Source organism: Dreissena polymorpha, chromosome 3 (genome assembly GCF_020536995.1).
Source record: "Dreissena polymorpha isolate Duluth1 chromosome 3, UMN_Dpol_1.0, whole genome shotgun sequence".
NCBI classification, from domain to species: Eukaryota; Metazoa; Mollusca; class Bivalvia; order Myida; family Dreissenidae; genus Dreissena; species Dreissena polymorpha.
In genome coordinates this window covers 149,278,162-149,556,340 of record NC_068357.1, presented here as the reverse complement: position 1 = coordinate 149,556,340, position 278,179 = coordinate 149,278,162, and the positions used below count along the sequence as shown (strand labels likewise).

Here is a 278,179-nt window from a genome sequence, read left to right as displayed (position 1 = left end):
ATATGTCAAGGGACAATGAAAATAATTGGGGTAGTATGAAAACTTTAACACTTGCACGCTAACACTAACGGAAACAGCACAGAAACGCCGACGCTGGGGTGAGTAGGATAGCTCCACTATATATATTTCATTTATAATAGTTGAGCTTAAAATGGGTACGAACAAAAAAATTGGGTACGAAAAAATCTGGGTACGAAAAAATATTGGGTACGAAAAAATGGGTCTGAAAAAAATTGGGTACGAAAAAAATGGGTACAAACAAAAAAATTTGGTACGAATATTTGGGTACGAAAAGCATATTTGGGTACAAAAACAATTAAAACGAAAAAAAAAATTGGTACAAAAAACATTTGCTTACGAAAAAAATGTGTACGAAAAAAAAATTGGGTACGAAAAAATTTGGGTACGAAAAAAATTAGGGTACAAAAAAATGGGTACGAAAAAAAATTGGGTACGAAAACAATAGGGGTACGAAATACTTTGGGTTCGAAAAAAAATGTGGGTACGAAATAAAATTGGGTACGAAAAAAACATGGGTACGAAATATTTTGGGTACAAAAAAAAATATTTAAGATCAAATTTGAATTGCCTAGCGCGTGAATTGTCTCCTGGGGGTGAATTGTCTTGGGGTTGCTATTAACGCTTCATGTACTTCCGGCCAAGCCACATGTTTATAGCGATTGCGCAATAAAATAAAACAACACTTTTTTCGTCATTTAATCAAAAACTAGATTTTTCCCAGAAATGATGAATACTAGTATGCCATCGTGTTCTTGTCCAAAAACATGTCAAATTTCAGCAAACGTGTTGGGACAGTTTTCAAGACTCCCAAATCACGGCTATAACCAGGAGCTTAACAAATTTTAGTCGCCATAATCATTCGTTCAATGAACGTCATCAATAGATGACGTCCAATATATCACTCATTCCATAAATAATTGATGTGCATTCCGCGCCTCTTAACCCCAGTTTAAGACTTTGAACCACAGTTTAAGCCTTTGAAGCGCAGTTTAAGACCTTGAACCGCAGTTCAATGTCTCTTAACCCCATAGATAAGAGAGGAATTAATGTGCAAAAGGTACTTTGAACTCGGGTTCAAAGTTTCTTAACTATATAATTAACTGTTAAACAATAAATGTGCATTCAGCGCCTCATAAACGCAGTTTAAGACATTGAACCGCAGTTCAAAGTCTCTTAACCCTATAGTCAAGAGATGACCAATGAAGTCGCGGCATTTACCTTCTAATTGTGGTTTAAGCTCCGCTGATTGGTTGTCTCAGATAACAGATTTGTATCTATTTTTAGACGGGTTTAAGGAATTAATGTGCGAACGGCACTTTGAACACTGGTTCAAAGTCTCTTAACTATATAGATAACAGTTAAACCGTGGTTTAAGGAATTAATGTGCACTTCGCTTGCCATATATCTGCATATGAGACTGAGATAACTTTCAACGCATGGTAGAATGACATACTTATCATGAATATATTTCAGAATAAAAAGAAGTTGCAAATCTTGGTGAAAGTGATCCCAGACCTGCTTTGGGGTTATATTGAGGCACCATTAAATGGGTCTTATTCTTATAAGCATGATTAAACTATATGTCAAATAGTATACTTGCAAACAAGATGCTGCATTCAATTAAGGCTTATGCCCCAAGTGGAAGTCTTGTAAGTATTAAGGGATTTCAATAGTTTTTGAAAACCAGGAGTCAAATGACCCTGTGCTTGAAATGTTCAAGGATCAAATAAACTTTTAAGTCTATACATTTTGTTTGTGGACAGTATTTGATTGCTTTACAAATATTGCGATGTATAACTTTAAGTATATCTTGCTTAACAAAAGCACAACTTGTAAAAAAACTTGTTCTACAATAAAACATAAATTTCATGTTAGTTTCATGGTAACATTAGCATCAAAATGATACAAGGAAGATAATTTAGAAGAGTCAAAAGTAACAAAATTGCAAAATGCTTGCATCAAAATACAGGATTCTGCTTCAATTGAAATCTCTGGGTCACTATTGATTAATTGGCTTATTTGAATAAGTCTTAGTCTAGAATAAGGTTAATGCTGTGGTAAAAACGAGGTCAGGTGATGTGGGTATATTGATAAAGTTCAAAGACATCATCCATGCAAGTATCAAAGCTTAATTTTCTAGCAGGCAGATTTCAAGAAAGATGATAGACGTCATTTTTGGATTAAATAGGAATGTGGATCTTCTAAAATCTAAATGAACAAAGGACAAGTTTAATATTAAAATATGGTCAGAAAATGTGTGTGTGTTGTGAGCATCAGATATTTCTTGGGAGCATTGTTTATATTATATGAAAAATGCTATTTGGAGTTGGCATCATACAGACAGATAAACACATTAATTAGCAGAAAGGTAAATCATAGTATGCTTCCTGGCAAACATAGATGATGAGGGCAAGAACATGTATTGGCACTTACATCACAGCTAACCTGTTGCTCATTTAACATTAAACACAAATGTGTCTCACCTGAATTTCTCAATTAATGCTTTACAAAAAATGAAAGTGTTTCAATTTTGACACGATAATTAAATACTTTTGGCTCGCGCTTAAGCTGTATGACAATTTGTTTGTTTTCTACATCTATGCATACGATTTTGCAGCAATATTTATTTTGTATTTTTCAGGAGAACTTTGCAAATGACTGTTATTTCTGCAATTACTGATATTATTTAATGCAAAGTATACAAAACTTACAATACAATTCAAACCATACACAATTATGCAATTAGAGATGAATAAACATACAATACATAAATCAGCTCAAAACTTGGCAACAGCAGTTGGTCCCAGATTGTCAAATTTCATTTTTTGTAACTGTATAGCTTAGACAAGTAACTGACACACATATAAATGCTTGAACCCATGAATTTAGAATTTTGTGATCAAAAGAACTAAACTAGTTTCTGTACAAGAACAAAGTTAAATTCCATGATACTTTATCCTCTTTAAACTATTATTATCATGAATGATGTAAATAATAAAACATGTGCAAAAACAAAACCATTGTCAAAGGTAGGCTTACAGTGTCCTTATGTGTCTGGCTAAAGTGTTCAGTTAGTACACAAGGGTTTCCAACACAAGTTCTTGAACATTTTTGCACCTATTACATGTATATGAGTCGTGTTCTGAGAAAACTGGGCATAATGCATGTGCCGAAAGTGTTGTCCCAGATTAGCCTGTGCAGTCCGCATAGGCTAATCAGGGACGACACTTTCCATCTAAATCTTGGATTTTTACTAAGAAGAGACTTCATTTAAACGAAAAATGTCATAAAACCGGAAAGTGGCGTTCTTGATTAGCCTGTGCAGAAGGCACAGTTTTCTCAGAACGCGACTCATATGATAGATGTTGATAGATTCCTCACAGCAAACAAGATACAAGATCACCACTTTTTGCTTGATAACACAGAACCAAATGGTAAGTCAATTTTTTTACAAGTTTTAACAAATTCATAAGTTTCGCTGTTAGTTTCAAGAAAATTTAATGCATAATAATATATGACAATACATGTAAAATCTTATTTGAAACAGTTTTCTACTAAATTATATTCAGTTACAATTCCACAATAACTAATTCAAATAACAATCTAATATTCTTTTGATATTAATAAAAAAGACATTCTGTTAAGTGCATATTTGATATTTGGTGAAAACAAATACTGACATTGAAAGACTAGATAGATGCCTGTCAACAACATGTTAAGGTAGCGCACCTCTAATGATTTCCCGCGATTTCTTCGAAGGTTGAAGAGCCTACTATTAGGTGCCGTAGCCTAGTGGTTAAGGCGATAGACTAGAAATCTTTTGGGATATTCCCGCGCAGGTTCGAATCCTGCCGACGATGTATACTTTTTGCGACGCGTTTTATTTATTTTCTAACGTAATTTGATTTAATATGGCATATAAGCTATATTTATTGTTAAATATGTTGCAATTTTTATGCACATTCTTCAATTATTAAAATTAAAACAACATTATGGCGAAATTGGGTGATTTACTGTTGAAAATACGAACCATGCATGTTGCATTTTTATTTTTATTTCAAAAAGTAAACGGTAAATCTGTCTAGTTCTTGGTATTTTTGCTGTATATAGTGTTTCTATAAAAACTAAGTATATAATATGACTTAAATGATACTAGTTTGAATTTTATGACACTTTGTTTTTAACCGACCCAATTTTTACTTGGCTGAAATCACTTACATTTCATGGCGCTCTTCCATAGATAAAAATTTGTAAAAAATTAATGTCTGTAAAAGAATACTTATTTCATCTTGTTTAAACTTTAAACACCTTTACAGCATCTGTACACACCAACTGCATGCCCATATTTGGAAATTTGAATGAATTATGGAACTTTTATATACCCCAGGGGTGAAAATAAACTGGACAAAAGCCGAGCGTGGGGGTGGTTTTGAAAAAATCGGTATATTTTTTTTAAAAAGCATGGAAAGCCTACCTACAAATTTGCATGTAGTTCAGTGAAATGATGCTGACTAAGAAAATAATTAATTAGATTATATTTGGATATGTGCCCATTAGAGGTGCGCTACCTTAAGCCGATTGTAAGTAATGCTAGTAATTATTCACGCTTAACCCCTGACATTAAAGGTGAACTTAATCTTTACCCAATGGGCTTTCACGCCTTCTCCTCATGGTGAACTTTTTTTGTAAAATAATTATCCATACAAACTTAAGTTCATCAAAATTGTACATTTGACCTGTAAGTCACAGTTTAGGTAAGATATTGTATTTGTAAGGTATGGAGATGGGTGTTACACGTTATCTTGTTATGGACGACACTTATGGTCAGTTGTTTTAACATTGCATGATAAATGATAGTGTTTCTGTTAGAACAAGCTGTTTCATGGCAAAATTAGACAATTTGCCTCTAAGTGAGAGCTTGATCTTTAAAGAAGAAGACCTGTCTTACATACAACACTTTGTCTCTTAATGCTGGTCATTTTTGGCACCATTTTTTAAAACTGCACACTGAATGTCATTGTTTTAGTCTGGAAAAGCAGCTAATGCCTAAACTTAAAATTTCACCTCTAAGTGTGACCTTGCGCTTGATATCAGGAGACAGGTGTTACATGTGACACGTCCTCTTATGGTTGGGCACATATACCCACAATACCACAAACAAAAAAGAGTACTTTAAATTAGTAGTCAGTCAAATAATTTTAAGGTACCGTAATTTCTATGATACATAATGAATAACAACTATTCTTTTTACCTAAATGTGAAATGCCAGGAACTTCAAGCATGGAATTAATTGGTTAAAAAAATTATTACATATACCCCACTCCAGAAGATCATCATTTACTGAAAACTGATGTGCTTTAAAATGTGTTCAATAATTTGTTGGTGGACTTGGACAAGAACAATATATTTCAAACGAGGTATCTGGAATAGAAACTCCTCATTTTGTAAAAAAATAAATCAAGATATAATTTTTAAGATTAACAGGAAGGTGTCCACAACTGAAAAAATTCCCTATTGCACCACTTTATAACATTTTAAAAGTTTGTCATGTAAGATACTTCCAAACCAGGAACATAATAGCACAAGTAACGAACATTCCAGTGTACAAAATAAACTTATCCTGAGTTGTTCTCCGTTCAATTAGTCTCATCACAGTATTAGAAAGACCCAAAGTGTTTGCAAGATCCAGCATCCTTTTATGTGCGTTTTTCAGAGTCATCCTTTGCTCCTTAAGGTTGGATAAAATTCCACTTCCGTGTCCCAACAAATTGTCCATTTCTCTGTTGACGTCGTTCAGTTTGGTGTTGTGCTGAAGTGCCGCATCTATAGCTATGGTCGTGTCAGCGTCGTTCCTTTCAAACCTTCGAGTCAGCAAGGCTTCCCGGTCCTTATCTTCCTGCTCTTTTTGATACCTGTCGCACAATTATACATATGAGAATTGCTTTGGTAAAGAGCACAGGCTAATCAGGAACGATACGTTCCACTTAATTCCGCGTTAATTGTATGTGCAGAAAGCACAGGCTAACTAGGAACTGCACTTAAGACACACGCATTAAACCATGTTTTTCCAGAGTCTGGCTAAAATTTATGTTGAGGCATACATATTGGTATAAATATTTGTTCAACCAAAACCAAAGTCTAAAATTATTGTATTATATACCTTTAGACTAAATTAGAGACTTAATTTTCAAACAAATGTTACTTGCTTTTGCATTTTCTACTTGCTTTTTTGTGAAAACATTTTCATTTCATTTTTAATCATTGACGATCTCTGCGAAATTTTTAAACATCTCACCGTCTATGTTGTAACTGTCTCAGGGCAGCCTGCAGGTGTTGGCAGTCATACCTAAGTTGATCAGCCTTAAGTTTAGCCGCGCTACGACGCCCAGGGGGCTCTTTGTTGACCAGAATGTCCATTCGCTCACAGTTACTCACAAGGATGTCAATCTGGGCTTGAATCTCATGCTCCACATGTTGAATATGGTTTCCTGATGGTAAGAAAAACAACATTTTATGGGGGTACTTGTGAAACATGTGATGAAAATTCTTATCCATATAAGTAAGTTATTATTTATTGGTACCCCTAAATTCATTATGTATTGATTTTGTATTGACATGGCCATGACAATTTGTCATGTTGTGATACATACAGTTTAATAATAAAATAGAACAATGAAGAAAGGTTTTAAGTATGGCTCTATTGGTTACAATCAACAGGCAAATCCGTTAAGTTGGTTCAACAAAACCTTTTAATTATGTCACATATGTGTTAAAAAATGATGTTGACAAACTGATCAAAGTTCATGATCTTCAATCATTATTGACTTGTACACAAAAACAAGTAACCTGTAGCTCTTTCGTAATTGCCCAAGTTGTGCTGAACTTCTTGAATAAGTCTGTTGGTCTGATGGTATAGCGCCTCCATTTTCAAAGAGTGTCAATTTAAGTCATCGAAAATGATATCGTTTGACAGCTGTCTTGTGGAAAATCCTTGTCTGACGCGTCAAACTAAACACACAGAGCGTCTGGTAACACGGATGAAACGGTGGATGTAAACGTCATTAAACGACAAGAAACGGTTAAAAATCAGTATAAAATACTAATATCTGAATGCAGTGCATATATTTCAGAGCGCCATGGAGGGTTCAACAGATGAACGACATTGCTATTAATGCTGGTATATAAACCTGCTGAAAAATTATACAAAATTTCAAGGTATATAAATCTTGTTTTTTTCAAACTCAAACCTCACATTTCCGCGAAGAGATATTTCTGGCTCCAAAATAGCTCAATCTAAGTTCATCGGTTTATCGATATTTGCTTGGAAAGATTTTCTGGAATAACTATTTCAGCACGTGATATTCATGAAGTTGTACACATATGTATAAGTAATCGATTGTGTTCACATTTTATTGTGCGATTCCTACCAGTCAGGTAAATAAATAAATGTCTGCAGTGGTCGATCCACACTGCAAATTTGGTAACAAAGCTAAGTCATCTGATCTGAAGCTGAAAAGGGTTCTATACAATGCGACTGTACCACAAAAGTGTTTCAATACCCAGAAGCACACAATTACATTATTTCGTATGGCAGTTTCAAACACACGGATTTCTCTCAAACCGTCCTCCTGATTCTTTATAAATTTCGAAAGCTGTATGAAGTATGTACACAATATTTTATTTTACGCGTTAAACACAAAATATTTCAAATATCTCATTAAAAAATTAATCAATCACGGTCATCATTAGACAGAAATTTAAAAATAAATAAACAAAATGATTGAAGATTGTGTAATTATCCCATTTCCCAGCACGCACAGCATGTTTATCGACATAATATATGCTATGTATCTAATAAGGTAATAATTTATTATAAGTGTGCACATCAGATTTACCAATAATGTTACTTAGTATGCAATCTTTTTGCTCGGGGCGGCATGGCTCGGACGTAAAGCCAAATTCATCTAAATTTGACCCGTAACGGGATTAGCTGTTAATTGATGCAAAATTTAGTAACAATAATTGAAAGCATTATACTGCAATATGTTGCAAAACTTACATTACATTATGCATTTTTAATACGCTTTTACCACACCTGCTAATCCAATGTGCGAGCATCAAGCGTCCCAAATGCTTTGCTTGCTATTCTCTATTATTGATAAATTCAATCCGTATTCTGTGCCTCATTTAACTGAGCCCATTATTGACGTATGCTGCAGTTTTAAAACTAAATACTGATTAATGTTGAAAGCAATTATTTAAACATTACTCGACTGAATCATGTTTTTTTATTATTTTAAAACAAAAACAACATAATTTCACATATGAAAAGTTACAAAATCCATATAACTCATTATTATTTTTACATGACCGCCCATATCTAGATTTTGCCAAAGTTTACCCAACTGGTTTATAAGTTATAACTTGATACAAAAATAAAAAGAAAAAATAAGACACCGGGGTAGTTTGTTTATAACTGCAGTTAAACTGCATGTACTTAAATGCAATTTCAAAAAACAGTGGAAACCATGTGCATGGTACAGTTCAAACATATATTGGTACATGTATACTGATAGCCAGTGCTAAAGTTTATTTAATTTTAAATGCAAAAACAGGTAATGTGTAGCGAGATCCGTAAAAGTAAGTTAATACAGCATCCAACTAAAATCAAGATGTATATAAAGCATTTTAAGGAGCATATCGACGGTATTAATTGTAATTCTTGGCATGACTTGACCAATTTATCGCCGTATGTCAATGCAGCAGAAGATTTAAATTTAAATCAAATTTAATAATGTGTAGCGAAATCAGTTTAAGTAGATTGATACAGCATCTGACTAAAACCAAGATGTATACGATACATTTTAAGGGGCATACAAACGGTATTAAATTTAATTATGAAATTACTTGACCTTTGTATTTCTGTATGCCAATGCGAAAGTTGATTTAAATTTAAATGAAAACACAAATTATGTGTAGCAAGATCAAGAAAAATGTGTTTGTACGGCACCAAACAAAAAACAAGATAAATATTATACATTTAATATAATGTTTTACTTTGTAATGGTAGGCGAAAGTAAACCACGTTGATTTTATCAAAGCGCTGAAGGCACTGAAGTTGTTCGCTATTGCATAATTTAAGACGCAATTCATTTCTCAAAATTAATCGCAAGTTTGAAATGAACACACGCCATTCACATTTATGAAGAGTGTGTCATAACGCACGGATCGAGCTTTGTGTGTACTGTTTATCATCCTATTTATTTCATAGAGATAAATTAGACAAAATAAAAAGAACATGGCCTTTTTTGGACGTTCTAAAAGCATAGAAAGTATTATGAAAATGGTAGTGAGAACTGAATATAAAGACAATTTGCAAACACCATCATATTAAATGAATATTGTTGGAATATCGAATACCTATCTCACTAAGAATATTTTTTCATGATGAAAATTCACTTTATAAAACTTTTGATTTTTGTCACCATATACAAATTTAAAATATACAAGAAGATCATTGATGAAAATAAAAAATAAAAAATCTGCGAGCTATACTTTTTTATCACGAATTAGGTAGTCGTCAAGACAGCCCTGTTGACCCGTACATTGTTGTATATGCGTTACTTGTAACCCTAGCAGTTCACACGGTGTCAACAACTCTTACCTAAACATAGGTATAGAGCACTAATGCGCTTTTCGGCATAGCTGTTTTATTCAGCTTTGCATCTTAGTGTCTTTTACATAACGCCAGCAGACACGCATGAATATTTTCGAATATTTCATATGCTGATTCAAGACAAAACCTCTGAGCTTTGGCTACATCACTGTGTCTGTGCTCAGCGCTAAGGATGTAGCACTGTTCAGTGTAAGGAATTCCGGACTACTCTCTGAATGTTCAAACGACACAAATTGTGGCCCAGTTACAATTTTGCGTTTAAATCCATCTCGCAGAATTTCAGTTTTGCTTTCAAGATAAGAAAACAATCATTACCAAAATAGTATAGTGTCACGATAAGAGGAACATCGTTTAATTATCCAACCACAATGTCTGCCGTACTCGGTCAGCACGTCTAGAAATCGTTCCTGAACGCCTGGATAGGCTGCCCTTATTCACAAGTTTGCTATTTTGAATTCAATTTTGTATCGAAAAGTATTGTGCAAAAATGTGCCATTTACAATTCGCAATGAGATTTTTAATGACCGTCCTCATGCGAAAGTGGGTCTTATTCCATATTCGCCCATCATATATATATATAGCCCACTCAGCCTGCGTATCTCTCAGACTGGTCAGGAGATACATAATAAGACCATAACACATTGGGTGATTTTATAGCGAACAGCATCGCCTTTGACCTGACTGAGCAAATGCACATGTTGGGTTTAAGAAACGCTGGCCGAAACTATGAAAGTATGATCTAAATGTGTCGAAAGAAAACTGCGTTTAAATCAAATATTAACATACGATATATTTCGATAGTGAAGAAATATACCCATAATAAGGCATGTGAAGACACATATGATGTGCACTCCCGTAGTATATTTTTTATCTACTTACACAAAAATGTGGTTTGACACTGACAACACACATTTCATGCGGTGAGTTTGCAACGTACAAGTGAAAAACCCCACAATAGTTAAACTTTTGTTTTCATTTTATTTATTTATTTAGAAAAGTTTATTGCAAACTGTATGTCAAAGTCAGCGTTTACGCCGACTACATTTTTAAGAGATATTTCTTGTTCTATTTAGTCGTTTTCGGTTTAAGCGATTATAAAGCAATTTTGAGGTTGTCTAGTATACCTGTAGTAATTGGTGAACATTCATGTCCACCGTTTTATAAATTTAGAACTGTGAATATAAACAAGCTTAAAGTGATATTATGGGCATCTTAGAGTTTATAAGTGTCTATCGCAACCGTTGTTTATTTTTGGTGTTTTCACTTCATATACACTTATATTTGTTAATGCAGCATCAACATACTAAAACAATATCCCGGAAAAAAGAAAAATAATGCATTTGAATTTCAACCGTACTTTCATGCATGTACGATGTGAACCTAAATTTAGTTTTAGTGCAGATTCGTTCATACGACACAAAGACACACTTTTGTTTTACGGATCATTTCGGACTAGAGGACTAGGTGAGTCATGTTAAATATCGAATATAAAATATCTTTTTAATAAACAACTGGTAGCAAGATCAGTTGCAGATAATTGGTCAGTTACCACATTCTAACTAACTGTTTTGACCTGTTAATTCTGTTAAGCTCAATTCAACAGTGAAAAATGCCCATAATAGCACTTTAACCTTCTACTATTGCGTTGTTAACTTGTTAGCACCCGTAAATACAAAAGATCGCCGCTATCTGTTGAGAACAAAAGAACGTTTCCCAGAAATCCCCGCTGTAGAAGCATGAAAGAGGTTACGAAACCGATCATTCGTGTTATATCGTATTATCATTTAAATACATATCTGCCTACTACGGCCTCAATTTCTTTTCGACGGGGTCAGTTTAGACGCCTGTGACATGTTCATGAAACAACTCAAGGGGCGGATATTTGGCTCACGTATCCCCAAGGGATAAATGCGTAAGTATGTAACACGAAATCCAGTCATTTATTTCATACTTGAGATATTTTGAACAAAAATCAGTTATTTTCAATGATGTTTCGGAAACTGTCACTTTTAACTCGTTTATGTTTCTTTAATAACTTGAACAACAGTCCAAAATTACCTGGTGGCGACCGTCCTCAGTCAATGGACAATATGTTCGTAGCAATGATTTTGGCCTTACTTGCGTGATATTATTATACCGACCGAATTTATAACCTGCCTCTTGTTCGCGGTCGAGTCAAACTGTCTGTCTTCGACGACACACTCTGTCATCGACGTGACGCGTATTACGGTGTGCATGATATATATGACATATGACAATATATTAAATACATATTTGAACTGATGCAGAACGTGCAGAACGTGTTTTTTCTCAATTAACATAAAAAACTAATTGATTAAAGCAATTCGGCACTAAAACATCTCTCCCACTAAGAAAAATATTAAACGTTACATGAAGTCCACATGGTTCCTTTTTTAAATAACAACTTGTTATAAATGCAAACTTAAGCCCGATAATATTCAACTTAACATTGGAACATGCCACCTATCTGATTGAAACGATAACACAGTCATAAGAATGTGTCATGATTCTAACAACTATGTTATACACTATACAATTTCTACTGCTGGCCAAAGACCTATAGAATACATGTATTTTAGTAGCTAAAGAAACTTCAGCGTACAGTTTATATAGTATTGACATACCTGTAGTCGCGCCATTCAAAAATCATAAAAAGCGACATTTAAAGAACAGAACAGAACAGACAGTTTATTAAGACTTATACATATGTACATCGTCTAAATACATCAAATATAATACAAAATATTGTCATGTGTCTATATATAACAACGTATGGGTTATAACAAAATGTAATCTTACAATTTGAAACAAAGTATAATTAACAAAGTAATACGAATTTATATTACATAGTTTAATATAATTTCACACGCAGTAAGGAAAAACTAGTTTTCGTTGACAATATTATTTGTGATAGAATATCTAACGGTAAGAGCTTCCTTCATATATTTACACAAATTTATAATTTCAATTTTACAAGTTGAGTTCAATAAAGAATGGAACTTAAAAACTGATGGATTCACATAGTAAACAGGTTTTATATAGTTTTGCCTTATTTGACGGAAACATGGACATTTACATATAAAGTGGAATTCATCTTCTATGTCCCTTTGATCACAACATTGACAGTATCGTTCATTACGAAGAATATGGTTACGTGTGTATCTTCCAGTTTGAATTCTCAAAGGAAGGGCAGAAGCCCTTAGTTTAACAAGGTATGTACGCAAACTTTTTGGCAGTAAATCTAAATACGTTTCGCATTCAACAGTTGTTTTGAATATCCTGTACATATCTAAAACAGAACTATTATTCATATTGCCAAACCATTCTTGTTTAAATGTATCTATAATTCAACATTTTAATTCACACAGAAACGACTTTGTATTTATCATATTTGCATGTTCAAATATATATAAATATCCATAATCATTTAACAACTTTTTTACATTCGATACCCAATTTGAATACCCTTTATTACAATCATTTATCGCTTGTTTATACACAGTTTGTATAATAATATTTTCACTATTACCACTTTAAGCACTTTAATGTTTGTATAGGTCCCTGCTTTAAGCCAATATTTTACAATACGAACATATCTATTTACATAAAGTGGGTGTCTACCTAATTCACCATACACCATTGCATTAAGAGGTATTGATTTTAACATTTAACAACCTTTTGCAAAATTTTAAGTGAATGCGTTCAATATCTTTAAATTTCTTAAAACCCCATATCTCTGATGAATAAAGTTATTGAGCCAGAACTAGTATATATTTTATAGGTCTTTGTGCTGCCGTAAGACCTGAGATCGTCAGACACTTGGGTGAAAACAATTCGTACAGTGAAAACTTTTCTTTCGCTTTGCTCAACTTGTCACAACTTCCGCCCAAAACAGTTTCTTATCAGTTTTTGTGTTTTGAGCATTTCCATACAAAAGACTCGCGATTTGATGTCGATTGTGACAGGTATAATGTTTTGACCACGTGGTATGTTTCAGGTTGATTTAATTCCAGTTTATAGACATAGACTGTACGTGAAATATCTATTTTTAACATGGTTTTGCCTATACCAGGAAGAGCTTCGAGCTGTTTGTAAATTGAATTATGACGTATAGACCAGTTCATAGACCAGTTCATTGTTATTGTTTTGATTCCTGATTTTCGCGCATGCGCAATGCACTGGTAGTCAAAAGCATTGCTTACAGCTAACGCAAAGCATATGGATAACGAGACTTGTTTAGTCAATAAATCGAAAAAATAACTAAAAAAAACAACACCTAAATAATATTTAAAAAATATAATATTTAGTGCCAAAAGAATGCATTAACACATGTATTTGCGTTTTAAAAGAACGCGTCATGAGCACCAAAGTAATTAAGATTGTCTGAAGACTGAACGACAGACAATTCGACACAACAATTAATTTTTAAAGAGCTCTATGCATTAGCCGTATAATTATTTGCAGAAAAGCTTCAATAAAAATAATGATACATCTAATTATAAAATTATAATTATCAATTGCATGCGTAAACTAGAGTAATAAAAAATTGTGATAGCTAGAATGTGTCATTGTTTCATTGAAAATAAACGTACTACAAAGCCCTATTAAAAGCGAAGTTCATGACGGTATTTACATGTACTTTTAATTTGGATGGGTGTTGTTCAGAGAATGACTTGAGGAATATTAACATTCAACTTAAAAACACAACCTCACATGATGCAAATTGAACTGTGTATTCATGTATTTTGTAAACTCGTTACTAGTGATCGAGTATGAGTGACAACTATCTAACATTTAACACACACACACACACAAACACACACACACTCACAACATAATATATATACATAATTATATAATATAATATATACATATTGTTTCATTATTATTTACCCCCATTGATGTCAAACGTAATTTCTTGTTTCTATGACGTATTTCGTGCATTGACGTAACATCACATCTTCATACGGAATGACGTATTTATAATTAACCGATGCCCGCTAAATACGTTAAATATTTTTATTTTCATTTTATAATTCATAAATACTTTATTTTTTTATAAATAAAACGGGCTTGTATCTTTACCGTGTTCAATTTCCGATAATCTATAGACTTCAAATTTGTACAATATGTAACATATCATATTTAAGCATCTGTTAAGTATGTCGGCGGTAAATTTATTCAACCAAATGCCTAGTTACTTATAACTACCAGAATGAAGACATGGTGGCATCATCAATTGCGTTTAATGTGTGATTTATGACATCATATGTTGTTAGTTAGGTCTGGACAATATCTGATCAAAACGAGATAATCGGATTAGGCAGAACAAAGGGCAATTAAACACCGGAATACAAAGGCTTAAACGGTTTTAAGATTGATGCAAACAATCAAATGAAACTATTGCATTTAGTTTAATTAAATGTTTATTTAATGTGTCAACATGTTAGTTTCCCGGACCAGGGTAAAGGTCCCTGCCCAGACAAATACCATTATGGTTAATTTGTAAATGTTTTTTATTTGGAATTGATCTATTTATTCATTGTGTTCAATCTTATTTGTTTCCGTAACGTAGAACAACTTGTTGGCATGTTGAAAAATAAAATCTAAATATAATCGTTTAAATTTAACCGATCACGCTCTATTTCTCCCCATCGATTGTATATTTCTTTTGACTACCAATATAGCCCGGATGTAAACACGCAGGTGCGCGTGACGTCACGCGTGAACTGGTCTATATGTATGTTCTCATTAAAGGTCAAACGATGATTAAAATCAATAAAGAACAAGAGTTTGTCACATTAGTGTCAAATCCCCGCCGAAATGTGTTTGCTTGTATGACGACATTTGTTTTAGAGAATTGAATATCTAAAACATGGCACCTGTGTCATCTATTTATATTTCAAGGATGATTAGTTTTATCTATAGTGTTGGAGTTCTGCTGTAGAGAATAAAATATATTGACATGAAAGAATGGGAGGTAATTTAAAAAGAAGATTATAAACAGTTACTGATTTTGATCACTGTATTTTTCCTTAAACTCATATATTCATTTTACAGCGAATACTTCAGTGTTCAAATTAGAACATAATTGTAAAATTAGATAAAGGGAGTTATTAAAAATTGAAAAGCTAAAATATTTACTATGAAATTAAATTAAATATTTATAATTTGAAATCATAAATAAATAAAACATAAATAATAACATAAAAAAATAAAGGGCGATAATTCAAAAACTATTGCCAAAATAGTTATGGTTCATATTCACTGCACTTCTCCTTGTTGCCATCTGTTTATATTTCTAGTTTCAAGTAAATCCCTTCAGTAGATTTAGAGTTATGCTTTGGACAAAAATTTACTTTGAAATTAAATAAAGGGAGATAATTCAAAAAGTAAAGTAGATAGAGTTATGGTTCATTTTCACTGCACTTCTCCTACTTGCCATCTGTTTATATTTCAAGTTTCAAGTAAATCCCTTTTGTAGATTTAGAGTTATGCTCCGGACAAAAATTTATTTTGCAATAAAATAAAGGGAAATAATTCAAAAATAAAGTAGATAGAGTTATGGTTCTTAGTCACTGCACTTCTCCTACGTGCCATCTGTTTATATTTCAAGTTTCAAGTAAATCCCGTCAGTAGATTTAGAGTTAAGCTTCGGACAAAAATTTACTTTGAAATTAAATAAAGGGAGATATTTCAAAAAGTAAGGCAGATAGAGGTATGGTTTTTAGTCACTGCACTTCTCCTATTTGCCATCTGTTTATATTTCAAGTTTCAAGTAAATCCCTTCAGTAGATTAAGAGTTATGCTCCGGTCAAAAATTAACTTTGAAATTTTAAAAAGGGAGATGATTAAAAACTAAGGTAGACAGAGTTATGGTTCCTGGTCACTGCACTTCTCCTAGTTGCCATCTGTTTATATTCTAAGTTTAAAGTAAATCCATTGAAAAGATTTGGAGTTATGCTCTGGACAAAGTTTCGGACGGAAAGACGGACGCACAGACGGACGGAGATTATTACTATATCCCCTCCGAAATGTTTTTCCGTGGGGATAATAAATTCTATTTAGTATGAAACTTAGGTGATAAATTCCTTCCTATAGTGTAACTATCTTATGCTGAATATATTTAACATCAACAATCTTATCTTAGACATTTAAAAAATAAATGTAGATGATAACCCAAAACTTCCTGTGGACATCCTAATATTTAACCTTTATGCTAGGGGTTACTAGATTAACTGAAAGTGCGCACTGTTCGTTATAGTACGGAAAGCGCTATTCAATTACCGAAAACACAGTGGAATAACCGAAAGCACAGTGGAATTACCGAAAATGCAGTGGAATTACCGAAAGCACAGTATAATTGCAGAAAACGAAATGGAATTACTGAAAGAGCATTGAAAATGTGCCATTCCTTTTTATTTCAGATTTTAATTTTGCAAAATGGTCAGGTATTACTTGAAACAACAATACAATTGTGTAATTAGGGTATGCTTGCAATTGATCGTCTTTCATTGAATAAGTACTCACTAATCTGTTCTTTAAAAAGATGTATATAGTGTTTAAGTTGCTACCTAATTGTGGTATGTGGAAAATAATTTCGCAAACGCGTGTCAATTTTAATTTTTTATGTTAGATGTTATCGGTCTAGGTTTTGGAGGGTTGTTGAAGGCGATTTTTTAACCTGTTCACATGAGTGACAAGTAAACCAAAAAAACATCAAACGTTTAATTAATTTATTCATTTCGTAACTAATCAGTAATTTTCAGGGATGCACCAGGTTAAACATAAATTTATTTTTTTCACGGGTTAATAAACTGTTTAACTGAAACACTCATACATATTTAAATATACTTTCGTATGTGCACATAATTGATAATATATACTGTTTAATACACTTGCATATGTATGTTTGATTTTTTATTTAATTAAGGCCAACATTTTTTTATTATCTGTTTTACGGGAAACTTTTCAAAAAAATGAGTCGGGGGGGGGGATAAATAAAAATAAAAGCATGAAAAGTGAGCAGTCTACCAAAAAATAATAAAAAATGTCTAAACCAATTTTATTTGTATTTTTTAAAATTTAAAATCCCCGCCAATTTAACCTTATGTATACTTGCATTAACCTTTAAGTGTTTTATATATCTCATTACACTGTTGTAGAAGCTTTTTATAATAATAGTAAACATACTTTTATATATACTTATAGGTAAAAATATGTAAAAGCTCCTTTTGCATGTATATTGCTTTAATAGAGACTAAATACGTCAGGTGTGTAGTGTGGTATAGTGATCGTTAAACTTTTGTTGAGTGTATATCATATGTATGTTTATAACAAATATAGCATGCCTTTGACTTGAATAAAAAATACTTAAACACTTTTGACATTGTTTAATAGCTTTAAAAAGCAACTGTCTATCTTTCATCCAAGGGTGGAATATGCACATTAAAAACTACTTTTTATCCAACAGACTTGCTTTATATCATGATAATGTGTATCAATCATGAGACAAAATTGAGCCACGTAACATGAAAATGGACTTTAGGGCTATTGCAACCATTTTGGCTCCAAAATCATTAAGGCTTGGTTTCATTCTAAATACTCCCCACAGCGTTTTGTAGAGTAATGTTTGAGGGCAAATCATTACCGATTACTGGGATGACACAAGAGTGTTGCACATTTCATGGGGATGACACATGTGAAGTTTTATTTTAATCGCTTAAAATGTGCAAGTAGTTTGCGTCACAAACTTAACACATTAAAATGTGTATGCTGACAAATGACCTGACCGACACTAGTCACAGAGTGACTCCAATATACTCCCTATCAAACTTTGTTTGCAGGAGTATAACTTAATATATTAACAGTATCATTTACCTACATGTAAGTAAGACTCAGGAAGTGACACTTATTGTCATGAAAGTTACTCAGACCATTTGTGCTAGTAATAGCTCGGAAGACTCGAATATTGTTCCCGCCCGTTCAAAAACATTGCCGCCAGACGCAGGGCAGTTTACCTTATATGACTAAAGCAAAACCTCTTTATGCCCCCTTCTTCGAAGAAGAGGGGGTATATTGTTTTTGGCCTCTCTGTCTCTCTGTCATTCCGTCATTCTGTCCCAAAACTTTAACCTTACATTAAAGTTTTGCAATAACTTTTGAAATATTGAACATAGCAACTTGATATTTGGCATGCATGTGTATCTCATGGAGCTGCATATTTTGAGTGGTGAAAGGTCAAGCTCATCCTTCAAGGTCAAAGGTAAAACAAAAGCGGCGCATTAGGGGGCATTTTGTTTCTGACAAACACATCTCTTGTATTCACTTTAGAATTAATTTTTTATAGTCCTAAATTTATTATTTGGTAAAAACATTCGTTCTTATCATGTATTGGCAACGTTTGAAAATGATTCCGGTCTTATTGAAAAACGTGTCCACTTTTTGGGCGGTGCAGTTTTCCTTCAATGGCTATAGTAAAACAATGTAAACACTTTAGAAGTTACATTTGACGTCCAATCTTTATGAAACTTTATCAAAAAATGTATTTTAATAATATCTGTCCCACATTCGGGAATGGCTCTGGTGCATTGAAGTATACGGGGCAGTTTTTTTTGTATGGCGATAGTGTTTCCTTGTTAACACTCTAGTAGCCATATTTTAAGTCCAATCTTCGTGAATTTTTTTCCTATTGATAACTTGGTCTAGTTAAAAACTTGATCATTTGAGGTTAAACACTAGTTGATTGGGTTAAATTTATGATACTCTAATAAGCACTCTTTAACATTTGTTATAATGATATCTTGCCTTCGAAAAACATTGCCACCTGAGGGCAGGGCAGCTGTTATTATAAACTGTGTTGTAGTCATTTTTCAGTGGTTTGGCCCCTCGGGTCTTAGGTGAGCATCTCTAGGCCCATGACGTTCTTATTATTTGTTTTAATACCGTATACATGTACAGATAAAGGCTTATTCTAAGATTAGAATAGGGGAATAATATAATATAATTATACCTTGTTTTCAGGGAAATGGTTAAAAATCTGGACCCTGAAAAGGTCAAACATATCAATACCATAAATACTAAGCAAGAGAAACATACATTTATTACACCTCCAACATGTTCTGAATGAACAAACAACGCCCCAGCATCAGTCTGTACCATACCATAGAAAAAGTTTCTCATTAGACCAGACACAGGTTAAAATAATGTGCTCACACAACTTTGTATGTTGTCCAGTTTCGGAATCGGTATTGCTTAAAAATTATAAAATATGTACAATGATTCATATGCATGTCGTGTATAGGATAATTTGAGTATAAACTTATAATAGATGTATCCATATTATGACAAGTAGATTATGCCAATATGTATATACGTTGCTCAAATGTAAAAGTAATATTTTAAACAGTCGAACCTAACATTGATATTAGTATTGAATATATGAAACCAAACAATGCGAAGTTAATACGACATACTGAAATATATTGGATTTGTTCTGAACATTCATTAATGTCAAATTTAATAAGTCTTAACAAGTGAAACACATGTCAACAAATGTAACCCTATTACATGTATTTAGTATGTTAGTATGATTGTTACCATGTTTTATGATTTCAGTTATTGTTTCAGATTGTGCAAGTACGTCAACAGCATTACACCCGGTCGGTATTGTTCTTAAAAGTGCAGATCCATCCCAGTGTGCAGACTTTATTCCAGTACTACCCTCTATAAATAAAATTATATTGCGCAATGTCACATGTTCCTTTTCCTGGCAACGCAGTCTGTTGAGCTCGCTGCTGACTCTCAACCATGAGGTGATGTGTACGCTGCTGGACATCTCTATCGAATGTGAAGATGGAGCAAAACGGATAAGACGTGCAGACATAAATAAAGGTTTAAACAATTCATTTAGGATAAATATTGAGGAAGACAGTCCAAATCTGTTGAAGGCTTTGCATGGTCTGAATATCAAGACTCTGTGTCTGAGAGAAGATTTAGACGTGCATCATAGCGATTTGTCGAAGGTCTTTTCATCGCTCACACACCTGGAAACGCTTAGTATTGAAACGTTGGCGTGGTTTGTCACGTCTTACCTGTGGAAGGCTCTGCATGGTCTGAATATCAAGACTCTGTGTCTGAGAAGTGCTTTGGAAGATTTAGCCATGCATCATGTCATAGAGTGCTCGCAGTCGCTATCATCGCTCACACACCTAGAAACGCTGTGTATTGATTTGTGTTGTGGCAGTTCCCTCCTGTGGAAGGCTCTGCATGGTCTGAATATCAAGAGTCTGAGAATGGGTGCTATGTCAGGAGGTTTGAACGTGGAACATGTAGAGTGTCAGTCGCAGTCACTGTCATCGCTCACACACCTGGAAACGCTTAGTATTACGGCGAGGTTTGACAGTCCCGGACTGTGGAAGGCTCTGCATGGTCTTAATATTAAGAGTCTGAGTATTGACCAGAAAGATTTGAACGTGGATGATGTAGAGTCGCTCTCAGCAGTCACTATTATCACTCACACAGCTGGAAACGCTTACACTGCATGTGGATACATATAAACACCTACAGCTACCTCAATCTTTGAAGTATTTAAATATATATTGTAATGCTTTGATTCCATCCAAAGTTCTTGAACTGGTGGACACACTGCCTACATGTACTCTGAAAGTTGGAAGTAATCTGAAAGTGTGTTGTTATTTAGAGTTTTTAACTATCGAAAACATCCCACTTGAGGAATACACTGCCATCCAACAGGAACTGGAGACGCGGAAGAATGTTACAGTAGAGAGATTCCAAATATTAAACAGAAAACTTGAAACCAATCTGAGGACTGATGATGGTGTTGATGTTGAGGACGCAAGTAAATGGAACAACTTTAAAGTGAGGTTGGCTTACGTGTTTAAAACAAAGACTAAACACATGAACAAGCAAATATATCATATTTCAATGCAACTTATGATTACACAAGCTTCAATTCGTTAGAGCTATTAATGCAGCTGCAAGGCATTATTATATTGTGAACGTTTGAATTATTTGTGTCTGAAACATATGTTTTAAATACGAATAATATATCTCACTTATTAATCATAAATACACGTATGCAGTCAGGTTATGTCAAATATCGAATTAATAAGCAATATCATTATATATTATATGAGAGTTCGGGCAAATAGCATACAGAAGATTTTTTACACTTTAATTAAAAATATAAATTTGAGTTCGAGCTAGAGCTAAACCTAATTGTCCCTACAGGTTTCACCGGAGGGGACTTATGGTTTCGCTCTGTGTGTCTGTCGGTCTGTGAGTCTGTCACACTTTTCTGGATCCTGCGATAACTTTAAAAGTTCTTAATACTTTTTCATGAAACTTTGAAATGGATAGATGGCAATATGGACATTATGAACGTCATTCATTTTGTTCCTACGTTAAAAATTCTGGTTGCTATGGCAACAAATAGACTAGAAATATTGCTGAAAATGGTGGTTTTCTGGATCCTGCGATAACTTTAAAAGTTCTTCATATTTTTTCATGAAACTTAAAACATGGATAGATGGCAATATGGATATTGTGCACGTCATTTCATTTTGTTCCTACATCAAAAATTCTGGTTGCTATGGCAAAAAATATAAAAAATCTGACAATGGTAGTGCAATGTATGAAGGGGACATACATTGCTTGGCAATCGTCTTGTTTTATTATAAATTGTTTAACAAAAGGATTTGTATGAGCTCGTTTTGAACATTCTCCAAAACTACTTTCAAAATAGTTTGCTTAGCTCATAAATAGTGCAGAATAAGAAACACTAAACATACTTATTTAGCAATATAGAAAACAAAACATGTGTCCTGTTAGAATTCATTATATAATACCTTATGTTAATTTGCTCCTTTTGTACTGTTTGTATGCATGACTCCCTCTGAAGAAGAGGGAGTATATTGTTTTGATCGATGTCGGTCGGTCTGTCTGTTGGTATACCAGTTCATTTCCGATCAATAACTGGTCAAAGAATCGACTGATTCGCTTCATACTTAACATGTGCATTGGCCTTGGACAGTAGATGACCCCTATTGAAATTGGGGTCACTAAGTCAAAGGTCACGGTCACTTTCACAATAATCGTGAAATCGTTTCCGATTAATAACTCATAAAAAAATTTACTGATTGGCTTGATACTTCACATGTGCACTGGCCTTTGACAGTAGATGACCCCTATTGAAATTGGGGTCACTAGGTTAAAGGTTAAGGTCACTGTCACAATAAGTGTGACGATGGTTTCTGATCAATAAATCATAAACAAATAACTGATTGGCTTGAAACTTCCTGTAATGATCAGCGGTCTAGCAACGCATACTGATAAGCCCCGCCTACAGCCAGACTCGGCCAATAAGTTTGCTTGCTGTATTTCATATGCCAGATTTGTTAGTAGTTCCTCTAACATAGTCATAGCGAATAAACTTGTTTAAAACCTATCCCTCTTGGGTCTTGTATAAACTTATCACTTTACGGGTCCAGGCAACAAATACATACGTAACATGAAGAACACTAGAACATTAACCTCCCCATGGGCATTTGCCTTGAACAGTAGATGACCCCTATTGAAATTTTGGTAACTACATCAAAGGTCCAGTTCACTGTCACAATAAGTGAAAATTGTTCTTGGTCAAAACTCGTCAACGAAATGCACAATCGGCTTGATATTTCACATATGCATTGGTCTTGGACAGTAGCTAGATGACCCCTATTGAAATTGGGGTCACAAGTTCATAGCCCTGTTTGGTGGGCATATGTCTCCGATCCGGAACTCTTGGTATCATCATCATCTTTAAGTGCCATGAAAAAAGTTCCTATAGAAAATATACGCTTAAAATGTTGCTATGAAAAGAAGTTGCCTACCTTTAGTTTTGATAGAGTTTCAGTTTATTTTGAGGTACTGAATTTTTAATTACATACAAAATATACAGACATGTATACACATTTAAAAACGCACGAGTCATGTTTATTATAATCCATCAAAATTGGAATGGGTGTTTCAATCAAAATTCATAACATATTAATGTATCAATCTGACAAAGTATCATGTCACTTTATCAATTGTTCATTTTTAAAAAATTGGGTGTAACACATGCACTGCTTATTCATTGTAACAGCGGTCAATATCGTATGCGACCACTATACATTTACAAATGCCAAACATCTGAGCCGCATTTAGTTAAAATTTCGTCATGTTGAATGTTTTAAAAATCTTCTGTGGCAGCTATTTGAATGTCCAGAAGTGTCTGATGGGGTTTAAACTTTAAACAATGCATATCTTCATTATGTTACACACGATATTCAATTGGGAACATGTCGGGGGAGATTACTGGTCATTCAAGCACATTCACATTATTGTTGTCAATAACGTTATTTTTACAATGGCAGTACTCTTTCACCATGGTAGAACTCTTTCACCATGGCAGTTCTAGTTTGTGGCTTTTCAAGCACATTCACAAAAGTATTATCAATTAAGTTCTTTTAACCATAGTAGTACTCCTTCACCATGGCATCTGCATAAACTTAGAAATTACCAATGTACTTTGTGAATGAAATTTATGCATATTATGATATTCATGATCTCATGCAGTCATAGAGGATATTTGTTGAATTCGGTGGAATATCGATTTTATTTCACGAGTGATCATAGAAAACAATATTTTCACGAGTGGCGCAGCCACGAGTGAAATATATTTTTTCTATGATCTCGAGTGAAATAAAATCGATATTCCATCAATCCAACAAATTTTCTTTTTATTTTATGCTTTTTTTACCGTTTAGTTGCATTGTTAATGAGTTAAGGTAGCGCACCCCTAATGGGCACATATCCAAATATAATTTAATTAATTATTTTCCTAATCAGCATCATTTCACTAAACTACATGCAAATTTGTAGGTAGGCTTTCCATGCTTTTTAAAAAAATATACCGATTTTTTCAAAACCACCCTCACGCTCGGCTTTTGTCCAGTTTATTTTCACCCCTGGGGTATATAAAAGTTCCATAATTCATTCAAATTTCCAAATATGGGCATGCAGTTGGTGTGTACAGATGCAGTTAAGGTGCTTAAAATTTAAACAAGATAAAATACGTATTCTCTTACAGACATTTTATGATTTATTTTTTACAAATTTTTACCTATGGAATAGCGCCATGAAATGTAAAGTGATTTCAGCCAAGATTAAATTGGGTCGGTTAAAAACAACGTGTCATAAAATTCAAAATAGTATCATTTAAGTTATATTTTAAACTAATTTTTTATAGAAACACTATATACAGCAAAAATACCAAGAAATAGACAGATTTACCGTTTACTTTTTGAAATAAAAATAAAAATGCAACGTGCATCATTCGTATTTTCAGCAGTAAATTACCCAATTTAGCCATAACGTTGTTTTAATTTTAAAAATTGAAGGATGTGCATACAATTTTCAACGTATTTAACAATAAACATAGCTTATATGCTATATTAAATCAAATAACGTTAGAAAAGAAATAAAACGCGTCGAAAAAAAAGTATGCGATGTCGGCAGGATTCGAACCTGCGCGGGAAGATCCCAAAAGATTTCTAGTTCATCGCCTTAACCACTCGACCACTACAACTTCACATCAATGCATCCTTAAATTAGATATGCATAAGTAAACAGGTAAAACGGCTCGTCAATCTTTGAAGAAATCGCGAAATCGTATTTTTCAGATGATAATTGGATCAAAGTCAATATTTATAGTGAAAATAATGTATTCTAAATGAATTAGGTAAACACATATCAAAATTCCAAGTTTGAAAAAAATAAAATGCATCTCTCGGAAATAACCGATCATTGAAGATCGGCAATGATCGTAAAATAAATCGCGGGAAAGCATTAGAGGTGCGCTACCTTAAACTGGATACTTTCCCTGGATTTATGACGTCATTTCGTTGAAAAAAAATGACGTCATTTCACAGTAAAACAGTGACAAATGTCGATATTTTTTACTGTTCATTTTCACTGTTTTTTTTTCACTGTTTAAAACAGTGGAATACCAGTTTTATTTCACTGATATATTTCTCTATAAACCACCGGAAAGCATAAAATAAATCTGAATATTAATTCTGCCGATAAGATATACAGTTAAATTACCACATTTTTATTTATTTGTTTTTGTTCCTTTCTGAAGAGGATTATTAAAATGATTATTCGTTTGGGATGAAGTTCAACAAACATTTATGCCATCTGAAAACCCTTTATTAAATATTCTCAAAATTGCAAGTAGTAATATTGATTTCACAGAAAATTACTTAGGGGAGAAACAACTGTATATAACTTGAATTGTGTGTGACCTACAATCATGAATGCATGGCTTGTCTGAAATGCACTCTTATCCCTCCAATTGAACCCATTCAGCCACATGTTTATCAGCAACTTATTAATACTGAGCCTGAATTGTTCTGGTACTAATGCCTTTTGAAATGGTAATGTGATGATTATGTAACAGGCTTGCAGCTTAAATGCCCTAAGTCGCTAGAAATAGGCCCCAGCTGTGACTCACATCAAAGAACTTCAGACTGATAAGAGTGGAACACAAATTGTTATGGCAAACAGTTTATCGATGAGGTCGGTAGTTTTGGTGTGATTATCAAAGATTCGTGTTTTAAATAGGGTTGATTGTTGTTTTAATTGGAAATATCATTGCAATGTGACTCTGAAAATAGTTCCTATGAGGTGGGTGGCAGATTTCTTTTTATTGCTATAGTGAAACATAGTGAACTCTCTATAAGTCACATTTTAGTTCAATCTTATTGAAACATGCTGAGAACATATGTTCCTATAATATCTAGATTTAGTTTGAAAATGGTTTCGGTGCTCTAAAGAGGATGGTTTCCAGGGGCGAGCAAATTTCTTCTTGTTAATCTCATGATAATATTTATGTTTCATGAAGTACTTTTATTATTTTGAACTCTACCTTCCCAGAATAGTTTAGTTCCTTCGGGTCTCAGGTGAGCGCCTTAGGGCCCGTGGCCCTCTTGTTCCTTATATTTGGCTATATATGGCTGTAGTTAAATCTTGTTAACACTCTAGAGGCCACATTTATTGTCCGGTCTTCATGAAACTTGGTCAGAAGATTGAATCCAATAATATCTTGGATGAGATCGAAGTGATGCCAGTTGGTTGAAAAACATGACCGCCAGGGGGCGGAGCAGTTTTCCTTATATGGCTTTAGTAAAACCTTGTTAACACACTGGATGCCACATTTATTGTCCGATCTTCATGAAACTTGGTCAGAAGATTTGTCCCAATGATATCTTGAATGAGTTCGAAAATGCTTCCGGTTGGTTGAAAAACATGGCCGCCAAGGGGGCGGGGCATTTTTTCTTATATAGCTATATTAAAACCTTGTAAACACTCTAGAGGCCACATTTATTGTCCAATCTTCATGCAATTTGATCAGAAGATTGGTCTCAATGATATCTTAGATGAATTCGTAAATGGTTACGGTTGCTTGAAAAACATGGCTGCCAAGGGGCCGGGCATTTTCCCTTATATGGCTATATATGGCTATAGTGAAACCTTGTTAATCCTCTAGAGGCCACATTAATTGTCCGATCGTCATGAAACTTGGTCAGAATTAAGATTCATCCCAATAATATCTTGGACAAGTTTGAAAATGATGCCAGTTGATTGAAAAATATGTCCGCCAGGGGGCGGGCATTTTTCCTTATATGGCTTAATATTGTGAAACCTTGTTAACACTCTAGATGCCACATTTATTTTCCGATCATTATGAAACTTGGTCAGAAGTAACAATGATATCTTGGACGAGTTCGAAAATGGTTCCGGTTGTTTTAAAAACATGGCCACCAGGGGGCGGAGCATTTATCCTTATATGGCTATATATGGATTTAGTAAAACCTTGTTAACACTCTAGATGCCTCATTTATTGTCAAATCTTCATGAAGCTTGGTCAGAAGATTTGTCCCAATGATATCTTGAATGAGACCAAAAATGGTTCCGGTTGGTTGAAAAACATGGCCGCCAAGGGGAAGGAGCATTTTTCCTCATATAGCTTTAGTAAAATCTTGTCAACACTCTAGAGGACACATTTATTGGGCGATCATCATGAAACTTGGTCAAAAGATTAGTTCCAATTATATCTTAGAGAAAAGTTCGAAAATGGTTCCGGTTGCGTGAAAAACATGGCCACCAAGGGCGGGGCATTTTTCTTATATGGCTATATGGCTTTAGTACAACTCTGGAGGCCACATTTAATGTTCGATCTTCATGAAAATTGGTCAGAAGATTCATCCTAATTATATCTTGGACGAGTTTGAAAATGGTTCGGTTTGGTTGAAAAACATGTACACCGGGGGCGGGGCATTTTTCCTTATATGGCTATAGTAAAACCTTGATAACACTCCAGATGCCACATTTCTTGTCCAACCATCATGAAAACACGGTCAGAAGATTTGTCCCAATGATATCTTAGCTGGGTTGAACAATAGTTACGGTTGGTAGAAAAACATGGGCACCAGTGGGCCGTGCATTTTTCCTTATATGGCTATATGGCTATAATAATAGACAATCCCAGAAATTGATAACTCCCAGATTACCGCCCCTGAATACTCGCACGCGCCTGCCGAACGGTACTGAAAAAAAAAGAACAGGGCCATATAATTATGTTGTATAGGTATAGGAACAAAACAAGCAGGCGAAACGATTTTATCGAATATATTTGAAGATTTAAAAAGTTTATGTAATCAATCTGATAATAACATAATAGTTCGTGTGTGTTATTAATATCAGTTATTTCGTAATTAGAAGAATTACCCTGGCGAGAATAAGGTCTTGATTGTCATTTAACATGTTATTTATAGGTGACACGTGATATGTTATCTTAATTACGGTATCTACACATGTGCAGACATGTGGTGTCACGGGCATACCCATAAACGCTTTAAATCCACACTTGGGAAATCGCCTCCCATTGAGCGGATTCGTTCGCTCCTTTATCGCTGATGTATTTTTTCAAGACCTTTATCTTGCTGAAATTAATCATCCATAATAAACGAAGAAAAAAATCACTTATTTTTTTCGTGTGTTTATTTTTTAATCGTAAATTTATACTTTATAACGAAAATTGAATAAAGACATACGTTTAGGAAATCTAGAGAACACAATTGGAACTATTCAAGTTTATTTAAGGCTCCATATTTTTCATGTTGAACATGTTTATCGTGAATTTAGATGTTATTAAGAAAATTTAATAAATAATGAAATCAGTTTAGAAAATATTGAGAACTGTCGCGAAATACGCGATTGTGGTATTTGTTGTTTTCATTTTTTGTATAAGAATAATGTTATAATGTTGACACCGTTTCTTAACGGATTTTCAAACCGTTTGGTAACGGTATTAAACGGATATTTGCCGTTAATGTTTTTGTATGATTGTTTCATTAACATGTTACCGTTAACAGTATAACCGTTAACAGTAATCATTTATCTTATAAATAGCGATCGTTGCTTTCTTTAAGGAAGAAATTTTTGGATACGTTTTTGAATAGTTAAATTAAATTGAAATTAGAAATAGATTTAATGAAAACGAATAGTGTGTCTCTTATTCTTCCTTTCAACTAAAATTACGTCTTTAGAAATAAAATCTCGGTGTGGCGAAACAATTAACTACAATACAGTCCATAACATAATCACAAAGAGAATTTTGCCACACTGTTTGGTCCCGCGAACCGGAATTGTATGATAATAGTGGATTTAAAATTATGTTAGTTGTACTCTGCGTTATGCGGGTGCAAAAAGTGTCGCCGAAAAGTTGAAAGTGTTGGGTACTAAAGGTGTTCCTATTTTCCACGACATGCGAGTTTAAAAAGTTTTATTCATGGAAATGGATTCTTAACGTGTATACTTGTACTCGTCGATAGGCTGGTGCAAAAAGAGGCAACAAAGGTTGTTTGATCTAAGTGACTTTAAGGATGACGGAAAATCTTCAATACGTCAAAGGGGTGAGAACAAGGTTCTTGAACTCACACATAAAGGAGGTCGATCTCGGCTTCCAGTTGTTGAAAGTTGATATATTTTCGCATGACAAAGAGGAATTGTTGGATAGCATTCGTAAAAGTGTCAGCAAAATTAAATCTTACAGTGACAAATTCCAAGATCAATCAGATAAACTGGCGACAGCTCTGGGCGTTTCAGACGCTGATCTTACGAAAAAGGTATTGCAAGAGGATGGCAAACTGTGCGATCTCTATTGATCTTGTCGTCGATCTTCAGTCTCTAGAACATAGACTGAAGAGGATGGACGACGAAAAGTACAAAAAACCTGATCTGGATATGGTTCAAACACTATTTGACCAACAAAATAAACGCCAAAGTGAGGCACACGTGAAAAGTGCATCAAATGTAAAATTACCTAAATTGGAAATTAACACTTTCAATGGAAACAAAACAAAATGGATTGAGTTTTGGGACTCCTATCAATGTGCTATTCATGACAACTCAACAATTTCAAAAGTTGAAACATTTAACTATCTGAAAAGCAACTTATCTGGAGAAGCAAAACGGTCGATAGAGGGATTGTCTTTGACAAATGACAACTACAGCGTAGCCGTTGACATTCTTGTAAAACGGTTTGGTAGCCCACAAGAAATTATTGACGCGCTCTATAACAAACTGATTAGCCTCCCCCAGGCAACAGCAAAATTAAGTAGTGTTCGTGATCTCTTGGATTGCATAGAACGACATTTGAGAAGTTTGGAGGCACTGAAACAAAATATCTGTCAAGACGTTTTTGCCTCTATTATTCGGTCAAAGCTACCAGAGAAAGTTTTAGTTCAACTGGAATTAAAACACAGTGTAGATAAGAAGTGGTCGGTTAAGGAATTGACCGACACGTTACACGAGTATGTTGTTGCTCGTGAAAGGGCGGCAAAGGACAGTTAACCCGATGGCAGTGAAGGAAGTGTTACACTTCATAAGAAACCACTGGCGTATAATGAATTTAGGGCAAAATCTTCTGCACAAGCCTTAACTGCTACGGGAACTGTTCTCAAAAATCCGAGAAATAAGGTGCAAATATTAACAGAAAAAAGGGTCATTTCTGTTTTGCAAGTCAGTGGAGTGACGAATGTGACAAATACACAACACTGAATGAAAGGAAATCTTAAGTGAAATGAAAGTGTTACAAATGTCTGAGAAGTGGGCATGCCTTCCGGGACTGCAGAAGTAATCACAAGTGTGTACATTGTGGTGAGATGAATGTACACCATAGAAGTCTGTGTCCTAAAAAGTTTGCATTGAAACATACCGTATCTCACGTGGCAACTAAAGTGAGCAAAGTCAAAGAAGTGAACCCGTCAAATGAGATTTTTGACGAAAGAGGACTTGTATCCATTAATGAGATGGTTTTAATGCAAAGTGCGCTAATAGATATCAGAAACCCCGAAGCAAATGAAACTCAAAATGTTCGTCTTCTCATGGACAGTGGATCTCAAAGAAGTTATGTAACAGAATCTTTGGCAAAGAAACTGTGTCTTAAAACCATTGGAGAAGAGGAGATACATATTGCCACATTTGAGAGTACTAAATCAAAATGTGTCATAACAAAGTACGCCAAAATCGATGTAAAGCTGAAAAGTGGCCAGTGTATATCAATGACTGTGAACATAGTACCTTATATAAGTGGTGCGATCCATAGAAAGCCATTGAAAGACGTATCAAGTGATCGTGTTCAGGACGTTGTGCGAACGATGGATCTTGCTGACAATATTCCCACTGAGAGGGAAACAACACAGTTCAATTTACTAGTGGGAAACGATTACTATCTGGACTTAATACATAGTGAAAAGATAGAGGTTTGCCCAGGATTGTACTTACTGGCATGAACGTTGGGGTGGATTCTGAGTAACAGAACAAATGAAAATTGCGTTGTCTCCGAAGAAGCAAGTTTCCTGATTCTCTCCTATGGAAAAGACATTACAAAATCTGGGGTGTTTACCTGCCTAGATTCTCCTTGCCTAATACGGCTATGATTGGGGATCTATAGAAGGTGGAGTCTATTGGAGTAATCGACGAAATTGAAACGCCAGCAGATGACATAGCAATAGAAAACTTCAGGGACACATTAAAGTTTTAAACGGTCGATACGAAGTGACTTGGAAAAAAGTTTACGGAATGAACATTTTGGGTCAAAAATGGGATTTGCGGAATGATTCACTTACAATACGTTGGCCATCCATATCTACACATCAAACCGTCTTTACGAAGCGAACAGTGCTAAGCCAAATAGCATCAGTGTTCGATCCGCTGGGATTGTTTTGTCCTGTGACACTTTGTGGAAAGGTTTTTCTCAAAAACCTATGGAAAAGACAAATTGACTGGGATGAAAAACTTAGTGATGAAGATGTGAAGATATGGGATGACATACATTCGGATTTTTTTAACATTCCAATCACCAAAGTGAATCGACGTGTTGGTCTTCCTGACTCTATAGACATTAAAAATAAACTTCTGTGTTTTTGTGATGCATCTGAAAGTGCATACTCAGCAATAGTGTATGTGCATCAGTCAAACAAGCGCTCGTGTAAATGTGAGCTTGTATTTGCCAAGGCAAGGCTTGCGCCGGTAAAAAAGACTACAATACCTCGGTTGGAATAATTCGCTGTCGTGATCGGTGTGCGGTGTTTGAACTTTGTGAAGTCACAATTATCTTTGCCGATTGCGCAGATGTACCTTTGGTCAGACTCACAGTGCACATTGCAATGGATACAAAGTAAAAAAAACAGTTACAAGTGTTTGTTCAAAATAGGGTTCTGGAAATCAGAAAACATAGTGATATCAAGTTTGCATATGTGCCATCATCTGAAAATCCCGCTGATATTTCATCGCGAGGTTTATCTGTTTAGAAACTAAAGGATAATCAAGTGTTGTGGAACGGTCCGTCATGGGCATCGTCAACAATCGATATATGGCATACAGAGTGTATTAGCAAGAAATCATGTGATACAGGACATACATGTGATCATGAACAAGAACAATATGAGGCATGTTCTGAAGTGTTAATTGCAACTCATTCAAGTGAAAGTAAAAATATCAGCGACAAAGTAGATAACAAACCTCTTGGAATAGATGTTGAAAGGTTTTCCTCGTTTGCCAAACTTGTTAGGGTTTCGGCCCTAGTACTCCGTTTCATTGCGAAGCTCAGGAAATGTAAGTTTTCAAATAGTTTTTCGCAGGCTGAGGAGTTCAAGTCATCCGAGCAAATGTGGATCAAATTAGCTAAAAAAAACTCAGTATTAGAGGCTATACGTGTCAACAAAAGCTCTCCTATACAACGCCAGTTAGGTCTATTTGTTGACCAGAATGGACCGAAAGTACCCGACGCCCTATACTTCTGTCGAAAGGGTCATATATCACAAGATTGATAGTGGATACAACTCACAAAACATTATAACACAGTGGTGTTTCACAAACTTTGCCTTCATTGAGAACGTACGTAATATTGGGTCTTATCGGGTCAAGCAGTGGTGAAATCTGTTCTGAAAAAATGTTCAATATGTCGTAGACATGAAAGTGGTCCGTACAAATTACCAGCTATGTGCTCGTACCCCAAGAGTAGTGTTACGGAAGCGCAGCCATTCAACAGTGTTGGATTGGATTATTTAGGACCAATATATACGATACTTGCAAAATCCAGTGAAAAAGTGTGGATTTGCTTATTCACGTGTCTTGTGACTCGAGCAATTCATCTTGAAGTTGTAAGTGATATGTCTACAAATGAGTTTCTATTATGTTTCAAACGTTTTGTTGCGCAAAGAGGAGCTCCAAAACTTATCATCAGTGATAATGCTAAGCAGTTTCATTGTGCAAGTTCAGTGTTAGATCGTATCTGGAGCAAGATTCACAAAGAGAAAGATATTTGGAGTTATATTTTGGGTATAGGAATTAAGTGGTGTTTCAATGTAGAACTTGCTCCCTGGGTCGGAGGGTTCTACGAACGTTTGGTAGGACTCGTGAAACGATCATTGCGAAAAACCATTGGACGACGATTACTAACAATCACACAACTTCAAACACTGGTGAAAGAAATCCAGGCTGTGTTGAATTCAATGCCGTTGGTTTACATAGATAATGACATTTACTCCAACATAGCAATATCACCTTCACATTTCTTGACCTTGAACCCTAGAACGGGTATTCCTGAAAATGAAATTGATGATGAAACTGATTACTTGCCGACTGAAAGCACTACTGAAAAATTATTGTCAATGTGGAAGAATGGACAGCACTTACCTGACATGTTTTGGAATATTTGGAGGACTGAGTATATTTTGAGTTTAAGAGAAAGGACTCAAAATCTAATAAAATCTGGGAAAATTCAGTCCCATTTTAAACCGACGATTGGTGACGTGGTACTTATTAAAGATACATGCTCCAGAGGACAATGGAAATTTGGAAAAGTAACGTATTTGAAGAAAAGTCGGGATGATCTCGTACGATCAGCAAATGTGACATTGCCCTCGGGAAAAGAAATACATCGCCGGTTAATTTACTTTATCCACTTGAGGTCATGCAATATGACGTCAATGATTACAGCATCGACGTAACAGATTGGGAAAGAACAAATAAGAAATCCGGGTGAAAATAATAACTTGAAGCCCGTCAGACAGGCTTTGAAGAAAGCAAATCAGAAGATCAAAGATATATTACCAAACATTTAAATTATAAAGAAGTGTTAACAATGCTGTGTAATACACTTAAAGTTACATATTGTGTTAAAGCATACCTGTTAAAATATGCTGTTTGCTAACGGACTATACTAGTCGTTCACTTACAAAGGTTCCTCGTGCAACGGTATAGATGTCCGTGCAATCACCGTTGCTAACAAAGGTTCCTCGTGCAACGGTATAGTAGTCCGTGCAATCAACGTTGCTTACAAAGGTTCCTCGTGCAACGGATTTTTAGTACACTTATAAATGATTTCGTCTTGGTTAATTTATCATTTCACTTTTTCAAGTCAATTCGAACGCTTAAACTCAATGTACGTGTGCAGCGTTTGTGAAAGTAGGCATCCATCTAGGGATAGTTTAGATAGACATATGAATAAAAACATGAAGGAGATAAATATGTGTGTTAAACGTGTTGAAGGACTTATAATTCAAAGGGTAGTCTGTGTCGGCATGTTAAAGAAAGACACATTGATAACAAAGCTTACCATTGTACAGTCAAAACCTGCAAGACAAAATTCATTAGAAGAAGTTATTTGGTAACACATTTGAGAAAGATTCACGCACTGGATAAAAACACTGCAAAAGAATTGGCAAGGGGAAATACATCTTCAGCAAGAGATAAAATAGATAATGCTCCTTACTCCGGATTAGAGGATATTAGTGAAACTGAGTTGTTCCAGGATATTGATAGTTTCAACGATATGTTTTCTTTCCATGAAGTTGATTCAAACGTCACATCTACTGCTACTTCCGATATAGTTGACCAAGTGAATTACTTCATCGACATAAGCGACAATGAAAATGTTGCTATCCAGCCAAATAGCGACTTAGTAGATCCAGATACCTCTACACGTTTGCAATGTGACGTCAGCGTTCAGGAAGTGTCAGCGGATTGGGGCCTCGCTCCGGAGGTTCCCGTATCCCATGGAGATTGTGTGGGCATTCCGGCAGTGTCGTTGGATTGGGGCCTCGCCCCGGAGGTTCCCGTAGCCCATAGTGATTGTGTTGGCATTCCGGAAGTGTCGTTTGATTGGGGCCTCGCTCCGTATGTTCCGCTAGCCCACAGTGTTAGTATTGGCGTTCCGGAAATGGACTGCTCGGACGGAGGCCTTGTTCCGGAAGTGTCATCGGATGGGGGTCTCGCTCCGGATGTTCCGCTAGTCCATAGCGTTGGTGGGGGCGTTCCGGAAATGCCGTGTTCGGACGGGAACCTTGTTCCGAAAGTGTCATCGGATGGAGGGCTCGCCCCGGATGTTCCGCTAGCTCATAGTGTTGGTATGGGCGTTCCGGAAATGCCTTGTTCGGACGGGGGCCTTGCGCCGGAAGTTCTGCTAGACCATAGTGATGGCATGGGAATTCCGGATATGCCGTGTTATGATGGGATCCTCGCGCGCGCGCGAGAGAGAGAGAGAGAGAGGGGAGAGAGAGAGAGAGAGAGAGAGAGAGAGAGAGAGAGAGAGAGAGAGAGAGAGGAGAGAAGAGAGAGGAGAGAGATTCAGTAGGGTGGAGTGAGTAGTGATGTAGGGATGTGGGGAGGGTAGTGCTTGTTGGCTTTCTTTTTCTGTCTTTCTGCGTGCTTTCTTCTTTATTGGTTTTCTTCTTTCTTCTTCTTTCTTTCTTTTTCTTTTCTTTCTTTCTTTCTTTCTTTCTGTTCTTTTCTTTTTCTTTCTTCCTTTCTTTCTGTCTCTTCTTCTTCCTCTTCTCTCTCTCTGCTCTCTCTCTCTCTCTCTCTCTCTCTCTCTCTTCTCCTCTCCGCTCTCTCTGATTCTCTGTGATTGTAAAATGACGCAATAGTATGTCATTTTATTATGACGCCGTCAATCAGCTGATTCATTATACGGATAACGAAAAACTATGTCCCTGACTAGATCTAAAGGTTGAAGGTCGTATAATTTTTAAAGCTCAAGTTTTCTCGACTCTAGAGAATTCTTCTGAAAAATCATTCAGTGGTAGAATAAAAAGTAGTGTGTACACGCGACAGGTTTATTCAACAAGGTGGAAAAGAGGCTACCTTATTCCATATGGTGTTATACAGTCAATGTATATATATTGATTTTTTCTCAGAAGATTTTTTTTATAATTTGATTATTTTTCATTCAAAATGATGTTTTTACTAATTATTATCATAACCACACGCTTACCATATGTGTTCAGGTTTACCCACATCTGGCATGTAACCTTTAAAAACATGAAGGAGATAAATATGTGTGTTAAACGTGTTGAAGGACTTATAATTCAAAGGGTAGTCTGTGTCGGCATGTTAAAGAAAGACACATTGATAACAAAGCTTACCATTGTACAGTCAAAACCTGCAAGACAAAATTCATTAGAAGAAGTTATTTGGTAACACATTTGAGAAAGATTCACGCACTGGATAAAAACACTGCAAAAGAATTGGCAAGGGGAAATACATCTTCAGCAAGAGATAAAATAGATAATGCTCCTTACTCCGGATTAGAGGATATTAGTGAAACTGAGTTGTTCCAGGATATTGATAGTTTCAACGATATGTTTTCTTTCCATGAAGTTGATTCAAACGTCACATCTACTGCTACTTCCGATATAGTTGACCAAGTGAATTACTTCATCGACATAAGCGACAATGAAAATGTTGCTATCCAGCCAAATAGCGACTTAGTAGATCCAGATACCTCTACACGTTTGCAATCTGACGTCAGCGTTCAGGAAGTGTCAGCGGATTGGGGCCTCGCTCCGGAGGTTCCCGTATCCCATGGAGATTGTGTGGGCATTCCGGCAGTGTCGTTGGATTGGGGCCTCGCCCCGGAGGTTCCCGTAGCCCATAGTGATTGTGTTGGCATTCCGGAAGTGTCGTTTGATTGGGGCCTCGCTCCGTATGTTCCGCTAGCCCACAGTGTTAGTATTGGCGTTCCGGAAATGGACTGCTCGGACGGAGGCCTTGTTCCGGAAGTGTCATCGGATGGGGGTCTCGCTCCGGATGTTCCGCTAGTCCATAGCGTTGGTGGGGCGTTCCGGAAATGCCGTGTTCGGACGGGAACCTTGTTCCGAAAGGTCATCGGATGGAGGGGCTCGCCCCGATGTTTCCGCTAGCTCATAGTGTTTGGTATGGGCGTTCCGGAAATGCCTTGTTCGGACGGGGGCCTTGCGCCGGAAGTTCTCTGCTAGACCATAGTGATGGCATGGGAATTCCGGATAGCCGTTTATGATGGATCCTCGCGCGCGCGTAGAGAGATGAGATCAGAGGAGACAGCTGATCTTCCTGAGGAGCTATGAGAGGGATCGTCTAGAGAGAGGAGAGAGAGAGAGAGTTGAGGGGAGCGAGAGACTGAAGACAGAGGAGAATAGTGAGAGGAGATGAGATAAGGACGATAGTGAGATGAGAGGAGGGGAGAGGGTTTGAGGTGGGGAGGGACTGATTCTTGGAGGGATCGGAGGGATTGCTGAGGTGCTTGAGGGAGAAGTGGTTGATGAGGGGTAGTTATGTTCGTTGTTTTTTGGGGGGATGTAGTTGTTCTCACGGAGGTCGTCTCTACTCCCTCCTCCTCTCTCCTCTTCGCTCGCGCGTGAGCGCGCGAGCGCGAGCGCGCGGCTGGAAATTGTAAAATGACGCAATAAGTATGTCATTTTATGACGCCGTCAATCAGCTGATTCATTATACGGATAACGAAAAACTATGTCCCTTGACTAGATCTAAAGGTTGAAGGTCGTATAATTTTAAAGCTCAAGTTTTCTCGACTCTAGAGAATTCTTCTGAAAAATCATTCAGTGGTAGAATAAAAGGTAGTGTGTACACGCGACAGGTTTATTCAACAAGGTGGAAAAGAGGCTACCTTATTCCATATGGTGTTATACAGTCAATGTATATATATTGATTTTTTCTCAGAAGATTTTTTTTATAATTTGATTATTTTTCATTCAAAATGATGTTTTTACTAATTATTATCATAACCACACGCTTACCACATGTGTTCAGGTTTACCCACATCTGGCATGTAACCTTTAAAATCAAGCGTCTGATAACATGGATAAATTAGTAGAAAATCGCCCAGTATTTGTTTACATTGACAGCGACGATCGTTTACTGGCATCTAATTAGGTTATCACTCTTAATAACAATAAAATACGACGTTAAATGGAATTGAAAACTTGTTATTTCAAATCTTTATTTAACTGTTTAACTTAATAGTTATTTTATTTATATAATTGTTTTAAGTCTTTATTGATTTTCTGTTTTTGACATACAGTCAGTCAACTAGTTTAGAATAACCCGGCAAAAAAACGTGAATTCTTTTGACCACAATAATTTCTTTCGGGATTTAATGTCAATGTGAGAATGTGTTAAAAAAAGGGTAAAATTTATTTTGTATGATAACAGGTTAGGCCAGACAGCATATGCAGTTTTTTGTAAAACATAGCAATTTAAAGTTCACCCTTTGGAAAATTATTAAAAATCATTCAACTTACAGAATTAGTATTTCAAAACATTGTCATGGCATTTGTTTTCAATCAGCAAAAAGTTTATTTGAAAATGATAAAGCCTTCTATATACATATGCACATTTCAAAACTAATTGAATAAGCAGTCTTCACGCTAATTTTTTTAGCAAAATAGCCCTTTGGGCTTATCAGATGGAATTTTGAATAGCCCGAAGACATGTTTGATAGCCCGAAGAGGTCAATATAAATTTTATGACTTTTTTGGCCAGGAACACCATTTCCTGTTGTTTGTCAAATGCATTTTATACAAAATGCACCAGATGATTATGCTGTTTATTGTCACTTTATTATTACACATGTTCTCATTCAATGATTCCATTAATCAGTTTGACCGGTGTTTGGTTTTATTTAAAAGCAAATTGATTATTATCGTATTATTACTAGGACAATCGCCGGTGAATTTCCGAATTGTCGGCATGTGGCTTCAGAACAAAAAGGCCATTGTTTGGTTAATTGCCCAATCTACCAAATGACAATGTCTGCTTCTTCAGTTTACTCCAGATGTTGTGATAAGCATGTGTAAACCTTGAAAAGTATTGTATATTCGTAAACAGATTATAAGTAGCAAAGTAGGTCACGTAGCAGAACAAGATTACAGAATAAACAAGAGTACTACAATTATTAATAATTATTTGAAAAAAACGTCTTCTAATACGCAAGAATAATTGAGTAAAACACATGGAAATCTAACTGTAATAAGGATCAATTTGTTTGTATCCCAATGCTAACAATATCCCTTACAGACTCTTTTATTTTTATTGAAAAATTACTTCGTCCATTTTTCATGAATTATAAAAACATTTTCAAACAAGAAATGTGTCCACAGGACACTGATGCCCCCAACTGTAACTTTGTCACTACATAGAAGTATAACTGTGTAAACGCTTGGTAGAAGTTATTAGCTTTTTTCAAATCCTAAACGCAGATTTCGAACCTAAACGCGGACCCTAAGTTCAAGGTCAAGGTCACAGGGGTCAAAATTTGTGTGCGTATGGAAAGGCCTTGTCCATATACACATGCATGCCAAATATGAAATTGCTATCTGAAGAGACATAGAAGTTATGAGCATTTTTCGAAATCTAAACGCAAAGTGTGACGGACAGACAGACAAACGGACAGTCCGATCACTATATGCCCTCCTTCGGAGGACATAAAAATGTCTAAGAATATCAAAATAAATCAGAAAGCCACATTAACTAGAGAGCGGACAACATGCTTAATCCTTGAAATGCACTAAGTGACCATGTGACCTAGTTTTTGACCCGGCATGACCCATATTCGAACTTGACCTAGATATTGTCTTGATACAACTTCTTACCAAGTTTAGTAAAGATCAGATGAAAACTACTTCAATTAGAGAGCGGAAACCATGCTAAATTCTTGAAATGCACTAAGTGACCCAGTGACCTAGTTTTTGACCTGACATGACCCATAATCGAACTTGACCTAGATATTGTCTTGATACAACTTCTGACCAAGTTTAGTAAAGATCAGATGGAAACTACTTCAATTAGAGAGCGGACACCATGCTAAATCCTTGAAATGCACTAAGTGACCCCGTGACCTAGTTTTTGACCCGGCATGACCCATATTCGAACTTGACCTAGATATTGTCTGGATACAACTTCTTACCAAGTTTGGTAAAGATTGGATGAAAACTATTTGAATTAGAGAGCGGACACGAAGTGAGACCGACCGACGGACAGTGCGAAAACTATATAACCCCTTTTCTTCGAAATGGGGGCATAAAAACGCTTCTAAAATTAAATAAGCTTCTGGATTGGTCATTATTTTAAAACATTACGAAGTGACCGATGCGCAAACATCCCGGAACGTGATCTACGCATGGTCAGTTTTAATTATCTCATCTCGATTGGGCGTCATCATTACTTTAAATAGCAACATACCCGGATGTTTACACAACAGTTTAAAAAAAATGGCGGCCGCATGTGTTCATGCAATTCTTTAAGATGTATAATGTCATTTTAGGCATTCAAATAGCGATATAACGCTCAAATATTTAATCAACCGGTCGGGCTATTTTATAAGCATTAAGAATCGACCGACTGGTCCAAGAATCGACTCGGGCTTCGGGCTTGTAGGCTGATTCAAAGACTGAATAAGTCAGGTCAACTTTTTGTTGCATTTATCACCCCTGTAAGCATAATACAAAAGCTTTCTTGCTAAAACTTTGTTAATCTATTCCTTTATCTAATGTATACCGTTGACACTTATCATTTTGTTTTTATTGGGACATTATGGAAAATAATTTACAAATTAATCGGAACTGCTGATTATCCTGAACTGGTTGACAAACTGTAGCATGTCAATGTCAGATTCAGATGACAACTACCCTCATGACCACAGGTATTTGACAATTTTTTTGGTCCTTATATATATATGTGTAATATTATATATTAAAGAACCAAAAATAAATTTTCAAGTACCTGTGCTCATGACCCTCGACCCGATTTTGCTATTAAGTTTGATAATTGTATCTGTAAAGTTTGTAAAAATGACCGACATCATTTCAATATTGACTGTAACAAGAAAATTGCAGCTTGGTTTTCAAAGTTGAGTATATTTAAAAATAAAAATTCTTCAAATATTTTCTCACAGTGAATTTCTATTTTAAATAATGTCTGCCTTTGTTAAGTTCAGACTTTACAAATGTATATCAGCTTGAATGTAGTATCAGCGTTATGGACATATTAATTTCTCAGCATTCACTTATGTTTAATATGGAACTCTTTGCCTTAATTCTGCAGTTATAAATTGCTATATTCAGTGTTTCGTTCTATATATCAGTAAAATTTGTATAGCAATTCTATAAGCCATAGAGGCGTACACATTCAGGCAGATGCATATTTTTTCAAGTAACATAATTTAATTTATAAATAATCACTTTGCCCAAAAAACAACAAGAAGCACAATACTGTTTTTAGCTCATCTATTTTTTGAAAAAAAATTATGAGCTATTGTCATCACCTTGGCGTCGGCGTCTGCGTCGGCGTCGGCGTCCGGTTAAGTTTTGCGTTTAGGTCCACTTTTCTCAGAAAGTATCAATGCTATTGCATTCAAACTTGGTACACTTACTTACTATCATGAGGGGACTGGGCAGGCAAAGTTAGATAACTCTGGCGTGCATTTTGACTGAATTATGTGCCCTTTTTATACTTAGAAAATTGAAAATTTTGGTTAAGTTTTGCGTTTAGGTCCACTTTTTTCAGAAAGTATCAATGCTATTGCATTCAAACTTGGTACACTTACTTACTATCATGAGGGGACTGGGCACGCAAAGTTAGATAACTCTGGCTTTCATTTTGACAGAATTATGTGCCCTTTTTATACTTAGAAAATTGAAAATTTTGGTTAAGTTTTGTGTTAAGGTCCATTTTATTCCTTAAGTATCAAAGCTATTGCTTTCATACTTTCAACACTTACTAACTACCATAAGGGGACTGTGCAGGCAAAGTTATGTAACTCTGACTGGCATTTGGACGGAATTATGGGCCCTTTATACTTAGAAAATTGAAAGTTTGGTTAAGTTTTGTGTTTTGGTCCACTTTACCCCTAAAGTATCATAGATATTGCTATCATACTTGGAACACTCGCAAACTATCATAAGGGTACAGTAAAAGGACAAGTTGCATAACTCTGGATGTCATTTTTACGGAATTATGGCCCTTTTTTGACTTAGTAACTTTGAATATATGGTTAAATTTTGTGTTTCGATCCACTTTACTTCTTAAGTATCAAGGCTATTGCTTTCAAACTTCAAATACTTTCATGCTATCATGAGGTTACTGTACCTGGCAAGTTGAATTTTACCTTGACCTTTGAATGACCTTGACTCTCAAGGTCAAATTATTAAATTTCTCTAAAATTGCCATAACTTCTTTATTTATGATTAGATTTGATTGATACTTTGACAAAACTACTCTTACCTGACATACCACAATAGACTCCACCCAAACCATCGCCCGTGCCCCCCCCCCCCCACAACCCCCCCCCCCTATTTTTTTTTTTTTTTTTTTTTTTTTTTTTTTTTAAGATCATCTCACAAATGACCACCACACCCTCACACTATACCCCCCCCACCCCACCCCCTCCCCAATTTTTTTTTTAAACGGTTTAAAAAACAAAACTATTTATTTTGATTATTTTATGTTTGAAATACCGTCCAACCATCGCACCCAAGAATCCCCCCCCCACCCCCCCCCTCCCCCCCACCCGAATCCCCCCCCCCCCCCCCCCCCTATTTTTTTTTTTTTTTTTTTTTTAAGATCATCTCAAAAATTACCACCACACCCTCACACTATACCCCCCACCTCGCCCCCCCCCCCCCATTTTTTTTTATGAAACGGTTAAAAAACACAAATATTTATTTTTATTATTTTATGTTTGAAATACCGTCCAACCATCGCACCCAAGAATCCCCCCCCCCCCACCCCCCCCCCCACCCCCCCCCCCCCCCCGATTTTTTTTTTTCCTTTTTTTCGCATTTTTGGAAGAAAATGTAATAAATGTCCACACCCCCACACAATGCACCGCTCTTCACTCCACCCCTCCCTCCTTTGTGATTGAAAATGAGAGTCCCTTCACCTTTAAAAAGAAAATAGACGAGCGGTCTGCACCCGCAAGGCGGTGCTCTTGTTATATTTGTATTTGCATGTGTTTTGTTCTGTGTCAACTTCAGTGCTGCAAAATGTTGGTATGTTAAAAAAACCTACTTAAGTAAATTATAATTTATATACAGGTCTGTAACTGTGATTATTAATCCTTTACTGGTGAAAACGGAGGGGACTTATGGTTTGCGCTCTGTGTGTCAGTGAGTCTGTCACACTTTTCTGGATCCTGCGATAACTTTAAAAGTTCTTCATATTTTCTCATGAAACTTGAAACATGGACTGATGGAAATATGGAGATTATGCATGTCATTTCATTTTACTCCTATGTCAAGAATTCTGGTTGCTATGGCAACAAATATATACACAAACAAATCTGAAAATGCTGGATTTTCACCGGTAGGGGACTTTTTTTTCTTCGCAATAGTCTTGTTTTAATTGTTATTAGTCTCCTATCGGGGACTATATGGTTTTGCGCTCTGTGTGTCAGTCTGTCAATCTGTCACACTTTTCTGGATCCTGCGATAACTTTAAAAGATCTTTATATTTTTTCATGAAACTTGAAACATGTACAGATGGCAATATGGAGATTATGCACGTCATTTCAATTTGTTCCTATGTCAAGAATTCTGGTTGCTATGGCAACAAATAGATTAGAAATATTGCTGAAAATGGTGGATCCTGCGATAACTTTAAAAGTTCTTCATATTTTTTCATGTAACTTGAAACATGGACAGATGGCAATATGGAGAGTTAGGGGGCTTTTATTGCTTGGCAATAGTCTTGTTCATCTGAGGAATGGATAAGACAATCAAATTACAAATATGTGTTTTCTTCTAGGCAAATGTTTTTGACTCATGTGCTAATTCAGTGGATATTGATAGATTTAACCCTTTCCCCCATAAGAAGCAAATTGAAAATGGCCTTTGCAAACAGCATAAAACCAGAACATCCTGCGAGTAACTCGTAGTCTGTTCAGGTTTTGTGCTGTTTGATGCTCATCGATATCTCTAAGGGTTGGAAATCATCACCAGGGAAGCCTTTAAAACATGAATCTAGTAAGAAAGGTCTTAAATTAAATTTAACTTTCTAGGGGGCTACAAATGCGTGAAAATACGTATCTAAGTGGTAAAGAGTTAACATTGATTTGTAAGATACTAAAAGCCTGAAGAAGCTAAGGCCTGGGTTTGAAATATATTAAGAGCTTGTTATTGTACAAGTGTATTGTTAACCTGTTTGACTCAAGGACAAGATCTCCTAAATTGATTATCATTATTTGCAAAAAGATACAATTAAATTATTTAAGTAAAATTGATAAATGTAATAGAAAATGATACTGTTTGTTTTTATGTATTTCAGTTATGGGATGATTGTTAGACAGTAAGACAGACTAAATACACAATTCAATGGCTTTGGAAAAATCTACAGCAGTGTATATTGGGAACTTGAAACTTGCAGCCAGAATTTTAGAACTAAAATCGGACCTGCTTCGATTGTTTGGTAAAGTGCTAAAAGTTTCAGTTACTGCAAATGATATTAGTATTGTTAATGGCCCAAAAAGATACGCAATCATAGATGTTCACAATGAACAAAATGTTGCTTGCGTTCTGCAAAATATTGTTGACTACGAGGATAGAAAGAAACTAAAATTTAAGTTTGAAAATATTGAAGAACCAGGAACTTTTCTGCATGTAGATACAGTTAAATCTCAAGATGATAAACAATCCAGGGATGATTTTGAAAATGGTCGCAACCCGCCAAGACCTTTTTCCAAACCTCACTTGCATGTAAGAAAAAGACCTGACTATGGGAGGATAGTGCCATTAAAGGTTTGTGATATTGAGAATCTTGTTAAAAAATATGACGTCTTTTTAATTTCTTATTTGGCTTTTTGTCTTAAATTATGTTATGCTAATTGTTTCAATACACATGTCTTATAATAATCAGGGATGGAAACTAACATTTTACAATTGGTTGCCCACACATGCAACCATCTTTTGTATTTTGGTTGCCCAGCTAAAGACTAACAAGCCCAGTACCATGTTCATGTAGTGTCATGTGTATATAAGACTTTCTTTATATAAAATTAAAGATAACTAAACAACAACATTGCTTCATTGACAAACTGTCTCAGTTTTATGTCACAAGTCTGAGTTTAATCATTTTATTGGCTTTGATAAATGCATTTTATTTAACTAATTATTAACTCACAGACGCCACTTGCAATGAATTGTTTCAAGCTTAAAAGCAATTTGCCCAGCCGGACTACTAACTTTTGAATTTGAGTTGCCCAGGCCAAAATGTACTGGCCCCGGGCTCATGGGCAACCACTAATTTCCATCCCTGATAATTATATATTACAACAAATATTTCACTACACTGCAGTTATATAAGCAATTCAGTTTCTTTCCAAAAATTGTATGCAGTTGATTCTAATAACATCTAAGGAATTTAATGTAATGTAAATAGTGTATACGTTATGTATCAATATTTATCTGTTGTAGTTATCATTAAAGTATATGTAAGAAAATTAGGACTAAACATAAACATTTAAAAAAACTCTTCAACTCTTCTATTCAAATTGACTATAATTTTTATCGCATAGTCCGCCTCAAGTAATCCGATGCACACTGGCCGCCTGTCAAGACAAAGTTCCAGCACCCAGAGGAGTCAATTGCCTGCGTCAGAGCCAACTACCGACCTGGACGTGACACTAGATGACTACCCTGTGGACAGGGACAAGTCTCCAACTGTCGTCAAAAGTGTTGGGGAGGCGTTGAATACTCGCGTGAATATGGTACCAATGGATGATTCTACTTTAAAGGTAGTTGAGAATTATAAACCGTTTTATTGCTATTGATAGTCTTGCAACAATCTTATTAAAAATCAACGTTGCTTTGAAATTGCAATACTTTCTTCCTAATAGATTGAAACTAGTGGTGGGAATTTTAGAATGGGATTTTAATAAGGTTGTGTATTTGAAGCTTATATTGTGAATTTTAGATTAATGAAAATGAGACTGTTGTTTTTTTTAATAAATCTAGCTTTAATTGTGTATTTCAATTTAAACTAGCTTAGACTATGTATTTCAAATGAAGCGAACGTAGATTGTGGATTTTATATTTAACTAGATGACTTCTATTATATATTTAGTGGTTTTGTTTCATTATTTACAGTGAGAATATAAACATTCCATATCAACATTTTAGTTTCACAATCTTAAACAATCACTAGTATATGAATATTAAATAAAAATAAATTGACTTTCTACTAATAGTTCCATACATGAAATGTTGTTTAATTCATCACGAACATATTATAGCAAATGCCAATTTGCTAACACAATTTTTGTTGCTGAACCCAAAATTGTGTTTATTTGTTGTTGTTGTTTAAAGAAATCTGCAAAAAACAGCGGTTATTTGTAGCAGACTACAAATTTCCCAGCATGCAAAGGGTTAATGCTTCATGTGTATATTTGAGCTGGGCTCTGATAAATGAGGGTTTTAAAGCATGTGCATAAAGTGTCGTCTCAGATTAGCATGTTATGCTAATTATGTACGACTCTTTCAGCTTATAAGGACTTTATACTTTAAAGGAAATCTCTTCGTAATAAAAATCCAGTCTTGGCATAAAATGTCATCCCTGATTAGCCTATGCATACTGAACAAGCTAATCTGGTACAACACTTTACACACATCTATTAAGCCCTGTTTTCCAAGAGTGTGGTTCATTTTTAAATGTACATGTGTTTATAACCCCAAATGATCAATGTACAGCAGGACAGCGATGATTCTGGTACCCAGGTAGACCTTGTACACAATCGTACCATTTCCTCCATACACGGTGAGGGAGATGATGAACACTCGGATGACCTTGAGACCTCAGAGTACGAAGACCCACCCGGGTCAGTAATTGACCTCCGTCACATCAGTCGTGCTTCCATGCGAGGAAAACTGACGCCTAGAATACACAGGCGCACACAGAAATCTGCAAACCAACCGAAGCCTAACAGTAAGTGTGAGCAATTAAAGTTGCATGGCAATTATTTATTTCAATTCTGTTTAAAATGAACCTTTTGTTTATATCTGTCAAGTATAGAAATTAAAATGCATGCGTCACTGATTCACTGCATACAACAAAATATGGTAAAAAAATCCAATATTATAAAGATGTTATTTCATTTTTATTTAAGTCCAGACAGAAAAATCTTCAACCAGTAGAAAGGATTTCTTTGCTTTCCTTGATGCTCAAATAGGTAAGAGACAAATGTGTCACATGCTTGTTATTTATTAATAAAAAAGTAAAAAATAAATGTGTTACATGCTTTTTATATTTTCTAAAATATGTGACAAATGTGTCATGTGCTTTTTATGTTCTCTAAATCATGTGACAAATATGTTACATGCTTTTTATGTTCTCTAAAATATATAAGCGACTAATGTGTCATATGCTATTTATATTCTCTGAAGAAAAAAGTCATTTGCTTGTTATTTTCTCTAAATTAGGTAAGAGGCAAATTTGTCACATGTTTTTGGTAGTCATGGGGAAGACACACCTATAACATATGCAACATGATCAACAATACTAAGAACTTAAGGCTATGATCTATTTGTGAATTTTTTAAGACACATGTCTCATTTTTACATTGATACCTTCTACTGTCAAGGTAAGACACAAATGCCACATGGATCTCGTATGGTATCTGCTCTGTTGTAAGAGTCACCTGGTTATCTCATGAAATGTTCTCAGATATTAAGGTCAAAATTCATTAATGATCAGCTCTCTGTTGAAAGGTCACACCAATACCTTTGTAAGTCTTTCATGTAATGTCAAATAGGTACCTATTGTTTGCGCTCAAAATATTTATAAAAATTGAGTAAAATCTATTCTCTGTAAAAAAAACTTTAAAGTACTATGAAAGATGCTGTTTACAAAGTTTTGAGATATTATAACAAATGTGCGTCATAGTGCATGTTGATATTACAGGTCCAGAAACCCCAGCCCCACATTCCACGACCCATGTCGATGATGAGAGCACTACGCCCTACTACAAGGTTGGCTATACCATCATCACACCTGCAGTGTGAATATTACAACCTGTTGGATAAACATTGATATGTAGAAAGAGCAATCCAATGCATTAGAATGACACCATTTTTAGCTTGACTATATGAGTCGTGTTCTGAGAAAACTGGGCATAATGCATGTGCGTAAAATGTCGTCACTTTCCACCTAAATTGGATTTTTGCTAAGAAGAGACTTCATTTAAACGAAAAATGTCATAAAAGCATAAAGTGTCGTCCCTGATTAGCCTGCGTGGACTGCACAGGCTAATCTGGGATGACACTTTACGCACATGCATTAAGCCCTGTTTTCTCAGAACACGACTCATATAACAAAGAGTCAGAACTACACTACTCACCCACGATGTTGGCGTTGGCATCTCTGTCAGTCTCTGCGTAGTGCTCTGGTTAAGGCAACATCTTACATGTTACTTTTTCTTCTACAGGCATTTGATTGAAACTCACACACGTGTTCAGGGGTCATTGTATGAGGTCACCCACCAAGTTCCATGACTAAGCTGCTATTAGGCAGAATTATGCCATGTATTGTACTGCTATTTTTCTATTAACGAATTCAGGTTAAAGTTTGCATGCAACAACTACTATCTCTAGCTGACATGCAGATGGAGCTAAGGGTTGCATTGCAGGCCAGTTTAGTTAAGGTCAAGGTCACTTTTGCTTTTTTGCTTTAAATATATAAAAAGTTTGCACTCAATTTCTTCAGTAAGAATTGAGATATTGTGCTAAAATTCTGTGTTTTGGAAGGTTACAGGCTGATCTAGCAAAGGATTGCATTTGGGGCAAGTGGATTGTGATTTTCATAAAAAGCACACCAGTTAATGTTTGTGATTATAGATGAATCACAAGTAATTCTTTACATAAGCTTTGGAGATGAAATATTTGCTTGGGAATCCTGGATCCATCTTAAATATACTAGTATGATTTAAATAAAGGACCAACAGATTGTAAGACAGGCTTCTTTTCCAGGGATGTGTACACATTCTAATCATTTTTACTTCATTAAAATTAAAAAATCCTTGATGCAGGCAGGCGAGTGGTTGTGCAAACGGGTATAATGTTAATAACTTCTGTTTGCATTAACTAATCTTTATGACACTTTTGGTATGGCAAGTTTGCATACAGACCTAGCTTGGGATTGTGTTTAGATGTGTATAGTCAAGGTCACTGTTATTTAAAATAAACAATGTTTTTTGGGGGGAATTATACTTGAGTTTGGAAAGTATTTATTTGAACTTCTGTGTGTCTGTTTCTTAAATGCAGACTTGGAGGCTCAAATAATTGAGCCAATCATGTATGGGTAAGTGAGAAATAATTCTGTTTAATAACTTGAGATTGATTTGAAACTTTTGTGAAGGGTAGGTAGCTAACATGTAAACCTAGGTTGGACATGTTCACTATTATTAAAAATATTAAACAAAGCCTTTTAAGAGACCTATTCACGTTTCGGTAAATTGACAAAATTGCAAAAAAATGTTTCAGATTAGCAAATTTTCGTTTTTATGATATTTGCCAGGAAACAGAAATACTGAAATTTATCATGCTCTCAAATATCTAGTGTATGCATCTTCTGATGATTTAAAAACCTGAAAATTGTGAAGCATTACAAACGCAAAAGGATTAAATAATTTGCAGAGTTCTGATGTTATCATTATATTTTGTGACATTACGAGGAATGTTTATATCAAATATAAAATACACCACTCACTGTATGAGCATGGATGGCCAAGTTGTTCAAATGCTTGATTTTTTCTCCAATGGTCAGTGGTTCAAGCCCAGTTGAGCATTACTTTTTAGCTCACCATGTCACTTATGTGACCGTGTGATGTCCGGCGTCAGTATGTGCGTGTGTGCGTGCGTGTGTGCGTGTGTCCGTCAACAATATGTTTGTGTAGACAGTAGAGGTCACAGTTTTCATCCAATCTTTATGAAATTTGGTCAGAATGTTTATATTGATGAAATCTAAGTTGGGAATGTATTTGGGTCATCTGGGGTCAAAAACTAGATAACTAGGTCAAAAACTAGGTCAAATAATAGAAAAACCTTGTGTAGACAATAGAGGTCGCAGTTTTCATCCAATCTTTATGAAATTTGGTCAAAATGTTTATTTTGATGAAATCTGGGTTGGCATTGTATTTGGGTCATCTGGGGTCAAAAACTAGGTCACTAGGTCAAAAACTAGGTCAAATAATAGAAAAACCTTGTGTAGACAGTAGAGGTCACAGTTTTCATCCAATCTTTATGGAATTTGGTCAGAATGTTTATCTTGATGAAATCTGGGTAGGGATTGTATTAGGGTCATATGGGGTCAAAAACTAGGTCACTAGGTCAAAAACTAGGTCAAATAATAGAAAAACCTTGTGTAGACAATAGAGGTCACAGTTTTCATCCAATCTTTATGAAATTTGGTCAGAATTTTTATCTTGATGAAATCTGGGTTGGGATTGTATTTGGGTCATCTGAGGTCAAAAACTAGGTCACTAGGTCATATAATAGAAAAAACGTCAACAATTTGTTTGTGTACACGGTAGAGGTCACAGTTTTCATCCAATCTTTATGAAATTTAGTCAGAATGTTTATCTTGATGAAATCTGGGTTGGGATTGTATTTGGGTCATCTGGGGTCAAAAACTAGGTCACTAGGTCAAAAACTAGGTCACTAGGTCAAATAATAGAAAAACCTTGTATAGACAATAGAGGTCACAATTTTCATCCAATCTTTATGAAATTAGGTCAGAATGTTTATCTTGATGAAATCTGGGTAGGGATTTATTTGGGTCATCTGGGGTCAAAAACTAGGTCACTAGGTCAAATAATAGAAAAACCTTGTGTAGACAATAGAGGTCACAGTTTTCATCCAATCTTCATAAAATTTGATCAGAATGTTCATCTTGATGAAATCTGGGTAGGGATTGTATTTGGGTCACTTGGGATCAAAAACTAGGTCACTAGGTCAAATAATAGAAAAACCTTGTGTAGACAATAGAGGTCACAGTTTTCATCCAATCTTTATGAAATTTGGTCAGAATGTTTATCTTGATGAAATCTGGGTTGGGATTGTATTTGGTTAGTCAGGTGAGCGATTCAGGGCCATCATGGCCCTTTTGTTTACTTTTTTTATTTTATGTATTTTACTGGGGTTGTTTAGTTTAAATGTTTGCATTTATCAATTTAAAGCATTAAATGACAAAGTTCAAGACATGCACAAATCTGTAAAAAGGTCCCTTTAAAACCTGGTATCTTGGCATTGTTATTCCCCTCCATAGGGGGAGGGATATTGTTTTGGCGTTGTCCGTCCATCCATCCGTCCGTCCGTCTGTCTGGCTTTTTTGTGTCCGGAGTCATATCTTGGAAGTGCTTTGGGGGATTTCCTTGAAACTTGGTATGAGTATATATATGGATAAGAGGATGATGCACGCCAAATGGCATTGCACACCATCGGATAATAACGGAGTTATGGCCCTTTGTATCTTGAAAAAATGCTTTTTTTGTGTGTCCGGAGCCATATCTTTGAAGTGCTTTGATGGATTTCATTGAAACTTGGTATGAGTATATATATGGATAAGAGGATGATGCACATTGGCGTTGTCCATCCGTTCAGAAAACTGTTGTGTCCAGAAGTATACTGGCGGGGGATATCAATTCAACGAATTTGCTTGTTTTTTTATGAAGCCTGGGGAAATTATCAACAACCATGACCAGAGCAAAGAATTCAAGGCCTACCTTGACGGCAAATATACCTTAAAGAAACTACGCGACCATGCGGCTAGATGTGCTGTTGGGTTTCTCAACTCTGGAAAGAAAGGGATGCTCCTTATTGGTGTAGAATCCAGAGGTTTGTACTCCTAGATCCTTTAAAGATTTGTAGCTTTATTGGCATTCACTAATCTGCTCATTGGGTTTTTATTCTGTAAAGCTTGTCAATAAAATAATGTTCAGATGTGTAAGAAATGCACGACAAATCTCAACAAAATCAAATAGAATTCGTTAATTGGCGTACACAATGCATCTCATTACTAGACATTTTTTGATGTCTTTAAATTATTTAGAAGTTAAATTGATTGGTTGTTGCTAGTATTTAAGGATACCATTTTACATGTGACCATAGCCTTCCAAACTAAACATCTTAAACTCAGAGTGTAGTTGCTAAGTAAACACAGTGCAGTTTGCATAGGCATATGGAACAAAACTATCCACTTTTTAGCTCACCTGATTAATCAGGTGAGCTTTTGTGACCGGTCTTTGTCCATCGTCTGTCCGTCCGTCAGTCCACATTTGTTAGTAAACACTCTAGAGGCCACATTTATTGTCCGATCTTCATGAAACTTGGTCAGAAGCTTTGTCCCAATGAAATCTCAGTGGAGTTTGAAACTGGGTTGTGCCTGGTCAAAAACTAGGTCAAAAAAAAAGAAAAAACTTGTAAACACTGTAGAAGTCACATTTCATGCCCAATCTTCATGTAACTTTGTCAAAATGTTTGTCTTAATGATATGTTGGTTGAGTTCATAAGTGGTTCCGGTCCGATGAAAAACATGGCCGCCAGTGGGCGGGGCAGTTTTCCTTATTTGGCTATAGAGAAACCTTGTAAACACTCTAGAAGTCACAATTTTTGCCCAATAATCATGAAAGTTGGTCAAAACATTGGTTTAATTGATATCTCGGACAAGTTCGAAAATGATCCAGATCGGTGAAAAAACATGGCCACCAGTGGGCGGGGCATTTTTCTCTATGAAAACATGTGAACACTCTAGAAGTCACATTTTTGGCCCAATGTTCATGAAATTTGGTCAGAACATTTGTTTCCTTGATATGAGAGTTGAGTTCGAAAATGGTTCTGGTCAGTTGAATAACATGGCTGCCAGGGGGGAGGGGGCAGTTTTCCTTATTTGGCAATAGAGAAACCTTGTAAACACTCTAGAAGTCACAATTTTTGCCCAATCATCATGAAAGTTGGTCAAAACATTGGTTTTATTGATATCTCGGAAGAGTTCGAAAATGGTCCAGATCGGTAAAAAAACATGGCCGCCAGTGGGCGGGGCATTTTTCTCTATATGTATATAGTGAAAACATGTGAACACTCTAAAAGTCACATTTTTGGCCCAATTTTCATGAAATTTGGTCAGAACATTTTTTCCTTGATATGAGAGTTGATTTCGAAAATGGTTCCGGTCAGTTGAATAACATGGCTGCCGGGGTGGGGGCAGTTTTCCTTATTTAGCTATAGAGAAACCTTGTAAACACTCTAGAAGTCACAATTTTTGCCCAATCATCATGAAAGTTGGTCAAAACATTAGTTTTATTGATATCTCGGAAGAGTTCGAAAATGGTCCAGATCGGTGAAAAAACGTGGCCGCCAGTGGGCGGGGCATTTTTCTCTATATGTATATAGTGAAAACATGTGAACACTAGAAGTCACATTTTTGGCCCAATTTACATGAAATTTGGTCAGAACATTTGTTTCCTTGATATGAGAGTTGAGTTTGAAAATGGTTCTGGTCAGTTGAATAACATGGCTGCCGGGGGGGCAGTTTTCTTATATTTATATAGTTAAAAAACCTTGTGAACACTCTAGAAGTCACAAAACTTTGTGAAAAGATTGGTTTTATATATATCACATAATTAATGCCATAATTATTGCCCTTAGATTGTCCAAATTTTTATTATATTATACAAAATCCTTGTAACCAATCTAGAGGTCACAATTTTGTTTCAGATTTTATGAATCTTGGTCATAATATTTATTTTTGTAAGCAAACTTTGATGTTTGGTAAGGGGTGTCAACTCAAAATATAGGTCACCAGGTCAAATCTTACAAAAACAAAATCACTCCATATGCCAGAGTTTTGGTTCAATAATGGTGAAACTTGACCAGGATGTTTGTCTGGACAATATCTAGGTCAAGTTTGACGTTTGGTAAAGATTGAATGAACCGACTCCTCTCAGGTGAGCGAACTAGGGCCATCTTGGCCCTCTTGTTCGGTATTTTTCCTTTGAAGGAAGTCTATTGTTATCAAAAATCCACTTAAGGCATACAGTGTTATCCCTGATAAGTTTAAGCAAACTGCTCAGTCTAATCTGGGACAACAATTTATGCACATGCTGCATGAAGCCTACTTATCCCAGAAGGAGACCGATGTTATAAAGTACCCATTGTGTTGCGCTCTGAGAAAACTGGGCATAATGCATGTGGGTAAAGTGACGTCCCAGATAAGCCTCTGCGAATTGCTTTCCGCCTAAATTGGAATTTTTGCTAAGAAGATACTTCATTTGAACGAAAAATGTCATAAAAGCGGACAGCGTCGTCCCTGATTAGCCTTGCGGATTGCACAGGCTAATCTGGGACGATACTTGACCCACATGCATTATGCCCAGTTTTCTCAGAACATGACTCCAATAAAGTACCAATTGTTTAACTGCCATTACAAAGTGGTTCCTTACGCTCCCTGGTTGAGTGGTATTTAAAACACATACGTAATTATATAATATTACCCATCTTTCAACCAACAATACACTGTGGTTCTCCCCGTTCCCAGGTCGAGTGGTTGGTATAGACTGCGAGCTTCAGCAGGAGGACAGATACCGCCGCCATTTCCTCGATGCCATGAAGGAGATCTACCCGCCAGTGTTTGGTGACGAGTACTCCATACACTTCGCTCCCCTGCTAGAAGACAATGGGCGGCAACATCGTGAGTTTTGATTTGAAGTTTTTTTATACCCAAGAAAGTTATAAAGAAATTCAACTTTCAATTCATACATGGAAAAAAAGTTATTAAGAAATTAAAGCTTCAATCTATACATTGAAAGATAATAAAGCTGCAGATATTTTATGTACCAACCAAAAATTAAAGAAAAAAGAACTGAAATTAATATATATTAATGTTTCGATTACCCCAGTTTAAATAACTTTTACTTTTGTTTTGTTCTGTTGTTTTTATAGACAGTTGAAAACTTGCCTTTAATAGTTCTAAGAATATCGGATAGAAGCAAGATGTTTGCTTCTGATAATGTTTCTGGGGTTTTATTATTCCTATATAAACCTTATTCTGAGAAAACATGGCCTTATGCATGTGTGTAAAGTGTTGTTCTAGATTAGCCTGTGCAGTCTGACAGGCTAATCAGGGATGACACATTACACTTAAATGGTATTTTTTGTTTAAAGGCAGTCTCTTAGCAAGAATCAAGTTTAGGTGGACATATCATCTCAGATGAGGTTTGAAAAATGAGGTTTATTCCTATGTTTAAAGTATCTAGTGTAAATGCAGTACTCTTTGAGGCACTGAAGCTTTGATTTGATAATCAGAAGATAAGCTTTTGAACACTTTTCAGAATGATTTTCATAGAATTTTCAACTTCTTATAATAACTTACTGGTCTGTGATTTATAGCTATTTGAATATTGGAAGTAATGAATGTAGTAATGTAGACAAAGAAATATGTATTTGGATTCTGTAGCCTTTAAAAATCTGTTCTTTCCTATTAAGCTTTCATATATTTAAATATTCAATTATAGAAACAAGTATAACAGACAAAAAACTTTGGTTTGATTTGTTTAAATTGTCTAGCTGTTTAAGACCATGGGTTTTAAAAGTTAAACATGTTCTTTGTTGTAAGTCTTTAATTGTTACACATTTATATTCATCACATTTGTTTGATTACTTGAACTTTTAAAGAATGACATTTTTATTTTGTTATTTGTTGATAGATGTGTGGACCATGTAATCTTCCTTTATTCATGAACAGAAATCTTGATTAATTTTGTAGTTACAGTTAAAAAAAAAAAGTACACTTCTCATTGACAGCTGGTTACAGAGCTTTGGTAAGAAATCCTGCTGTTCATCTTGTAGGAATGCCCCATATGTCATGTGTGTATTGTTTGCTTGTAACCTATAACCCAGCCCCTTAGAAGTATTTGCATGATACTTATTTATGTAAATACATATTAAAAGGACCTTTTCACAGATTTGGCATGTATTGAAGTTTGTCATTAAATGCTTTATATTTATAAATGTAAACATAGGATCTAAAAAGTTCCAGTAAAAGAACAAGAATAACATTCAAGAAACAAAAAAAAGGTACCCTCAACTGGGCTCAAACCACTGACCTCTGAAGTAAAACTCCAACGCTTAGACCATCCATGCACATAGAGAAAATGATAGATTTGATACTTTATATAAGCAATCCTCGTAATGTCACAAAATATAAAGACAACAACAGAACACTCCATAGAATTAAATCATTTTGCTTTGCAACGCTTTATAATTTTCAGGTTTTTAAATAGTCAAAAGATGCATATAATCAATATTTTAGAGCATGGTAAATGTTCAGTATTACTGTTTCCTCCCAAATATTATAACTGCAACGTAAATTTGCAAATCTGAAAAAAATAAATTTCAATTTTGTCAATTTACCAAATCATTAAAAGGTCCCTATAAAAGACGTAAAGGAATCTTATTTGATTAGATTGGACCAATTATTATCTCTAACAAGGTACACTTGGTGTTAAATACTTTTATTTTCAAGTTTTATGAAGATTTTCACCATTCAGCGTTGCTAAGTTTTCACATTGGCCTCATTTCCCTGTGTTTAAATATTAATGCTATTGGTTCTGCTAACAATGTGTTAAAAAAATCTTGTTGCATGCGTATCATAACAATTGCTAACATAAAGTATACTATTTAGTTTTTAGTGTAGTACATATTATCTATAATTCTCTGGTTCCAACATACATATTTATTGATTCTATACTTTCACATATTTAATATTTTTTTATATTTGGTGTATTTTTTTTAAATGTAATTCTCAGAACAATAAATGCCTTTTTTTAGAACCAGATAGTTGTTTGAATGGATGCCCACAAACATTTTTAATTAAAATAAAGAGATACAAATGCCAGTATTCATTTATTGATCAGTAATTGATGCACAATATTGTTTTTTTATTTACATGTGTCATATTTAATACAGTATACAAAATGCACTGCTTTTGCTGGTTATATATTTGTGCCTATGTTTGCCATATAAATATGTTTTTGCAGCTTGCAATAATCCCATGTTGTCGTAGCGTTGCATGAATTGTTCCTTTATTTTGTGTACCTGTACATGTGTTTGATTTCTTTTTCCCCTAACATATTAAAATACTATGAAACAGTCCAATTCAGAAATGGTCAGTTATTGCCTTTAATGCCTTCTATTGTTATTTCATTGATAGTTCTAAACCAAGTAATGTAATTGGGGCTTCATGTCAGGGTCTATATTCATAATCCTCATTTATTGTCTAGGAAAATTAATTTTTTTGCACAATATACATATTTCTGTATAGGACATCTGTTAAGACGCTTACAAAAATACCTAGTTTGTGTCTACTATGCTTTTGCACATAGTTTTCTTATCTTTATATTTGTATTGTTACTAATTTTGTTGCATACATGCTTTTTCAATGATATTATGACTAAATTCTTTCCACTCCTATTCCCTTGTTTAGTAGTATGACTTCATGTACATTCCGTTTCTTCTTTGATACTAAAATCCTCCAACTCCAATGTTTTCTCCTATCAGTGTTTGTTTGCTTGGTCCCTTTCTATTTGGAAAAATTGCGCCATTTTGACTAACATTGGAAAATTTAGTTGTTTGTTGTTTTATTGCTCACAAATATTTTAAAATTTAGAATAGAGTGATTTCAAAAAACTTACTAAGGTTTACCTTTCTGAATGGCAGCTGAACAAAATGTTGAGATCTATTAAAAAAATAAAAATTTGAAATCCTTCAATTGGCAATTGTTATGTCCCATTAGGGAAACATTTATGTTTTCTCTGTTGGGAGTGGATCCCTCATGATCCCAAATTTGAAAAAAAACTTTGCTTCTTATTCTGACTGCATCCCTGCTTGTTTGTATTTCTTAGCCAGCCTGAAAGTGATTGAGATACGTGTCTTCCCACCCGAGAACCAGGAGGCCCTATATGAATGTAATGAGGGGGTCTTTGTGCGCAGGAATGGCTCTCTGACTGGACCCATCAAAGCCAGCCATATCCAGGAATGGGTCAAACAGGTGGGCTTATCAAGTGAGCTCTGTCATGCAAAAATGGGTCTAATGCGAAATGCGGCCAGAGTAGCTCCGATTAGCCTCAGCAGAAAGGGCAGTCTGGTCAGGAGATACCCAATACTTTAAAGTCACTTAAGGCTTCAAGTTGTTACTTTAAGAGAGGATTATCTCCTGAACAGACTTCTCTTAACCCTACAACAATGAGAGAAGTATTTTCACGCGTTTGTAGTCTCTCAGAAAGTTAAATTTCATTAAAGGCCTTTCTTACTAGATCCAAGTTTTAAAGGTTTCATTTTCAACCCTTAGGTACTGATGAGCAGCAAACAACATAAAACCTGAGTTACTCGCAGGCTGTTCTTGTTTTATGCTGTTTGCACAAAGTCATTTTCACTTTGAATCTGAGTGGGAAAGGGTTAATGCGCAAGCTGGTCTGGCGCTATGCTGGCCACATAACCCATTAGACCCATTTTTGCATGCTGCTACTTACATAATCATTGTTCTACAGTGTATTTATTTGTTTTCTATCTTCTTTGTAAGCTCACAGATGGAATGGAATCAAGGACATCCATATCCACGGATGGGTCATACAGCAGCTATGTAATATAATGGTTATAATACAATATTTTCTTTATTTTTTTTTATGATCTTACAACTTTGATGAAATGACATTCATAGTTTAATCCAAAAGCATTACAGACACCAAAAATATTAAGAGAATATTCAAGAATGTTGTAAATCACAATCATGACCATTACTTGAAGAAAAAATTGTATGATTAGTTCTATGCTAATTCTAAGGTAAGACTTGCATCCAAACTGGTTTTACCCAGGGTAATTGTAAGGTTAGGTTTGCATTCTAACTGGTTTTACCCAATGCAAAGTGTGAGGTGAGGCTAGCAATTAAATGGTTTAGCCTGGGCTGAGGGTTTTAACTGGTTAAATCCTGACTGAGTGTTAAGTTAGGCTTGCATTCTAACTGATTAAATCCTGACTGAGTGTTAATTTAGGCTTGCATTCTAACTGGTTTAATCCTGACTGAGTGTTAAGTTAGACTTGCATTCTAACTGGTTTAATCCTTACTCAGTGTTAAGTTAGACTTTCATTCTAACTGGTTTAACCCAAGGCTAAGTGTGTGATTTGGCAAGCATCTTAACAGGTTTAATAACAGACTGAGTGTGAGATTAGGCTTTCTTTTTTATCAGTTTAGGCACTTTATACACACCAAACCAATGCAGTGCTTTGCATTGCCATTCAAAGGCAGATAATCAAGCTAAATATATTTTGTATGTTTAGTTATGTGTGTTATCAACTAGGAATGCCCTTAATTGTATTATACTTGCTTATGGTTACAATAATTTTTATCTTGATAATTTTTCTAGAGTTTTATTATAAGTGTATGTTTTTGCATTGTATTATATTAACCACATTGTCGATAATATTTGGGCAATATTTTGTGAGGTTTTCTGGTATTGACACGTTATGTAGCCCTTATAAATATTCAAATGTGCAGAGTATTTGGCAATCAAAAAGTGTGTTAACTGAAAATGGTAAATGTAAGCCCCAGGTTATTAGTTGTAGTAGTAGTATTAGTAGTAGTATTAGTAGTAGTAGTAGTAGTAGTAGTAGAAGTGGTAGTGGTAGTGGTAGTGGTAGAAGTAGTAGTAGTAGTAGTAGTAGTAGTAGAAGTACCAGTTCGTTTCCTATCAATATCTTGTCAAAACAGATTTACCAATCAGTCTGATGCTTCCTATGTGCAGTGGCCTTTGCAAGAAGATGACCCTTATTGGAAAAGTCAAGGTCTCTGTCACACTAAGTTTGAATTCGTTTTCAATCAATAAGTCGTCAACTTGTTCACCAAATGGCTTGATACTTCCCATGTTTATTGGCCTTTGACAGTTGATGACCTCTATTGACATTGGGGTCACTAGGTAAAAGGTGAAGGTCACTTTCACAATGAGTGAAAGTTGTTTGCGATCAATAACTTGTCAACGAATCAACCAATTGGCTTGATACTTCACATGTGCATTGGCCTTAGACAGTAGATGACCCCTATTGTTAGTATGTGAGTCTACGTTTGTGACTTACAGATGAAGTGTGAGTTTTGTTCCAGTCCATTTATTTTTGGCGAAGTTATGTGCCTTGGACTTTATCATTTTTTCTAAAAAAGCTGATGTGGCACTTCAAAGAGCAGTAGGGGGAATTGTGTTTCACAAACACAGGTCTTGTTATAATTAGGTTGTGAAATGAGTATTTAATTGGTATTTGGTTTAACAGTCCCAGGGCAACAGTTCAAAATATTACCATATTTAAAATTATGGACAGCACAAGCAAAATGTTAATGAATGCGCAGCAGTCATCACCCAGGTTACACACAGCTTAGTTGCACCTGCGTTTGTGTGTTCTTATATTTTCAGGTTGACAACATGGATTTTTTACAACTGAAAGAAACAACACAAACAATTTTGATAGAAAATTATTATATAAACCTAACATTTTATATGACACCTATTTCAAAATGTTGATATGGTTTGGCTTATATCTTACTTTTAGAGTTTAGAGTGATACATTTTAATGTCCCCCAGTCTATACTGGGGACATATTGCTTTTGCCCTGTCTGTTTGTTGGTTTGTTTGTGTCAAACTTTAACATTGGCCATAACATTTGCAATATTGAAGATAGCAACTTGATATTTGGCATGCATGTGTATCTCATGGAGCTGCACATTTTGAGTGGTGAAAGGTCAAGGTCATCCTTCAAGGGCAAATGTCAAATATATGGGGGGGGGGGGGGCGACATAGTGTTTCACAAACACATCTTGTTGTTAATGTCTTTCAGTGCTGATAACGTAATTGATTATTCACAGGTTGATACACTTGATCAAATGTGTATAATGTAACAATATAAGAAATAGAAAACCACACTAAAGAACAATTAACCTTATATTGACCAACCAGGCAGCCCCAAATCGGCAATTTTCATTAGTCTTTGGCTTTGGTTCATAGACAATTTGGGGATGCCTGGATGTCATTATTTTGTCACAGGACCCTCAGTGGGTGTTTCTATTTCATAACAAGTATGATGAATCCTGTGCAGCCATGTACAACTTCTGGAAATGAATGCCCTTGGCAATGTAGATAAATTATTGGCCAAAAATAAGTGAAAGTGCCCATGATGTTTTAATTTACCTGTATATTGCAATTATTACTGTATACAAATATTTTGAACACATTTATTTTTTAACTTTAATATTTTCAATAATTGAGGCACGTCCTGGGAAAATGGGTTTAATGCAATCACACTTTGAACGTTTGTGGTATTTTTGTCTTAAAAAAGGTATCTTTTTAGCAGAACTCAAATTCAGACTTAAAGTGTCGTCCCTGATTAGCCTGTGTGGACTGTACAGGCTAATCTGGGACGACACTTTATTTACATGCAATAACAGTTTTCACAGAGCGAGGCATATATTTATTTCCTCTTGTTGCAAAATATTTTAAACATACATATTTGTTAACAATCATACTTTTAACAATAATATATTTGTATTGATTATTCAGAAACAATTGGAAACATTTGACCAACTACGGCTGGCAGAGCGGTACCTCAAAGACGAGAATGAGCGCAAAGATGACATGCTCCGAAAACAGGCGGACACTATCTTAGCCCAGAAGAGCGAGATAGAAAGACAGAAGATGGTAGGGAAAATATTTCATCTTATCTCAAACAGAATACAGTTTTTTTATCAGTAAAGCCAACGCACATGTATTTTCCATAGAAGGTCAATAAATGTTCTTATCCATTCAGCAACGTTAAATGACGTCACCGAGGTAAACAAGATGGCGTTATTATAACCCCATAACCATTGGTAATGGGGGCTATATAGGAGTCACTTTGTCAGTCTGTCTGTCGGTCGGTCTGTCTGTCCCGAAATCTTGTCCGGGCAATAACTATGTTGTTCATTGTGAGTTTTTAAAATCATTTGGCTTGTTTGTTCACTATCATTGGACGGTGTGTCGCGTGAAAGAATTGTGTCGATATCTCCAAGGTCAAGGTCACTCTTTGAGTTCAAAGGTCAAAAATGGCCATAAATGAGCTTGTCTGGGCCATAACTATGTCGCTCATTGTGAGATTTTAAAATCATTTGGCACATTTGTTAACCATCATTGGTTGGTGTGTTGCGCGAAAGAATTACGTCAATATCTCCAAGGTCAAGGTCACACTTTGAGTTCAAAGGTCAAAAATGGCCATAAATGAGCTTGTCCAGGCCATAACTATGTTGTTCATTGTGAGATTTTCAAATCATTGGACACATTTGTTCATCATCATTGGACGGTGTGTCGCGCGAAAGAATTACGTCGATATCTCCAAGGTCAAAGTCACACTTTGAGTTCAAAGGTCAAAAATGGCCATAAATGAGCTTGTCCGGGCCATAACTGGGTCATAACTATGTCGTTCATTGTGTGATTTTAAAATCATTTGTTCACCATTATTGGACGGTGTGTCGCACGAAAGAATTATGTCGATATCTCCAAGGTCAAGGTAACATTTTGAGTTCAAAGGTCAAAATTGGCCATAAATGATAATGGCATAAAAATTCTTAAAAATCGCCATAAATTAGATTCTCTTGTTTTGTGAAGACAGCATGCAAAATAGTCTGTGTCAATGATATCTCCAAGGTCAAGGTCACATTTTGAGTTCAAAGGTAAAAATTGGCCATAAATGATAATGGCATAATAATTCTTAAAAATCGCCATAAATTAGATTCTCTTGTTTTGTGAAGACAGCATGCAAAATAGTCTGTGTCAATGCGGCACGTTGGGGGATACGTCACGTCTGTGACAAAGCTCTAGTTAAATAAAGGGTTGCGAAGTCTAGCCATGTTATGTATGAACTAAATGAGGGATAAAGAATGTTGCTCGGTAATATCAATTTTTATTACGACTCTTTACTAATCATCCACGTTGTGATACTTGGTAAAACAATTATAAGAACTATTAACTAAGTGACCCTGTATCACACGGTTAGGGGTCAGTAATATACTGTGTCACTAATGATACCATAACTAGCAATAAAATGGTATATTATTTCCACGGAAATTATATAAATGTATGCTTACTCGATGTTAAGAAAATGATTTTCCGAATTTACAGAAAATGCCATTTAAAGCGGGTATATACGATTTTTTATATGTGTTTAATTATAATATATTGATGAAATATGTTACAATAACATAAAATGGGAAAGAAAAATTATACATTAAAGCCGAATTTCATAAAATGCAGCAAAGACAAATTAGCGCCCCGAGCCGATTGTGACGTACATATTTTCCTACAATAACCGAAGCATTCGTCTTTGTATAAGGATCGGAGTTAGTGTTCGTGTGTCGTATGAATAGATATCGTTGCGGGAATTCAAATAAACCGTTAAACTAAGTTTAGATTCACATCGTACATGTATGGTATACATGCTGGCGAATTCGGCTGTACAGCCGTTTTCAATTTCAGAATTAAATATCTGGCTTATTTCGCATTTTTCGACACATGTTCTTCTTAACTTTTATTTTAATTTATATTGAAATATATATATAATAATTTTTTACACATTTTATATAAATTCATTAATATTAGACAAAATCGTATATACCCGCTTTAAAGCGGGTATATACGATTTTTAAATGTGCTGAATTGTAAAATATTGATACAAATATGTTATAATAACACACAATATGCAAGAAAAATGATACATTTAAGACGAATTTCATAAAATACAGCAAATACAAATTAGCGCCCCGAGCCGATTGTGACGAAGATAATTCGTAATTATTTTCCTACAATAATCGATGCATTCGTCTTTTTAGTAAGTGTTCAGGTGTCGTATGAATCGATATCGCTGCAGGAATTTCAAATGAACCGTTAAACTAAATTTAGATTCACATCGTACATGCATGATATACATGCTGGCGAATTCGGCTGTACAGCCTTTTTCGATTTCAGAATTAAATATCTGGCTTATTTAGCATTTTTCGACACATGTTCTTCTTAACTTTTATTTTAGTTTATATTGAAATATATGTATAATAAGTTTTTACACATTTTATATTAATTAATAAATATTTGACAAGATCGTATATACCCGCTTTAAAAGGGTGTACAATTTCCTCATAATTTAAGTGCATGTTAGCTTGTAAGGATTTAAGAACCGAAACACATTTTAATGTGTTAATTACATTTATTGATCAAGTACACCTCATTTAATGTTACCGTATACGCTTGATAAATCTATGGTTATGTTTATTTATTTTGAATACTGTTATTATTAGACATATATTTACATCTTTTTTTCAGGTAATTGAAGGACGGACGTGTACCATATTGTGATGACATTTATATGTAGCAACACTTATGGCCGGGTTCAGGATGAAATTACAAGTGTACAAGTAGAATTGAAAAATTGGCAACGTGTTAAAGGTTAACTTGAGATTCTGTAGAATGATTTCAATTGTTTGTTTTACTAAGGCACTTTGAGATTATTGCTGACACGTGTCTTACGCGTAACACTATGCTCCTGATTCGTATTGTTTTTTATTATTTTGGTATTTACGTTCAAAATCGTCTTCCTGTTGAAGATTATTCGTTATTGTTCTTTTTAAATCACGAATCTATCAGTTTTAAATGTCATATTATGACGTTTTATTTAAGAATTCCTGTTCCGAATAATTTCACACAGTTAAACAAGAGAAGCGCATGCTAATTCATAAAGATACGGTTTTAGAAATTGCAATCAATGAAACATGTGTTGATTATTGTTAATGTGTGTAAACCGATCTTTTAAGAGAAAAAACGTATGTAAAAATACCGAATAGAAATCACCAAAATAGATCTCCCTTAAGGTTTAGACATGTGATTGAATGCCTGTTGAAAGACGTTATACATAGTAGTTAAACATGTGTTTCCATTACTTGTAAATTATTTTACGTGTTGATAAAATTGATAACACAATACACAACGCTATTTTTAACCAAATTATAGCTCGATTGATCATTGTCGGCTCGGGTACTACTTAAATGTACACCATGTACTCTTAAATATACTTAAATGCACCCCGTGAACGGAAAATATACTTAAGCAAACCCGGCCAATTTAGACTGTACCCATGCATGGTTTATGTCCGCCCGAAATACCATAGCGTAAAACGCGCTACGGAATACGAAACAAAATTCTCCTTGAACAAAACCTGCCTAAACTAGTTTTTTTAGTTGGTGTTTCAATAATATATAGGCCACTTTACAGAATATTGCCATAAATATGACATAATTTATTTGAACAAATTAGCTGACAACGACCAATTTAGCTTTAGAATTCCCAGGTACGTTTCAGTATATTTTCCGTACCCGATGTACAATAAAGTTTACTCTTAGTTCCCCGGGGTACATTTAAGTAGTACCCGAGGCGACAATGACCAATGTAGCCAACTTATGTTCTGTCTGCTTACAACTTGTTTTGACTTTTCTAGATTCTTTGCACTTTGAACCCTGTATGTTGGTTGGGTATAGGGTGTTTGTAACCGTTCTTGAGTATATATTGGGAGTTGTGCGTTAAGTGCTTTATCGATTTTTGTACAGAATGTATTCTCTGCAAGTGTGGATTTTTGTATGGCTTGTTTTTGTATTATACATCGATTATTATATGTGTTACGTTTTGTTGATCAAATAAATGTTAATGCATAGCATTTGTGTTTTGAGCAGGTTTTTATAGCCACATAATTATGGGACTTTTGAGGTATGTCGATGTTAAGCATTTGAGTTATCACAACTTAATACACATAGCGCAGAACATCGGTAAGTGGGTGCATTGGGGTGTACACACGCGTTTGAATAATAATGCACACCACATTGTTCTATTTGGATGTAATTTTATTGATTTGAGTATACACTGTACTGTAAAACAATCTGAAAAGATATACTGTTCAATACGGATACGGTTGGTACGAGAGTAATATAAGCATATAGCTGTGATATAACCGTCTGCCACAGCGTACGACGATGAAAATTGCTCATTCGTTTGCACCGATGAACATTCTTATTTGAGTTTTACGATTGCGGCGTTGACTATGAACGCTTTCATAATTATTAAGCTCTCACACACGATATAAATATGATCTGGCACGATTTTTCATTTCATAACGTACTTAGTTTAAACCTATTTGTTTTAGCATCGAAAGTACTAACTACATATTTTACACGCTCTCGACTGCGCTTCATTTGCCTAGAACCAGTACTTGGTGTTTTTGGGGATCGAACCATCGACTTTCCGGTCGCTAGGCGGACACCATATCCATTACACCACGGCATACTTAATTTAACAAGTTCAGGAAAACAATACCATGCGAGCCTTTGGCTAGCTTTCTATCAAATTTACTGGACGCATTAAATAAATCATCTTGTGAAATGTATACGTGTGTCCGATTTCCTTCATCATATGCTTTAAATGAATGTAAACGTAATGACAAAACCGGAAAGCTGTTTACATTGCGTGACGTCGATTGACGTTGCAATGCTATTTTAGCAAAATAACGTAACCTGATTGACGAACCAAAAAGCAAATACAAAATAGAACACTTGTTTAAGGGAAAAAATGTTCGTCGTTGTTTTAACACACAGAAAACAAGATAAATAATGCGATAAATATTTGTTATCACATTATATCTTATTTGGGAGAGCTTGTTATATTTCAGGCATGAATTCGTTTCTAGCGTTTTCGAACATGGACGTCTGGACAATTTAGGTCTATCCTACTGTTCTTTTACTAATTTCGTGTCTTCTGTCAGGTAAAGTTGTCAGTATATGTTGTCCGTGAATGCAGGTTTACGACAAATAGTAATTATGGACCTCTTGTTATGCCCCTGGTAGGGTGGCATATAGCAGTTGAACTGTCCGTCAGTGTGTCAGTCAGTATGTCCGTATGACAGTCTGGACGTCCGTCAGAAAAATTTAATGGCCATAACTTTTTCAATATTGAAGAAAGCAACTTGATATTTGACATGCATGTGCATCTCACGGAGCTGCACATTTTGAGTGGTGAAAGGTGAAGGTCAAGGTCATCCTTCAAGGTCAAATGTCTAATATATGGCGTCTGTCCGTCCGTCCGAAAACTTTAACATTGGCCATAACTTTTTCACTTTTGAAGATAGCAACTTGATATTTGGCATGCATGTGTATCTCATGAAGCTGCACATTTTGAGTGGTGGAAGTTCAAGGTCAAGGTCATACTTCAAGGTAAAAAAAATAAATTAAAAGCGGCGTTCTCATGAAGCTGCACATTTTGAGTGGTGGAAGTTCAAGGTCAAGGTCATACTTCAAGGTAAAAAAAAATTCAAAGCGGCGCAATAGAGGGCATTGTGTTTCTGACGAACACATTCCTTGTTTTAAAACTCTATAACCGTTTCATAAGAAAAACATCTTCAGGAAGTAAAACTTTGAAATCTCAATGGGCATAGCATTTTGAAAGGCGTTTGACCGGTCATTTGAAGCGCTTTACCAATGTACGCGCAAATAGTTGTTTAAGAGTGGTACCAAGGCGATCGAATAAAAAGACATTAAAAATAAGTTAAGATAACAACATTATTTTTTCTCATCGTTTGTCCATCATCGAAGCTCACAATGTTTGATAACAGCTATTATCATTTAAATTATATACTATGGTCTTCATCTCTTCAATAGGTCTAGTTTCATTTGTTAAATAATTCAAATATATATACTCAAAATGGCAAATGAACAGTTATTTTATTTTTAACTATTGACTATCCTGGATTGACGATTCAGACTGGGAAAATATGCAGTTTAAAAGTTTGGTGAGTGCATACTTAGGTCACTGACAAGCTCCCAGTGTCAGATTTGTACGCCATACATAGGCTGCAAGAACTGGATGCTGGAATATATATATGTATATATATAAATATATATATATATAAATATATATATATATATATATATATATATATATATATATATATATATATATATATATATATAAATATATATATATATATATATATATATATATATATATATATATATATATATATATATATATCATATATATATATATATATATATATATTTGAAATACATTTTATTTGCCATTATGCATTGTACATTCGCATACAAACATCGCTTGTGATACTATGACATTACAATACAATCAGTCATGTTACAATAATGCATGCAGAGGCCATAAAAATATAACACAAAAGTACTAATAGTTCTGAAGGAAAATAAGTATTACAAAGAAATTCCACCAATTTTCACGAACTTTAATTTATGTTTGTTAAATGCTTTTTGATGTGATGTTAAACATTTGTATGACATTGCAACTCCAAAATGTTTCTGTTTTACAGAAAGTACATTTGTCTTAATCACTTATTTTCATTTTCTTCGATAATAATAATAATAACAATAATAATAAATACAATTATATCAACGAAGCTTTAAGAATCAAAGTTTCATATATATATTATGATAAGAACTTAATAATCGTTCAACATCATGTTATTATACATTCAATAATTGAGGTGTCAGAATTTTCTTAATCATTACTCCTCTGAACAATTAAATAGTGCTTGGATTCGGTTAACAATAATATTAAGCTTTAAAATTCATACTCTATATTAGAATAGATAAAAATATCAACATTGCCGGACGAACTACAAGTATTTTGAATTTAACAGTCGCCTATTTAAATATATCAATAAACAAAATATCCAATGTAAAGGCTGTGAAATGCAAATGTCGGTTAGATACAAAGACTTAAACGCCAGCATAAAATGCTGGAAGTAAAAAATGAATCTTTTAAATAATGGTTTATAAATGACCTGGATTAAAATACATTGTATGAATGATAGTATTCATTCATTAATTGCACGTTCTTAATATCTTCAATAAAAGCGTTGTTTTTCTAGTTCGAAAAAAGATTAATTAGGACAATTTCAATTTGAATTTTTACTTTAGTGAAATACCTGCAAGAAACATTCAAATGTATACAAATTATAAAAACTATACTATCAACCATCTAATATAAACACAAAAAACACGCCGATCATTCGAATAGAATTGCTGCAAAAAAATACAAATAAATAAAACCAATAAAACTAAGATACAAATAAAACAAACCAATAAAACTATGATATGGGATACAAATAAACAATTACACAATTGAACTAAAACATTTTTTTAAATCTTTCCTGAAATGTTTCGCTTTAAAAGGCTTTTTAAAAGTTACTTTTGACAAATTAACTACAGTACATTTTCTTGATGATACTCGACAAAACAATTGTATATTGACTTCAAAAAACAAATACACAAGAAATAAAGTTATGACTCCAAAACAGCAGTGACGCAAATTAGCGCCAAACAGATTGAACGATACGAATTCCAAATAAAATGTATTTTCCACGTGCATGAAACCACTAGGAAGATATATTATTATGTGTTAAAACGAAACCATTTGAAAGATATATTATTATGTGTTAAAACGGAACAACCGAATGATATTTCCATAACTAATACATACATCGAAATATCGCGACCAACAAACTTATTTTCAATTGAGAACTATTCAACTCTAACTTATGTGACACCTGCGGTGAAAATTTTGAAACTATAGAATATCTATTTTTGGAATGCAAATACATCCAACCTATCTGAATCAGTTGAGGACATTTCTTGTGAAAGAGATAGCCCTTAATAATGGCAGATTGCATTTTTTAACACAAATGAAATCGCATTAATGCTAGTCCAATTGCTTACTTTTCACGACCTGTTACTTCACCTTGTGCTTATTGTTATCATCATCATTATCATCATCATCACCAGCACCATCATCATCATCATCATCATCATCATCATCATCATCATCATCATCATCATCATCATCATCATCATCATCATCATCATCATCATCATCATCATCATCATCATCATCATCTTGCTCGTTAACACAGTTAATCTGAATTCGCATTGATATGCGGTTGAGGACGTGGCAATTTATAGTTTCCATATACCTTTTACAAAGCTCTTCTTCACCGATATCACCACTGTTATCACCATCATCAACAACACTGTCACGAACAGAGATGGCATCATCAGACCATATATCGGTGTAAGGTTTCCGGTCATATATTCGAAATCGTTTCAATTCAACATGTTCCAGAGCTTCGAGTTCCTGTTGGATTGGAATGTATTCTTCTGGTGGAATTTTGTTGACGGTGTATTTTGTTATTTTATTACTACAAACGAATTCCAATTAACACAGAATTGGTTGGGTAAATGTTGACAGTTTGTTCATCAGGTGGCGAAGTTCTGATAGAGACAGTGTATCATAATAGACAGTCAAATGCTTCAATGACGGAGAAAGCTGTCTTTCGATATATACAGATGCATAGTAAGCGTTTCCTGTTGTGAGAGGGATGTCAGTGATCGTGACAGTGACGGTACACGATTCACCCGCAAACCTCCACGAGAACCCTGCAGTCTCAGATGATTTACATTCAGACCGAACAGAGTATCCCATAGACCAGGACTTTTGATACAAACGACGAATGTACGTGTATTGTTTATATCCGTTGTTATTACTGCGGATGAACGTGTGTATGACTTTATGACTGCATCCTCCACACACGAAGACATGTCACTGCCCCGCAGCCTAGTTTCACCCCATGATCGAGAGAAGTTATGGTACAGAACGACAGCCTACACTCCACCTTATGACCAAGTGTCAACAGCGTGCTTAACAAACTGCGTAGCCAGGTAGAGGAACATGTGACTTGATACAATTCAATGTGTTCCATGGAGGGCAGTACTGGACTAAAGTCTTCACATTTGACTGGATCAGCACCGTTAAGTAGACACCATGTATGCATAGCTTTATTGTCAAAACTGTTGAAATCAAAATCATGAGATCTAATACCAGTAATGTTGTAATGAATGAGAAGCGGTTTCGGTAACACTTTCACTTCATAAATGATATTTATAGAATTAAAATTTTCAAACATTGATAAATCCAGTCCGTCATAAAATGTATGTATTGCAATACATTTTAGAGTCTTATAATTATAAACAGAGAGTGGTAATAAATTTACTCCAGCGAGAATATGAATTGATTCTATGTGTTCAAAATGCGACAAGTCAAGCGCTTCACATTTACAATACATGATTAGATAGCTCAACTTTTTCAGACCCACCCGTGCATTTGGTAGCAAGTAAACATTTAACCCGAGCTCCAGCCGTTCTAGGCTGTGACACGATGACAAGTCGAACTCCATACAGGATTCGGACGATCTGACTTCCTCCTGATTGTCTCGTGTAGGTACGCCATGATCTTTATGTGCAGGTAAGGCAACAGGCCTAGATCCATGACAATCTGAAGACGACGCGCCTTGTGAACGTATTGTTACTTATTTGTCTACATAGCGAACACGTAAAGATCGAGCCCGTGAGGTGTTCAGTGTCCAGATCTGGATTAAATCTTCGGCATTAACACTGATGAATTCAATTCAAAGTGACTCAGATGTAGATGGACTGGAGTGTTCTTGTTAGCCACAGCCTCCCTATAACCCGAGAGAATGCAGTATTGGAAATGTTAATTCGAATCGGTATAAACGTCAAGCTCATTTATCAGTGAAGATAGTTTATTCGCTGCCGAGATGTAAAAGCCACACAGGAATGTAAACATTTGAGATATATGTCACGATATGAATTGTCATTGCGTTTGAGATATTCGGAAATGACGTCATCAATTACGTGTGCATTCCTATGAATATGAAAAGCAGTTTGGAATTCCTGGATGGTTTTATCAACAAATGACAATGTCTGGTCAATACATTTTTTACCTTTTCTTTTAGATAATAATCCTGAATCTAGTGCGAACTGCTTTGCAGTTTCAGAGAAATGAGCCGTCAAGTCTATGTCACTGAAAACTGATGATTCTTTTTCATTTGAAAGCAAAAATGAGAATGCAGCTTTAGCAATTGCATCTAGAGCAAAGTACCCTAATTTCGACAGTTTAAGGTTAAAATGTGTATACCAATTTATTTGATCGGTATCCTCCTTACTTCGACATACCACTAACTTAACTTATTGCATGCTGTGCTTTTAAACTGTATACTGTCAGGTAAGAATGCTTTATACGTATCGTACTTACTTACAATGTTAACGAAGTATGAGATCGTTATTTCGACATGGTGCCCCTTATTTCGACACCCTTAGTTTGTTTAAAAAAATGTAAACGAAACTTATATTCTTTCAATGGAACAGAAAATTACATCAACATTTAAAAATTGTAATTAATATTATTTTTTTGGCATGCGCTTAGTTGCGTACGGCCGTATTTTATGCCCGCCGATAACAAAACCGCATGATGTCCACTGTACTTCCTAAAAATGGTCATACGCCAAAAATAGCAACCCATGACGTAATCTGTTGATTAAAAAGCTTCAATCAACACTGCTTCCTGAAGACTCAATGCGTTTTGCACACGTTTTGATCAGTCTTAACTCCGCCTCCTTTTCAATCCGATTGGCGTTAACACGTTCGCTGTTCACGGTGCGGACCGCGTTTAATTGGAGTAAGTGCTTGTTTATTGTCACGATGTTTTGATAACAATAACGTGTGAATGTCGGCAAAGAAGTTGAGACCCCGTCTTCGACCCTGTTTGGCCAAAAGTTGTTAATTGTTGTAACAGTTAGTAGGCCAGCTCCATTGTTTCAATAAAGAACATTGTAACCCGTTTATAACTTGTCAAAATATTTTGTTGGCAAACACAGATATGAATTTGACAAAAATATTGAACTTGTACCACCAAGCATTGATGTTCAGAATGTCGTACAATTGCCGGTTTTGGCATTCCACTTTCGACGAAACGGAAATTAGTAATTGATGAAAATGAATCTAAAAAATCAGAAAACAAACAAACAATTAAAGCCAATGAAACACCGAAGTCGCGTGTTTTTCAGACGACTTGGTTTAACCAGTTTGACTGGTTGGAGTTTGATGAAAAGAACAAACGCATATTTTGCTTAATCTGGTGTGCAACAGGGTTGCAAAATTCATATATTAAGGTATTAGTTGCAATAATCCAACTTCCAGCTATTTACTCTCCATGTGTTTTATATCCTACGCCCAGACAGAAGAAGCTCAAAAGACCTCATGCAGGTCGCTGTACGGATATACTCCTAAAAGCTCAGAGTATTCAAGAAAAACTAGAGCTGGTATGTTCATGGGTATGTTCATGTTATATTAAATTACCCAGTAATGGTGTTGATCTATATAAAACGTGCGAGTTGACTACCTTGCGAGTTGACTTAGGTACGAGCTGACCGGCAACCATATATCTATATATAATGAAAAGATTACATAAGGCAATGCGTAATAGTTATTTAGTTATATTATTCGCTATGTCGAATTTACGGTCCAAACGATTTTTTGTTATCCTAACTTCGACACCCCTGCATTTGCCTTTAAAAAGCTCACAGCTTAGTAGAACTGTTTAACAATGAGATCTTCCATGCTAGTTTTTCCGTTCTCAATACAAACTATAACGTATTCCCGCAAGAAAACGAAAAGAGAATTACCGTTCGTTGCTGCGTGTCTTACAGCTTTGTATAAGGGCCGCATTCGCGTAAAAACACAAAACAATCTGTGTTATTCAACCTTGGTTTACGGGAAAAACAAACTCAATTTTGTATGGGTGAAATATTTTGATGATGGCAGAAATATATGACGTCATCAAAAACGAACTCAAATTGTCTAGAACGCACCGCAATAGGCTGAATTAGATAAAAAAAATGTCAAAGCATGTCGAAATAACGGACATGTCGAAATAAGGAGACTAATATATTTCGTGCGAGCAAAGCATTTTACTGATGATAAGTTGTATTGATTGAAATAACTAATTTGTGAGGTAGCCTTTTTGCACAGATTTTCAAGCAGGGTAGTGTACCGTTCACACAGTGACGATCCGGTGAGACGCTCAGCTCTATCATCTACCCAGGTACAGAGGACGAGAGTGTTCAGCATAGGTGAAGATGATATTGACTTAAGTTTGCGACTACTGAGAAATTTTTCACACAGCTTCACGCTTTTTTTTGATATCCTTTGATTTGTCAAGTAGGCATCGTAGTATCTTTTTATTGAATTCTCTAGGATCGCGTATACCCTCTAGATCAAACAGAATGTCAATTTGTGAATTCCTGATACGTTCATCAGCAAGTTCCCATGGTCGATAAGTTGTGAGGACAGTGCACTGCTCCTTTGGAATTTCGTCCATGGAAGGCAGAGTTTCTTTACATGGCCACTCATCCAGACCGTCTGGAATGATGAGATACATTACATTTTTCATGATTCTTAAGACCCTTTTGTACGCACTCTCCCATTTGTCTTCCGGATAGATTTTGTAGATGAGCTGGGTTTTTATCATGTGCGATACATATGTTTCTTCCCTGGAATCGCGCAACGAGATGAAAAACAGAAACCTGAATTTCTGAAGGGTATCAACATCACTTAACATCATTTGTTCTTTTGTAGATTTCAGGATTGGCGATTGAACATTACACCAATCGTGAACTAATTTGGCAGCAAAATACGATTTTCCGCTGCCAGGCTCACCTTGTAAATATATACGTCTAAAACCTCCGCGAAAGCAATCTATATATTTGTTTAATAGTATGTGTTCTTGTTTCACGTGTTTGCCATCTTTTTCAATTTTCATCCTGTGTATTTTTGGATTGGCATAGATGTCTTGTACTCGCATATCGAGACTGGGGTTCAATGTGGACAGGGGTACGTAAATAACACTGTCACGGTAATGGTCGATCAATCGCTTGAGAAGATCTGAAATGATTCAGAAGCTAAATATAAACGAATAACGTTATAGAAAGTTTCTGTAAACATGATGGCCAAAAGCATTACGTTGCTCCCGAAAGACCCGCTGGAAGTTTCGAACAGCTTGTGTGATGTGTGGATAAATGATGAAAACATATATTCATAGCAGGTGTCATGTAGATTGAAACAAAATGTGAAATCACGCGGTTTTAATAGTCATATAAGAAAAACTACCCCGCCACTGGTTAATCGACAAGAACCATTTTCGAACTCAGCAGATATATAATAATAATATATTTTACATCTTTCAGTGCAAACCATGAATACATAGTATACATATCTAGAAAATTGCTCTTTTTTTCTTTCAATACGATAACAAAGATTACACACTTGCAATTTTACCTGTTATAGCAGTTGTCCCGTTAACCTTTAAGAGCGATATCCGCTGAGAGGAGTTTGTTAATCTCGTCGCAGTGTTTACCTCCCCTGTCGGGTTGAAGGTGGAAAGTATATCATCAAGTTAAATTCTTCCGGATCTAGACATTTGTCTTATTTAATGAAATTCATAGCAATAATCGACAAACGTAGATCGTTTCATACATGGTTTAAAATAATAAGCTCGTCCTCCTATAATATACTATTGGCTGAATTTAGACGAATACATCCGAAAAACAAAACAGTTTAGCGTGCTTTTGAATAAAATACTATAAAACAAAGACAATAAAATATGAATAGTGAATAGACACAGTTTTTTGTTAAATTTTCCAATTTTTAATAGAACATAGCTTCTTTGTTATGTATAACATGTAGTACACACATTTACACTTATCCAATGTAACCACGCTAGATTTGAGTAATTCTGGTCCTTTAAGTCTCTCCCTGAGTCCCTCTCTCTCTGTACAGGAGTCTCGAGATCGGAGCGCGAGACGCGATGCGCGCAGCGGAGCGTAGCCGGCTCGCGAGAGCGCGCGGCGCCCGCGCCGCCCTCCCGCCCTGCCCTCCCGCCTTCGCCGCCGACCTCCCGCCCGCCTCCCTCCCTCCCCCTCCCTAGCCGCCCCTCCCCGCGCCCCGCCACACACTCTCCCCTCCCTCCCCCCTCCTCCCTCCACCCGGGCCAGGATATAGATATATATATATATAATATATATATAATAGATATATATATATATAATATATATATTATTATATATATAATTATATATATATATATATATATATATTATATTCAATTAATTATTAGCTGGATTTTAGTCACGACGAAACAGGTTAGGTCATATAGCGACTTTATTGGATAAAAAATAATGTTGATAATGTTCTACTGTTATGACGGACATATACGAGATTGTTTTGAATACTTGGAAAACATTAACGCAAATTAATTAGCTGCTGTGAAAGTGACAAGCTCAACATTTATTTCGCGTGTATGGAAAAACTTCAAAACTGGCATGAAAAGCACGGGCGAATTGTCATATAAAAACTTTGTAGCGCAGAAAACATTGAGATGTTTACTTTGAAAGTAAAAAATGTAGTGCGTGGTAATTAAATTGTGTCGCCCATATCGCAAACGCAGTTGATTTCTTTAAACGAAAGAACATAAATGCGCTGTATCGGTTAAGTGTAGATAGTTCAGTATTGAACCGATATTTTGTCGCTGTATACACCTTCTATGAGGACTGCGTGTTACTCGGGTGCTAATGCCACAGTGAAAAGACGTTTCCATGGATGGAACGCGCTCATCGGACCTATTTTGTTTGCGAATGCAAATTCTGGATGCAAAGTGGTCAAATGCAGTAACGGACTACATTCTTCGGTATACGTATATCATGTTACCTATGGGGCGAATTGCAGAAGGCGATGGCCCCAAAAACATTAGACATAACGAGGAGTTGCACTAAGTCCTGCGGTGCAAATATATTATGATATAAATATAATTTTCCTTGCTTTTTTTGAAAAGTTAAGTTCGCAAATCATATTAATCTCTAATGAAGACCGCGCTGAATTAACTCAAGGCGTCTAATAACGGCATCTAAATATTCAGATGTTTCACCAATTACATCCATATCATTTGCAATATGCTACACTGTCAGCTGGATGTCTAATTTGCAGAAAAAATTCTTAACCATTTACGAATTTCTTTTAATTATCGAATATTGGTACAAATATGAAGGTCTGACTTCTTTTTTATAAGGGTATGTTAACGAACAAAACGCACAAAGACACGAAAGAAAAATAGCGTTAAACCTACGCATCAGTCTATTATTTAATACGTAATTACATTTGTACACTTTGCATTAAATGAAAAACAACATGCAAACAACTTGTAAAACCGTAGATTGTCTGATGATGGTGGCTAAGAACAAAATGTGAAAGAAGAGACAATGCAAGCTTGCGTTTAGAAGTGAGTGAGGTGAGTGGGTATGTAGTGAAAAGGGTATGTGAACCGGGTCAATGAGTTTTGAGTGAGTTTGCAGTGAAAAGGCTGTGTGAACCGGGACAATGCGTTTTGAGTGCGTTTGTAGTGAAAAGGGTATGTAAACCGGGGCAATGAGTTTTGAGTGAGTTTGTAGTAAAAATGGTATGTGAAACGGGGCTATGCGTTGTGATTGAGTTTGTAGTGAAAAGGGTGTGTGATCCAGGTCGATAAGTTTTGAGTAAAATTGTAGTGAAAAGGGTATGTGAACCAGGTCAATGAGTTTTGAGTGAGTTTGTAGTGAAAAGGGAATGTGAACTGGGGAAATGAGTTTTGAGTGAGTTTGTAGTGAAAAGGGTGTGCGAACCAGGGCAATGAGTTGAGAGTGAGTTTGTAGTGAAAATGGAGTGTGAACCGGGTCAATGAGTTTTGAGTGAGTTTGTAGTGAAAAGGGTATGTGAACCGGGGCAATGAGTTTTGAGTGAGTTAGAGTGAAAAGGGTATGTGAACCGGGTCAATGAGTTTTGAGTGAGTTTGTAGTGAAACAGGTTTGTGAACCGGATGAATGAGTTTTGAGTGAGTTTGTAGTGATTAGGGTTTGTGAACCGGATGAATGAGTTTTGAGTGAGTTTGTATTGATAAGGGTTTATGAACCGGGTCAGTGAGTTTTTAGTGATTTTGTAGTGAAAAGGGTTTGTGAACAAGGTCAATGAGTTTTGAGTGAGTTTGTAGTGAAAAGGGTATGTGAACTGGGTCTATGAGTTTTGATAGAGTTTGTAGTGAAAAGGTTATCTGAACCGGGTCAATGAGTTCTGAGTGAGTTTGTAGTATAAAGGGTATGCGATCCGGGTCAATGAGTTTTGAGTGAGTTTGTAGTGAAAAGGGTATTTGAACCGCGGCAATGAGTTTTTGGTGAGTTTGTATTGAAAAGGGTATGTGAACCGGGTCAATGAGTTTTGAGCGAGTTTGTATTGAAAAGGGTATGTGAACCGGGTCAATGAGTTTTGAGTGAGTTTGTATTGAAAAGGGTATGTGAACCGGGTCAATGAGTTTTGAGCGAGTTTGTAGTGAAAAGGGTATGTGAACCGGGTCAATGAGTTTTAAGTGAGTGTGTAGTGAAAAGGGTATGTGTTCCGGGGCAATGAGTTTTGAGTGAGTTTGTAGTGAAAATGGTATGTGAAACGGGGCTATGCGTTGTGAGTGAGTTTGTAGTAAAAAGGGTGTGTGATCCAGGTCGATGAGTTTTGAGTAAGTTTGTAGTGAAAAGGGTATGTGAACCGGGTCAATGAGTTTTGAGTGAGTTTGTAGTGAAAAGGGTATGTGAATCGGGGAAATGAGTTTTGAGTGAGTTTGTAGTGAAAAGGGTGTGCGAACCAGGGCAATGAGTTGTGAGTGAGTTTGTAGTGAAAAGGCTGTGTGAATCGGGACAATGAGTTTTGAGTGAGTTTGTAGTGAAAAGGGTGTGCGAACCAGGGCAATGAGTTGTGAGTGAGTTTGTAGTAAAAATGGTATGTGAAACGGGGCTATGCGTTGTGATTGAGTTTGTAGTGAAAAGGGTGTGTGATCCAGGTCGATGAGTTTTGAGTAAAATTGTAGTGAAAAGGGTATGTGAACCGGGTCAATGAGTTCTGAGTGAGTTTGTAGTGAAAAGGGTATGTGAACTGGGGAAATGAGTTTTGAGTGAGTTTGTAGTGAAAAGGGTGTGCGAACCAGGGCAATGAGTTGTGAGTGAGTTTGTAGTGAAAATGGAGTGTGAACCTGGTCAATGAGTTTTGAGTGAGTTTGTAATGAAAAGGGTATGTGAACCGGGGCAATGAGTTGTGAGTGAGTTTGTAGTGAAAAGGCTGTGTGAACCGGGACAATGAGTTTTGAGTGAGTTTGTAGTGAAAAGGGTATGTGAATCGGGGCAATGAGTTTTGAGTGAGTTAGAGTGAAAAGGGTATGTGAATCGGGGCAATGAGTTTTGAGTGAGTTAGAGTGAAAAGGGTATGTGAACCGGGTCAATGAGTTTTGAGTGAGTTTGTAGTGAAAAGGGTTTGTGAACCGGGTGAATAAGTTTTGAGTGAGTTTGTAGTGATTAGGGTTTATGAAACGGGTCAGTGAGTTTTGATTGATTTTGTAGTGAAAAGGGTTTGTGAACCAGGTCAATGAGTTTTGAGTGAGTTTGTAGTGAAAAGGGTATGTGAACCGGGGCAATGAGTTTTTAGCGAGTTTGTAGTGAAAATGGTATGTGAACCGGGTCAATGAGTTTTGAGCGAAGCGAGTTTGTAGTGAAAAGGGTATGTAAACCGGGTCAATGATTTTTGAGCGTGTTCGTAGTAAAAATGGTATGTGAACCGGGTCAATGAGTTTTGAGTGAATTTGTAGTGAAAAGGGTATTTCAACCGGGTCAATGAGTTTTAAGTGAGTGTGTAGTGAAAAGGGTATGTGTTCCTGGGCACTGGGTTTTGAGTGAGTTTGTAATGAAAAGGCTGTGTGAACCGGGACAATGAGTTTTGAGTGCGTTTTTAGTGAAAAGGGTATGTAAACCGGGGCAATGAGTTTTGAGTGAGTTTGTAGAGAAAATGGTATGTGAAACGGGGCTATGCGTTGAGAGTGAGTTTGTAGTGAAAAGGGTGTGTGATCCAGGTCGATGAGTTTTGAGTAAGTTTGTAGTGAAAAGAGTATGTGAACCGGGGCAATGAGTTTTGAGTGAGTTTGTAGTGAATAGGGTATGTGAACCGGGTCAATTAGTTTTGAGTGAGTTTGTAGTGAAAAGGGAGTGCGAACCAGGGCAATCAGTTGTGAGTGAGTTTGTAGTGAAAAGGGTTTGTGAACCGGGTAAATGAGTTCTGAGTGAGTTTGTAGTGAAAAGGGTATGTGAACCGGGGCAATGAGTTTTGAGTGAGTTAGAGTGAAATGGGTATGTGAACCGGGTCAATGAGTTTTGAGTGACTTTGTTGTGAAAAGGGTTTGTGAACCGGCTGAATGAGTTTTGAGTGAGTTTGTAGTGATTAGGGTTCGTGAACCGGATGAATGAGTTTTGAGTGAGTTTGTAGTGATTAGGGATTATGAACCGGGTCAGTGAGTTTTGAGTGATTTTGTAGCGAAAAGGGTATGTGAACCAGGTCAGTGAGTTTTGAGTGAGTTTGTAGTGAAAAGGGTATGTGAACCGGGTCAATGAGTTTTGAGTGACTTTGTTGTAAAAAGGGTTTGTGAACCGGCTGAATGAGTTTTGAGTGAGTTTGTAGTGATTAGGGTTCGTGAACCGGATGAATGAGTTTTGAGTGAGTTTGTAGTGATTAGGGATTATGAACCGGGTCAGTGAGTTTTGAGTGATTTTGTAGCGAAAAGGGTATGTGAACCAGGTCAGTGAGTTTTGAGTGAGTTTGTAGTGAAAAGGGTATGTGAACCGGGTCTATGAGTTTTGAGTGAGTTTGTAGTGAAAAGGTTATCTGAACCGGGTCAATGAGTTCTGAGTGAGTTTGTAGTGAAAAGGGTATGCGATCCGGGTCAATGAGTTTTGAGTGAGTTTGTAGTGAAAAGGGTATTTGAACCGGGGCAATGAGTTTTGATAGAGTTTGTAGTGAAAAGGGTTCGTGAACCGGGTGAATGCGTTTTGAGTGAGTTTGTAGTGATTAGGGATTATGAACCGGGTCAGTGAGTTTTGAGTGATTTTGAAGCGAAAAGGGTATGTAAACCAGGTCAATGAGTTTTGAGTGAGTTTGTAGTGAAAAGGGTATGTGATCCGGGTCTATGAGTTTTGAGTGAGTTTGTAGTGAAAAGGTTATCTGAACCGGGTCAATGAGTTCTGAGTGAGTTTGTAGTGAAAAGGGTATGCGATCCGGGTCAATGAGTTTTGAGTGAGTTTGTAGTGAAAAGGGTATTTGAACCGGGGCAATGAGTTTTGATAGAGTTTGTAGTGAAAAGGGTGTGTTAACTGGGTCAATGAGTTTTGAGTGATTTTGTAGTGAAAATTGTATGTGAATCAGGTCAATGAGTTTTGAGTGAGTTTGTAGTGAAAAGGGTATCTGAACCGGGTCAATGACTTTTGAGTGAGTTTGTAGTTGAAAGGGTATGCGATCCGGGTCAATGAGTTTTTAGTGTGTTTGTAGTGAAAAGGGTATTTGAACCGGGTCAATGAGTTTTTAGTGAGTTTGTAGTGAAAAGGGTATTTGAACCGGGGCAATGAGTTTTGGATGAGTTTGTAGTGAAAAGGGTATTTGAACCGGTCAATGAGTTTTGATAGAGTTTGTAGTGAAAAGGGTATGTGAACTGGGTCAATGAGTTTTGAGTGTGTTTGTAGGGAAAAGGGTATGTGAACCTGGTCAGTGAATTTTGAGTGAGTTTGTAGTGAAAAAGGTTTTTGAACCGGGTCAGTGAGTTTTGAGTGAGTTTGTCGTGAAAAGGGTTTGTGAACCGGGTCAATGAGATTTGAATGAGTTTGTAGTGATGAGGGTATGTGAACCGGGTCAGTGAGTTTTAAGTGAGTTTGTAGGGAAAGGTGTTTTTGAACCGGGTCAATGAGTTTTGAGTGAGTTTGTAGTGAAAATGGTATGTGAACCGGGTCAATGAGTTTGAGTGAGTTTGTAGTGAAAAGGGTATGTGAACCGGGTCAGTGAGTTTTGAGTGAGTTTGTAGTGAAAAGGGTATGTGAACCGGGTCAGTGAGTTTTGAGTGAAAAGGGTATGTGAACCGGGTCAGTGAGTTTTGAGTTAAGTGAACATGAGTTTCGTGTGTTAGATAGATGATTTTAAAGTGATTGAGTCCAACAGATAAGCATACCTTTCTTTATGCAACAGGTATTTCACACTACCTTAAGACGATTAAAAAAACCTTGCCTGACGCTTTGATAAATGTACTTATAGTGAGGACTGATAATTATATATGCGTAATTGTGTAACTCTAACTATGGCTCTCGCTTGAAGGTCATTGTCACAGTGGCCACTCATTAAAATACTTTATGGGTACCATATTTTTTTATCCAAAAATGTATTTACATGTGTATACCGCATTATTTAACAGGATTTGTATGGTTAATATATGTTAACATTAAAACGCTTAACTCAATAATTTAATGGGATGATATGACATTTTGGTTAGCCAATATTCATATTCTGTAGGGCTGCAACGGGTACCCGAAATATCCGATGATATCGGATCCAACTAAAGATTCGCGGGTACGGATCCACCCCTGGAAATTTCGGTTCCGAATATTTATTTTCATAGTTGTATGTAACCTAGCGCTGTTTTCACGATTATTGTTTTTATCAGACTGGTTCTGTTTAAAAGATAAAAGATACGTATAATAGTCGATATTCTCGGTCAGCAGCTGGAGCGTGCGCGTCGCGACCGAGGCGAGAGTCACCCGCAGAAAATCTTCTCACCTGTACATATTTCCTTATAGAGGGAACTTCTGCGGGCGGCTCTGCTAATCCAGCTGAGTCCGCCACCCTCGAGCCGGACGTGTTCTATACTGCTATGTTCGCTGTCTCCCCGAAGATACAGCGGTCTCGTCAACCGCTGATACAGGACCTTGAAGACCGGGGGCCCGAGCCACTCTGTTTGCAAGGGTCAAGGAGGTAGTGTGGCTTTCACACTATACTTTCCAAGAGAGGGACTGGTACATCGACGGGGGTTCGCTATCTCCAGGATCTTGAAGACCGGGGGCCCGAGCCACTCTGTATGCAAGGGCCTAGGAGGTAGTGTGGCTTTCACACTATACTTTCCAAGAGAGGGACTGGAGAGAGCGGGACAGGGAGCTTACCAGTGTGGAGGACGTACGGGGTGGACCTGGTGTTGGCATCAGAACATCGAGGGTGTGGCCCTAGAGAGTGGACCCGGGGCGGCGGTACTCAGTGCGCTCAACGCACTGGGGAAACCGTCTCGGGGTTGAAGACGACGGCCGGTGACGAGAGTGGCCATAAAGGCAGAGCTGCTTGCTGCACTCCCTCGGCGGAGCTGCGACCAGACAAGAATTTATCTTGAGATTGTCTCCCCTGAAACATCACAGGGGCAGGTCGATACCAAATGTAGTCATGAAGACGCGGGAACGACCTGTAAATAACCTACAACAACACACAATAGTCGATATTTATTGACGTTTGACAGTCAAATCAGGTCGATACCTAATGTAGTCGTGAAGACGCGGAAAAGACCTGTAAATAAACTACAACAACACACAAACGTTTGTCAGTCGAATAGCAGATCATTCGAGATCCGTCGGCTTTTATTGTCTTAGAGTGTCATTGGACATTCTGTAATAGTCGCCGAAAGCAAAACTAATTCAAAATCATGGAGGATTTACACATTATAAATGCAATTCCTATTGGCAATAAGTAAGTTTTCAATCCTTATTGTCTTTCTGAGTTGTATTAAAAACTATGTTAGTGGCACAAATATGCTTCCATAGGATCCAGTGTGGCTGGAATGTTATTCTGGTAAATTTTGCATAATGTCGCGACCTGTCAAATTGTGTTCCTGCATCATGAATTGACTTGAAAGCATCTGTCGTCATATACTTAGTTTGAATGCTATCTTGTGATGCAAGGAACCTCAATTACCAGTGCGAGAATCTTCCCCACAGCAGGAGACCTCGTCAGTGTTCATAGGGCTTGCCTGGACCTGGACAATGTTGATATGTTAATTTTTGTGAAAACAAACATCAAACTGCAAGAACAGTGAAAAGTGTATGTTAAAGAGCAAACTATTAAGTGAATACGTGTTTAGGTTTCGTTTTATTCTGACATTGCTACAATGTTAAACGATAAATTTGTTATGTTTTTTGTTAATAAATCTTTAATGTTTTAATAGTCAAATTATACTTCTAAAACATTGATTTCTTTAATGTAGACAGAATTTCTAATTTTTTCTTATCTGAGGGATCCGGATCCGAAAAAAATCCGAAGAAACTTTATTTGGATTCGGATTTTGATCCGAACAATTTTTTTGGATTCGTTGCAGCCCTAATATTCTGTATACAGTTTGTAGCGATATTAATTTACGTTTTGCAACACTGAATTGTGTCAGTCGTTTCGATTTACTGAGTTTGTCCTCCAAACAAAAAACGTATGCACTTATATGTTGTTTTGATGTACTTTGTTTCACTGATGGACCGTGTTGTTTTGGTGTTTCAGCCTTCCTCTTGAATACCTTTAAAAAAACGAATGCTGAAGAATAAAAAATAAAAAAGCAACATCAGATTTTATTTATTAAAGGCAAAAAATAACGGACCGTGTTTTACTGTAATAACGTTATGAACAACTTATACGTTGATTAAATAACAAACTAAAAGAAATGTTCAGCAGACTTGGTACCAGAACATCAACGCAGTCATGTTTTGTACGACTTCGCATACTGTTTGTACAGAAAAAAAGGACAGTAGAGTAAAGTTTACATGCACTTTGTTAAAATGTGTCCCATTATTATGATCAGATAATTATGTTCATATGACACATCAATACAATTTTCGGTTCCGCAAAACTTACGATAAATTGTTTGTATCTTTGTGTCGCCAGTGTGTCTGTCTTTAAGCAAGCTAGATTTATTATTTGAATTATGAAATACGTACAATTCACATAAAATGATTCTTCGGAACGAAATACATCGGTCGGGATTGTTTATCAGATAAACTTTAATTTATATTTAAGTATATAGTAGGTCTTTAAAGTGTATTTATTAAAGTACTTTATATGGCGACTTAAATCTGACGACTTATAATATAATTTTATTCGTTTCTAGATACCGAATTTTCATCTTACATACCATCGTTAAAATAATGTTTTGATAAATACAAGCTCAAATTACTTTTTGCATCGCTTATTTGTCTATTTATCGTTTCGCACATTTGGCTGACTGTATCTTATATAATTACGAATTGTTTCAACTAAAATTTGCAAACGCACGGACATTCAAAGTTGCTTACATGTACTTATTCATCATTCTTATATGACATACTTCGCATTCGAGTTCAATTAACTTACTAATTGTATCTATTTTATTTAACTACCGATGTCATGAGAAAATACCTCCGCTTGAAAAATAAAGAAATGTCTAGCATTTCGTGTTGACATGTTTAATAAAAACTGTATAGACGAGATCTGGTGCTATCGTTATTTCAACCTATGCGCTTTACTTTCTATAACTAAATTAAATTCCTTTTTATCGTTAGATAGATATAGACATGATACAGTTGATTGAAAGTCCACCAATTTCAGTTCATAACCATTTTTACATTCATCTAATTAATTGGGATTTAAGCTATCTTTGGGCTGTGAACTAGACATTCATTTATTTCCTGTCTTTAGATTTTTAGAGATGAGTATATACACATTACATCAGCCTCGATCATTGAAAACTGGGCTTAATGCACGTGTGTACAATGTTTTCAGAAATTAGAATGTGCATTCTGCACAGGCTAATAAGAGACACAGCTTTCCGCCTGCCATGAATTTTCATTAAGAAGAGCCTTCCTTTACATCTGAAAGTGTCGTCCCTGATTAGCCTGTGCGGGCTGCACAACACATATGGGACGGCACTGTACGCACATGCATTAAATCCCTTTGATCACAGCGAGATTAAATAGTATATACAGTGTTTATGTTTTTTTCAATCAAAGACCTTGGACTTTAAATTACAGTTCGTCTTAATGTATGGCGTGTACTCTCTGTACGATAATAAATAGATAATTTGTATGTAATTTGCATACACTTTTAGATCTTTTAACTTGTTTTTCATTTGGCCCACCGCATCTTTCAGATGTTTGTTATTAACATATTATGTCTAGACCGATGATTTCAATGATTTCATTTTACAGTACATGAACACGTACTCAGACCGGCTTCACCATAAGTCACATTTATGCAAAGCAAGCATTTTCCAATTATAAACGAATCTTAAATATGTACTTCTAACACAAAAAGTATCAGTGCATATAACCTGAACATATAGCAATCGTTAAAATTGTGTTGTTGCTGTTGTTGATGATGATGATGATGATGATCATCATCATCATCATCATCATCATCATATTTCAATGCAATGTACAGGAAAAATAAAACTTCAGTAACATTTTCTGATATTCAGTATTGTCCTATAGTCTTTTTAAACGCAAATGACCAACAAATGCAATAACAATACTTGACAAAGCGTACAATATAACACATTCATATATACACGTCCCTATATAAATTTTAACACCTCGCTCTCTAGTATTGGGTGAATTCTAATCCTGGCGGCACTTATCAAAATGTCATAAGACAAATGTTCAACATCTTGGCATTAATGCCGTTTAAAGTAAGGCGAATTCATTAAAGTTGTTTTGTCTATTTTCTTGTCAATATAAATCATCTGACCCTGCAGCGTGTCAAGTTTCGGCACCAGTGGTTAAGATTTGAACAAGATTTCTTAAGTATATTGATGAGAATTTAACGACAGGACACCGACGGCGGTGATAAGCAAAGCGTGCCGCCCCCTCATCCTGAATGCTTATCCCATCCCTCACCCCAAAAACCCCCCTTACCCCCACTCTGGCATGACCCAGATGCTAATCGGCAACGTATCGGTCCTACTGATGGTTGGATGGTGTTGAGATACGTTCTTGTATTTTCCAGCATCCTATCACAATACAATCATTGAAAACACATCACAACATAATATTACTGGTAATACATATTATCAATATAAACGAGGATCGTTTTGTCCAATTAGTTTTCCTGTCAATATTATCACTGAATATTTGAACAAATCTACATCAGCCCAACTCATCCATCCAATAGCCAACGGGATCGCTTGGTAGCGTCCGGGGTAGTCCCCGTGGGGAAAGGCGAAAATTGGATAGAGTCGGTGGTGGTGGTAGCCGAGGGGAGAGGTACACTTATTATGGTACTATCTCATATAGGTATTCCCTGCCTTCAAGCAATAGGCATTGTTCACAACAATACATTGTCCGTTTCATTTTAATTTAACAAGATCGATGGGCTTATCTGACATTGTGATGAAAGTGCACCATTTTCTGTACATAACATTACAACATTGTCAACAGTGTAAGAATAATTATCGTTAGCTATAAGCGACATGTGAAATATGGCAAATACACATAAATTCGAAAGCGAGTGAATTGTACATATCATTTAGGAGTTTATTTGTGATTTTACATGATGGTATAATGTACTTAAGCAATATGTCAGCCAACTTTGAATGATCACACAGATAATGTGTATTAATGTTTGTTCTAAAAATTGATACCTTCTACTTATTTTGTTTTCGTTCGGCTGTTTGCAATTTGTCGACACTTCTGTTTTTCAGCACTTTATAAATTTAAAGACGGGTAACTTTGATAGTAAGAGTGTATCAAGTTTTTCGAATGCTCAATCTTACCTTAATGGTTTTTAATTTTCATCTTACATATGCGTGAAAAGTAGGAATTTAAAAGAGGGAACAGAACAGGCCACATGTGTACGTTTTTTTTTATTGAAACTATCTTCCGAAGTCAGCGTTGCCTTTCAATATGTCCCAGCTCAGTGCCTATATATGTTTTTAGTCGTAAGATAATTAATATATATTATGTTATTGTATAGACGGATTATGCAAGTTCATGGTGGAAGCGTGTTTCCAGTAAAGCATACAATTTATTCTGACAAGTATTTTAAATTCTCGAAAGAAATTCCTCAAATACAGCAAATGGTAACTGACAATTTGTTTCGCATCACCACTATCCTTTCTGTTGAATAAGCTACCACTACCAGTTTTGATGATTTCCGGCACTCGAAACACGATATAACATGGGAATGAAACTGAAATACATGTATGTGCTGAAAAAGATTTTACCCTAACTACAAATTGGCAACAATTGTTATGGTAAACAGAAACTCCTCAGTGTCAAATACTCTACACACATGTTTACAAGGGCTCGTTTGGCATTTGAAATATGATCAGTATTTTCCATGGTTTCGGTTTTGGTTCCCGTGAACTCGCTTTAAAAGCCATGTAATTCATAAAACATTTTCGATTTGATCATCGAAACTGTGACATCATACCTAATAGAGCCATTTTATATATTACACACACTTGTCATTCATGACACAATTTTCTTCAATATTTTATTGTTCCGCAACAAAGAAAGTTTCCTTATACACTGTGAATTCGTCTTTCACGCTCTGGAGGGCTAATACGTCTATTGGTTATCTCTGTTTTACTCAAAAACACAATCTCATGCTGGAACGTTTGTCACGAACATATTTGGTTATGACCGCACGAACATGCACGTATCCCGTTTAAACCTACCGAACATATCCCGTTTTGACCTCCATAACATATCCCATCTCGACCTCATTAAGTGGCATTTCGTTTAGACTTCCTATATTGCTAATTTCTCTCTATATTTTCATAGTTCTTGAAAGATTGCGTGAAAAATAGTCAGACGTTTTGTCTTTTAAAATTTCTTAAATGAGCTTAAAGGTCACTTGTTTAAGACGCTATCTCCATCGTTCGATACGTAATGTTTACCTGCCTTGTTTTCAGTGATTTGTTTCAGTGATTTGTTTCAGTGGTTTGTGGTCCGTAATGTTTACCTGCCTTGTTTTTAGTGATTTGTTTCAGTGGTTTGTGGTCCGTTATCACGGTGAATGGCGGCGTTCCTTATAGGTAAATACCGAAGAGTTTGCAAGCTGAGACGACACGTTAGCTCTTGGATCTTATTGTTGCTGTAAAGTGTTTCTTTTCAAGTCAACACACGTCCACCATAGGTATTAATGCGGCAATACATTATAAATATCCCCAATAAAACATTCAATATCAGCTCGGTGCCCATGATTTTATCGTCGTACATGTTAATAGTTTCACTATTTGGTTCCAATGTAAGTGTTGATAAATCTTCTAGTTGAGATTTCCACATTCCCATTGTGTATTGGTCTATGTCATACGTCTTAGTGGTTCGTCAGAAAAGTTCACGTTTCAATAAATCCTGTACAAATGTCATACAAACAAAACATCTAAGTATTTGACATTACCTATATATATTCCACTTCACTCATTCTGATGAGTGTCCGGACTCATAGAACAACGCACCATATAATGGAAGCCACGTTCGATAACAAATGGGCTTCATGCATGAGCGTATTGTCATCCAAAATTAGCCTGTGCAGTCCGCACTATTTACGTTTTTAGTGAAACTGAAATCCGGGTTTCTGTTTTGGATACGTTGAGTAGATTTTTTTGTTAAGCAGATATACCTTACGTGGAAACTTGTTCTAAACACTTTCGAGTATATAACTAAAAAGATTTTATGCGAAGATAATTTTTTCGCGAATTTGTTTTGCTTTTCATTCGGAAGTGATTTAAAACAAAACTGCCCAATATAGAAATATAAAAAGAAAACAAATTAACACAGAAAGTAAAGATTTTATGAAAAGCAATTACGAGAAATAACATATTTGAATCTACAACTTTTTATACAAAAATAAATACACCCACACTTTCACGTGACATGGTACAAGTCTGAAAAGTTTTTCGCGTTTATTATTGAGACAAAGAAACAATAAGAAATACATGAAGCACTGTTTATTTGAAGCTAGAAGTAATTCACGTTGAGTTAATATTAATATTTGGAAGCGAGTTTCTGATTATAAATTTAACTATGCTAATTTGTGAATTCAACAAAACATTTGTAGTTGTGTATAATTCAACAATAATTTGTTAAAACGCTTTACGAGTCGAATAAATTATTTGACAACATTGTTCATGAAATGCACTATTTCCAAGAGGATGTATTGAATGCCTACAAGTGCTGTTGCTCTTGGAAAGTGTGCGCTCTCATTGGCTAATATCGATTTTCCAATACAATAATGCTCCGCCTTTAGGTGGGCTTAAGTTGGGTAAAAAGTTTCATGTAATTGACAGATGATCGTAAATCGGCTTTCTAAATGTTCGGCGAAGTCCTTATATATCTCTTCGATCTTAAGAATGGCTAGTTGCAATTACTGAAAAATACACTAATCGGTAAATTTCAAGCGCTCTGATTTCCAAAATCAAGCACCGTAGCAAGGGATCGTTAAATGGCTTGTGGAAAGCATTGATGTACATAACGTATATGTATAGCTATTAGGCATTCAAGATGTAAACACAGCAGTAGTGTTCACGCTTTAGGTCTTTTATTGATATTCTCCTTTACAGGAGTAAATTAACTGTGAGATTTTACAATATATTTTTTCAATCTTTATTTCTTGGTTTTCAAATCCGATTCTGAGCTTGAAAAAATACAGCAACAACAAAAACTGGTACTAAGCAACAAAAATAAAAAGCTTCCTATTCATTCGTATTCAATGTAGACAATATTCGAAAATCTATTTTGACATTTTTCATTTTCAAAGAAAATAAGTAATGTTCCAGTACCTAATAATAAACTATTATTATAAGAGGAATGGTCAGATTTATTTATGTTCATGCAAGAAAAGGAGAAAAGACAAGCGCATAACTTTATTTATGGGTAACCCCATAAAATACGACTAAATGCAACATAGTCCAGTTCATATTTCACCCATTTAGCTAACACAGATGCATCCGTTGAAAAAGTACCATAATGAGCTCAGGTATATTGTGTTAAACCGTGGTAAACGTGAAGGAATTTGTAGATGCAAACTACTTTGTATTAAAGTACATTATTTGTGCAAGCAATACAACGAATCAAAAAGACGAAACGATATGCATAGATTCGCACGGTTACACCTGATAGCTGTTCGTACTACATATGCAAATGTTAAACCTATAATGTATCATTCGAATATATGAACGGATGGAGGTGACTGTGTTTTTCAACATGTCAGGTGTGGTCGTTCGCCTGCTGATCTTGCAATGGATTTGTACCAGGTGTTTTGTGGCGTCAGTGAACGCGGATGATGCCAAGAACCAAATATTGAAGCTGCTTGAAACAGCGGGACATCACAAAACCATTTGCCCGGTAAAATAAGAGCGATATTTTTTAGTTTGAACAAATCTGTATCTTAATGGTAAGTAAGTTGTATAATACATTTGAGCCGCGCTCTTTGAAAAGGGTGTTTAATGCATGTGCGTAAAGTGTCGTCACATATTAGCCTGTGCAGACCGCATAGGCTAATGAGGGACACTTTACGCCTTTACTGAATTTTTGCTAAGAAGAGACTCTTTTGAAACGAAACCTATTATAAAAGTGGAAAGTGTCGTCCCTGATTAGCCTGTGCGGACAGCACAGGCTAATCTGGGACGACACTTTACGCACATGCATTAAACCCCTTTTTCATAGAGCATGGCCCATTTGTTTTTCTTTTTATAACAGCAAACACACAATTGTATTGCAGTGTGACTTATATTTAGTAGAATTAACGCGTATTCAAATAAATTTACAAATATACACCCGCTTGTTTAATGTTTGCATATTAACGTACTTTAAAATAACTTCAATGTTCAGTTTGTTTTTTTCTCGTCGTACAAGCATCAACTATCCACCTATTAATTGAAACGAAACTTATTGTCCTCTTCATATTTCGCTTTAATCTGAATATAATGAAAATAAATGATTACAAATTGAAATGAGGTATGTGTTCCCATTCACAATTTTTGTTTCGATAAAGCGGAAGACGAGTGGCGCTTATGTTTTGGGGAAATGAATCATGATTTGACCCTCTGGCGCTCTATTCTCCTGGGTACAAATAGGCCATAAGCTCAAGGAATCAACACAGTTATTTTGTTTAAAATCGTTTTCAAAAAGTAAGAAATTAAAAACCCAACATTTGTGTTCATTGTGTGAACAATTTTAAACGAGTAAACGAACGAATTAACACATGTTACATTCGCATCGTATGTGTGTTATGTCTAAGAACAATTTACAATTATAGATTCGTCATAATCAAGTGTAAATTTTCCAAGGGAAACACGTTTCATAAGCTCATGAGAATAAATTAATGTTCTTTAACCGGGCATTAAATGTTTTTAACACTTAAATTTTTATTTTATTTATTTCACCCGCACGATTTAAAACCTGTCCCGAGATTTAATTATAGATAATGAAAAAGCCATTTACATAAGTACTTATATGGGTTACAAAATAAAGTGCAGCCTATGGCAATAGATTCGGGTTTAAGGTGTAGCTGCTGACAATGTATTGAATTGAAAACAACATTAAAGCAATGTGAACGGATACTTTTCATCGAGCTTCATGATTATCAATTGTTACAAATAATTGATAAATTGCTTGGTTTGGAACAGTAAATTAATTAATAAATTGATCAAATGTTATTAAAGTCCTACATTAAGCACTATATAAAACAGTATCATTATAAACTACGACCTCAATTTTAAATAAAATTTTTGACTGTATAATACTACATGTATATGAAATTGAATAAACTAGTATTGAACCGATGTTCAGCTACCATTTCTTCTCAACTATTATTCTAGTTTGTTATTCATAAACGTTTAACTTGTTCGTTCAGTTAATACGGTAATACATAGTACGTTATTTTTGTTTTATAATAAATAATTCCGTGTTTTTTTTAGTATTTTAGTTAACCATTTGCTTTTAAACTGATATTCACGAGGCAGTCTGCAAACAGAAAAATACAGTTTATCAGTCATACAAAGTACAAGTAAACGCGATGATTCGCTTTTAAAATACAAACTCGAAACGGCCGATGTTTCTAAACGTGAACTTTCATTTCTTAGACTGTATATACCAGGGATAAGGTAATTTACCTTGCGAAAATCTTGCGAACGTATAATTTCATGCAAGCTACCTAAATTATGTATAAGGAATTGATTGGTTAGGAATAAAATTACAATTCACAGTAGTTAAACTCCGTATCCCTCAGCACTGTATACAACTATATGCAATATAGGCTATGACATCAGATCTGCTCTTATACGCTCTTAGACCTTAACTTACTATGCAGAATAATTTTCTGCTTCGAATGAAAACAAGAACTTGTCAATAAGAGATACACGACGAGTAGTTGGATATTGACGATTTGACGATTTTATAGAGTTATATATACAAGTATTTTATTTTTCTTCAATTTAGCATCAACTAAGTTTTATTAAAGAAAATACAGCATGTATTATTAGCTTCATGGATGAAAATAAGCACTAAAGTTGAAAAAGCATCATGAGGTAAACACGACATCAACATTACAATTATCTTTTGTGCATTAACATGTATATCGTTATTTGACAAAAATGCAAAAACTGTCAGTATCTATTAAAACAAGAAACCGTCGGAGACGGGTGATGCGCCCCAAAGTTTTTTTTGTCACAATATTGCACTATACATGCAGATAAAAGGAAACGTCTAGTAGTTGGGGTGACAAGAATTGCACTTTATGTACAGTTAATGGAAAATTTTAAAGGGCCATTACTCTGTGAAAACTCATCCGACCAGAACCGGCTGATTATATGCACATCTCCTCTTGGTAGTGAAGCTTCCCATAACGTTTAATTGAATTCCGGTCATTAATTGCTGAGAAATAGCCCGGACAAAAATTGTGCACGGACGGACGGACACACGGACACACGCACGGACAGACGAAGCGGCGACTATATGCTCCCCCCAAAAAATTTGGGGAAGCATAAAAATAACAAATTCAACTAGATGACTTACACAATGATCATTCCATGTAGACCGGCGCACTCCATGGCGGAGCCAAATAATGCCACATAAAACACGGAACATGAGCGACCCAAAATAGAATATGATTTGTTTATATGTAATAATCGCACAAATTATATGCAAATAAAGGATTTTAATACATTATTGCGCCCTCCAAACCTTGTGACATTAGCGGGATAGCTTCTAACTCATGTGTAACTGCTGCCAGACACATGAATTCAAGCAATCAATAACTGTTATACATGTATATGTAAACATAATGATATGTTCGTTATTTATTTGTGCATATTATATACGTCATTCATTGTTGGTTTTAACTGTTTAAACGCGTAAATTTCGTTTTATTAAAAGGTCACGCATAGATTAAACTAAAATCATGATGACCTGATGCTTTGTATGATTTTACCGCATCAAAGACACAAACTATAAATTTATGTTTCTTAACTATGAATGGAAATAGTTATTTGTGCTTGGTGTGTGTGTGTGTATATATATATATATATATATATATATATATATATATATATATATATATATATATTACAAAAACGTTGTTCTCATAGACATTTGAGAATATTAGACGTCTACAAATGTTTGCTTATGTCTACAGTGCTATTATGAGTACACAGCACAGACTACAATATTTTGGTCGTCGCTTATTTTTTTTAGGGCGAGCGCAAACACAGAGGGCAAGGTGAATCTAATTCGGAAGTGTCGTGCAGCTAGCTGCTAGGAATCAAACGTGACACCATCTCCTTCCTGTCTCATTCTTACTTTCAAGTGAGTCGCTGTTCTTTAGAATATACCATTAAACCAGTACTTGCGCATTCTATAGTTACGTATCGATGGTATGACAGGCACCTAACGCACAGACTATGTATTGTACAAACTTATTTTCTTCGTGCTTATCGTGTCTGGTAATAAATTCCTGATAATAGATGACTATACATAAGAGTAGCAGAGTAGTAAATCTAATTTATAATTTAGAAATTGTTGTTCTTAAACTCTCTGTTGCGGGCAGAATTTGAAGAGACGGTTTTGATATCCGGAATTGTTACCCACGATAGTTCGAAGTCGGCGTCCCGGGTTACGCACTTCCGGGTGGCGTACAGCATCGACTGCATCAGCTTCGCCAATGTCACTGACAGGCACGGCGTTGAAAAGGTGACACGTTTATACAGAAGATATAACATGATACTGGTCGGAAAATGAAACTGACCATATCAAGCGTGCATTCAATTTTAAGACACAATTCTATACTATGTTATGTAAGGCCATAGACATTAGATTCCAGTGTAAGGGTCCACTTAAAGTTGTGAAACCTACCAACCAAGCAGGAAAAAACATTAAATTAAAAGTACTTTTTCAACTTTTTCATTGCATTGGTACATATTTAATTGTAAAACTACCTTTATCTATATATCATCATATTACACATTACTTAAATAAAACATATTTGTATTATGACTAGTACCACTTTTTGTTAAAAACAACAAACCAAACTTTATCCTTCATCAAACGTATAGGTTTTTACACATCTTCCTTTTGAATCTTAAACGATTGGATACATATTTCGCAAGTTATTCCTAAAATGACATTACACAATTCTGCTATTAAAATAAATGAAAACTGTTATGACCTTTTGAGGGGTTAGCGGTTACACAAACGCTTTTCTCAAACTAATTCTTGTTGTGTTTTAAAACCGGCTTCACTGAAAATTAAATCACTGCATAACTAATATATTGTAAGTGATTTGACAGAAAGCGCCGTAGTACCAGTTTCGATTGACTATTTTATCTAAAGGGCCGCCAAAGCATAACAACAGTTACGGAGATGTGGTTTTTAAAACGTATGTGCGTTGTTGGAAGATAGTTAGTTTTTAGAATTGTGTATACACTTTATTGCTTGATTTTCCACATTTTTTAAATGCTGATTGTTTTTTTTCGGTAATGTACCTGATAACGTTCTCGCCCGCGGCCGCAAAACAGAGAATCGAATGTGTATGGCATAACCGATATTAATATAAATTATTAATTGTCATACTAATTTTTTTCTATATTTATAAAAAATGTTTATCGTAATATAATGTTTCATAAATTTGATAACGAAGTAAAGACATTTGTAAATGTGTCATCGAAATATACTGAAAGAAGTTGGGCAGCAATTTTTTTGCGGCGGACGGCGGGTTTAATATCTTGTGTACATAGCACTAATGAATCTGTCCGAATTCGAGACATTCAATGCATGGCCATTAATATTTAGTTCGTCGATGTATCCACAGGAATATTACGGAAATAAGGACTCTAATAAGACGACGACGGTGATGTTCGATCCCGTGTTCAACGCTAGATGTGTACGCATCGTGCCAACAAATCGTATCGGAGAGAACATTGCCATGAGGTTTGAACTGCTCGGCTGCAGTAAGCCCATTTTCTCTTCATATATGATGTTTTGTTTTTAAAACAAGAACATTTCGCAATTTAAGCAATTTTGGGGCTTTTTGCAACAGTGAACACTCATTAATTAGTAAACAGCAGTTATTTTGTGTTCTACAATACTCATTTGATTGATTTCAGAGAATTTAGAATTAATTAATGATGGATAAAATAGACTTATCTCAGTATAATCGAAGATAAATGATAATTTTGAAAATAACACGCATTTAAGGTAAAGTACAACGTACATGGTCAAGTTATGTAGAAAGAGGGGAAAAAGGACAAACACTTATGCGTTAATTTATGCAAATGCATGAAATAGAACAATAAATACAACACACAAATTCGATCATCTGGTTAGTGGACACATCCATTAAGAACAGATATTACAAACCATGTCGATTAGATAACCCATAGTATCGGCGCCTTCACAAATATTACCGCGTTTTAAAAATGTTCGTGATAAATGTCCTTAACGGAACAAACAATATTTGATATTTATCAACTATATTTATCAATCATTCGTTATGAATTTTTTTTATTATCAAAAATATTTATTAGTCAGAATGTCGATAAGACGGTATCGTCTGTGCAATTCTCATTTCCACGTGTACGTGCATTAACTTACTTTGATATTATATCCTGTTGGTGGCAGATCCCGACCATTGCTCGGGCTCCATCACACCAAGCTCCGCAGAGTGCCCCGATCACAATCTCCGGAAGTTCGTTTTTGACAAGAAGAAGATCATCACGTCGATGCGGATCACCCTGTCAGGTCCGGCTACCGAGCAGACGCCCACGTTTAACGTTGCCTTTGCCAGGGCATGCAACTTCGAAATGGGTCAGTTCTTGAAGGAGAACAACGAGCTGAAGGTAGGTGATATTACGCCTGTGGTGACCTGAGTGCACGCCCCACTTAATGGCCTACTGTATTTACAAATATCTAAAAAATTATTTACTTGAACACATTTTAGGAAAGTTAGTGATGGCGCTTAGAGACCGATTGATGACAAATACGCTCGGATAAATTTCATGGAGTGTGGGAAGGTGAATTGAGCGGTCAAGGGTCATACTAAAACTATAAATTGATCCAACTTTAAAATTTAACTTGTTGCAACGCGATTCACATTCCATAACTTGATTTAATGAATTCAACATTTATTTGAATTATGTTCGATGCATTAAGAACAAAACTTATAGATGGGAGTGAAATCAAACCTGCGTCATGACGGCTATGGAATGTGATCTCTTCTTTGATTCTATGCGATCATCACTCAGCAAATTGACAAGCCGCTCAATACTTTGTCAATCAAGTCAATCGCATTCACCATGGCCTAGTGCCTAGTCTAGATATCCCTAAAACGTTTTTTTTTACGGAACAGCATCATTTGCTTTGCTCGAACCATGCCCAAATCTTAGACGGCTACTAAAATGTACGAATGCTAAGACTGGTCTTATCACATTTTATCTGCGAATTGTTACACAAAACGGCTTATATCACTAGCATAAGCTTACCAACGAATCTAAAAAATCTAACATGAGATAACTTTACGATCTGTTGATAAAACGGACTCGTAGAATGTTGGCGTCTAACCATAAACACCTTTGGGAAAAACACAATTTACACTTCACGTTTCAACTTATATTTAGTCCAGATAAACAATGCCACTGACGACGCCGAAATGAACAAAGAATACGTCCCAAATGACGTCTATGATGGTTATTTCAACGATGAAAAATGCGAAGCATCTTAATCATCATTCTCTTGACCGGTGTGACAGTTGGGAGGAAATGGGGGACGACGAAACAGAAATCATGCTCCAATCAGGTCTGTTGTGTGCTATACGTAGAGTAACTCATCCAATGGAACAGTTTTACACAACGAGCTTTGCCTGTTGACGTATCATCATCATCATGATTCCATTGATCGTGTTTTGTCGTTTGGGGAAAATGAGTGACGACGACACAGAGATGCCCGTCAGTTTGGTCTTTTGTGGTCTGCTATAAGTAGCATATCCATGGGGAGGGACGTCCACTCTTCCACATTTTCCATCAACCTTTTCTTCTGTAGGCCACAACGGCGACCTCCCTCTAGGGTTCTCTGGAAAACAGTCGTGCATTGTGAGTCTTGCCTTGTGACTTGTTCAAACAAAGCTAGCTTTAGTCGTTTGACGGTCCGTATGAAGGGTCCTTGTGGAACAATAAGCGCTGATGCAATGTTCCGGACGTATTCGTTGGTCTTACGCTCCAGGTAGGAGATGCAGTGCAGTCTTCGGCGACACTAATTTTCAAATGCCTGTATCCTGCGTTATATGTTCACGTGAAACGTCCAGGTCTCGCAACCGTAATGCAGGATGGAGGCTGCGAGCCTGTACTTGGTGGGAAGCTGATGTAACTTCTTGTCCACAACCTCTTCAATCTGGCCATCGCCGCGGTCGCCATGACTATTCTTATTCGGACCTCAGCGATACTGGTACCATCCTGTGGGCCGCGGTCGCCATGACTATTCTTATTCGGACCTCAGCGATACTGGTACCATCCTGTGGGCCGCGGTCGCCATGACTATTCTTATTCGGACCTCAGCGATACTGGTACCATCCTGTGGGCCGCGGTCACCATGACTATTCTTATTCGGACCTCAGCGATACTGGTACCATCCTGTGGGCCGCGGTCGCCATGACTATTCTTATTCGGACCTCAGCGGTACTGGTACCATCCTGTGGGCCGCGGTCGCCATGACTATTCTTATTCGGACCTCAGCGGTACTGGTACCATCCTGTGGGCCGCGGTCGCCATGACTATTCTTATTCGGACCTCAGCGGTACTGGTACCATCCTGTGGGCCGCGGTCGCCATGACTATTCTTATTCGGACCTCAGCGGTACTGGTACCATCCTGTGGGCCGCGGTCGCCATGACTATTCTTATTCGGACCTCAGCGGTACTGGTACCATCCTGTGGGCCGCGGTCGCCATGACTATTCTTATTCGGACCTCAGCGGTACTGGTACCATCCTGTGGGCCGCGGTCGCCATTACTATTCTTATTCGGACCTCAGCGGTACTGGTAACATCCTGTGGGCCGCGGTCGCCATGACTATTCTTAGTCGGACCTCAGCGGTACTGGTACCATCCTGTGGGCCGCGGTCGCCATGACTATTCTTATTCGGACCTCAGCGGTACTGGTACCATCCTGTGGGCCGCGGTCGCCATGACTATTCTTATTCGGACCTCAGCGGTACTGGTACCATCCTGTGGGCCGCGGTCGCCATGACTATTCTTATTCGGACCTTAGCGGTACTGGTACCATCCTGTGGGCCGCGGTCGCCATGACTATTCTTAGTCGGACCTCAGCGGTACTGGTACCATCCTGTGGGCCGCGGTCGCCATGACTATTCTTATTCGGACCTCAGCGGTACTGGTACCATCCTGTGGGCCGCGGTCGCCATTACTATTCTTATTCGGACCTCAGCGGTACTGGTACCATCCTGTGGGCCGCGGTCGCCATTACTATTCTTATTCGGACCTCAGCGGTACTGGTACCATCCTTTGGCAGGGTTGTATCCGAGTACTTGAAGCTGAGTCTCGCAGTTGATGCTGATGTTTGCACCGGTGTTGGTTGTGCTCTCCGCCATGATCTTTGACTTTTTCGCGTTGACCTCCATCCCGTATGCTCCATCTGTTTTATAGTGTCTGTTGGTGAGATTTGGAAGTTCACTGCTGGTTTCATCTATAAAGCTTATGGCATCGGCGAATCTTAAGTTGGAGATGGGTCTTCCACCGAAGGAGATAGAGGTGTGGTGAAAAAGGACAGTCTGCTGCATTATCCTCTCTAGAAATGCGAAGACTATGCCAATTATGACGATTCCACTGAAGTATCAATACAACGTACGTAACAAAAATGACGATTACACTGAAGTATCAATATTGATAGTGATGAATATGACATACGTGAAGTATCAATATTGATAGTGATGAATATGACATACGTGACGGTTATCTGTAATAAACAATATGAATGGAAAGTAAACTAAACAAACGATAACCTGTCATGCAGAATCTTTTGCCTTATTATAGATTAATTAATTTGAAATAAAATATGTACTAAAACTATATATATTAGAAAAAAGAGGCAATAGTAATATTTTTTATAGAATAACAATGTCTTCTTACTGTACAATACCTTCTTACATCCCCAAAAATGTATAGTACGATAATCAGACACCACGACCCACTTGTTTCAGAGTATAATAGTGTTATGACGGCTTTTTGCGTCGTTCCAGTGGGAAGTAAAATAATACTAAATAAAACAATGCAAATGACATCATTTGAGAGTCTAAAAGTGTTTTGATGGCTTTTCGCCTTATTTTTACATATGGACATCTGGTAAAAGTCCCAGCATCATGTTTTAAATATACCCATTTCCATAATTGGAGACTTTCAGTAACGCCATCACAATATTCGCAGAATGCATATGCTTCATAAAATGATATGTGTCCCTGAAAATGTCTTACAGGACGGCTTATTATAAATGTTGCATTATATTAAAGATATTCTAGCATCCCTACCTACTTATCAAGCCTGGAATCTTAATATAAAGAGGCATAGTCAAGACACTGTCTACCTACCAAGTTCTGAAACACCGTTATGTGAACTTGCTAGTCTTCAACCACAATAGTGTGGCGTAATAATAAAGAAAACAAACACGTTTACTAATTCAAACAGACGCGGCCATTATTATTTTAAATACGATATTATGTTTTTTGTCAGGATTTTGAGATCCCGAACGGTGAAAGCTCGCTAATGTTAGAGGGACCGGGGTTCCCTATCCGCTCCCAGTGTATTGCCGTGCTCACTCGCTTTGAGACCGGAAACGCCCACGCGGATGGCCTGCCGAGGGCGAGAAATCACTTGGTGGCCATGGAAACAGACGGGTATCAAGTGACATTCGAAGGCTGCAGTAAGTGTGACATATTATTGAAACTCTGCGCGAATCAACTGTATACATGTAGTGTATAGTTCGTAAAATAGAAACTGCAGGCGATAACATGAGATAATTATTGAATTGACCGCATGTGTTTAATGGTTTTCAGTTTCAATACGCTATTTAATTTTATTTAATTTAAGAAAATAAATTTGGTATTTCGTCGTTTTAAAACACTTGAAAATACTACTCTGGTTTCTGTTTGAGACCCTTGTACGAAAGGTTTTGAAACAACGTCTATGCAATTCTATATTGACGTCTTGATTATACTTAAAGGTCCCTTGCAAATGTTCAACATATCTATAATGAAACACATTAAGGTTTAACTGGCATCATCATAACTGTATACAAGTATATTATTGATTACAATATCCAATATATATTATGTATATATTTATTTATTCAATATAAAGGCGCGGCTTACCGAGCCGTTATTTTATTCGTGCCGAGCCTGATATTTCACAAAAAATAAAGAAATAATGAAACAAATCGCTAAAAAGCTGCAGTTTAAGCGGGAAAAAATATGACTTATGTCGTTTGACCTGTTTATAATGACGTCATGAAAATTATATATATATTATATATATATATAGACAATATTTGATCCATTTTAATAACAAGTATTTGTTTGTAAAGTAATTATATCTATTATATTATATTATATGTATCTATTTAATATAACTGGATCAATTTTAATGTATCAACAAAAGTGTTAGAGACCCAAACCAGCAGTAAAACATTTTAATGAAAAAATAAAGACATAACTTCAAACAATAAGACGTTTTTCTATAAAGACTGGTTTGAACGAAGCATTAAATATGTCGACCAATTATATGACTAAAGAATTAAGGATTTCTACTCTTTTGATAATATATGCTACATATACGGAATACCTTCAAATAATTTTTTGAAGTACTACCCACTTATCAAAAGCATACCCATACATATTAAATCGGAAACCAATACAAATAATACACCATGTACTCAAACAACATTTGTAGAAAACATACTTGGAAGAAAAAACAAAACAAATAAAATATTTTACACACTACAAATTAAAAACCCTACAGAAAACTCCAAAATCCAAAATAAATGGCAAGTTCTTTTTGGAGAAAATGAACTTAATTGGAAACACATATTTACCATGCCATATAAAGCAACTATTGAAAGCACACTGAGAAATTTTCAATATAAATACATCCATAGAATTATAGCTACAAATAAATATCTCTTTAAATGTAAATTATCTAACTCAAATCTGTGTGACTTCTGCAGTGAAAACATTGAAATTATAGAACATCTTTTTTAGGAGTGCAAACACATCCAGCCTATTTGGAATCAATTAATATCTTTTCTTGAACAACATCAACTAAACGTTAAACTATCTCTCTTAAATGTAAGTTTCGGAATTAACTCATTGAAATCAATAGACTGTAATAATATTGTGAATTTTATGGTTATATTAATGAAATATTTTATCTTAAACATGAAGTACAAAAAACAAGTACCAAATTTTAATTGTTTTGTCCATTGTCTTAAACTAAAAATTCAAATTGAGAAAGAAATAGCCCTCAGTAATGACACATTACACATCTTCGAACAAAAATGGAATCGGATTAAATTCTCATAATGTTTTGTCCACTTATATACATTTCACTCTAATGTTAGTCTATCTCTCTAAAATAGTTTTGTTTATTTTTTTTTTATTCTTATTTTTTCAGTCAGACAAGATCATTGTGAATATTCAACAAAACACACAAGTCCAGTATCTTTTCTTTCAACTTTATACAATTCATCATATTTCATAACTATTCCTCTGTTGTTCTTTTCTTTTTTCTCAAAAAAAAATAAAAATATATTAGCATATCTTGTATAACATGTCTGAACTATATTGCTTTGTACAATCACTATGTTGTATGATCAATTGATCATTACATGTTTACATTGTATGTATGATATTGAATATAAAAAAAAATCAACAAAAATGTATGAGTACCCATGTTAAAAGCATCTTCATGGAATGCTGCTATGACGCGCTCAAAATCTGAATTTCAGATGCCTTGGCGCCGCATGGTAAGTTACTTTATTTTGCATCTACGAAGTAATTGATGGATGTTATATTGTTATTTATAATGCCTAAGGATAACGTTCACTAATCAACTATTTTCTTCATCTTTAACTAGAATCAAAGTTAAAAATCATATTGCGTTCGTGCCGCGTCATACGAACATAGGTCCGATATCAGCTCACGACAATCCTACGCAATCTGGCCGCGGTCAATGTCCTGTCCACTAATGAGGGCGCTAAACATGGCGTCACTTTATAGCGGACAAGGCTCCTTACCAGACTATGCGAATGAGCAGGCTGGTTTGAAACCATTATGGTCTCATAGGGAATAAGACCCATTTTCGCATGACGCGACTCTCGTAGACTTATTGCCGTTCTTAACAAAAAAACAATGTACACATATCTTTTGCTGGATTTATCTCAGATATGACATCTTTAAAATTATGTGATTGTTTGATAAAAACTTTAAATATGCCGTAAGATAAGACAGAAGACAGAGGGTGTTATCTCGTAACAAACAAGATGGCGACGCCCATGCCAAGACAGGTTTTTGGACGTTATTTACCCTTTATTATTTTTATAAATTGTTAAAATGCCGCTCACTTTCATACCGGTAAGAAAGTGATAAGCGTTTTAATCGTATTTATATTCGCCTTTTATTTTTACTTTACTCGCTACGAATAGCTCTCGCTAAGAAAATTCCCAGCGAGTTAAGTCCAGAAACAAGCAATTATTAATACAAAATAAACGCCAATCATGTTTTTCTGATATGGCTTGAAAATAAGCGGCATTTATATAACCAATATAAGTAACAAAGGGTATAAAACGGCGAAAAATACCGGACTTCGCCATCTTTTTTGCCATGTGATTAGCCCTTCTGCCAGAGCAATCAATCAAGTTCACTTGTTGGAACATGTTTATCTTTGTAAGAACGTATCGATTCGTGTGGCAATACCCACATTGTGAAAAACGACGCTAGGAAGCGAATTGTAGGCGGCTCGGCCTTACATCAAGGAGAATGGCCTTGGTTGGTGTCACTTCAATTATCGGCTGCGGACAATGACTCGCATGTGTGTGGAGCGTCACTTATCTATCCGCAGTGGCTACTCACCGCCGCGCACTGCATCATGTGAGTTCGACTGTCAACGTAAATGGGAATGTCGATACTTAAACAAAATCGACACACATAAAATGGTCCAGGGAAAGTAAACGGTTTTGTCTTTGAATATCTTACGTATTGTTTATGCCCCCACCCCGATTAAAGGGTGTGGGATTAGCCAATTTACTTGTCCGTTCGTTCGTACATATCTACGTCGTTCCCGATTCTTGGCCGGACTATTAGTTAATCATTAATCTAAAAGTGTTAACATAAAGTGCTAACCATGATTACCATTGGGATACGACGCGTTTAAGCACAAGCACTTAACATTTGTATACGGCTTCAAACTTAAGGTCACACGAAGAGGTCAAAGGTCAAATATGATAATTTAGACGGCTTGTCCGGACTGTAATTTCATATTTGTATCGGTTTGTAGTAAACAAAAACATGTCAATTATTATTAACATGTGGAGTTGATGTGACGCGCTGCGCAACACATTCCAATCCTTAAGGTAAAAATATGTCTTTAGTGCAGCTTGTCATGAGTGTCATTTTATCATCGATGGTACAACTGTAAAATTTGATTATCATCGTGTGGATCTCTTGCTGACTGATCATGGTCACATCAATAGATTGAATGTTAAGTATGAGAACACTATAGCTCGTTCAGACTCAATCTTCATCACGTATTTGGTAGTTTAGAAATAGCTTGCCACACATGAACAGCCTTTTAATATCGCGGTTTTTCCATAATACTTTTTACCCTATTCCAAATGTCAACGTCTCTTGTCATGGAATATGTCTGAATATGTATATCTATAATAATTTTTATTTTGTCTTTAAGATTTTTCGACACACACTATGTCTGTGTCAATAACAAGGGTAGTGTAGGGTAGTTCATCCATCCGTGTGTTGTATACATCGGTATAAAAGTCTCAATAGATTAACGTGAAACAAGAAAAAACACAAGGTAACAGAACATAAGCGCGATGTGAAAAAAAACACGGTTTTCTATTTATTACATTATACATAATCGAAACAAATAATTTAAGATTTTCTATACTTGAACAGCATTGCTTTTTTGATTTTAGTAACTGCAATCCTCACACAATTTTAAATGATTTTACGCGATTGAAATATACGAGCATGTCTGCAGAAATACAGATTATCCGGGGATCGATCTGTTGGACACAACAAACTGGCGTGTGGTACTCGGGGAGCACGTGCAGGATCGAGAGGAAGGCACGGAGCAGAAACATACCTTGGACAAGATAGTCACACACCCTAAGTATTTGCGTGAGTGGCTTCTCCTATATTAAAGACCTGAGATACTAGTATTTGTTATAAGTGAGTAGCATAAGCTTTACAATGTGTGACATGCATATGAATTTTTCAATACATGTTAAAACCGATCATTTTAACTAAGCGCGTGCATATTTCCAATTTAGTGTACAAAAAGATCGATTCACATTTTCATCATGCCAAGATATAAAACACTTGCGCACATCAAATCAATAGTATCTCACAATTGCACCTGCAAATGTAAGTTTAACTGTTTAAGACTCGGAGAGGAGGTGTCTCACATTTAATGTGTATTTGTTGGAACTTGGGGCGACTTTAATTTAATAACGAGTATGCGCTGATTTCAAACCTTTATTGATCGACGTAGCGATTCTCTGAAACAACAGAGATTAAATAATAAATACATGCAAATACATTTAAATCATACATTCGGATCTAAACAATCATGCAATAAGAAACATAGATCTACATTTATACAAAACATTTAAATCCAATTTACAAACAATAAAAAATACCGATACAGACTTGAATAATAACTTATTATTTCAAACAATCAATTTTATTAATTCATTTTGATACATATATAAATATTATTTACCGATACTGGTGTCAGAAAGTCCTTATAAAACATCCAAGTTCCAATTCAATCCTCTCCGTAAACGGTTTTCACAACAATAACAATAGCGTCATAATAACATGACGTCAACGTAATATAAAAAAGGCGCGTCACGCAATTACATACACTGACGCCATTGACATTATTTAAGTAACGTATACGTTTCTTACAGTATTCATTCCAATTCATCACATGTGTAACAATGTCAACTTCACTATATCACACACGTGTACTTGTTCACTCCAATTAATAACATGATTTTTAGTTTCCACACCAATGTCTCGCACGATCGGCAGGGTCAACGTCAATTCATCATACGATTTCAAGTGTCCAGGCCAATGTATCACAATTGCCATTGACACGTAATCCATACAAAGAAAAAGACACTTGAAAGCGTTTGGTATATTCTTTATGACATTTACACATGCGTGTTTAGATGTACACATATGTCTTACATTCTATTCAATGTCAACTTTAATGTATCAAACGGTCTCTAGTATCCAGGTCAGTCATGACACGCTAAAAAGTATCCGCTCCAATGTTTCACACGCCTGTCAGTGTCCATATCAATGTATTACCACCCGCTTGTCAGTGTCCTCACCTATGTCTTAAACGCTTGTTAGTGCCCACTCCTTTGTCTCAAACGCTTGTTAGTTTCCACACCTAAGTCTCAAACGCTTGCCAGTTTCCACACCTATGTCTCGAACGCTTGTCAGTATCCACACCTATGTCTCAAACGCTTGTGAGTGTCCACACCTATGCCTCAAACCATTGTCAGTGCCCATAACTATGTTTCAAGCGTCAAAAAGAGGCAGACCTTAAACATAACTATGTTGACCTTAAACATAACTATGTTCATAGTAAAATAATTCTTTAATGAAATAAAAAATATATATCACCGTTCAAATGAGATCAAACTAATTATTACAGTAGTGCTCAGAAAATATCACAGGAGTATAAACTAATAATTATCAAACATAAAAACCTAAGCCGAAGTAAATATCTGCTTATTAAAAAGTGAAAAGATACACATATATAAAAAATTAAATATTATTCATGAAATGCCTTTAATGGCAACCATAAAGCCTTCTGACGTTGACCTCTGTGAGTGACTCAGGTAAAGAGTTCCAGAGTTTAATGGTATTAAAAGAAAAAGATTTGGAACCATGACATTTGACCTTGGGTAAACAATACCCACCCTTTTTACTAAGCCTAGTGCTGTAATTATGCATAGAATCTTGGGAAACTAAGTGTTCACTAATGTAATCTGGAGAAAGGCCATTTCTTATTTTGAAGACATGACATAACATTATTTGATTTACTCTCATGTGAACTGGTAACCAGTTGAGGGACTTAAAGTGAGATTGGTCAATATGTGCTCTAGAATCAAGGTCAAGAACAAACCTAATTAACTTATTTTGACAGGTTTGTAATTTATTTCTTAAAGTCTGAGTTATACTATTATACCAAACAGAACAAGCATAATAATAATGACACTGCATCAGTGACATTACAAGAAGTTTCTTCGTATGTAGAGTAAGGACATCTTTCTTACGATAAAGGATTTTTAACCTAGAATTGGCCTTTTTCAAAAGAGACTCAGCCATTGAGAGGAGAGAAAGGTTTTGGTCAAGGGTAATTCCAAGATACTTAACGGATGATGTAGAAGCAATGGGTGTACCATTACAAGATATATCAATGCTAGATTGTGACCTAAGTTTTTGCTTGGACCCAAACACAATTGACTCAGTTTTACCTAAGTGAAATGACAACTTATTGTCGATCAACCATTGGCTAACCAAGTTCATATCATCTGTTTGTGCCTTTTCAACATCAAGTACACTTTTACCAGAAACAAGGATTCCAGAATCATCAGCATATAATAACAATTTATTTTAACCACAGCTGACATATCGTTCACGTAAATTAGAAAAAGAAGGGGTCCAAGGATTGAGCCTTCGGGTACACCACAGGTTATACTGGCCTAAGAAGAAAAGGTACCGGAAACATCTACGAGCTGGTTTCTATCAGACAAGTATGATTTGAACCAGTTTAAAACGCCATCACTAAGACCGGATGCTCGGAGTTTCATGAGAAGAATTGAGTGGTCGACTGTATCAAACGCCTTCTGTAAATCTAACATAACCATGCCAACAATATTACCTTTATCATTTTCATACCTGATAAAATCTGTTAGGTGAATTAAACAAGTATCAGTAGAGAAGCCACTTCTAAAACCTGACTGAAATTTATACAATAATTTATTATCTTTAAAATAAGATTCAGCCTGGTCATAAACTACCTTTTCAAGGATTTTAGAAATAACATTTAAAAGGGACACAGGCCGGAAATTACCTACAGACAATTTGTCATCCTTTTATAGAGGGGAACAACTCTTGCCGTCTTAAGATCATTAGGGACTTGACCTTGTATGAGGGGCAAATTAGTGATGTGAGTTAAGGAACTAACAATAACAGAGGACCTGTCTTTGACAAAACGCGAAGGTATGTCATCTAAGCCAGTAGCTTTCTTTTTACCAAGTGAAGTTAAATATTTTAGAACTGTACTCTCAGTTACAATGGAAAAAGAATAACTATTAGCATCAACACCATTATTTGCATAAAAAGAATTAACAAAATTAACACCAAATTTGTGTACACTTTCAGGTAATTTTGCAACAAGTTTACATGCAATAGTTGTATAGAATTCATTAAATGTTTCAGCAATAAGTTTCTTTTCAAAAATATTATTATCAATGTTTAAACAAATATTGGAGCCAGATGTTGCTGAACCTTTCTTCGAAGGCAAACCAAGATTTGTAAGAGTTTGCCATAAGGATGATGAATCATTTTTATTTTGATCAAGTACATTGTTAAACAAATCTTTTTTAGCATTGTGAACACGTATCTGAATTTTATTTCTAAGAGTCTTAAATATGTTATAATTATCTACAGTTATATCCTTTTTATAATTGTAAAAGGCCTTGTCTCTTTCATTCATAGCACTGAGAATGTCTGAGTCTATCCAAGGTTCTGTTCTCTGCTTAATTCCAGTCTGTTTTACAGGAGCTATGTTGTCTATCACAGATAAATATAGATGATTCAAATACACCAAGCTTCATTAACACTATCACATAACAGAAAAGGAGTCCAGTCAATGGCTAAAAGACTTGCCTGAAAATCTTCTGTATTATAATTTTTTAAAGATCTTAAAGTAACGTTGTTATGAGAACTTATAGGAATTTTACTAACTTTCTTAGTACAAAATATTAAACTATGATCACTAAAGGAAGTGTGAATTACACTTGACTGAGTAATGTTGTCAATGTTAGAAACCAATATCAAATCAATTATGGTTTCAATGGTAGAACAAGCTCTAGTTGGTTCTGAAATCAGTTGTTTGTAATGAAACATATTAATAAATGATTTGGAACACTTTAAAAGAGTATTACATTTGTTCATGGACACATCAGTGTTAAAATCACCCAGTAAAATAAATTCATGTTTTAAAAAATCATTGCATGAAGAGCACAAATATTCTAGACTGGTATAAAAGTTCTGTTGTAAAGGAGGTCTATAAAAAGCACCACATAAAATAGATTTAGATTTCGGTAATAAAATGTCAATTCATATAGCTTCAAGATCATCGCGATTCAAATCGGAACGAATATTATAGGATAAGTCCTTCCTGACGTATATACAAACACCACCGCCATGTCTGTTTTGATCCCTTCGCTGAATAGAGTAGTTGTTGATATTCATCAGTTTCCACAATGTATAACACGGTTATCAATTTCAACGTTAATTTGAATATTTCATTTAATAATTGGCTGTTTCAATTGTATTCTTTGTGTCTTTAACACAGGGCGTCTTGTAAGCTATAAATCCCAAACAAGTAAAGCTTAGAACTCTATTCACTTCGCGCCGTGTGCAATACAGTATCGATGTTCTAGAATAATGTCGCGTGTCTGAACAATTAACAAATAAATTACAAACTATTCAGTGTCACCTGAAATATATCATACATTTGTCGGCATCTCCACCAATGTTTCAGACGTGTGAACGTGACACCGTGAATGTACCAGACGTTTACATGTGTCAACAAAATATGTTTGAAGTGTTTGCGTGTCAATTTAAATGATTTAGCCGTTCGCACGTATTAACTCATTTATATTAAACGCTTCAAAGTGTCATTCCCAATGTATCAGTTGTTTGAATATTTTTATTTCAGTGTCGTCGGACGATAAGGTGTTCTATGATATCGCCTTACTAAAGTTGAGCAGGCGTGCTCACATGTCCGAGTACGTGAACACCATTTGTATAGACCCCAATTACACTGCGCCCGATCACAGCCACTGCGTCACTGCAGGCTGGGGAGACATAGTTGAAGGTATACTCTAATTTCTTATAACCAAATCATTATCATGGAAAATAGTACAAAACATTTAAGGTTTGGAGATTTGTTATTATTTTACCACAAAATACGAATACTCTATTTTTGTTAAGTAATGATTTCCAGTTGCAAACAAAACGTCAGTAAACTGTCTCTCTTTGTTTAAACATAATTTTCTTATGAATCAGCAAAGTGTTTGGTAGCCATTAGAACGACAAGAGCATCGGAATAATTACGTAAATCTCATTGAACAATAGTAACATGCAATTTTATACCTACATTACAACGGAAGAGGCGTTGTTTTCCAGGTGCGAAAACGGGCGTGGAAATACCGCACCATGCGAGTGTTCAGATAATACCCAATTCCGTCTGCGCCGAACGCCACAGTGCAACTCCGGAACAAAAACATCTCATGGGCTCTCTTATTTGTGCCTCTTCTCAAGGCAGGGATTCCTGTCAGGTGAGATTCAATATTCCGAATGTGAAGTGACGTGTTCATTAGCAAATGGCATTATATCAAAACGTCATACATACTCTTGTTTTCCGTGTCTTAAATGAATTCTTATTATTATCTTAGGTGACATCATTCGATCTTTTTTTTAAAGAATGTTTTGTCTAAATTTTTGTTTTTTGACCAACACGTCAACATTAACAAATGACAACACGCCATTTATGAACATTTATATTAAATTAACGTACTTATTGTTGATAACGTTTCTTTTCGTTTATTATAGTTGGTTAGATAACATGCCCACGTTATCAATTTAGTTAATAATTTATTTTACTCGTCCAAGCAATACGCTGTCTAGCAAAAATGAAAAATTCCTGAATTCGTTTGATGTTATATGTTATGAACTAACAATTCGTGTCAGATTCTATCAAATTAGATGTGGTAGCCTATACATATATGAAGTTAATTACAACGTTAGATTATGTACTTTACATTATAAAAGGGCATTTCACTTGTTTTCTAGGGCGACTCGGGCGGTCCGCTAGCGTGCTTCCATGACGGCCACTGGATCCAGATGGGCGTGGTCAATTCAGGCACAGATTGCGCCGGCAACCCACTGTCACCCGGGTTCTACACGCGTGTTACTCACTTTTACGACTGGATGGAGGATGTCATTAATTCGAACTGAACAACCAGTGCACTTGGAACACACCGTTAGAAATGTTGGACAGCTGAAACAATATATAGCCCTCTATTATATTTATTCTTTGGCGTATATCTTCTCGACATGACATATCAGTATAATATCGAATGTAAACGTTTCATCTCTTTTGTATTATTATATACAAGCAACTTAACTAAAGGGTATAGTTATATCTTGTATTTTCCCCGCAGTAGTTCACTAAACAGGGATTTCGATGTCCTCTTTTACTCTGATCCTCTATGTCATTGTTGACGTATATTAGATATAACGCAACATTTTCAATCTTAAATATTGAAATGTTGATGATTTTATGTTACAAATATTGAGTTCACATCCATTGCGGTCATGAACAGTGCTCACGAGATGCGAAACTGTCTGCCTCATGAGAAGCTATTACCGATTTGTAACAAATATTATTAAGTCTGGTATAAGAAAAAAGTGCCTAAAGCGACGTATTTCGTCGACGCATATTTCTGTTTTATAGTTAGCGGTGTTGAACTTTTTTTTTTAAATTTGTTTAGTTCACATATTATTATTAAAGCTTTAACAATTTTTAAAATGAAAAGTGTGTACACTTAATTTTCTTATGAAAAATGAAATGTTCTTGCATTTAATTTTATTACGAAAAATGAAATGTTTGTACAAATGTTTGAAAAATGGAAACTTAAGCTGATCCCCTTAAAATTGTCTTAAGAATTTTCGAGAAATGCTAACCATGACCGACAAGCAAGATTGCAGCATTTGAATATAAAAAAGAACTAAAACACGTTCTGATATCGTTTGCAAGTCAAAACTTACAATGCGCAATATCCTGGTTTTACAAAACAATAAAGCTTGTTTTTAGATTTTCATGGTTAATACAAGTTTGTTATATCAAATTATAAGTATAAATGCGTTGAATGTAAGCAAACTCAATTATTTGTAATATGTGATCATAATTTAAACGAAATGACAGGTATACAGTTACACCTCGAACCTAACTCTTGGGGGGAAAAAACAATTAAAAAATGAATTGAATGATTTTGATCGCAAGGAAAATATTCGTCTAATACGACACGTGCGTAATACGTGTATTGCACGTTTCGCTAGAGCTAGTGTTCAAATACAGGCTACAAACAATCAACCAGTCATTCATTTTTTATTGCACATACTTTCGTTTTCAAATACAACTAAATATTTGAACGCATGTTTACAAAAAAATTGTCCTACGAGAAGAACAATATGCAAACTCAATGACATTTGCATCTTTCACCGTTCTGAATTAGCCCAGTGCAACCATACACACATGAGGTCCAAACATGTTTGAGAATCATGGATGAATTATTTCTATGCAATTTCGTAGATCGTTATCGCAATCAACACCAAATAAAAATTTGAGTTGATATCAAGAGACGTTTTTTTTTAAAGGAAATTTAGAAAATAAAATTGATGCAATACAAGTGGTAGTGAATGTAAGCATAACATATTATCTTCCTAATTATTTCATAATCAATGTTATACCTGTTTTGAATTCATGATAAATATATTTAACCCACACAAAACAAGCTTAGTATTGCAGAATGCTATCGTTTCGGAACAAGCCTAACATGCGAAACACATATCCTGAATTATCGTGGACTATGAACTGTGCCTCCTATTTCAAGACTGGCATGCATTTTAAATTACTTGTCCTTGTATATACAGTTTTTTTCGTTTTTCGTTTTATATTAATAAATACGAAACATGAAATTAAGCACATATATTACTTAGTATTAATTTTCAAATAACAAAAACAAATACAAAAAGAGAATTGTTTTCTCTTCAGCGTTTTGTGATGTACTTATAATAAAACAAAATACGAAACTTATTGTCCTCTTCATATTTTGTTTAAATCTGAATATATCGAAAATCAAGGTTTAAAAATTTAAATAAAATGTATGTTCCCATTTACAAATTAACAAATTTGTTACGATAAAACGGAAAGCGAGTGGCGCGTCTGTTTTGGGGAAATGTATCCCGATGGACCACCTTAAGCACTTTTCTCTCTGTGATACAAATAAGCCATTAGCTCAAGAATTAACACAGCGATTTTGTTTTAAATCGTTAGCAAAAATGAAGAATAAGAACCTCATATTGTTGTTTATTTTTTAACAATTTTAAACGAGTAAACAAATCCATAAATGATAAATGCATGTACAATTTGCACCGTATGTGTATTATGTCTACGAACAATTTACAATTATTTATTCGGTACAAGAAAGTGTATCTTTTCCAAGAGCAGCACTTTTCACAAGCTCGTGAGAACAAATTAATGTTCTATAATCGGGACTTAAATGCTTTCAACATTTAAACTAACATTATATTTATTGTACTCGCTCGATTATCACAACCTGTCCCGAGATTTAATTATAGATAATATTAAAGTCAATTTATCTCAGTTTTTATATGGCTTAAAGTATAAATTAAAGTGCAACGTATGGCAATAGATTCGGGTTTAAAGTGTAGTTATTTATTTAAAAAAAATAAAGCAATGTGAACGTTTAATTTTCATTGAAATTTATTATTAGCATTTTTTTACAAACAATAAATATATTGCTTGCGTTCGAACGGTAAACTAATTATTAAATCAGTCAATTGTTATTATAGTCCGACATCGAGCACTATATTAAACCATATTAAGTATAAGCTATACCCTTCATTTTATATTAAAGTTTGGATTTTATGAAATTGCATAAATTAAAATTGTGCCGATGTCCAGGCTCCTAAACGTTTATTCTAGTTTGATAATCATCAAAGGTAAACGTGTTCATTAAGTTATACGGTAATACATAGTACGTTATTTTTTTTCCCAAAATTATACCGTTTTACTATTTATTTCAGTTCACTTTTCGCTTTTAAAATGGTATTCACGAGGCAGTCTGCAAATCAGAAAAATACAGTTTATCAGAAGAACGAACAAATATGTTGAAAGTTTATTGGCTTTTAAAATACATATCAGTAAACTTGAAACTGGCGATGTTTCCAAACGTGAACGCTCATTTCTCAAAACTGTATTTACCAGGGATTCGTTAATACCTCTTGCGAAAATCGTGCGAACGTATGATTATTTTCAAAAGTAATTAAACTCCGTATCCCAGAGCACTGTATACAACAATATCCAATAAAATGTATGGCCTCAGATCTGCTCTTAAACGCACATAGACATGGATTTTTTATGTAGAAGAGAACCGATTCCGTGTCAGGTAAGCAAGATATCAAGCCAAGCCTCAGGCAAAGTAGATGCGACTATATACGACTATATAATGACATCAAACCTGAACAGTTACTTTAAGGGTTGAATCGACGGGTATGGATTTTAAGTACATTTTAAGTACCCGAGCTATTCAGGATTAGAACCCCTGCTTCAATAATTTTTTACGCTAGGATGGCCGGTCACTTAAGGTCCCTATTTTTAGTCAATGAAGTATAAGTATACATATTTAAACTTTACTTAAATTTTTAAAGTTTTATTCATCCTAACGGGCGATAACTATACAAACACACAAAGCGCATTTATTTACCTAAATTGTTTTATTTCTTTTACTTTGAAACACATTTTAACGAAAGGTTAAGGTTTAGAATGTATATAGGGCTTCTTCGTACGCGTTAGCTTATGAACACCCAAGTGATTTCAGTACGTACGCAAGAAATAAACATTAATTTGTTAAGGTTATTTTCGCATATTCAGCTATTGCTGTTTGTGTTGAAAGCCGATTCGAAAAGTGTATAATGCATACCTTTCATGAGTTTCGATCATGCTCGATCATTATTATCAGGATTGTGTTAACGGGGTCTTTTCACAGATTTTGGCATGTATTGAAGTTTGCCATTAAATGCTTTAATCGATAAATGTAAAAATTGGATCTAAAAAGCTCCAGTTAAAACAAAACAAGATTAATACAAAAAGTAACCCTCAACTGGGCCCGAACCATGGACCTCTGGAGTAAACGTCTATCGCTTAGACCACTCAGCCATACACGCCCATATAATGCATGATGCATTTTATACTTTATATAAGCAATCCTTGTAGTATCACAAAATATAACGACAGTAAAAGAACTCTCCAAATTTTTCAATTGATTCGCGTTGCACCGCTTTATAATTTTCAGGTTTTTAAATCTTCATAAGATGCATATAATGGATATTTAAGAGAATTGTAAATGTTCAGAATTACGGTTTCCTCACAATTATCATAACTACAACGAACATTTGCGAATCAGAAACATTTATAGTATTTTTTTCAATTTACCAAAACGTGAAAAGGCCACTTTAAGTATTGCAAATTACATGATCCTAATCAACGCTGAAACCTCGTGTTTTCTTTCGGATGAGCTATATATTAGGTTTCAAAAGTAAGTGTCAACGTAACCTGAGTAAATGTTCATAGCTGTTGTTGTTTTTGGAGACGGCAACGTGATATGTCCGGATATTTTACGCATATGTTAATTAAAAAAACTTATTTATATAACTTGGATTATAACAACCGAGAGCGAGTTTTTTATAATTATTTAGTATATGAAACCCACCGATATTTTACGTTAAATTTATTAGTAATGACTCTACTTCGTAGTAAATTCAGATAAATATAGAATATGTATTACTGTACTTGAATGATTGCAATTAAACACTTGCTCATTTTCTTAAAAAACAACCTGACATTCATATGCAATTAAACTTTATGAATTATAAATTTGCCAAACAAAGAGTAGACTTTGCACATCTTTTTTTACAGTCTATGACCGCATTGAAGTCGTTGTGATGTAAGTGGTAACAAATGAATTAGAATTAAACGGCAACCATTGTCATGGACAATTTTGAATTAGCGAAATGATTTATCAAACTGAAACGCATGAGCCGCAGGAATATACCCAAACTTTTATATTCGAAGTTATAGATAAGAGTTATTGAAGCCCATAGGGCGACAGAAAATTATGTTCTCTTTGTAGATCAAATATATGAGGATGTTCCCACGTTTCAATGCGATTCCGACACAACATATGAGCTCTTTTTTTGCAATTAGCAAATGGTCCACGAAATATGCGTTTATTTGTGTTTCGTTATGCATTCAAAAATAAATCGAAACACGAAACACGAAAATCAAGACATATATGTACATTTAAATCAATTTAGTTTCAATCTTAATATTACGATATTCAATGTTTAAAATTTAAATGAAATGTGTACATGTATTCCTGTTTACCGTGTATGCGTTGATATACGGTGAACGAAAAACGAGGGCGCTACTGTCTAGGGAGATAACTTTTAAGTTGCTTTTCTCTTACTTAGATACGAAAATGCCACTGAAGACATTTTAGCTTGGCATCGTTCTAATACAGTGATGGAATACTTTAACTATTGTGAAAATAATGTGTGTTGAAAGAGGTGGGCGGAACAACAGTTCTTGTATCATTTTTATTGAACTTGAAAGATCTAACCGAGCTAACGCTCTAATTTCAAAATGTTCCTTACTTTCGAGAATCTAGTAAGGTAAATAGGTAGGAGTATTGGAACACCGATTGGGTTATCGCATAATGCAGCCTTAGACGCGTAATGACCATATTAATTACTGAAAAGTCAATTATTCTCCCGGAGTCGTTAAAACTGTAAAATTTACGTAACTTTTAAATATACTTAAACATCATTGAAAAAACACTAGGGACCTTAAGTACATCGCGACAGGCCATCCTGTTCTAGCGACGAAAAAGCCTTGAAGCAGGAGTCCTACCCATCAATAGATCGGGTCGTCAGTTGATAATAATGCAAAAATGCCATACCGTCGAACCAACACTTGAAGTCATTGTTCTGGTTCCATACGTAGGATACGAGGTCATTATATTGTCGTATCTACTTCATTTGCCTGTTTTGATGTCTTGCTTACCTTACCCGGAATCGTTTTTCTTCTGCATAGTAAGTCCAGGTCCAAAAGCGTATAAAAGCAGATCTGGGGCCATAGCCTATATTGCATATAGTTGTATACAGTTCTCTGAGATACTGAGTTTAATTACTTTTGATTATAGTCATACGTTCACACGATTTTCGCAAGAGGTATTACCGAATCTCTGGTATATACAGTTTTGAGAAATGAAAGATACGTTTAGAAACATCGCCCGTTTTGAGTTTACTGAGTTTGTATTTTAAAAGCGAATGAACTTTCAACATGTTTGTTTGTACTACTGATAAACTGTATTTTTCACGTTTGCAGACTGCCTCATGAATACCATTTGCAAAGCAAATGGTTAACTAAAATAAATTAAAAAACGGTATTATTTATTGAAAAACAAAAGTAACTTACTATGTATTAGCGTTTAAACTTAATGAACAAGTTTAACGTTGATGAGTAACAAACTAGAATAGACGTTTAGAAGCAATGGTACCTGGACATTGGCACAATTATAGTTTATGCATTTGCATATAGTATTGTAAAGTCCAAACGTTAATGTAAAATCAAGGGTATAGCTTATACTTCGTATTGCTTTATATAGTGCTCGATGTCGGACTTTAATTATATTTGATTGATTTCTTAATTACTATACTGTTCCAAAGCAAGCAATATATTATTGATGTAACAATTGCTAATCATGAAGTTCGATGAAAATTATACGTTTACATTGCTTTTATGTTGTTGTTTTTTTTTTCAAATAAAAACATTGTCGAGAGCTACACTTTAAACCCAAATCTATTGTCATACGCTGCACTTTAATTTATATTTTAAGCCAGATAAGAACTGATGTAAATGGACTTTTATATCATCTATAATGAAATCTCGGGACGGGTTGTGTAAATCGAGCGAGTCCAATAAATGTAATTTTTGTTTAGTTATTAAAAGCGTTTTAGTTCCGTGTATAGAACATTAATTTGTTCTCAAGAGCTTGTGAAAAGTGCTGCCTTTGGAAAATTATTGTACCGAATAAATAACTGTTAATTGATATTAAACATAAAACACATACTGTGCGAATGTTACATGTATTTATTATTAATGGGTTTGTTTACTCGTTTAAAATTGATCACAAAATGAAACAATCTTAGGATCTTATTCTTCATTTTTGCCAACGATTATAAACAAAATAAATGGGTTGATTCTTGAGCTAATGGCTTATTTGTATCAAAGAGAAAAGTGCTGAAAGTGGTCAATCAGGATTCATTTCCCCAAAACAGACGCGCCACTCAACTTCGGTTTTATCGAAACAAATTTGTAAATGGGAACACACATTTTATTTCAATTTTTAAACATCGATTTTCGTAATATTCAGACTAAAACGAAATATGACGAGGAAAATAAGTTTCGTATTTTGTTTTATAATTAAAAAGACTTTTTGTATTTGTTTTGGTATTGGTTATTTGAACATCGGTATACGAAGTAATATATGTGATGATTTTCGTGTTTCGCTTTGACGAATGTAAAACGAAAACGAAAAAAACTGTATAAGCAATGACTCAAGAAACACACATATTTTATTTCGCGTGATTTTAAAAGCATGCCAGTCGTGAAATAGATGAAACAGTCAAAATTCCACAATAATTCAAGATATGGGTGTCGCATGTAAGGTTTGTTTCAAACCGAAAGCTGTCTGCAGAGCTAATTGTGAATGAAAATATATTTTAACATATATATCCAAAACAGGTATAAATTAAACATTAATTGATTATAAAATAATGAGTTAGATACTATGTTATTTTAACACTCAATACCCATTGCATCGCATCAATTAATGAATTTATCTATGAATTTATCTACAAAATCTTGATATCAAATCGATGTGTATGGCGTTGCTTGAGATCGTGTTCTACAAAATTGTATTGAAATAAATCATCCATGATTCTCAAACATGTTTGGACCTCATGTGTGTATGGTTGCACTTGGCTGTTCCATTGCGGGAAAGATGCAAATGTCATTGAGTTTTTATAACGTTTTTCCCTTTAGACTATTTTAGTGTAAACATGCGGTCAACTATTTAGTTGCATTTTAAAAATAAAGGATGTACAATTAGAAAATTGGCGACTGGTTGATTGTGTGTAGATATGTATTTGAACACTAACTCTAGCGAAACGTGCAATAAACGTACTGCACAGGTGTCGTATTAGACGAAAGTTTATACAGTAACTGTGTTTTATACAGAAACTTGGAAATATTCGTAAATGGGTGAACTCTGGAAAAAAAAAACTAAACATAAGAATATTCTTCTTTCAAACAAAAGGCTAATTTGAGACGACAATTTACGCACGTGCATAAAGCCCTGTTCTCCAAGAATGTGGTTCGTGGTGTTACTGTTTGCCTGCCATTTGGTTAAAATTATGCTTACATTCAACTCATATGTTTTATATTACCAGGATATTGTGTATTGTTAGTTTTCAGTTGCAAACGATTTTTTGATATTTTAAAATAAATCTATGAAAAAAATTGAATGTACTACTGATGAAGGCTACGGCCGAAACATGTTTAGTACCAGAAACATTTAAATAAACAGTGACGTGTTTGTACGATTTATTTAATTTTAAAATTAACCTATACGATATCAAAACGTGTTTCCGTTCTTTTGACTATTTAAATGCTGCAATCTTCCTTGTCGGTCCAGGCCAGCATTTCTTAAGACTATTTTGACGCGATCATCTTAAGCTTCAATTTTTGAAACATTTGTACCAAACATTTCATTTTTCATAATAAAATTAAGTGTACAAACATTTTATGTTAAAAATTGTTCAAGCTTTAATAATATGTGAACTAAACGAAATTAAAAAAAAGTTCAACACCACGAACTATAAAACAGAAATATGAGTCGATGACATAGGTGACATTACTGGGTGAAAGTTGAAAAAACCCAAAATACTGAAAAAAAAATCTGGGGGCCTGGGGGCCGATAGGGCCCCCGGTGGGGTCCAGGGCAAGGCCCTGGCCAGGGGTCCAGGGGGCCGGAGGCCCCCGGAAGCTCCTGCATTTTAGCTTATTTAAAACGAAGAAATCACTTCTCCTGAGCTTAAAGACACCTGTATTTTTAAGTTATTCAAAACAGAAAAAAACAGTTTGGGTAGAAAATATCTTTAAAATTTCATGTAGATTAACATTGATGAACATATTACAGTAATACATTTTCTTTCTTGTATTTTTATGTAATTAGTTTGAATATCTTATCTAGATATTTTTTAAAGAAATTACTGAAGCACTTAATTTGTCTTCTATCAAAAGATTAAACTTTGAAATTAAAATGAAGCATTTTGTGTAGTGTCTTTTGATCAGATAAAAATTAATTTTTGTAATAAAATAGCTTCTTAATTCTCTTAAACCATGCATTAAAAATCACATTATTTTCACTTGTTAAAACATTATTTCATGATACACCAGAAGTTCAGAACTATATCTTCTTTATTCTTTTCCACTTCCTTCCTGTTCCATCGCTACTTGTGTCCGGTTTCCTCTTAATCCCTGAATGTCTGTTCTTCAACCTTACTAACTTTGCAATTTTTTTGGCACGTTCAAGTTTCAACAGCTGAACTGAAGAGTCCAAAACTGCATCTTCTCTTTTCTTCTTTTCCTCTTTCATTTCCTTCAGATATTTCTGATAACTGGAGTAAGCAGAAATACAGGCCTTTTTCATATTTGGTGTGACTTTAAGGTCTGTACTTTTCACATTTTTTTTCCTAAGAGCGGTCTTCACAATTGCTACGGCTTCATAATTGACAACTGTCATCTTTGTCCGGTCTTTTTCAATAATGTCGTCCATGATGTTGAATGTTGATTCAATCAGTGGTCCACTAAACACAGTCAAAAGTGGCATGACTAGCTTCTTAATGGTTGGGTATCTCATTGCGCAGAAATTATTCAGGTCGAAGACTTTAACCCAGTACCCACTGTCTATACGATCATCTTCTTTATACTTTGCCTGGAGATCCTTTACCTGCAGGTCAACATTGTATATGGAAGCTTCCTGGGACAAAGCTCCAAGGTCTTCTTTAGACAGGACTTGTGGCATCTTTTTGCCAAGATTCTTCATAGCCTGTTCAACCTGACTGTGACCGACAAGTGCAGGATCCAGTACTGTCATCTGTCTGATGGTGTGATTGTTGAGGGGCATCTTCAGCATCTTTATGGCAGCCATGACATACCCAGTTCTAAGATGGCTATAGAATTTTGTGACCCAATGTTGACAGGACTTGTCCATTCTAGCTTTCTTCATGTCAACATGGGCAAACTTCCCCACACCCAAGTCTCTGTCAGCCTTCTGAATTTCACGGTCATTAACGTCTAGTTTCACCAAGTCACTCACTCTGTCAGGAATATGTTCTGGCTTAATGAACATTCCCAAGAACTGTCTGGTGACCTCCAACATTCTTGTGTGAAGTGTATGGATTAGGGGCTTCTCTGCCTGGAAAGCCTTCACATATTCCTGGAAAGTGAGGAGCAGACCCCGATATGTGTTCAACATGGCCTCCGTTTCTCTTCTATTTTGAAATAGACTGTTGATCCTTTCTTTCCTGTCAGAGCTTGTCTTGGAAATATTCTAAAAATAGAAAAATATACCAGAAACTCCTTTAAGAGGAAATTGACTCATCTAACTATTAAGGTCAGAAGAGTCCACTATGCATAAATGGATTAACTTTAGCACAAAAATTGATTGCAATTTACATAAAGTCTCTGAATAATATATACCTATATCTGGATTTTTCTTCCTCGGACAGGAAACTGTAATAATATACAGTCAGGGGTTCTAGAAGTTCTATCACTCTGGTGGAGACGTCTAACATCTGGAGGAATCTACTTGAGATCGGCCTAATCAGATGCTTTGGAGTAGAAATATTCAGGAAGGATTGCAATTCATGGAAGATCTCTTTTACCTTTGGAGATTCCTCAATGTCATAGAACAGATCTGAACAGAAAGGCTGTATGTCTTTATCAAGGTTACTGAGTAAAGTCTTTGCCGCATTATTGATCATGTGAATACTATCACCACTGACATCTAACATATTGGGATTTTTTTCACGTGCAAGCGTTTCAACACCCCCACGCACACCTCGCATTGTGCTGCAGTTGTCCATCAACATGCTTACAACTTGCCACCACTCAATTTTATATTCTTCAAGAACACTTTCAATTGACATCATGATATCTTTTGCAGTAGCATGATTCTGTTTACGTGATCCAAGATGACGCAAGACAATTTGGTTCTCTTCCTCGTCATAGAATTGTATTAGAATGTTTACAATCTTATCGTTATTGTTATTCGTGGCCTCATCCAAATTTAGCGAAACACTTTTCCCTTTGACTTTGTCTGCCACTTCCTGTTTGAAGCTTTTTGCAAGTCCGTGGGTGATAATGTATGTGGCACTCGTCTTCGAAATTGTTGTCTTTCCCAGTGCATGCTTATCTTCACTCAGTCTCTTAGCATAGTTCAGCAAGTCCTCTGCAATACTGAATGGTAAACAGTGTTCACTAATAAAAGCAGCTGTAATAGCTCTTTGCTTGGCAACTCTGTCCTGCATAGACTCCGTTTCAGGCTTGGCTTTTGAGGACCCAGGTAGGACCTGAAATGAACAAATTAATGAGTATTTGAAGATGATTATCCCTAATCAGAGTAATAATGATAGTATGCCTAAGGTAACCAGCATAATAAACAAAAGCTCTTATATTGAACAATTCTTCAGACTGACAGGGGCAGAACAGAAATCAATTTGTAAGTGGTGTGTAACCTATATTTGATTTTAGTATTTTTATTGGGAAATTACATATTGTCACGAGAAGAATGAAGCATTTAACAAAACAATAGTGCCCATCACACAAACATGATGTAAAATAATTATTTTTATGTAGATTTGGGTAGTTTTGGGGTAGATTTGGGAAGATTTTGGTAGATTTGGGTAATTCGTGCCGCCGTTATCCAGACCTTCGCCACCGATCATTCGATACGGGTGGGAAAAAAACACAAATAAGAGATATTAAAAATATTCACCTGATTTGATTTCCACGTCCGGTAATTTTTCAAATGCGTTACATCCTCAGCGTGAGACTTGAACGCCTTCTTCCCATTAGATTTGTAGTTTATCGTTTTGAAACAAATTTCACAATAGGCGCTACCCGGAGTGTTTGGTTTTTTCAGCCAATCTCCCCATTTCTCACCAAGAGAGCCTCTTTCGTTGAGCCATTCCCATCGCCACTTGTTCTTAACACCACTTTCAAGTTCTTTGGTGTTATACCCCGGAGGTAAATACATAATTTTATCGGTTGTTTGGGTTTCGGAAAAAAGTTACTTCAACTTGTCCGCCATATGCTTTTGAGAGATATATTTTCGTAACGTTGATTTTAATTGGTTGACCGATTAACGTAAACCAATCAAAACGCGTGTTTGGAAACCGAGTCAGATTCCGATTTACTTCGAGTTATTCCGTGTTGTAAACCATTTCGTAGACATCGGAGACAAAGGAATCGTAAATTATCGGCAGATTTTGCCAGACTATTCTAATGAGGTGACGTCATGCTGTCTTCTGCACGGCGAAGGATCATTTGGCTCGTATCCGTACCAGATTCCTTTTGCAGGAGACATTTTATTTCGACTTGTAGCCGTTAAACTTCGGGTCCGATTAAAATCAAAGGTAGGGGTTACCCCCCCCCCCCCCAAAAAAATATCTCCTCGGATCTGGACGATTTGGAAAAACGACCTGACTGAAGATCGAATTTACGGAAATCCGTAATAATACGGAAAACTTTCACCCATGCATGATTAGGCACTTTTTCTTATAATATTTGTTAGAAATCGGGAATAGCTTGTAATCAGACAAACAGTTTCGCATCTCGTGAGCACTGTATATCACAGCAATGGAAGTAAACTCAATCTTGATAACCTTTAATCATCAACATTTCAATTGTAAGGAGATTGAAAATGTTGCGTTATATCTTATTTACGCCAATGATGACTTAGATGATTAGAGTAAAAGAGGGCATCGAAATCCCGGTTTAGTGAACCACTCTTGGGAAAACATACATAACTATAGCCTTTAGTAAAGTTACTTGTATATGACAATACAAAAGAGATAAAACGTTTACATTCAATATTATACTGATGTGTCAAATCGAAAAGATATACGCCAAAGAATAAATATAATTGAGTGTTATATATTGTTTTAACTGCCCAACATTTCGAACAGTTTGTTCTAGATAGAATAGTAGTTGTGCAATAACTCCTGAAAAATTTACATCGCATCGTGATTGCACCGAATCATTGAGTTTTGGATGTTCAGTTGGAATCAATGACATTCTCCACGGTGCCTATACCACGTGACTTTTTAAGATCTGTGTGGGGAGTAAAATAACAACAAAAGCGCGACGAAGGTGAGATTTTTAAGGATAACCTTTTTATTATGTCACCATTTTTAATGGGATAAAGTGGAGAGCCCGCTCATTCATGAGAGTTTTCTATAGGTATCATGATTTTATAAAACAAATAAGTATTTTTTCAGTAAAGTGCAACCGCGCGTTTGAACGGTTAGAAAAGGGTAGGATCAGTGTGGGGACATTATTTTTTTTACACAAAAACTTCACCTCTGGTGATATTAAGAAATAAATTTTATGGGCGGAGCTTACACTATATCATTTTGCATCTATTTTCAGGTTTCTGTTATTTATTTACGAAACAAAATTCAAGAAAACTATTTTTACAGTAATATGATCTGTGTGGTATACGTTTTTCAACGGGTCTGTGTGGTATACTGTTTTTAAGTTTTTCAGTTCTATTGAGTTGTTTAAAAAATGCTTGTCAACAACGGGATTTTTAAATGCGCTAGCATGTAAAACACATAATGGCTATACACTACGCTTGCACCGCTTGTTGAACTAATACATAATTATGATTTACAGGCATGCTGTACAATCCTCATTATAATATTAAAATCTTACGCTGGAGCATCTTAAATCGATGACAAGTCCATGCTTACCTTAAATAAGTGTACACTTTATGTTATTGTATCAAAGTCCATTTTTATTTTGGCATCAAACACTACTGTCAGGTGAAGTAATGTATCGTATATTATTTTTGATATTATATTTGCTTTAAGGTATGGCTCAATGCTCCGAATGCGGAAAAATGTCGAAGAGCTGGATTATTGCGCCACATTAGGGGACACGCTAACTCTAGAAACTATAACTGCTGTGGGAAAGCATTTCAGGTAAGATTAAATACCTTAAAAATAGTTAAATTTTTATACAGTTATGCTAACAAACAAATGAACGGATTTTCTTGAAACAACACAAATATGCAATATATCTCATCTCTCAGGTTATCATATATTTTGAAATAACTCAATAATCGTCAAATCGTTTGTAATTTAAAACTAACGAACGCGTGTCCTCAGATACTAACATTTTTAAAATAGCGTGTTTACGCATTGAAATGTCACGTGAATAAAATATGTTGTTTTTTTCTCAGGATGCCTACAATCTTAGAAGGCTTCAACGAACAAAGGACCCCAATGTCACGTGTGTGTACAGTGCGACAGGAGCTTTGCGGACAAGTACCTACTCGTGGCTAGAGAGAAAAGTGCAAAAAAGAGGGATTGGTGAAATGTTAGCAGTGTTGGCAGTTAGGAGTGAGAATGACCTTAGAGAGCACGTCAATACCCACATGCATGACAAGTGTTACAGTAGTGAGGAGTGTTTCAAAACGTACAAACGCAAAACAAACCTTTCTCGATACGTGAGGACTTCACATAAATCCGTGAATACGGATTAAAAATCATAATAGTTTACAGTTTGTCTGTGTAACTTTATTATCGTTTAACGTTATTTTATTCGTTGTTTTACTTTTACTTTGCTTTTCAAAATGATTCTAAAGTTATCCGAATTTGATTAATTTAATAGGTTTCGTTTAGTTCGTGTGTGTGTTTAAAATCATTCTCAAATAGTTGTGCAATAATTTGGATTTACGTTATTCATTAATATATCGCATCTGTGATTTGTATTCGAATCTGTGATTCTTTTTTAATTATAACTTGATTAAAGTTTTGCGATGTTTTTTCGTTGGTTTCAATTTTAAATACCGCTGTCACGAGTTATTTCGATAATCATAAGCAGCCAGGGTTTCTAATACTAGGGATTTTCACGACTGCTTTACATAATTAACTGCCTGCTTATAATTACTCTAGGCCGTGGTAATTGACAGTAAACAATGTATGCAATGTGGTTGTGCATACAATACAATACTCCTTAATTCGAAATACGTCTTGACATTCTTCAGAGCTGCATCCATCCACAACACAAGAGGAAAATCGTACATATATAATCATATAATATAATATTTATTCATTTACTTTTTATATTCATTTCAAAATTATTAACGCTAAAGATAAGCATACACTTGTTACACTGAATACAACGACATAATTTAGAACATGACATTATCACCAACACATGGCGAATGATTGTCAATATCTATACTATGTAATGAACTAATGCAACAATATGAATTCCATATATGAAATCAAAGACACAAACACACACATATATATATGTTTCTACTATGACCAGTATTTTGTTTTTAATAAACATACCGTTTACCTTAAACTTTAAATAACAACAAAATGACAAGCCAATACGTCTGGTGGATTCTGTCTTATCAGTTTGTATTCCAAATTTGATTTTTGAACATACGTATTACTCAGGAAAGAACATGCCTTTGCTTTTTGTCAACCTGTGTAATATTTGACACAATTTCTATTGCATAATTTGTGTCAGAATTAAAATGTCCATTGTGTTCGTCTATCCGCATTCTTATTGTTGGCAACAGTTTGCTATCGTTTCGTCTCGCCCGCTCCCACCTTACTCCTAGTGTCCCCTTCTGTATAGCATTCCTGTCTCGTGAAACTAGTTCCTCTATTTTTTCTTCCCTTAACCCTTGTCCGCTCACTAGTGCCAAATAGGTGATTACTGAAATGAATGAATTTTAAATAATAATAATAGATCTACTACTACTACTACTATTACTACTACTACTAGTAGTAGTAATAGTTGTAGTAGTAATAGTAGTAGTAGTAGTAGTAGTAGTAGTAGAAGTAGTAGTAGTAGTAGTAGTAGTAGTAGTAGTAGAAGTAGTAGTAGTAGTAGTAGTAGTAGTAGTAGTAGTAGTAGTAGGAGCAGTAGTAGTAGTAGTAGTAAAAGAAGTAGTTGTAATAGTAGTAGTAGTAGTAGTAGTAGTAGTAGTAGTAGTAATTGTTGTATTGAAATAATTGAAATTAATTAAAAAATATATCTATTGTCGTTATTATCTCAATTTATCCGTAAATTGTAGAAACCCGGATACCACACAGATCCTTCTAAACACGTATACCACACAGATCATATTAGTGTTAGAATTATTTTTTTTGATTTTGTTTTCATAAATATATGAAAGAAACCTGAAAAAAAGAATGCAAAATGATATAGTATAAGCTCCGCCCATAAAGTTTATTGCTTTAAATCACGAGAGGTGATGTTTCTGTGTCATAATAAAATAATGTCCCCACACTGATCCTACCTTTTTCTAACCGTCCAAACGCGCGGTTGCACTTTACTGAAAAAATATTCATTTGTTTTACAAAATCATGATACCTATAGAAAACTCTCATGAATGAGCGGGCTCTCCACTTTATCTCATTGAAAATGATGACATATTAAAAAAGTTATCCTTAAAAATCTTACCTTTGTCGTGCTTTTGTTGACATTTAACTCCCCACACAGATCTTAAAAAGTCACGTGGTATAGGCACCGTGATTCTCTATCCAGTCGCAGAAGTAATTTACACGCGTGTAGAACGAGGGGTACAGTGGGTTGCCGGCGCATTCTTTGCCTGAATTGACCACGCCCACCTGGATCCAGTGGCCGTCATGGAAGCACGCTAGCGGACCGCCCGAGTCGCCCTAGAAAACAAGTGAAATGCCCTATAATGACATAAAGTACATTAATTCACGTTGTAATTAACTACATAGATGTATAGGCTACCACATCTAATTTGATAGAATCTAACACGAATTGTTAGTTCATAACAAATATTATCAAACAAGTTTAGGAAATTTTTATTTCTTGTTAGCCAGCGTATTTCTTGGACGAGTAAATTAAATTATTAACTAAAATGACAACGTGGGCATATCTATTATCACTATAATTAACGAAAAGAATCGTATGTAAACAAAACTAAGTAAAGTTGATTAAATATAAATGTTGTCATTTGTTAATGTTGGCGTGTTGGTCATAAAACAAAAATTTAGACATGGAATTTTTTTTTAAAAAGATCGAATGATGTCACCTAAGATGAGCATTATCATAAGAATTCATTTCAGACACTGAAAACAAGAATATGTATGACTTTTTGATACTAAGCTATTTGCTAATGAACATGTCACTTCACATTCGCAATATTGAATCCCAACTGACAGGAATCCCTGCCTTCACCAGCGGCGCAAATGAGGGGTGTGTCTTCCGGAGAAACATCGTAGTCTTCCGGAGAAACATCGTGGTCTTCCGGAGAAACATCGTAATCTTCCTAAGAAACATCGTGGTCTTCCGGAGAAACATCGAGGTCTTCCGGAGAAACATCGTAGCGTTCGGCGCAGACGGAATTGGGCACGATCTGAAGACTCGCATGGTGAGGTAATTCCACGCCCTCATTCGCACCTGGAAAACAACGCCGCCTCTCCCGTTGTAACATTGGTATAAAAATTGCAAGTTAAAATTGTTATATGAGATTTACGTAAGTATTCCGATGCTCTTGCCTTTCTAATGGCTACCAAAAACTTTGCTAAATCATAATAATATTATTGTCAAACAAAGCGACACAGTTTACTTATCTTTTGTTTGCAACTGGAAATCATTACTGAAAGGGGAATATATTATTATTCTTTCTTTGGGAAAATAAAAACATATCTCTAAACCTCAAATGTGTTGAATTTTTTTCCATGATAGTGATCTGGTTATTTTGATGTATGCTGCGTGGAAGCAGTAACGTGTACCCCCGTACACATCTTCAATGTTGTTATATTTTCAGCCTTCAGAGGCTGGTGGTATTGTTTTTTTTTATAAATATTTTTTTAAATATTTTTAGAAACCTTGTTTAAGACCTTTTTTATTTACACTTATATGTATCATGAATATTGCTGGGCCAAGTGTGAGGTTGAGGGCTCTAAAACCGGCTTTACCCCCTATGCTTTGCATTGACCGTTCCAAGGCGGGGACCCCAGCTTTATTCTTCTATGTGTGTATGTTGTTTCGTATTGCGCTGTTTCGTACTGTTTTGGCAATTGGTCAGTTGCCTTAAATAAAGGACCAAAAATTTGAATATAATGAGAATGCAATACTGCTCCAGCGGCTGGAGTGTCACTTCTTTATATTAGAAATTCGAGTCTACCGTTCACTAAGTCTCCCCATCCCGCTGTGACGCAGTGGCTGTGATCGGGCGCAGTGTAATTGGGGTCCATACAAATGGTGTTCACGTACTCGGACAGGTGAGCAGGCCTGCTCAACTTTAGTAGGGCGATATCATAGAACACTGCATCGTCCGACGACAATGAAATAAAAATGTTCAAACAACTGATACATTGGGGATGACACTTTGAAGCGTTTAATATAAATGAGTTGAAGCTTCTTGCATAAACGAGTTAATACGTGCGAACGGCTAAATCATTTTAATTGAAACGCGAACACGTCTTACATATTTGTTGACACATGTTAACGTCTGATACATTTTAGGTGTCAAGTGCACACGTCTGATAAATTGGAGGAGGTGCCGACAAAAGTATGATATGTTAAAGGTGACGCTGAATAGTTTTTAATTCATTTGTTGAATGTTCAGACACGCAACGTTATTCTAGTATATCGATACTGTCTGACGCATGGCGCGCAGTGCATATAGTTTTATGCATGACTTGTTTTTGGATTTAGAGCTTAAGAAACGCCCTGTGTTAAAGACAAAAAGAATGCAATTGAAACAGTCACTTGATAAGGGTGTTATTCAAATATTGTCGTTGGAAATGATAACTATGTGATACATTGTAGACACTGATAAAGTTGACACTGACGCTTGAGACGTATTTTTGGGCACTGACAAGCGTTTGAGACATATGTGTGGACACTGACACGCGTTTGAGACATAGGTGTGGATACTGACAATCGGTTGAGACATAGGTTTGGACACTGACAAGCTTTTGAGAATAGGTGTGGATACTTACAAGCGTTTGAGACATAGGTTTGGACACTGACAAGCGTTTGAGACATAGGTGTGGACACTGACAAGCGTTCGAGACATAGTTGTGGACACTGACACGCGTTTGAGAATAGGTGTGGATACTAACAAGAGTTTGAGACATAGGTTTGGACACTGACAAGCGGTCGAGACATAGGTCTGGACACTGAAAAGCGTTTGAGATAAATGTGTGGACACTGACAAGCGTTTGAGACATAGGTTTTGACACTGACAAGCGTTTGAGACATAGGTGTAGACACTGACAACCGTTTGAGACATAGGTGTGGACACTGACAAGCGTTTGAGAATAGCTGTGGACACTGGCAAGCGTTTGAGAATAGGTGTGGACAATGACAAGCATTTGCGACATAGGTGTGGACACTGACAAGCGTTTGCGACATAGTTGTGGATACTGAAAAGAGTTTGAGACATAGGTGTGGAAACTGACAAGCGTTTGAGACATAGGTGTAGACACTGACATGCGTTTAAGACATAGGTGTGGACACTGACAGGCGTTTGAGACATAGGTGTGGACACTGACAAGCGTTTGAGACATAGGTGTGGACACTTACAAGCGTTTGAGAAATAGTTGTGGACACTGACAAGCGTTTGAGACTAAGTGTGGACACTAACAAGCGAGTTGTGATACATTGATATGGACACTGACAGGAGTGCAGACATGTTGTAGCGTTTCATACACTGATCTGGATACTAGAGACCGTTCGATACATTGGAGTTGACATTGAAGAGAATGTCAGACATTTGTGTGCATCAAAACACGCATCTGTAAATGTCATAAAGAATTTACCACACGCTTTTAATGCTCTTTTCCTGTGTAGCACATGTGTCAATGGCAACTGTGATAAATTGGCCTGGACACTTAAAATTGTATGATAAATTGACATTGAAATCGTGTTAGTCATTGGTGTGGAAACTGAAATTCGTGTAGTGTATTGGAGTGGACAAGTAAACTTGTATAAAATAGTGTAGTTGACACAGTCAAACATTTCATGAATTGGAATTGATAAACATTCCATGTCAGCCACCTCTTTCTACGAGTCTGATACAGTTTAACTGCAGGTGCAATTGTGAGATACAATTTAGTTGATGTGTGAACGCGTGTGATAAATTGGCATGGTTAACATCTGTATGCAGTTATTTTTAACACGAACATGGAATATGCAAGTGCTCAGTTAAAATGATCGGTTTAAACATGTTTCCAAAAGTACATATGCATGTCCGTGACACACGGTAATGCGTATGCCACTCATTTATATCAAATACTAGTAATTAATGTGTTTAATATAGGAGTAGCCACCCACGCGAGTACTTAGGGTGTGTGACTATCTTGTCCAAGGAATGCTTCTGCTCCGTGCCTTCCTCTCGATACTGCACGTGCTCTCCGAGTATCACGCGCCAGTTGTTTGTGTCCAACGGGTCAATCTCCAGAGACTCATGATAACTGCAGACATGCTCGTATATTACAATCATGTAAAATCATGTAAAATTGTAAGATAAGTGTTTTGCTAATGTCGATTGCAGTTACTAAAATCAAAATAGCTTTACTGTTCAAGTATAGAAAATCTATAATTATTTGTTTCGATTATGTATAACAGATTTATTTGTTTCGATTATGTTATACAAAATGTGTTTTTCACGTCGCGCTTATGTTCTATTACCTTTCGTTTTTTCAGATTTCACGTAAATCTATGGAGAGTTTAATACAAGATTTATAAAACACACGGATGGATGAACTTTCCTACACTACCTGTGTTTTAGAAACAGGAATATGGTGTGTCGAAAAAGCTAAATGAAAACAATCAAGTTATAGCAGAGATATATATTCAGATATATTCCATGAAAAGTGACGTTGACATTTGGGATAGGGTTACATGTATTATGTAAAACCCGCGATATTTAAATGTTGTTCGTGTGTGGCAAGTGATTTCTAAACTACCACATACGTGATGAACTTTAAGTCTGAACGAGCAATAGTGTTCTCATTCTTTACATTCAATCTATTGATGTGACCTTGACCAGTCGCTAAGAGATCTAAACGAAGATAATCAAATTTTACAGTTGTCACATCGACGATAAAATAACACTCAATGTCAAGCTGTATTAAGGACATATATTATTTAAACCTTCAGGCGTGGTCTTTACCTTTGAGATTGGAATGTGTTGTGCAGCGCGTCACACCAACCCCACATTTAATAATCATTGTAAAGTTTTTTTACTATAAACCGATAAAAAATAAAATTACACTCAGGACAAGCCGTCTAAATTATTACATTTGACCTTTGATCTCTTCGTGTGACCATGATTTTGGAGCCATATGCATATGGTATGCGCTTGCGCGTCGTATCCACTTAGTAATCACGGTTATCAAACTATGTTTAAACTTTCAAATTATTGTTGATGCAATAGTCCGGACATGAATCGGGAACGACTTAGATATGTACGAACGTACGAACAAGTGAATTGCCTTATCCCTCGCCCTTTCATGTGAGGGGTGGGGGGGGGGATAAAATAAAACAATGTGGTGACCTGTAATAAATAAGGCAATACGTAGGATCTGCAATGAGAAAAATGTTTACTTTCCCTGGACCATTTTATGTGTGCCCATGTTTAAGTACATACATTCCCATTTCCGATGACAATCGAACTCACTCGAAACAGTGCGCAGCGGTGAGTAGCCACTGCGGGGAGAAAAGTGTCGCTCCACACACATGCATCATATACTTCTTATCAGCCGATAATTGTTGAAGTGACACCAGCCAATGCCACTCTCCTTGGAGTAACGACGAGCCGCCTACAATTCGCTTCCTAGCGTCGTTTTTCACAATGTAGGTTTTGCCACACGAGTCGATATGTTCTTACAAAGATATACATGTATATAAAAGTGAAATTGATTGATTGCTCTGACAGAAGAGCTAATCAAATAACAGAAAAGATGGCGACGCCCATGCCGATTTAGGTATTTTTCGCCATTGTATGCACTTAATTAATTGTTTTGATTGTTTAAAAGCCGCTAACTTTCCAGCCATATCAGCAGCAAGAAAATGATTTATTTCGTATTAATAATTGCTCTTTATCTGGACTTAACTCGCTGCACATTTTCTTAGCGAGACCCGCTAAGAAATTTCGAGCGAGTAAAGTCGAGATATATGGTGAATATTAATATGATTAAAACGCTTTTCACGTTCTTGTCCATATGGCTAGAAAGTGAGCGGCATTTCAACAAATAATAAAAGTAATAAAGGGTATATAACGTTAAAAACCTGTCTTGGCATTGACGTCGCCAACTTGTTTGTTACAAGATAACATCCTCTGTCTTATATTAAGGCATATTTTAAAGTTTCAATCAAACAATCACATAATTTCAAAACGTCACTTCTGAGATAAATCTAGGAAAAATCGGTGTAAATAGTTGTTTTTTTTTTAAAGAAAGGCAATAATTCCACAACATTCGCATAATGCGAACTTGAGTCTTATTCTCTACGAGACCAGCGTTGTTTCAAACCAGCCTGCGCATTCGCATAGTCTGGTCAGCAGCATCCATGTCCTAAATAAAGTGACGCCATGTTTTGCAATCTCATTAGTGGACAGGATTTGCCGCGGCCAGATTGCGTAGGATTGTCTTGGGATGGCATCGGACCTCTTTTCGTATGACGTGGCACGAAAGCAACACGATTTTAAACTTTGATTCTAATTAAAAATGAAGAAAATATTTAATTAGTGAACGTTATCATTAAACATTATAAATAACAATATAACATTCATCAATTACGCTAATCGTAGATGCAAAATAAAGTGACTTACCATGCGGAGCCAAGTCATCTAGAATTCAAACAAAGAGCGGGTCAAAGCAGCATTCCATGAACATGCTCTTATCAGGGATACACATGCATTTTTGTTGATACATTAAAGGGGCCTTTTCATGTTTTGGTAAATTGACAAAATAAAAAAAAATGTTTCAAATTCGCACATTTCGTTGTAGTTATGATATGTGTAAGGAAACAGTAATACTGACTAGTTACCATGCTCTAAAATATCCATTATATGCATCTTGACAATTTAACAAACTGAAAATTATAAAGCGTTGTTACGAGAAACGATTGAATAATTCGGAGAGTTCCTTTGTTGTCGTTATATTTTGTTAGTGGTTAGTGGGTTAGTGGATCGAGCTCAGACGAGGGTTACTTTTTTTCTTTCTTTAATTTTTTATTCTGGTTTTCACTGGAGCTTTCTAGATCCAATGTTTACATTTATTAATATAAAGCATTCAATGACAAACTTCAATACATGCCAAAATTTGTGAAAATGTCCCTTTTAATTTGATCAAGCGATATAATAGATGCCATGGGAACTTAACACACAAATATTTGTCATTGTATAATAACAAGTATATTCAATATCGAACAATCAAATATATTGTAAGATTGTATATATATATATATATATATATATATATATATATATATATATATATATATATATATATATATATATATATATATATATATATATAAGGGTGGTCCTTAATTTTCAAAGTTTTTTGAATGGGGCACTCTTGAATTTTGTTTATATGCATGCATAAAAAATTCACAAAAAAACTCAGCTAAATCTGAAAACATTTAGAGGTCCCTACCACCTATATTAGTTAAGTATCATGTGGGGTTCCGTGGCTGCTTTTCACTTGTTGTTATGCTGGTAAACTCTTTCACTGCACACCACACTGCCAGTGCCTGCATAATTTATCAATATGACGTTACTTATTTATTGTTAAATTATCCAGAATGCATTTCACCAGCTGTCAGCCATTTGTAATCAGACAGACACTGACAGACAATCACTCAATATAACAATAATATTTGATGAATCTGAATTAGTGACTACTGACTCTCTCAGGGAAACTTCCGTAACAACTGACCTAGTGGATAATGGATCAAAAGTGAGTGTTTTCTTTGTTTATTTTTGCTTAAATATTAATTTGCCGAATATATTGATTTAATAATAAATTATTATAAAACAGACAGATGACAGAATGATAGATCCGCTGTGCGAAATCCATTTTAAATTGTTAATTAATATCAATTGCCTGAGTGCCATAGTATTGAACTTGACTTTTCATTTATGCACATAATTGTGTATTTTAATTATTGGTTTTAGACCTTGTCAGAGTTTTCATATGTCATTGTTGTTTTTCCATCAAACAAATAATTATTTGACTTGAAAAGTTGCCAGTTCAGGACGTTAAATTGACTTCACTGGTATATGCCACAAATAATGTGGTGTATATATTGCATAACTTAAACCTTGTCATTTAGTTTTCTGAGTTCTATAAGTTTTTGTTAGAAATTACAATTAATTTGAATAATTAAATTGGATGGTAACAAATACAATTTATTATTTTAAGGGAGATGGCCGGTGCTTGCTGTGGGACTTCAAAACCAACTACAAGACGAGAAACTGAGTTGTGGCTGATAGGCCAAATGTCTGAAATTCTCAGTTCTACAAAGTTACCGTCAAAGAAGGAAGTCATATCACTTTTCTTCTATTACAAAAAGGCCACCAAACAGACCGTTCGTGAAGCATCACATTCAACAGCTTATGACGTTCTTGAAGTGTGGGCTAAAGCCCGCATCCCCACACGGTTGAAGAAACACGTTGTTGAAAAAGTTGAATGTTTGTTCCATGAATATGACAAACTGAAGAAAAATAAGCAAAATAAAGCAAAGCGCTCTGAAAGTCTACTGAACAAGGAAGAAGAATGGAAGGATGGCTTAGAGAGTCTCTTTGACATTGCTCATGCGGACGCCATGAAGATGATTAGCATTCAGGAGGACAGGGAGTTCCTGTTAGCTCAGCGTGAGGCGGGACGACGTGGTAAGATTGGAAGTGTTGACAAAGCCATGGCCAAAAGAGAAAGAGATGTTCACAGCAGAGAAGAAAACTTCAGGAGAAGAAAAGAGAGAGAAGAACAGGACAGAGTGGCCAGAGAGGAGAAAGCTATTCTTCAGACATCCGAAAGCGAACAGGAGTCTGGTAATGATAATGAAGCATTTGGTGAGCCATCATCAAACAGAACTTCAAATAGAACTAAACGTAAACGTGGCACACACACAATACTGAATGACAAGTTAGCAGTATGTCTGGATATGGCAAAGGTCAGTGATAGAAATGCTTCACTTGTCCTGACTCCAGCACTGCAGCACCTTGGTCATGACCCAGCAGAGTTTACTATAAATCGATCGTCCATTCGAAGAGAAAGGATGAAATGTAGGCAGAGAATTGCAGAGAACTTGAAAACAGAATTCAAGCCAACAGTTCCATTAACAATACACTGGGATGGGAAATTACTGGAAGATATCAGTAGCAAAGAAATTGTGGACCGGCTCCCAATCCTTGTGTCTGGACTAGGAGTTGACCAACTTCTTTGTGTACCGAAGCTGCCATCTGGAACTGGAGAAGCTGCAGCAGCAGCTGTTTATAATGCAACTGTAGCGTGGGGCATAGCTGATAAAGTCAAGTGCATGTGCTTCGACACTACTTCCGTCAATAGTGGTCCAAGAAATGGTGCTTGCATCCTACTGGAGCAGAAGCTTGACACAGATTTGCTCTGGTTTGCTTGCCGTCATCACATTTTAGAAATAGTCTTAGAGGCAACGGTTACTCTTTCTCTTGGCCCTTCAAAGGGTACAGACATCATGATTTTTAAAAGGTTTCAAAGCAGTTGGGTATTCATTGACCGGTCAAACTTTCAGGCATCGAGTTCGAATGACATCGTGCACAGTACCGTTTCCAGTGTTGCAAATGAAATTATTTCATTTGCTGAAAACCAACTGCAACAGTTTCAGCCTCGTGATGATTATCGTGAACTGCTACAGCTGACAATAATGTTTCTGGGAGGCGTTCCATCTCAAGGATGCTCATTCAAAGCTCCGTCAGGACTTCATCGAGCCAGATGGATGGCCAAGGCTATTTATTCATTGAAAATATGGATGCTGAGAAGCCAGTTCAAGATGCGAAGAAAGAAGAGAAGGGAATAGCAGATGTGTGTCTTTTCACAGTGACTCTGTATGTCAAGGCCTGGTTTAGAGCGCCATCAGCGCCATCTTCGCCTCATGTTGATCTCGAGCTTATCAAGGAGATCGACAAATACAAGGCACAGAATCAAGCAGTCTCTCAGATCGCAATGAAGAAAATTTTAGGACATTTGTGGTACTTGTCAGAAGAACTGATTGCGTTAGCTTTCTTTGACGACGAAGTCTCAGATGAAACAAAGCGTCTGATGGTCAGTGCCCTGCAAGCACCGGTCACAGAACATCCTTTGAAAAGGATAACTGTTGATCCTACGCTGGTGAGCTCCAAGAACTTGGAAGACTTTGTCACCGAGAGCAGTCGTAGATTCTTCACCATCACTGGTCTACCGTCAACTTTCCTCAACAAAGATGTGAAGCTCTGGTCTGCAGATACTGACTATCAGTAAGCGAAGAACACTGTAAGTAGTATGAGAGTTCTGAATGACGTAGCAGAACGTGGAGTTGCCTTAATGGACGAATACAACAAGCTGCACACAAACCATGAGGAGCAGAAACAGTTCCTTCTCTTAATTGTAAAGAAGTACCGCCAGCGATTTCCTGATCGAGCGAAGAATACCCTAGCAATGGACTAACTAGACAGTTTTTGTCACTTTGACAGTCTCAACACAGAAGGCCAATAATAATTACAATATGTAACAGTTGTTTGAATGAACTTCAATAAAGCAATGTTGTGCTCTGTGATCATATTTGTCCTAATCATTCATATTTTAGAATACTGAGCATATAAGCCTTCGGCGGGCACTTTTATAGATATAAAATCTGTGGTAGGGACCCCTAAAATGTTTTTTTTTTCAAATAAAATTGTCAGTACAATTATTTGTTCATAAAAGTCAACCATTCCAGGGGGTGCCCCGTCAGAAAACTGAAGAAATTTTTGTTTGTAATAAATAAGGACCACCCTAATATATATATATATATATATATATATATATATATATATATGCAGCTTTAAAAGCCAACATCTAAATATATTCCCTTATAAGCCCATTTAATATCCAGTATTGTCCCAAATAAAGTGCAATGAAAGTATAGGAAAAGGACTGTAGACACATCGGCAAACTTTAAGACATTCTATCGAAACATGAACTTTTTAATCCAAACATAAACTTTTAATAACAAAAATGCACATTAAAAAACCCGTCTTATATTTATCTCATTTAGTGGATTTGTATATGTATCATTTTCAGCATGATGTCTTACATATTTTTACGTAAAAATTCAATACGCCGGGTCAAACTGTTATAATGAATTAATGGCCTTTTTATCTCAATACATGCCAACTTATTCCTGGTATTTATAGCTTAATATAACGCGCCCAAACGATTAACAGTATTGTATGCATTTGAGGTTCTATAATCACGCAGTTAGATATGCATACTGCTTGCATATTGATTGATTGCTTACCTTTGCGTTGAAGAGCGTAATCCTCGTCGTCTTTTTGTGTCTTTATGCCCATGATATCTTTAGTAAGATCTGCTTTGAGTGTTTTGGCTTGATTCGAAAGCTCCGTCACACCAGCCTCTGTGGCAGATGTAACAGAGTCATTTCCTTCCATTGTGATAAACACTATATCCTGCTGTCCTCTGACCACAGTAGCATTGACTTCCGTCAAACCAGCTTCTGTTGCAAAAGTAACAGCAGTCACGTCCTTCCATTGTTACCAACTCTATGTCCTGCTGTCCTTTGATCACTGTAGCATTGACTGCCGTCACACCAGCCTCTGTAGCTAAAGTCACCGCGACACGTCCTTCCATTGTAACAAACTCTGTGTCATGCTGTCCCTTGCTCACTGTAGCATTGACTTCCGTCACACCAGCCTCTGTAGCTAAAGTCCCCGCGTCACATCCTTCAATTGTGTCAAACTCTATCCCCCGCTGTCCCTTAATCACTGTAACATATCCTTCCATCCCACAAGCCTCTGTGGCTGAAGTCAACGCGCCAAATCATTCTATTGTGGAAAACTCTATGTCCTGCTCTCCTCTGAACACTGTAGCATTGCCTTCAGTCACACCAGCTTCTGTTGCTGATGTCATAGCGTCAAGTCCTTCCATTGTGGCTAACTCTATGTCCTACTGTCCTTTGATCTTCTTACGCCACACCAACTTCCTCTTTACCAACCTCTTTGGCAAAGAAACAGTGTCCCGTTCTCCGATTTATATTTATTTCAAAGTTTGGGCTATGTTGATCGACGTATTTTTTTCTTTTCAATCCATGAGAAGACATAATATTTTTTTAAAGTATCATTTACTCCGAACATATTCTCGTTTGTTCGAACCTATTTAGAAACATAAAATAGACAAATAAAAGTCCAAACAGTTACCTTGGATTAAAACAAATATATACAAACTTGAAAAAATACCATTGGTCCGCAAAATAAAATCTAAATGTCTGCCAATCGGCCATTTTTAATTTGCATAAATATGTTATATCATTAAGCAAACAATGAAGCTCCAAAAGCTCTAAATTAATAACAAAACATCAGCTATCAACACACAATTATTAAAACTGGGATCACCGCATTGACACTGTCAATGCCAAGCATTGGGGGAATTAAATCAGATTGAGGGCTAGTCGAAACTCACACCCAAAATAAATCGCAAACCAAAAGCGTGTCAAAATAGATCTCGCACGTTAATCAGATTCAAACCCAGTTTAGATCTTGTCAAGATCAACAAATATTATACCAAAACTGTGTTAAGATTAAATTAAACGTGAGGTTTTAACAGTGGACGCAAGTGTTTTGGTTTAAATGATTTTACTGGCTCATCCAGTTTTTGGACACACATGTCCCCGATTCGAACTTTGCTTTAATCGTTTAAATAGAGATGGGACCGAATATTCGAATATTCCAATATTCGAGAATCGACCGAATTTTCGAATCGAAAATTCATATTTGAATATTCTATTGTTATAAAAAGATACTTCTTAAAAAGTTATATGTACATGTACCAGGTCGCAGTTTGGGTTTAGTGCAGACGACTTTTCTGTATCAGTTATTGTTTTGATTACAGCTGCCATCAATGAACGAGATGATTATTAGCAAACGGGAGGGTATAAGGAGAGGGACCAATCACATTTTTTTTAATTTATATCGATGTTATATATACAAACTATATCAGTCGAAAATAAGAATTATTTAATGTGAAACAGCAATGTATATCGATAACTGTTCAACTTGTTTGATATACAAAATCTGTGTTTTGACAGGTCTTTTAACCTCAGGTGGTATAATACACAGAATCTTTTTACTTGATTGGGCCGCAGTTGGCTTTTATTTCCGTGCGACACATCTATCAATAGCAATTAGCGACCCATATCATAAAACACCATCGTGTTAATGCCTGATCAAATCAATAATTTGCCGATAAATCTCTGATAAGGTGTCAAAATTTACACTGGTGCACTCGGGTACTAGAAGCAGATGGTAATACGGGGCAATATAGGGATAAGTAATATTGAGTTTCAGCAAGACATACCTTGAATAGTGAAATTTATCGTAAATTTATAGAATGTACTTCGTGTTTTACGAATGTCGGGACAAATGGTCTCGTATCAGGACGCCGGGAAAATACCCCAAAAGCGAAACTGTCCCACCGAGATCGGGACGTATGGCATGTTTGTTTTGAATGCTTTATCCATATATTAAATAAATGTTAATATCCCCGCCATAGGCGGAGGGATATTGTTTTGGCGTTGTCCGTCCGTCCGTCCGGCACTTGTGTGTCTGGAACCATTTCTTGGAAGTGATTTGGCGGACTTCATTGAAACTTGGTATGAGAATATATATATATATATATATATATATATATATATATATATATATATATATATATATATATATATATATATATATATTCAACACCCATTATCCTATGGGATAAGGTCAATTTCATACACTGAGGTCAAAGGTATCACATTTGATGACTTATTCATTATTTATGCATTCCTTGACTATGCATCAAGGGATTCTGTAATAACTGTCCACAATTGTTCTCCATTATCTAGCTGAGTGTCAAATATATGATCTAGGTTGCTAGGGTCATGGTCAAAGTCACACACACAGGTCATAATCACACATTTTGATTAAATACGCCTTATTTGGTAAGGATTCTACCATACTAAAATGGATTCTCAAAAACTTCCTGACATTATTGTTCTCAATTATCAGTGTAATGTAATACCATATGCATATCATTTACTATTATAGCATATTGTTTATTATCATTTACGCTTATAGCATATTGTTTATTCTTTTGATAGAAATTAATAAGGAGATATTTTAATAATATGCATATGAAATGTTAGGATGACGTTTAAAAATTTAATGATAAGTTTTTCATTATTAGTCATTGACAAATAATCTAACAGTACACATAAACTAGAACTTGAATTCAGATTTATTACAAGTAAGAACACATCCAAGGTGGAGTATAAGTTGAGTCAACAAAATGAAAAGTCGGTTAAATAAGAGAATCCGAGAGACCATATACTTCACAATGAGTTTCAATTAACGAAAGGGTCAGCATATAGACATGAGATTAGTATTACTTCACATAGTTATTGAAATAGCATAGATGAACGGGTCACCGAAAAGTCTTATTTGCATAGGTTACACAAAATATTGCACCGACAAAGATAACAGTAAAACATAAATATCAATATAAAGTTATTAGACTTTGGGAGTATTTGGCAAGCATGTAAATACATGAATAAAATGGTTGTTATAGTAGATTCCACCAAGTCAACCAATCAGTAATAAGCACGGACCTTAGTGACCAATGGAAATTATAAGTAAATTTTATGAAAATTAACTTGGAGACAAAATGCAGGGTTTTGGTGAGTAGTGGGCAGTCTGCGGTTAGATCTGAAAAGAACCTTGTAACTTATAATTACAATTTCGATGTTAGAAAGATATTGAAAAAAATATAAAAGACACAGTTTTAACAGTCAGAGACTTGTTTTATTTCTATAAGTTAAAAGAAACACATTGACAATCAATTACCCTTCATCAGGCAGTGCAAGACCGATATGTTTTTTACCAAAGTCAAGGTCACACATCAAAGGTCACTCATTTGTAGAAATATGTATTATGTAGCCATTAATTTACCATGCATCAGTGGATTCTGTAATAACATTCCATAATTCTTCTCCATCTTCCTCCTTGCTGTGCATCGTATGTAAGATTCATGTCTAGGGTTAAGGTCAAGGTTCATGTGTAGGGTTAAGGTCAACGTCACACAATGTACTTCATGTAAGGCCATACGATTCACATCAAGGGTCCAGGTAACACTAATGTTTCATGTAAGGTCATACTCAATGATGGATGATTAACCTTAAAAGCCTATTTCATGTTATTTTCCTTTGTTATTTTTGTATGTTGTTACTTTTTGGGCAGTAACTCTGTATGTAAGATTTCTTTTTAAGAAAATGCTCATAACTAGCAATTTCTCATGATAGTATCAATGTTAATTGATTCATGAAAAATATACTATCTGCATTTTATTGCCTGCAAACCCATCCCAGGTACAAATGAGTTTAAAAAATAATTGACAAAAGGCACAACCCTTCACTAATACCTTTTATTTTAGTTCTACACCCATCCATAAACAAAATTTGTTTGGCGGGGATATCAATTTAACGAATTTGCTTGTTTAATCAGCATTTAGTGACTCAAATATTAACCAATTAAATCGTCGTGGTTCTTAATTCCAGAAAAAAAGCGAAAACAAAAGCATAAATATTATCGATGGGAAGCAATCCGAATCAAGTAGAAGTATTAAAATAACTTAGGATTACGGTAATGTGTTGTCCGAACATATCTTATATCTTATGAAAATAAGCAGTATTTATTTGAAAAGAAGAACATTATATTCAATAATCTTTTTTTCTAAAATTATTACTTCATCACAATTTTCAAAGCTGCATATATGATACGATTTATAGTGGTATTAATTGCAATATGAAACAGTACGTTGCTCCGGACGGTTATAAGTTCGGACATTTTAATATAAGACTAAAAATCGAATATTCGAATATATTCGAATAACGACAAACGAATATTCGAATATAATTTTCAGTATTCGTTACCATCCATACTTTTAAGCATTAATTTACTTACCAAGATTCTTGCCACATCATGTCAATATAGTGTCAATTGAATGATGTTATTTTTAAAATTTATATGTATGCTTGTCTTTTGCGTTTTAGTATCTTTTTCAAAAGCGTATTTAAACGATCTGATTAATTTCGGATATTCGAATCAATGTCTACTATTTAGTTCATTATGTATAGCAATTGCTTCTTAATAGTTAGTAATTCGAATGTCATAACAAATTAACGATTTATATTTACATATAATATAAAATTAAATGTAAGCATCATTGCGAGACACACTTTTTGAGTGATTAACATTTTAAATACAAGATTCTGAATAATAAATAAAAAAAACTCCTCAATATATACGTTACTACTACTATAACTACTACTATTACTACTATTACTACTACTACTACTACTACTACTACTACTACTCCTACTACTACTACTACTGCTGCTTGCTGCTGCTACTACTACTACTACTACTACTACTACTACTACTACTACTACTACTACTACTACTACTACTACTACTACTACTGCTGCTGCTGCAACTACTACTACTAAATGAGAACAATAAGAATATTACGAAAAAACTAAACATTATAAGAAGAATAAGCATGATTAAATTGAAATGATAAATTGTTTAGTTAAAAAATAGAGACTCAGCGCTCTATCACCTTTTCATTTAAACAAGTTTCGATCCTTACTCGCCCGTTTAAAACTGCTGAATGAAGAGCGCCCGGACAAAAGCCGGGTTAACGTGGTAGGTAGGTAATATAAAAGCCCATTGCTTTGCTTCTTCTGGTTTGAAATACATTTATTGTATACACGATAAAAAACTGCTTTAAATGGGATAAACATTGTTAAATGATCCTTATAACATGTTCAAAACGTCGATGGCTGTTATTTTTTTTTTTTTGGTAAATGACAAGTAGTGCAACAAATACGAAGAGTAAAACCATAAAGTAATGTAAACATGGGATGTCGGTGTGTAAAGTGACATTAGCGGAAGTGCAGAGCAATGTCTTCAGGTCTTTAAATAATCACTTCAGCAAGTAAACCCCATGCTTATAAGCATGAATGATGCAATAAAGAACGAATAGACGTTTACTAACTTTTCTTATACTATTTAAATGATGTAGTTTGTTTAATTTTACTGTACACACCCTGTGTGTCCATGTGCCCTGTGCATACCAAGTTTATCCTACACGATTTATGATACTGATACTATTTATAAAATGTATCATGATTTTCTGAATCACGAAAGGCATTAAGGAAACTTTTATTGATCTTTTTTTCCACCCACAAATATCTCAACAACAAAGTAAAGCGATCCCCTTTGGTAATAAATAACATTAAATACGACAGCCGACAATCCGTCAAGCTTCAAGTCGTGGCATAGTATTTGGATATTTAAAATGCTACTAAAAATGCGGTTGTGTAACTTTGATTATTTGCATATCTACCGGGCTACTTAGCTGCAATCCACGGAATTTTCAATTCCAATTTTACACTGAATATCATGTTGCATCGCATGTCACCAAAACTGCATACATAAACTCTATTGAGTACTGTTTTGAGACAGCTCTATTATTCTTCTACTTTAGTAGTACTCTTTGTGTGAGTCACCTGCATTAAGTATCATTTCTAAGTAGTTATTCGTTGCATGTTAAATTAATATTGAACATTTGTAAATTAAAACTAAGAACAATGCACATTCCAAGCAATAAGATTTCCAACTGTTTACCAATGGATTTATGGTATTTGAATTTACTGAACGTTGCAAGCATTGTCTTCTGACAAGCTTAATACAGATACAATTACAGCACACTACCTCAATCTTAATTAATATTATTGAGTGGAAACTGAGATCTACTTTATCAACAGTGAGCTTGATTCATGATTTTCCCCGCATGAGCACGCATGTTTAATGTGAGTCAGTGTAAATAACTGCATCGTGTTTCGTCCATTATGCATCCCTTCTGTCGTTTCACTTGTAGTAAATAAACACTTATTTATGATGTATACATTATATTTAAACGTGTTCACAATTGTTTGTCAACGGCGTTAAGTATTGTGGGCTTGTGTTTATCATTTAAATACCAAAATCAAACCAAGATCAATGGTTGCCTAACGACTGAATCTGCTATGGAAAATCAAGATAATCAAGCTTATATCTATTATCCTTAATGTGCTTGGTATACGCTTTTTCATGGCTGTCTTATCGGCAATCTTTTCTAATTTAACCCATTTATCGCTAGCGTCTAGAAAGAAGGCCTTGGCAAATAGCGTAGACCCAGATGAGACGCCGCATGATGCGTCTCATCGGGGTCTGAGCTGTTTGCTTAAAGGAATTTCTGTAAGAAATATTCTAAATATAGAAATAAATATACTAGACATCAATAATTCTGGAAATAAATTGATCAAATTTAGAAGGATGAGAGAGTCCACTATTCATTAATGGGTTAAAGGAACTAGCAAAAACAAACTATATGCTCATCTTCTTTAGAAGGATGCATAAAAATACTAAGTCACTTAGTGCACAGGTGGTTAGCGTGTGGCTATGATATTAATTAGTGAAAACATCATTTTGAATGATTAATAATCATATTATAACGAAAAATTAACTTTTCTGAAAAAAAAAATTTCACTATCAAATATATATATATATATACCAAGGTATGCAACTCAAAATCACCCCTAAACGGGGTGCATCGCTTTGAACAGCCATATCTTCATCAATTGTGCAGCGATTTTCACGATCTCGGTCTTATTCAACGCAGAAATGAATTTCCTTTCTGGAAATGTATATGTCTTGCAATATTTTTACAAATGCTGGGTCAACTTTTAAGAAATAACACGATACACAACACGCATGACCCAGTTGACAGTGATCATGTATTCTTTATGAATGAAATCTCCAGTCGTAAAGACACACCTCCGCATTGGACCAATGAAATCACTCGTATGTTTAAAATGTCAGTTAGTTGAAATGTATGTAAACAAAGGTTTCAAACGGCGCTGGACAGTTAGTCTTGATGCAGAATGTAACGACAAGAACGGTAATAATGTTTTTTCATACGTTTTATTGAATTATGGTATCGAACTACATGAACTTTGTAGGGAAGTTGCCCTTTACTCCGTGAAGATTTCAGTCTTAAAGACAGCATGATCACTGTCAACTGGGTCATGCGTGTTGTGTATCGTGTTATTTCTTAAAAGTTGACCCAGCATTTGTTAAAATATTGCAAGACATATACATTTCCAGAAAGGAAATTCATTTCTGCGTTGAATAAGACCGAGATCGTGAAAATCGCTGCAAAATTTATGAAGATATGGCTGTTCAAAGCGATGCACCCCGTTTTGGGGTGATTTTGAGTTGCATACCTTGTTATATATATTTTTGATAGTGAAATATTTTTTTTTCAGAAAAGTTAATTTTTCGTTATAATATGATTATTTATCATTCAAAATGATGTTTTCACTAATTAATATCATAGCCACACGCTAACCACCTGTGACTTAGTGCACATTTTGAACATTTTAAGATCATTGTTATATCGTAGGAAAACAATCTTAACCTTGTGAGAAACGAACATTCGCTGATAACTGTTTGATTTTCTAATATGGCATTATTCTTCGCCATTTATGACATATGAAAAGAACGCCATTAACAAATAACGAAAAGGCAAATTAAACAAAAAGAACCGTCGTTGTTCATTATTTATTCGAGTGTAAGAAAAGAAATCGCTGCTATCAACTTTGTGAAATCTGCAAACAAAATCACAGACCTCCGACAATTTAAACACACGCACTTTAAATGTGTTGAGTGTTTCTTAGCCGAGCCGATTATCACTGCGGTTTAAGCTTTTGGTACTTGCAAACGAAAGTAGGATTGTTTACATTGGCAACTTATCTACGTTTGCTTTAAACCTAGGATTTTCATTATCGTTATTGATAAATACATTTTAGAAATGTTAGATAATTCATGTGATTGATGGGGAACAAATATTTCATGGTATATATTAGTATTTTTTTAATTTATAAAACAGAAACTATATCTGGAGACATACATCATCTTAAATTGATTGCTTTTGTTAATAATCAACAAGCATATGGACAAAATTAACGAAGATAAGATTAAAGAAACGAAAAAGTAAAATAAAAACAGTAGCACAATTAGGACAAAGTTTAAATGTCATTCTTACCTAGTATTGAGTAAAATGTTCTGAATAAAATATTTGTTAAAAAATCTGTAACTTATTTAAAGGCTGTTGATTGTTGACAGGACATATATATAATTATTGTGATGTTTATATTTCAGAGTGCAAGGCTGGGTCACTTATTTGTTGGTGTATAGCGTGTCTATTCGTTATATCGGCCCTCCTAATGAATATATACGAATTTCGGAAGTAAACAACTTCAAAAATGCGAATGTGTTGTATGTCAATCTATTGTTAAATGTGTATTCTTGGACATAAAAACGGAAACTGCATTTAAAGTGATATTATGCGCATCTAACAGTATATGCTATGCTTATAGGTAATTAGGTATCGCAACCGTTGTTTATTTTATTTCACTTCATAAACACTTATATTTGTTAATGCGTCATCAACATACTAAAACAATATCCCGGAAAGAGAACAATTATAATGCATTTGAATATCAACCGTACTTTCGTTTTGACAACTGACGACAGAAATTATTTGATGTACGATGTAAATCTAAATTTTGTTTTAGTGCAGATTCGTTCATACGACACAAAGGCACAATTTTGTTTTACGGATCATTTATATGATATCTATTCATACGACACATTAACAATTTCCCCGATCCTAATAAAAAAGACAGTTCCGCTCGGCTTGAGGACTTGGACAGTCATGTAAAATATAGAATATATCGAATATAAATATATTTTTTTATAAACAACATAACACTGGCTAGACTTAGCTCCCTGCAGTAATGTGTATAATGTACAATGGTTCTCATAATATAGGTCCTTCTATTTGGGTGCTAAGATTTGTTAGTATGCAGATGTGCTTGTTCTACATATACTATCTTTGTGGAAAAAACGAAACTATTGATTATGTTGTTCTTTACATATGTTTAAATTTTATCTAAAAATAATTGGCATATAAAACATTTGATCAAGGTACTATTAATCCATTAACAAACTAACATAATTGTGTATTATGTTATTTAAAAATCATAGCATAACCATTGAATGAACATGACCTACTTCCCAATGAACACCGAATGAACTTCATAATAGTTATGAATAACCATCAAATAAATTACAACTTTTAAAAATTGAAAAAATAACTTTTCAGCACTTCTTGAGGGTTTTTGTAACGATACTCTGAGGAGGACCGGTACTATGAGAAAAAGATATATTTAAAGAAGCCACACATGTACCACAAATGCAAAACCAATCAGCTGCTGCAGATTTCTTCACCCTACCAGATGCTTTCATGTAAGTAGAAACTCTTTATTATTGAATCTGCATTTTACTCCATGTTAATCACTTAGCTATTCCTAACATTTTGTAGTTTGTTTTGGTCTATCTTGCATTAATACATAATTTGACTAACATGGATAAGATAGTCTTATATTCTATCTCATTTGGATCCGGCTATAAATCCACTTTCTATCTTTTTCCAACAACTTAGACATGTTCAGGATTATCAAAGTATTTTGTCGTAAAGCACATCTAACAGGTTTATATGATGAGAAAAAGCATATAAATAATAGTTACATACTTAACATATTTTGCTTATTTAATAACTTGTATTCAACAAGTCAATTCCATTTCTTCCATCGCAACATTATGCTTTATGCGGTATGTATCCCCCATTCAAAGAAAAGGAAAACAATAGAAAAACATCACTTTACCCTCAGCATACATGAACACATTGGGTCTGAGGACAGAAGCACTGAGTTCAAGAAAGGTCCTGGTTTCATCGATCATGATTTTCGAAAGAACGTCGCCAAATACGTGTCAGCGTTTATCAACAGTCAACAGAATGGGAAACTCTTGATAGGTGTTGACGATGACGGTATGTTCAAACTTTGATCTTACCCAAGCATGCCTACATTGAAGAAATAACAGACTGTTGCATACCCAAGGCAATTGATAATGTCCCTAAATAAAATAATATATGGGATATTAACAATAATTGTTTTCTCTGCTATTTTTTGTAGTTTATTGTTCAACACACAGTTGATTTTTATGCCCCCGGTAGGGTGGAATATAGCTGTTGAACTGTCCGTCAGTCAGTATGTCAGTCTGTCCGTCCGTCCGAAAAAAACTTTAACGTTGGCCATAACTTTTGCAATATTGAAGATAGGAACTTGATTTTTGGCACGCATGTGTTTCTCATGAAGCTGCACATTTTGAGTGGTTTAAGGTCAAGGTCATCCTTCAAGGTCAAAGGTAAAAAAAAAATCAAAGCGGCGCAGTAGGGGATATTGTGTTTCTGACGAACACATCTCTTGTTTCCCTCTGGCATTAAGATAATGTTATTGTTATTGAAAAAGAATTTTACGTGTTTTATTGTTATAAGTTGTTTTTAAGAAAGTAAGAATGCGTTATTGCAATAGTAAGGTTAAGGGGAATGCAGGTATATAAATTGTTCATTATTGATAAGTTTACCCCGCTAGAGTCCTCTATCTTCTAAACTGTGTTTAATTAAACAATATCAAATAAGTATTTTATTAAAAAACAATTTACTGTTTTATTTTCTTATTCAAACTTATTGTAACCTTTTGATTTAAATATTGGTGTTTAAAATGGCATTTCATATATAAAATTCCTGCAATGTTTCATGGGGTTGTTATGAAGTACATGCGAGGCGTGTTTTCGGACACTGACACAACTTATTACATAAAATTGATAATAAAAAATCTCAAAACAAAAATATTTCAAATTAGGACAACACTTACTGAATATGAACGTCAACATGTCCAATTAGGTTCCGTGGTAGGATACGGGATAAACCAAGGTCAAGAAGACCGCTTGAAGCAGCAAATCGACGATGCCATCAAGGACATCAGACCTGCTGTGCACCCGAATGACTACAGAGTGGCTTTTATACCCGTGGTCGACAACTCGGGCTGGTTCATTGGTAACATCTAGAGAATTCCCTATTTCTCCTTGCGTGTGTTTTCTCTAAGAAGAACTTACTCTAATGCCTTGGCATTGTTATGGGATTATATTCATGCACATGCATTAAATCACGAGGATAGATAGCTAATAACATCGCAAATATAGACGCATAAGAATTCTCTCTCCAACGTTATCTCCTGTAAAATGCATATAAATGTATTTAATCGCGATTATAGATGCATATAACGTTAATTACGATAATATATGCGTGTGAATTAAATCGCGAGAATAGATGCTTGGAAATAAAATATTGATTTGTCGGAGTTAAATCACAAGTAAACGAACTGCTGACTGCATATAGACACACCTTGTCGTCCATCGCCATTTTTTGCTGACAATAAATATTTTCATGAAAATTAATGAATTAATGTTCATACGTAGAGGATTCATCGAGAAACGAAACACAGGTCACTTGGGCGTTTTATCCAAACGGAATAAAGAGTTTATGTATCTATTTAGTAGAAGCAATTACGGAAACATATATAACAACATAATGGCAACTTACTGGTTAGCTGATATAACGTAAGATTCATTGTTAAAACTAAAGAACCAATATATTGGAATATTATAAGATACAGCATTATTTAAGCACCATGTATTGATACTAGTGAACACATTTTCAACATACAAATTCGACTTAAATATCCAAGCATGTGTACATATGTTGTTAATGTTAATGAAGCATGTTTATTAAAATTCATGTTTTGCCGAAATACATATTATTTCAACAATGTGCTATTCAACTATGCATTTAATAAGTTTACTCTGGAAAGAGGTAGACCTTGGAAAATCCAAACTAACTGCGCGTGAAAACAAAGCTCTATCATTTAGAATCCTTTAAAAATCACCTAGCGTATCAAACGTTAATATTTTATTAATTTATAAAAATACCATTGGTTTCGGATCACCTTTGTTTGTACTTGGAGATGAGATGGGTTTGTATTGCTGAGAGTCGCTTTAAAACTTGTTTTGCAGAATAGTTAACGCCTGTTTTTGGCTATTAATTATAGACAATAGTATACATGTGTATATTGTAAAAAGTAAAACTAAAACGTATCCTTTCTTTGTATTCCGCACAGATAACAAATTTGGTAGAAAAACAGTCATTTGCATAGTAGTGCAAGGATTACACATAAACCAGGATGGCAAGCTGTACCAAACCAACCAAGGAACATATTTGAGGCGAGACGGGGGTGTACAAGAGCTAGGGGCACATGAAATATACCAATTCATAGAAAGGGTAAGAATTTCTTAGGAATATACTTATAAAGCTTTCTTAAAGATACACGTATGCTGTACTTTTTATTGTTTAACTATATTTTCCTATTTATAATTTGACATAGATTGTTAAAAAAGGAATATTTAGTGGTTATGTTTTACGATGTCGCTTGTCTTACATTAAACTATTGTGAAACATGATTTTGAGAATTAAGTAAATAAATGTGTATATTAATCGCCAATAAATGTGTACATTATTCGCCAATAAATGTGTATATTTTTCACCAATAAATATGTATATTATTCGCCAATAATCTTTTTCAAAATTTCATATGTTGTATCCGATGGATGATTTTTTCATAAAAAGAATATCCGTTTGATCTCACATTTGTGAAATTTAAATGATGGCAATTAATTTTTAACGCACCAGCTAAATAAAGAACTCATTTTATATTTCAACTCATATTTTTGCTTACAAAGCGAACAACATATTTAAAAACTGAACGCTTTTTTAATCCCTAGAAATTCCAAGTAGAGAATGCACGACTGAAAAATGACTTTACAAATCTACATCAACAAGGGAATGCAAAGGAAAGACAACTCGAACAAAAGCTGGAAGAGAAAGATAAACTTAACCGAAGTTTGGAATCGAAGAACAGACAGTTGGAAGAGGAGCTCAACAGGCTGAAACTTCAGCGAGAGCACCACAACGATATCAACGGCACTGCAGAGGTAAAATGAGCCCCATTCTGGGAAAAATTGGCTTGATGCATGTGCGTAAAGTGTCATCCTAGATTAGCCTGCGCTTTTTAACCAGGTTTTCCGAAGGAAAGAAATGGTTGTAAGATTGGCGAATGTGTGCGGGCGAGCGGGCTGGCGGGTGGGCGGGCTGGCCGAGCAAACTTGTCTGGGCCATAACTTTGTCGTTCATTGTGAGATTTTAAAATCAATTGGCACATTTGTTCACCATCATTAGACGGTGTGTCGCGCGAAAGAATTACGTCGATATCTCCAAGGTCAAGTTAACATTTTGAGTTCAAAGGTCAAAAATGGCCATAAATGAGCTTGTCCGGGCAATAACTATGTCATTCATTGTGAGATTTTAAAATCATTCGGCACATTTGTTCACCATCATCGGACGGTGTGTCGCGCGAAAGAATTACGTTGATATCTCCAAGGTCAAGGTCGCCACGACTTAAAATAGATTGATTTTGAAACAAGGGGGTAACTATGAACAATCAGTAACAATGCACATTTTGAGTTGTCTACCTTTATCAGACTTTTTTTTCAAATTGAAATCAAGGTCGCCACGAGTAAAAATAGATTGAATTTGACACAAGGGGGTAACAATGCACATTTTGAATTGTCTCCCTTTATCAGACTTTTTTTCCAAATTGAAAACCTGCTTTTGTGACAATTTTGTCCCTTGTTTATATGTTTTCGTTGAAAAGAAGTCTCTCTTTAGCGAAAATCTAGTTTAGGTGGAAAGATTCGTCATTGATTAGCCTGTGCGGACTTCATAGACTAATTTGGGATGACACTTTGCGTGCATGCATTAAGCCCAGTTTTCTCAGAATGAGGCTAAAATAATCTCAAACTGAACATTTCAATAATAAGTATAAGTTGTTTGTTTTTCTTGTTTACACGATTTAGGCTTGTTTGTTCTCATAACAGCACAACTAAAAGATAAAAAGCACAAATATTGTTACAAAATAGTTCGTATCGTCACGACTTTATTTAAAAAATCCATATACGTTCTATGTCTGTTAACGAACGTGCTAAGCTGTTTAAAGAAGAATCAATTGCTGATTTGTAATGCAACTGACTTAAAGCATGTTTTATTTCCTTACAGACAGCTCTGAAGACGATGGAAGAGGTTCAAAAACTTCGTGTGATGATGGAAGCACAACATAAACGTTCAAAGGTGTGCGCTATTTTATAGGAACCATCACAGAAACGTTCAAAGGTCTGCGATTTTTAATAGGAACCATCACACAAATGTTCGAAAGTGTTCGCTATTTTATATCAACTATGACATAACTGTTCAAACGTGTGCGCTTTCTTATAGGAATCGCAACATAAATGTTTACTGTATTCGCAAAACGTTCATAAAATTCATAAACTCGCACCATTTCTTACAAGTCACACATGCCAGTCTAGAAGCTGTAAGAGAATACACGAGTGATGGGGTTACTCGACTTAACATGTATCATCGTGCAAAACTGCGTAGTTAAGACAAGGCGAAGCATTGTTGTTTGTATCCCACTGACTAAAGGACGTCGAATTTGAGAATCTTTAAAACAATTGAAAACACGCATGAATTCATCGTTAGGGCATTGTTCAAAGTGATAGTTGTCACGATTTTCTTAGTAATATTACGTTTGTGGTGCCATTTTCTATGAAGGAGGTCTTTTTATTCCAGGGCCGTTTGAAACTAGTCTTTAAACAATATTTATACATGTATATAGATATATTGCCATTTTATATTTATAATATTGCAAGGGTGTCTTCAGATGGTGTTTTGTATGTCATTTAAAGTCCTGATGTTTTAATGGCTTGTCGTTAAAAAATGTTGTTATATTTTATGCTGTTTCTGGGCTTTTAACTTTACTTATAGATGTGTATTAAATTTGCCTTGTTGTTTCGATTCAACAGTCATTTTATTATTTGAATTAAAGATATTTCACTACATAATTAATATTGTCGATAATATTGATAAGTAGATAGAAAATATTATAATAAAATAATAATTGAGCCGCTATCATGGAAAATGGGTCTTAATGCATGCGCTTAATGAGTCGTCCCGGATTAGCCTGTGCAGACGCGTAGATTGCATGACTCAATAAGCTTGACGTGCTCTTCGAAAGCCACTTGCTCGCTTACTATTAAACGATTGCACTTAAAATCAATCGTTTCATACTTAAATAATATAAACTCTGAACATAGGAAATAAGCGGTTATTTTGTTGTTTTATTAAAATGTTCAATGAAGTGTCATTTAATGTTAAATGAGCAACTATTTGAAGTACCGATATGTATTGAATGGATACCTTAACTCTTTTTACATACAAAGATAAATAAGGCAAATGAATAATAATTGAGTGTATAAACGTTTGTCTACCTTGGTTTGAATTACAAGCATACTAACTTTAACTATTAATACTTAAACTAAAGCGAACTATTGACGTTTGTTCAATTGTAAGTTGTCCATAGCTGGCGGCGAAGTATGATGGTTAATTTAACCAAACGTTTACCTTTGTGACGAGAACGTTAAATATATGGCCGAGTTTATAATGATATAAAACCATATAGATCTAACAATTAAGTCGAGCATTTTTGTCGGAATGTTTGGCAATTTGTCATTTGTCGTGCCTCAGAGAGAAATTATTTTGTTGTTGTGGATAAAACATAACCATTTAGAGAATAAACTCAAATTAAATCGAATATGATGTAAGAATATTGTGTGTGTATTTTAGTCTTGCAATGTTATGCGGTTAATGAAAGCTCGCGTTTCGGTGAATTGACAAAATAAAAAAAGTTTCAGATTCGCAAATTGTCGTTGTTGTTGTGATATTTTTGAGGAAACAGTGACACTAAACATTACCATGCTCTAAAATATCCATCATATGCATCTTTTGACGATTTAAAAACCTGAAAATTAAAAAGCGTTGCAACGCGAAACAATTGAATATTTTGGGGAGTTCTGTTGTTGAAGTTATATTTTGTGACACTACATCTAAGCGATAGACTTTTACTGCAGTGGTCAGTAGATGATGAAGATGATAGAGATGATGACAATCACAATGATGATGAAGATGATAGAGATGATGACAATCACAATGATGATGAAGATGATAGAGATGAAGACAATCACAATGATGATGAAGATGATAGAGATGATGACAATCACAATGATAATGAAGATGATAGGGATGATGACAATCACAATGATAATGAAGATGATAGGGATGATGACAATCACAATGATAATGAAGATGATAGGGATGATTACAATCACAATGATAATGAAGATGATAGGGATGATGACAATCACAATGATAATGAAGATGATAGGGATGACGACAATCACAATGATGATGAAGATGATAGGGGTGATGACAATCACAATGATAATGAAGATGATAGGGATGATGACAATCACAATGATAATGAAGATGATAGGGATGATGACAATCACAATGATAATGAAGATGATAGGGATGATGACAATCACAATGATGATGAAGACGATAGAGATGATGACAATCACAATGATGATGAAGACGATAGTGATTTATACAATCACAATGATGATGAAAACGATAGAGATGGTGACATCACAATGAGGATAAAGACGCTAGAGATGATGACAATCACAATGATGATGAAGACGATAGGGATGATGACAATCACAATGATGATGAAGACGATATAGATGATGACATCACAATGATGATGAAGACGATAGAGATGATGCCAATCACAATGATGATGAAGACGATAGAGATGATGACATCACAATGATGATGAAGTCGATAGAGATGATGACAATCACAATGATGATGAAGACGATAGGGATGATGACAATCACAATGATGATGAAGACGATAGAGATGATGACAATCACAATGATGATGAAGACGATAGAGATGATGACATCACAATGATGATGAAGACGATAGAGATGATGACATCACAATGATGATGAAGATGACAGGGATGATGCCAATCACAATAATGATGAAGACGATAGAGATGATGACATCACAATGATGATGAAGACGATAGAGATGATGACATCACAATAATGATGAAGACGATAGAGATGATGACATCACAATGATGATGAAGACGATAGAGATGATGACATCACAATGATGATGAAGACGATAGAGATGATGCCAATCACAATGATGATGACGACGATTGAGATGATGACATCACAAAAATGATGAAGACGATAGAGATGAGGACATTACAATGATGATGAAGACAATAGAGATTATGACAATCACAATGATGATGAAGACGATAGAGATGATGACATCACAATGATGATGAAGACGATAGAGATGATGACATAACAGTGATGATGAAGACGAAAGGGATGATGCCAATCACAATGATGATGAAGACGATAGAGATGATGACATCACAATGATGATGAAGACGATAGGGATGATGCCAATCACAATGATGATGAAGACGATGGAGATGATGACATCACAATGATGATGAAGACGATAGAGATGATGACATCACAATGATGATGAAGACGACAGAGATGATGACATCACAATGATGATGAATACGATAGGGATGATGACAATCACAATGTTGATGAAGACGATAAAGATGATGACAATCACAATGATGATGAAGTCGATAGAGATGATGACATCACAATGATGATGAAGACGATAGAGATGATGACATAACAGTGATGATGAAGACGATAGGGATGATGCCAATCACAATGATGATGAAGACGATAGAGATGATGACATCACAATGATGATGAAGACGAAAGGGATGATGCCAATCACAATGATGACGAAGACGATAGAGATGATGCCATCACAATGATGATGAAGACGATTGAGATGATGCCAATCACAATGATGATGAAGACGATAGAACTGATGACATCACAATGATGATGAAGACGATAGAGATGATGACATGACAATGATGATGAAGACGATAGGGATGATGACAATCAAAATGATGATGAAGACGATAGAGATGATGACAATCACAATGATGATGAAGACGATAGAGATGATGACAATCACAATGATGATGAAGACGATAGGAATGCTGACATCACAATGATGATGATGACGATAGAGATGATGACATCACAATGATGATGATGACGATAGAGATGATGCCAATCGCAATGATGATGAAGACGATAGGGATGATGACAATCACAATTATGATGAAGATGATAGAGATGATGACTGCTTACACTCTTTAAGTTAAAAGCTTTAAATTGTGGTCGTTTAATGGAAAAGGCTCAATATACAGCGAATACAATAATTGCGCTTGGATGAAGAACATTTATCCAGCGAGGCTTTTACAAAAGAAAATATGTCGAGATTTAGCAAGACCTTTTTGTGTTTTCGTGGTGAACCCATTAAACGTATCTTAACCGGCATCTGGCGTGTATTTTATTTAGAGAGTTTATACTTAGTTGCATTTTAAAAGCACTGTATTTAAATATGAGCTTACTGGTAATTTAACAATTTATTTTATTAGTTTAACAATTTATATTGAGAAGTGTTTCTAACTTAAATCCACTTTCATTTATGCGTACTGCCCGAAAAATATCCTCTTATTTTCGTCATCACTTGTTGTCATCGTCATCCTAAAACAATTATAAAGCACTGGGAAACATGTTATTTGTTGGTATTCGTCTAAATTATATTTTAGAAACTTCACTAACCACATTTTGATAACTGCAATTGCGTCAAGCAAGTGTCATTGCAGTTCAGTTGTTAACAAATTCGAATGCGAATGTGTTTTACTTGAAATGACACTGGTATGAATATTTTTAGTGTTTGGTGTGTTTTTGAATCGACTTAGTGAATAGGAGTTAAAATATTAGTGCATTGATAATATGCCATGTATCGACCCTATGAGAAGAATCATACTTTGTTTAAATAGCTGATCGGACATTTCAGTTTACAGTTCACAGTTGTTAGTGTTTTGAAATGTGTGAAGAAAATCGATTAAAAATGATTTTATAAGATTCGTTTAATTTGATTTAAAATAAACACATAGAAAGGCACCAAGGGTCATTTCTTCGATGTATAAACTGTATATATGATAAAAGAACTATATAATCAATGAATAGCCCGTCTGCATCAAGCGTGATCGAATGTATATGAAAATATCTTATCTTTTCTACTTCGTGTATGCCTTACTTAAATTAACAATGCCGTGTGGACGTTTCGTTTTAAGTCTTTGAAATCTGGGATAGTAGACGTTTCTTGAATCAATTATGCTACAGGGCGCTAATGAATACACGATGAACCTGAAACCTCTAGCTATTTCCTATTTACTGAAAATAAAACGTCAATTCGGTAAACCATTTTTATATCAAAGCTTGGACTTAGAATAAGATACAATAGGGCCTTCAGCCTCATTAAAAAGGCCGACAAACATACAACAGACCCCACTAATAGCAGACATTTCAGGCAACCTTTGAAGTGCCCATAATCCAGTAATGTCCCAATACATACCGCGTAGTTAAACCACGTGTAAACGACCGATCCACCATTAAACTCAAATGGTCGATTATTATTTGAGCATGTTGATGTTAAAATAACATTTTAAATTAATATCAGCTTTCATGTCCGCGCGATATAAGTCATGTTTTTTATTGTTTGCGATCTGTATAGCCTTAAAGGCCACCATTTGTTGAAAATATGTTCTCATAATATATCCGGAGTTTGGCAATTCTTATAGTTTTCGATAACGAAAATCGATATACACTTAAAATGATTTTCCAATAAAGACTTCAATATAAAAAACGAATGTTAAGACTTTTTTAATTTCTATGTCCAGGATGTTAGCGATATAGTTCACATTTTTTGCAACAGGAAAATGAACACACGGGTGTTCGTGTCAGTATTAAGAATAACATTGCTGCTATTATGGCTAATGGCTATTTCAAGTTTTTCAAACAATATGAAAAATGCAGCGTTTCGGAAAATACATACTAATGTGACATACCCACGCGTTTGCCAGAAAGCAAAACTAACTACTGTCGGATCTAGCAAATTATCTTGCCTGTAGGTAGCGCACCCGTAATGGGCACCTATCCAAATGTAATCTAATCTACTATTTTCTTAATCAGCATCATTTCACTGAACTACATGCAAATTTTTTAGGTAGTCCTCCCATGCTTTAAAAAAATATATACTGATTTTTTCAAAACCACCACCACACTCGGCTTTTGTCCAGTTTATGTGCACCCCCGGGGTATATGAAAGTTCCACAATTCATCCAGATTTCCAAATATAGGCATGCATTTGGTGTGTACAGATGCAGTAAAGGTGTTTAAAGTTTAAACGATATGAAAAAAGTTTTCTTTTACAGACATTTATTTTTTATAACTTGGTATCTATGGAAGAGCGCCATGAAATGTAAGTGGTTTCAGGCAAGTAGAAATTGGGTTGGTTAAAAACAAAGTGTCATAAAATTCAAAATAGTACCATTTAAGTAATATCTTGAACCTAGTTATTATTGATACACTATATACAGCAAAAATACCAAGAAATAGACAGATTTACCGTTTACTTTTTGAAATAAAAATAAAAATGCAACATGGTTCTTATTTTCAGCAGTAAATCACCCAATTTAGCCATAACGTTGTTTTAATTTTTAAAATTGAAGAATGTACATAAAAATTGCAACATATTTAACAATAAACATAGCTTATATGCAATATTAAATCAAATTACGTTAGAAAAGAAATAAAACGCGTCGCAAAAAGTATACGTCGTCGGCAGGATTCGAACCTACGCGGGAATATCCCAAAAGATTTCTAGTCTATCGCCTTAACCACTAGGCTACGGCACCTAATATTAGGCTCTTCAACCTTCGAAGAAATCGCGGGAAATCATTAGGAGCGCGCTACCTTAAGAGATGCACAACAAATTGTATGGCCGTCACATTTAAACAGGACTCGGGTGCATGTTCGCTCTGCAATTTGCATGGACTTGTTGACAGCCCTACGTTCGAAGAAGACCTGCATGTGTATCAAAAGGTATACAATTTATATAGAACTATATAATTATTTTTCATAAGTTTGGTTTGCATTTAGTGAATTCGTTCTCACGACGGATAGCTCAGTTGCTACGTTAAACAACAATCCAAGAATAATCCAACAATAGCGGCTTCTAGTGACAGTGTAGAAAAAACAGCACCTCTTTACATCTTGTTCACCTCTTTCTCTAAATAAGATTGCATAGCTGTTGACTATTACATAGTAAGTAATAGTATAATCTAAATAAATTAAACATATAAAATGTGAAAATATATCAGGCTTATTTTCAGTAAGTCATGTTAGATGTTGGTAAATGTATTTCCAGGTACATACCATAATTCCATTCTATGTTGTTATGTGAAATAGAACTTATCTTTTATTTTCCTTTATTTATTTATTTTTTTTTTTAGGGGGGGGGGAGGGGTGGTCATACAACACATACATGGCAGCTCAATTAGATTGATTGAAGTCTAAACCACATTGTTCTATGTTAAATGAACATTCTATTGATCATGTTTCTTCAAAAATGTACTTTTACGAAATCTAAAAGTAATAAAAGGTGTAAATTTGATTTAAATCTTAATTGGCTTAGAGTACAAGACAAGGGCTTCATTTCGATACTTTTTTGGCTGTTTTTTTACATTTCATATTTTAATTAAGAACTATACGTATTATATAACACGACATTTATTATTTAGATATGTATGCATTTGTGTATATTTTTGTGATAAATCTTCTGTTTGATATTGATTTCTTTAAAAAAGTCATGTGTCCAATAACATCTCGAAAATAAGTTGGCTAAATTTTGTTGTATTTTTTCAAGATTATATCAGTAGATATCATATTACCGGTATATCTCAAATATATGTAAAAAGAAACACATTGGATACAGTTTATAAAGACAAACACGACTAATACATAACGGCAAATACAATGTATAAGTGATAAACATAAATTCTTTAAATTAAATACAGCATTTTTACAGGAATACAGCAGCAAAGTATTTATTGCCAGCGATTTTAAAGCCACCTGACAATTTGAACGTGATCACTGCAACCAGCACTTTGACGGTCTCGCCATTGTCCTTGATCAGCAAGAAAACGACGTACTACACACAGCTATTGCAGTCGGCGCAAATCCGACCCCGGGCACTGGATCGGGAGTTCAAAGTCGAACAACACTTAGTACTGGAATACCAATGAAGGGGATCTGGTAGATTTCATTTGGTCCAATTGGTATACCGAGCAACCTAGTAATGAAGTGGATCAAACGTGCTTACAAGTCTGGAATTGTTTCAAATGGGATGATTCTGTCTGCGTAAACCAGAACTGCTTTGTGTGTCAGCGGTACATCGTAGACTATTAATGACGATTACAGATTGTTTGATCTCACAATATTGTTCGTGTTATTGATCAAATGGTGTGATTATGATTGACCAGCTTTCACCGCGCTATATAGAGATTTCAAATGTTAAATATAAATTTTATTATTATTACTATTATTATTATTATTATTATTATTATTGTTACTGTTGTTGTTGTTGTTGTTGTTGTTGTTGTTGTTGTTGTTATAATAATAATAATTATTATTATTATTATTATTATTATTATTATTATATTGTATAATTATAATAACAATATTGCTTAAAAGGACATTGACTTTATAAATTCAAACAAAATGCCTCTTACAACCATTCAATCAAAATGGACCACAACATCAAGGGGCGAAAAGTTCAAGGGACCAGAAGATCTAGGGGCCAAGTGAGGCAACATGTACAAGAGCGTCACCAACTATTAGTTGCATCTCCATCCGCACCCTATATACAACATATAGAATTTGATATACACATAAAATGTCGACAAGTCGTTACATGAACTGTTTATGGGTTTCGATGAACCAGCGTCAAATCATCACCGGTCATCAATTATTTTATTGTAAAAAATCTGCTGTTTATGTGCTGTTACCTTTCTTTATAAATGTATATAAAATTTTACTTGTTAAGTTTCAAAAATGATTTAAATTTATGGTATTTAACGACAATTAAAGTAATATACTGAGCAGATATTATTTGCGCAATTATTGATTTGCATGTAACTACCCTTACATAATAAAAAGACAAAATGCCTGTTATCAAAATTCTAATACGACGTTCTTGAAAATGAATAGAGACAAATCCATTTCTGTAATTTTGTGGTAGTTTATAAACCGCTTTTTCCATTTTCCATTACACATGTACTATGATTTATCTATTTTGCTGATGATTTTTTTGCTAGCTCAAAGTTTAAAGTTTCTGATGCCTATATATATATATATATATATATATATATATATAGAAACTATATATATTGGTATTCGACGTGTTTCTGTTTTCAGTGTTAATAACATGATGTATTCCATGCATTCAATCTACCATTTAATTGTTGTTGCCTTAATGGACCTGTTAAAACTTTGTCAGTAATGACATTTTTCTAAATGTTTGTCAAGGATTCAAAAAGTAAATGAACAATGAAAATTCACGAGCGAAACAAATAATAATGGCGATGACTCATATTAAAACTATACTTTCGTTCACGAATAATCATCGTTAGGAATTGATAAAATTATAAAGCGTTACAACTCGAAACGCTCGAATAATTTGGTGAGATCTGTTGTTATTGATATATTTTGTCAGCATACGTGGATTGCTGAAATTAAGTATAAAATACCATGAGATCTTTAGCAGCATGGATGGCCATGTGGTTTTGACGCTAGAATTTTACTCCAAGGGTCAGTGGTTCGAACCCAGGGGCTGATACATTTTGTTCGCATTCTTTCTTTGTTTTTAATTCTTATTTGATACTGGAAATTATTAGTTCCGATGTTTGCCTTAATCAATTTAAATATTTTAATAACATACTTCAAAACATGCTCAAATATGTGAACAAATCTATTTGCTTATCACATTGATATACCTAAATTCACAGTTTCTATCGGTTCAATTAATACTAATGTACTCTTATCAATCTTCTGACGAACACCAAGTACAGAGTAATCTTTACTCTTTCAACACATACTTTTCTGTTTCGTTTAGATGTAGTTTTTTGTCTATTTTCTGTGATTATAATAGTCGTGTTCTGAGAAAACTGGGCATAATGCATGTGCGTAAAGTGTCGTCCCAGATTAGCCCGTGCAGGCCGCAAAGGCTAATTAGAGACGATACTTTCCGCTGTTATGACATTTTTCGTTTAAATGAAATCTCTTCTTAGCAGAAATCAAATTAAGGCGGAAAGAGTCGGCCTTGATTAGCCTGTGTGGACTGCACAGGCTAATATGGGACGGGACTTTACGCACATGCATTAAGCCCAGTTTACTCAGAACACGACTCATGGTCTAAAACATTAATCTTAAGTCTCAACTATTGTATTTTATAAAATGTCTTAATTTATTAATTTTCAATGAATACTATTGCACTATTGATTTGTATTAATCAGCGTCTTCTTTATTTTCAATGCGTTTGTGTTAGTTCTTGGTTTCGCCTCAGTATGTGTTTGTGCGACGAGTAAACGTTTGTTTCCATTTAACAAAACATGTTTTGATCAGTATGACTACGTCAATTAAATATTTGTTAACTGTTGTTTTTAATTGATTGATATTTTTTATGGATGTATAATTTACAATGAATAGCTTAATAATAATTTCTTTTTATAAAAATGTATATAGGTTTATAGGTTATATGCTGCTATCATATTGCATGCCCTACAATTGTGCTCACATGGCCAATTGACCTTCAGGAAATGTTGTAAATGAATCTTGAATCTTGAAATCGTGTGTACTATTCAATATGCAAATTAAACCTGCATACGCTGAGTATAAAGAAATACATCTGCGACTTGCCATGTACATAGATTAACTTGTTTTTACATTTAATTTCATGTGCTGTTTTATTTAACATTTATAAATATACTCCAATTATGTCAAGCAAAATTTGTTGAAAATCCGAGGGATGATAAAATTACTCACTACGCTCCAACACCGCACGTTTGCACTCAAATTGACTTTTGTACGCATTATCTATTTTCCGCTCTGCGATTGTTATTTATTTTTAAACAACAACTGATGAGAAACCCACAAATTTGTTAAGTTTCTTTTATATTTTCTTTGAAGATCGAAATAAGGCAACACAAAGCCTAACTCTTCACTTCAAAATTCTAGTATATATTTGGTCAAAACTGTCGTGTACATGTGTTAAAAGACGGATGTAACGTGATATAGCGTGTGTTTTTGTCGGGACATGCCTTTACATTGGTTTTTACACTACATTTTTTCATTGCCCGTTTCAACGCGATAACTATAAACTTTATCTTTGATCGTCTATGAACGCTGGAATAAAGTGTTCTGAGATGGATAGAAACAACTCATTTACTCGTCTTCGTTTTGGATGCCTTGTGTCAATTAACAATGCCGTGTGCGAGTTCGTTTTTAAAGTTGGGAACCTCGTGTAAGGGGTGAGGCGTGATTTTAATGCTATGGCATTATGAATGTTATACGGCACCAATAAATAACCTATAAGCCTTATAACCAGAGCCATTTCCTGTCTACGGAAGTAAAAAAAAACACTATTCGGCGCCTTAATCATATCAATATTACACGTACAATGTGCAGGAAAAGCACATAGTCTCAAGGGAAGGTCAAAATCCTATAACAGATCCCGTTCGCTTATAGCACTCATTTCAAAACACTTTAGAAGTTTTTTTCTACTTATATATACCCGTTGAACTAAGTGAAAACCACCAGGTAAATATTCTATTTCAATGGATGATTGATAATTGAGTCTGTAGCTGTTAAAAGCAATACTTTTAATTAATTTTAGCTTTTATGTACGCTGGCTATAGTGATTGCATTAGTATTGTTTGAGATATGTATGGCCTGAAAGACAAGCGTCGGTTGACAAGATTTTCTCATTATGTTATCCGGATTTTCATTATTCTAACAGTTATCGATAATGGAAAACAATTTGCACTTGAAATAATTGCCCAATAGAGACTGCAATATAAATACCAAAAGTTTATACTTTCTTTCATTTCTGCCGAGGACGTTTCATAGCTATTACAACAAGAAAATGAACATACGTGCATCCGTATCAGTTATAAGAATAATATCTCTGCTAGTATGGCTAATGTTTGGTGCAATGTCTGCAAACAACTTGCAAAACACATTGTTCAAGAAAATACCAACTAATGTGACATCTTCACGTGTTTGCCGAACAGCAGTAACCACCACTGCCGCATCTAGCAAATTATCTTGTCTAAAGAGATGCACATCCAAATGCATGGCCGTCACATTCAAACAGGACTCCGGTGAATGTTCGCTATGCAATATACTTGGACTTGTTTTCAGCCCTACGTTCGGGGACTTGCAGGCGTATGAAAAGGTTAGCGGTGTTTAAACAATTATGATATTATTCTTCAGAATATTTTTCCAGGTTTTTATTGCATTTATTCGTTCTTATGACTCCTAGCTCAGTTGGTGAAATGCTTGGCTTAGAATGCATGAATGACAGGTTCGATTTCCGTTTCGGAAACATAAATTGTGTGGGCTTTGTCAAAATATTCTGTTTACGCCTATTTTTCCACTTCCTCTTTTATTCAAATAGATCTGTTGTCGTTTGCTGACATATGTTTTTGCACCAGCTCAGCCAAGTTAGTTGGTTGACTTACCACCGGAATATGACTAAATACATCTGAAAAATTATCCAAATTTATAACCCAAGAATAGCTGATACTGGTAACATTGGCGACAGAAATAGACACATGGGTAAACTTTGTAAAAAATAATTAATATATGCACCAGCTCAGCCAAAAAACTGTTAGTTAGGTTGAATAACCGCCGGAATGTGAATGAATTCTGTTGGAAAATGATCCCAAATTATAACACAACAATAGCTGATGCAAGGGACATTGTCGACATAAATAGACACATGGGTAAACTTTGTAAAAAAATAATTAATAAGAAATATTTTCAAAGTAATTGTACACATAGCTACCTCATAGCAGAATATTCTTTGCTTGAAAGCATGTTTATGTTATTTCTTGTGTGACCCTATAGTCGTTAGCCCGGTACCAGATCAGGACTGGTGCTGATTTTAATCATAATTTATTAAGAGCTGTTTGTATTATGTACTATTTTTTATCATTTAAATATCTATGTTATTTTGAATTAAGTTATTGCAATATATTGTGATAATATTCCGATAATTTGAAAACGATTTAATGCCAAAATGTCATATGTTTCCAATAACATCAGGAAAATGAGTATGATAGGTACGGTCCAAAAAAAGGTGTTTATTTTTAATTCATAATGTATATGTAATGCCATCCAACAATATTCCCATTCTCTATTTCACTATCTTTCTTCGATTGAAAGTAGCAAAACTGAGACTTTAAATATGTATTTACTGATTAAAGCTTAAGAATATGAAAACAAAACCTGGCAAGCCAAAAACAAAACAAAATGGCATCGAAACAAAACGGGTCGGTCGGGTTAGAGGATACAAACACTGTTGTCACTCTCACTTATGATGAGAGGTTGCTGCTTTAGTATTCTCAAAGAAAGAAGGAATAGTTTATATTCAAAATGAATTGTATATACTTAAGTTTTATGCTGTAAATTTGTAAAATAGTTTATAGACTAGTCTAGGTTTTAAAAAACAAAAACAAATGGTATTTTAATGTATGAACAATATTGACAAGTGTAAATAAAACCACATAGTCTTAGCTACAATAACTTATTTTAATAGAAGTAAGTTTTAACGATGTGGAATTCATTTGTTAGTCAATAATTGTTAATGTATATATGTATGTAATTATATAGTCTCTTATAAATCATATTATGATTGGTCGCATACATGTAACTGTGCTTTTATATGTATTTTAATTGTATATGTATTGCGAATGAGACTCTAATAAAACATTGAATTGAAGTTCAATTGAATTGAACTTATGTGCCTTAATGCTGTGCATTTTATCATCTTACTCGGTTGAAGGGGCCTTTTCACGTTTTGTTAAATAAATAAAATAAAATAAAAGTTATTTCAGATTCGCAAATTATAGTCTAAGTAATGATATTTGTGAGAAAATAGTAATACTGAACATTTACCATGCTCTAAAATATCCATTATATGCATCTTTTGACGATTTGAAAACCTGAAAATTATAAAGCGTTGCAACGCGAAACGATTGAATAATTTGGACTGTTCTATTGTTGTCTTTATATTTTGTGAAACTACGTGGATTGTTTATATAAAGTAAAAATACATCCCGTCACAGCATGAGCACGGATGGCCGAGTGGTCTAAGCGCTAGACTTTTTTTATTCCAGAACTACAGGGTTCAGTGGTTCGAGCCTAGTTGATGGTTACTTTTTTCTATTTTTTTTAAATTGTATTCTTGTTTTTTACTTGATATTTTTAGGTCCAATGTTTAAATCTATCAATATAAAGCATTTAATGACAAACTTCTATTAATGCCAAAATCTGTGAAAAGGCCCCTTTAATATGCAAAAGGAAGAAATTGTTACAAAGCAAATACATGCGTTGATGAAAAGACTTTGATAAACAGATGACTTCATATGAAGTCGTGTCAGAAAATAAACCAAAGTATAGTTTTCTGCTGCACAGCAAGTAACTCAATCATGTACTCAAGACATTTAATCTGTTGGGAAATCTAAATACGTATGTGTACATTTGTTCATGCAACAAATATTCACCTATTTAAGATCTGCAACAATAACACATACGAGTCAACGTGTCTGTATCGTTGTAAAATTATTTGTTGAAAACTTATTTAATGAGGATATATGTTACCGTATAACTATTGTTTGTTAAGTTTATATAAGATTCATCGCTCATTTTAATATGTTAGTTTATGATTGCAAGAAGAAAATGTGTATATTGAAATCGTAAATGCTCGCTTTAATTATACATGCGTTACAACACCTATTGACTTTTTATTACGGCGTTTGTATTTCAAATCAGACTTTTGTGGTCGAAGGCTCTTAGGTTTTCGTCGTCATGTTTTGTGTATCGTAAACAATGAAGCACTGGCGTATTAAGTCTCCAATAACCTTTTTGATATTGATTATGTATCTACGGGATTTATTCCGAGATTTAATGGATATCAGTAGATCATCCTGCGTGTAAAGATAATGCCGAATAAGTATGATTAATGTACTCATCTTATAAAAATCCGGACGAAAACGTAAGAAAAATCAGCCGTTGGCCGCCATGTCGAACACCGATTAATCTTGTTCTCACCAACGCCCCACCAGTTACTTGCGTACAATCCACCCCCTGTTTATAGACTTTAATAGCAGTTAACATTTTCAATATTCTTATTTCGAAAGACAAGACTCAGAGATGGGTTACCAGACAACTCGCCCCAAAGCCAACTCGCCCCAGGACAAGTCGCCCCGAAAATCTGGACAAGTCGCCCCAAATATATTGGACAACTCGCCCCAATCGAAAGACAACTCGCCCCAAATAAAAGACAACTCGCCCCAAATTAAATGACAGCGTGCAACGAAATATTTTGTCATATATATAATACTCTTTGTGAAAAAAATGTATTAAATAACATTTTTGACTTTAAAAGGAATGCTGAATACACAAAACGAATAATACATGGGGAAAAAAATAAAAATAGAAATGTGTTATATTCATAATTTTATTCATAATTTATAACAATTACAGACTCACGATAAAAACATTTGTTTTTATTGAAAACATACAAAGCATCAATTTTAGCATATTAAATGAAATAAATAACACAGATTTATGAATGAAAAGACAATTCAAAATATTATCAAACATTTCCATTTATTAACTCATTTTAAAAATAATTTTAAAACACAGTTTGTAATGAGCCTTGATGAATAATATCAAACATTTCAAACATCCGTAATAATTAACACAAACTTTCACAAAATATTATCAAACATTTCCAACATCTTTAATACTTTTAAAACATTACAAACACAGGTTGTAATGAGCCATGATGAATATTATCAAACATTTCAAACATCCGTAATAATTAAACACAAACTTTCACACAGAAACAAGCTTTTAAACACAATGGTTGAAACATTTCTAACAATCAGAAGAAAAAAACAACACATGAGCAATAATAAAGACTGTAGGCGCTCTGTAAAATCAATGAAATACTATATAATAAGTGATATGCAACATCGGCATTTGTCTGTGTTATTTTTTTCCTAGATTTATATAACGGCGAAAATTTAAATTTTAAATTTTCGTAAGTACAATCATAAAATTATTTATACACATCCATAATTATATATATTACCTGGAGACCGAGGCTTTGCACGTGCCGCCATACGGCCTGGTTCCAGTGAAAGGCACATAATTTAATTGTTGGGTCGACGAAAACTTCCCGGAGGCCCTGCCACATCCCGGCTTCAAAATCGACCATGAATTCTTTCACTCGAGTTTCGTTATGGAGGATGTCCATGACGCCTTTGAAAACCTGGAAAATAATTGGAAAAATGACGCGTGTGTTAAATCATTTTTATTTTTTTATTCATGATTTTATTGATTTTATTAGTCGCTCAACTTTCAAGTTTGCATGAGTGTGAAAACATTCACAGGCTGTGAGCGAATGTTTGTTAATACTGTATATTTAAGCATATGTAAATATCCGTAAGGGTACGAACTGTAAGGGTAATACAATTACCTGTGTGTAGTCTTCACTGGTTTTTCTGGCCATCACCGCAAACAGTAACGGAAGCTGCTTCATGTCGTCACCGGACCTTACGAAAGAATGAATGAAAATGTATGACACCTACTGTTTGATGTTATCTATTACAGTAATTGATAGAAAACACTTATTGATTAACACGTCTGTAATTCTCAATTAAAGGTAAAGTGTGGCAATCGTTATTGTTGTAGACAACATCGGCTCATGTTTGTATCTCGGGTACGCCCTATTTATGACACATATTGATTGATGTTATAATTTACACTAATTGACAATAATTGGTAATTAACACTACCGGGATTAATAGAAGATCTATCAATATACAAAGATTCGTGCCAAATCTGAAATTTATACTTTATTAGAACATTTTAATACAGAAAAAGATTTAATTCAAGCACGTACACAGTATCTTTAAATAAGAATCCTTATATGTTAAATGTTCTTTTAATAGGAAAGCTTAAATGTTATTTATCAGTAGTAATAATAATTAACTTAATATATAATTGTTTATTAAAAGTTAGATCTCATGTATTAAACTTGCATCGAATATGTTAAGAACATTCTCCGTAAGTAAACTAAATTCTATGAATCACATTTCCTTGACATGCTTTTTAATTGAAATATGTATAATGTTTATATGGCTATGTACTGATTGTATTCGACAATCAAATTGTGTGTCTGTCTGTCTTAACGATTTTTTTTATTATTCCGTTATCAGTTTAAAAATGATGGTATTAAGATGTTACTAAACAGTAAATACCCAACGCGCGGTCCAGCGCAGATTAATGCATCTGTCCGCTCGATAAATAATGTTATACACTAGGTATTCTGTGCATTTATAAACGCGTAAAATTCCTAGCAATACAGGTAAAGTCATTATTTTATGTGGATATCACAGTACAGTTAATAAATTTCTATATCTTCTAATCACAGCATACGAAATTTTTTAATTCCGAAGTAATCTTATTTACTGAAATATGATCTACGGTAGCGGTAGCTAGAATGGTATTATAATGGGGTACTATTAAGTTCGCAGTAATATGTTCTTTAAATAGAGATAGTTTTATTAGAGGCGATAATAATGTGTGAAGGTGGATATTAAGAAATAAGATCCATATTCGCATGACACTGGCAGTATACACGCATTTTCAATAAGAAGAGGCCAACATAGAGTACGATATTTACAATAACTCAATCAATTATGAAAAAAATATTAATAAACATTATTGGTGGTAGTATTCGTCTTATTTGATAATATGTTGGTTCTGTTTCAATTTAAAGTTTAGCATATCCCGACAAACGAACCTTACATGTCAAACTGAACGGCTTTTTGTCAACAGCGATATCTCAATAACCAATAGCGTCAGAATTACCACAACAAAATGCTATTTTAAAAATATGTCAAGCACATACACTTAACAAACAATACGATATTTCTTTATTTGGTGTCGAGTTTTCACGCCTTTTTTGACAAAGTTTTTTTTCAAAATATGCGACTTATGTATATACATGAAGGATATTAAATAAAAGGTTAATGTAAATTCTTATCATAAATATAAAATGCACATTTTATCATAATATTCAATCATTTCAGCAGATAGTAATGTTCAATACTAAGGATTTATACAAACGTTTAAAATATATTTGTACTGACAAGTAAAAAAAACTGTAAACACATTCAATATTACACCATGAGCAATAGTTTAAAGCGGTATACATCACCCAAATAACGCAAAGATAACGGTCCAGTGACTTCTGACATTTATCTGAAAGGTTTTATGATCGTTATCAGGTCGTAAAACACATCTGTTATGTGTCACCGGATTAACGGACATTGGTTGATTACCCGATAATATGCAAGTATCCAACAATTTAGATTCATTATTTATGGGGAAACAAAAGCTGCCTGACCTAAAAAATGTAAGACACAACAAATAATTATATTATAAGTTTACTTACCAGAATCACAGCCTATGTGTTGCCATCGCTCGCAGGCATCGCAAGAAACAGCACGTTGCCTCTGCCCAACTGTCTTTCCACAATGTATACAATTTGCCACTTCTGCCATTGCAGAAACACAAACACAAAACTAACTAACACTAGAAAATTATTGTATCCGACATCAAATAAGCACATATATGTTTGAACACATGGCAGATGCACTGAAACCCACACAACTATATAGCAATCGTATTCCAAGTCACAAATAGTATTGTCCGACACAAACAAAACACATACTTTGGGCTCATTCAGATACGCTCTTTATATATAGTCAGCCCTTATAATTACTTTGCAAACAGCATTGTTGTCTGGTTAAGCGTCAAAATAAACTATTAACATTTCACACGTTTTCAAAACAAGACGAACTAAATGGGGCTTATTTTAATAAACACAATCATAAAAAAGCTAATAACAATTTATTACTAAACGCAATCCGGTATGTAAACAATTATTGAATTACAAAGTTTTACAATATGAAATGAAAAAAAAACATCATACAACTACATTTCCTAAAAACAATAATCACGAATATTAATACATTAAACTTAACAAATTTTATATGAACAAAATTTCTATAATACTATATATAAGAAACAAAATTGGGGCGAGTTGTCTTTCGATTGGGGCGAGTTGTCCAACATATTTGGGGCGACTTGTCCAGATTTTCGGGGCGACTTGTCCTGGGGCGAGTTGGCTTTGGGGCGAGTTGTCTGGCTCCCTCAGAGATGTAATATTTGGCACTGAATATCATGAAGTGGTTATCTAATTACTGTGAAACCATTTATTTTCGACAGCACAAAATTTCGTCATTTTTATAAAAATGACGATTTCGTCAGCACTTAAATTCGCCGATTTCTGATTTTAAATTTAAAAAAAATGCGTCAGTCAATATCCGATTTGTGTGTAATACATATTCGCGATCAATCGCAGTTGCGAAAAATCATACGAATGCGGGAACACACTTGAGAATCACTGCAGGAGGTGGGGCCTGTTTGTCACCTGCCAATTAACTAGTCTTTTGTTGTCAAGGGACAGTAATGGACCCTCTTAATGTATGCCATTCACACGTTCATTGTTATGATTAGCGGACAAGTGGGATCGAATAACCGTTAACGAGTGTTTGTAACAACGAAGCCAATTGCCCATTAGTCTTTTTCTATTATTATAATTGCCATACTGATATAACAATCGTAATTCTAGTTGGTATGATTTTTATTTAAATGCTGTCAATACCGTTTTAAAACTGTTTGTGTTATACGAAAGAGGTTCCAGATTAAGTGGGGTTTTTTTTCAAATAAAATGCTTTTTAATTCTGATATCAACATTAAAATTATAAACTCTATGTGTGTGTTTGTTCTTAAAAAGTAAACTACCGGTATATAAATCAATAATGTCAATAATTTAAAAATAAATAAATTGATACATTTAAAATAGTAATAAGTGTGGTTAAACGCAAACAATCAAACAACAAACAGCAATTAAAATATTCTTTATTAATTTGTGATAAATATGCATGTTGATCACACATCGCCATCTTTTCATTTGGTTTTTTGTCTTTCATCGGCATTCGCTGCGTGATGGCTAATATGCAACACCCCTGAAAAACACAATGCACCTAATGGGTAATTAAGTTATAAACAATTAGCGCTAATTCATTACCATTCTACATAAACGAAGTCAACGCATTCGATACAGCTGTACTGCACACGCGTTTTAAAGAAGTGTAACGTTTCAGTTAAGTACCTTGTGTAATCTACATCCCTTTGTGTCAAAACCGGATTAATCTTGATTACGAAACAGCAGTGAATGTGTGCATGGATTATGTTGGAATTTAATGCCTCATGTCTACGGTAAAGTTTTAAAATATTGTTCAACTCAGTGTTTGTTTTTGTTCAAACATAGAGCATGATTGTTCGTTAGGATCTTAAATTCGCCAATCGGTCGACTGACGAAATTTATGAAAATTAATGCCTGACGATTAATAATGGTTTCACAGTAGTTTGTTACTTCACGTGCTATATCTGAAGTAAATATCAAACAATTCCGTGGATACATATTTTAAGTAAAAAACCATCGAATACATGAATCAAGTAACATGTATATACATACAAAGTTTAATTTTAATAAAACATTGTTACAGGAATACAGAAAGGAATTCATAGCCAGCGACTTTACCGCCTCCTGGCAATACGCACATAGTCACTGCAACCAGTACTTCGACGGCCTCGCCATTGTCCTCGATCAACAAGATAACGACAGACTTCAAGAAGCTATAACAGTTGGCTCCAATCCCTCACCACAGCACTGGATCGGGGGTTCAAAGGTGAACAGCACTTGGTACTGGAACACCAACGAAGGGGATCTTGTAGATTTCATTTGGTTCAATTGGGGTCACGGGCAACCTGATGCTGAGACATGCATAAGGGTCTGGATATCTTTCAAATGGTATACTTCTTCATGCAATACTCTTAACTACTTTGTGTGTCAGCGTTACATGTATTAATAGCGACGAACAAAGATACCACTTTCGCCTCAACATAAAAAGGTGTGGGTACAATTAACGATTTGATTTATCATTGTATATTTATAATATTATTACTAGACGTACACGCATTTTAAAACGTAGTTTTTCAGCATCTTTCTGCGAGAATTAAGGAAAACAAACTGTGCAATACGTGCTATGTGTTTTCATCAAACAGAACGTACGTCGTCATACACGTACATCAAGCTATAACTTCCATTACTTTGCGATATATATATATATATATATATATATATATATATATATATATATATATATATATATATATATATATATTATATAACAAAGTCTCTATTAGCCTTGTTGTATTTAAACAAAAACGCTGTATTTATTTTTGCCGAAGCTTTCGACCTCACGGTTTACATCAGCGGCCATTTTTTATTTTCAGATATATATTATTATGTCGATATCAGCATACAGGTATGATGAATGATCGATATTTTAGAAGTAACTTACGTTACACTTCAATAACTAAATGAGTATTTAATTTAAATTCACATAAACACATGCACAACCACAAATAAGATAACATGTTAGATGTATATATTTATATGTAAATACCCTGTTTACACTGAAATTTTATCATTCTTGCTTGAAATTAACCCTGCAAAAAATGCGAGCGATGCAGCAAGTTGATTAAATGGAGCAGTAAGTTTGCCCCGAAGAACGATTGCCGTAATTACGATCCAATTATTGTGCAAATTCGTCTAGAACAAGCATTTCAATATAAATTAACCGTTCCCCCACCCCCTAAATAAGCAAAATAATTTCCACCGCTATAGGTGCATTCGGTCCTGTAGATAACGCATTTATTAATTGGATTGTTTATAAACTTGCAACTGTCTGTGAATAGTTATTGATGTTATTCTTAAATGTGGTTTAAATGGTTTAATTAAACACGAAATTGACGTTTATAGAGCTTTATGTTCAAAACAATTGCATACTTATTATTCCAATTAATGACATATTTAATTTGTCAATAAATTCAATAAAATTCTTACAGATGTTTATGCGTATAATATTTGGAATTATGATTCCACTAAATGAGTTTCTTACATTTGGACTGTGCTATGTGAATAATGGGTTAAATGAATGTGCGTAAAGTGTCGTCGCAGACTAGCCTGTGCAGTCCGCACAGGCTATAATGGGACGACATTTTCCGCTGTTATGATAGGTTTCGTCTAAATAAAGTATCTTCTTAGCAAAAATCAAGTTAAGGCGGAAAGTGTCGCCCCTGTTTTGCCTATGCGGACTGCACAGGCTAATTTTGGACGATGCTTTACGCGCATTCATTAAACCCCCTTTTCACAGAGCACGGCTGATTTATATCCGTTACCGTTGTCAGGAGTATGTACTTTCTGTATTAAATATCGCTTAACAGAACTTCGTCAAGTGCGCATGTACTGTATTATTGATCATTGAACGCTAACTCTATTACAATCGAAGTGTGACTGATGCGATCAGCTAGTCCTTCGCAGTACTCGTTCTTGCTTCTAAGGCATTAAAAGCTCAAGTCAACGGCCGCTTACTTTCTCAGCAAGTGTTGCCAGTCAGCGCCCAAATCAATATGTGCGAATAGTTAGTCATTTGAACGGATAAGCCTAAATGCATATACACCGGTAGCCAATTCGAATGCATTGTTGTCTTCTATACTTTCTTTATTTTTTATCAATGGCTTTCGTCAAAACTTGAAATATGAATTTAGAAATCATAATATCTGCTAGACATTTTACTTCAATAGATCATAAAAGCATCATGAAACGAGAAATATCACTTTAAAAACAGAAACAAATACTACTGACATAAAATATTACATTTCTTTGAATTTGAAAAGCATTACATATTAATTAACAAAATAACATTTGCACTTTATAATTATCCGTTCCATTGTTGCTTAGTAACATTTATGAAAAATAATCGTTCTGATGACAAATATATCCCATCGAGAACCAATGAGATATGGTGTAAGCTCATAGAATGTGATATAAGATGTTAGCTGATAGAATGTGATATAAGGTGTAAGCTGATAGAATGTGATATAAGGTGTAAGCTGATAGAATGTGATATAAGGTGTAAGCTGATAGAATGTGATATAAGGTGTAAGCTGATAAAATGCGATATAAAGTGTAAGCTGACAGTATGTGATATAAGGTGTAAGCGGATAGAATGTGATATAAGGTGTTAGCTGATAGAATACGATATAAAGTGTTAGCTGATAGAATGTGAGTAAGGTGTAAGCTGATAGAATGTAATACAAGGTGAAAGCTGAAAGAATGCTTTATAAGGTGAAAGCTGATAGAATGTGATGTAAGATGAAAGCTGAAAGAATGTTATATATAAGGCGAAAGCTGAAAGAATGTGATATAAGGTGTAAGCTGACAGAATGTGATATAAGGTTTAAGCTGACAGAATGTGATATAAGGTGTAAGCTGATAGAATTTGATGAAATGTGTAAGCTGACATAATTTGATATAAGGTGAAAGCTGACAGAATATGATTTAAGGGTGTAAGCTGACAGAATGTGGTATACGGTGTAAGCTGATAGCGTGCGATATAAGGTGAAAGCTGATAGAATGTGATATAAAGTGAAAGCGGATAGAATGTGATATAAGGTTAAAGCTGACATAATGTGATTTATCATACCACCGCATAGATATCTGCCTGATATAACGTTGCCTTATATATTTTTTTATATCATGGTCAACACGAAGTTCTTATATCAGTCAATATTTTGAGTTACATGGGATTGCAATAAAGTCAACAATTTCTATCAACATGAATCAGGTTAAACAAACAAACAATTTGATACCAAGAACGTACACATTTTATTCTAGTTTAAAGTCATAAATCACAAAAACGTTTATTTTTTTAAATCACCACAGCCCGCACTACAATGGGACAATAAATCTTAAATATATAGTCATCGCACTCGCAAGTGTTGCACATAAGGTCAATGCAAATGATAACTGTATGCTAATTCTCAACTATTTAAGCGATTAAACACGCTTATGGTAATATTGACACCATCATAAAAATGTCAATTTCAATACACATCTTCATTTTGGCGTCTCCAAACTATTCGGTGAAGTGTGTTCTTCGATTAAACAACTTATTTTCTCTATACGATGTTTAAAAAAAGCGATTATTCGTGTCGTCTTTTCGAACGCCGTTGCTACATGTATGTCAACGTGTAAAAGCCGTATCAGCGGGGATCTGTACATTTTAAATATAAAACATGGATTGTTTTGCAGATTTTTAGGAAATGTGGTATGATAAACAGAAAAACAGGTTACTGTCCCATCGTTTTGTATATATCAGACTCGGCACGAATAAATAACGGCTCGGCAAGCCTCGCCGTTATATGATTCTAAGCTTCGCCTGATATATAACAAAACGAAGGGACAGTAACCCGGTATTTTCTATATAAGGTGTAAGCTGATAGAATGTGATATAAGGTGTACGCGGACAGAAAGTGATATAATGTATAAGATGACAGAATGTGCACTGATTCCACTAAGTTCAAGTAGGCTACCAGGGGCCTTAACAATCATTTTTAACTCGTTACGAGTAAAAATGATTTTTTAATGTGGTAATTTTGATGAGAGTGCAAACAGTCGTTATCTATGGTGGGATACTTGCCCTGCACATGCGTTGTCTGTGCAGTACGAGCTGATGTTAAACTACATTACTGCTTTAACCATTGACCGGTCTGAGATCGTCTTATGAAACACACGCTTTGTTGTCAAGCACTATAACAAATATGTTTTGTTCGATCACATTGTTCTAAGTAAAGGATAATAAGCAATTGAACGTAAATTTTATTCACATACCTCTACGGTCAAGAGCGGCAACAGGATATAACATCTACACAAATGTGTTACAAAAGTGTCTGAGCGTTATGGATGAATTTGTTTAATACTACTTTGTAGAAATTGTTCCCAAACAACACTATTCGATATTAAAAGTGTATATCTTTAACTGTTAAAAAAATTATAATTATAAAAGTGTTGCATTATAAATGCCCTTTATTGTTCACAAATTTGAACCAATTGTATGTGTACGTCTCTTAGTAAGGTCATTTTAAACCTGTCAGAACCATACCTTAACTTTAAAGGAAATTTAAATCAGTTTGAAAGTGCATCATTTCATTAGTTTTATGAAAAGAAGTTAATATTAAGACTGCGTTCAGTTTGCTATGCTAGTGGATCATTGAGCAAGATTGATATGTTTTACAAGGCTACATACGTTATTCATATGTCTCTTAAATATTGTATTTTAAATTACATCGATTTAACGTATTCCAGGTCATTTGAATAAGATTGAAAGTGTAGTGAATCATTCTAAATTGTAATCATATTGACTGTAATTGATTGTGTATGTAACATATTTTACATCATTCTCATTAAATCGCTCCACCGTGCGCCGAATCGAAGGTCATTTTAATCACATCAACACTGTTTGCAACATATTAAACATTGGTACATATACTGGTTAAATGAACAACAATGAGGAACATTCCCTTGTATGTTTACAGTGTCAAGGAAATTTCAATGTAAATAATTTTAAGTTAATATTTATCCAAGCACCTGTGTGCAGTTTTCACCCATTTTCCAATCTGCGACAGCACAAACTCTTCTATCTAGAAGGAGTGCTGTATTGAAAGCAAAAAAGAGGAATTATAATGACGCTACATGTATGTAGCAATGTTTCTCACTTATAATTTTTTCACATAATTAAAGACAAAAACAGCTTCAGTTATCTACCATGTCCCTTATCCAATACAATAAATGTGAATACCAATAAAATGATAATAATACTATGTATAATTCACATGCATACACCTAAAATAAATTGCTTAAAATGGACGGAAATCAAATGAAATAAGAACGAACCGTGCATCAAACGAGAGAAAAACTCCATTTGAGCAATTAATTTGAGACAAGCCTTACATATGGACCTAAGACAATTGCACAAACAATACTTTTCTATTAATTGAAAAGCAACACAGTACAAATGCTATTTTAATATTTAGGTGTGGTTTACCTGCAAAAGTACACAATGCATTTCTAATGATTAAGCAGGGACGCACTAAACCTAAACTGTCCACCACAAATATATTTCATCAAGAGTACAATCCAAATCTAATTTTACCATTTGGATTGCAATCAACATTATTTACATCGGAAATTAATCAAATGCAAATCAATAGCAAGCATAGTTCTCTGAAGGCATACAGTATGCGAGCAATTTGCAAGGTTCACCGATGAATTAACAATAAAGATCGCTATTGGGTAATAACTACGTATCAGATAATTCGCCGTCAGTATAATGGAAATTGCCGATCCTTAAAATCATCATTTTCTAAGTAAGTATTTTGTTACGATAAGTGCTTTTTTCTATGTATATGGAGGAGGGTGTGTCCGCTAAGCGCAGTGGTTTGTTCATCCGCTGTTCACCTATGAAAAAGGATACAAGAACCGTTTCCGGTCGATGTGAATGTTGTTGCTGTTTGGATGTTAACCCTACCGGTTTCTTCCGGGTGTTTCGATTCGTCCGCAAGCAACCACACAGCACAAACAAACAATAAAATTACATATGTTTCAGTAAGAAAAAAATAGCTGGGCTTTGTGGCTATAATTCATTTTAGTAAAAACATTCGTGAGTCTAGTTAGTCTATATTAGGTAGGAGTGGTGAGACAATAGCAGGTTCTTTACACAAAGAAATATCAGGACTTTCATGACGTGGAAAGACCTCATAACCTTCTAAGTATACACACACGTAGAGGGTAGCGGTGGTTTCCGGAAAGCGCAGTGGTTGGTTTACGCACTTTTCACAGAAGCCAATTAGGTACGTTTAGCGCTTCCGGCGAATGTGAACTTGACGGGGGTCATCATACCGGAAACGTGGAGTTTTCTCATATTACAGCTCAAACCACATGTAAAAAAATGTATTTGCGTAAAAATCTACACAAATAGACGTGTTTTGAATTTTCAGCTTATCCAAACATCGCCCCATCTTATGCGAGTCTAGTAATAAGGTAGGAGAGCTAGACCACAGATCGTGTCCTAACAGTATACAGCCTAGGACGCGGGAGGACCTCATATACCTAAAGTACGCACGCACGTAGTGAGGTGTGGCCTATTCGAAAAGCCTTTTACGTGACACTATGTGTGCAGGTATAAATAAAGACAAGGGACAAAATTGTCACAAAACCAGGTTTTCAATAATAAAAAAGCCTGATAAAGGGAGACAACTGCAACTTAAAAATGTGCATTGCTACTGATTGTTCATCACAATTACCCCCCTTGTTTCAAAATCAATCTGTTTTTCGACCCCGTGACCTAGTTTTTGACCCGGCATGACCCACATTCGAACTTTACCTAGATATTGTCTAGATACACCTTCTGACCAAGTTTCGTAAAGATCGGATGTACACTATTTGAATTAGAGAGCGGACAAGCTTGTTCCGCCTGCCAAACAGCCCGCCACCCCGCCCGCATTAGCGAATCTAATAACCAGTTTTTTCCTTTGGAAAACCTGGTTAAAAAGCCTTTCGTTCAAGAATCGTAGCGCTGATGTTTAACAGGGATACGCCTGGTAAGTGATGTTGTGTTTCGCTTCAAATATGAACGGGTTTTAAACCCGAGACCTATAGGAGCAAATTTGAACGCGCTATTACTTTGACATACAGGCGTTAGGTTCAAATTAGTAAATCAAACGATGTCAGTACACTCAAGCTCCAAGTTATCGATGAAATATGTGGCTGGGAACGCAATGTTGACTATTCCGGCGCTGACGTCGTTTCCGAGAAAAGCGACTTTAAGTTGTGATTATCGTTTCGTGTACTTTGTCAACCAATTATTTAGCCATTAGCAATAGTTTTATTTTCAAGTATCTTCGAACCTACAGCAAGATTATTGAGCGAAAGGAATCAAAATTTACAATTTAAACTCTTCATAGTTTTAGCGACTAGAACTTCGAATATAAACTGTGGATCACATCATATGTGGTATCATTTTAAATTGGGTTTTATGTCTGCCCATATTTTCATTGTGATATTCTATTAAATAATGAAGTTGTGCAAGTTTTAATTTTACCCTATTTTTCACATACTTGCTTTCAGCCATTTTGGTTTTCCATAAAAACATGCCCTTTTCCAGTGGCATAAGCTAAAAAAGGGTGCATTGCATCATATCATAACCTATATTTTTCTAAAGTGCTAACTGTAATTTATTAAATCCCATATTTTCATTGTGATATTCCTTTGCATAAGAAATTTACACCAGATTTTATTTTTCCCATTTTGGGGGTGCACGCTTTAAGCCAAAAGTTGTTTCTATCCAAACTCTTCAGAGTTCTAGCGTCTAAAACTGACAACATGTACTATGGATCATATCATCAATGGTATCATTTTAAAGTGCAGACTGAGTTTTAAGGCTGCCCTTCTTTTCATTTTGATATTCCTTTAAATAATGAAATTATCCAAGTTTTCACTTGTCCTGTTTTCAGGTATTTGCATTCAGTCGCTTTGATTTTCCGCAAAAACCTTGCATATTTTGCATGACCAAAGGTAAAAAAGGGTGCATTGCATCATATAATAACTTATATTTTTTTGAGTGCTAATTGTAATTTATTAAGTCCCATATTTTCATTGTGATATTCCTTTGCAAAAGAAATTTACACCAGATATTATTTTCCCCATTTTGGGGGTGCATGCTTTAAGCCAAGAAATGTTTCTATCCAAACTCTTCAGAGTTCTAGCGACTAAAACTGACAACATGTACTATGGATCATATTATCAATGGTATCATTTTAAAGTGCAGACTGAGTTTTAAGGCTGCCCTTCTTTTCATTTTGATATTCCTTTAAATAATGAAATTATCCAAGTTTTCATTTGTCCTGTTTTTCAGGTATTTGCATTCAGTCGTTTTGATTTTCCGCAAAAACCTTGCATATTTTGCATGACCAAGCTAAAAAGGGTGCATTGCATCATATCATAACTTATTTTTTTTAAAGTGCTTATTGTAATTTATTAAGTCCCATATTTTCATTGTGATATTCCTTTGCATAAGAAATTTACAACAGATTTTATTTTCCCCATTTTGTGGGTGCACGCTTTAAGCCCAAAATCCGCAAAAACCTTGCATTTTTGCGTGAACAAAGATAAAAAAGGGTGCATTGCATAATATCATAACTTATAGTTTTTAAAAGTGCTAATTGTATATTATATAGTCCCACATTTTCATTGTGATATTCCTTTGCATAAGAAAATAACACCAGATTGTATTTACCCCATTTTGCAGGTGCATTCGTTAAGCCAAAAATTGTTTCAATCCAAACTCTTCATAGTTTAGCGACTAAAACTGAAAACATGTACTATTGATCATATCATCAATATTATCATTTAAAGTGCAGACTGAATTTTACGGCTGCCCATATTTTCATTTTGATATTCCTCTAAGTAAAGAAATTACACGTGTTTTAATTTGACCTGTTTTTCAGATATTTGCATTCAGCCGTTTCGATTTTCCACAAAAATTGCATATTTTGAGTGACCAAAGCTAAAAAAGGGTGCATTGCTTCATATAATAAATGATATTTGTCTAAAGTGCTGATTGTACTTTATTTAGCTCCACAGTTTCATTGTGATATTTCTTTGCTTAAGACAGTTACACCATATTTTATACACCCCATTTTGCAGGTGCATGTTTTAATCCAAAATAGGTGTACCCACTAAAACTTAAAACATATACTATGGCCTGTAACAAAAACTTTATTATTTTACATTCCAGATTAAAATAGAGTTTTATGGCTGCCCATATTTTCATTGTTTTTTTAAATAATGGAATTGTGCAATTTTTAATTGACCCAGTTTTTCAGACATTTTCATTCAGCCTTTTTGCTTTTCTGCAACAAAACTTGAAGACTGTTTTAAAATTGCTTGTTTTAAAATAATTATATCCCAATATGATTGAAATTATACAAAAATGAATAAAAAAAAATTGTTATAAAGAAATGGACTCATGCTGGCAATTCGAGGAGAACGATTATGGGAAAATTTTGATTTCAAGCATTTTGATGACAGTTGACAAAGTTTATGGCTAGTATTGAATGGAATTAAAGCTTAAATTCTACGTCTCTGATCATTGAAAACATGCTAGAAACTGGTAGCTTAGCTTTATCATAAGTTTTGTTAGTTTTATGAAAAGATTCGAACAAGCAGTATGCGTCAAGTTTGATATGGTGTTGGATCATTTAGTAAGATTGATATGGTGTGCTAGGCTACTTACATATGTTGATCAGATGTCTTTCATGCAGGTAAATTTTATCATATTTGTTTTGCAACAAATTGATACTAGAGCTTTGTCACAAACGTGACGAATACCTCCACATGCTGCATTGACACAGAATGTTTTGCATATTGTCTTCAAAAAAATACAGCGGACACCATGCTCAATTGTTAAAACGCACCCCGTGACCTAGTTTTTGACCCGGCATGGTCCATGTTTGAACTTGGCCAAGACATCATCTAGATACAACTTCTGACCAAGTTTCGTGAAACTAGGATAAAAACTACTTGAATAAGAGAATGGTGACACCATGGTCAATGTTTAACACGAACTAAGTGACCCCGTGACCTAGTTTTTGACTCGACATTACCCATATTCCAAATTGACCTAGACATTCATCTAGTTACAACATCTGACCAAGTTTGGTGAAGATCGGATGAAAACAACTTGAATTAGAGAGCGGAAATTTAATACCGACCGACAGACAGACAGACTGACAGACAGACAAGCTCACTCCTTTATACCCCCGTTTGTGGGGGTATAACAATCTTAATTTTTTTTATCCGTTCTTATCTCTGCACATTGTTAGATGTTGTTTCACATGGAACACCTCATTGCCTCATCTCCAGCACTGCTTGCGTGGCCGATGTATCGCATGCGAAATCTGATCTAATAAACGCCTTCCCACAACCACGACAACGTAGAGACGGATTACTCAAGATGTTCAATCGAAGCTCTGTCTGCCGATGCTTGTCGTTCCTTCCGCAAACCTGTCAACTGAACTTCTGTTGTCAGAATGAGTCAAAGAGATTGTATGGTATTTAAGGATATATGCGCATGTGATAATGCTTTTTGTCGTTTATTGCACATGTGTGTATTTTTTCATCTTGTGTAAAGTCATGTGTCGAATCAATGAGGACATATACCTTTCAGTTCAATGAATAGTGATTCATAACATTTTAAATATTTGTTCAAATACCTAAATAAATAGATATTTAACCTTATAGTAGCCAGTAAAACTTCATGTGTGTATTTGTGTATCATTACACATTTGCGTGAAATACCATCAGTAGAAACTGAGGTGTACACTTCAAAAGGCATTGTTGAAAAAAGCAAACCAGCGAAGTATGGTGCTCTTATTTTTTGTATTAACGCGACGTTATTTGTTGTTTCATATGTTCATTTCAGTAATTTTATTTTATTTTCAAAAAGCAAAAATGATGTGATACATAGAATACAATGTTACAAGTTTTGCTAACAAATTTGTTTATTTGCATGCCATGAAAACTTGAAGCACTTGCCAAGGATTTCTAAACTTCACAAAGTAATGTCATGATAAACATTCTGACAATGATTTCTAAAGATTGAGTCATAAATGTGCTTTTAGAGGTTTATGGTTTCTCTAGGGTTTGATGCACATGACACTGATTCAGCCTGGCCTAGATAAGTTTTAATAAACATTCTTGCCAAGTTAAAGCGAGTTGCAACAACCATGTTGTAGGAAGAGACCATGTGACCCAGATTTTGAACACACATAACCGAGATTTTACTCAGCCGAAAAAGTGTCAAGATGTAATTAAGTGTTTATAAACTTTTTGATGAATATTCATAAAGCAAAAGAAGAAATATTACATTGCCAAGACACAAACATTTAAAACTATTCACCAATTAATGTCTATTTGAGTTTGAAAGCTCTGTCTGTAGATAAGCTAGCTCCACACAAAATAACAACCCAAAACCTTGACCCAAACTAAAGTTATTGAGTGAAAACCATTTTTTTATTCAATCCCATACTAGTTTTGCATGTAAGCTAGAGATAGTTGTTACTGCATGCAAACGCTTACCTGAATTTCCTATATGCAGGTCAGAGTTTGGAGCATCGTCAATTGCATAAACCATAGAGGCAAAACACAGTTTGAAGTTTTAAATTGAACACGTACCTGTAGCAGACAATGTGATATGAAGATGTTGTTTTACCGGTTTAACCAGAGAAATACACACCTTGCGGTCAACATTTGGGCGAGTAGTTTATTGGAAAATAGACAACCTAAAGGCGTGGCTACTACTAGAGAGGTAACATGGTATGCTTAGATTCAACCTAGTGACCAAGTATTTTGATCCATGTGACCAAAATTCCAACTGAAAAGAATTATTGTCAAGCTGAACATTATTACCAAGTTTCATTAATATTTAGTCATTTAAGTGGTTTCTACAGTTGTCAAGTTATTTTGCGAAGGTTTGACATGGTGACCTAGTTTTTGGAAGCATGTGACCCAGATTCTGACTAAGCAACAATATTGTCATGTTGAATATTGTTACAAAGTGTCATCAAAATATAGGCTTTTAAGTAGCCTCTAGAGTTGTTACATTGTCTTGTTCTGTTGACCTAGTTTTGGTACAAATGTGACCACGACTTAATCTAATCTAGATACTTCTAAAATTAACATTCTAATTTCATATTGAGTCATAAATAAGGCCTCATGAATTGTTACAAGGCTTTTCTAAGATTTGACCATGTTTATAGGTTTTGGACGCATGTGGCCTAGTTTCAAACTCCGCCTAGATATTGTCAAGGCAAACATTCTGACAAAGCGTCATTATAAGATTTAGTCATACATGTAGTCTTAAGACAAGTAGAAGGGTTTTTACAACATTTGACCCAGTGACCTACTTTTTTAATGCATGGTACCCTGATTCAAAAGTATCCTAGGTTAAATAAGGATTGAGTTATACATGTGATTCTAGATTTATTGTAAGTTTCGTGAAAACTTGAGCAGTAAATCTATAAATTAACAATGAAAGACAGACATCAGATAGTGAGGTGTGCATAGAAAACACAACAACAAAACAATGCAGTACAGGCACACTTTTGCAATTTAAATGTTTTCTATTCAGAATAATCCATGACAATCCAATTGACAAGACAGCAATTTATTAGTTATAAGGAATACAAGTGTAACAAGACAAAATTCAGATTTAAATGTACTAAAAACAAACACACATACAATATACCAGACTTTCTTAGGAAGTTTTTTTTCCAGCTGCAACATAAAAATCATTGTACAAATGCACAGTAAATATACCACCACAGCTGCAGGTGAACACTTAACTGAATGTTCTAATGACAAGGAGCCAAGATAGATTTATGTCATCATATCATACATTTACTTTAAGTCATTCAATGACCTAAGAATTAAACTCTTTGAATACCTGATCCAGATTCTAACTTAACATATTCATTATCAAGATAAATATTCTTACACAGTTTCATCGAGATTGGGTAATTCATAAGGCTCTTTTGTTATACCCATGTGACCCAGACTAGAACTAAACATAGATACTGTAAAGATACCAGTTTTGATACAATTTCTTTCATATTACGATATAAATGAGGCCTCTTAAGGCGTAACAACGTTTTTCTCGGACTTGGACCAATTTTTTGTATTTATGTTACATGGATTCAACCTCAGCTTAGATATTATTAAGATAAAACATTTTGACCAACTTATTGAGTCATTAATGAAGCTTTAAGACTAGAAAGAAGGTTTTTTTCAGATTAAATCTGGTGACTTTGTTTTAGATGCATGTGACCCAGGTTTGATCTCTGCCTAGATATTGTTAAGATAAACATTCTGACCACTTTGAATCAAGGTTGAGTAATACATATAATTCAAGACAGGAAACAAACATTTTCTAAGATTTGATCTAGAGACCTTTTTTGGTTATCATTTGAATTCATTCAAGGTATGGTCAACAAATAATCTGTCAAACTTCCATAAACATTAAGTGGTAAGGAGCTAAAAATTGATGACAAACATAAGATGCCTACAATAGCTCACATTGCTCAGGTGAGAAAATAAATGACAGTTACAAAACAATACCATACTGGGATACCTTTGCATTATATGACTTTTATTCACAATTGTTAGGAAAAAAATGCTGCATAAAATATTCCATATATTTAAACTAACACAACATACACTATACAAGTCCTTTATAGTGAGTTTGTTTTCAAAGCGCCATATAAAAATCATACACACATATACAGTCAATATGCTGTCATACAAACATACAGTCAATATGCTATCATACACACATACAGTCAATATGCTATCATACACACATACAGTCAATATGCTATCATACACAAATATACAGTCAATATGCTATCATACACACATACAGTCAATATGCTATCATACACACATACAGTCAATATGATATCATACACACATACAGTCAATATGCTATCATACACACATATACAGTCAATATGATATCACAACAGCTCTTTAACACCAAAGTGAGTGTTCTTGTGACAAGAAGCAAATATCAATTCAACACAGGGGTCTAGCTAGGCTCAAAATTTAGGGAAAAGTCACTTCTCTCTAAAGCCAAAATAGGGAGAATTGGTAACATATTTGGGAGAAATGTACATTTGCGTATAAAACCAACATTTTCCTTATGTTTCATTGATTGTTGATATGATTGTACTTTTAATTACTTTTTTCCCTTAACAGGTGTATCAAATAAACTTCAATTGTAACAAGCCAGTAATGTTCATAATCTTTTTACTTCCTTGTTAATTTTAAGCAATTCAACATTAAATCAAATTCATATTTTGTTACAAATATTTGTTTTAAATTAAAAATTCATTTAAAATCTCATTTTACAGCGGAGATTCCAAATCTGACCTGTAAATGAGCCCCATATTTATTGCCAGTGCTAGGTTACATCTTCCCATTTGATCATTCCTTAGTATTGTTTTAATAGGCCATTTAACGAGGCAATTATTCAAGGCATCATCTATTAGCAATTTCAAGAAGTGTAATAGCTCAAGACTGTTCTTTTGAATGTTTAACTTTGCATGACCAGTACATGGGTCACTAATGGCTGAGAATCCTCCTGTGTCCATTTCTCCACATCAAATTGATTTTAATCTGTCAATGTTTGGCACAAAGTAAATCATTAAAAGGAGGAGAAGTCACTTGGCCTTCATGAAATTAATGTGTGAAGTGAAGATTAATTTGGCGAAGAAATCGCCCTTTTCGCCCACTCCAAAGACCCCTGTCAACAGACATTTACTTAAAGTCACAGTCAAACACCTCAGGATTTATCCTCTTTTAATTTGTGACCCAGATTCTTACTAAGCCTTTTGTCATGATGAACCTTCTAATCAAGTTTCATCAATATTGAGTCATTTATGTGGCTTCAAGATTTGTAACATTATTTTACTAAGATTTGATCTTAAGTGACCTGGTTTCATTATGATAAATGCACACAGTTACCCTGGTTTGAATTGAAACTTTATACTGTCAAGATAAACATTCTGATCAAATTTCTTTCATATTAAGTAATAATTTAAGACCACCTTTATGGCAACAAGTTTTTTTAAATATTTAATATTGTGACCTAGTTTTGGATGCACATGACCATGATTCAATCTCAGCCAAGATATTGCAAAGAACACTATATATGACTACGTTTTATCCAGATTGAATTAAAAGTTTTATTCTACACTGGGAACAAATTTAGTTTTTTTTTATTAAGATTTGAACCCATTGTAGAAATGTGGCCTCTTGAGCGGTAATGTGCTAAAAGTTAACGACAAACAACAAATGACAAAAGACAACAATGTCTCACAATGAGCTCATTTGAATTAATAAAACACAATAACAAAACAATACCGTACAGGCATACATTCGCAATACTTATTACTTTAATTCAAAATTTTATGTTACAATTTAAATTACAATCAATTGTAAGGAATACAAATGCTACACTACAAATTTCATATTTTACATGTTAACAAAACATACACAACATACTCTTTTTCAGATTTTAAATGCACACAAAATTAACACAACATACAATAATACAGTCTTTCTTGGTGAGAGTTCATATCCAGCAAAATCATGGTACACAATATACAGTCAATATGCTACCACAGCTGCACTTGAACACTGAAATAAATGTTCTCATGACATGAAGCAAAGATCAATTCAATGTCATCATAGCACACAATTACCTTAAGTCACTGACCTAAGAATTTAACAAAATTGAATTCGTGTCAATATGCACTTGAAAATTTGCTTGCAATTTTAACAGTCTTGTACACACTGACCCAAATATTGAAATGTTAAGAGTTGGTATTAAAATGCCTGAGAACGTGTTTCCAATGTTACCACATGCTAAGTCATAACGTTTCTATGACCCAGTTCTAAATCCAAAAGGTCTGCTTGAGATGCAAGACACCTCAGCAATTTTACCACTGGCTGTTAGTGACAGTTATTGACCCAACGTTTTATGTCCCACAGTTCTATTTGACATTTTATATCCAACAGTTCTATTTAACTTTTCATATCTTACAATTCTATTTTACCTTTTATATCCCATAGTTCTATTTGAAGTTTATATCCCATAGTTCTATTTGACCTTTAAAATCTAACAGTTCTATTCAACTTTTATATCCCACAGTTTTATTTGATGTTTTATATCCCACAGTTCTATTTAACATTTTATATCCCACAGTTCTATTTAACCTTTTATATCCCAGTTCTATTTAAACTTGTATATCCCACAGTCTAATTTGACCTTTTATATCCTAAAATTCTATATAAAAAACATTGTATATCCCACAGTTCTATTTCACCTTTTATATCCCATAGTCCTATTAAACTTTTTATATCCAATTTAGGTTTAATATCCCAGGGTCATATTTGAGATTATACATCTCGTAGTTCTATTTGATGTTTTATATCCCAGTTGACTAGTTGACCTTATACATCCCATAGCTCTATTACACGTTTTACATCCCATAGTTCTATTTCACATTTTATATCCCATATTTCAATTACATGTTTTATATTCAAAAGTTCTATTTGACGTTTCAAATCCCATATCTATATTTGATGTTTTATATCCCATAGCTCTATTTGATCATTTATATCCCATAGTTCTATTCAACATTTTATATCCCATAGTTCTTTTTCAAGTTTTATACCTCAAAGCTCTATTTCATGTTTTATATCCCATAGCTTTATTTCACTTGTATATCCCAAAGCTCTATTTCACGTTTTATATCACAAAGTTTTATTTCATGTTTTATATCCGATAGTTCTATTTTACATCCAATAGTTCAATTCCACGTTTCATATCCCATAGCTCTATTTGATGTTTTATACTCCATAGCTCTATTTCACGTTTTATAACCCATAGCTCTATGTCATGTTCTATATCTAAAAGCTATAAAATTTCACGTTTTATATCCAGTAGCTTTATTTCACGTTTTATATCCCATAGCTCTATTTCATGTTGTATATGCAATTGTTCGATTTCACGTTTAATATCCAAAAGTTCTATTTCATGTTTTACATCCCATAGAACAATTTGGCCTTTTATATCAGATAGTTCTATTTCACATTGTATATCCAATAGTTCTATTTCACATTTTATATCCAATAGTTCTATTTCACATTTTATATCCAATAGTTCTATATGACATTTTATACCCCATAGCTCTATTTAAGATGGTTATTGTACCAACGTTTTATAACCCACAGTTCTATTTGGGAAGGTGCTGACGGAAATGCAACTTAAGATTGCTCTTGCGGTTAAATTTCTTCCCGCACACCTCGCATTCAAATGGTTTTTCTCCAGTATGGATGAGAAGGTGTCGTACAAAGTCGTTGTGTATCTTGAAGCCTAGACCACAATACTGGCAGGCAAATCGGTACTGATAACCATCCGTTGAGTGTGAAAGCATATGTCGATTCAATGAGCGCTTGTGCCTGAGGATTTTTCCGCACAACTCACATGGGAATATCTAAAAACAAGAATATCCAAGAAATATTGATAAATTAACCTTTCCTCCAAAAGAAGCGAAGTGACAATGGACTTTGCAACCAACATAAAACCTGAACAGTCTGCGAGTAACTTGCAGTCTGTTCAGGTTTTATACTGTTTGCTGCTCATCAGTATCTCAGGGTTAGAAATGAAGCTTTTAAAGTTTGAATCTAGTATAAGAAAGGTCTTCAATTAAATTTAACTTTCTAAGGGACTACACAGGCGTAAAAATACGTATCTAATGGGTAAAGGGTTAATAATTGAGAACAATTCAATACAAAAAATCCCATTCTGCTAAAGATAACTTATTAAAACATAAAACATAGTGGCAAGGGAAACTAAATGTGTGTATTTGTGTATCATTACACCTGTTCTGATGCTTAAATGAAATAACATCCCATAGAAGTAAGGTAGGTGTATAATCAATATAGGTGTAGGTGTATAATATGACAATGTTTAAAAACGCAAACTAGTGAGGTAAAGTTTACTTTTAACAAGAGCACCGCCTTGCGGGTGCAGACCGCTCATCTATTTTCTTTTTAAAGGTGAAGGGACTCTCATTTTCAATCACAAAGGAGGGAGGGGTGGAGTGAAGAGGGTAGCATTGTGTGGGGGTGTGGACATTTATTACATTTTCTTCCAAAAACGCGAAAAAAAGGAAAAAAAAAATCAGGGGGGGGGGGGGGGGGTTTGGGGTGGGGGGGGGGGTGGAGGGGGAGATTCTTGGGTGCGATGGTTGGACGGTATTTCAAACATAAAATAATAAAAATAAATATTTGTGTTTTTTAACCGTTTCAAAAAAAAACAAGATGTGTTTGAGAAACACAATGTCCCCTATATATGACCTTGACCTTGTGAAGGATGACCTTGACCTTGTGAAGGATGACCTTGACCTTTCACCACTCAAAATGTGCAGCTCCATGAGATACACATGCATGCCAAATATCAAGTTGCTATCTTCAATATTGCAAAAGTATTCATAAAATAAGCAATTTGGGCCACATATATTTGACCTCTGACCTTGAAGGATGACCTTGACCATGACCTTTCACTACTCAAAATGTGCAGCTCCATGAGATACACATGCATGCCAAATATCAAGTTGCTATCTTCAATATTGCAAAAGTATTCATAAAATAAGTGATTTCGGCCACATATATTTGACCTCTGACCGTGAAGGATGACCTTGACCTTGACCTTTCAACACTCAAAATGTGCAGCTCCATAAGAAACACATGCATGCCAAATATCAAGTTGCTATCTTCAATATTGCAAAAGTATTCATAAAATAAGCGATTTGGGCCACATATATTTGACCTCTGACCTTGAAGGATGACCTTGACCTTGACATTTCAACACTCAAAATGTGCAGCTCCATAAGATACACATGCATGCCAAATATCAAGTTGCTATCTTCAATATTGCAAAAGTATTCATACAATGAGCGATTTTGGCCACATATATTTGACCTCTGACCTTGAAGGATGACCTTGACATTTCAACACTCAAAATGTGCAGCTTCATAAGATACACATGCATGCCAAATATGTCCCCCACTACTTTAGTGGGAGACATAAAAATTGGGGGGGGGGGGGGGGTGAGGTGGGGGGGGTATAGTGTGAGGGTGTGGTGGTCATTTGTGAGATGATCTTTAAAAAAAAAAAAAAAAAAAAAAGGGGGGGGGGGATTCGGGGAGGGGGGGAAGGGGGGGGCACGGGCGATGGTTTGGGTGGAGTCTATTGTGGTATGTCAGGTAAGAGTAGATTTGTCAAAGTATCAATCAAATCTAATCATAAATAAAGAAGTTATGGCAATTTTAGCAAAATTTAATAATTTGACCTTGAGAGTCAAGGTCATTCAAAGGTCAAGGTAAAATTCAACTTGCCAGGTACAGTATCCTCATGAAAGCATGAAAGTATTTGAAGTTTGAAAGCAATAGCCTTGATACTTAAGAAGTAAAGTGGATCGAAACACAAAATTTAACCATATATTCAAAGTAACTAAGTCAAAAAAGGGCCATAATTCAGTAAAAATGACATCCAGAGTTATGCAACTTGTCCTTTTACTGTACCCTTATGATAGTTTGCGAGTGTTCCAAGTATGAAAGCAATATCTATGATACTTTAGGGGTAAAGTGGACCAAAACACAAAACTTAACCAAACTTTCAATTTTTCTAAGTATAAAGGGCCCATAATTCCGTCCAAATGCCAGTCAGAGTTACATAACTTTGCCTGCACAGTCCCCTTACGATAGTTAATAAGTGTTGCAAGTATGAAAGCAATAGCTTTGATACTGTAGGAATAAAGTGGACCTAAACACAAAACATAACCAAAATTTTCAATTTTCTAAGTATAAAAAGGGCACATAATTCTGTCAAAATGCACGCCAGAGTTATCTAACTTTGCCTGCCCAGTCCCCTCATGATAGTAAGTAAGTGTACCAAGTTTGAATGCAATAGCATTGATACTTTCTGAAAAAAGTGGACCTAAACGCAAAACTTAACCAAAACTTTCAATTTTCTAAGTATAAAAAGGGCACATAATTCAGTCAAAATGCACGCCAGAGTTATCTAACTTTGCCTGCTCAGTCCCCTCATGATAGTAAGTAAGTGTACCAAGTTTGAATGCAATAGCATTGATACTTTCTGAGAAAAGTGGACCTAAACGCAAAACTTAACCGGACGCCGACGCCAAGGTGATGACAATAGCTCATAATTTTTTTCAAAAAATAGATGAGCTAAAAATGCACAAATTATGGCATCAATAGAATACAAGTGTTGCTTCCAAAAAAAAAGTATTTCCTTTCCATGAAAGCCTTAACAACTTGCCAAGGCTGATTTGGATGTCTTAACTTCAGTTACTATTATTAACCCATTTATGCCAAACATCTAGAAAAAAGGCCTTGGCAAACAGCGTAGACCCAGATAAGACGCCGCATCATGTGGCGTCTCATCAGGGTCTACGCTGTTTGCTTTAGAGAATTTCTGTAAGAAATATTCTTAATATAGAAATAAATATACTAGACATCCATAATTTTGGAAATAAATTGAGCCAATTTAGAAGGATGGGAGAGTCCACTAGGCATAAATGGGTTAAACTGATATGAAGGTAACAGCTTGAATAGTATTCCCTATATTGCACATCTTAAATGGCTCCTAATTCTGTCCAACATTTATTAACTCACTAAACAATAAAAGTCTAAATTTTCATACTTTATATTAGTTTACTGTTACAAAACTTGTGTGTATTAATTAGAAACAAATGCGATAATTTTATAGGAACACTCACGGCTAGGCTGGCAGAAATGTCCAGGGGGCCAAATTCACCCATGGCTAGGTTATCAGAAACATCGGAAGTGGCTGATTCATCATCTACAGACAGGTCGGCCAGATTATACTTTGGAAAGAACAGTTCACCTTCGTCCAGCTGGCCTTCCACTCTTCCCTCAGTTCCCATCCATTTAGATCCATCTGAAACAGGAAAATGTTGTTGTAATTAAAACAAAATTTGAATTCTTTTAAAATCCTAGAGCCAATAAAAAGTTTCTACATTAACAGCTAAAAGATTTGTGTTTACAAAGCAAATATAAACAGCTAAAAATATTATCAAAATGACTAATTAAATGCGCTGAAAGTATAAACATGATGAAAGTATGCATAACATGTACACAACATTGTTAGTGAACTAGTTTTTAGAGGCACTAAGTCCAGTTTAAAACTGGACCTATATATTGTCAAGACAATGTTTCTGACCATGTTCCATCAAGATTGAGTAAAAAATGAAGCCTCTCAAATGGTCAAAAGGTTTTTCTATGATTTGACCTGGTGACCTAGTTTTTGGATTCACCAAGATTTAAAAAATCATTATAGATATTGCCAAGAAGAATATTCTGACCAAGTCTCATAAAGATTGTATGCAAAATGTGGTGTCTGGAGAGGTAACGAGCCAAAAGTTGAGGATGCACGACGGACGAGGTGGGACATAGAAATGCCACAATAGCTCACCATGAGCCCAGGTGAGTTTATTAAACACAATAAGGGCTGTTTGTAAAACATGCATGCCCCCCATATGGGCTCTCCGTTGTAGTGACAGCCATTGTGTGAATATGTTTTTTGTCACTGTGACCTTGACCTTTGACCTAGTGACCGGAAAATCAATAGGGGTCATCTGCCAGTCATGATCAATGTAACTATGAAGTTTCATGCTCCTAGCCATAAGTGTTCTTGAGTTATCATCCGGAAACCATTTTACTATTTCGGGTCACCGTGACCTTGACCTTTGACCTAGTGACCTGAAAATCAATAGGGGTCATCTGCGAGTCATGATCAATCTACCTATCAAGTTTCATGATCCTAGGAATAAGCGTTCTTCAGTTATCTTTCGGAAACCATATTACTATTTCGGGTCACCGTGAACTTGACCTTTGACCTAGTGACCTAAAAATCGATAGGGATCATCTGCGAGTCATGATCAATGTTCCTAGGAAGTTTCATGATCCTAGGAATAAGCCATCTTGAGTTATCATCCAGAAACCATTTTACTATTTCGGGTCACTGTGACCTTGACCTTTGACCTAGTGACCTGAAAATCTATAGGGGTCATCTGCGAGTCATGATCAATCTACCTATCAAGTTTCGTGATCCTAGGCCTAAGTGTTCTTGAGTTATCATCCGGAAACCATTTTACCATTTCAGGTCAGTGACCTTGACCTTTGACCTAGTGACCTCAATATCAAAAGGGGTCATCTGCGAGTCATGATCAATCTACCTATCAAGTTTCATGATCCTAGGCCTAAGCGTTCTTAAGTTATCATCCGGAAACCATTTTACAATTTCGGGTCACCGTGACCTTGACCTTTGACCTAGTGACCTCAAAATCAATAGGGGTCATATGCGAGTCATGATCAATGTACCTATGAAGTTTCATGATCCTAAGCCCAAGCGTTCTTGAGTTATCATCCCAAAACCACCTGGTGGACGGACCGACAGACCGACCGACATGTGCAAAGCAATATACCCCCTCTTCTTCGAAGGGGGGCATAAAAATAATACAATACAGGCATATCTTAGCAATTTGAACGACTTTTATTCACAAATATTTCTGACAATGATATTGACAACACAACAATCAGTTGTAAGTAACACAAATGTTAAGCAAAAAATTTCACAGTTAAGATGTACACAAAACTCAATACATTCACAACATACAATATACAAGTCCTAAGTGAGTTTGTTTTCAGTTGCATCAGAAAATAATTGTACACTTGGACAGGCTATATGCTACCACAACAGCTTTTGAACACTACAACAATGTTCTCATGGGTAGCAAATATATAGATTCAATTTCATCATAGCACACATTTACTTTTAGTCACTGTCAATGACCTCAGAATTTAACATATTTTAATTCTTATCAAGAAGCACTAGACAATTTGACTGAAATGTAAACAGTCTTGTGCTTACAGACCCAAATATTAAAATATTAAGAGTTTGAATTGTATCGAAATGTCTAATAAAAACCATGACTGATTTGTGAAGCAAAAGATTACCATTGTAAAAATGTATAAAAAAAAGACAGTAACAGTCAGTGACCCAGTTTTAAATCCCAAATGTCAGCTCGAGATGCAAGACAGATTATTGTTACCACTGGCTCTTAGACACTGTAATCGACCGAACAATTAACATCCCATTTCAGGTGCACAAAAGAATGCGTCTTCAGATTGCTCTTGCGGTTAAATTTCTTTCCACACACATCGCATGTGAAAGGTTTCTCTCCAGTGTGTATCAGAGTGTGACGCACGAGGTCATTGTGAATCTTGAAGCCTCTACCGCAGAACTTGCAGGCGTATCTGTACCCCAGGGGAATAGGACCTGCAGTTACAAACATGAAGAAAAATATTACACTTTGAGACAGTATGGACTTCATTATTAGCATTAATGTAACTTCTAAATGAATATCATTTGCATGCACATTTTAAAACACAAAACAAAGCAAGACAGTGCTGCAGTCTTAAAGCTGGCAGGCATTAAAATACTTGTGATGTCTATTATTGACCCACTTTAAGGCACTTTATTTTCTTTCTTTTCATACACTCAACTTTGTTCATGATCATGTCATAAATATAAGTTCAGGAATTTTTTTAGTAAGCAAGCCTTTTGCGAGCTTTCTAACGAATTTCCTGGACGAGTTTAAAAAAATATGGTATGATATAACGAGTGTCAGATCTTTTTTATCACATGCTTTTAAATGAGCGAATTAAATAAATATTTATGCAAATATAACGATAAATCCAGAATGTGGTTTACATTTCGTGACGTCATTTGACGCTGCAACGTCATTTCAGCAAAATAACAAAATGCGATTGGTCAATAAATAAAAACTAAGCCAATGAAAACACTTTAAAATGTTGTATTACACATGTGTTATAAAAAAAGATATGTAATGATTGTATTACATGGGAAACAGGGTATAGCATGTGATAAAATAAATTATAATATACCAGTATTTATGCTAGTTTTTAATTTTGTTTAACTCCGTTCCAGTATGGGAACTAAAACAGTATTCATTGTAACAGTATTTAATGATAAGTTAAAGTACTGCAGATATAAGGTCAAAACAAAAACAACAAGAGCTGTCACCATAGGATGACTTATGCCCCCTATAAAAGCTTGATAGAAGTTATGAGCTTTTTTTGAAACCTAAACGCAGATTTCGTAACCTAAACGTGGACCCTAAGTTCAAGGTCATAGGGGTCAAAATTTGTGTGCGTATGGAAAGGCCTTGTCCATATACACATGCATACCAAATATGAAGGTTATATCTCAAGGGACATAGAAGTTATGAGCATTTTTCAAAACCTAAACGCAGATTTCGAAACCTAAACGCGGACCCTAAGTTCAAGGTCAAGGTCACAGGGGTAAAAATTGTTGTGCGTATGGAAAGGCCTGGTCCATATACACATGCATACCAAATATGAAGGTTATATCTTAAGGGACATAGAAGTTATGAGCATTTTTCAAAACCTAAACGCAAAGTGTGACGGAAAGACAGACGGACGGACAGTCCGATCACTATATGCCTCCTTTTCTTCGAAAGGGGGCATAAAACTTATTTTTATGATACTTTAACCCTAAATTCAACTACAAATACATTACATTTATTAAGATGATTAGAAACTGACAGGTAACATCAAACATTTACATTGGTGTGTCTGAGTTTGTTTTGCAGACCATGCACAAAGTTCAGAAAACAACAGTGCATGTCTAAAATGGTTAACTATGTACTCAACATACTGTGCACAAAAACAAAAGCTTAACAACCAGAATGTGTCTTTATATTTTGCACTTCAGACATTCTGTTGTTAGCCCTTTACAGCACAGAACCATTGTTTCCCTATGTGTAGTCCCTTAGAAAATGAAATAACATTAACAACCTTTCTTTCTTGATTCAAGTTTTAAAGACTGCTTTTCCAACCCAAAGGTAGTGATGAGCAGCTAACAGCATAAACTTGAAGAGCCTGTTATGGTTTTATGCTGGTTGCATATAGACATTTCCAGCTTGCTTCTGAGTGATAAAGGGTTATCTATGAGAATAAAAGTGTTTAAAAGCAGCTGAAGTCCCCTTCCTTTCTTTATATCATTGCTTTGACACACAGATCCCAGGAAGTCTATATTAACCCTCTCCGATGAGAAGAAAATTTAAAATTGTTATATTCTACCAGCATAAAACCAGAACAGACTGTTAGTAACTGCAGTCTGTTCAGGTTTAATGCTGTTTGCTGCTCATCAGTAAACTAGGGTTCGAAATGAAGACTTTTAACCTGTAATAAAAAAATGTCTTTAATTATTATTTGAATTTCTTAGGGATTACAAACATGAGGGTCTGAGTGGTAAAGGTTTTTTTATGAGAATGAAAATGTTCAAAAACTGGTTAAGTCCCATTTGCCACTTCAAATAATTGCATTTTCAAACAGATCTCTACTGAGGGTAAAACAACTTTTCAGAACTGCTGATTTTGAAGATGATTGTCACAGCCTCTCTGATCTATGCTTTATGGATGCACAATTGCTTGCCTTTTAAGCATTCTCTCGATAAAGGTCCCTACCAATCCAACTATGCTTTAGGATGCACAATTGCTTTCCTTTAAGCATTCTCTCCCTAAAGGTCACTACCAATCCAACTATGCTTTAGGATGCACAACTGCTTGCCTTTTAAGCATTCTCTCCCTAAAGGTCCCTACCAATCCAACTATGCTTTAGGATGCACAATTGCGTGCCTTCAAGGCATTCTCTTACTAAAGGTCCCTACCAATCCAACTATGCTTTAGGATGCACAACTGCTTGCCTTTTAAGCATTCTCTTACTCAAGGTCCCTTCCAATCCAACTATGCTTTAGGATGCACAATTGTGTGCCTTTAAGAGTACGCTTTAAGATGCACGATAGAGTGTGTCTTTAGCGTACTCTCCCTGCTGAAACTTTTGCCACAAACAGGGCAGGAGAATGGCCTTTCTCCAGTATGGACCCTCGTATGACGCACCAGGTCGTTATGAATCTTGAATCCACGAGCACAGATCTGGCAAACAAATCTATACTGGGCACTTGGACCTGCAGATAACACAGGAGTATATATGAGTATGATTTTTTTTAAACATGTATCAAGTGTTGAGGCAATAATGATAATGTTATTTTGAAAGATGGAATAACTTCATTAATTATATATGTATCATAAGTGTGCACATTCTGAAAGCTCCATTCACAAAATACTGTTGAACCAATAGTTTTTGCCTACACGATGATGAAAGATAAAATAACTTCTTGACGTAAACATGTTTCATAAGTGAGCATATTCTATTTTTGCATTCCTTGTTTCTAACCACTTCAGAACACTTACATAAAATTAAATGCATTTCTTACAATAAAAAATATATATCATTTACTCTAATTAAAAAAGGTACCCTTATAAGACATTGCAGGATTTTTAATTTGACTGGAGCATTATAGAGATAAAATAAAGCCATAGCATAAAGGCAGTTTGAATTGTTTCCTTTCTAACATAAATAATCTGATATTCCATTTGTTATGGGTTCAGAGAATCAGATATAACAGTATTTTGATAATGTTCCACTTTTTCTGGAATCCAGCAAGTGAATATATTCATTATCATGGTATTTTTCAATTATTTCAAGATCCAATAAAGCAAGACCGATGTTGACATATTTATTTTTTATTAAAGTAATGTGGTATGCTCAAAAATATATAAAAAACATGTTACATGTATGAACTTCTTTTGAATTTTTTGCCCTACATTTAACAACATAAATAAGCACACATGAATTTTTATGACACAGCATTATAATATTGCAAAGTATCATCTTATCATGTCTGATTTGGTAGACCATAAAGAATATGCTAAATATTGGCAAATGACAATATATGTCAGGATTGCTTAAAACTACATTCAACCTAATGTGCAGACTACCACCAATGAATTAAACTACATGTAGCATTTATATGTTGCAGTGTTGACATCAGTTACACACATGATGATAATATGTGAAGAAACGTGGAAAAAAATCATCAATAAAGCAAACCAATGTCACATAAGAAACTTGATATGTGAAAAAAAAAAACACTGAAGGAAAATCATCCATTTCACATCTTAAAATTAGCATTGAGAGGCACGATCAAGTCTGTCTTCAGATTCCACACATGATGATATGTGCAAAAACATGGGAAAACAAGAGCTGTCTCCATAGAATGACATATGCCCCCAATTAACGCTTTGATAGAAGTTATTGAAATACACTAAGTGACCCCGTGACCTAGTTTTTGGCCCTGCATGACCCATATTCGAACTTGACCTAGATATTGTCTAGATACAACTTCTGACCAAGTTTGGTAAAGATCGGATGAAAACTATTTGAATTAGAGAGCGGACACGACAAGTATGACAGACTGACTGACAGTGCGAAAACTATACACCCCCTTTACTTCGAAAGGGGGCATAAAAATCAACAATAAATCAAACCAATTTCACATGAGAAAACATGACAATACATGTATGTCAAAAAAATTATAAAGAAAGAAATCACCAATTTCACATCTTTATTATTAATTAAGATGCTTTGTTCAATTAACGCAGACATCCTGGTAGAAGTATTATCATTATCGATTTATTGGCGCCCTTTCACATCTAAAAATTAGCATTGAGATGAACGATCGAGTGAGTCTTCAAGGTACTCTTCCTGCTGAAACTCTTCCCACAAACTGGGCAGGAGAACGGCCTTTCTCCAGTATGTATCCTTGTATGACGCACCAGGTCAGCGTTGGACGTCAGTCGACGACCGCAGTACTGGCATGCAAATCTGCTAGCACCTGAGCCTAGATAAATAAGAAAAATGAAAACTTTTAGCTCTATCATTGAGAACTTGTTTTAATTCAACTTGCTTTATCTTTGAGAGCTATTACACATGTATTTATTAATTAAGATAAAATAGATGAAGATGTTTTCAATTAGTATAAGTTAACAAAGAGTTAGAAAGGACACATCTATATCGTACTCTACCATGTATTATGCACAACTATAAATAACGCAAACTCCATTTTTTGATGCCGAAATAGAGGAGTGTAAAACTAAGTGTCATACATGGTTAAGTAGGGTAATAATCCGTCACAGAGGAAACATTTGCCTGAAATGTATACAAATGATATGGAAGGTACTTAAAATATGGCCCTGTTTTCAGATAAAACTTTGTCCTTGTGCTTCCTACTTAGTGCATGCACACAGTTATTACAACTTGTTACACATGAGCTTAAGCAGAAATATATTGGCATACATTTAGCAAATATTTTGTCTGTTTTCAATTATTTAGGAGAAAATAGATAAGCTAAAACTTACCAATGATTGTTCAAGAAATATAGGAATGTTGAGTGCATATACAAACTAATTATGTTGCAACTATATATACAGCTTAAAAGGAAAGAGATTTGCTATTGTTCCATTTTTAGTGATTTATCAAAAAACAGATTCACACAATTTGGTAAATAATTCATTCAAAAATGGGTCTTTTGCCATATGCAGCATTCATGAAGTCTGGTCTGGAGTTACCCTCTACACTTATGAGACCAAGAAACCTTTATTCTATATAGCAGACAAGACAGCTCCTCACTTGGTTGACCAACAGACAAGTATGCAGTTAACCAGGCCACTTAACCATTTCCCAGTCAAAAGCAAAGTGAAAATGGCTATGTGCAAACATCATAAAACCAAAACAGCCTGCGAGTAACTCGCAGTCTGTTCACAGTCTGTTCAGGTTTCATGCTGTTTGCTGCTCATATGTATCTCAAGGTTGGAAATAAAGAATTTAAAACTTGAATCTAGTAAGAAGTCTTTAATTAAATTTAAGTTTCGAAAGGACTACAAATGCGTCAAAATACGTATCTTAAGTGGTAAAGGGTCAAGGCATAAGACATATTTTTGCATGACAGAGCTCATATAAGAAGTTGACAGGCCAACTCTCAATGTAATAAGTCATTAAGGAAGTGTTAATATTTACAGTTTTCTTGATGGTCAAGACTTAGACAAAATGGTGTTTGAAAATTTGAAAGACAAAAATGAGGCACAATTCCATCTATCTGTTATGTAACGAACACCTTATCATACTTTTGTAAGCATAACGGGTGATTGCTTACATTTCTAATAATGTTCTTTATGCAACAAACATTACATCAAAGTTGTAAGAATACAAAATCAATTAATTAAGCTGTTGTCATGAAGAACATTTCCTGTCTAGAAAAAAAAACATTTGCATTTTATGGCCATCTTGGATTGGTGGCCATCTTGTAACCAGAGTAATGGTAATTTTAAAAGACTTTTGTGCCAAATAGTTGTGTGTTTTTCTAATAACCAGAAATATTTACAAAGAATTGATGGCACTATATTCCAAGACAGTCATGTCACACAAGCAACTTATAACATAAAGCACAGCTAAAGACAACGTAAATCAAATCACATCATAAAGTCAATTCATGTTGGACATGTCATTCTCAAGTCCATTCCATGCTTCAACAGGCAATGCTCCCTCAGTGCGTCCTTTCGTGAAAAGCGCTTCTGACAATGTCTGCAAGGGAAGGGTTTCTCTCCAGTGTGTATTCTCATGTGTCTGACCACCTGCCAGTTGAACCGGAAATGTCGCCCACAGACTGTGCACACATGCTGACTGGCGCCTGCAAACAGTGCCAAAAACATTAAACTGTATTCAAGAATTTCTTTAGTCATTCAAATCGTCATACATCATTTCATGGTATCACATCTTGGGTAGGGTAGCAAGCACCTTAGAAGGAGGTCCCTGAATGTTCAGAGGCCAATTCTTATTATTTGCTGACAAAAACATTTCCTTTAAAACATGTCTCGGCATGCTTACATGGTTGCACATTCAAGGCTAACCAACACCAATCACTAGTCAGATTGTGTAAGTCGCAAAATATGATAACTAAAGTTAACACAATTGTTTTCATGACTTTATTGTTTGTGTTTGTACAAAATGTATATGGTTCTAGATGTATCACAAGATATGATTTATTGACAATAATAGCTATTATTTCAGAAATTTCCAATTGCATTATATGGGTGGTAATGTATGCCTTTTATTTGGATTTTAAGAGAACTACATGTTGCCTTCCTCCATTATGGGATATCCTTCCTCCATTATGGGATATCCTTCCTCCATTATGGGATATCCTTCCTCCATTATGGGATATCCTTCCTCCATTATGGGATATCCTTCCTCCATTATGGGATATCCTTCCTCCATTATGGGATATCAGGTTGCCACATAAGCTTTCATAGAAATGTACAATCATTGGATTTTAAAAATCTACATCTGTGTAAATGTACATGTATGAACCATCATGGTCATGGCAGGTTGTTTTTTTTAGACAAAGGGGAAGACGCTGGATGCTGGGTGTAAGGGGAAAATAGAGGGTGAAAGAGACATATTTGGGGAAAAAATAAAAACTGTTTTAATGCTTTTTTCATAATTTAGTATGTTTGACCAGATTAAATTGAAATAGAATTGAGATATTATATAACACATCTTTCCATTAAAAAAACAAAAACAAATATATTTTTTTTTTGTTGTAGGGGGAATTGTTTGGTCCGGAAAGGGGAAAAAACCAGCCTAGTTTGGTGGAGAAAGACGACGATATTCGGCGTCTGTTATATAAGGTAAAAAAAACCTGCATGGTTTAATAAAATTTCTAAGTAAGAAAGACAGGCTGTGACCATGCGCAAAATCGGACTAATTTTTGTTAAAAAAAGCCTCCATTAGAAGGGCAGATTATTTTAATAATAAAAAAAATTTAGAGAATGCCTTGCATCTTTCTAAAACAAAAGACAGGCTAAAAGATTTACTAAATCACACTCTTTGTAATTGTCCCAGACTCCCATCATGAAGATTTACAGCCTCTGCAACAAAATATAAAGACTTTAAGATTTATTAAATCCTGCTCTTGTCACAGCCTCCTTTACGTAGACAGAAACTTCGTATGTGTCACCATGTGAGCCTTCATGTTGGATTTGAGAGCGAACCGCTTGTTACAGATGTTACATTCGTACGGTTTTTCACCGGTGTGTGTTCGTGTGTGTCTGATGATGTCAGTCTTGGTCCTACAGAATCTTCCACAGAACAGGCACTTGTAGCCATCAGCCGAGGTAACTGGAACAAAGTGGAAAAATGTCTCTTAATAAAACAGTTAATAATTTTCCCCAATATTTCAAACAATTTGTAAACTGTGATTTCAGCCAGTACATGTGAAAAAAACAACATTTTTAAAGCCTAAATCTTATTGAGCCACTACGTATGTCTGCTTCCGCAGCAGATACAGAACTTGGTTTATATGAAGAGGAAATACTGAACGCTCCCAGAATGATTGAGTTTAGGACCTCCCGATGCTAGGCGAATCCATATCAACTAGGCCAATCCCTTATTTGCAATAATCGTTACATTACTTTATCATCAACACAATTTGAGCTGCATCATGCAAAAACGGATCTTCTGTAATGTATGGCCATCCACATCCGCCCAGTCTGGTCAGAAGCTACCTTGGCACCTTATGAGACCATATAGTACTCTGTGACCTTATAGCTAACGGTGCATCTCCTTATAGGACTGCATGGACACCCAGGCTGGTCTGGAGAACACTGACCCCACATGGCTTAAGACCCGTTTACAAATGAAGCAGCTAATGGAATCAAATTAGCATTTAAATAAACTGGGGATGTATTTTTTAGTCAACAAATGTAAACGGTTTCTAAATAAAATAAACAATTTATCCATTAACTCTCTATATATATTTTTTATTTCATTTATTTTATGTTTAGAAAACATTAAGCAAATGAAAAGCCAATTTTTACCAACACAAAAGCTTCAGAATGTAACTGAGTGCATAACAATATATCTTCTTATCAACATTAAGTATCTATAGAGACACACATTATGTTCATTATAATATGTATACATGTAGTTCTTCTATGTTAAAGCTTTTGTATGGAAGATCTTGAAGCATAGATTTTAATTAAAACAATAAATTATGTTGGTACATATTTCAACATTCATTGTACAGATCGCCCACAAAGTTTTCCATTTCATTTCAGACATATATATATATATATTAAATCAATCTTGCACACAGGTCCACATTATCATTTGAGCCACATTATGAAACAAGATATGTGTTCGTCAATGCCCCCGACTGCGCCGCTTTGAAATAAAATGTCTATTTATCATTTGGCAGGTTTAGAAATCATCTCCCTTTAAAGCTTATTACTTCCCTTGGATTTTGTCAAATCCAACCGGGGGGGGGGGGGGGGGGGGGGGGGGTCTGTAGACAGTCAAAAATGACAGAACAGAACTAAAATTCTTGGTAAGGATATATATAATCTGAGATTTATAATTATATAAATTACTTCCCTTGAAAATAATTGTCTCTAACAAATCTATATTTTTAGTAGCAAATAATTAAAAGTCACTACCATGACTGCAGATTCACCACTCAAAATGTGCAGCTCCATGAAATACACATGCATGCCAAATATCAAGTTGCTATGTTCAATATTGAATAATTATCTCCCTTTAAAGCTTATAACTTGGATTTTTATCTTTGACTTTGAAAGATGACCTTGACCTTTTACCACGATGTGTTTGTCAGAAACACAATACCGCCTACAGCGCCGCTTTGATTTATTTAACAAAAATATATAATTTGGCGGGTGAGATAATTATGTCCATTTAAAGCTTATTACTTCCCTTGGATTTGTTTTTTCAACCACATGAACTAGTTTTTGACCATGCATGACCCATATTCGGTCTTGACCTAGATATTGTCTAGATACAACTTCTGACCAAGTTTCGTAAAGATCGGATGAAAACTATTTGAATTAGAGATCGGACACGAAAAGTGTGACAGACGACAGTGCGAAAACTACACAAAATGTATATACCCCTTTTTCTTCGAAAGGGGGCATAAACAAGAGCTGTCAGAGGACAGCGCGCTCGACTATTCTCTACTGGCTCCACCATTGTCAGAAATTCCAGATTTTTATATATATATTTGTTGCCATAGCAACAGGAATTTTTACGTAGGAACAAAATGAAATAACGTGCATAATGTCCATATTGCAATCTATCCATGTTTCAGGTTTCATGAAAAAATATTAAGAACTTACAAAGTTATCACAGGATCCAGAAAACCACAATTTTCAGCAGTATTTCTAGTCCATGTGTTGCCATAGCAGCGATTTTCCTTGTCCAATTGGGAAAAGTACCCGTACCGATCCAATTGGGAAAAATCGAGTCGTGAAAACCTCAAAATTGGGAAAAATCGAGTCGTGAAAACCTCAAATTGGGAAATTGGTGTATTTGATTTTTTGCTCCCAAATACTTCCAAATTGATAAACAAGTGTTTTCAAGCTGTCAATATAATATAAACCTAGGTTCAAGCTATAGAGCTGCAAAGGGAAACTAACTAAATGTTGCTTTAAAAAAAAAAAAAAAAAAATTTTTTTTTTTTTTTTTTTTTTTAACTTTAATTGGGAATTTAAGGACAGCAATTGGGAAATTTGTATTTTTTTCGTCATTGGGAAAGTGCCGTTTACCGGTACTTTATAAAGAAGGAGGAAAATCGCTGCATAGCAACCATAATTTTTGACATAGAAACGAAATGAAATGACATGCATAATGTCCATATTGCCATCTATCCATGTTCCAAGTTTCATGAAAAAATATTCAGAACTTTAAAAGTTATCGCAGGATCCAGAAAACCACTATTTTCAGCAGTATTTCTAGTCTATTTGTTGCCATAGCAACCATAATTTTTGATTTAGGAACGGATTGAAATTACGTGCATAATGTCCATATTGCCATATATCCATGTTTCAAGTTTCATGAAAAAATATGAAGAACTTTTAAAGTTATCGCAGGATCCAGAAAAGTGTGAAGGACAAACTGACAGACAGACTGGCGGAGCGCAAACCATAAGTCCCCTTCAGTGAAACTGGTAGGGGACTAAAAAAAGGGGAAAAAACATTTGGGGGGGGGGGGTAGGGGGATGAGAGGGGGGTATAATGTGGGATGTGGTAATTTTTGAGTTGATGTTTAAAAAAAAAATATTTTTGGGGGGTGGGGGGTAGGGGGGGTGGGGGTGAGAGGGGGGTATAATGTGGGGTGGGGTAATTTATTAGATGATGTTAAAAAAAAATAAACAAAATTGGGGTTGAGGGTGAGAGGGGGGTATAATGTGGTTTGTGGTAATTTATTAGATGATGATTTGGGGGGGGGGGGGGGCTGAGGTTGGGGTGGTAGGGGTTCTGGTAGGGGCGTTGGGTATTGTTTGAGTTGAATTCATTGTGGTATTCAGGTAAGTGTTGTTTTGTCAAAGTAATAATAAAATGTGATCATAAATAAAGAAGTTATGGCAATTTAAGCAAAATGTTCAATTATCTAAGTGTAAAAGGGGCCACAATTATGTCAAAATGCTTGACGCAGTGGTCTGCTCTTGTTTATAGGTTGGAGCCATGTTGGTAAACAAGTATGCAACATATAAAAGCAATATGTCAAAGGATATAGGAAATATTTGGGGTAGTACGCAAACTTTAACATAGATTTATCAATAATATGCATATTCTAAGTATAAAAGGGGCAATAATTATGACAAAATGCTTGATAGAATTGTCTGCTCTTGTTTATAGGTTGGGGTCATGTTGGTAAACAAGTATGCAAAATATACAAGCAATATTTCAAGGGGCAATGAAAATAAATGGGTTAGTGCAAAAACTTTAACATTTGCTGCATATTCTAAGTGGAAAGGGGGCCATAATTATGAAAAAATGCTTGATAGAGTTGTCTGCTCTTGTTTATAGGTTGGGGTTATGTTGGTAAACAAGTATGCAAAATATGAAAGCAATATGTCAAGGGACAAAGAAAATATTTGGGGTAGTACGAAAACTTTAACATTTGCACGCTAACGCAGACGCAGGGGTAAGTAGGATAGCTCCACTATATATATTTCATATATAATAGTCGAGCTAAAAACTGGACTTAAATTCAGCCTTATACCAATCACTACATTAGATCCTTTTCAAACATTTCGGTAAGCATGTTTCATGTCATTCTTCTATGGTAAAGTTCAACAGAAAAAATTAGTTCCAAGTTGATTCTTCATCACTGATTCGTATCCTAAAGAAGGGAATTGAATGAGTGGAAGAACACAATTTGAAAACTCTATTTGTTGCATAGATCACTACATAAGACTGTTTAGTCCTGTTTTCCCAAACTGCAGCTCATTTCATCCCATTTATGAGTCCCCATCTTCTGAGTTCCCATCCCTACATTAGACCCTTCCATCTTCGGAGCCCTCATACACATCCCTACATTAGACCCTTCCATATTCCGAGTCCTAATACCCATCCCTACATAAGACCCTTCCATCTTTCAAGTCCTCATGCCCATCCCTACATTAAACCCTTCTGTCTTCTAGGTCCTAATTCTCATCCCTACATTAGACCCTTCCATTTTCCAAGCCCTAATTCCCATCCCTACATTAGACCCTTCCATCTTCCAAGTCCTAACTCCCACTCCTACATAAGACCCTTCCATCTTCCGAGCCCTAATTCCCATCCCTACATTCCATCTTCCGAGTCCTAACTCCCATTACTACATTAGACCCTTCCTTCTACCTAGCCTTCATTCCCATCCCTACATTAGACCCTTCCATCTTCCAGGTCCTAATTTCCATTCCTACATTAAACTCTTCCGTATTCCTAGCCCTAATTTCCATCCCTACATAAGACCCTTCCATCTTCCAAGTCCCCGTTCCAATCCCTACATTAGACCCTTCTATATTCCAAGCCCTAATTCCCATCCCTTCATTAGATCCTTCCATCTTCCGAGTCCTAATTCCCATCCCTACATTAGACCCCTCCATCTTCTGAGTCCTAATTCCCATTCCTACATTAAACCCTTCCATCCTCCGAACCCTAATACCCTTCCCTACATTAGACCCTTCCATCTTCTGAGTCCTAATTTCCATCCCTACATTAGACTCTTCAATCTTCTGAGTCCTAATTCCAATCCCTACATTAGACCCTTCCATCTTCCGAGCCCTAATTCCCATCCCTACATAAGACCCGTCCATCTACCGAGTCCTAATTCCCATCCCTACATTAGACCCTTCCATCTTCTGAGTCCTAATTTCCATCCCTATATTAAACTCTTCCATCTACCGAGTCCTAATTCCCATCCCTACATTAAACTCTTCCATCTTCCGAGCCCTAATTCCCATCCCTACATAAGACCCGTCCATCTACCGAGTCCTAATTCCCATCCCTACATCAGACCCTTTTCCACTGTGTGTGTAAGCATGTGCACTTTCATGTTCCCTTTCCGGTTGAAGCGTTTCCCGCATACTAGACACTCCCAGGGTTTCTCTCCTGTGTGGGTGATCGTGTGGCGCTCCATGAGGGTCCGGGACTTGAAGTGTCTCGCACACGTTGTACACACATAGCCACCTTTTACCCGGACTGAAACATTAATGATTGTATCAGATGTGTTTTAGGATTCTGACACTGGCAGCATAAGACATTTCTAGTAACTGAATTGGTATAATTGTTTTAGATGTGTAGTTAGTTTCTGACAGTAGAATAACAATAGCAATTTTAACTGGTTCAAATTGATTTCCATTTTTAAAAGTATTGGACCTAACTGTCTAGACTCATGTCAAGATTCATAATGGATTACTTCAATGGGTCTATTGTAAAAAATTAAATTATCTGTAACTGTAATTAAACAAATAACTGTTATTATAAGTTTTACAAAAAGCATTTCAAATGTAAAAAAAAATAACATAAATAATGTGACAATTTAGTTTTGATGTAAGGTGAAAATGAAGACATTTTTGTATTACTAACATTGATTTGTTTTTAACATACAAATTGTATCAAAAAAACACAAACCAAAAATGAACATCTGTTTTATTGCAAGAATAACATATTAAAACATGAATGACATATTTTAGCATAGATAATATTTTAGATCAGCTTTGTGATATATTAATGGATTCTTAAGTGAAATTACAGACATGTTTCTTCACTTATTTTTCAAAATGAAAAACGTTGTCCTAAAAAGTACATTAAACACAGTTCACAAAGGTTGTTCATGTCAAATACACAATCCTGCATATCAATTATATGGACTTTAAATTGTTCTGGAGTCTATTATTTTTCTCACACTGAATCTTGTATCAAACTTGTTTGACAACAAAAGATTTCAAGATTTAGGAAAATGTTACATTTTTAAATCTAAAATCCTAAACATATGTTAAACATTTCAGAACGAGTAACTTCAACATGCATCTTACTAAACATAAGTCTTAACACTTCATGAACATCTGCCATTTCTTCTATGGAAAAGCTGGCCACATTCCTTGTGGGTTGCAAAAATAATTTTAACTATGGGGAAAAAACCTTTGCAGAAAAAATGTTTTAACTGGTTCTTTGAACACCCAGGTGCAATGAATATGCAAATAGAAAACCAAAATTAAAAAAAAAACTTTAAGAACTCTTTGTCCGTCAAGTGCACATCTGAGTTTCTCTTCACTGATCCCTTCTCGGAGTACTATTTCCTATTTAAAAAAATCTCAAAAAGTCTCAACATTTCCAGATTTCTATGTCTGAAACATCATTTTTCCATGTTTTTAAAACTGTATGATTTCTATTTCTTTCAAAAGTCCTCCTGATTCCCAAGCCTTTCACAACTTCATGAGTTATATGTCTTTCCAAACTTCATGGGTTATATGTCTTTCCAAACTTCATGGGTTATATGTCTTTCCAAACTTCATGGGTTTTATGTCTTTCCAAACTTCATGTGTTATATGTCTTTCCAAACTTCATGGGTTATATGTCTTTTAAAACTTCATGAGTGTTATGTCTTTCAAAACTTCATGGGTTATATTTCTTTTAAAACTTCATGAGTTCTATGTCTTTTAAAACTTCAAGATTGTAATGTCTTTCAAAACTTCCTGATAGCTATGTCTTTCAAAACTTCATGAGTTTTATGTCTTTCCAAACTTAATGAGTTCTATGTCTTTCCAAACTTCATAAGTTTTATGTCTTTCAAAACTTCATGAGTCCTGTCTTTTAAAACTTCATGAGTTCTATGTCTTTTAAAACTTCATGAGTTCTATGTCTTTTAAAACTTCATGAGTTCTATGTCTTTTAAAACTTCAAGATTGTAATGTCTTTCAAAACTTCCTGATTTCTATGTCTTTCAAAACTTCATGAGTTCTATGTCTTTCAAAACTTCATGAGTTCTATGTCTTTCAAAACTTCATGATTTCTTCTCTTGTAAAATTTCTTGATTTCTATGTCTTTCAAAACTGGAGGGTTTTCCTGTCATTTAAAACTTCGTGATGTCCATGTCTAACAGTTTCAAAACTTCATGATGTCCATGTCTAACAGTTTCAAAACATCATGATGTCCATGTCTAATAGTTTCAAAACGTCATGATGTTCATGTCTAATAGTTTCAAAACGTCATGATGTCCATGTCTTACAGTTTCAAAACTTCATGATGTCCATGTCTTTCAAATGTATGACTATGTGAGACTTCAGTGAGCTATGCACGGAGAATCGTTTCCCACACTGCGTACACTGGTAAGGTTTCTCCCCAGTGTGGACCCGGAGATGACGTACCAGGTGTGAGTTACTCTGAAGAACCTTCTGACAGTACTGGCACACATGCTGGCTGCTCTTGCGTGCTGAAATATGAGAACAGAGGTCAGTAATGGTATGTTGCTCTTGCGTGCTGAAATATGAGAACAGAGGTCAGTAATGGTATGTTGCTCTTGCGTGCTGAAATATGAGAACAGAGGTCAGTAATGGTATGTTATTGTTGCTGTGTTTAAAGATTCTCCACGCTGAAACATGCAGAGAGATATAAAATTAATAGTAAGATAAGTATGTGTTAACTTGTTAGAAAAATTAATTTATTATTAACAACTCCTCATCATATTATACTATGTCTATTTAAATAATCTTAATTAACATGAACTTAACCAAAATGCACATATAAAATACAGTATAAAAAGCAATATCACAAAACAGAATAAAATTAATGCACAAAAACAAAAATTACTGGAAGTCTCATACAGACATTTTGTACAGTACACCAAAATGAATAAATAAAGAAGTGTCTGTACATGACAAGATGTTAAATGTTTGACATGTATACAAAAAAAGTTGCATACCAAAATGTATGTCCTGGCCCCAACTTGCAGCCAAACTATCATAACCTGCAATTGTTAAGGAGATTGTTTAATGTCACACGCCCCTCTGACAATGTCTTTGACCTCACAATTGAAACAGGGTTTTCTTCCATCAGCACTAACCAAGATACTCATATATTTCAATATATGACCCCAACTTAAAGGCTTAAAGTATTCTAGATATTACATGGAAAAGTGCTTCACTCAGGTAACATAACTCTATTACCTTGACAAATGAGGCTTTTTTCTTGCCTCCTGAATAACCAGCATACTTATTTGGACAATCATAGGTATGCGTAAGACATGCTGTGGAAACAAAATAGTCTGTGGAGAATTGGTCTTCATGTTGCAAGCCCAGTAACCATCATAATTATCCTACATGAATACATTTTTTAGATGTCAGAAAGAAACTTATTTCTTGTTGCAATACCTGTAACTTTGACAGTCATTGAGTGCTTTCTTAGTTTTGCCTATGTTCACTACAAAAGACTCAAACATGAGCTTACATATCACAAAAAAAGCACATCAAGTAATATTAAAAGAGTTTGGTTTGGAACATGGTTTGTAAATATCATTCTATCACATTTTGTAGAGGTTAAGATGCTGTATGGCATGTGTTTTTAAATTGTCCTTTCTTCTAAAGCATTTCGAGCACACTTGACATTTATATGGCTTCTCTCCTGAGTGAATCGTCATATGTCTCTTGTAGTTCCCCTTTGTGTTAAATGTACGGTCACAAATAGTGCAGGTGTACTCGTTGCTGTCCAAACCTAGAGGAAAAAAAGATATGTTAAAATAAGTGAAGTCATAGTGCTTTTCACAAGGCAATCCTTACAAAATGTGCTAAACCTTGCTCTACTTTCATTTTCAAGGCCTCTCTGCGTAAGCTTTCTCCATCTTGATATCAACCATGTATTCTCTGTGAACTGCTGAGCAGTTCAATTAGGCATATTATGATATAAATCATCACAAGTACATGTAAATAAGGCATGAAAACACAACAGTTCAATAAGGCATTCATTAAAAAAAAACACAACTCAACAGCAATTTGTTTTTGTATTTAAAGATATAACAGGCACTCAGTCTTTATTTCTTGCAAAATAAATGTCATCACTTTCATAATTATTTCATGACAAAAACAATGCACAATGATACAATAATTCAACAACAAAAACTTGAGAACAAGGTACATGACAGATCCCATGCTCAGTTTATTTATACCCAGGCATATGGGAAAACTGGGCTTAATGCAGTGTCATCCCAGATTAGTCTGTGAAGCCTGCACAGGTTATTTAAGAATGATCCTTCTGTTTAAAAAAAGAAAGTCTCTCTTAAATGAAAATCTAGTGTAAGGGGAAAAAGTAGTCCATTCTTTGCCAGTGCTGACTGCACAGACTTCTCTGTGATGATACTTTATGCAAATGCATTCAGACTGGTTTTCACCTTGGCCAGCTCATATTTATTCAAGATGTAAACTTTTACTGTTCTTGTATGCATGTTGTTTTTTTAAGAATCCATTGTATTATCATACAGGTTTGCCATATTGTTGCAACTGTACAATATAACATCACAATAAGTTGCCCATGTGCACTGAAGCGAGGTGTGCGAGCATGTTGTCATTGCAGCTGAAGCATTTCTCGTCATAATAAGTTCGCCATGTGCACTGAAGGGAGATAAGCACGCCTGTTGTCATTTCAGTATTGCAATAGGGATTTGCCTACAATGCATATAACATCACAATAAGTTCGCCATGTGCACTGAAGCGAGATGTGCCCGCATGTTGTCATGGCGGCTATAGCATTTCTCGTCATAATAAGTTTGCCATGTGCACTGAAGCGTGATAAGCCCGCATGTTGTCATGGCGGCTAGAGCATTTCTCGTCATAATAAGTTTGCCATGTGCACTGAAGCGATTTGTGCGCGCATGTTGTCATTGGGGCTAAGGCATTTCTCGTCACAATAAGTTCGCCATGTGCACGGAAGCGAGATGTGCACACATGTCATTGCTGCTGAAGCAATTCTTGTCATAATAAACTCGCCATGTGCACTGAAGCAAGATGGGCACGCATGTTGTCATTGCGGCTGAAGGATTTCTGGCAGACTGGACATTGGTACGGTCTCTCCCCAGTATGGATCTTCATGTGACGCTTCAACAGCCAGTGATTGAAGAAAGTCTTGGAGCAAAGGTCACAAAACAGCCTCCTCTTGGGATCAGCTACAAAACAAGAAAAGCTAATTACATGATGTCAAAATATGAGCCTTGCTCTGGGAAAACAGGGCTTAATGGGAAGTTAACACTTTGCATGCTGGGAAATTTGTCATCTGGTAAAAATGTCGTCTGCTGAATTTCTAAAATTAGCATTTTCTTCAATTTTTTTCAAAAACCACTAACAGAATAGCAAACAGTTTGGATCAAGATCAGACGCCACGTTTTGTGGCGTCTGATCTTGATCCAAACTGTTTGCAAAGGCCTTTAAAATTCGGTTCCAGCGCTAACCGGGCTTAATGCATGTGGGTAGTGTTGTCCCAGATGAGCCTGTGCAGTTGTTAGTATTGAAAGAACATATTTATTTGGTAAACAAATGTTTGCAATACAAAACATATAACCACAAAACACTGAAACCTTTTGCAACAGTTATCAATTGCAGATGTTTCATGAACCAATTTCTAATGTCAGATGTTTCATGTATTGTTGGCCAATTGTGAAGGTTTCATGTATAAGTTTCTAATGTCTGAAGTCTCATGAATCAGTTACTATCAGGAACAGTTTCATAACAATATTAGAACGCATGTTATCCTGTCGACTTAATGACCTTGGGCAGTATTTGCAGAGGAACAGTCGCTCTACTATGTGCTTACGCATGTGTCTGAGGCAGTCAAACCTGTGGCGCGAAAATTGGTACCATGGGGAACTGGCATGTTCCAGACTTGCAATATACAACATGACAAGTTATGGTGTAACATTTTCATGTTCCACAGAATTTCATTATTATCATTGTGTCACAAAATGGATTGTAATACATATATATTTAAAAACAAGAGATGTGTTGGTCATAAACACAATGCCCTCTACTGCCCCACTTTGATTAATTTTATTTGTTTATCATTTGGCAGGTACAGATAATTATCTTATTACGTTCCTTGGATTTGTTTTATTTACCTTTGACCTTAAAGGATGACATTGACCTTGACCTTTCACCACTCAAAATGTGCAGCTCCATGAGATACACATGCATTCCAAATATCAAGTTGCTACATGCATGCCAAATATCAAGTTGCTATCTTCAATATTGCAAAAGTTATGGTCAATGTTAAAGTTTTCGGACAGAATCACTGACTGACAGTTCAACTGCTATATGCCACCCTACCGGGGGGCATAAAAAGATTAATATTGTCTAGAAAGAATTTATCACATAGAAACGTCACAATAATATTAAGGCATGGAACAATTACAGCACATGTTTATGTAAAGAATTCATTATTGAACAATAGAATTTGTGTCAAAGAAATTTTATAAAGGCATATTCATTTGAGGGAGAAAATCAAATAACAAATATGCAGAGCAATGTCTCTTTTATTGTTATATTAGTTTATTTCATGAATGAAAGTAAACAGGTTCACATATTATTTATTTCTTTATAAACATAGTAACCAAAACATAAGACGGTTTAATTATTACATCATGTTCATTTCATCCATGTTATTTTACCAAGACATAAATAACAAGAGATTGCCAAGCAATATGGTCCCCTACCGGTGAAACTCCACCATTGTCAGTAAAAAAAAATTTTTATTTTATTTGTTGCCATAGCAACCACAATTTTTGACGAAGGAACAAAATGAAATTAAGTGCATAATCTCCATATTGCCATCTATCCATGTTTCAAGTTTCATGAAAAAATATAAAGAACTTTTAAAGTTATCGCAGGATCCAGAAAAGTGTGATGGACTGACAGACAGACTGACAGCAAACCATAAGTCCCCGTAAGGGGACAAAAATGTGCTTGAGGGTATTACAAAACAATCTGCTTACTGGTAAATGAATAACTTTAAATTCACTTTTTCCACACAAAATACATCATGTTATTGTTAATAAACCTATTTATTTCAACTTTGCAAACATCAAAATATTAGTAATTTTTATACACTTATTGGTCTGTCTACTGGTAGAACCAGTACTTTTGTTTTTGGAGATTTTGAGAACACTCCGGAAGTGGAAATCAATCTCGGGACGTTCTGATACCGGTAATAAGGAAAAAATCATTAAAAAAAACAACTACAACAACCAATGAAAATGGAATTGATAATCCTTCTTATCATCAAACATGTTCGTAGTAAATCAGCTCTGCTGGCCTCATAGCTATAATCTTTAACCTTTCCCAGTCAGAGCCAAAGGGAAAATCACCATGTGCAAACAGCATAAAACCTGAACAGCTGTGAGTAACTCCAAGTCTTATGCTGTTGGTGGCTCATCAGTATCAAAGGGTTGGAAATGAAGCCTTTTAAACATGAATTAAGCAATAAAGGTATTTAACCCTTTACCACTTAGATACGTATTTTCACACATTTGTAGCCCCTAAGATAGTTACATTGAATTTAAGACCTTTCTTACTAGATTCAAGTTTTTAAGGCTTCAAATCCAAACCTGAGATACTGATGAGCAGCAAACAGCATAAACCCTGAACAGACTGGGAGTTACTCACAGGCTGTTCTGGTTTAATACTGTTTGCACATAGCCATTTTCACTTTGCTTCTGAGTGGGAAAGGCTTAATTAAATTTATCTTTCTAAGGGATTACAAATGCGTCAAAATATGTATCTATGTGGTAAAGGGTTAGGCACAGGACAGTATTTATTAATAAGACCAGTCTGCAGCTAATTGATGTTGGGTGGCAGCATGTTTTTTAAGGACATCTTGGCGAGCGAACGTTTTCCCGCATACTTGACATGTGAAGGGTTTTTCACCTGTGTGTGTTCTCAAGTGTCGAATGAAGTTGCTTTTCAGAAAAAATGTCTTCTCACAGTACTTGCAGGAAAACGTTGTGGGCATGTGGGACCTGGGTACTGGAACAAGACATACACATTGAGTGAAAAGAAGGATAGCTCAGGAATGTGTTGGTCATTGTGAATGAAAAAGATAGCTTCTTATCTGCACTTCATGATGATACCATTATGGAAGTTTCAAATTCATCTTCAAATTTTAGAAAAAAGAAGCTAGTCCCTCCACAAACTTCAACTATTTGTATGCTATGACTGCTTTATAAATGGCCGGGGTAAGGACACATAACTTATGAAAAAGTTTTTCTTTCACATAAACGCTTCCTGATGATGATATAATCTCCGTTTAACATAAATCCCTTGGGAAAATCAGATCTATTTTATTTGTACAAACCCATTGATGCACAAAATGACTTAATCACAGTCTCTGCAATATGCCCATTCCTTGGACAAAGATCAATATTCAGTACCAGTTAAACAAAATCTGGTGGCAAGAAATGATTCATCAGGTGCTTCTTCATATTATGTTTCACATTGAAGCGTTTGTTGCACTTTGGACACTGAAACGGTTTTTCCCCCGTGTGTATGATGACGTGTCGACGTGCATCGTAGCGACTTTTGAAAACCTTCGTGCATGTCTCACATTGAAAACCTTGGTCAGTTTTACCTGAAATAAGGAAATATTAAACTGAAAGCATCTATACAGTGTACACTTGATTTGTTAGATTTTACAACGTTGCATGTAAAATGTAAATAAAATGAGTGATAACAAATAATTACACAATAATTCTATAAGAAATTCATTTTACTCTGGCAATGTATTAAAAAGAAAACAATGCTTTTGTATCCTATTTATTATTAAATAACAACAGCAAAATAATTCAGAAGAACTATACACAATAATTCAATAGAACTATATAAACACAACACTTCCTAAACAGGTATATGTTTACTTTTTATACAACTAAGTGTCAATTAAATATGAAACTGTATTCTATTTGAAGTGCATGAGAGGTTGATGAAAGCTAAGTCAAAGAACAATAGAAAAAGATTTTAATCTTACCTACATGTTGCACATAATAAATGCTTTCAGATAGTGAACTGTATTGCAGGCTTCCTGAAAAGTCCCAAAAAGTGCCTGTCAACCGGACAGGCTGATGGAAAATTTAGCCTGTCCGGACAAAAATTTATCTGACTAAAAAGCGTGAGTTTATAGCTGAAGAATTAAGTAAATGAAAACTCATATTTATTGCTATGTGCAGCCTATAAGTACACTCAATAAAGTAAATCAAAACTCTTGTGTGTTCTAGTGATTACAGTGTATGATGGACAACAGCTTTAAATTGTAGTCAGACTCAAAACAAAATCACACAGCACGATTGGTGTTGCCATTGAAGAACTTTAGCAACTACATTTATTTTCAGGTGTAGTTTTTTGTTATAACCTTTGAAATTAGATAGATGGTAATATGCCGAACCAATGAAATGGACCTTTTTGAAAAAACAACGTTTCAAAGGGAGAGCACTCTTAAGAACTAGTGACGCGTTAGTGTTCTTACTGACAAACAGGCTTGAAATTACAAAAAGAGTGATTCTAATGTGTTTTTTTTCGATCTTTTGGCAAGTATTAGACTTTTCTTTATTTAGTCATATTTTTTTGGCCTGTCACAAGGACCGGCGATATTAGAAACTTCGCCGGACCGTAAAGAATTTTGCTGGACAAGACCGGCGGTCCGGCCTTTTCAGGAAGCCTGGTATTGTGAATTTATGTGCTCCATGTAACATAAACAGAGAGATAGTGACACAGTATTGTGAATCCATGTGCTAAATGTAACATCAACAGAGAGCTAGTGACACGGTATTATGAATCAATGTGCTTAATGTAACATAAACAGAGAGATAGTGACACTGCATTATGAATCAATGTGCTAAATGTAACATCAACACAGAGATAGTGACACTGTATTGTGAATAAATGTGCTCCATGTAACATAAACAGAGAGATAGTGACACTGTATTGTGAATCAATGTGCTCTATGTAACATCAACACAGAGATAGTGACATGGTATTATGAATCAATGTGCTCAATGTAACATCAACAGAGAGATAGTGACACGGTACTATGAATCAATGTGCTTAATGTAACATAAACAGAGAGATAGTGACACTGCATTGTGAATCAATGTGCTTAATGTAACATCAACACAGAGATAGTGACACTGTATTGTGAATCAATGTGCTCTACGCAACATCAACAGAGAGATAGTGACACTGTATTGTGAATCAATGTGCTTAATGTAACATTAACAGAGAGATAGTGACACTGCATTGTGAATCAATGTGCTCAATGTAACATCAACAGAGAAATAGTGACACTGTATTGTGAATCAATTTGCTAAATGTAACATCAACAGGCATCTTGAGCCCATGGATTGATTTTGAAATAAATCAACAGCAATCAACTGACACATTTAACAAACATATTCACAAATACCACACTATCATACCAACAAAAAGTAAATTTACAAATGTGTCACATATATTCTGATTCCCTCCCAGCATGCTTTCCTAAAACACAGCTAAACACATCACACAGCCACTCCAATTCCAGCCAGCTAAACATCTATAGCAGGCATGCTGCCTTCCTTGATATGGACGAGCATGTGAGACTTCACACTGGCCTTCATGGAAAAGCGTTTGTCACACACAGGACAGGGGTAGGGTTTCTCCCCAGTATGAATCCTCATGTGGCGTGTAACCTCTGCAGGACGCTTGAAGCTCCGCCCACAAATCATACATGCATGCAGCTTCAGACACTTTCCTGCAACAGAAACAATGGTAAAAATTGACTTTAAAGTACATCAACAGAAACAGCGGTAAAAGAATGCTTTTTTTAGTAAATCAATATAAATGAGGTAAAAATATGCTATTTTGTGGTATATCATAAAAAGGTTACACATAGACACTTTCCTGCAACACAAACAATATTTTCATTTCACTACAACAATTCCTGAAGTATCATCAAAAGTTTTTAAATAGACACTTATGTGCATTAAAATAAATCATTTATATTTTACACACAAACCCCCTTAGTGCTGTCATGCTGCTGTGCCCGAATGCCTGAACAGTATGAGTGTATGTTAACTTGCTGAACAACAGAATGTTACAATGTGTTCCATCAATTGATGATTGTTAGGAAAAAATTGGGCTTAATGCGTGTGCGTAGAGTGTTGTTCCAGACAAGCCTAAGCAGTTGTTCTGCCTACATTGGATTTTCATTTTAAAAAGACCTCCCTTAAAAGCAAAAAGGCCATAATAGTGGAAAGTGCCATCCCTGATTAGCCAGTGCAGCCTGCCTTACAAACATGTATACACATGGGAGGCGGAAAACTACAATGGGCGAGGCATGGTATGGTATTGCGCAAGGGGGGGTTAGAGGGTTAGGGTTTGGGTTAGTGTTAGGGGTCGGGTTAGGGTTTGGGTAAGCCTAAACCCAACCCTAACCCTAACCCGACCCCTAATCCTAACCCTTACCCTAACCCTTTTTTGGGGTTATCACCCCTGACCATGCCTCGCCCGTTGTAGTTTTCCGCCTCCCGTATACACATGTATCTCTATTTTATACTGACTAATGATCAAATTCCACAATGTTGGTCTATCCACCAAAGTTCTCGGCTCCCACACACCAAGTATAGAATGCATACCAACAGAGTGGACATTTAGCCAATTGAGGACTTTAACCCCGGTACTCAAATTGTTTCCATAACCCCGGTACTCAAATTGTTTCCATAACCCCGGTACTCAAATTGTTTCCATAACCCTGGTACTCAAATTGTTTCCATAACCCCGGTACTCAAATTGTTTCCATAACCCCGGTACTCAAATTGTTTCCATAAACCCGGTACTCAAATTGTTTCCATAACCCCGGTACTCAAATTGTTTCCATAACCCTGGTACTCAAATTGTTTCCATAACCCCAGTACTCAAATTGTTTCCATAACCCCGGTACTCAAATTGTTTCCATAAACCCGGTACTCAAATTGTTTCCATAACCCCGGTACTCAAATTGTTTCCATAACCCCGGTACTCAAATTGTTTCCATAAACCCGGTACTCAAATTGTTTCCATAACCCCGGTACTCAAATTGTTTCCATAAACCCGGTACTCAAATTGTTTCCATAACCCCGGTACTCAAATTGTTTCCATAACCCCGGTACTCAAATTGTTTCCATAACCCCGGTACTCAAATTGTTTCCATAACCCTGGTACTCAAATTGTTTCCATAACCCCGTTACTCAAATTGTTTCCATTACCCCGGTACTCAAATTGTTTCCATATGAGCCCCCTTCTGGGAAAACAGGGCTTTATGCATGTGTTAACCCAGATTAGCCTGTGCATAAAATATGATAACTACCACATGCAATAAGCCCAGTTTTCCCATAATGCAGCTTTAAAAGGTCACAATGTTAATGTGTAGTTTCATCAATGCCCAGTCTATGCCACATGTGTTTTCCTTACTACTTGCACAAGGTAATACTGTCAATGTGTAGTTTCACCATCAAGGTTTAACATCAAGACTTGAAGGCTCCAGAGACATCTCATCAAGACCCCAAGGGTGTACATGTATCTTCATGTAGTGGCTCTTCATGGCAGATTTCTGGTTGAAACGATGGCCACATGCTGGACAGGGGTAGGGTTTCTCACCAGTATGTATCCTCATGTGTCGTACCACTTCTGCAGGACGAGTAAAACCCCTGGAGCATACTGAGCATTTATGTTTCTTAGAGGGCGACTGCATTGAACGCACTGAAAATAAACGGAATTGGCAGTTGAATGGGATTTGTGTTTTTTCAAGGGCAGCAGCACATAAAGACTGGAAAATAAATACAGTCGTCAGTAGGAAATATGAAGAGATTCTTAGTGGGAAAACATGACAAAATGTATCATCACATTGTATTATATAACAAGAGCACCGCATAACAGGTGCCAACACTCGGCTGCGAAAGCTTGTCAGAAAAATATTTTTTTTTTTTTTTAGAGGACACAGTGACCTTGACCACCTAGTGACCCAAAATTGGGTGTGGCATGTAGAACTTATCAAGGTGCATCTACATATGAAGTTTTAAAGTTGTAGGTGGAAGCACTTTGATTTTAGAGCCAATGTTAAGGTTTTAGCACGACGCCTACGGCGGACGGCGAGCTGGCTATGACAATACCTCGGGTTTTCTCTAAAAAAAGCAGAGCTAATAATACAGTAAGAATACATAGCATTTGCGTGTCTTACAGGGCGCCATCATACACACCATAAAAATAAACAGACTTTGAAAGAATGTGTATATATATTATGAGAATGTATCATCAGATTGTAATATACAATAAACTGAGGAGCTGCGCCATGAGCGCATGATACGCCCGTCGTTCGCCAATGAAGTAGTAAGGTAATAAATAACCCTTTGAATCATTTTTTTACTTCAGTTTATTTGTATTTGAATACATGGTTTATTTAAGTACATGAGCATGGAGCGCCGTCTCCTTGACATTCATACCATATCTTTTTTTGAGTATATGTATGCGTGTATGGAATTCCAATGTTCCAGTCAAATCTCATCCAGTTGAATATGTGAATACTTGATAATTTAACATTGTAACATGGTAAATCCGATACGGTAGGACAGTCAATGAAATCACGAAATTTTGACGAACAAAGTCGCATAACTCTGGAACGACAATTCAGAATTCCGTCAAAAATGAAAGGGGATCAGGGTTTATGAATATTAAGATTGTGTTAAAATTTGAAAAAAATCCATCGAAGGATATTTGAGCTACGGTAGGACATTCAATGAAATCACGAAATTTTGACGAACAAAGTCCCATAACTCTGGAACGACAATTCAGAATTCCGTCAAAAACGAAAGGGGATCAGGGTTTATCAATATTAAGATTGTGTTGAAATTTGAAAAAAATCCATCGAAGGATATTTGAGCTACAGTAGGACATTCAATGAAATCACGAAATTTTGACGAACAAAGTCCCATAACTCTGGAACGACAATTCAGAATTCCGTCAAAAACGAAAGGGGATCAGGGTTTATCAATATTAAGATTGTGTTAAAATTTGAAGAAAATCTGTCAAAGGATATTTGACGTAGCGTACGACATTAACAGACGGACGGACAGACGCGGGGTATACCATAATACGTCCCGTCATAGACGGGCGTATAAAAATACAATAAGCATACATGGAATTTGTGTTTCTTAAATGGCCACAGAATTCAAAGCCCTTAATATAAACAGTTGTCAGTTGAACTATGAAGAGATTTTTAGTGGAAATATATGAGAATATATCAATTTTTCTTTCCTTTATTGTGGAGTTCAAGCAGTACAGAAGTTTCAAATAAAGTTTAAAAAGTATAAACTTTTAAGTTTTTAATAAATCATAGATTTTCAAATGAACACATTATAATAAGCACACTTTCCATGTACATATACACATCTTTAGGTACCAGAAGAGTCATTTGCACAACTTCAAAATACAAGCTTGTTGTCATAAGTATAAGGCCTTCATTGCATTATAGTTTAAAGTTTTAAGCATTATTATGACAGGTTTTTGAAAATCAAGGCACAAAGAAAACTTAAAAGTTCCTCAATATCAAATTATAACTTGATAACTTTAATAAGAGCAAAGGCAGGGCACTTAAAATAGCAGCAGTTTGCAACCAAATGGGGAATGGGCATTGCATCCTGCTATGTGATCTCTTGCTAGTTTAACCCATTTATGCCTGGTGGACTCTCCCATCCTTCTAGATTGGATCAATTTATTTCCAACATTAGGGATGTCTAGTATATTTATTTCTATATTTAGAATATTTCTTACGGAAATTTATTTAAGCAAACAGCGCAGACCCAGATGAGACCCCAAGGCCTTTTTTCTAGACGCTAGGCATAAATGGTTTTACAATTAAGGTCTAGAAAAACTTTGTTTCCCATCTTTGTAAAGCAGCCTTTGCCCACTAATATTGTAAAAAAAAAATGGGTTCACAATCTTTTCAAAAATGTGACAAATGAGATGCAATCTTTAAAAATAAATGAAATAATGAGTTGCAAACTGTTAAAAAATGTATAAAAATTGAGTCGCAAACTGTTCAAAATTTTGACATTTGAGTAGCCAATTCTTAAAATTTGTTAACAACGTACATTCCCTTAGAAGGAAAAATAGCCATATCTAGGTAAAATTGTTCCAAGCGTTATGCACTTTCAGAACGTGCATCGTAAAAACTGACGTCTGGGCAACTTTGTTCTAAGCCCTTTGCACTTAAGCATCTGCATACTGACGTCTACGTAACTTTGTTCCAATTGTAAGCGCTAATGACGTCTAGGCAACTTTGTTCCAAGTGTCAGCGCTAAAGATGTCTAGGTAACTTTGTTCCAAGCATCAGCACTATGCACTTTCACAACATGCATCTTAAGTGCGCCTTTACGACTGAATCTCAAGCCGCACTCCGAACACTCAAATGGTTTTTCGCCGGTATGACTCCTCATGTGACGCTCGAGTTCTGCGGGTCGACGAAACGCCCAGGGGCACACGGGGCACTTGTGGCGCTTTGTCATGAAAGCTGGCACATTAAAGTCCCAGGTGTTACCCTCTGAAATAAACAATGACAAGGTGTAGGCAACATAATGAAATACTTTCTTCGATTGTACACATTGCTTATTAAGGTGACTGTATTTTGCACTTGTCCATGTAGTATCAATATGTTTCAATATTAAAAAGAAGTAGAAGTAGAAGGTGTAGGCAACATAATAAAACACTTTCTTCGATTGTACACATTGCTTATTAAGGTGACTGTATTTTGCACTTGTCCATGTAGTATCAATATGTATCATTATTAAAAAGAAGTAGAAGTAGAAGGTGTAGGCAACATAATTAAACACTTACTTCGATTGTACACATTGCTTATTAAGGTGACTGTATTTTGCACTTGTCCATGTAGTATCAATATGTATTAATATTAAAAAGGACAGTTGGTTGAAGGGTTGAATATTGTCAAAATACCATTACTGATATTGTGAAATGGTTGTGATGTTTTCTTTAAATAATGATACTTCTCATCTTAAAAAAAATGCATAAAGGCTTATTTTAAGCATGTGCAAAAATTTGAGTTTTGGTAAAAGTATTCTCAAAATTGGTCCCTTGCTACTTTACAAATAAAGACAAAAAGCTTTATGTTCATTTATAGAATCATTTGCCTCAGTCCAAGGGCACATAACACTGACATAAACAAAATTCACAAAAATCAAATAAATATTTTTTTTAATACACACAAAACTGTTGGAGACAAAAAGGTACACAGGTACAACTAGAGCTTTGTCAAAGACGTGACGAATACCCCCACATGCCGCAGTGACACATAACATTTTGCATCACAAAAAACAGCGGACACCATGCTCAATTTTTAAAACGTACTTAGTGACCCCTTGACCTAGTTTTTGACCCAGAAAGGCCCATGTTCTAACTTGGCCTTAAGATCACGCCCATAAAACTTCTGACCAAGTTTGGTGAAGATCAGATGTAAATTACTTGAATTAGAGAGCGGACACCATGCCTGTGACCTAGTTTTAGGCCTGGAATGGCCCATGTTCAAACTTGTCCTAGGGATGATTTAGATAAAACTTGTGACCAAGTTTTGGCAGGATTGGATGAAAACTACTTGAATTAGTGAGCGGACAAAATGGTGAGGTTTAAAACGCACTAAGATACCCCGTTACCTAGTTTTTGACCCGGCATGACCCATATTCAAACTTGACCTAGACATCATCTAGATACAACTTCTGACCAAGTTTGGTGAAGATTGGATGAAAACTACTTGAATTAGAGAGCGGACAACATTGTGATGTTTAAAACGCACTAAGTGACACCTCGACCTTGTTTTTGACCCGGCATGACCCATATTCAAACTTGCCCTAGACATTATCAAGATACAACTTCTTACCAATTTTGGTGAAGATTGGATAAAAACTACTTTAATTAGAGAGCAGACAACATGGTGAGGTTTAAAACACACTAAGTGACCCTGTGACCTAGTTTTTGACCCGGCATGGCCCATGTTCGAACTTGACCTACACATCATCTAGTTACAACTTCTGACCAAGTGTGGTGAAGATGGGATTTAAACTACTTGAAATAGAGAGCAGACACCATGCTCAATGTGTAAAACGTACTAAGTGACCCTGTGACCTAGTTTTTGATCTGGCATGGCCCATGTTCGAACTTGGCCTTCAGATCATATAGATAAAACTTTTGACCAAGTTTGGTGAAGATCGGATGAAAACTACTTGAATAAGAGAGAAGACACCATGCTGAATGTTAAAAAACGCACTAAGTGACCCCGTGACCTAGTTCTTGACCCGTGACCTAGTTTTTGACCAGGCAAGGCCCATGTTCGAACTTGGCCTTAAGATCATCTAGATACAACTTCTGACCAAGATTGGTGAAGATCGGATGAAAACTACATGAATTAGAGAGCGGACAACATGCTGAATGTTTAAAACGCACTAAGTGACCCCGTGACCTAGTTTTTGACCCGGCAAGGCCCATGTTCGAACATGGCCTAGACATCATGTAGATACAACAACTGACAAAGTTTGGTAAAGATTGGATGAAAACTACTTGAATTAGAGAGGGGACACTTAATACAGACAGACAGACAGACCGACCAACAGACAGACAAGTTCACTCCTATATACCCCCTTAAACTTCGTTTGTGGGGGTATAATGATGTACATATCCACAAATTGTCAAAGTTTAAGGGCACATACCTCTGCAAAGAATAGTGCGATGTACACACAAATTTAGTCTTGCCATTCACCATACAATAAATAACATATTCATAACAAGAAATGTTTTTGTCAGAAACACTATGTCGCCTTCTGCGCCACTTTGACTTTTTTTTTTACCTTTGACCTTGAAGGATGACCTTAACCTCGACCTTCCACCACTCAAAATGTGCAGCTCCATGAGATACATATGTATGCCCAATATTAAGTTGCTATCTTCAATATTGCAAAAGTTATGGCAAATGTTAAAGTTTTACCAAACAGACCAACGTACAGACCAACAGACAGGGCAAAAACAATATGTCCCCCACTAGAGTGGTGGCGGACATAATAAAAGTTTTTGATTGATACACAGAAAACTGAGAGTTAAGTTTGCAACATAAAGGACACAAATGTCTTTAAAATGATGTACATATAAATATTTAAAATGTGTCTCAGTTAAACAGCACATACCTCTGCCAGAATATCACTTCATACACAAAGCTGTTTATGCTAAGTTGCGCTAAAAATGTGATGAAATGAGTGCTGGTCTTCGTAACTAGCAATCACTAAAACATTATTATACATTTAAATAATGCGTTGTGTCAGAAAAATGTGTTAGGTAAAAAAAAAATTCAATCCAAATGTTTGAAATCTTCAGGGAGTTTTCTTTAATTTAGAATGTGTAAAAAAAAAGAAATCTGAAAAAAAATTTAGTTAAATGAAGCACAAAATTCAAATATGCCATTGTTTAAAATAATTCGGAGATCATTCAAACATTTCCGCATTCACGTGGACAAAGTAAAAAAACACACTCTGAAATCAGCTAAACACGCTTAAATCAAGAACAAATCACACACTTAAAATCATTCAAAGATCATTCAACATCTCTGCAGCTTTCACATGGACCAGAACATTATGAGTCTTCAACGTATCCTTTCTATTGAATCTGTGTCCGCAGATTTCACATTCGAATGGAAGTTCTCCAGTGTGGATGATCATGTGACGCTTCAACTTGTATTTCGAGGAATACGACTTGTGACAGATGGGACACTCGGGTTTGGTTGGGTCGTGCAAGGAAAATAACGCTGAAAATCAAGAATTAAATGTTAAATTGTCATTTCATATTTTTTACATAAATTGTTTTCTTACGTGGATGATTTCATAATTTTAATGTTCTTCCTTATCTTAAATTTTCGGAACACATTGTACTAACTTCAGATGGATAGCAACTCTTTTATCGCATTTTGTCACACTTTTTGGGAATGGCCCTGGGAAACTTTGGATGTGAGAAATCATGTAATTTTGATTACTTTAGGAAAATATGATTTAAAAAAATTTAATACAAGTGTTTGTAACATTATATTTGCTAATGCAAAACTCGGAGAACTGGATAGATGAAAATCACAAACATGACCATAAGCTCTTTGAAAAATCACAAACAAATGAATCATGCTATTTTGTGAATAACAGTTTGACTGTCTTACTAATGCTGTCAATATTTGAATAATACTTGCTGATTAATATCTTATTTTCATTTGTAAAAGTGAATATTGTGTATAAGCATTTGTTTGCACAGTTTTGGTCAGTGGCCGACACATTGTTAAAATAAAATAAAATCGTACAAACATGTTACTTTTGTTTCTTTTATTTTCTTGAAAACTAAATATATTTTTTGGCCATAACCTTCATTAATAGTATTCAGGGTTCTCAATAACTTTTGAGCCAACAGGCCCAAATGTGAAACCAACAGGCCTTCTAAGGGGGTCCGGGGGGCATGCTCCCCCTGAAGATTTTAAAATTGAGCACTTGATTTCCTGCATTTTGGGCCATATTATGGCTATTTTAGTGGTCAACCAGGCACTTAAATTTGAGCATTTTTGTGTGCATTTTATGAATTTTAGCTTTTTTAACTAACAAAAAATAAATGAAAAAAGCTCTTTATTACCTTTGGAAAATTTTAACTCAACATGTGATGAACAGAACGTCAAAATATTTTACTGCAGTTTGACCGAGTCCAATATGCACCTTTTCATTGTTGTTGTAGTAATGCGTTAAGGGAGATAATGAAGTGACGTCTTTGCTTAATATAGCAAATAGGAGCCAAATAACAAAAAAGACACACAAATTTCGAAAAGTCAATTGCCGATTTTCCAAATCTGAGCGATTTTCAACCAGCCAAAATCTGATTTCAAACGGCTGATTTGGCCGGCGGCCGGCTCTTATTGAGAACCCTGAGTATTACACATGTAATATTAACATAAACACAGGAAGTGATGTCAACATCAATATCAAAAACACATAACAATACACAACACAAAGATGGATCAGAGTTGATCAGTAACAATATAATTATTAAAAAAACATGTTATAGGCAAATATAAAATGTATACGTTAACTATGCTTATGTTATATACATGTATATCATAAAGCAGATTATTACTTGGACTGTTAGGAATCATAGGTTTTTTTTCTGTATACAAAATATCCAACTGCAAGTCTTAGACTATTTTCATCAACATCAATAGATACAAAAACACATTTTGTCCACAAATTGTAGTGTACACATAGGTGTCATTGAACTCAAATAATGTTATTGAAATAAACAAGAGGGCCAAGATGGCCCTAGTTCGCTCACCTGAGAGGAGTCGGTTCATTCAATCTTTACCAAACATCAAACTTGACCTAGATATTGTCCAGACAAACATCCTGGTAAAGTTTCATCATTATTGAACCAAAACTCTGGCAGATGGAGTGTTTTTGTTTCTGTAAGATTTGACCTGGTGACCTATATTTTGAGTTGACCCCCCCTTACCAAACGTCAAACTTTGCTTACAAAAATAAATATTATGACCAAGATTCATAAAATCTGAAACAAAATTGTGACCTCTAGTGTTTACAAGGATTTTGTATAATATAATGAAAATTTGGACAATCTAAGGGCAATAATTATGGCATTAATTATGTGATATATATAAAACCAATCTTTGTACCAATTAAGTTTCATGATGATTGGGCAAAAAATGTGATTTCTAGAGTGTTCACATGCTTTTTTTACTATATAAATATAAGAAAACTGCCCCCCCCCCCCCCGGCAGCCATGTTATTCAACTGACCGGAACCATTTTTGAACTCAACTCTCATATCAAGGAAACAAATGTTCTGACCAAATTTCATGAAAATTGGGCCAAAAATGGTACTTCTAGAGTGCTCACATGTTTCACTATATACATATAGAGAAAAATGCCCCGCCCCATGGCGGCCTATTTTTTCACCAATCTAAACCATTTTCGAACACGTCCGAGATATCACTAAAACCAATGTTTTGACCAACTTTCATGATGATTGGGCAAAAAATGTGACTTCTAGAGTGTTTACAAGGTTTCTATATAGCCAAATAAGGAAAACTGCCCCCCCCCCCCCCCTGGCAGCCATGTTATTCAACTGACCGGAACCATTTTCGAACTCAACTCTCATATCAAAGTAACAAATCTTATAACTAATTTCATGCAAATTGGGCCAAAAATGTGACTTCTAGAGTGTTCACATGTTTTCACTATATACATATAGAGAAAAAACTACCTGTCTAACCTGCACATCAGACCACTTGCACTTAGCGACCCACTCAGCTAAACGACCGTTATTAATTCCTCCCAAGCTACATGTATAAGAATCAATTAAAAATGGCTTTACTCAACGACCACGTTAAATCCGCGACCAACGACCATTATCTGTCTCACAAATTAACACTCATTACGACAGTAAGCGACCATGTTGCAGTCTTACAGTGAAGTTGCTAAGCGATGGTGACACTCAACTAACAATGCAGGTGTTAATCCGCTAATTGGCATCCACGCTTACACGCTGTTATCGAGAGCTAACTGTGAAAACTCGGCTGACATTAATTATATTTCTAATTAAAGTTTGCAAATAATTGTTTTGATTGCAATGACAATTTTTACTCAAAGGTAAGTTTGTAACTGGCAGCAGTATAAAAAAGGGAGGTAAATAATTTTGAAAGCACTTGCAAAACTACACAAATCAGAGCAATTAGTCTACCACTAAACGAAAGTGTCTGACATTGGAAGAGCGGGGTTAACATCCTACAAGCAATCTACTGGGTCATCAGCGCATGGAAGGAGACAACAACGGAGACGATCGGCAAGTGTTTCGTCAAATGTGGATTTCTGAGTGACAGTGAAAAAAGTGCTAGTGCTAGCGAAAGTGAAAAAAGTGCAGATGACAGTGAAAAAAGTGTAAGTGAAAACATTACAAGTGACAGTGACAAAAGTGAAAAAAGTAAATGTGATGATGTTGAGGACGACTTGCCTCTCATCATGCACTGGTGGCCATGTTTTTTAACGGACCGGAACCACTTTTGAACTCAACCAACATATCACTAAGGCAAACATTTTGACAAAGGTACATGAAGATTGGGCATGAAATGTGACTTCTACAGTGTTTACAAGCTTTTTCTTTTTTTTGACCTAGTGACCTAGTTTTTGACCCGGCACAACCCAGATTTGAACTGGGCAGAGATTTTATTGGGGCAAAGCTTTTGACCAAGTTTCATGAAGATCTGACATGAAATGTGGCCTCTACGTGTTTACGAGCAAATGTTTACGGACGGACGGACATACGACGGACAAAGACCGGTCAGAAAAGCTCACCTGAGCAATCAGGTGAGCTAAAAAGAGTTTAAATAATCATTAGACACTTCTTAAAATTAAATTTAAACAAGAGATGTGTTTGTCAGAAACACAATGCCCCCTATTGCGCCGCTTTGAAATAAAATTTCAATAAATCATTTGGAAGGTTTAGAAATTATCTCCATTTTAAAGATTATTACTTCCCTTGGAGTGTATTTTTTTACTTTTGACATTGAAGGATGACCTTGACCTTTCACCACTTAAAATGTGCAGCTCCATGAGATCCACATGCATGCCAAATATCAAGTTGCTATCTTCAATATTGCAAAAGTAATGGCCAATGTTACAAGTTTTCGGACAGACTGACGGACGGACAGACAGTTCAAATGCTATATGCCATGCTACCTCGGGGCATACAAATCTAAAATCTAATTTTTTTCATTGTGGGATTTTTTGTTCCAATTAAGGTTAGGGAATGGACCCGTAGATACGTCTTAAAAAGGCATGTATTGATTGTAAGCATTTATTGGTTCAGTTCTGGACCGTTGATCATAGATTGTAGTGTACGAGCAGGTGTCGTTGAAGGTGAGCCTTCTGTTTGAAGCCAACCATGCAGACCTCACACTCGAATGGTTTCTCACCAGTGTGTTTACGCATGTGTACGTCCAGTTTGGACTTGTACGGGAACACCTTTGTACAGAATGTACATGCATAGCCTCGCCTGCCTGAGGCACTTGAGTCATCTGCAATAGAAAGTGTATTTAACTGTACCTCGAACTTATGAAGTCTTTCATTGGAATAGAATGTTCAAATAGCTTACTTAGATAAATGCTAAATGCATGGGATTGGTTATAGAAAGCATCCATGACCCGTTACCACTCAGATTTTTTTAAGCTTCTTTCAATCCCTTAGAGAATCAAATAAAATTTGAGACTAATTTTCTTACTAGATTCAAGTTTTAAGGGTTTCATTTCCAACCCTTAGATACTGATGAGCAGCAAACAACATAAAACCTGAACAGACTGCAAATTACTCGCAGACTGTTCTGGTTTTATGCTGGTTGCATATAGCCATTTTCACTTTGCTTCTTATAAGCATGAAAGGGATAATTATAAAATGATCGTTAGCTTGGAAAAGTTTCGATTAGAATAGAATCTTAAAATACAGTCGATTGGTGTATAGCAGATTTGAGTGAGTAGCGGATAGGTTAAACGTTTTTTGCAAAATACTTTTATTTATGTTAAGATTTAGTTTTCTATGAATTGAATACAAAAAGCCTATTATTGTTAAGTCGATTCATGTTTTTGTTGACGTGTGTCAATGTTTACAACTGTTTCTTTTTTCGAAAGCAAAACAAGGTCACGTTATGTACACACCGTTTTTGTGACGACAGGAAAAGTGCAGACGAATGGTTTCTTGAATTTTGGAGATTTTGTTTGGTAAACATAATGTTCATTGATGTATTATTTTAGTATTATGTGTCCTTTACAAAAGTAAGAATGCTCAGAAACCAAATTGATGCGTACCATATAAAATAAGCATGAAAGCTGTAACTCGGGATTTAGTGAATAACGGACATGTGGTGACTTATATTCAGGATTGACGGGATTGTCTCAAAATAAATATAAACTCAATTGAAGTTGTCCAATAGACCTGTGGTTAGCGTGCGGCTATGATATTAATTAGTGAAAACATCATTTTTAATGAAAAATAATCAAATTATAATGAAAAATGTGTATATAACAGGGTATTAAACTCAAAATGACTCGAATATAGGGTGCATCGCTTTGAACAGCCATTACTTCATCAATTGTGCAGCGATTTCCATGAACTTGGTCTTATTAAACGCAGAAATGAATTTCCTTTCTGGAAATGTACATATATTGCAATTATTTTTCACAAATGCTGTGTCAAATTTTAAGAAATAACACGGTACACATGTAATCCGATTAAGACCTAAGCGATCCGGTAATGGCTGAATCAGTGTACCATGAAATTTGCGCTGTAAACAAATAATATTTTTTCGGAAATTTAAAACCGCTGGCATGTTTCAATAGGAAAGACATGTGTCTATCTAGGTTTAATGGTTTAATTACTGAATGCATGGTGTTTACGTTGAAATGAGACTCGAAGTCCTTAGCTATCAGCTATACACCAATCGACTGTAGCTTACTTAGTTAAGTGCTCAATTTGGTTTTGGCCACAATGTCTGCATGACAATTATTTGTCTTTTACTTTGGGTTTTAACAAATATTTTCAAGGAATGCAGACATTTAAAGTCATCAAATATTAATTTTCTACCAAGCCCTTGATTCCATAAACTGTAAAGGTGATGGTGCTTAAGAATAGTTTAAATGTGCTGAACTAAATGCATATTTTCTTTATATCATTTTAAATTACAATCAATGAGACTTTTTTTCAAGATATTTGGTCTTTCTAAAATCTGTCACTTAATAAATTCATTGATAAAACTGAGTTCAAGAGCTCATATAAATATAGCATTAACAAAACCAATACATTGATATCCAATGTACTTACATCAAGCATAAATAACTAAACATATCAACAGGAGACTTCCCCCCCAAAAAATAAAGTGTCTTTCATTCTGTCCGATAACCAGCCATAATAAATTGGACCAAAGATATAATTACCTAACAAAAAAAATAAAGCATGATCTCTCAAAGGTGTTTTGGTTTGTATGAACATTAATCAACATAAAATACAAAGTAAATAATTAAACAAAGTATACATGTACTGTACATATATATTTTTTTCAATTCATACCAATTTACAAAATTACCATAAGTATTGCAAAAACAAAATATGATTTGTTTAAATCTGTAACACACTTGAACAGTTCAAATAATGTTGCAGACTCCAGTGTTATTTTGTGTGAATAATTATACATAATTACACTGGACCAGTGCTTTCCACAGGCCATTTAACGATCCCTTGCCGGGGCGCTTGAATTTCGAAATTTTCCGAGCAGTGTCTTTTTCAGTAAAAGAAAGTGGAGATTGTCAAACAAAATCAAGGTTTCTCTATCAGTGTATCAATATTTCCTGTTTTAAAAGAGCACTCGTTACCTACTTTCACAAGTAATCGCCATAAACACCACATGGAGTAACGGATAATCCACTGATAAGACGCACGTGTCGATTATTCTAGCCACATTACAGTCATTTAAATGCTGAAAAGGATATATCAGGTAACTTTCCAGTCGTCAAAATGTGATGTTCATTGTCCAATCGGTTACAAGAATGCTTATGAGGGCGGGGTTAACTATCGACCATTATTTTTGATTGACTTGGGGCTTGAAGTAAGAGTTTATCACAGCTTGATTAGCAAGAAGTTAAACCATTTACGTAATATAAAACCGGTAACTAGTACAGTACAGTTCATTAAAGACGGTTTCGGGCATCATCATCACACCTTTTTACTGTAAACAAGTGTTACCTATGACTCATAATTTATACGATAAATAAATTGCAAGTGGTAAACAATTAATTACTTATAGTGAAAAAGTTGTGCAAATAACTCCCGGTTACAATTATGCGATAACAATTTTATTCCAATACATGTATATTTCATCATGTCCATTTATAGAATTGATTCACCTCGTTTATTTGACATTAATTCGACACGTAATGCGCTTTAAAAAAAATTCATTGAATTAATTACGCACACTTGTAAATGTGTCGTCTGATAATCAATACTTAGAAGACTGATGATGACAACCGGCTGTAATCCTCATGGACAACGTGAATTTCATGCATAATTCCGTCAAAACATTTATTCGACTCGTAAAGTGTTTAAACAAATTATCGTTGAATTCAAAACACAACTGTTAATATATGTTGAAATCTCAAATGGGAATAATTAAATTTGTAATCCGAAACCCATTCCCGTAAGTCGATGTTAACGCGTTTTTAATCCGAAACACTTCCGAATGTAAATGTCACCGCAACGTTAAAATATTCTTGCTTCAAATTAGCAGTGCAAATTTATTTTGTGTCGAATCTTTTTCTCAATTAAAAAGAGCGCAAAATTATGCAGCATGTACAACATCACATGTGTATTGTGCGTGTATTGAGCGTTTTAACAAGCACACAACACCTCAGGGGATTGACGCATGTTCAGAGGCAATATTTCATCAAATCTATAAAAAGTCACTTAAAATTTATTTGATACTAAAGAAAAATGGCAAGGTTTGTGTTAAAAAAATAATTTAGAGCTTTTATCGTAAACATTTACCAGAAAGTGATTTATAAAAACGGAATAAACGGGATTATCAGGTAATAAATAGAAACTTGAAAAGTAGTAAGTATACAGTAATAGAGTCGGGTTGAAACGCATGTATTGAGAAATCGTTCGAGTCGAGATTTTACTATCTTTGCGGGAAAGTTTAAAACAAACAATATAAAAATATATATATATTTTTTTAAATGACTGGGGGATTTTCTTGAAGAGTCATATAAGCGCACCAAATGACGTCTTTTGACGCTGTTTTTCTGTGAGTTATAACGCACCACAGAACGTGAATTGACACATTAAATTTTTTTTTTAATCCCATACCACCCCTATCAGACCCGGGGGGGCCTGACAAAAATCCTGTGGAAAGCACTGCACTGGACACTGATCTCAAAGAAATGGCTTTTTCCAAATTTGTAAAAATAAATTTCTTCTATGTATAAATATTTTGACTAATAGTTGTTTGTATTCCATGCTGAGGCTTATGTTTAAATTTGTTATGGGTAAATGTTAAAACCCACAACATGGTTAACAAGAGATGTGTTTGTCAGAAACACAATTCCCCATATAACCCCGCTTTGAAGCCATATATTTGACCTTTGACCTTGAAGGATAACCTTAACCTTTCACCACTCAAATGTGCAGCTCCATGAGATACACATGAATGCCAAATGTCAAGTTGCTATCTTCAATATTGCAAAAGTTATGACTAAGGTTAAAGTTTTGACGCCGCTTTGAAGCCATATACTTGACCTTTGACCTTGAAGGATGACTTTGACCTTGACCTTCCACCACTCAAAATGTGCAGCTCTATGAGATACACATGTATGCCAACTATCAAGTTGCTATCTTCAATATTGCAAAAGTTATAAGTTAAAGTTAAAGTTTTGGGACAGAATGACAGACAGGCCAAAAACATTCGATTCGGGGGCATAAAAAGCCTCATGATTAATTAAGGCCAATAGCTGCTTTTAATAATACATTTGATAAAGGCATATTTATGAAAAGAAGATAGTCACGAGTGACATGGGCAGAAGACGTCAAACTGTTTTATAACATGAAATAATGAATTTCTATTGAATTACTTTGATATACATGTATGTTTGTTTAATGCAGCTAAATGAAGAATTAAGATTTTCAAAAAATCATCAGACCGATTATTTGTTGAACAAGATGTGTTTGTAAAACACTATGTCCCCCCCCCCCATATATTAGACCTTTGACCTTAAAGAATGACCTTGACCTTTCCCCACTCAAAATGTGCAGCTCCATGAGATACACATGCATGCCAAATATCAAGTAGCAAACTTCAATATTGCAAAAGTTATGGCCTATGTTAAAGTTTGACACAAACAAACCAACAAACAGATGGCAAATACAATAATTATACTGGGGGACATAAAATATCAGTCCAAATCACAATGTGTCAATCTTGTCCATTAATTAAACCAACAGTTTTCAGGAAGTCTGCAACAGTATCATGAACATTTATTTTTATATGACACTTAATTGTTAACAACATGCACAAATATGCAATGATTGAAGCATTCCAATTTTGTAAGTCAATATGTCATTCTTTCTAGCCAGTTTTCATTCCCTCTGTACACGGCAGAATGATTCGGGGACTGGCGAAACCCACTTTTCATTTAAAAAACTAAAGGCACCAGGAAGGCAAAGCCAAGCCTCAGTTGAATCTGAGGCACCTCAGAGCTTTGATTTCGTCCTTGTCGCCAGTTGTTCTTTGCTACCTCCTGTTTTCTAGTGCCTGCAATATCTAGAGGTATGTTCATTTCCTTGTATAAACAGCAATGAAATCTCACTTTAAAATGAATTTAGTGAATTTAAAGATTGTATTACCTTGTCACCTGAAATATACTGTATGTAAATTACAACACAAAATAGCCCATAAGTAACATGTACAAATATGATTATCTTGAAGCAAAGTACCAAGAAAATAGTATTACCTGCATCGTATGAGGATATTAACAACACAAATATTACACAGAATTCTACAAACTTTGCATTTACAGAAAAAGGGATTTTAAACTTAAGGCTGTTCTGTTTTCATAAAACAGTTGTCTATACATGTACTTTCAAAAGTTGAATGGGAAAGTAATACAGCTTAATTTAAAATCATCTATGAATTGTAGCTCACAAAACAGTGACCTTCTTACAATTCACACACTATTGTAATAATGTTTAAACAAAAACTACAGTTTTCATCACCTAATTTTAAATACAAACTTTAATCCTGCTTAACGCAAATCCAAAACATCTCAATGACTTAACTATTAATAAATGCTGATCACATTGTGTACAATCACAATATTATTATATATGTTTCTACACATTCAACTAGATTTGAGTAAAAATCAGACTTTGACACAAATAGGCATTTTCATAGGAACATCCAGACATCAAGACTTCCTATTTTATACACAGAAACATTAACAGGGATGAAAATAACCAAGAGCCCTTGATCCCATGTCCTTTATACAATTATTAACAGGACATAGGTAGGAATCTGTTGGTACAATGATGGATTCCAACCCTGAATGTGACAAACTATTGGACGCAAGTCTATATGTACATGACGATGATGTATAGTGTGTAATCAGACTTCACTTTTCTTTTCAGCAAAATTGGGAATAAGTGAATGGTACATGTACATGTATTTACAAATCATATCAAATAGTATGTTTGGCAGGCAACAGTTTAATGGTACATGTACATGTATTTAGAAATCATATAAACTAGTATGTTTGACAGGCAACAGTTTATAATATACATAAAATACATGTTTACTATTGCACAGATACATGTTCATAAACACAAATAAACATAGAACAACATCATGAAATGAACAGAATGCTTCACTGCCTCTTTAGACTATATATCTAAAAAGATCGTACAGGCTCTAATCTGATTGTTTAGCAAAATGACAAAAGTTGTCTTTTTAATTGTGTTTGATATTCAATTCTAAATTTCAGAAATCAAATAAAAATAAAAAGTAAGACTGTAAATGATTACATTTGTAGTTAAAGTTACAATCTAAATAGGCAGATATTTGCCACTACATTATTAACAGACCCCTCACCTGCCCACATTTTTCTAATTCACAACACATTCACAATTCGAAAATCACAGCGAAAAGTGAAACAAATGTACATGGCCCTTGCTACACTTTGGGGGATTGGGGCCGGGGCCCTTAAAGGGGGGAATTTCGCGTCATTTTGTGCGAAAAGGGGAATTTTAGAAGATCTTTTCACCAACCATTCAGCACTTAAAATTGCTATATTTTAATGTAATTTACATCAATATACATTTAATCAAAGGTTAATAGCACAATACCAGCTGGCAACTAAGGTATAAAAGTAAAAAAAAAAATTGTTGTTTTTTTTTTGAGGGGGGAATTTTTAGCTGAAATAGGGGAAAAAAGTATACTATTTTAAGGGGGATTTGGGCCGAATTTCGGCCCCAAAAACGGCCAAATGAGGGCCCTGATGTATGATCATTTTTTCTGTTTCCCATATATTTTTATGCTGATTCAGGTTTTGTGAAAGGACCAAAAATTAATATTATAAAAATATCAAATATCAGAAAACCTTGTTTTAACAATAACTTTGACATTTCCCACATTTTTCAAAAGAATCAATAATCAGTTTTGCATTTGGAAATTGTAAATGAAACAGTACCATTTAGAATGGAAATAACGTCTCAACCATGTTTTTTAGGGCCCACTTGTATGAATACAATTAGCAGAAGAAAATAACAAAATACATTATCATTGCAAAAAACTCAAGATTCAATGTTTTTGTAAAATAAAGCTAGCATTACGCATAACAATCTGAATCCATGATCACTAACATCTTACCTTGCTATGCTTTGGATCTCCTCACATCTGCAAATTTTCCTCTCAGGAACCAGGTGTCAACACTCCTTTGACTTTGCTAAACATACTACTTTAATGGATTGGTACTCGTGCAAATTCTTTGGCCTCAATAATTTGAGCAGACATTGATTTTAATTTTTTACATAAATCTGTTTGATGCTAAAATTAAAAATTGAAGTCATGACATTGACAACAAACAGACATTGTATATGTCATCTTCATAGCACTTCTGAAGTAGATAAATGTCCTGAAAATTCATTTTCAGGGCCACCTCATGTTCACTATCAGATATAATTGATTTTATTTTTTTCAATAAAAAGATCATACATAATGGTCGCAACACAACAAGTGCGCTGCTAGCTTTGTTCTACAACTTGCTCTGTTCATTTCATGTTCTGTTCTAAATAACCACATCTTAACATGAAACTGAATGGGAAACTTGAAACATGATCAATTTGAAATGACTCTCCATTTCAGATATCTTATTAATCTTTTTGCAAATTGGCAATTTGCTTTTGGATTAGGTTGTAGAAAGATGAGTGACTTTACATACCAAATTCTTAAAAGAGCTAAAAATATTATTTAAAAGCTATAACAACTCTATCGAATTTTAATTTAAGGTCCAAAAAAGCATGATCCTATTCAATGAATTGTAAGATGTGGTTAGCAAGGCTGAGAGGCCAATAATAAGGTACTTACTGTATCCCTGCTGGCCCGTCATGTCCTCTGCACTCCCCGTGGCCCCTCCAAGGTTATAACCCATCTCCATGGAGACACTAGGGTCCCAATCCTCACCCCCCTGGCTGGAATTAGGGTCCCATTTGGATTCCTCGCCCTCTTGGGTCGATTGCCCAGGCTCAACTCTGGTTATTTCTAAATCTAGTTCTGATTCAGTCAATGGTTCAAGTTTCACAATGTCTTCACTATTGTGTCTCTCGTTTGAACCACCCTGCTCTGCGTTCAAAGAATCATTCCCCACTATGTTTGAAGTATCTGACTCCGCACCTTGGCAATCATTATCTGCTCCGGAATCTGAAAGGTTTGAACTAGTTTTCAAACCCTGATTATCCATACCACTTTGATTAGATGCATCATCACTATCCACTCTCTCAGCTTTCACCACAGTCTCTTCTACCTTCGACATTGACATCTGGGCTACACCATGGGGTCTACGTGGCCGAGGAACACTGTAGGGCTGATGTCGGGGGCTCTGGTATCTGGCTGCGTATTGACTTGGTGATTTGGTAAACCGAGGACCTGGTGGGAGGTACATCATTTGTTGCTGCTGCTGCTGTTGTTGTTGTTGCAGTAATTCCTGCTCTATTTTTTCTCTCTCTAGTCTCTCTTTTTCCATCTTTCTGCGGTGTTGATCTATGAAAATAACATGACATTGTTGCAGAAAATGGTAAAAGTTTTTGCAAATTGGTCTTTTATTTCTGCAGACTGACAAGATCAATGAACAAAATGTGTGCCTTATGTAACAGCGATTTTTGATATTTTTCTTAAAGTATCAGTAAAAGACACTTTCAAAATCAAGGAAAAATTAAAAACTCTCAATACGCTTTAAACAAAAAACCCAAAATGCAAGGACCTATTTTTTTCATTTTCATTCAAAAAGCACATTATCTGCAAGGGAACAAATCAAATGTGCACTGAAATTAAACATTTCAGCAAAAAGGCGTGTAAAAGAATATTAAGACAATTTGTGCAATTAAGGGCAAAGCAATTAAAAGGAATCATAATTTCCAATCTGGAGATTTTACAAAGCAAATTTCAAAATATCAGGGGTTTCCCTTATTGTTCCCTACAGCGCACTAGTCCCGGTATTTTTTCTACAGCAGCTGGTATAGGTTGCTACCCCTTGTAATAGTTCTTTTAAATCAAGCAACTGATCTGAGCACAACATTTTATTACCCCCAATATTGAAAATATTTCCCTATTAAATACCAAAACATAAGGATACACAACCCCCTAAAAAGGCAAAGGCCCCATCCCTTCAGGGAAAAAACACTGTATTATACAACATTTAAAATCTCAGTTTGGCTATCAGGGGTCTCACTAGGATTTTAACCCTTTGCATGCTGGGAAATTTGTCTTCTGCCCACTTATATACATTTACTTTTTTTGTAAACAAAACATTATCATTATCTTACAATGATATTTATGCCCCCCTTCGAAGAAGAGGGGGTATATTGCTTTGCTCATGTCGGTCGGTCGGTCCGTCCGTCCGTCCACCAGGTGGTTGTCAGACGATAACTCAAGAACGCTTGGGCCTAGGATCATGAAACTTCATAGGTACATTGATCATGACTTGCAGATGACCCCTATTGATTTTGAGGTCACTAGGTCAAAGGTCAAGGTCACGGTGACCCGAAATAGTAAAATGGTTTCCGGATGATAACTCAAGAACGCATACGCCTAGGATCATGAAACTTCATGGGTAGATTGATCATGACTCGCAGATGACCCCTATTGATTTTGAGGTCACTAGGTCAAGGTCACGGTGACCCGAAATAGTAAAATGGTTTCCGGATGATAACTCAAGAACGCATACGCCTAGGATCATGAAACTTCATGGGTAGATTGATCATGACTCGCAGATGACCCCTATTGATTTTCAGGTCACTAGGTCAAAGGTCAAGGTCACGGTGACCTGAAATAGTAAAATGATTTTCGGATGATAATTCAAGAACGCATATGCCTAGGATCATGAAACTTTATAGGTAGATTGATCATGACTCGCAGATGACCCCTATTGATTTTCAGGTCACTAGGTCAAAGGTCAAGGTCACGGTGACCCGAAATAGTAAAATGATTTTCGGATGATAACTCAAGAACGCATATGCCTAGGATCATGAAACTTCATAGGTAGATTGATCATGACTCGCAGATGACCCCTATTGATTTTGAGGTCACAAGGTCAAAGGTCAAGGTCACGGTGACCCGAAATAGTAAAATGATTTTTCGGATGATAACTCAAGAATGCTTTTGCCTCGGATCATGACACTTCATAGGTACATTGATCGTGACTTGTTCCATTTGAAACACCAATGAAACCAACAGTGTTTCTGGATGACATGAATTAAACCTATGCCTAACAAGAGCTTGTCACAGTAGTGCCAAATCCCCGCCGAAATGTGTTTGCTTGTATGACAACATTTGTTTTAGAGAGTAGAATAATATTTGTAAAACATGGCAGCTGTGTCATCTATTTATATTTCAAGAATCAATTAGTAATATAGTGTTGGAATTATGCTTAAGATTTCTAGTTTCAAGTAAATCCCTTCAATAGATTTACAGTTATGCTCCGGACAAAAAATTACTTTGAAATTAAATAAAGGGAGATTATTCAAAAACTAAGGTAGATAGAGTTATGGTTCTTAGTCACTGCAATTCTCCTACTTGCCATCTGTTTATATTTCAAGTTTCAAGTTAATCCCTTCAGTAGATTTGGAGTTATGGTCCGGACAAAGTTTCGGACGGAAAGACGGACGCACACACAGACGCACAGACTGACAGGACCAATTACTATATCCCCTCGGAATTTTTTTTCGGCGGGAATAAAAAAACTGCAAGTTGTGAATGGTGTCAGCAGACATAAAAAGGTCTTTGATGTGAATGCCAAGTTGAGGCAAGTTTCTAGGAAATTAAAACTGTAAAGGCGTCACTTAATATTACATTACTGGAAGCATGCTCATACTGTCAGATAAATTATCAGGGCTTAGCTCCCCAGAGGATGGGATGTGGGAATACTATTGGACAATTTAGAAACATTACTGTACTTGATTTATTCCATGTTAAACAGGTGTGAGGAAATAAATTGTGTTAGCTTGAGTTTAAATAGGAGGTTGCTTTACAGGTTTTGTTTGTTATTGGATTGACTTCAAAAACATAGTTATTCAAAAAGATGCGTCCTGGGGACTCTCAATTGGTTTCCAATTAGCGCCATTTTTCAAATTTATGCGTACAAATACGCTTGAATAAGCCTTTCCGAGAGCCCTGGCTATTATAGGTTTCAATTTTATTTCTTTTTAGTAAAAATAATTTCTTATAGCCTTATGTGTTATATTGAAGTGTTTGCACAGTATTATTTAAACATCATACAGGGTAGCATAAAAAGTAATCAAACAAACAACAGGAAACATGGCAACACAACAAAACCAAATTTTCAACATTTTACTTATGAACTTAATTTAACAAATAGCCTAATCCCAAGCTAGGACTGCATATAGGCAACCTACAACTACATACACAGTTTTAGAGCAATACCTATATCCAAGCTACTTATTTACCAAAAACCTTTTTCGTATTTTGAATAACAGTGACCTTGAATTTGATCTGATACGTCTCAAACATAATCTAAAGCTATATTTGCATTTCTGCAACAAAAAAAGCAGTGCAATACCTCTATCCAAACTTCAGTTATTGAGAACATGCATTTTTTACATCCAAGTTTAAATTACACAGACTTTGCTGGAAACACTCCATCTTCTATCCACAGCAAGGTCTCCATACAAGTTTGCTATATCCAAGTGTCATCTATTGATGGGTGCAAATGACAGTTACCTTATTGACCAGAAACAACCCGTTTTTCTACTTTTTGAAACAGTGTCCTTGACCAGACTGTGTCCAACAGTAGTCCCAAGCTAGACAGACTGTGTCCAACAGTAGTCCCAAGCTAGACAGACTATGTTTAACAGTAGTCCAAGCTAAACAGACTGTGTCCAACAGTAGTCCCAAGCTAGACAGACTGTGTCCAACAGTAGTCCCAAGCTAGACAGACTGTGTCCAACAGTAGTCTCAAGCACGACAGACTGTGTCTAGCAGTAGTCCCAAGCTAGACAGACAGTGTTCAACAGTGGTCCCAAGCTAGATAGACTGTGTCCAACAGTAGTCCCAAACTAGACAGACTGTGTCCATCAGTAGTCCCAAGCTAGACAGACTGTGTCCAACAGTAGTCCCAAGCTAGACAGACTGTGTCCAACAGTAGTCCCAAGCTAGACAGACTGTATCCAACAGTAGTCCCAAGCTAGACAGACTGTGTCCAACAGTGGTCCCAAGCTAGACAGACTGTGTCCAACAGTAGTCCCAAGCTAGACAGACTGTATCCAACAGTAGTCCCAAGCTAGACAGACTGTGTCCAACAGTAGTCCCAAGCTAGACAGACTCTGCCAACAGTAGTCCCAAGCTAGACATACTCTGTCCAAAAGTAGTCCCAAGCTAGACAGACTGAGTCTAACAGTAGTCCCAAGCTAGACAGACTGTGTCCAACGGTGGTCCCAAGCTAGACAGACTGTGTCCAACAGTAGTCCCAAACTAGACAGACTGTGTCCAACAGTAGTCCCAAGCTAGACAGACTGTGTCCAACAGTAGTCCCAAGCTAGACAGACTGTGTCCAACAGAAGTCCCAAACTAGACAGACTGTGTCCAACAGTAGTCCCAAGCTAGACAGACTGTGTCCAACAGTAGTCCCAAGCTAGACAGACTGTGTCCAACAGTAGTCCCAAGCTAGACAGAATGTGTCGAACAGTAGTCCCAAGCTTGACAGACTGTGTCCAACAGTAGACCCAAGCTAGACAGACTATGTCCAACAGTAGTCCCAAGCTAGACAGACTGTTTCCAACAGTAGTCCCAAGCTAGACAGACTGTGTCCAACAGTAGTCACAAGCTAGACAGACTGTGTCCAACAGTAGTCACAAGCTAGACAGACTGTGTCCAACAGTAGTCTCAAGCTAGACAGACTGTGTCCAACAGTAGTCCCAAGCTAGACAGACTGTGTCCAACAGTAGTCCCAAGCTAGACAGACTGTGTCCAACAGTAAACCCAAGCTAGACAGACTGTGTCCAACAGTAGACCCAAGCTAGTCCCAAGCTAGACAGACTGTGTCCAACAGTAAACCCAAGCTAGACAGACTGTGTCCAACAGTAGACCCAAGCTAGACAGACTGTGTCCAACAGTAGTCCCAAGCTAGACAGACTGTGTCCATCAGCAGTCCCAAGCTAGACAGACTGTGTCCAATAGTAGTCCCAAGCTAGACAGACTGTGTCCAACAGTAGTCCCAAGCTAGACAGACTGTGTCCAACAGAAGTCCCAAACTAGACAGACTGTGTCCAACAGTAGTCCCGAGCTAGACAGACTGTGTCCAACAGTAGTCCCAAGCTAGACAGACTGTGTCGAACAGTAGTCCCAAGCTAGACAGACTGTGTCGAACAGTAGTCCCAAGCTAGACAGACTGTGTCCAACAGTAGACCCAAGCTAGACAGACTGTGTCCAACAGTAGTCCCAAGCTAGACAGACTGTTTCCAACAGTAGTCACAAGCTAGACAGACTGTGTCCAACAGTAGTCCCAAGCTAGACAGACTGTGTCCAACAGTAGTCCCAAGCTAGACAGACTGTGTCCAACAGTAGTCCCAAGCTAGACAGACTGTGTCCAACAGTAGTCCCAAGCTAGACAGACTGTGTCGAACAGTAGTTCCAAGCTTGACGGACTGTGTCCAACAGTAGACCCAAGCTAGACAGACTATGTCCAACAGTAGTCCCAAGCTAGACAGACTGTTTCCAACAGTAGTCACAAGCTAGAAAGACTGTGTCCAACAGTAGTCCCAAGCTAGACAGACTGTGTCCAACAGTAGTCACAAGCTAGACAGACTGTGTCCAACAGTAGTCCCAAGCTAGACAGACTGTGTCCAACAGTAGTCCCAAGCTAGACAGACTGTGTCCAACAGTAGTCCCAAGCTAGACAGACTGTGTCCAACAGTAAACCCAAGCTAGACAGACTGTGTCTAACAGTAGACCCAAGGTAGACAGACTGTGTCCATCAGTAGTCCCAAGCTAGACAGACTGTGTCCAACAGTAGTCCCAAGCTAGACAGACTGTGTCCAACAGTAGTCCCAAGCTAGACAGACTGTGTCCAACAGAAGTCCCAAACTAGACAGACTGTGTCCAACAGTAGTCCCGAGCTACACTACGCGACCCGTGATTTTTGCCGCGATTCTCGCATCACCGCAATCGATGCAACGTGACAAATTGCGGTGATTCCGAGCGACAAGAAAATTTGGGTGATGTCTCGGCGACTGTCGCGCAATGTATCTCGCTGTTACGCAATCATTGCGAATCACCGCAAATCACCGCGAACCGCCGTGGTTCACCTTTTTAAGAGATTTACATTAAGGGTTACACTACATTACATGTACAATGTACATGTAACATATATGTATACACTTACATTATACATTGCAATAATAAAGCTTTTGTTGTTGTTGTATGCAATGGGCGTATTAGCTAAAATACTCCCGTTCCGACATGAACGTGATGAAGTAATGTTGGAAGCTTTAACGGCTCCAAATTAATATAACAGCGCAGAAGAATGATCATGCAATAATTATTTAACATAACATGTAAACATTATTTAACTAATTGCATAAGCAGAATGTTTATTAAAACTTACAATCAATTATATTCCAGGCCCGAATACACTACCACTGTTCAAATTCCATATTGTTGCAATATACATGTAGCGTAGCACTGTGTAAATTGAAAGTTGCATAGTGTTTCGTCATTGGTCGGTTATAAATACCTTGTTTCTCTACATGGTATTTGATTTCGACGAAACTAATAATTTGGTAATTTACGATAAATATGATATAAGTTTTCCATTTCAACTTTGATCTTACCGTGTGTGTTAATTGACGTTATTAATTATGTTAATACTTATTTTTGCATTTCATTAAGAATTATAACGTGAAGCCCTTTTGTTAACAGTGTTTAGCAAAATATTCGCGCCTTAAGACACGGGAAATTGTTTAAGTAACGCTTTCATTTAAAGGTTAAATGTAATCGGTAGATTACATCTAATTATTTGGACTAAAATATGCTATACTTATTTATTTTCTGTTTCAGGCTCCAATGCGGATAACTCGTGTTACTCGCGTTACTTTCCGAGCGTTGTACATACATTCAAATGCTTGATAAGCCGGAAATCGGAAATACATTACTGTTCTATTTTTAAGTACATGTTATTATGACATCGTGGTAAATAATTTGTTGTTATTACATCATTGCCTATATATTAAAGCCGTTAAACATTGTGTTTGTTTTGCTGAAAAAAACAACACGAGTATATCAAGGTAGCACTTAGAGTTCGCAGAGTTAAATAAATTTATGATGATGTATAATGCACATGCATTTCTCTGGGTTTTCACGCCAAAAACAAAAAACCCTCAACATTTGATTATTTAGTGTGTACTGTCCAGCGGGTGATAGTGTTTGTTCAAGTGTCTAATTGGCACTCTTTGTACGTGTTCAAACTGTTAAAAGATGTGACAATCACGGAAACAACAGGATGGCGCTGCCAATTAAGTGCGATAATGGATCAAATGGCATTGACAAAAAATAACATTTTGGATATATTTTTCGGCGTTTACTCAGATGGTCTCTCACAACAAAAAAACTATACAAGTCAAGGTATTATGTTTTACTTCTATCAGTAACAACACGGATACGGCGTGTTTGATTTGAATTGACTTTAAAAGAAATATCAAATTGTTGGCGATATAACTGTTTTAAAAATACCAAAGAAACATTTAACCGAAATCAACTGAATTCAATGTTCTCTGCGCTACGCAGTTTGTATAAAAAATCAATACTTGCACACTCGTATACCTTGACCTTGTGCATTGCCGCATAATTTTCGCGCTCTTTTGTCGGGAAATATACATGTACATGATGACTATATTGAAAGCATTTGTAAACGTCGTGTTAACATTAAAACATCGGAAGTGTGTTTCGGATTATAAATTTTTATTCTCATTTGGGAATTTAACGGAACATTTATACTTATGGTATATTTGTTTTGAATTGTATATTAATTTGTTACAACGCTTTACGTGTGAAAAAAATGTTTTGATAATATTATGCATTAATAGCACAATTTCCAGGAGGAAAACGTTTTTTACATGAAGGCGTATGACGCAATAAAACGTTTTTTTGTAAGATCGTATTGTATCAATCTAAATTTAAATACGCTCGTACAATGAACGCTGAGTCCCACAATATGCGCTGTACTCTATACACATCTGAAAAATGGCGTAGTCATATGGTTGTTTTAATGAAACATATTTACCAACATAAATGTTCAAGATTATTTTTTTGATGTTGAATTATCGGATAATTGTGAACATTAGAAGCGTTATGTACATGTATAAAGTTATCGATACGATTCGGTTTCTATGCATGAATTGGCGAGTCATCGTTGTCACTGCGATCACGGCGAATTGCTGCGAATCGCAGCGAATCACCACAACATTGAGGGGATTTAGCGCGAAGATTATCTTGCTCTCGCGCGACGTTGGAGTGACGAGTCACGTGAAATCGCGGTGATTTTCCACCCAAAAAGCAAAATGCCCGCCTTGACTTCGCAAATTAGGCAAAAATCACGGGTCGCGTAGTGTAGACAGACTGTGTCCAACAGTAGTCCCAAGCTAGACAGACTGTGTCCAACAGTAGTCCCAAGCTAGACAGACTGTGTCGAACAGTAGTCCCAAGCTTGACAGACTGTGTCCAACAGTAGACCCAAGCTAGACAGACTGTGTCCAACAGTAGTCCCAAGCTAGACAGACTGTTTCCAACAGTAGTCACAAGCTAGACAGACTGTGTCCAACAGTAGTCCCAAGCTAGACAGACTGTGTCCAACAGTAGTCACAAGCTAGACAGACTGTGTCCAACAGTAGTCCCAAGCTAGACAGACTGTGTCCAACAGTAGTCCCAAGCTAGACAGACTGTGTCCAACAGTAGTCCCAAGCTAGACAGACTGTGTCCAACAGTAGTCCAAAGCTAGACAGACTGTGTCCAACAGTAGTCCCAAGCTAGACAGACTGTGTCCAACAGTAGTCCCAAGCTAGACAGACTGTGTCCAACAGTAGTCCCAAGCTAGACAGACTGTGTCCAACAGAAGTCCCAAGCTAGATGTTCATGTAAGGCCACAACTAATTGATCACTCGTTAAGCAAAGTTTCTTCGTCAAAATGCAATGAACCAGAATGAAAATCAAACATTTTCAGTAAGTCATGTAGGTAGGCATAAACAACAAACATAAGGTCAGTATCTGAAAGCATTTTGGAAGAAACTAAAAACAAGAGCACCGCCTTGCGGGTGCAGACTGCTCATCTATTTTCTTTTTAAAGGTGAAGGAACTCTCAATTTCAATCACAACGGAGGGAGGGGTGGAGTGAAGAGGGGTGTATAGTGTGGGGGTGTGAACATTTTTTAGATTATCTTCCAAAAATGCGGGAAAAAAAATGCAAACAAAAAAACAAAAATTTGGGGGTGGGGGGGGGTGGGGGGGAGGGGATTCTTGGGCGCAATGGTTGGATGGTATTTCAAAAATAAAATAATAAAAAAATAAATATTTGTGTTTTTAACCGTTTCAAAAAAAATAAATTGGGGGGGGGGGGTGGGGTAAAGTGTGAGGGTGTGGTGGTCATTTGTGAGATGATCTAAAAAAAAAAAAAAAAAAAAAAAAAAAAAAAGATGTGTTTGTGAAACACAATGTCCCCCTATATGACGTTTGACCTTGTAGGATGACCTTGACCTTTCACCACTCAAAATGTACAGCTCCTTGAGATACACACGCATTTCAAATATAAAATTGCTAGCTTCAATATGGCAGAAGTGACATTACATGTGCAATTTTGACCCATATATTTGACCATTAAGGATGACCTTGACCTTTCACCACTCAAAATGTGCAGCTCCAGAGATACACATGCATGCCAAATATCAAGTTGTTATCTTCAATATTGCAAAAGTATTCATAAAATAAGCGATTTGGGCCACATATATTATTTGACCTCTGACCTTGAGGATGACCTTGACCTTGACCTTTCACCACTCAAAATGTGCAGCTCCATGAGATACACAAGCACGCCAAATATCAAGTTGCTATCTTCAATATTGCAAAAGTATTCATAAAATGAGCGATTTTGGCCACATATATTTGACCTCTGACCTTGAAGGATGACCTTGACCTTTCACCACTCAAAATGTGCAGCTTCATGAGATACAAATGCATGCCAAATATGAAGTTGCTATCTTCAATATAGCAAAAGTTATTGCAAAATGTTAAAGTTGGCGCAAATCAACCAACCAACCAACAGACCAACCAACCAACAGACAGGGCAAAAACAATATGTCCCCCACTACTATAGTGGGGGAAATAAAAATTTAAGGGGGGGGGAGGGCACGGGGGATGGTTTGGGTGGAGTCTATTACGGTATGTCAGGTAAGAGTAGTTTTGTCAAAGTATCAATCAAATCTAATCATAAATAAAGAAGTTATGGCAATTTTAGCAAAATTTAATAATTTGACCTTGAGAGTCAAGGTCATTCAAAGGTCAAGGTAAAATTCAACTTGCCAGGTACAGTAACCTCATGATAGCATGAAAGTATTCGAAGTTTGAAAGCAATAGCCTTGATACTTTAAAAGTAAAGTTGATCGAAACACAAAATTTAACCATATATTCAAAGTTACTAAGTCAAAAAAGGGCCATAATTCCGTAAAAATGGCAACCAGAGTTATGCAACTTGTCCTTTTACTGTACGCTTATGATAGTTTGCGAGTGTTCCAAGTATGAAAGCAATATCTATGATACTTTAGGGGTAAAGTGGACCAAAACACAAAACTTAACCAAATTTTCAATTTTCTAAGTATAAAGGGCCCATAATTCCGTCCAAATGCCAGTCAGAGTTACATAACTTTGCCTGCACAGTCCCCTTATGATAGTTAATAAGTGTTGCAAGTATGAAAGCAATAGCTTTGATACTGTAGGAATAAAGTGGACCTAAACACAAAACTTAACCAAATTTTCAATTTTCTAAGTATAAAAAGGGCACATAATTCTGTCAAAATGCCAGTCAGAGTTACATAACTTTGCCTGCACAGTCCCCTTATGAAAGTTAGTAAGTGTTGCAAGTATGAAAGCAATAGCTTTGATACTTAAGGAATAAAATGGACCTAAACACAAAACTTAACCAAAATTTTCGATTTTCTAAGTATAAAAAGGGCACATAATTCTGTCAAAATGCACGCCAGAGTTACATAACTTTGCCTGCCCAGTCCCCTCATGATAGTAAGTAAGTGTACCAAGTTTGAATGCAATAGCATTGATACTTTCTGAGAAAAGTGGACCTAAACGCAAAACTTAACCGGACGCCGACGCCGACGCCAAAGTGATGACAATAGCTCATAACTTTTTTTCAAAAAATAGATGAGCTAAAAACTGTTATTCAGAAGAAAATGTTAAAGGCCTGAAACTTCTCCAAAGATCAATAATTGTAACGAAACTAAAACTTGATCTGTAAGTAATGCAGGTAGACTTACCAGATCGGGTAAATCTTTGATACTGTTTTTGGAAAAAAAACAAGGGCATAAACAAATTCTGTACATATTTGTTGATAATTTCTGAAAAAACATTCAGAACTTTACATAACGTTATAAGTTTCCTTTTAATGCAATCTGGTCCAGTTCATCCTAGACTTTTGTAAGTGAGTGTAGAAAAGTTAGCTTGATTTATGTTAATATTTGTTTTCATTTCCTGTGAAACACATATCCACTTGCCTTTTCATACATTGAGCCCATTTGGGTGACTTGTCATGGTCACGGGGAAATAGCTGCTGAAAGAAAAGTACTCCTTGCAATGCCAATTCCTCAGCTACCTTTAGGCCATTCCATGCAAATTCATCCCATACCTTTAAGCCTTGCAATTCCAAAACAACCCATACCTTTACACCCTTTAACACCCAGTGTGTTTTTTCAACCATTTTGGGAATAGGGCCAGGTCCCTTTGAATTGGAAAAATATTGTTTAACCTTGAAACAAGAGATGTGTTTGTCAGTAACACAATGCCCCCGTTGACCTTTGACCTTGAAAGATGACCTTGACCTTTTATCACTCAAAATGTGCAGCTCCATGAGATACACATGCATGCCAAATATTAAGTTGCTATCTTCAATATTGCAAAAGTTATGACCAATGTTAAAGTTTTCGGACGGATGCACAGACTGACAGACAGACAGAGGGACTGATGGACAGGTCAACTGCTATATGCCCCCCTACTAGGGATATTAAAATCTGAATTAGTTTTGTTGTTTTTATTTTAATAATGTTTAACTTAAAGAACTGGATAAGATATGAACTAAATCTTGAGACTTAAAAGATAACTTTTTTGTTAAACCTTCAATTGGGAATATTAAAGGAAAATATATACTTTCTCCAATTTGGAATGGGTCCCCTTATCGCATCCAAATTTGAAAAAAAAACACACACACTGCAATTCCTCCAATATATTAAGCCCTTCAATGCCAATTCCTTAAAACATTTCAAAGCCAATACCTTTAAGCCATTCAATGCCTATTCCTCCCATACCTTTTAGCTCTTCTTGATACCTTGGCAGAACACTGCTTAACTTTATACCCTTTTATGTCAATATCTTTATTCCAACTATACCTTTAAGGCAGAAGCCAAGGAACTGCGACTTGAAGTCCTCATGGTCTTGCAGGAAGGACTTCCCAGACGCCGACCCAATGTGACTCAGGGTCCCATCACTCACGCTGGCTGTCAGAATCACGGACTCCTCATCTGTGTGTGCTGCCAGCTGCTCCACCTGTACGTCACAGTGATATATGTACAGAGGTTATTCGATTCTTTAACAGTGTTTGTGAAATAACTATTTTGTGTCAACAGTATTTTTTGTCTCAACATTTTAGGAATGGGGCAGGGTCCCTTTGGATTGGGAAAATTTTCAGCGCTTTCAATAAAATTGGGAAATAAGTGTTGTTTCTCTAAAAAATGCTTCAATATTGAGGATACTATTGTTTCCAGTATTATATCTCACATTTGGGACAAATTTTAATTTTTTTTCATTAGGCCAATGTTGAATGAAAAAAAACACTGGTCAGGATTCTAAAAATTGTGAATAAAATGTTGTATGGTAGGTTCTGGTTGGTCCGTGGGTTCTTGTTGAACCGTTGTCATAGAGATCGCGTGAAATCGATTATTCGTATATTCGCACGCACTGCAGTTTGTTCCGGTAAGAGAGTTGTCACAGTTGGCGTTTGTTTTCCGGTCGAAAATGCGTCATAAACAGGTAATTATCGCAATTCACCACAATCCGTTGCATTTTTTATAAAAAACACACACTTTTTCTACCTTCATATTGTTTCTAAGTAACACAAAATCCCTTATTTATGAGTATTTTCCATATACGTCGTCTGTTGACATTTTTTTCACAAATGACAGTCTGCGCATGCGCAAAGCACTTGCTGTAAATACGCTAAACATTTTCGGAGGTAACACTCTAGTAAATGTTGCCTAATCGTTTTCTAATTAAACTTTTGTAAAGAGATGATTTTTTTTTATCAATTTTAAATAAATGTTCATTTATATTTTTCAGAAACAACCTATCAGATTGAAGATCCTGAAGCAGTATACCGTGGATACCATGCTGGCAGCTTATAAAGCTGTAAAAGAAAATCACATGCTAGTAGATAGAGCAGCTGTGGCTTTTGGTGTTCCAAAACAAACATTAAGGGACAGGGTTCTGAACAAAGTGAAAATAGGAGCAAAGAGGGGAAAGGATTCCTTGTTCACATTGGGCGAAGAGGAGCTGCTGGTTAACCATATTGAAACCCTGGCACAGGTGGGCTATGGTCTGAATCACGCACAATTGATCGTTCTTGCCGGTGAACTTGCTGTAAAGCTTGGCAGGCGCAATTCAAATGCCAAGCTGAGTAATGACTGGTACTATACCTTCTTGAAAAGATGGAATCATAGACTTAAGGTAATAAAACCAAGGGCCCTAACATCAACTCGGGCAGCAGGAGTGACGCAAGAACACATTGACAATTACTATTGTGAACTGAATGCTGTTCTTGATAAGTATAATCTCAAGTCGAAACCACATCTGATCTACAATCTTGATGAGACTGGAATACAACCTGAACACAGGCCATCAAAAGTCATCACTGGTGTTTCGTCGAGTAAAACACAAGAAGTAACCTCACCAAACACAGGCACCACTACCATAGTAGCCTGTGTAAATGCAGCAGGTACTGCTATACCATCCTACTATGTCTTCAAAGGGAAACGGACAAACGACAAGTTCATGAATAATGCAGCAGCTGGTGCAGCCTACACCATGTCAGACTCTGGGTAGGTGAATGGTGAAGTTCTCATGAAGTACCTCAATGAACACTTCTTGAAATTTGTACAAAGGGGATCTGGTGACAACATTGAACCCATCTTGATGATTTATGATGGGCATTCATCACATGTGTCTCTCGACATTGTAAAGTGGGCCAGACGGCACCATGTGGTCCTTTTTGTTCTCCCACCACACAGTTCGCATGCCCTCCAACCATTGGACATAGCATGCTTCGGTCCATTCAAGGCCAGATTCCACAGTGAGTGCCACTTATATATGGCAAAGGAAAGGGGTAAAATAATTACCAAGTATGAAATTGCAGAGTTGTCAGGAAAAGCTTACTTGAAGTCCATGATACCAATCACAATACAGGCTGGATTTAGAAAAGCAGGAATATTGCCGTTTGATGCAGCCAAGGTCCCTGTTGAGATGATTTTGCCATCGCAATCATTTCCGAAGAAGATTTGCAACACAGAAGCACTGAGAATGTCAATGAAAGAACTTTTAGATAACAAAATGATTGAGCTGCCCCAAAAACAACACAAGATATAACGAAACCAAATGAATTTCAGATCAAAGACACCATGCAGAAACCAAAATTGGGGGGGGAAGCCCATTACTGAAGACGAGGTTTTCAATCAGATGATAGATAACCAACATGAAAAAAAAGACATTAATAAAAAAGGAAAAGACAAGGAAACAGGGAGACGGAAAGGAAAAACTGATGACCAGACACCGGGATGCAGTAAAGTACCGGTACACAAAAGAAAAATCGCTAAAGTTGTTGCTGAAGTTGTTGAAAGTGACATTGACATGGATGATGATCCAGCCAACAACTGTTGCGTATGCAAGTTTTCGCCACCAGGAATGGGCAAGTGTGATGGGATAGTTTTCGTAAAATGGGCACAATGCACAGGTTGTGGACATTGGTGCCACCTTACGTTCTGTACAGAAATCAGAGTTGTAAGAAGGCATGCAGATTTCTTCTGCCCACATTGTCAGGACCGTGAATGTTGAATTACAAGGTTGTGGCCCATTCATGGTGGCGAAAAAATGTTGTAAACACAACAGTTGTTGGCTAGATCATTGGCCATAATTATGATTCTTTACTTGTAAATTCAATTTGTAAACATTCCATTTATTAGATATGTGTTGAAGTTGATATCTGTTTCACTACCCAATGTTATTGTGACATAAAAAAATAATTTATTTTGAACCAAGATTGTTTTAGTTATGTTATATAATGTTATACAGATTAAATATTTAATGATGTTATTACTTATTTACATATTATATATTATGCAAGATGTGCAATTGATATAATTGTTTAACTGTCCTCTGTTAATAATATTAACTACAATGAAATTGTTTACTTTAAAAACCATGGAGTTGATTATCAATTGTTTAAAACTTCAATCAGTACTCACAGTTCACTTCTATGCTAATGGCAATCACAAGAGAATGTAACCTCCTCTGTAATGTCTTTGTTAAGAGTGTTTACAGCATGCAACTCTCTAAATTGGTACAGCCAATCAAAACCCACGAAACAACCGGAACCTTAGTTTCAAGCTCGCAGTTTGACACTATCAACACAATCACTTATTTTGATGTTTAAAGACAATACACATTTGGAAAAAAGCAACAAATCTTAAAGAAGAAAGGTTAATAATTATTTTCATAATGATTCATGGTCATATATTTATAAAATATTTGAGATGCAACATCATTATTACCCACGACTTAACCGGCATATAGCATATTTAAAATGGTAACTTTAAGCTAAACAAGGGCTGTTTGTAAAACATGCATGCCCCCCATATGGGCTGTCCGTTGTAGTGGCAGCCATTGTGTGAATACGATTTTTGTCACTGTGACCTTGACCTTTGACCTAGTGACCTGAAAATCAATAGGGGTCATCTGCGGGTCATGATCAATGTACCTATGAAGTGTCATGATCCTAGGCAAAAGCGTTCTTGAGTTATCATCCGAAAATCATTTTACTATTTCGGGTCACCGTGACCTTGACCTTTGACCTAGTGACCTCAAAATCAATAGGGGTCATCTGCGAGTCATGATCAATCTACCCATGAAGTTTCATGATCCTAGGCGTATGCGTTCTTGAGTTATCATCTGGAAACCATTTTACTATTTCGGGTCACCGTGACCTTGACCTTTGACCTAGTGACCTCAAAATCAATAGGGGTCATCTGCAAGTCATGATCAATCTACCCATGAAGTTTCATGATCCTAGGCGTATGCGTTCTTGAGTTATCTTTCAAAAACCATTTTACTATTTCTGGTCACCGTGACCTTGACCTTTGACCTAGTGACCTCAAAATCAATAGGGGTCATCTGCGAGTCATGATCAATGTACCTATGAAGTTTCATGATCCTAGGCCCAAGCGTTCTTGAGTTATCGTCTGACAACCACCTGGTGGACGGACAGACCGACCGACCGACAGACCGACATGAGCAAAGCAATATACCCCCTCTTCTTCGAAGGGGGGCATAAATATAATAATTAATGGCAATTTACAATGCTTCACCTACATGTTACAGTGTACTCCTTCACAATAAAATTGTGGCCAGAAAATTAAGAGACTGATGATGGCAACTGGGTGTAATTCTTGTTGCAATTGTGCATTTGATGCATTATATTTTTACACATTTTATATTCACTTGTAAAGCGTTTTAACAAATTATCATGGAATTCGTTTCAAGAAAATTGTTAAATGTTTTTATTTTTATTCTGAAATTAGCATAATTATTAGCAACCCCGATAAAAGCCGATTCCTTATCAGTTCAATGGGAGAAAAGCGGAAAAAACCAATACCACTCTTACTAAATGATCAATAAAACCATTATTTTATTATATAAATCAAAATAATAAAAAGTTATTAAAAGAAAAATGTTTTATCTTTCTATTCATATAAAATTCATTTTATTATTATTTCAGGATGATAAGTAAATATGTTGTTAATTGAACAAAGTCAGGGCAGAAATATCGCTATCGCGTAATGCCGACTTTCGGACTACTTGCATAAACATGTGTGTGTTTACAATTCAAATGCGGATATTCTACACATCATGAATATTTATGAGATTGACATCATCTTGTTCACGACTGAATGAACTTTACTACAATGCATTCAAAATTTACATAGGACCACCCTACGCCGAGAAAATAGTACCCGACTTTGACGATGAATAAAATTACTTCCGATGGACCGAACACAATTTTGAACATAGTTATAAAAACTAGAAAGTCTAACTTAAATTTTGATACCAAATTTATTTTCCGCAAATGAGAATTAGGTACCCGCATCTTTAAACAAAGACGCGCATTTATACAATTCGACCTCGGTTGACCTCTGCAGAGGGAGGCGCCATTTTTGTTTTGCTTCGCTAATCGTTATCGTTTGTGACGATCTGAATTAATTAAACCATACTCGCTTAAACTCTACAGAAAACAAAAGAAAAGGTTTGTTATGATCATTTTCGATATTATTTGGTTTTAATTATGTTTAAATAATATTTTATAAATATTAAAACCAGCTTTTCGCATTGATGGCAATGTTCGCTTTTTTGACACGAAAAACACGCGTAATAATTAAGTTATGTCACTGAATATAACAGTCCCGTGAGATGCTTCCCTCAAATAAACGCATTGAAATGGTTGATAATAACAAATTGAATCGAAATAGATAAATAACTGCGTTTTTCTCTAAGTATTTACGTAAAATAATGGAGTGTCTGGCTGTGATAAAGGTGTAAGAGTATCCAGGTGCCTTCTGCAAGGATGTGGGACTCTGCTGTAACTCCATCATAAGACACTGCTGCAACTCCATCATAAGACATAACCAAGCAATTTGAAAAATTCCAGTACATTGACAAATGAAATTGTCATTGAAATATTCAACCGATAAAAATGATGCAAATCAGAAGATATGGAAAGTTGTTTTCTTGACGACTTTCAGACTATAAATATTATAGAGAATGACTTGAAACATGCAGAACAAAATTCCGCCTCATAATGCTGTAAACAATTATCCACCATGTAGTTGCCATCATTCCTCCTGATGTTCTTCTTGTTCCTAGACAAATCAATTCCTTTTATACCCAAGAACAGTCAAACAATTGAATTCCCTCCCTCCCCAAAATGCCATATACCCAGTACATGAGGCAGCCACAGTAGAAGTTTTCAAAATCCTTACTCCAGTGGCTGTCATTGTACCACTTATCCATCTGGAGACACAATGTAAATAATTTTGAATTAACACCCAACTGAGCACCTTTGTACAGTTTTTTCACCCCTTAACCTTTATGCCACCCTCTATTTAGAAGGAGTGCTGTATCAGAAGAAGACTACATAACTGTAAAATGGTAACAACTGGTACCCTGGGTGTGTTGTAAAAAAAGAAGGCAATGAAATGAAAGTGAATTTCATGACAGCATGTAGACAAAAAGGAGTGTTTGCTTAGTCAGTGTGAGCAGATATCCAAAGTGTAAAATTTGAGTTAATTCTAGACTGGATGGTTCCTGATTGTTTGAAGAGTGAAATTGGAAGACAATGGCCGGCTGTTTTCGAAACATGAGAAATATCAAGCCTCATACGAACTGTACAAAAAGGACCTACTTTGAGAAATTGTGTATAGTTTAAATGTATTGAAATGTTTTATTGAATTTTCCCTTTTGTACACACTTGACATTATTGCAGTTAGTTTGTTGAATGTGGTAAGACTTAGTTAAGTTATTAAAGATTTTTATACTTTCAACGAATATATTGTGGTGTTATGCTCCTCGACAAAAAAATATATAAAATTGGCACTTTTTAAATCAAAATTAGGGTACTATATCAATTTCTGATCAACAAATCAATGCTTTTATTGAAATCTACAGGAAAAATGCCATCAGTATGCCAAATTTCAATATGATGCCATGTATAGAAAAAATTATACAGAAAAAAGAAGCCAAATTTTATAGAAAGCGGGTCCGCGAATCGACACAAAATGTGAACGCTTTTAATAGGCATAATTTCCCCCAAAATGGCATTTTTTCCGAAGATTCAAATTACCATAACTTTGGATGTAGTAGAGATAAATTAATAATTCAAACTGATCTGAGCAGTATTAAATGAGATCTTTAATATTATATCAAAACATTTAAGATTTCTGTGAGTTGAATTTTTTGATGGGGTTGCTATAATTATATGTGTAATCTGAAACAAACTACAGACTTAATGTTACCGCAACGGTAACAAGTTCAAGCTTCAAATAAACATTGCGCATGTATTTGGTGTTGACCTCTTGTCCCAATATAGAGAGCGCTAAAATTATATTGTACATGTGCAACCTAGCGGCATATATGGGTGAATTGATTTTTAAATAAATCAGATTTAACAGAAAAACTTTCAACTCTCATTTTCGCCAAACGGTTATTTTAATCGCCAAATTTGCACAATTTTCGCAATTGGCTAATGGAACCAGAAGCCCTGAATTTGTCATTTTTGGTTGAAAAAACTCCAAAATGTACTGAAAGAAAATTAGAGTTGTTTGTTTAAAAAGGGGGATTTTCCACCAAACAAGCAAATTCGTTGAATTGATATCCCCCGCCAATATGCTTCTGGACACAAAAGTGTTATATTTGAACTCAAAAAAGCATTTTTTCAAGATACAAAGGGCCATAACTCCGTTATTAACACATAGTGTACAATGCCATTTGGCGTGCATCATCCTCTTATCCATATATATACTCATACCAAGTTTCAATGAAATCGGCCAAGGCACTTCCAAGATATGACTCCGGACGGACAGAAAGACGAACAGAAAGACGGACGGACAACGCCAAAACAATATCCCTCCGCCTATGGCGGGGGATAATTTATATATGAATACAAAATATATACCTTTTACAAAATTTATTGATTTGTATTATCTTCTTACTGTCAATACAGTTTAAAACATTTAAGCTGTCTTATTCATAAATCAACAAGAGCTGTCAGAGGACAGCGCGCCTCGACTTATTCGAGTGCTTGACAGTATAACGTAAGCCATCATGGGGAAATTGTTAATATGCAATAATTTATTAGACGATCTTTTCAAAAATAAAAAAAGGAAAAAAAAATAAAAAAAATGGGGGGTGGGGGGGGGGTAGGGGGGGGGGGTGAGAGGGGGGTATAATGTGGGGTGTGGTATTTATTAGATGATGTTTTAAAAAAAAAAAAATCTGGGGTGGGTGGGGGGGGTCGAGGGGGTGGGGGGTGAGAGGGGGGGTATAATTGTGGGGTGTGGTAATTTATTAGTTGATGTTTAAAAAAAAACAATTGGGGGTGGGGGGTGGGGGTCAGAGGGGGGTATAATGTGGGGTGTGGTAATTTATTAGATGTTTAAAAAAAATAAAAATTGGAGGCATGGGGGGGTAGGGGGAGTGTGGGACGGGGGCTATAATGTGGGGTGTGGTAATTTATAACGCTGTTAAAAAAAAATTGGAGGGGGGGGTTGAAGGGGGGGGGAAGGGATTCTGGGTAGGGTCGTGGGGTATTGTTTGGGTGGAATCCATTGTGGTATTCAGGTAAGTGTTGTTTTGTCAAAGTAATAATAAAATGTGATCATAAATAAAGAAGTTATGGTAATTTAAGCAAAATATTCAATTATCTAAGTGTAAAAGGGGCCATAATTATGTCAAACTGCTTGATAAAGTGGTCTGCTCTTTTTTATAGGTTGGGGTCATGTTGCTAAACAAGTATGCAACATATAAAAGCAATATGTCAAAGGATATAGGAAATATTCGGGATAGTACGCAAACTTTAACAATAGTATGCATATTCTTAGTATAAAAGGGGCAATTATTATGACAAAATGCTTGATAGAGTTGTCTGCTCTTGTTTATAGGTTGGTAAACAAGTATGCAAAATATAAAAGCAATATGTCAAGGGACAATGAAAATAAATGGGGTAGTACGCAGGGTTTTTTTTGGCCCGATTTTATAGCCGAAATTCGGCTATGTTCCCAATCCCAAAAAGTATACATTTTTCCCAAAATGTGGCAAAAAATTTCCAATTTCCACAAAAAATAAAAAAATAAAATTTTTTTTTTAGAAAGAAGTGTCTTATGCGTATTTTATCTCAATTTTAATTCAATTACATCTAACAAAGTATTTAATGATTTTGTTCTTTTAATTTTAATAATTATAAAGTATAATATCAAATTTAGTATTTCCCTAATTAGTGGACTTTTCGTGTGGAATAAAAAAGGCTAATGAATTAATTTTCCCAATTTCATGAAAATGCCGATAAAATTCCCATTTCCAAAGCCATGGGCTATCTCCCCAAAAAGTGGAGAAAAAAACCTGGTACGAAAACTTTAACATTTGCTGCATATTCTAAGTGGAAAAGAGGCCATAATTATGAAAAAATGCTTGATAGAGTTGTCTGCTCTTGTTTATAGGTTGGGGTCATGTTGGTAAACAAGTATGCAAAATATGAAAGCAATATGTGAAGGGACAAAGAAAATATTTGGGGTAGTACGAAAACTTTAACATTTGCACGTTTACACTAACGCAGACGCTGGGGTGAGTATGATAGCTCCACTATATATATTTCATACATAATAGTCGAGGTAAAAATGTTTATCAACGAAATGGGAGAAATATATGTATACTGTTCACACACACCATTGAATAATGAATAGTATACTGTGTCATAAATTATCATGAAAATTATATGTGGGCATTGGAATAATCTAAATTGTGATTTACAACTTCACCATTCTGGGTCGCAGGCCCTTAAAATGATCCAGAGCATGACTTATTTGCTCTGGTGTGAATCATACTTATGAGCTGTCTGAGCTGTGTTTCCATTTCCAGTCATTTCCCAGTATCGACACATTGTTGAATTTCATTTGTTTTGCTCAGCTCTGTCTCGTCATCAATTTCATTACCAGTACTTTGAATCTGACTAAGCGCTTTCTGGTTCAATAAAATGTCAATTTTATTGCATGAATTACAAATGTTTTTTGTAATTTTCTTTCGATATGATTTTTTATTATGCGACATGACAAAAACAAGGGACAAAATTGTCACAAAACCAGGTTTTCAACTCAAATTGTGACCTTGACCTTGGAGATTCTGACGTGATTCTTTCGCGCGACACACTGTCCAATTATGGTGAATAAACGTGCCAAATGATTATAAAATCTCACAATGAACGACATAGTTATGGCCCGGACAAGCTTGTTCCGCCCGCCAGCCTGCCGACATTCGCCAATCTAATAACCATAAAAAAATATAAAAAGAACAAATATATGCAAATATAAGATTTGGTTCCTGAATTATCATCTGTAAGGTTACACAGCACTAAGATTTTTTTTCCGATCCAAGGGGGAATATTCGTCTGAAATTGGGGAAAAATATATACTTTTCGACACGGGAATGGGGCCCAATTTCGGCCACAAAAATTGCAGATTGAGACCCCTGCCACCCAAGTTCTGGGTCTAAAAGGTAGTCTACACCCTGTATACATGGGGACACAGAAAACAAAGACTACCAACCAGCTGCTGTATCTGACTCTTGACCACGGCTTTGAGGATGACCTTGTAGCCGGGAATTTCCTTGATCACATCCAGGTCAGTCTTAGCCATGGTGATACTGACGGGCGCCCTGATAGCTTATATAGGGTTGTGGCTTCTACCTGAAAATATAACAAGTAACAGATCATGCTTCGATCAGTCTGAGCCATGGTGATACTGACGGGTGTCCTAATAGCTTATATATGGTTCATTGGTCGTGGCTTATTTCTGCAAATGTAATATGAAATGTTTCATCAAAGACGTGTCATATAACATTTGCAGCCAGCACAACTCCAGAGTAGTCTGTGAATCCCCGAAGTCTAGTCAGGAGCCATCTTATCATCAAATGACATTAAAAAAAATTATCCTATGTGACTGTATCAGACAGCGCAGCCAGTGTGTTCTTTTTTCATTATAAATCGCGTCCAGTAATTGGCCCCATTCCCAATGGAAAAAAGTATATACTGTTCCCAAATGGGAAATAAAAATTTCCAATCAAAGGTAAAACAAAACAAGAGCTGTCTGAGGACAGCGCGCTCGACTATTTGAATGCTTGGCAGTATAACGTAAGCCATCATGGGGAAATTTTTCATATTCAATAATTTATAAGACGATCTTTCAAAAATAAAAAAAAGGAAAAAAAACTTTTTTGTGTGGGGGGGGGGTGAGAGGGGATATAATTAGCATCCCCAGCAAAACCTGATAATCGATTTGCCGATAGTAATTTTCTGATGGTCGTATAATTTAACAGCATAATTAATTGTTTTCACTAACTGTATAATAATAATTTATATATAAGATTAAAGAGAATAAAATTTTCTTTATTATGGTTTTTATTTCATGAAAATCTATAAAGGATAAGTGTTATAAATCGTTGCTTAATTATTGAACAATGCGGATTATCGGCATTTTCACACGTCCGCGGTAGAGTGCAATATGGTGGACACGTTTTGGTGACAGTGGGTATTTTCCACATGTTTTGCAGTGACGTAAATCCTAATGAAAATTTTTGAAGTAAAATTAACCAATCAGAGGAGGAATTCCCCTTCATGATGATGCAACTTCCGTTTAAATCGGCTTGTAAACAATTGTGATACAAAGGACAAAAGTCTACGTGAATATGTCTGAATCTTAATCGGTATGTATAAATAAATCTTATATCATTTAAAAGTACATATTCTAAGCTTTAATTTGATATATTTCATGACCAAATCGGTTCAGGTTTACCCGACCGCATTTTTGTTCTAAGTTCAGTGGTTACGAAAATCCCAAAATCTTCTCCGCCGTAGCAATGGCCGCTATTTTGAATTTCATTCGCTTAGCGAAAAATTAACGAAATATTTGCAGAATAAAGCCTCATTAAGCAAAAGAACAACAGTACAGTGGGTGTTATTCCATATATCTAATATTTAATTGTGTGTTATGTCACTAATATGGAATTTTCGTTTTGTAAGGACGTTTAAATTGTAAAAAGATCTGTAAACACCACTGTATATAATCTTAGGATAAGCATCATTTCGGACAGCGATTTAATAACATATACAATAATGTACCAAATAGTTTGCATACATTGATTGATTTTGCTTTGAATAAATGATAATTAAAATATTATATATGTATTAAGGATTTTTATTATTAAGTTGTTTCAATATTGAAATAAGTACAATATTACATGTGCAGAAGACAGTACTTTTATAAATCTTTTTATTGACACTATCATAGGAAAATAAACAAAACATGAAAACAATGACTAATAATCAAAAACAAACAAAGAGTAAACTTTATTATTCAAGAAAGACTGATATTTTAATTTATCTTATTTACTTTCAGGTGTATTTCAGTTGTAATACAGATTTGTGCCATCTGATGGGAAGATATCAGAATGGACTTCCCTGGCCCTTATTGCGAGCAAGTTGGTTTAACTTGCCAGGCTTTAAATGACTCTACCATTCAGCCCATAACACCAGAACGTCTGACCAATGGACTTGTTCTTGAATTAAGATGGTATGCAAACAACGTGAATCGTCCATTAAACATACTATTTGAGTGGTTGAGACTGTTACAGCCAACGAAATCAAATGACAGTACACTGAAGTACCGGATAAAAAATGCCAATGAAATAAGCAAAAAGTTGAACGAAAAAAATAAAGTCAAAGGCTTTTCAAACTTAGCAGAATTTAAATCATCAGCGTTTAATGTTGTGGAAAGCAGTGTCAAGCATTCGCCTCATATGAAAATTGTGAATGAACAGCTGACAAGAGAGCTCATCGTCCCAGATAATTCATCGAAGGAGGTAGACAGAAAAAATCCAGTAAATGAACCGATTGACAATGATGTCGTTACTGACAGTGTTTTAGTGGAAAAAAGCAATTTAACAGACTATGAAATACAAAAGAAACAAAAAACTCTGAAAAAACTGCAGAAATTGCTTACATCCAAACGTGAAAATCTGGACATACTAACACATCGGAAGGGACATTATTCGGTATAAAATGTTGAGAAAGAAGATGCACGAGCACATGAAACTAGAAAAAACCTTAATGAGGCGAACATGAAAATATTGAAACAAAAAAGACTCATTAATGACTATGAGTATGAGAAGCGACAGAGAAAATCAAGTGACAATGAAGTTCAACGTGATGTGGAAATTGGCAAGATGCAACCTCAAATAGTTGATCATGTAAAAAAATCTCATCTCAACTCAGAAGATCATGTTCAACAACTTTTGCATGAAAATGAAAACCTGCAAAAACAAGTTGAACATTTGCAGTTGTGCAGTTCTAAGCGAAATAAGTCAGTGAACTACTACAAGCGGAGTCTCAAAAAAGTAAAAAGCAAATTCAAAACTGAAATTCATGGAGAAGTCAAATCTCTGAAAGACACAATTCTCAACAAAGACAAAGAAATTCAGTCATTGTTATCTGAAATTAATGAACTTGAAGAGAAATTGAGAGATAATGTGAATACCAAAAATGCTGATGGCTCCTATAGTGACAGTGCACAACTCTGTGTTATTGAACTAGCTGGACTGGAAGTTGCAGTTGAAAAAATTCCCAAGGTTGTGCAAGTTGTTTCTTCACACTTGTTTGCAAGACATTTAAACTTTCTGATTTACCATCAAAGTCGACAACACAGGCTATCATTGATGAAGGACATTATCTTGCCAAAAAATTTATTGCGGAAAGGATTGAATCATCTTCAAGTTTTGGCATAAACAGAGATGGAACAAGTAGAAAAAAAACAAAAGATCCTGGATACATCAATCACCCTTGATAGTGGTGAAGTAATGAGCCTAGGATTAAGCGAGTTGCTCATGAAACTGCGAAAGCCATCAATGAGACTACAAAAAAACACATAAAAGAACTCTCAGAAGTACAGACAACAGCCAATGCAGATTCTTTTGTGAGGAATTCATTGAACAAACTTGCGTTCAGTATGTCAGATTGTGCAAGCAATGAAAAAGCTGCATATAGACTTCTTGATGAGTGCATGGCGAGATTAAGAGTTAGAAATTACTACAGAGAGTGACAAAATGAAGGTTAAACATTTCCACTGTATGGCCCATGTTTTGCTTGGGTTTCACAAAAAATACACATAAGGCTTCTTTCTAAAAAAAAAAAAAAAAAAAAAAAAAAAAATTTTTTTTTTTTTGGGGGGGGGGGAAATTGGGAATTTTTTTCCACATTTTGGGAAAAAATTATACTTTTTGGGATTGGGAACATAGCCGAATTTCGGCTATAAAATCGGGCCAAAAAAAACCCTGTTATATAAAATCTTTTTATACATCAGTTTATCAAATTTTCAAGATTAGTTTGCCTAATGCCTTTTTCAATGAAGGACTCTCTTTTTCCGCTGTGACATCTCGGTAGTAAAGTAGCAAAGTAGATGTTATTGCAGATGTGTATTGAACTAACTACTTTGCATGGCTAAACATGCTGTAAATAAGCAATTTTGAAATGGATTAACCTGGCAATCAATCAATCTTTTAAATTAAAGGTAAATTGTTTATTGCTGCATTGTTTGCAATAATTCAGATATTAATTTACTTGTGCTTAAAACAGGAAAATTGTGGTTTATGATCAAGATAATGTTGGAGTGTTAACATTTATGTCACATTCTTGACTAAAAAATAAAATAATACGGGCAAAAGCCCGCGAAGCAAGCGTTGACCGGTCATACATATGGGAATTTAGACATTAAATTACATAAGAATACCACATATGGATGCGACTCAAAAAAAATTGCCACGCGACATATATTTTCGCGATGCTATTTATGACCTTGAACAAATCAAAAACACTTTGACATGCTTAATCACATGTAAATACATACCTCAGGAAAAGTTATATCAATGACATCGTAATTGTGTAGCGAATCGCACTAAATATTCTCGCATTATTTGTTTTTCTTCGCAACCGTTCCAGAATTAAGTCATTACTCAATTATCTCCCCTGAATGCTCTCCTTCAGTGGGTATAAGCCGAAGACTGGTTAACTACATATACTGACAGTCTTTACCAAACACAATTTAGGGGAACATAACCCGTCTTTAATATATTGCCGAATCTCAGATTTCTGTCAAATTTATTTTCTTTGATCTTTTCGATATCTTATTGTTATTATTATCCTGACAAATCACTAACACTTGTCAAAGAATTATTTGTTTTAAACATTATAGTTGGCATCTCTATTCTTCCAGTATTCTCGCGGTATTTCAATAACGACACCCTACTGTTTATTTGTCAGAATTTGTGAAAAAAACATCCGTAACATCCGCTTTCTGTGATTATTTGTATTATCCTGATAAAGGCGTAAGCCGAAACGTTGATAAAAGGGAATGAAAAAAATATGTTTTTTTGTTGGATTTATCATACTCAGAATTTGTGACGCATTTTCCATTCGCTCTCAGAAAGAAGTTTTACGTGTGATCATGAGCAATATTTTAAGTTGTCGTTGTTATCCACCAGAAACACACTTATTCACAAAATTTAAAGATATTCCGATCTAACTTTTTAGTCTTTTAGCTTTAAATTTTTAACGTATTTACACCTCGTCTGCTCGGACATTACCGATATCCCGAAAGGTTACATATCACTATAATTAGTTTGGGCCTAAAACCACAAAATCCGATACCGTTAAATTTTCGTGACACAATCTTACGTAAAAAATCTTCCAGATTCGAAATCAACAAAAAAACAAGACATTTATAAATTGTCTGCATTATTGATCAAATTTTAAGATATTTGTTGATTTTCCGTTTTTAGAAGCTGTTCTGCCAAGGCAAGAGCTGGGCATCATACAAGCCATTCTATCCAGCAAAACTGACAGTTTTGGTTTACAGAAATCAACAAAGGAGGGATTCCTGAACTATCAAAATTTCCAAGCTATACACACAGTTATCTGTGGTGATATTTATAGGTTCTGTTTGTTTACTTGGATGGAACATGTGTGAACTTTTATAGAACTTTGAAAAGTCTATATATGTCTATCTATAAACAAAAATCAGCTATGGTATAATAAGATGAGATGTGCAAACAATGTCAAAGGGTTGTTAAATTAACAATTTGAAGACAACTATGCTGAAAAAATATGAAAGTTCCCATGCAAATTTTGTCTGTATATCGTCAAGTGTCTGCCGATAATTGTCAAACTAGTAATACAAAACTTACCACAAGTATGTAAAAGCACTATGTACCTGTGATCATTTTTAGTAAGATAGTGTAATTCTAAACAGTAGCATGCAAATAGCTTGTTTTGTGTATGCATAATGCAATAAATATGATTTCCGTTTTATTGTGTAATTAATAAATTGGTTGTTACTTGTTAATCCATCATAAATGTTTTATGGCTAGTACAAAACCAGGAATGTTAATTTTGTAAAAGGTAATACAATAACGCCACTTTGTAATTTCATATATGTAAATATTCTTGAAATGTAGGTTGATGACAGTGTTTTAGTTTTACTTATTTTGTAACTATTATTTTATGTGCAAATAAATGATGTGAAGTGTTTTGTATCTCCACACAATACCACATACCTTTTTATATAATGTACTGTGTTATGTGTTATTTGAATGTTTAAATAATAAAATATGGATGATATAACATGATGCATTCTAATATTTGCATTCAAATTGTAACTATAGAGCTAAGTGTATGCAGTTTAGACTGTGATTTTAGAATTGCTACAAAATGGCTAGTTTTTTAGTGGCGACAAAATTTAAACTATTCAACAATAGTTTGCGAAAGAAAATTAGAAACCTGCAAGATACCTGTATTTATAAAATATTTTAATTGCGAAACAAGTATGTTGTTATGCTGTTACACATAATTATACATTGATAATAAATAAGAAGACAATTAGTGGTGTTAACGTTTCCCGACAGTAGAAATCATTCTTCTGATGAAGTCAGTGATATACAGACGAAAGCTCCAGGTATGGCTTTCAATACGTAGTGTGTGTTATTTGACAGTCTAAAACTTCTTGGATTAAGAAAAATCCTGTCAAATTTGTCAATCAAAATTTATTTGACACATCACATGATTTTGATTATGTTAAATCAGTGTACTGTATGCTTAATGCAACTGCTTTAGCAAGCTGTCAAGTTGAATTGAGACATTTGATGAAGCAAACTGTTTCCTGGGTAGGACCAGTACCTAAGTGTCTATATGACATACCATGACGTCGAAAGTCTACAAGACCTACTAGGTAGAACGAGAAATGTACTTAGACGTACAATTTTCACCGACCCTTGAGTGTTATCCAATCAGAAGACACCTTACGTCTATTGCTTTTAGAGATATTTGACATTGAACATTATTATTATTTATACCGAATAATGCGACTATCAACCGCTTACTCATAGATATTGTGCGTATTTATTAAACATTATTATTATTATAATGTATACCCAATTATGCGACAAACAACCGCTAACTCAAAGATATTGTGCTTATTTATTGACCTGGCGTGGCGGAATTAACCTCTGACTTATGCAAGTTATGGTTATTACAAAATACGACCAACGGTGAGGTTATAATACATTATTTATCCCGTTAATGCTTGGTTACCGTTGGGAATTTCCTACACAGTAATGCGCTGGACGGTCGTGATACTCCGCCCAGCATGATCAATAAATACTCACAATACGCTGAATAATTTTAATTTTAAAAAGGTTACAATTGAATCTTCTTCAAATTTGTATATAATCTATTTCAATGCATTAAATACTTGAAACTTCTATGTGTTGTTTTTTTGCCATTCTGATATTTTTATTCATTTTGTCCTCAATTAAAAAAGAGATTTAAACATTTATTATGAATAAATCTGAAGGAAAAGTGGCTCAAGAGACTAGTGTTTTGATTGGCTGTTCAAAAAATGTGTACATAGAAGTACAAACATGTATGTCGAAGTACAAATTGTACTTTGACGTACAAATAATATACTTGGAAGTGTATTTTATATTTATGTTGCAGGGTTGGCATATTAACCGGTCAATTGAGTATTGACCGGGCCGGCGGTCAATACCCGGTTAAAACCGGTCAATACTGGTCATTACTGGTCAATACTGGTCGATTGAAAATTGAAGCATTTAATCATTACAAAGGAGCCATTTTATATTAAATCAATAATTATTCTGTAATTGATAAACTTTTTTCTGAGTTATTTATTGTAAAAAAAATCTTTAGAGCTGTAAAAAGTTACTTCTTTATTATTTATGGAAACAGCCTCAAATACATAAGGACTAAGGCAATATCTTTATCTCAGTGTATCACATCTGTTACTTAAGTATTATTACTATTGTAGGTACCATAGCATTTCACTTATCTATTAATATATCTATTTGATAAGCAGATGGACAAACAGAATTCTTGTGTATTCTAGGGTTATAAATCTGGCCTCTTAGTTGGTAATAAAATGCATGCAGTGTTATGTCTCTGATATTGACAATTAAGCAAATCTGCCCTTAGGCTATTTCATATCACTCACACAAAAGAAGATTACATTGTACTTGCTATTAATTTAATAGTTACTTCTTACTTGTTTCCTTTCTGTATTAAGAGTGTTTTTTCCCTTTCATATTAAAAGTTCAATTGGTACTCAAATGAATAAACAATCAAAGTTCTTGATTTTGCCAACAAATAATGTTTTCCAATTGTGGGTCTACTCTTGAGCCTTTTCAATTATTTTTTTCTTTTAATAATTATTTCTTATTATGTTTTTATATTCTTATATCAATAAAAAAAGTTTGTTACACTATTTTGTTGAAAAAGTATTTAAAGAAATCAATGCAAGAATACATGACAAGTAAGGATTGTGTCAAAAAGGTGCCATTTAAGGCCCTATTATCAGTTTTGGTTGCCCCAACCTGTATAGGTGAGAAGACTGTAAGAAGACTGTAGGGACAGTGGGGTATGGGGAACAATGCATACACAGTAATTTACAGGTATTTGTTGAATCAAGCACATAATTATCTGAGCATCATAATTCATTAGAATTTAAAAAAAGTTCAATCAACCAGAAAAATCCAATCGACCAACTTTGACTTATTTGCAAAATTTTGAGAGATTGGCCTACAAATTGCATGAACAGGTATAAAATAGTGGGTATTAATAGCTTAAGACATTATTGGCAGCATGTCTGTTTAATTTATATTATCAATATTGTTTAATTAGGCATGGAGTATAAATTAAAATTGGGGGTAAAGTTCAATCAACCAGTATTGACCAGTAATGACCACTTCGGGAGTATTGACCGGGGCGGTTTTAACCGGTAAAAACCGCCGGTTAAAACCGGGGGCGGTCGATTGGTGCCAACGCTGTTATGTTGACATACAATTTTTGTACTTCGACGTACATTTCTCTTTTTAACTTGTAGGTCTTCTTGACTTTTAACCCAAATGGTACGCCATAGTATGTCGTTAGGGTTATCTAAAGAATGCTCCCACTTAAGGGATCAATACAGAGACCTCCCAGTGACTAAGCCAGTTAGCAGACATCCCATCCACTATACCGCAGACACCAAAACAGCTATAAATTCCTGTGGCTAGAAAAAAATAAATAAATAAGATGCTAGATTTTTAAGCTTGGAACATGTAACTCGTTTTAAGATTGATTTTTTTTATGCATTACTTAATTATTGCAACAATTATAATATTTTGAACACAATCATGTCCATATATTTATTAAAAATGCATGGATATCAAAAAAACTTAAAAAGCTTTTGCCCGTAAATTAGGTAGCACCTATAATCATATTAAAAGTCCTACTTATTTTACGGACAAAGGCTAATTAGATGTGTTTTGTTTTAAATTTAGTTGATGTTGACCGACCTCAGTGTGAATCGTGTGGAAAAGAATCAAGAGCAAACGAAACAAATTTACCTAGAATGAATGATTTCTGACTAATCATTAAATAAGATGGAATTTATAAGAAGATGTCTTCTCTTTGGAAATCCGATGTTCTTTCGCCAGATATTCGGTGAAAAGAAACATCCGCTATTCTTCCCGGTCACGGTTGTGCGCCATTTTGATTTTTTTACTAGCCAATTTTTTTAATTGACAGAAAGAGAGAGGATACACACAACTCTTTTAACAAATCGTCTTAACATTTGTTTAATTTTATTAAAGGCAAAACACAAAACATCGTTTTACAATAATGGTGACAAATAATTTGATGACGAAACATTTATAACCTTTGTTAATATTTTCTTAAGTTTGAACAATATATGATACTTTAACTTGTTTGGACCAAACATGCCCCGCACCCTCAAAAAATGCAGAGAAATTAGAGATTCCGGGTCCCGATAATTGGGGATGTATTTGATAGATGATGCCAGTAAAACAGTTAAACATTACATATATAACATTACATATATAATTCATGTTAGATTATATCAACATTTGTTTTCCGATTATTTATGTAAGTGAATCATTGCTTTGGCGAACACCAACTAGCTTTTTGATTAAACACTAATGGCTTAATTTACAGAAAGAAGCTGTTTTGGGGAACTACCCCGGTACTTATTTCCTGACAGGCATTCACTGTTAATGCTGATATATATATATATATATATATATATATATATATATATATATATATATATATATATATATATATATATATATATATATATATATATATATATAACTAAAGTAAAAACACGTGTCTGGGATTTTAAATATATATTGATTTAGCCAACGCGTTTCGCATAGCTCATCAGGGAATAATACAATATATTACAATATATTGTTGTAATATATTGTATTATGCCCTGATGAGCTATGCGAAACGCGTTGGCTAAATCAATATATATTTAAAATCCCAGACACGTGTTTTTTACTTTTATTATATAATATTCACAATCTGGATTATTACATTTTACTTATATAACTATATATATATATATATATATATATATATATATATATATATAGATATATATATATATATATATATATATATATATATATATATATATAACTATATATATATATATATATATATATATATATATATATATATATATATATATATATATATATATAAGTAAAATGTAATAATCCAGATTGTGAATATTATATAATAAAAGTATATATATGTATTTATAATAGTCCACTATTTTACAAAAACAAATTTATTTGAAATACCCCCAATACATTGCAGCTAGTAAATAATTTGCCTTTTTACTGACCAATCTGAGACATATACGCCTTCAGGAAGCATGTAAGAGAAGTGAAGTGAGAACATATATGCATTCAACTTACCCAAGTATCGTATATATAAAAAGCAGGTGTTACTCCTTCTTATAGAGCTTAGAGCTGGAAAGAATGCCCGACGAGGACATGTGGTGCACAAAGGTCCTTAACGTTCATTGATGATTCCATGTTATTCATTAACGCGTAATCACATCATAGCTGTAGGAACACTGCAAGGATAGTGCTTCGGCAATGTGTCGGCATTTTTATGATAGTTTCTTGAAGTTTATTTACATATGACCAATTCAAGTTTGGTTAATTCTACAAATGTGTGATAGTTGGGATGCTATATTTTGTATAAATAAGTCATTGAATTCTCAATAAACTTTTGAAACCAACATACTCCCGTTAAAATGCGTGTCTGCTACAATTTTACGAGCGTATACCCAAATACCGAAATTACCAAACGTTTTATAAGATCTGAAATATCTATGCATTACACAAAAATAATATAATTAAATCATTTAGTTAAATATATATAACTATTATAATGAATTGATGATCGGATATTTGAAATGATAAATTTTAATATAATTTTACTATATATATAAAGATTAAAATTGTATCTGTGTTTTAAATTTGGTGTGTTATTAAATCAAGTGCGTGTAATATTTGTGTTTTTGAGTGGC

At 35.3% G+C, this 278,179-nt stretch overlaps 8 protein-coding genes across 38 annotated transcripts; 4 read left to right on the top strand and 4 right to left on the bottom strand.

Annotated features, from left to right (window-relative positions):
• Positions 1-4,595: 4,595 nt before the first annotated feature.
• Positions 4,596-7,050, bottom strand: LOC127871945 (Golgi SNAP receptor complex member 2-like). Its single transcript, XM_052415241.1, has 3 exons — positions 6,868-7,050; positions 6,317-6,509; positions 4,596-5,933 (listed from the first exon to the last, which is right to left on the bottom strand). Exons 1-3 carry the CDS (start codon positions 6,944-6,946, stop codon positions 5,567-5,569), a joined length of 639 nt encoding a protein of 212 aa, XP_052271201.1. The 5' UTR covers positions 6,947-7,050; the 3' UTR covers positions 4,596-5,566.
• A 31,306-nt stretch (positions 7,051-38,356) lies between these two features.
• On the top strand, positions 38,357-66,405 carry LOC127871936 (uncharacterized). 3 transcript variants are annotated; one of them, XM_052415211.1, is made up of 11 exons: positions 38,362-38,539; positions 44,927-45,396; positions 46,173-46,391; positions 47,347-47,578; positions 47,760-47,822; positions 48,554-48,621; positions 52,320-52,482; positions 55,181-55,333; positions 58,545-58,690; positions 62,238-62,375; positions 65,025-66,405. In XM_052415211.1, exons 2-11 carry the CDS (start codon positions 44,974-44,976, stop codon positions 65,055-65,057), a joined length of 1,638 nt encoding a protein of 545 aa, XP_052271171.1. In that variant the 5' UTR covers positions 38,362-38,539; positions 44,927-44,973; the 3' UTR covers positions 65,058-66,405. The 3 variants fall into 3 exon arrangements, with proteins under 3 accessions (XP_052271172.1, XP_052271171.1, XP_052271170.1); XM_052415210.1 differs by having other exon boundaries at positions 38,366-38,539; positions 47,344-47,578; XM_052415212.1 differs by lacking the exons at positions 62,238-62,375; positions 65,025-66,405 and adding an exon at positions 56,446-56,462 and having other exon boundaries at positions 38,357-38,539; positions 47,344-47,578; positions 58,545-58,682.
• LOC127871938 (myoneurin-like) lies at positions 40,496-276,331 on the bottom strand. 29 transcript variants are annotated; one of them, XR_008045627.1, is made up of 7 exons: positions 276,177-276,331; positions 266,777-266,916; positions 256,535-256,691; positions 243,735-244,406; positions 196,910-197,091; positions 192,429-193,601; positions 188,633-192,318 (listed from the first exon to the last, which is right to left on the bottom strand). XR_008045627.1 is itself a non-coding variant. In XM_052415217.1 (6 exons), the coding sequence occupies exons 2-6, from the start codon at positions 266,864-266,866 to the stop codon at positions 193,341-193,343; spliced, it is 1,362 nt and encodes a 453-aa protein (XP_052271177.1). In that variant the 5' UTR covers positions 266,867-266,916; positions 276,177-276,331; the 3' UTR covers positions 188,633-193,340. The 29 variants fall into 29 exon arrangements, 18 of the variants coding, with proteins under 18 accessions (XP_052271177.1, XP_052271180.1, XP_052271183.1 ...); XR_008045633.1 differs by lacking the exons at positions 188,633-192,318; positions 192,429-193,601; positions 196,910-197,091 and adding exons at positions 223,994-224,251; positions 224,330-224,381; positions 224,460-225,237; XR_008045635.1 differs by lacking the exons at positions 188,633-192,318; positions 192,429-193,601; positions 196,910-197,091 and adding exons at positions 223,994-224,251; positions 224,330-224,381; positions 224,538-225,237.
• LOC127872684 (tryptase-like) lies at positions 96,971-113,038 on the top strand. Its single transcript, XM_052416014.1, has 9 exons — positions 96,971-96,995; positions 97,666-97,883; positions 101,777-101,966; positions 104,046-104,063; positions 104,988-105,186; positions 106,313-106,452; positions 111,305-111,463; positions 111,775-111,926; positions 112,441-113,038. Exons 1-9 carry the CDS (start codon positions 96,971-96,973, stop codon positions 112,603-112,605), a joined length of 1,266 nt encoding a protein of 421 aa, XP_052271974.1. The 3' UTR covers positions 112,606-113,038.
• LOC127872683 (uncharacterized) lies at positions 123,253-125,340 on the bottom strand. Its single transcript, XM_052416013.1, has 2 exons — positions 124,578-125,340; positions 123,253-124,152 (listed from the first exon to the last, which is right to left on the bottom strand). The coding sequence occupies exons 1-2, from the start codon at positions 124,836-124,838 to the stop codon at positions 123,253-123,255; spliced, it is 1,161 nt and encodes a 386-aa protein (XP_052271973.1). The 5' UTR covers positions 124,839-125,340.
• On the bottom strand, positions 129,343-133,319 carry LOC127872682 (tryptase-like). Its single transcript, XM_052416012.1, has 3 exons — positions 133,151-133,319; positions 130,143-130,264; positions 129,343-129,510 (listed from the first exon to the last, which is right to left on the bottom strand). The coding sequence occupies exons 1-3, from the start codon at positions 133,317-133,319 to the stop codon at positions 129,343-129,345; spliced, it is 459 nt and encodes a 152-aa protein (XP_052271972.1).
• LOC127871941 (schlafen-like protein 1) lies at positions 148,905-156,047 on the top strand. The gene is made up of 7 exons (XM_052415238.1): positions 148,905-149,051; positions 150,364-150,506; positions 150,932-151,089; positions 152,005-152,157; positions 153,278-153,438; positions 153,939-154,148; positions 155,269-156,047. The coding sequence occupies exons 2-7, from the start codon at positions 150,454-150,456 to the stop codon at positions 155,356-155,358; spliced, it is 825 nt and encodes a 274-aa protein (XP_052271198.1). The 5' UTR covers positions 148,905-149,051; positions 150,364-150,453; the 3' UTR covers positions 155,359-156,047.
• Positions 167,274-178,950, top strand: LOC127872681 (uncharacterized). The gene is made up of 3 exons (XM_052416010.1): positions 167,274-167,604; positions 176,084-176,368; positions 178,888-178,950. Exons 1-3 carry the CDS (start codon positions 167,293-167,295, stop codon positions 178,948-178,950), a joined length of 660 nt encoding a protein of 219 aa, XP_052271970.1. The 5' UTR covers positions 167,274-167,292.
• Positions 276,332-278,179: the final 1,848 nt, after the last annotated feature.

Excerpts from the sequence above, each read along its gene's own strand:
- LOC127871945 (XM_052415241.1), bottom strand. The coding sequence starts at position 6,946 with ATGGAGGCGCTATACCATCAGACCAACAGACTTATTCAAGAAGTTCAG. Across the intron at positions 6,510-6,867 it reads CAATTACGAAAGAGCTACAG|GAAACCATATTCAACATGTG; the intron begins GTTACTTGTTTT and ends TCTTACCATCAG. Across the intron at positions 5,934-6,316 it reads AGACAGTTACAACATAGACG|GTATCAAAAAGAGCAGGAAG; the intron begins GTGAGATGTTTA and ends ATTGTGCGACAG.
- LOC127871936 (XM_052415210.1), top strand. The coding sequence starts at position 44,974 with ATGGCTTTGGAAAAATCTACAGCAGTGTATATTGGGAACTTGAAACTT. Across the intron at positions 45,397-46,172 it reads GGAGGATAGTGCCATTAAAG|TCCGCCTCAAGTAATCCGAT; the intron begins GTTTGTGATATT and ends TTTATCGCATAG. Across the intron at positions 62,376-65,024 it reads AGATAGAAAGACAGAAGATG|GTAATTGAAGGACGGACGTG; the intron begins GTAGGGAAAATA and ends TCTTTTTTTCAG.
- LOC127872684 (XM_052416014.1), top strand. The coding sequence starts at position 96,971 with ATGAGGTTTGAACTGCTCGGCTGCA. Across the intron at positions 96,996-97,665 it reads GTTTGAACTGCTCGGCTGCA|ATCCCGACCATTGCTCGGGC; the intron begins GTAAGCCCATTT and ends TGTTGGTGGCAG. Across the intron at positions 111,927-112,440 it reads AAGGCAGGGATTCCTGTCAG|GGCGACTCGGGCGGTCCGCT; the intron begins GTGAGATTCAAT and ends CTTGTTTTCTAG.
- LOC127872683 (XM_052416013.1), bottom strand. The coding sequence starts at position 124,838 with ATGTATTTACCTCCGGGGTATAACACCAAAGAACTTGAAAGTGGTGTT. Across the intron at positions 124,153-124,577 it reads GGACGTGGAAATCAAATCAG|GTCCTACCTGGGTCCTCAAA; the intron begins GTGAATATTTTT and ends TGTTCATTTCAG.
- LOC127872682 (XM_052416012.1), bottom strand. The coding sequence starts at position 133,319 with ATGATTGTAATATACGAGCATGTCTGCAGTTATCATGAGTCTCTGGAG. Across the intron at positions 130,265-133,150 it reads CACACACCCTAAGTACTCGC|GTGCGAATGAGGGCGTGGAA; the intron begins GTGGGTGGCTAC and ends GTTGTTTTCCAG. Across the intron at positions 129,511-130,142 it reads TTTCTCCGGAAGACCACGAT|GGCGACTCGGGCGGTCCGCT; the intron begins GTTTCTTAGGAA and ends CTTGTTTTCTAG.
- LOC127871941 (XM_052415238.1), top strand. The coding sequence starts at position 150,454 with ATGCAAAACCAATCAGCTGCTGCAGATTTCTTCACCCTACCAGATGCT. Across the intron at positions 152,158-153,277 it reads CAACTCGGGCTGGTTCATTG|ATAACAAATTTGGTAGAAAA; the intron begins GTAACATCTAGA and ends TATTCCGCACAG. Across the intron at positions 154,149-155,268 it reads ATATCAACGGCACTGCAGAG|ACAGCTCTGAAGACGATGGA; the intron begins GTAAAATGAGCC and ends ATTTCCTTACAG.
- LOC127872681 (XM_052416010.1), top strand. The coding sequence starts at position 167,293 with ATGAACATACGTGCATCCGTATCAGTTATAAGAATAATATCTCTGCTA. Across the intron at positions 167,605-176,083 it reads ACTTGCAGGCGTATGAAAAG|GAATACAGAAAGGAATTCAT; the intron begins GTTAGCGGTGTT and ends ACATTGTTACAG. Across the intron at positions 176,369-178,887 it reads ATGCTGAGACATGCATAAGG|CTGACAGAATGTGATATAAG; the intron begins GTCTGGATATCT and ends ATAAGGTTTAAG.
- LOC127871938 (XM_052415217.1), bottom strand. The coding sequence starts at position 266,866 with ATGGCTAAGACTGACCTGGATGTGATCAAGGAAATTCCCGGCTACAAG. Across the intron at positions 256,692-266,776 it reads AGAGTCAGATACAGCAGCTG|GTGGAGCAGCTGGCAGCACA; the intron begins GTTGGTAGTCTT and ends TGTGACGTACAG. Across the intron at positions 197,092-243,734 it reads GACGGGCCAGCAGGGATACA|ATGGATCTAAATGGATGGGA; the intron begins GTAAGTACCTTA and ends TTCCTGTTTCAG.